The following is a 253,163-nucleotide window of genomic DNA, read 5'->3' as shown; positions in this document are numbered from 1 at the left end:
AATGTTTTTTCCTCCCTCTACAAAAACATGAAGGGTTCAGAACAACACCTGCATGCAGAATAAGTAAACCTACCTAGTCCTTATCTGGAATTCTTGTACAACAATAACATAGCAGTGACAAGCTGTTTTGCGAACATAACAGCACTTTGTCATGTTGCCCATTTATTCTATATGAGTGACTCAGAGGTCAGAAACACTCCTCCATAACTGGTGAGTCAATAGAAATAAATCTTTCTAAGATGCTCTAAATCAATACTATCAGGATTGGCAAACACTGGTAAAATTATTATAAAATACTTGCCATCTTAAACTAGCCAAGTTTTGTTGTTCTGGCTAAAAGCTTCATAAGGATTGAAACTTTTATTCAGGCTTTTAAAACATGTATATCACATTCTAAGCCCTTCATATTATTCAAACAAATATCAATATAAATTAACTAATGGTTTGATCCATAAGCATCAAACCCTCCTGCCTGACCTGTCCCATCAGCTCAACGGAAACTTAAATCCAGCAACTCACCTCTATTCTAAAACCCCCCACACAAAGATCTTCTTCTTTTATATGTTCTAGGAATAATTGCTAATGAAAGACATGAATGCTTTACACACCTAATTCAACAGTTAGGAAAAAGGATATTTGCTCCGCAACACTTACATTAATGTGTGTGTGTTTATGGTCTTGTATAATTTATGTACTGTGAAGTGTTTTGAGAGCTTTTTAGACAGGACTATAAACATGAAGCCCGATTCTTTCATCAATTTACATGGGTGCCAATCCCATTAAAGGTAGCGGAATTTGTGCTTGTGTCTCTGAGGGCAAAATTTGATTGAAATGCTAGACCAGATTGTTTTACAGTTTTTTAGTCCAATACTATTGAAAATCTGAAGAGCAGTTAGGCTAGTCACTTTTGTTCCTGAAATATTTTATATCATCTTAATTAAATTATCAGTAAAATGGACTGCAAACTCCTCAGATCAGGGACTGTATCTTCCTCCTCTATCCCTGCTGGGATCTTTGGGTACTACTGCAATCCAAGTAAGTAATCATTGTCATATCTGATCTTTATTTAAATTCACTTTGTCACCAAAATACCTTTTTGGAGAATAAAAAATTCAGAGCCTAATATTTCCATCCTACAGAAAAGCCCTCTGGAGGGGAAAAGTGACCTGAAAGCTCTGTGAAACTAAGTAAAGTCACCAAGTTTGAGGAACGTTTCTCTTGGTAGGAGAAATCTGGACCTGTCGGTAGGGGACAGGTGTTGCAGTCTTCAAATACTGCAGACCCACTGAGCTGAAGGGAACAAAGGATCTGAACAGATGGATTCCAGAGTATCAGTAGGGAGCAAAAAGAACAGGAGTACTTGTGGCACCTTAGAGACTAACAAATTTATTAGAGCATAAGCTTTCGTGAGCTACAGCCCACTTCATCGGATGCATAGAATGGAACATATAGTAAGAAGATATATATATATACATACAGATAAGTTGGAAGTTACCATACAAACTATGAGAGGCTAATTAGTTAAAATGAGCTATTATCAGCAGGAGAAAAAAACTTTTGTAGTGATAACCAAGATGGCCCATTTAGACAGTTGACAAGAAGGTGTGAGGATACTTAGCTTTAGGGAAATAGATTCAATATGTGTAATGACCCAGCCACTCCCAGTCTCTATACAAACCCAAGTTAATGGTATCTAGTTTGCATGTCTCCCTGACCTGCTCCTCTTGGCAGCATGACTTCCTCAGAAACTGTGCTGCCATTCGCTTCACCTGTGCCCTAACCTCTGCTTTCCCCTAAGGATATAGCTACCAAGCTTTGCGCAGCTCCATGAGTGACATTTCATTCCAGTTATCTAATTAGCTAATTTACATATTGGCATATAACCATAAACTTCCATTATAATTGTGTGTGATTCAGTTTCAGTGAAAGTTACCAGTTTAACAGCTCTAGTAAATGAAGTTTGCTGTTTATGTACAGGGTAGTGCTATGGCAAGCTTGCCATATGCTGTCCTGCCTGCCAGCATGGTTCTATCCGATCCACAAGGGGTAACAAAGATAGTTCAGTGTCTCCACAGTCTGTACAATTCTTAGCTTTTCTGCTGAGTCTGCCACTTAGTGCAAACTGTGGTGGTAAATTTGTCATGTGGGAGCTAGAACTGAGGCCAACCAAACTAATCTCATATAGAGGACACAAAACATGTATTAGATCGGATAGGAACAACTTCAATCTTTACAGTGTTTTGCTGGATTCAGATTGGTGACCTACAGATAAGAGGCACCATAGTCCACTAGATACACCCTGACCAGTGGTGCAAGTCTGGCGGTACAGTACAGTACGCCATACCAGTATGATATTTATAGCTGGTACTCTGTACTGGAAAGACACAGAAGGAGCAGACCAGCATGGCTGTACCACCCTAAGCCCTGCCCCCAGCCCTTCCACGCAGTTGCATCTCCTGTCTGGGGTCTGTACAGCAGCTCCGCTGGAGGACAGGGCTGGGAAACGGGCTGGAGTGGTACGGCCATGCTGGAGGAGCTGCTGGCCCCACGTTCTGCTCCTCCTGTGTCTTTCTGGTAGAGAGTACTGGCTATAAATATCATACTGGTATGACAGTTTTTCATAACTGTCAAACTTTAACCATTTGGGATGAAATTTTCCATGCCCAGAATTTGCCTCAGTCTGGATTTTTTTTTAAAGTTTCAGCCAAAATGATAGGAGTTTTCTAAGACCAAGGTTGGGGAAAATACATTATTTTTTTCATGTTAAAAAAATTCTAACAACTGTTTCTTTGAGAAGTTCTAATTCCCTCATTGTATTAGGGATGTGCCTTTGGCTATTCCTGTGGCAATCCGCCCAAATTTGGGCAAGTTACAAGCCTTTGAAAAATCTAAGATGCACCCATTAAGAGTTTATTTTTTATACTCTTTAATAAACAAGTAATGTCATTGCCAATTATTGGACCTTAGCTAAGGTCAGATGAAGCAGTTTCTGATATAGTCAATTATTTGCTGTCCCTGGTGCCCAGTTAGCCATGTTTTATTTCTATTAATTCACACCAAATCTTAAGTAAGATAACACTGGTATTTCAAAGAGTCACTACAAGTTTAACACCACAACTCTTCTTTCTCCTGATCTCATTGTTCTTGGAATATTCCCATTCCATTTAAAACCATAGTTCACCTAAATCTAATGTGGGCTTCTACACCCTCATAGCTTGTATATGTGACAGAACTGATGTGCCATCCCCAAATAGTAACTGAGCATGCTCGAGCCCAGGGCTCAGCAGGACTTTCCTTGCAATTATAGCACCCTGGTACTCTGGGCCATGGTGAAGCTAGGCCCTGGAACTGAGAGCGGGAAGACCTGTCTTCACTGTGCTCTCATTGACTTCCCTACTGGCACCCAGGCAGTGTGGAGAAGGAGAGTGTCTGTCCTGAATACAGAGGTGATAACAGCTCGAGTGGGGGTGCAGAGAAAAGGTGTTGACTGGGACAAGGAACCACTGAGGGACTGGGACTGGAGGCTGGGACAAGGGAGAGAAACTGGGGCTGGAAAATGCGGGGAAGACAGGGATCAGTTCTGCAAAGAGACTGGGATCATGGGAGGTTGGACAAAGAGTGTGGAGGTGCAGAGAAGACCGGGACTTGCTGGGCCAGGAGATTAGGATTGGGAAGTAGTGGAGAGGAGGATGGGTAGCTCTGACAAGGACCTGGGGTGTGAAGGAAGAACTGGAACTGGGTAGGCAAAAAAATGGGGCAAAGAGCATGGGAAAGGTGAGATTGGGACAAAGGGCAGTGCAGATAGGGGAGAGAAAACTGAAATTGGGTGAGGAGCCTGAGAAAAGAGACTGGGAGCCAGTGGGGGGAATGGTGGTGGTGCAGGAGCAATGACTGGTGGCCAGATGGGTGTTGGAGAGAAACAGATTGGCTGAGGAGCTGGGAAGGAGGAACTGGGATTGGCTGGGTCAGGAGGCTGGGATTTGGCTGAAGAGACTGGAGAGGAAAACTAGGACTTGCTGGGAAAGGTGGCTGGGACTGGGATGAGTAACCTGAGAAGTGGAGTCTGGGGCTGGCTAAGTGAGGACAATGGGCCTGGGATGAGGTGATGGGGTGGGAGAAGAGACAGAACAGGAACAAGGTGGAGGGAATGTAGCAGAAGGGGTCACACTTGGGAATGGGAGATAAATGTGTGGCAATTAGAATACACTTCTCTCCAGAGCGTGGAATGGAACCCAAGATTCCTGAATCTCACCATTACTTTGGTGTCTGCAAATACATGTGAAAACCACTGATGTGACCTAGTAGGGATAGTCCACACATACATGTGAGTGTGAGGCCTTTCCCCCCACAAAATAGTCTATAGTCTAAGGGAAATTACTGACTGAGTTGTAGGTTTACCTCTTCTACAGACTGATGTTACTGCTATCAGTTACTCCATCAGCTCAAGTGGCAGAGGTCTATGTCAGGGGTGGGCAAGCTTTTTAGCCTGAAGGTCACTTCGGGGTATGGAATTTGTATGGCGGGCCATGAATGCTCACGAAATTGGGGGTAGGAATGCGGGAGGGGATGAGGGCTACAGCTGGGGGTGCAGGCTCTGGGGTGGGGCCAGAAATGAGGAGTTCAGGGTTCAGGAGGGGGGTCTGGATTCAGGTGCTGGGGGGAGTGAGGGCTCTGGGGTGGGGTTGGGGATGAGGGGTTTGGGCTGTAGGATAGGGCTCCAGGTTGGAACCGAGGGGTTCAGAGGGTGGGTGGGGGATCAGGTCTGGGGCTGGGTGTTGGGGTATGGGGGAGGGGTGTGAGGGCTCCAGCTGGGGGTGCGGGCTCTGGGGTGGGGTCGGGGATGAGTGTTTTGGAGTGCAGGAGGGTGTTCCGGGTTGGGACCCATGGGTTCGGAGGGGAAGAGGGGGATCAGGGATGGGGCAGAGGATTGGGGTGCAGGCTCCGAGCGCTGCTTACTGCAAGCAACTCTCGGAAGCATGTCCCACCTCCAGCTCCGAGGCGTGGCCAGGCAGCTCTGTGCGCTGCTCCGTCCATAGGTGCCACCCCTGCAGCTCCCACTGGCCAGGAACCACGGCCAATGGGAGCTGTGGGGGCGGTGCCTGTGGATGGGGTGACACCTGTAGACGGGGCCGCGTGCAGAGCTGCTTGGCCACACCTCCACGTACTACTTAGGAGCCGGGGGGCGGGGGGGTCATGCCAGCTGTTTCCTGGGAGCCGTGCGGAGTGGGGCAAGCCCCCGACCCCACTCCCTGGCGGGAGCTGAGGGATGGATTAAATGGTCTGACGGGCTGGATGTGGCCTGTGGGCCATAGTTTGCCCACCACGGGTCTATGTGGTATATCTAAAGGTTCCAATTCTTCTTAAAGCACTCAAAAGTCAGGAAATACAAGAGCTAAGGTTGCCTAATTCAGCCCCCTTGTCAATATGCATTATGATACTGTCTTTAATTACATGATGGCTTCTCAAGGTCCCATCCAGTCCTACATCCATCATTCTATGATCGCATACTGTTTTTTCCAATACAGTTATCAACATGATTTATTAGCACCTTCATATACAGAACAGAGAGCTCTACTACTTGAGCTAAAGAACTCGCTTGTAGCAGAAGTAGGCTGTTAGCCTCTATGTGGACCAAAGCTTAGGTATACAGCACCTGGGACCCTATGTCAATGGGTTACAGTACAAATCTGTTAATGAAATCTGTTCCTGGGGCATATTTATTCTGAAAGGCATGGTGGCTAAGGAGATGAGGCTTCTGGTTGTCATATTAGAGATCTGAGTTCTCTTTCCTAGTAGGAATATAAGGCCTAGCAGAAATATTACCATCACTCTGTGGAAGAGGTGAACCTACAACTCAATATCCTGGCTCAAAATCCAGTGTGATTTTCCCTAGGCTATAGAATATTATGTGTGGAAAGGCCTCACACTCACACGTACACTTTTCTTGAGATGCAAGCAAGCATAACAGGGTTGCCAATGTGTGACTATCAAAAATAATTTAGTCCACACTCTGACTTTGAAAGACCTCTATAGTTTAATTAAAAAGCAATCATATCTCTTTTGTGTTACTAGTGCACCAAAAAGCACTGAAAACTGGCAATTTTTTTTACACACTCCTTTAATGGAAAAAGATGGATAATTTAATTTTTCAGAGTAGATATCTAATGGGATAATATTTACACCACTCCATTCCTGAAAGTTCAGGGTGCTCTATTGGTAAGTATATATTCCTAATGCTTTTTAAAGGATCATTATTTTAGCGGTTCCAGTCAATTACTTAGAAAATGAAGATCCAGCAAGTACTAATCACATGGAGGATTTGTGTGTAATAATAGATATTTTTGCAAAGTGACTGCTTCCCTAGCACAGTATTGGTTTCATCCTGTATTTTGTTTTTAAAAGTGTCACTTAAGGTATGAGAAGTAATTATTGCACAGCCACTGTGTATTATTATTCTAGGATTACTATTGCCTTCTCCCTAGATTAGCAATGTAGTATCAGGCCAAAACATTAGGCCTGACACTTTGGTAACAAGAATTTTTGGCTACTCTATTTAAAGAATCAGGTATCTGTTTTTAATACACCACACAACAACCCATTTATGTTGTAGTACAGTGCGTAAGAAAACCCCCTCCCCCCATGTGCCTGTTTATTAGCCTAATAAATTAAAGGTTCTTGTGACCCTGGGGCTGCTTCCCTTAGTTCCCAACATATAGGTCACACTCACCATAATCCTGGAACACAGTTGAAAAGATAAAATTGTTTTATTATTTTTGCAGATAAAAAACTGATATCTTGCCTCAAAAACATTATTTTGACCCAAAACTGAAACAAGACTGACCCCTGGTGGTCATGTTTTAGATGTTTGAATGATTTTTGCATTCTCTTGGAAAGACAGAAGTGTTCCTCTTCTGGGAAGATATCTGGGGCATGTTTTAGATTCTTTTTCTATATACACTGCATCATTGCTGAAGGGAATAAAAGAACATTATTTGGGAAGATTAAGCTTGCAAAGCACAACATGTTTTGGGTTTCAGTACAATACTTTTGGGAATATGTTAAAAAATACTATTCATTTCCTAATTGAAGTTGCCCAATTTGAATGCAATTGTATGATGAAGAGGAGAATATTTGAAACTCAGGCCAGAGTAATTAAACAAAATACTATCACTTCTCCTATATGATGGCCTAGAATTTCTCCTTTCTAAAAGTGCAACCCTATAAATAGCGGTAAGTTGATAGGTTTCAGAGTAACAGCCGTGTTAGTCTGTATTCGCAAAAAGAAAAGGAGTACTTGTGGCACCTTAGAGACTAACCAATTTATTTGAGCATAAGCTTTCGTGAGCTACAGCTCACTTCATCGGATGCATACTGTGGAAAGTGTAGAAGATCTTTTATACACACAAAGCATGAAAAAATGGGTGTTTACCACTACAGAAGGTTGTTTTCTAAACCTTCTGTAGTGGTAAACACCCATTTTTTCATGCTTTGTGTGTATAAAAGATCTTCTATACTTTCCACAGTATGCATCCGATGAAGTGAGCTGTAGCTCACGAAAGCTTATGCTCAAATAAATTGGTTAGTCTCTAAGGTGCCACAAGTACTCCTTTTCTTTTTGGTAAGTAGATATTAAAACATCCCCCAAAACTCTGCATGAATGTCCAGTAAATTTAAGTTCCTAGTGTTCTCAGTCTCCATGATTACATACCCTTTTCTACAATTTTTGTGACTCTGCTCTTTGAGTACCTTCTCATATTCTCCACTGTTTTGCATGTTGTATAGTCACTTATACCTGTGCAAAGTGGGTGTAAAACACTATTATTCTGGTTTGGTAGTATTTTACACCTACTTTGCACTCACTCTGTACTAGCGTAAATGACAATGCAAGATGTGAAGCAGCTGAGAATCAGGCCCATTGTGACAAATTCTGTTCACATTAAGATTCTGTTTAAAAGTATGTGCCTGGGAATATGTTACTGAAACATGATTTGATTGTGTCCGTGCTGGCTGGCTGATTTGTGCTAGAAATAATTTTAGCTGGAGATGTGTTTAAAAACTGAGGCTCCGTCTACACTGGCAAGTTTTTGTGCAGTAAAGCAGCTTCCTGCGCTGTAACTCCCAAGGTGTACACACTGCCAAGACACTTAGAGTGCAGAAACTGCGCAGCTGTAGCGCTCCAAAAAAAACTCCACCCCGATGAGAGGCGTAGAGCTTTCTGCGCTGGGGCTATAGTGGTGCGGTGCCAGTGTAGACACCGTGGCGATTACAGCACGGCGATTGGCCTCCAGGAGGTGTCCCACAATGCCTGTTCTAACCTCTCTGGTCATCGGTTTGAACTCTACTGCCCTGCCCTCAGGTGACCAACTGTCATCCCCACCCCGTAAATTCCTTGGTAATTTTGAAAGTCCCTTTCCTGTTTGCTCGGTGATGCGTGCAGTGGTCTCAGAGCATCTTTCCAGGTGGCCATGCCTGCTCCATGCACCAGGCAATCCCCCGCTTGGAGCAATGCCGAGTTGCTGGCCCTCATCAGCATTTGGGGAAAGGAGGCTGACTAGTCCCAGCTGCGCTCCAGCCGTAGGAATTACGATACCTATGGACAGATTTCACAATGCATGATAGAAAGGGGCCATGACCGGTACACATTGCAACTGTAGGGTCAAAGTGAGGAAGCTGCGGAACGCCTGCCACAAGGTGTGGGAGGCAAACCGCTGCTCCAGTGTTGCACCCACGAGCTGCTGGTTCTACAAAGAGCTGGATGCGATACTCGGTGGCAACCCCACCTCCACTGTGCAGGCCCCTGTGGATACTTCATTGGCTCACATGCCAGTCGAGAGTGGACTGAGCCTGGAGGAGGAAATCTTGGACAAAGAGCAGGAGGGGGACCCAGAGGCAGAAGATGGCTCGGAGGCCAGAGATGCATGCAGTCAGGAGCTCTCTTCTACCCTGGAGGAGCCTAGCCAGCCACAGCAGTAGGATCTTGAGAAGCACAAACAGGAGAGGAGGCGCCTGGTAAGTGGATCTGATTTTGGGAATTGCTGAAGCAATTTGTTGGGGGCAGGAGGGTTGCAGAAAGCAGGCTCGTCTCCCACCACATGCCTATTCTGAGCGGCGGAACAGGCTGTTGATAGACTCCCTCATTTCAAGGAAAACACCCTCAGAGATCTCCAGGAAACTCTTGTGGAGATACTGGGCAATCCACTGCTGCAGGTTCCTCGGCAGAGCTGCTTTGTTTCTTGCCCCATTAATGGTAACTTTCCCACAATACTGTGCCATCACAGGGGGGGCAGGGGGGCGCGAAAGGGGGATGACCATTGCTGCACACAGGCATAGGGGCCAGGGAGGAAGCTGCAGGCTTGGAGAAAACCCTCCCTTGATTCCCTGCTCACGCTCAGCAGCAAGATATCTTCCATAATGATCACATCCTGTGGAAAGTGTGGGGACAGGAATGATTATCAAGCCCCTCCTACAGTTCTGGCTCTCCCCAAGAGCCACATGCCCAGAGTACAGCAGGGTCTGGGAAGAGTGATTCATGCTGCCCCTGTAGCTACTCACCGTTTTGGGGGTCTTGTGGCTCATGTGTGCTTGTCTTGGGTCAGCCAGTTAGTGACAGGTGTGTGAGTACAGTCTGTGTTGCAAACAATACTGCTTCTGTAAAATGTTGCATTTAAACTTCACAGAGATGACCTTGGGAGGCCAGTCTCCCTTACTGGCAGCAGAATGGCTGCGCAGAATTAGAAGGCGGCCACGGAGAACTAAGGAGGACTTTCTCTGTGATGTTCTGATGCACTCTGCCACTGAGAAACAGGAACTGAAGACAAGGAAGAGAAGAGACAGCAAGAAGAGGGACCGAAAGGAGAACACGGCACGCCAGAATGAAGCCACAGAGCGGCTCTTAAACATTATGGAGTGCAAAGTGGACACGCTCCAGGCAATACTAGCTCTTCAAACCAAGCAGCTCCGCGCCCGCCCTCCCCTGCAGCCGCTGTCACAAAACTATATCCCGTGCGCCCCCTCCCCCCCCACCCCACTGCCAACACACTGTTATCAACCTCCTGGCTCCCTTCTCTACCCCCAGCATTCCACTCCTCCCTCCTCACAGTCCAGCAAAATGTGGACTCCCATGACCCACTGCACTCAACACCCATCCCTCTGCAGTTTGGCCCTGCTGAAGTACAGCACCCACTGCATTATACTCCAAAGGAGAAGGTTGGGTATGATCCCTAGACATACACAAATCTGTAGCTGTCCCGGGACCGCTCCTCCTCTGGAGACCTTCCCTTCCCCCATCCCTTCCCTGCTGATGTATTTTTGTTCTTTGACTCTCTTCTCCAGTTGTTGTCTTTTAATTAAAAAATTGTGTTGGTCTAATAAGTGAAAGCAAAAAGAACCCTGCAAAGCAACATGCAATTATGTTAAACTCCCTTATTGCATCATGTGCACCAGTCACCTCCTAGCATTACAAGCACTGCAATCCCGAGCATAGCAGCAAATATTAGTGACTTTCAGCTTCAAATTGTTGCCTCAAGGCATCCCTGATCCTTTTGGCCCCGTGCTTTGCCCCTCTAATAGCCCTGGTCTCTGACTGTTCAAACTCAGCGTCCAGGTGCTGAGCCTCTGCAGTCCAGCCCTGAGTGAAGCTTTCACCCTTCCCTTCACAAATATTATGGAGCATACAGCACGCGGCTATAAGCATAGGAATATTGTCATTGGCCATGTCCAGCTTCCCATACAGGCTGCACCAGTGGGCTTTTAAATGGTCAAATGCACACTCAACAGTCATTCTGCACTTGCTCAGCCTGTTGTTTAACCGCTCCTTGCTGCTGTCAAGTTGCCCCATGTATGCCTTCATAAGCTACAGCATTAAGGTGTAGGTGAGGTCTCCCAGGATCACAATGGGCATTTCGACTTCCCCTACGGTGATCTTCTGCTCCAGGAAGAAAGTCTTGCAGCTTCTTGAACAGGCCAGTGTTCCAAAAGATGCGTGCATCATGCATCTTTCTGGACCAGCCTGTGTTAATGTCTGTGAAATGCCCACGGTGATCCACAAACACCTGGAGAACCATTGAGAAATACCCCTTGCGATTAATGTACTCGGTGGCTAGGTCGGGTCTGGTGCCAGAATTGGAATGTGTGTGCCATCTATCATCCCTCCGCACTTGGGGAAGCCCATTTGTGCAAAGCCATCCACAATGTCACGCACGTTGCCCAGAGGCATGGGCTTTCGGAGCAGGATGTGATTAATGGCCCTGCACACTTCCATCAACATGACTCCAACAGTCGACTTTCCCACTCCGAACTGGTTAGTGACCGATCGGTAGCAGTCTGGAGTATCCAGCTTCAACAATGCAATCACCACGTGCTTCTCCAGTGACAGCGCAGGTCTCATTCTCGTGTCCTTGCATCATCACACAGGCCCATGAATGTGGCTTTCCTCATGCGAAAGTTCTGCAGCCATAGCTCTTCATCCCAGACGTGCATCATGATGGGATCCCACCACTGAGTGCTTGTTTCCCAAGACCAAAAGCAGCATTCCACTGTGGTCAGCACCTCCCTGAATACCACAAGCAATCTCGTGGTCGTAGCTACTTCGTGTGGCGAGATCAATGTTGCACTCCTCTTGCCTTTGTAATTTAAGGAATAACTCCACTGCCACTCGTGACGTGTTGGTAAGAGCGAACAGCATACTGATCAGCAGTTCGGGATCCATTCCTGCAGTCTGAAAGAGGCAGGACACGCAGTACACAAACCATTGAAAGATGGCGTCAAATGCAGATGGAAACACAGAGGTTGCTGGGATGCGAAGCAATGCATTGGGACTGGACCCAGGATTACCCTCGACCCCCTCCACCTTCCCACAAGTCTTAGTAGCAAAAGAGAAAGAGGTGCTCTGTGGGATAGCTGCCCAGAGTGCACCACTCCAAATAGCACTGCAAATGCCACAAGTGTGAACATGCTGTTGAGCAGGCAGCTGTTAGTGTGAACACACAACAGAGGTTTTCCTTGTGCACTCTCTGAGTGGCACTGTAACTTTGCCAGTGTAGACGTGCCCTGAGTTAAATGTTCCTCTCTTCTCCCTGACGCATAACAGAACAAAATAGCTCCTGCCTGCTGCCAACAAAGGAAACTTCCCTGCCGAGATCTTGCAGGAAAGATAGTCTGATGTAGGTTTTCCTTAGTCTCTCTTATTCAAGTTGTTCCACTTTAATTAAATGATGAACTAATCAAATATTAATTGGGCCAGAAAAAGAATGACGCTGTAGTCCAGTAGCTAGAACATTCACTTGCAAGGTGGCTGAGCCATGGTCAAATACCTTTACCTCATCAGGCGAGGGGGAACTGTATAGCCTGCTACATCCTCAGCGGGTACCCTAACCAGTAGGGCACAGGTTATAAGGGAGCATGTCTTCCTTTCTCTCCTCCCCCAGCTATTTTGTATGAGGTTAGGCAGTCTCTGAGCACACCTACTGGATCAGGCCCACTAATTAATATCTATCTTCCCATGGTTCAGAAAGGCAAGCTAATTAATATCTATCTTCTCATGGTTCAATCATTCTGGGGCTTATGTGGGAGATAGGTATCTGGGTGCCTATCATGAGGCTGGAACGTGCATGCCCAGAAGCAGAACCTTAGGTGTGTAGGGAACTCTTATTACAAAAACTTAGGTGCTGAGTAAGTTTAGGTGTCTACAGGGTTAGGTGACAGACAAGCAGAGGTCTTGTGGAATACACTGGTGCCTAAATCTGGGGTGTAGGCACCTAAGTACCTTTGTGGATCCAGGCCTTCTTTTACACATTCACATTGTTCCATTTTAAATTCTTTCCCCACATGTCTCCCAGTACAGAGGCAGCAGGTAAGTTGTAAAATCAAATGAAATAAAAAGGAAACAGTAAAGGAAGAACAAATAGGATAAGTGAGATGACAAATGTGTCCTTTGTAGGACCTACTTTCCACCAAGGATAAAAAGACAGGGAAAGAAACAAAATATTTATAAAGGGTTCTCTAGGATGGGGAGCCTGCCCTTTCTTACCATCTCTAGAGATTGACCTAATTAAAATTCAGTCTTTTAATGTGTTACCTCCAAAAACACAGTATTTTATTAATTTCAAATTAAACTTTTGGAGAAAATGTTTATTACATATGTAGAGACCCTCCCCTCAGAATATTAAGGCACTCAGTAAAACACAAATATTAGTCTGGAAACTCAAAGTAAAGGTTACACAAAGAAAACATCCAAAGCTTTGGAAGGAATGGAACTATTCATCCAGATAACCTTCAGTTAGCACCTACCATCCTTCAGCTCTGCAGATGCCTTACAGACTGTACCAAACATGAGGATGTTTTGGTAAGGATTCTAAAAAGTTTGTAGCCTGCAGCTGTCAACACTTTAAATTCACTTTATTTGCATAGTTTGCCCATGGAGTTGAGAAGCTCTTGGAGATGTGGCTTTAATACTGTAGGTTATTATTTATTAGCCTTATGTTTAATCTATTTTGTAGCTCCAGTTACAGTAACGGTTTTTGCTGAGTTTCATTGTATGACAACCAAGAAAAGATCTGTATTAAATTTGGGGTATTATCTAGGCACTTGTGGACAGCAGCATATGTTGCTTCAGGATAGTGATTGGCATAACTTTCTATCTATCTCTACCAGTCTCTTAAACTACCTAACAAAAAAGGGAAGTTGAATGTGCAGAATTTTGCACTTTCTGTATCTTATTGGTTCTGCCAAAACTCTTGGCTTTCATCATCTAAAAGTGAAAATACTCCTGCATTTTGAAGTTTAGACATGACTTCCTCACCCACTCTCATGAAGCAGCACTTGTGTTTGATGGTCTTATTCAATCTATAAAAGCCTAAACTTCTTTAGTCATTGGAATAAAAACATACTGTTTCTAGGCAGTTGGTGTGTGCATCCATCCAATAAGACCTAATTTTGCCACCTGGCCAAGTTCACCTTTTACTAAAGTTATTTTTGCAATAATTACTCAGCAATAGTCAATATGTGCTGATCTCCAACAGAGACAAGGAAATCACCCCAACCCTTCCTACTGTGTGGTTGAATTTTATTCTTTTATAAATTTCAGGTAACTGGAACATCTGCATTATTTTTTCAATATACCTTATAGGGGGATTTTCACCTCCCTACTCTAAAGAGTCCACTGAGCTCCCTCTAGCCATTATTCTTCCCATTGGCTGTGCCTGTGCTCCCTCTGTGGGTCTGTCTACACTGCAGCTGGGAGTAAGTCTCCCAGGATATGCCTGCACTGCAATAAAACACACATTTGCTGGGCTGGCTCAGCTGACTGGCTCATGGGGCTCAGGGCGGATGCAGAAGTGAGCTGTAGCTCACGAAAGCTTATGCTCAAATAAATTCGTTAGTCTCTAAGGTGCCACAAGTACTCCTTTTCTTTTTGCGAATACACACTAACGGCTGCTACTCTGAAACCTGTAAACATACCCTCAGTCTCCTCAACACCAGATATGTAGTACAGTATTGCCATGGTAACAAATCATGAATGAAGCATCCCCCCCAAAAATAAAATGTTGAAAAATGGGGGGGGGGGGGTTGTACTTATCTGCTTGTTTTTGAGCCTTCACAGGTTTATTTTTAATCTTTTCATATGGGCTAGACACTTTTTTTAATGGAAGCTGAGATTCTCACATCATCATAGCAATGCAGGGCTGAAAGGGACCTCGAGAAATCATCAAATCCAGCCCCCTGCCTTGTGGCAAGACCAAACAAACCTACAGCATCCCTGACAGGTGTTTGTCCAACTTGTTTTTAAAAGCTTCCAATAACGGGAACTCCACGACCTCCCTTGGAAGCCTATTCCAGAACTTAACTACCCGTATAGTTAGGAAACAAATGGAGAACAATTGATCCCTGTCCTGTTTATAACAGCCCTTAACATATAAGGCTGTTAGCAGGTCGCGCCTTGGTCTTCTTTTCTCAAGACTACTGTGCCCAAATTTTTCAACCTTTCCTCATACTGTACATCAAGTTTTCTAAACCTTTTAGTATCATTTTTGTTGCTCTCTTCTGGACTCTTTCCAATTTGTCCACATCCTTCCTAAATTGTGGCACCCAGAATTGGACACAGTACTCCCCCTAGGGCCTCACAGTGCCAAGCAGAGTGGGATAATTACCTCCTGTGTCTTTACATACAACCTTCCAGTTAACCCCCCTGCCCCAAAATCACATTACCCTTTTTTGCAGCTGCATCACACTGATGACTCGTATTCAGTTCATAGTCCACTACAACCCCTTGATTCGTAGTCCACTACAACTGCTGATACTAGATCAGCAGTAATATCGCCTAGATGACACTTATTCCCCATTTTGTAGTCATGCATTTGATTTTTCCTTCCTCATAATGTGATTCCAGGAGCTGGGGCTTGATCATGAGGCTTGTTATAAAATCACAATCTGGCAATGTTAGAAGCAGACACTAACCCGCATTGTTTAGGGTAGGGGTGGGGAACCTTTCTTCTATCGGGGCCATTGACCCACAGAAAAAATTAATTGTGGGCTACACACGCGGAGGCTCGGGGCTTCCCCCTGTAGCAGGGCGAGCCAGTGCTTGTGGCTCCAGCCCCACAGGGTATGTGTGTGGGTGAAGACATAGACTCATAGACATTAAGGTCAGAAGGGACCATTATGATCATCTAGTCTGACCTTCTGCACAATGCAGGCCACCGAATCTCACCCACCCACTCCTGCAATAAATCTCTCACCTATGTCTGAGCTATTGAAGTCCTCAGATCATGGTTTAAAGACTTCAAGGTGCAGAGAATCCTCCAGCAAGTGACCCGTGCCCCATGCTACAGAGGAAGGCGAAAAACCCCCAGGGCCTCTTCCAATCTGCCCTGGAGGAAAATTCCTTCCTGACCCCAAATATGGCGATCAGCTGAACCCTGAGCATGTGGGCAAGATTCACCAGCCAGATACCCAGGAAAGAATTCTCTGTAGTAACTCAGATCCCACCCCATCTAACATCCCATCACAGGCCATTGGACCTATTTACCATGAATAGTTAAAGATCAATTAATTGCCAAAATCATGTTATCTCATCATGCCATCTCCTCCATAAACTTATCGAGTTTAATCTTGAAGCCAGATAGGTCTTTTGCCCCCAATGCTTCCCTTGGAAGGCTGTTCCAGAACTTCACTCTTCTGATGGTTAGAAACCTTTGTCTAATTTCAAGTCTAAACTTCCTGATGGCCAGTTCATATCCATTTGTTCTTGTGTCCACATTGGTACTGAGCTTAAATAATTCCTCTCCCTCCCTGGTATTTATCCCTCTGATATATTTATAGAGAGCAATCATATCTCCCCTCAGCCTTCTTTTGGTTAGGCTAAACAAGCCAAGCTCCTTGAGTCTCCTTTCATAAGACAGGTTTTCCATTCCTCGGATCATCCTAGTAGCCCTTCTCTGTACCTGTTCCAGTCTGAATTCATCTTTCTTAAACATGGGAGACCAGAACTGCACACAATATTCCAGATGAGGTCTCACCAGTGCCTTGTATAACGGTACTAACACCTCCTTATCACTACTGGAAATACCTCACCTGATGCATCCCAAGACCGCATTAGCTTTTTTCACGGCCATAACACATTGGCAGCTCATAGTCATCCTGTGGTCAACCAATATTCCAAGGTCCTCCTCCGTTACTTCCAATTGATGCGTCCCCAACTTATAACTAACATTCTTGTTATTAATCCCTAAATGCATGACCTTACACTTCTCACTATTAAAATTCATCCTATTACTATTACTCCAGTTTACAAGGTCATCCAGATCCTCCTGTATGATATCCCTGTCCTCTAAATTGGCAATACCTCCCAGCTTTCTATCATCCACAAACTTTATTAGCACACTCCCACTTTTTGTGCCGAGGTCAGTAATAAAAAGATTAAATACGATTGGTCCCAAAACCAATCCCTGAGGAACTCCACTGGTAACCTCCCTCCAGCCTGACAGTTCACCTTTCAGTATGATCTGCTGTAGTCTCCCCTTTAACCAATTTTCATATTGACCCCCATCTTTTCCAATTTAACTAATAATTCCCCATTTGGCACCGTATCAAACGCTTTACTGAAATCTAGGTAAATTAGATCCACTGCGTTCCCTTTGTCTAAAAAATCTGTTACTTTCTCAAAGAAGGAGATCAGGTTGGTTTGGCACAATCTACCTTTTGTAAAACCATGTTGTATTTTGTCCCATTTACCATTGACCTCAATGTCCTTAACTACTTTCTCCTTCACAATTTTTTCCAAGACCTTGCATACTACAGATGTTAAACTAACAGGCCTGTAGTTACCCGGATCACATTTTTTGCCTCTCTTAAAAATAGGAACTATGTTAGCAATTGTCCAGTCATATGGTACAACCCCTGAGTTTACAGATTCATTAAAAATTCTTGCTAATGGGCTTGCAATTTCATGTGCCAATTCCTTTAATATTCTTGGATGAAGATTATCTGGGCCCCCTGATTTAGTCCCATTAAGCTGTTCAAGTTTCGCTTCTACCTCGCATATGGTAATATCTACCTCCATATCCTCATTCCCATTTGTCATGCTACCATTATCCCGAAGATCCTCATTAGCCTCATTAAAGACAGAGGCAAAGTATTTGTTTAGATATTGGGCCATGCCTAGACTATCCTTAACCTCCACTCCATCCTCAGTGTTTAGCGGTGCCACTTCTTCTTTCTTTGTTTTCTTCTTATTTATGTGGCTATAGAACCTTTTACTATTGGTTTTAATTCCCTTTGCAAGGTCCAACTCTACTTGACTTTTAGCCTTTCTCACTTTATCCCTACATGTTCTGACCTCAATAAGGTAGCTTTCCTTGCTGATCCCTCCCATCTTCCACTCCCTGTATGCTTTCTGCTTTTTCTTAATCACCTCTCTGAGATGCTTGCTCCTCCAGCTTGGTTTACAACTCCTGTCTGTGAATTTTTCCCCTTTCTTGGGATGCAGGCTTCCGATAACTTCTGCAGCTTTGATTTAAAGTAATCCCAGGCCTCCTCTGCCTTTAGATCCATAAGTTCTTCAGTCCAATCCACTTCCTTAACTAATTTCCTTAATTTTTGAAAGTCAGCCCTTTTGAAATCAAAAACCCTAGTTGTAGATTTATTTTTGTTAATCCTTCCGTTCAGTTTGAACTGAATTAGCTCATGATCACTTGAACCAACATGGAGGCTTGGGGCTTCCCTTAGTGTTGCCAACTTTCTAATTGCACAAAACAGAACACCCCTGCCCCACCCCTTCTCTGAGGCCCCACCCCCCACTCACTCCAGCCCTATCCCTGAATCGCTCGCTCCCCTCACCCTCACTGGGCTGGGGCAGAGGGTTGGAGTGCAGGAGGAGGTGAGGGCTGCATGGTTGGGGCCAGAAATGAGGGGTTCAGGGTGCAGGAGGGGGCTTCGGGTGGGGCAGGGGTGCAGGAGACGGTGAGGGCTCCAGCTGGGGTGTGGTGGAGGATGAGGTGTTTGGGATGCAGGAGGGGACTCTGGGCTGGGGCCAAGGGGATTGGAGTGCGGGAGTCGGCTCAAGGCTGGGGGAGGCGGTTGGTGTGCAGAAGCGGGTTCAGGGTGCTGGCTCCGGCTAGGCAGCACTTACCTCAGGTGGCTACCGGTGGGTGGTGCAGTGGGGTTAAGGCAGGCTCCCTGCCTGCCCTGGCTCCACGCAGCTCCCGGAAGTGACCGGCATGCCCGGCCCTTAGTCGAAGGCGTGGCTCGGCAGCTCTGTGCGGTGTGTGGTTCCCGTGCCTGCAGGCGCTGCCCTTACAGCTCCCATAGGCTCCCAGCCAATGGGAGCTGTGGAGCCGGTGCTAGGGGCTGGGTCAGCACATGGCGCTTCCCTGATCGCTCCTGTGCCTAGGGGCCACAGGGACATGCTGGTGCTTCTGGGAGCTTCACGGAGCCTGCCTTAGCCCTGCTGCGCCGCCGACCGGGCTTTTTAATGGCCTGGCAACCCTAGCTTCCCCCTGCAGTGGGGCGAGCCGACACTCCCGGCTCCAGCCCCGCGGGGGAGCGCCGAGGCTCGGGGCTTCTGTGCCGTGGCACCAAGACGTGCTGTGGTCTGGATGAAATTAAGCAACGGGTTCCCCACCCCTGGTTTAGGGCACTCACTGGTGTCCAGATGTAACAAACATGGTTAATGTGGTACCCCCCCCCCCCCCAATTGACAGCTTTGGCAATCGGCACCAAGTGGTAGGGGTGCTGAAACAGTTTTTATAATGGGAGTGCTGAGAACCATTGAGCCAAATTATACTGGAAACCACTTCAAACCCCCCACCCCCTTCGTTCCAGCAGCCTCTCTGCCGGTGTAGCGTCTGCTCTTCTTTCACCAGAAACCCAGCGCCCCGCCAGCCGTGCCCCACAGGCTGTGTGAAATCCGGCTGCGCCCCCTCCCGGCTGCTGTCCGCACCGCTCCCCGCACAGGCGGCTGTTCCTACGACTGTGTCCCCTCCCCGTCCCGCCAGACTCGCCAGCTCCCGGCTGTTCTACTACTGCACTCCCTCCCCCGGCTGTTCCCACTGCTACACGGCCCGCTCACCCTTATCCTGGCTGTTCCTATGACTGCACTCCCTCCCCCGGCTGTTTCCACTGCTACACGGCCCGCTAGCCCGAACTCTCCCAGCTGTTCCTACGACTACTCAGTCGCCCGGCTGTTTTTGCAAGTGCCTCCTCCCCCTTCCTGCTTTTCGCGCTCCGACCGCAATTCTCGCGAGACTGCTCGTGGCGCTCGGGAGAAATTTGAACTCGGTAACGGCAGCAGCGCGGGAGCTGTGGCCGGGGCGCGAGGCCCGGAGCGGGGCTGACACCGACCGACGCGATAGATCAGCGCTTCCCAGCGCGGGGCCCGGCAGGTGAGAGGCGCCCGCTCCCCCGGGCGGGGGCGGCGTGGGCGGGCGTTATCGCCTGAAGAACGCCCTGGTGGCCCCCGAATCCCGCGTCCTGGTCCGACCACGCGAGTCCCCGGGGTCTCGCAGCTGCCGCCCCCCCCTTCCTTCCGCACGGGCGGGGCGGGGCAGGCTCCTGCATCCAGCACAGCCGCTCCCGCCCCGTGGGCATGCGTGGGGAGGGTCAGTCGAAACGACTTGGCGAACTCGACAGACATTTGCAAAGGCGTTGGGGGAATTCCCCCTTAAACTCCTTGCTGCAAACAGTCCCCCAGCTCTGCCGCTTGGCCCGAGTGGTCCGTGGGCATGAGCAGGGCTGCGCGGGTCTTCTGGGCCCTGCAGCGGCCCCGTAGTGTTCCCTGGGAAATGACGCGCTCGTATCTCCCCAGCAATGGGAGCGGAGAAGAAGCTGCTGCAAATCAAAGATGCGTTCGAGATGGCTCAGAAACCTCATCAGAACCATGCAAAGCTAGTGGCAGCTTTGAAGCGTACCTACAATCAGGTGAATATCCTCCTAGGGATTGTCCACACGAGGAACAGAGGTGGAGGGAACACACTTTAAAATGCTGATTGAACTAAGGGCCATCGCCAACCTCCACACCTTCCATTGTAAGTGCAGCTTGTGCTGCTTCTGTGTGGCCTAGTGGGTATAGCACTGGACTCAGGAGACCTGGGGTCTAGTCCCAGCTCTGCCACTGGCCTGCTGGGTGATCCTGGGCAAGTCACGTCCCTGCCCTGTGCCTCGGTTTCCTCATCTGTAAAATGGGGATAATACTGACTCCCTTTATAAAACATTTTGAGCTATGTGGATGAAAAACAAACTAGGTATTATTATTATTTTTGACCTTGCTTTCTCTAACATGCATAGCAGCATGTACATTAAAAAAAACCTAGAAACAAAGCTCTATCAAAAAACAGTGCACTACACTGCACACACAATTCTCCCCCAGGGAAGAAGATGAGAGACTATGAACTACATATGACTGATGTTACTCATATTGTCTAATGCACTATTGGAAAGTAGTCAGGCACTGCAGAGATGAAGTGGTATAAGAACCTCTATAGACTGGTGTAGACACACCAAGTTGTAGTTGTAATGTTTTAGCTTCTTGAGCTGAACTTACAGGGGAGCCTAGAGTTCAAACTATGGCATAAATTGTGACAGCTCAATTACTAAGCAGGACATTGTGCTGAAAGCACATTGTGCAGTGGATCTGTGCTTACAGTTTTAGACCTATAAAGACCTAAATTGGAGCTGCCTATCTGAGACACAATCTGTTTTCTGTGATTCTGTCATGGAAAGATTGTTAACATTCTGTGTTTGATATATTTCAGCTGAAGGATAGGATGGTTTTTCATGAGGAGTTTGTTCATTACCTTAAGTATCCTATGATGATCTACAAGCGGGAACCAGCAGTGGAACAAGTGATAAATTTTGCAGCTAAGTTTGTTACTTCGTTTGATCAGCTGGAGAAAGAAGATGGTAATGAGGAAGAAGAAGAAAACTCACTTCTGAGTTATTTGTTTAATTTTCTGCTTGAGGTACCATGACAACATTTCACAAATTATTAATGTGATGGTGAAATTTCCATCTAAGGGAAAATCTTGGCATTGTAATGTATATACCAAGTGAACACTACATAAATCTATGGCTTGGTCTAAACTTTACCAGCATAGCTAGGCTAGGGGAGTAATTTTTTTTATTTTTTATTTTTGCCTGAAGTAGCTATGCCCGTAAAAGCCCTAGTGCAAATGTGCTCATATCCGTATAAAAGTTCTTATACAGTATCATTTATGCCAATTCCCCAAATAGGAATAAACTGTACTGATATAGTATCAGAGGGGTAGCCATGTTAGTCTGGATTTGTAAAAGTGGCAAAGAGTTCTGTGGCACCTTATAGACTAATAGATGTGTTGGAGCATAAGCTTTTGTGGGTGAATACCCACTTTGTCTGATGCATGTAGTGGAAAGCAGTTTCTCCTCCCTTGGTGTTCACACCTCAACTGCTAGAAGAGGGTATCATCTTCCCTGATTGAACTAACCTCGTTTTCCCTAGCCTGATTCTTGCTTGCATATTTATACCTGCCTCTGGAAATTTCTATTACATGCATCTGACGAAGTGGATATTCACCCACGAAAGCTTATGCTCAATACATCTGTTATAGACTGACAGGTCTATAGTTCAGTCAGGGAGGATGAGGCCCTCTTCTAGCAGTTGAGGTGTGAACACCAAAGGAGGAGAAACTGCTTTCCATTACATGCATCCGATGAAGTGGGTATTCACCCATGAAAGCTTATGCTCCAACAAATCTGTTAGCCTATAAGGTGCCACAAGACTCTTTGCCGCTTGTACTGATATAAGCACTGCCATACAGATATATTATGTCTGCACTAGGAGAGTTTTGCTCGTTTAAGTATACCAGTGTAGTTAAATCAGCAAAACTTTCTAATGTAGATCTTGCCTAAATAGGGCATTCATTATTGTACTATTTTATTATTTTTTTAATGAAATTTAAGTGTTCCAATAACAAGAAATCACAAATAGAAGTATGTTTGCTTTTGAAATTGGTAGCTTCAGAAAACTACAAAGCTTGTTTTTTGGGAGGGGGCTGTCTATGTGACTACAATGGCCAATCAAAATTGGTAATACTAAAACAAAATGATTTCTCCCCCCCCCCCCCCCCTTTTCAAAGAACAATCAGGCTCTTCATATTCAGTTTTGGTTTATTGGGGGCTGTGAGGAAGCATATTATAGTTAGTGTTGTATAATACTTATTAGGAAATACTTGTTCTTTTACAGTTTAAGGCCCAAATCCTGCAAAGACTTTGCTTAATTTTACTACCGTGATTTCTGTGGGACTGCTCACAATAGTAAAGTTAAGCATATGTATAAGTCTTTGTAGATATACAGTCTAAGTTGTGATTTATTGGCTCTAGAGTAAAAATGTGTATTTGTTGTGTACCCACAGTATTAAGTAGCTATACATCAATATGTATGTGTGATGTAACAAGGAGGGAAAGTTATACATGATGTATAACTTGTTTGTTATATTGTACTTGTGGTCAAAATCATAACCCTTTGGTCACTGTCTTGATGACTTTTGTTTTTAGTCTCACAGCGCGAACAGCCATGCTGTTAGACTTCGAGTGTGCCAGCTTGTTAATAAGCTTTTGGGAAGTATGCCAGAAAATGCCCAGATTGATGATGATCTCTTTGATAAAATTAATGAAGCCATGCTAATTAGACTGAAGGATAAGATTCCAAATGTGAGAATCCAAGCTGTACTGGCATTGGCTAGACTTCAGGATCCCAGTGATGAGAACTGTCCTGTGGTTAATGGTGTGTTTGTATATCCTTTTTTATAATCTTTTCTTTTAGTAAGCACAGTTGACTTAATCTCTTCTAAAATTTTCTTTGTAAGTATTGACTAAACCTGAAACTGTACAAAAATGTAGCTGTCATTTGTTTATTCATTCTAGCAATGCAATTGTGTGTGGATATGGATATATATATATATAAAGAGGATAGAAATTATTTGAATCTGTCACATTTAAAATTTACTTAACATATTAAACTAGTTAATCTAGTAGCATAAAGGGCCATACAGTAAAACACAAATCAAAATAAAGATGTTAGCTGAATAGACTGCCAACCCAATATTGCACCATCAAATAAAAGGCATTTTAAATGCCGACAAAAGGTTGAGAGAAGTGAGATTTAACAGATAAAGTAATGCAAAGTAAAAAATCAGAATAAGCCTGCCAAAACAAGTGGGCTTTCTGTTGTGCCTGAAGTCAGCTGGTGAAGATTGCAGTTCTTGGTTTATAGGGGAATGTTCCACAATCAAAGACCCTGAACTGAAAGTTCTGCTTGAGGCTTGGTCTTGAGGGAAGCTGAGGCCTGGGACCCTTAACTGATACAAAAGGTCATTGCTTGTTATAGTTAGGGCTTAGAGTGTTCCATAAAGTGCCTATAGCATAAGGGTTATACAGAGAGAATTTTTAATTGATTTGAACTATTTCTCATGTTGTGTTTGCAGGCATCTCGAAGATGGGTTTTATCTTAAGAAATGCAATGCTAATGACTGATATTTTCTTTTCAGTTTACAACGCTTTGCTTGAAAATGATTCAAGTTCAGAAGTGAGACGTGCAGTGTTGTCATGTATTGCCCCATCAGCTAAGACTTTGCCAAAAATTGTAGGCCGCACTATGGATGTAAAAGAGGCTGTCAGGAAACTGGCATATGAGGTAAACCGGTCTCTTAATTTCAGTTCCAAGGCTTTAAGAGACTTGGTATATGTTTTTATAAAGCTTATAAGGTATTTCCAATAAGAAAAGTAGCTAAAATGGGTAGTGTGTTCAGTTACCAGAAAAGTCACTGCATAAGAGAGTGATACCTTAAAGGAATCTTTCAAGTAGCATCTCCTGAACCTTTAGAAGTAGTAGTAATTTTTTTTCATTCATGATATAACCTTCATGGAGCTCCATTGTAAAAGTGGTGTATGGTAGAGTACGTGGGCTTGCCAGCTCTTCAGGAACAGAAAGCATAAATAGTCCATGCCCTTACTACCTATTAGTCTCTCTCTACCCATCCACATTTGTGGCTGTGAATCAAACTTTAGATCTGTATATATAGCTATTGTTTCCTAAAACCTGGCTATTGGTGTTGGAGTGGTACTTGTTTGGAGTGTGCTTTTTGTACTATTGTAATACGAATGACTAGTAATAGTATTGTGGTGGCACTCACATGTGCTAGGTGCTGTTTAAAACACAAAAGAGAAAACGCTTCCTGCCTCAAAGAGCTTACAGTCTGAAGGAAAAGAAACCACCACATGCAAGCAAAATATCTGGGATGATTAACAAATGTTAATTATATCTTAAATAGTTTGTCTGATAGAGTCCCTCAACAATCTAACTTGTTTTGGGGCTGAATCCTCATATTGGTGGACTTGGAAGAAAAAAAATTGGGTTTAAGTAATGTAGCAGTCTTGTTTCTATCATTACAGACACGTTTGGCTTCTCTGTTTAGTGCTTTAAAGGGAAAGTCACTCTTATTCAGAGTGTTACTTGTGAATCTTTTCCCTTAAGCCAGGAAGGAAAGAAGACTTAAACTCCAATTCTGCACTGAGAGCTAAGCAGAGCTGTGCTGAGGAAAAATGAAGTGGGGGGGGGGGGAGGAAGAGGTGAAGGGGCGGTCTGGTTGCTCAGTTATGTTAAGGATCATAGATATCAGTGCCTTATTAGTGTGTCTAGGATTATGGCAAGAGGGCTGATTTATAGTTGCTGCGGAAACAATAAATGAATTTTTTAGCTTTGTGTGTTTAAATTCTTAAATATTCTATTAGGGTTTTTCGCATTCAGAACCATAAAGAGAGCTTGAGGTGTTGAATTTCAAGTTGCTAGGTGTAATTTATAGACATGCTTTTGATAGTCAAATATCAATGTCTACTTAATTTTTTTTTTAAGGTTTTGTCAGAAAAAGTTCACATGAGAGCTTTGTCCATAGCTCAGAGAGTAAAACTACTGCAGCAAGGACTTAATGACAGATCTGGTGAGAGAACTATTTGAATTTCTGAGTGTGTTTTGGCTTATAGGGTATCCATTCCATTAAATGTTTATTTTTCAGGTATTTAAAAAAATACGCTAAAAGAAAATGCGGAAGATATAGTATAAAAGTAATATGAAGGCAGAACACTACAGGCTGTAGGTGCATAATAGAGTTCAGTTAGGTCATAGAGGATTTCAGGGAGTCATACAATGTCACAATTTTTTTTTTTATATGTGTAAAATGTGAACAGTTTAATGCAAAGTTTTGTATTGTGATTTTTACTAAGTTTTCTTAGGGTTGCCAGGTGTCCGGTTTTCGACTGGAATGCCTGGTTGAAAAAGGACTCTGGTGGCTCCGGTCAGCACTGCTGACAGGACTGTTAAAAGTCCAGTTGCACGCAGGCAGGCTTCCTACCCAGCTCCATGCAGTTCCTGGAAGCGGCGACATGTCCCTCTGGCTCCTAGGCGCTGGGGCAGCCAGGGAAGCACCACTTGCTGCCCTCTCCTGGAGCGCCGGCTCTGTAGCTCCCATGGGCCAGGGAACACCTGGCTGCCCCTGTGCCTAAGAGCCAGAGGGACATGTCGCCGCTTCCAGGAGCCACCTGAGGTGAGCGCCGCCCAGAGCCCACACCCCCTCTTATGCCCCAACACCCTGCCCAGCCCTCTCCCGCACCCAAACTCCCTCTTGCCCCAGCCTGGAGCCCCCTCATGCACTCTGAACCCCTTGGCCCCAGCCTAGAGCCAATTCCTTCATCCTCAGCCTCACCCCCTCCCAACCCCCAGGCCCAGCCCAGAGCCCCCTCCCATACCCCAACCCCCTCATCCCGGCCTTACCGCAGAGACCGCATCCCCAGCCCAGAGACCATGCCCCCTCCCACACTCTGAACCCCTTGGCCCCGGCACAGAGCCCCCTCCTGCACCCTAAACCCCTCATCCCTGGGCCCACCCCAGAGTCCGCACCCCCAGCCAGAGCTCGCACCCCAAACTCCTCCCCCAGTCCTGTGAAAATGAGTGAATGAGCGAGGGCAGGGGGAGAGCGAGTGACGGAGGAAGGGGGATGGAGTGAGCAGGTGGTGGGGCCTCTGAAAAGGGGCGGGACAGGGCAAGGGTGGTTTTCTTTTTCTTTTCTTTTCTTTTCTTTTTTTTTTTTTTTTTTTTTTTTTTTTTGCAAATAGAAAGTTGGAAACCCTAGTTTATCTAGATATACTGAGCAGAGTAAACTCAGTCCATAACTTTACCAAACATTACACTCTAGATATGGTCATTAGATCTGATGCTAAATTCAGAAGAGCAGTTCTGCAATCCTTGTTTATCTAGCTGTAGCTAGGACTTCTCAGACCTTCCTATTAATTTGGGAAATGCTAGCTATGTACCACAAGTAGGTCTGTGTGGACACAGATTTAAAAAATGTTACTTTATGGTAATTGTGTTTCTTCAAGCTGTTTTATCCATGTCTCATGAGTGTCTGTCTGTCCCCACTCCTTTGGAGTTCATTTCTTTTGATATTTGGAATGTATGAGGGAACCGAGAGGTTGGGGCTGCTCTGCTGTATGTGGTCTCATAGGGGGAGAAGAAGCACAGAAACATGCAAAACACAAGCATGGCCAGCAGAACGCTGTTAGTTAAGAGATTGTAATCTCACACGCATGCTGTTTGTGCACACCACAAGTGGGATCCACACAGACAAAACATCTAGAAGGACTACAATTCTCATAATAAGAACATAAGAATTGCCATACTGGGTCAGACCCAGGATCCGTCTAGCGCAGTATCCTGTCTTCTGACAATGGCTGGCCCAGATGCTTCAGAGGGAATGAACAGAACAGGGCAGTCAAAGATTTAGGGACACCCAGACCATGGGGTAACATGACCATCTTGACTAATAGCCATTGGTGGCTCTGTCCACCATTCCTTACAGTAATGTAAGTAGCTGCTCTTTTTCTACAGTAGTACTACATCAGTTTTTGTTTCCTTATGGTCTTCATGTATGCATTAGTTTCTAAGAACCCCAGAGTACCAAAAGTATATGGGGAATGTACTTAATCCTGTGAATATAGATTCAATTCTTCTATGAACAGATGCTGTTAAGGAGGTGGTGCAGAAGAAACTTCTTCAAGCCTGGTTACGGTTGACTGAGGGGGATGTCTTAGAATTGCTTCATCGGTTGGATGTAGAAAACTGCCCCAAAGTGGCTGTCTCAGTGCTTAATGCCATGTTTTCGTTATCTCCACTTAATGACTTAGTTCAAAATTGCAAAAACCTTGATAACAGGTATGTAAATCAGCTTTGTGTATCTAAAAGATAAACATATTTCAACTTTCAGCATGGGATATCAGTTTATTGGGGTCTCTTTAATGGGAAAGGAGAAACTGTTCTATGTGCTGGGAAATGAAGTCCGTGAACATCATAGTGATTATTACGCATTTGACCATCTTTAATGTCTGTCTTCTCTTTTTTTTCCTTGTGAACTTGGCCCTTTTAAATAACAAAGTTTTTAAAACATTTGAGCCAAATCAGCTGGGAGAATTTTTTAAATAGAAAAATTTCAGTGATAATTAGAAAGTGTTTAAGAACATGCTGCTAGGTGCCTGAAAAGCCACAATCCCACTACTGAGAGAGAAGGCTACACTGGTTAACAAAACAGCCTGGCTTACAGGGGAAGTTCAAGCAGAAACACAAAATAATATACAGCAAAAGGAAAAAAGGGGAAGTTGATAGCAATGAATGTATAGTAGAAACTAGAAATTGTAGAAAATTGATAAGGGAAGCAAAAAGTTACAAGGATAACTCTATAGCCAGCAGAGTTCAGGACCATAAGGAGTTTTTTTTTTTTTTTTAAATATTGGAAACAAAAGGAACCTTAACAGTGGTAATTGTCCTTATTCAGTGGAAGTGGCAGAATTGTCAATAGTGCAGAAGAGCTGGAAGGGTTTAATAAATTGTTTTGAATTTGGGGAGAAAAACAGATGATGTCATGTTCAATGAGGATGAAATACTTTAATATCCTCCTAAGCTACTATTGGAATGAAACAGCAGCAACTAAAGTTAGATGTTGCTAAATCAGCAGCTCTGGATAACTTGCATCCAAGAATTTTAAAAGAGCTGGCTGAGAAGTTCTCTGGATTGCTAATACAGGGGGTCCCCTGTATATATCGGGATTGCATTATTGAAAAGGGCAGCGGATACCGAAACGATGTATACCGGGGAATAATGGAATAAAGGGGGGATGCATTTGCAATGTCACCACGCTCGCCTATGACTCTGCTCTTTTCGTCTAAACTGTACCTTTTTACAATGACAGGTTATACAGTACACATTTTACGCATAAAACATTGAATAAAATAATATAGAACCCTACTAACACCGTTCAAACACATAGAACATTTTAATAAAGTAATACATTATAAAGGTGTCAGTTATGCTAAACATAGGTAGAAGTGGCTGGCTTTTCCGTGGCTGGCTTTTTGGTTGCAGAAGTCTTTAAAAAGGATTTTATCGACATCTGCTCTCCTGCATGAATCTTTGAATGATAAAAAGAAAAGGAGTACTTGTGGCACCTTAGAGACTAACCAATTTATTTGAGCATAAGTTTTCGTGAGCTATAGCTCACTTCATCGGATGCATTCAGTGGAAAATACAGTGAGGAGATTTATGTACACAGAACATGAAAAAATCGGTGTTATCATACACACTGTAAGGAGACTGATCACTTAAGATGAGCTATTACCGGCAGGAGAGTGGGGGGGAGAAAACCTTTTGTAGTGATGATCAAGGTGGGCCATTTCCAGCAGTTAACAGGAATGTCTGAGGAGTGGGAGTGGGGGGGGGGGGGGGGGAATAAACATGGGGAAATAGTTTTACTTTGTGTAATGACACATCCACTCCCTAAGTTAATTATATCCAGTTTGCAAATTAATTCCAATTTAGCAGTCTCTCGTTGGAGTCTGTTTTTGAAGTCTTTTTGTTCTAATATTGCGACCTTTAGGTCTGAAATCGAGTGACCAGAGAGATTGAAGTGTTCTCCAACTGGTTTATGAATGTTATAATTCTTGACATCTGATTTGTGTCCATTTATTCTTTTAGAATCATAGAATCATAGAATATCAGGGTTGGAAGGGACCCCAGAAGGTCATCTAGTCCAACCCCCTGCTCGAAGCAGGACCAATTCCCAGTTAAATCATCCCAGCCAGGGCTTTGTCAAGCCTGACCTTAAAAACCTCTAAGGAAGGAGATTCTACCACCTCCCGAGGTAACGCATTCCAGTGTTTCACCACCCTCTTAGTGAAAAAGTTTTTCCTAATATCCAATCTAAACCTCCCCCATTGCAACTTGAGACCATTACTCCTCGTTCTGTCATCTGCTACCATTGAGAACAGTCTAGAGCCATCCTCTTTGGAACCCCCTTTCAGGTAGTTGAAAGCAGCTATCAAATCCCCCCTCATTCTTCTCTTCCGCAGACTAAACAATCCCAGCTCCCTCAGCCTCTCTTCATAAGTCATGTGCTCTAGACCCCTAATCATTTTTGTTGCCCTTCGCTGGACTCTCTCCAATTTATCCACATCCTTCTTGTAGTGTGGGGCCCAAAACTGGACACAGTACTCCAGATGAGGCCTCACCAGTGTCGAATAGAGGGGAACGATCACATCCCTCGATCTGCTCGCTATGCCCCTACTTATACATCCCAAAATGCCATTGGCCTTCTTGGCAACAAGGGCACACTGTTGACTCATATCCAGCTTCTTGTCCACTGTCACCCCTAGGTCCTTTTCCGCAGAACTGCTGCCTAGCCATTCGGTCCCTAGTCTGTAGCAGTGCATTGGATTCTTCCATCCTAAGTGCAGGACCCTGCACTTATCCTTATTGAACCTCATCAGATTTCTTTTGGCCCAATCCTCCAATTTGTCTAGGTCCTTCTGTATCCTATCCCTCCCCTCCAGCGTATCTACCACTCCTCCCAGTTTAGTATCATCCGCAAATTTGCTGAGAGAGCAATCCACACCATCCTCCAGATCATTTATGAAGATATTGAACAAAACGGGCCCCAGGACCGACCCCTGGGGCACTCCACTTGACACCGGCTGCCAACTAGACATGGAGCCATTGATCACTACCCGTTGAGCCCGACAATCTAGCCAGCTTTCTACCCACCTTATAGTGCATTCATCTAGCCCATACTTCCTTAACTTGCTGACAAGAATACTGTGGGAGACCGTGTCAAAAGCTTTGCTAAAGTCAAGAAACAATACATCCACTGCTTTCCCTTCATCCACAGAACCAGTAATCTCATCATAAAAGGCGATTAGATTAGTCAGGCATGACCTTCCCTTGGTGAATCCATGCTGACTGTTCCTGATCACTTTCCTCTCATGTAAGTGCTTCAGGATTGATTCTTTGAGGACCTGCTCCATGATTTTTCCAGGGACTGAGGTGAGGCTGACTGGCCTGTAGTTCCCAGGATCCTCCTTCTTCCCTTTTTTAAAGATTGGCACTACATTAGCCTTTTTCCAGTCATCCGGGACTTCCCCCGTTCGCCACGAGTTTTCAAAGATAATGGCCAAGGGCTCTGCAATCACAGCCGCCAATTCCTTCAGCACTCTCGGATGTAACTCGTCCGGCCCCATGGACTTGTGCACGTCCAGCTTTTCTAAATAGTCCCTAACCACCTCTCTCTCCACAGAGGGCTGGCCATCTTTTCCCCATTCTGTGATGCCCAGCGCAGCAGTCTGGGAGCTGACCTTGTTAGTGAAAACAGAGGCAAAAAAAGCATTGAGTACATTAGCTTTTTCCACATCCTCTGTCACTAGGTTGCCTCCCTCATTCAGTAAGGGGCCCACACTTTCCTTGGCTTTCTTCTTGTTGCCAACATACCTGAAGAAACCCTTCTTGTTACTCTTGACATCTCTTGCTAGCTGCAGCTCCAGGTGCGATTTGGCCCTCCTGATATCTTTCCTACATGCCCGAGCAATATTTTTATACTCTTCCCTGGTCATATGTCCAACCTTCCACTTCTTGTAAGCTTCTTTTTTATGTTTAAGATCCGCTAGGATTTCACCATTAAGCCAAGCTTACGTAGAGACTGTCCAGTTTGACCAATGTACATGGCAGAGGGGCATTGCTGGCACATGATGGCATATATCACATTGGTAGATGTGCAGGTGAACGAGCCTCTGATAGTGTGGCTGATGTGATTAGGCCCTATGATGGTGTCCCCTGAATAGATATGTGGACACAGTTAGCAACAGGCTTTGTTGCAAGGATAGGTTCCTGGGTTAGTGGTTCTGTTGTGTGGTATGTGGTTGCTGGTGAGTATTTGCTTCAAGTTGGGGGGCTGTCTGTAGGCAAGGACTGGCCTGTCTCCCAAGATTTGTGAGAGTGATGGGTTGTCCTTCAGGATAGGTTGTAGATCCTTGATGATGCGTTGGAGAGGTTTTAGTTGGGAGCTGAAGGTGATGGCTAGTGGCGTTCTGTTATTATCTTTGTTGGGCCTGTCCTGTAGAAGGTGACTTCTGGGTACTCTTCTGGCTCTATCAATTTGTTTCTTCACTTCAGCAGGTGGGTATTGTAGTTGTAAGAATGCTTGATGGAGATCTTATAGGTGTTTGTCTCTGTCTGAGGGGTTGGAGCAAATGCGGTTGTATCGTAGAGCTTGGCTGTAGACGATGGATCGTGTGGTGTGGTCTGGATGAAAGCTGGAGGCATGTAGGTAGGAATAGCAGTCAGTAGGTTTCCGGTATAGAGTGGTGTTTATGTAGCCATCGTTTATTAGCACCGTAGTGTCCAGGAAGTGGATCTCTTGTGTGGACTGGTCCAGGCTGAGGTTGATGGTGGGATGGAAATTGTTGGAATCATGGTGGAATTCCTCAAGGGCTTCTTTTCCATGGGTCCAGATGATGAAGATGTCATCAGTGTTGCGCAAGTAGAGTAGGGGCATTAGGGGACGAGAGCTGAGGAAGCGTTGTTCTAAGTCAGCCATAAAAATGTTGGCATACTGTGGGGCCATGCGGGTACCCGTAGCAGTGCCGCTGATTTGAAGGTATACATTGTCCCCAAATGTGAAATAGTTATGGGTGAGGACAAAGTCACAAAGTTCAGCCACCAGGTTTGCCATGACATTATTGGGGATACTGTTCCTGAGAGCTTGTAGTCCATCTTTGTGTGGAATGTTGGTGTAGAGGGCTTCTCCATCCATAGTGGCCAGGATGGTGTTTTCAGGAAGATCACCAATGGATTGTCGTTTCCTCAGGAAGTCAGTGGTGTCTCGAAGGTAGCTGGGAGTGCTGGTAGCGTCGGGCCAGAGGAGGGAGTCTACATAGCCAGACAATCCTGCTGTCAGGGTGCCAATGCCTGAGATGATGGGGTGTCCAGGATTTCCAGGTTTATGGATCTTGAGTAGCAGACAGAGTGCCCCAGGTCGGGGTTCCAGGAGTGTGTCTGTGCAGACTTGTTCTTGTGCTTTTTCAGGGATTTTCTTGAGCAGATGCTGTAGTTTCTTTTGGTAACCCTCAGTGGAATCAGAGGGTAATGGCTTGTAGAAAGTGGTGTTGGAGAGCTGTCTAGCAGCCTCTTGTTCATATTCCGACCTATTCATGATGACGACAGCACCTCCTTTGTCAGCCTTTTTGATTATGATGTCAGAGTTGTTTCTGAGGTTGTGGATGGCATTGTGTTCCTCACGGCTGAGGTTATGGGGCAAGTGATGCTGCTTTTCCACTATTTCAGCCCGTGCACGTCAGCGGAAGCACTCTATGTAGAAGTCCAGTGTGTTGTTTCGACCTTCAGGAGGAGTCCACCTAGAATCCTTCTTTTTGTATTGTTGGTAGGAAGGTCTCTGTGGATTAGTATGATGATCAGAGGTGTGTTGGAAATATTCCTTGAGACGGAGATGTCGAAAATAGGATTCTAGGTCACCACAGAACTGTATCATGTTCGTGGGAGTGGAGGGACAGAAGGAGAGGCCCCTAGATAGGACAGATTCTTCTGCTGGGCTAAGAGTATCCTTTTGGTACGATGTCCATCTGTTTGCATTTGGAAAGGAAGATGATGTCTGTCTGTATCTGTACGAGTTTTTTCATGAAGTTGATAGATTTCCACTCCATACGGCTAAATGCAGTGCCTTGCATAATGACGACAGGTTTCAGAGTAGCAGCCATGTTAGTCTGTATTCACAAAAAGAAAAGGAGTACCTTAGAGACTAAGGCACCTTAGAGACTAACCAATTTATTTGAGCATAAGCTTTCGTGAGCTACAGCTCACTTCATCGGATGCATTCAGTGGAAAATACAGTGGGGAGATTTATATACACACAGAACATGAAAAAATGGGTGTTATCATACACACTGTAAGGAGAGTGATCACTTAAGATGAGCTATTACCGGCAGGAGAGCAGGGGGGGAGAAAATCTTTTGTAGTGATAATCAAGGTGGGCCATTTCCAGCAGTTAACAAGAACATCTGAGGTACAGTGGTATGTCCAGGAAAACCCAGATGTATGGTAATCCTAGATAAGATAATACCTTTTATTGGACCAACTTCTGTTGGTGAGAGAGACGAGCTTTCAAGCTTATACAGAGCTCTTCTTCAAGACTGGGAAACATAATGAGACGGTCACAGCTAAATGCAACGTGGAACCTCAAAATGTAATTGTAAACAGAATCATCACTGAGCTGGTGTCTATAATGGGCTACTGCGGGGGTTAGTTCTTGTCCCGATGCTATTTAATATTTCTATCAATAACCTGGAAGAAAACAAGATAATCACTGCTTATATTTGCAGATGATATAAAAAGGGGGAGTGGTAAATAATGAAGAGGACAAGTCACTGATACTGTGTGAGCTGGATTGATTGGTTTGGTGGCTGCAAGCAGATCATCTAGGAATAAAGACTGTAGGCCATACTTACAAGATGTGGGGGGACTCTGTCCTGGACAGCAGTGAAACTGAAAAAGACTTAGCAGTTATGTTGTTTAATCAGCTAAATGTGAAGTCCCGGTGCGATGCTGTGGCTAAAAGGGCCATTGTGGTCCTTGACCCTATAAACGGGACTGTAGAGTTTGAGTAGGGAAGTTATATGTGTAGGACCCATGTATCTTGAAAGATGCATTATTGTGAATGAGGGATGTTGATCATCATAGCAGTGGAGCAGCTTTTGCATCTGTTCTAACAGGGTCTGGTGCTGCTTTGAGTTGGTATGTCCTGGTCTGTGGGGAGCTTGCTTCTGATGATGAGGTTGAGGGGTTGTTTGAAGGCTAGAAGGTGGGGTTCAGGAAAGAAGTCTGCATCCTGAAAGAGAGATTTCTGCTGCAACAGTGATCAACACCCTTCACCACACACCTTTCAAGATCCATGGGTCCTACACATGCATATACAACATGTGGTGTACCTCATCCAGTGCACTAAATGTCCCAATAACTATGTGGGTGAAACCAAACAATCACTACGCTCTTGAATGAACTCAGACAGGGTGTTTTTGTCTTTTATCATTTTCCTGTCACCTGTGGGTGAGCATTTTTCACAAAGTGATTACTCTGTATCTGACCTCTCAGTCCTCATTCTCAAAGGAAACCTACACAACACTTTAAAAAGACAAGCATGGAATCTTAAATCCATAATTTAGTTAGAAATGAAAAATTCTGGACTGAAGGGTGACACTGGATTTATGGCTTATTACAACAATCTATAACCCACTAACACCCCTGCCCTTTGTGCACACCTATGACTGGCGGAGTGTTAATGGGTTGACTTCACCTTGAATGGTCCCTTGAAATGTATGTTAACTACTTAAGCTAAACAATCTCTCATCTTGTATTTAGATGTGACACTGAGTACCTTTCCCAGACCTGAAGAAGAGCTCTGTGTAAGCACAAAAGCTTGTCTCGTTCACCAACAGAAGTTGGTCCAATAAAAGATGATATCTCACCCATCTTCTCTGTCTTTTAGGTTTCTAATATTTTTAACTGATCTCAGCAGGTGTGTGTGTGTGTGTGTGTGTGTGTGTATTTATTTCTCTTTATTTTTAGGAAATTGATTCCAGTGGAAGATCTAACTGCTGAGAGTGCTTTATATTGGAGATCCCTTTGTGAGTATCTAAAATCAAAAGGGGAGGAAGGTGAAGCTTTGATGGAGCAGATTTTGTCAGAACCTGCCACATATGCAGATTATCTGTTGAGGTAATTTTATTTAAAAATGCTTAATTACCACTAATGTAGGAAAAACTGCTGAGAATATTTCTTAGGGGTGGTCTACATGACAGATTTAGGTCAGATTATGTCAGCCTAACTCTGTAAATGTCTATACTAAAACGTATAGTACAGATTACGTCAATTTCATTCTGTAAGTGTCTATACTAAAACGTAGCTGCCTCTGATGTAAGTCACGCACGACATGGACTTAATTCCATCTCCGCAACAGGTTTAGTGCTTAGGTCGATGTACTTAGGGCGACCCATTGTCTACTCCTGGGGGGAATTCTGTGCCACTGCGTGTGTGCATAATTAAGGAGCGCACATAATTTAAATTTTTTGCGCAGAAAAAAGCTGCTGCTGGAATGTTGCTGCAGTTCCACCTTTTTCCCACCAGAGGGTACTGTGCTGCTTGAAGACAGCAGCAGCTCCCAGCCAGCTAGGGAAGAGAGAGAGCCTTTCTTCTTCACTCAGCACCTGCCAGGCCAGGTCAGGAGATGTAGCTATGGGGAGACACAGCGTGAGGCTGCTGGGGGGTTAGACGGGCTCATGAGGGTTAGTGGAGAAGGACAGATTGGGGCAGGGGCTGAATGGGAGTGGAGCTGCAGGACCACATGGGCAGAGGGGGAGGGAGATGCAGAGCTACAGGGGGAAGGGGATGGCTGAGTGGGGGCACAGAGACACATGGGGAGGGGGTGCAAGGACACATGGGGGTGCAGGGGTAGATGTACCTGACTGAATTTGACAGGCTAGGGGTCAGGCAGGATCTGCATGGGGGAAGCTCCCTAACCATCTCTCCCTAGCCCCGAAAAACCCTGTTCCATACTTTACTCACCTATACCCAACAACCCTTCAATTTCACACCCAGGCTCCTTCACAGCAATTACTTCCCTCTCCCTCAACAACTCTGTTACCCCTGAATCCCCCTGCACTGCTTCTGTGGGGTGCAGGAAATACGGTTCTGTATTGTAGTGTAAATGAATTATTACTCGAAGTTGTGTATTAATATGCCCAGTAAAGAATCTATTTGTTAAACATGTTCTGAATCTTTTTTGTTGTCTGTATTGTTACAGACATACTTGCTGAGAGGTATTTTGAAATAAATGACCAAAAATAATTGAAACTGGTGTGATGATATTGTATTATGTTGGCAAATAAAATATGCAGTATTTTACAGAATTTGGAAATGTTGTGCGCAGAATTTTTATTTTTTTGTTGCAGAATTTTTTGGCTCAGAATTCCCCTAGGAGTAAATGTTAGTGTAGACACTGTGTTACTTACATTGCCTGTTGGCTGTCAGTCCTCTGCAGGGCTCACAGCTGGAGCCCTCTCGCCCTGGGACTAACAGCCTGGACTGTCAACCCTACGTGGTGGGAGAGGGCTGTAGCTGGAACTCCATGGGGCTGAGAGGCTCCAGCTGTGAGTTCTGCTGCCAGGGGCTGACAGCCTAAGCTGTCAGCCCCAGGATGGGGGTGGGGCTCCAGCTGTTAGTGCCCCCACAATGCCCCACACAGCTAAGTTGGTGAAAGTGCTCCTGGTGAGGGCATGCACCGCCAACAGAAGGAGCATAAGGTGGACATGAAACACCGATTTAGTTACCGAGGTGGCTGTACGTTGACTTAACTTAAGTCAACTTAATTTTGTAGTGTAGACGTGCCCTTAGCTTTGACTGTTTAAGATTATTGAGGTGCATCCCTTCCCTATGATACCCAATGCATACCGTAAAGAAACTGGCAAATTGGTATGCATATTAGAGGATGGGGATGAAACTATTAATTTACTGTTCTTTTGGAAACATTTTTTCACAAATTGAAGGTCATCAGTTTTATATCTGACCCTGTTTCCTAACTTTTTCATCCTGTAATATATAAACCATTTTGTTACACAGAAGTAGGAAGGAACACTTTTTTGTATTTTGACTTTGCAACAGAGATCCTGCATTTAATGACAACTGTCTTTTGTGTTCAGTTACCTTCAGAACATGCCAGTTCTGAGTGAAGAACAAAGGGAAGATTTTTCCTGTATTGAAAACTTGTTGACAAAAGAATTTATAGGTCAGCAGTTGATTCTTATTATAGGCTGCATGGATACCACTGAAGAGGGAGGAAGGTAAGCTTTGTAAAATTGTATGCATGTACAGGTTTGTTTTACTGACTTCTTGGCTTTTACTATGGAAAACCGCTTGCTTACATCTAGAATGTACTCCTAAAGAAGAAAATGTCAGCCAGTCAAAATATTACAGTTCTGTGCTGATTAGAAAAATGTCCTCACCTTGCTTAACAGGATTGCTTCTGAGTATATTCAGAGTCCTAGCTGCTTACTTCAGTGGAACAATACATTTAAAATACTTCTGTTATTAATGCAGACCTAGTACCACTGTGGGGGAGTGAATTCATTTCTTTTCCGTTCTGACTTGCTCATAATCAAGAGAATTGTTGATTAAGTTCCAAGTAAACAGCCTCTTCATGAACTGTGATGTTAGAAATAAAAAGGCATTGATTCCATTTTAGATTTCAAGCAGATTTTACTATTTTAATTGATTAATTAAAACCATTTTTACCTGCAACTTGAGCAAACTTGACATGGAAGTAATTGAGAGAGAATAAGCTTGAAAACCCACAATGCCACATTTTTCCTTTTTCCAGATATAACTGCACATTAATTAATATTGCAGGTGTGACAGTCTTGTTTTGGTTTACTGCATTGTGCAGGCATTGAAGGAATAAAGTTGTTTTGTACTATCAGACTACTGAAGACATTTTGCTCCTGGGAAGATATGAGTTTTTAATTAAAGAACTGAAATAGAAGTGCTTTTCACTAATTATAAACTCTGAGTGCTACTACTCCTCTCACTTTTATTTAGATAATAGGTCACACTTCATAGAAAATTTGGTGTCGACTAGTGAAAGCAGAAGAAAATAATGCATGTAAATACTGTTCAGCTAAGAACAACCTAGTACTTTACTAGCAAATGTCTTTCAAAATAAATAAAGTAGATTAAATCTTAGCTGTTGAGTGTTTTCCCAGTATTTTAAGAAAGGAGGGTGTAATTTGAAAAACAGTAACACTTCACTTTTGTTAAAAAAATACAGGAAGCGTCTACTGGCTGTCTTGCAGGAGATTCTTATTCTACCTACTACTTCAACATCCCTTATATCTTCACTTGTCGAGAGATTGCTCAGCATTATTAAAGATGATGACAGGAGAATTCATACTGTAAGTAGTTTCAGTTGTTTCTAGGCCACGTGACACACAGCCTTGACAGATTATTGTAGTGGAAATGGCAGCAATCACTATAGTTACATTTGCAAAAACATGCCATTCTGGTCCTCTCTTCCAGTCTTGTCTCATTTTCACCATTCACCTTAAGAGATGTGAACTCTGAAGTTAAATAAGCCATGTGCACACCCACAACCTGGAATGTGTGCTTTCTGAACGTTGATGGATTGTTCTTGAAAATACGACTAAATTTAAAAAGTGGCGCCCTTTCACAAACTGCAATATTTAGTGTCTCCTAACTTGGCAGATCTCAACCAATTTTGACCAGAACATTCACAAGCCCTTACTCCTCTTTTTGAAGGCATCAGTCCTTTCTATCACATTTCTAGACTCAGCTAGCTACCAGGAAATTCTAGACCTCTTGCATGGTAGGGCAATATATTGGCAAAAAGGGTCACTAATCTTTTTGGGATTTATTGTAGTAGTTTTATCTACTAAAGAAATCTGTCTCCTGACTAAAAGCTCAGGATTTATGCAGAGGGATGATACTTTTTTAATGTTGCAAGTCCAGGTATGTATGGTATATAGGATCTGAGAGTCAGACCAATGACAACAAGCGGTATTAATAGCAATAACTTTTGCATCCAATATTAGGTTGCAGAAATTATCTCAGAGGTTCGTGAGCCCATTGTTACAGTTGACACTCCTATAGATGCAGCTGAAATAAGAAAGCAACAACTTAAGGTAAATGAATTTTAGGTAACTTACGGGAAATGGATACAGTGGCTATTTAAATTTATGTACTTTTACAGACGGCACACTTAGTATATATGTGCTACTGACTAACTGATTTAGATAGGTTAGCATTTATTTTACAGCTAATAAAAATCAGGTACAGTGTTGTGACTTTCATTTTCTTTGTATTTAGCTGGCTGAAATAAAAGTGAAACTTTTGGAAACAAAAGAAGCTTTGGAGGAATGTGTTACTCTGCAGGATTTTAATCGTGCATTGGTGTTAAAAGAGAAAATAACAGAGCTGGAATGCATTAAGAGTGATCTGATAAAAGAAGCAGAACAGCCTGAAATTAAAGAAATGCGTGTGGAGAAGGTTCTACTTCCTTTCTTTCCTTCCCCCCCCCAGCTCCCGCCCCCCCCAAAATGCTGGTCATGTTTTGATATCAGTGATATTTTAGTTCACTTTGGTTTTCAACAGGTGAACAGGCATGTCTTATTTAATATCTTTTTTAAGCTGTTAACAGGCATTTCATTGTTCATCCAGTTGTCCGTGTTTTGTGTTTAAATTTCAAATGTAAATTATAATATACTCTATCAAAAATGCTTTACAATATAACTACTGTTTTGTGCAGTTTATGTACTTTGAGGCTATAATTAAAACTTTATTTTATAAAAGGGTTTTTATCCTACCTAAGTGCTCCTAGCCTTAAGTGAAAATCAATGACAAACGAACCACAAATTCAGTTAACTGTAGTTCTGTTTCATTTTCAGTCCTGTAGGTGGATATAGCATTCTTTGATAGTCAGAATATAGTGTAAAGAGAACATTTTACTTGCATAGAAAATATATAATTATCTGTTTTTGTTTTTCTTTCTCCCTTTCTTGATAAAGAAAATCTTTTTCTCTTCTTAAAGAATGATCCTGAAACACTACTGAAGTGTTTACTGATGTGTTATGAACTCCTCAAGCAGATGTCCCTTTCTAAAGAAATAGGCCCAACAATGAATGGGATCATTGAATCCTTGGTATGTGGCAATAAATAGTACAACTTTACAAGTATAAAAGATAGAAAATAGAAAAAATAAAATGAAAATAGAAAGATTCTTAAGTATCATGGAAAATGGTGTAGTTCTTGTAATGCATCTTCACACTACATTTCTTGTAGTTGTCAGTTTCTTTGGGTGTCTCATCTTCTCTGTCAACATCTCAATCTTTGCATTTTGTTTTGTGTGTGTGTGTGTGTGTGATGTATTTTAGTGTTCCTTTATAAGCTAATTTAAACAGCATTCTTGGTATTAATGCAGTGAGCTGAGAAGTGCTGTTTTGGTTTGCTAAACATGTTGTTGGTTCTTATACATAAGTTCCTGATATGCTGGTAGATGGGAGTTTACTTCGTTCTTAGTCAACTAAATTGCCAGCCAGGAGCAACTAAACTCCAGTAAAGTTTAGCACTGTTCATGGACTTTTACTATTGTGTTTGTGTTCCCTTTCCTAATGTCTGTTTTTTGTGGGAGTGTTGCATCAGTAGTGCCTCTGTTTGCTAGCTTTTACTCTTCATATTTACTTTTATCTTTGTAAATAGATTCAAAGCAGAAAGAAACCATAGCAGTTCATGCTACTGCTTCTAAGCTGCTCCTTATGTTGAAAGAGGCTGAAATGTGTGTTTCTGCCACCTAGGTCAAGATAATGAGTGCTGAGATACCTTGTAGGAAATCCCAGTAGAAGTTGAAGCCCAACTTTTTTACTGAGAAACCAATTCAGTCTTGCTCCCATTTCAGGGATGCCTGTATACACTCGACCTATCTAGTAGCTGACCTTAAAATGGCTGAAGCTGAGCACTCAAATGATGCAGGTCCTTTTATTTGTGTTGATGAGATACTTTGTTCCTTTTTCCCCTCTGGTTGTTAATACTGCTAAAGATTTATGTGGAGTGAAATGGTTCTGTGTTGAGGAATATAAAAAAGGCAATTTCAGACTTACCAAATCTTTCTCACGAGGTATGCTGCTCAACTCTAGTAGTTTTGATTTGTTCTATCTCTCCATTTGTCCAGAGTAATCTTTTACACAATGGTCTTTCTCTAGAATTACAACCATTAAATATGGACAGTATAAGTCAGTATAGTGATAGGTTTTTATTTAAGTTAGTAGTTTTTTGTGCAGTGTCTCCTGTGTGTCCTTAGGTGGTTGCTTCCATTCTTTTGCACTGATCTTCTGGGCCAGAGGAGTTTGTTTGTTTGAACTTGTATGTTTGTTTTAGTGTGTGAAATTCAAGCCATTTTCCTAGGCTGGTCATCCCCTTGTAATGATAATTAGATGAGGTGGGCATTAAAAGTAAATCACCAGACATGTTAGTGTGGGTTGTTTGAGTTCCTTGTGATAGGGCTGGTGTGTGCTTGCAAGTGGATTTTGATGTCTGTGAGAGAAGGTGATGTATGTAGTTGTGGGGTTCACTCTGTATTTTCTGTGATTTGGAGCTGGATAACTTTTTTTAACAGAGTTTTTGTATGTTTGGCTTTTACTTAACCATAAATTATGTGTTTAATTATATTTTGTCTAAAACCTCTCTGCTCTAAACCAAAATATTTTATGGGCCCTTCATGGAGCAATTCTTCTGAATTTATAACTTCGGAATCTTTTTTTTTTTTTTTTTTTTTGAAACTCATCAGAATATTTGAACTGATATGATGAGTCAATTATTGGAAACCAGTGTTTCACCTTCTAGTGTAGGCTCCATTTATTTTGGTTTACTCAAGTCTGAATATTTTGTCTTCAATTAGCAATGGAATAGAGTCATACTTTTTGGTTGACTCACTCACTAGGTACAAAAGCACACGTGAATATGTTGCACTCTAGGTCTCTTAACATTAACTTTCTAATAACTGCTTTTCAAACATGTCGTAGCAAGTCTTTTGTTGTTCCAGTATGTACATTTTAATCACAAAGTATCAAATTATTATTTTTAGATACTTCCTGGAATAACTAATGTCCATCCAGCTGTAAGAAATATGGCAGTTTTATGTTTGGGTTGCTGTGCTCTGCAGAACAAAGACTTTGCCAGTCAACACCTTGCATTGCTGCTACAGGTAAAAATTTTCTTAGTGATAAGAATTGGGTTGTTTGGCTGTGACTTTGTGAATAAAATTGGCCTTGTACTTGTGGCACATAATTCTAAATAAAATAGTACCGATATAGGATCTCAGCTGTGTTGGTTGAGGATTTAAAAAATAGTGAACAATATATATGTGGCTTACATCCCAACTCTGCCACATACACTTGACTTATGCTGATTGATCTAACTTCTCTCCGCCTCAGTTTTCCTCACCTGTAAAATGGGATATTTCAGTATTGCTTACAAGATGCTGAGAAGCTTAATTCGTAATATTTGTGACTTTCTTCTTTTTGTCCTCTCTTGGGCATTATGTGAAAAAGAAAGGGTCCTGGCAGCTCTAGGTGGTCTTCTCGGTACTTTTTTTCCCAAACGCAAGTTGCATATGTCCATTGTGTGGAAAATGCTTCATGGTTGGGGCTCTTCTTTTTTCCCCCCGAGTTCAGGGCATAACAAAAGGAGCTTAAATCAAACCTAAGGGCTCTAGAGCAGAGGTGGGCAATTTGCGGCCCGTCAGGACCGTCCTGACTGGCCCTTGAGCTCCCAGCCGGGGAGGTTAGCCCCCAGCCCCTCCCTTGCTGTCTCCCCTCCCCCGCAGCCTCAGCTCGCTGTGCTGCCGGTGCTCTAGACTGCGTGGCAGTGTGGCTGGCTCTGGCCGGGCAGTGCGGCTGCCAGTACTAGTGCCCTTAGCAGCATGGTAAGGGGGTGGGGAGTGGGGGGGTTGGATAAGGGGCAGGGGATCCCGGGGGGCAGTCAGGGGATAGGGAGTGGGGGGGCTGGATAGGCGTGGGAGTGTCGGGGCAGCAGTGTGGATAGGGGTCAGAGCAGTCAGGGGACTGGGAGCAGGGGGGTTGGATAGGGGTAGCCGGGGGACAAGGAGTGGGGTGGAGGTGGTGGATGGGTCAGTGGTTTTTAAGGTGGGCAGTCAGGGGTGGGAAGTGGGATGGGGGCGGGGGCCAGGCTCTTTGGGGAAGCACAGCCTTCCCTACCCAGCCCTCCATGCAGTTTCGGAACCACGATGTGGCCCCCAGGCCAAAAAGTTTGCCCACCCCCACTCTAGAGTCACATGGACAATAGCAGATGAGTTTCTTGAACTGCTGTTTTTTTTTATTTATAACATTCTTACATATTTATTTGTACTGTAGTAGCATCCAAAGGCCCTCATCAAAATAAGTGACCCATTGTATTAGGTGTTGACAAACATATAGGACAGTATAGTCACTGTCTGAGAGAATTTAGGGTAAAATTTTCAAAAGCCTAAATCCTATTTTTCAAAAGTGATGTAGGTACTTAGGATCTAAATCCCATTGACTTTCAGTGAGACTTAGACTTCTAAGTCACTATAGAAAATGGAGCTTAAGATGAAGTCACTTTTGAAAATGTTACCCTTAGCTATGTGTGTCTTCTTTCAGATTAGACTAACTTATGCAACTATTTGAATTTATTACCCTCCTCCTCCCTGCTGTCCTTCCATTCCATTACTTGTTGCGTCTTCTTTCAAATTAGACTGTAAACTGCTTGGGTCAGGCATTATTGTCTTACATGAATAGTACTCAGCAGAGTGGGGTCCTGATCATGATTTGGGCCTTTGGGAGTTAGCAAAGTCCAAATAAGTTTGATTTTATTATTACGTGCTTCCAAAATAGACACAATAGGACAATAAGAATACATGGGATAAGGCCTCCAATTTGGATCAGGATGACATCCACGATTGAAACAGCTATAAATAGGGCTGCACTGTTTTGGCCGGAACAAAGTAGGCTGATTGCATAGCTGGAGCTGAATGAATAATTTTGTATAGTTCAACCTCAGATTTTATTCCAAACTTGGGTTCATATTTGAGCTCTGTTTGCTTTTTCATATTGTTCTAAAGTTTGGGGAGATTCCGCTTAGCTTAGATGGATTGTTGTGTGATCTTTGGGTAACCTCAGTCACTGATTTAGGAGTTAAATATTGTCAGCTCTTTGTTTTCAACAACACTTCTAATTGAGTGATGTACCACAGAACTATACATCTTTTTTTCCCCCCTTTTACAAAATCTAGGTTTTACAAATTGATGATATAAAGGTAAAGCGAAGTGCTTTAAAGGCAGTCTTTGACCAGCTGATGTTATTTGGGATAGAAACATTCAGAGCAAAAAAAGTCAATGATTCTCACAGTGAAGAAACAGAGATTAGAAGTGGAGATATTGAAGAGGAGGAGACTAAAATAAAAGAGTTGGAAGAAGAGACTGCCACTGTTCACAACCTCCTACAACTTCTTTCCAGTTTCTTAGACAGCGAGGTAAGTTATCTATAAAATGCCGTCAGTCTGCTCTTCTACATCTTTTTTGTTACAAAGTTAAAAATTTGTATATAATTGTACAGAAGTAACACTTCTGTATGTTTGTATCTTGGATCAGATGCCCAGCGTATTGAGATATTTCAGGAACTGCTTGTAGATTTAAATGTGAATGAAAATTGCATGTGCACTGTTGCGTACTGCACAGAAGTCTATAAATAGGGCTGCTGTAACTCCATAGTACTCCTGGTGAAAATATGTGAGACATTCCTTTATGACCCAGATAACTTTATTTTCCCATTAAAGGTCATTTGGCTAGATCCTCAGGTGGTGTAAATTGGCATAGCTCCATTTAAATCAATAATAACTAGAACAGCTTGTGATAACAAGGATATCTGTGTGAATACAGCAGTATCTATACCAGAACAGACTTATTTAAACACTACTCCAATCCATTTTTATAAACTGTTTTCTGTACTTTGCAAGAGGAGGAAATTACTTCATCACTGTTGGAGGAGTTAAAGCTTCCATTGTGAGTTCACTGGGTCTGGTTTTTGAGTCGTAGTATTTTGTTCCTGTACTCTGCTACCCTCCCACATAACTCATGGCACTAACTAGGCATCTCCCCCAGGTTTTCAGTGGTTTTGTTTGTTACAATTATATGACCCCAATGCTTTCTGAAAACATCAAATTGTGACCTTTGTAAGGGGGGAAAAAAAAGGTGTACGTGCCTTCTGATGGATTGTATTCCTCATTATTATTTTCTGTTTTATATCAAATGTTCATTAAGCTACTTTCGGATCTTGGTCACCTTGTGTGATTTGGCTTTTTCACGATGGTAGCCTTCTTGTAAATAGTCTTAGGATAAATATATTGGGACTTGTCTTGCAAACTGGCTTCTACTTTGGACCTACTTGCCTCCTTCCTTCCTTTGGGAAACCGCTCACAAACTTTTTGAAACTCTGTAAGTAGCTGGATAAGGACAGATATGAAGCCTCATCAATGAGTTTGAACTAAATAAGGAGAAATGGATGCAAACTACTAGTGTATGAGTATTTGGCAACTTCCAAAGAAGTATGATTAACTGCATCTTCGGCATTACTAAAACTGTCAGTCCTACATGCCTTTCATAGCTGTAAAAGAGCAATGAAATGGCAGGATTGTTGTAGCAAAGTTGTGTGTTCTGAAATCCGTTTTTTCACTAGTGAGTGAAAAGCCTTTTTCATTTTTAACTGGGTTGGAAATGGATTGGAATCTAAGAAGTGGGTGTGTTTTTTTTTTTTTTTTTTTCCCCTGTATGTTAGCTGTAGGTTTCATGTTAGAGATTTGAGGCTTCTGAATTCTATTAGTATGGATTTGGATATCATTTTGCATTTACAGTAACTTACAAGTGTCTGGGGTATGCTATTTTAAGAGTTTCACTGACACTAAGGATGCAAGTTTGAGCCTGCATTGAGGTTGTCAGTGGTGTAGGTATATATCCACAATGATGTCAGTGTAAGATTGGGGCTTTATTTTTCAATTAACTAATGTGTATCGGTCAAAGGATTGTAATTCTGTCTCTGATTCAGTCTTTCTTTACTTAAGTTTTCAGAACTCAGGACAGAAGCTGCAGAAGGTCTGGCCAAGTTGATGTTCTCTGGGAGATTAATTAGTGCCAAACTTCTTTCTCGTCTCATTTTGTTGTGGTATAATCCAGTGACAGAAGAGGATACTCAACTTAGACACTGTCTGGGAGTCTTCTTCCCTTTATTTGCTTATGCAAATAGGTATGAGCTTTTAAAAATCTGATGTTGAAATCATACATTGTTTTTTCTTTCTTTTCTAGGTTGTAGTTTTAACTGATTTTGTTCTTGTGATTCCCATATGTTTTGTATGTGGGATGTACTACGTAACTATGATACAGTAGCCTAAGAAAGTAAGGATAGCAGTGTCCAACCTGAGTACTTTAAATTAGATAACTAAATAAGTGGCCTAATTTTTCAGTAGATCTGAGCACCTGCAGTTCTCATTTACTTCACTGGGAGTAGCTGCATCTCAGTGACTCTGAAATCGGGGCACATTTAAGTGCCTAACTATGTGTTTAAAGGCTTAATTTACAGCCTTTAACCTAAGAAGGTAAGGTGATCATTTTCATGCTTCCCTCTTGAGAGAGTTAAAATAGTAATAGTGTGTATCTATTTGCACAAGAAGATTCTTTCCATATTTATTCCTTTGCGCTGCATTAGTATATGGCTATCAACACTGATTGATCGCTCCACTGTTTTGGTTACATCTGCAACATACCTAGAAATAAAATCCCCACCTCCGTTTTTTTTTAATGGAGCGTTCTTCAATGCTTAGCCAGACAGTCATCCATAGCAATCGTTTGCAATTGTGCAGGAAATGGGCCAAATGGCGAAGGCTTGATGGCCTGAGTGTGCAGCATCAGAACAGACTTGATGAACCCATGTAATAGGGGGTCTGCCTCTGGGCCACCTCTACCCCTCAATTGGTGGAATTTTATCCCAGATGTTACAAGCCACCCGGAGAACGGTGTTCGCTGAAACGTCTTGTGGCATCCTTGTGACTTGTCCGAAAAGCATAAGGCTCCACCTGTGAACAATGGCCCCAGTAGTCTGTAGACCCAAACAACCATAAACATCTGCATTACAGATGAAGTCATTCCACTTTACACCCAGTATACAACATTGACATTTTGTGTGGAAAGCCTTTAGCTTTGTCCAGTCTGCACGGCGTAGTGTCCATGTTTCGCAGCCGTACAACAGTATGGGAAGGATACAGCTTGAATAAATCCTGAACTTAGTTGTCATACTAAGATGATGTTGATTCCATATCCATTGTAAACAGCCTATGGCAGATGCTGCGGTGCCAATCCAATGGAAATCCTCCGTGTGAGAATTGGAGGAGCTTGTAAGTATAGAACCCAGATAACAAAAGATGGAAACTGTTTCGTTGTTCAAAGAGATTGGAATCGCCGGTGGACCTGGTCCTGAATTTTGCAGTTTTGTCTTTGACCATGAAACATGGAGACTAATTTTATCTGACTCCTCCTCCACATGCTGCAGTGCCTCACGAAACCTGTTGGGGCTCTGTATTAAAATAACATCATCAACATAGTCGAGGTCTGATTTCAATGCCGATGGACCTGACGGAATGCTGCATTATGAAATCCATTGCCCAACAAAGGAGTGCAGGGGCCAGAATGCAACCCTGCCTAACACCAGATACTGATTTAAAAGGCGCTGACATGCGGTTCCCCAGACGAACATGGGGAGTGGTTCCATTACGCAGCTCTCTAATCCAAGTCCAGCAGTGTGGTAGGGACACCTACAACCTTTTAAGGCCTTCCATAACACGACACTGTCTACTGAATCAAATGCAGCCTTAAGATCAACATATGCTATGTGCAGGGGCTTCCTGAACTCACGATGTATCTCCGAAAACAAGCAAAGGGCCAAAATGGTGTCTAATGTGAACCTGTTCCTCGTAAAATCTGACTGTTGGGGACGATGCTTCCGATGTAGCAAAGGCTCAAGCAAGCAAAACATGCGAAAAACACCTAGAACGGAGAGCATGGTGATTGGCCTGTAGCTCTTACATTCATTGCGCGGTCCCTTGCCCTCACAGAGTGAGATCACAATATTGTCCTTCCAGGTGGTTGGCAAGGTTCCAGTTCTCCACACTAGACAAAAGATGTCCAGAAGTGATTCTGCTACAGGATCAATAGCACATTTTAGCAGCTCTGAGCGGATGCCATCAGCACTGACTGCGTGTCCGTTTTTCAGTTTAGAGATGGTACATTTCACTTCATCCAGTGTTGGTGCATCAGTACAAATGTCTGGATCTGGAACCGCAGTGACTGCCAGATCATCCAGCTCTGAACAAGCGGCAGCTAGAGGATGGTTCAGGACACTGCGATAATGTTCCACCCAGCGTGAGAGAATGTCGTCATGCGATTTACATGGATGACGTTGGCTGTCGTTCAGGATGCCGTTTGTAATGACTACCTCTTGACTGCTGAGGTTGCGAATGGCGTGAAATGCTTCAAGTCGCCCCAGCTAAGCCAAATTCAACATCATCCGCCATTTGGTTATAATATGGCTTGCGATCATGGAGTGTCAGGATGTTAAATTTTCACTTCAGCTGATTACAAGTGTGCTTATCACCATGCTGGCGGGCTGCGGCCTTCAGTTTAATAATCTGGAAGGCCTTTTCTGATAGCCATGGTCGGCGTGCTGGATACCTGTGAGCAGCAATTGTCTGCTCAGCAGATTGGTTGACGGTAGAAGTGAACAGGGACCAGGCAACCTCCACGTTGTCTGGCAGATGAGCTAGAGCCAAGAATCTGTTGCTGATGTCAATACAAAACCTGTTGGCTAAACCTGGCACATGGAGTGTGTTGATGTCAAACTTCATCATTGCCGAGGATTTACCCTGCTCGTTGGCGCATCAGCACCATACGGGCAACCACTAGAAGGTGATACATGTTCGCTGTGCATTCTGCACCACTATATACTCTACAGGAGGCGAAGAGATGCCTATCGCGTGTAATGATGTGGTCCAACTCCTTCTGAGTGACTCCATCATGAGAGATCCATGACATTTGGTATATGCGTTGCCACTTGAACCATGACCCAAGAGTGGAAAGAATCTGGGAGGCACAGAATGTAAGCAAGCAGCGAGAGTTATCATTGGGTGTGCCTGAACCATAATGACCAATGACCTGTTCAAATCCAGTTCGTAGGGAGCCTGTAACTGCATTTAGGTCACCCAGGATCACGAGATTATCATGTGGCAGGACTGTGCATACTAGATGTTCCAATTGATTGTAGAAATGATCTTTAAGTCCACAGATTCCTCCGTCTGCGCATAGATTACTATGACAGTGAGATAACTGTGCCGATGTTTAAGACATGCAGTTAGGGTTGGAGTGAAATAAATCTTTTCTATTCTTTTGAAATTCCCTTTTATCTCCTTTTGTCCTTCTTTTCTTTCCCCTCTCTTAAATCTAATTTTTACTGCTGCCTGTGAAACTGCTTTGGGAGCTCTGATCCAACTCTTTATTGAATTTCTTAAGGAAGAGATAATATAAACAGAATTATTTTTACTTGTTTATGCTGCTGAGCACTGCAGCCAGGCATTGAAGTGTCACTGAAGGAACACGAGTAGTGGAACTTCAAAAGGAAACAGACAAACTGACCTTAGTGCTCAGCAGCTGTGTAGAGGAAACAGTTGGGCTCCTGTTTTAAATAATTAAATTAGCAGATTCAGGATTTTCAATGCAGTGTATTTGTTTTTGTGGGGCAGAAGGAGGTTGGTGCGGGAGAGGGAAAGGTGAGGTTTAAATAAACCCCCCAAAAAATGTTGCAGACTTAAACTCTCCTTCCTTTCTCTGCCACGGGAAAAATAGGACTGGCTACTCTTTGAGTGGAAGTTTGTGTCTAGCTAGTATAAAAGCTAAACTGGGAATATGAAATAGTTACAAATCACTTTTTATTGTAAAAAAAAGAATTTAAAGTTTCTACAAATTGCTACTAAAAGGACAGCTGAATGAATTGGGGATGAGGAGGGGGAAATTGTGGAGGGAAAACCCCTTAATTTCCTATCGCTACTTTGTCAAGAGCAGGAATAAGTCACTTTATTGAGAGGATAATTTTTCACTTAACTTCTGTTGAGTCCAGTATCAAAGTGAAACTAGGGTATATGTCTTCAGTGTCCCCCAATCTGGAAAAATGGGCTGACCTCTGTGATTAGTTCTTCTGCATGTGAACAGGTTATCTGGTTTTATTGAGACATGTTCTCTGGTTGCAGTTACATTGGCAAGAGGAGTCTGAAATCTTTATCTTTGAACATTAGTCTTACTGTATATCCCACCAAGTCAAGGTCATTCTTTGTTCAAGAGTCACCACTATTAAAAATGCAATTGCGTATGTGCTATTGTGGCACTGAATGTACCTTCTCTAATAGGAAGGAAATGCTAATGTACTTCCTTGGTGGTTATCCCTTTGGATGATCCCTCTGGAGAGTTGCAAACTGGATTCTTCAGGGACCAACAGACACAGAAAGGGTAGTTGGATAAATAACCTGGTTTTAAACTGTTTTAGGGACTTCTTCCTGATCCAGCAAACAGACAGGACCCCTAGTCCATGGTGGACCCCAATCCTTAGGATGGGGTTGGAAGGTTTGGGCCTACTGAGGCCCCACAAAATACTGTGCTAGTTCTGAGATGAGGCTGTGATGAACTTCTGATCACATTTTCGCATTGTTTACTAACATTTGACTCTTTTAAAACAGGACTAATCAGGAATGTTTTGAGGAAGCCTTTCTTCCAACTCTGCGCACACTGTTTAATGCTCCTGCATCTTCGCCTTTGGCTGAAGTAGATATTGCTAATGTTTCTGAACTGTTAGTGGACCTGACAAGACCAAGTGGACTGAATCCTCAGGCCAAAAAGTCCCAGGATTACCAAGTATGTAGATCATGGCTGACGGGGTGCTACTTTGATGTTTGTGGCTAGAGATTGCATCCCAACAACCCAGCCACTGCTATCACTCTGTGAAGATTTCTCCGTTTGAGGCTCCTGCATAAGAGGGAAGGAAAGAGATTATCCCAAGTGACCTGTCTCTAGCTTGCTGTTTCCTCATGTGGCTAAAGCAACACCACCGTACTTAATTTACCAGCAGCTGTTGTTTGCTCCTTCCTGTGTGTGCGTGCATGTACATAAATTGGCGCACATGCATAAAATGCTGCTTTTTGAGAACTGTAATTTTTTACCATTTAACATAGCTGATCGGGCACTTACGTCAGGCACATTACATGGTCTTCTCATGTAAATAACTTTCAACCAGCTTTCAGAATATTCTTATGATTTTTACAGGATTTAACAGTGCATGATAGCTTAGCCGTGAAAATCTGCAATGAGATCTTGATAGACCCAACTGCACCAGATGTTCGTATTTATGCAAAAGCCTTGAGTTCATTAGAACTCAGTAAATATTTCACAAAAGATCTTCTGGTCCTACTTGAGGAGATCCTTGAGGTAGGTAGTATACAAATAAATTGTGTTACATTGCTCTTGGTACCTTTTTTAATAGCTAAAAATTCAGTATTCTAGTAGTATTCCATAGTTTATTTTTTAGTTATTTAACAAAGAATCTGTGTTAACTTAATACTAATAAGGATGGAATTATTTTTGTTTTAATCAGGATATTTATATTTTAAACTGTGGGCTGAGATCACTATGAACTATGTTGTTAAAATACATTGAACCATTTCAACCAGTGCAATAAGTTGAAGCAACATGCCATGTTTTTCATGTGTCATCACAGTAAGATCCATGATAGATGTGCTGCACCTTATTTTATCACATGTAAATAAAATTGAAGATAGTCCTTTACATCTTGGACCATAGAATAGAATCATAGACTATAAGGAAGAGACCTCTGAGTCATCTAGTCCAACCCCCTGCTCAAAACAGGGCCAGCCCCAACTAAATTATCCCAGCCAGGGCTTTGTCAAGCTGGGCCTTAAAAACCTCTAAAGATGGAGATTCCATCACCTCCCTAGGTAACCCATTCCAGTGCTTCACCACCCTCCTAGTGAAATATGTTTTCCTAATATCCAACCTAAACCTCCCACACTGCAACTTGAGACCATTGCTCCTTGTTCTATCATCTGCCACCACTGAGAACAGCCTAGCTCCATCCTCTTTGGATCCCTCCCCCCTTCAGGTAGTTGAAGGCTGCTATCAAATCCCCCCCCTCACTCTTCTCTTTTGCAGATTAAATAAGCCCAGTTCCCTCAGCCTCTCCTCATAAATCATGTGCCGCAGCCCTCTAATCATTTTTGTTGCCCTCTGCTGGGCTCTCTCCAATTTGTCCACATCCTTTCTGTAGTGGCCCAAAACTGGACGCAATACTCCAGATGTGGCCTCACCAGTGCCGAATAGAGGGGAATAATCACTTCCCTGGATCTGCTAGCGATGCTCCTACTAATGCAACCCAATATGCGGTTAGCCTTCTTGGCAATAAGGGCACATTGTTGACTCATATCCAGCTTTTTGTTCACTGTAATCCCTAGGTCCTTTTCTGCAGAACTGCCGCTTAGCCAGTCGGTCTCCAGCCTGTAGCAGTGCATGGGATTCTTTCATCCGAAGTGCAGGAGTCTGCACTTATCCTTGTTGAACCTCATCAGATTTCTTTTAGCCCAATCATCCAGTTTGTCTAGGTCACTCTGGCCCCTATCCCTACCCTCGAGTACATCTACCTCTCCCCCCAGCTTAGTGTCATCCGCGAACTTGCTGAGGGTGCAATCCAGCCCATCATCCAGATCATTAGTGAAGATGTTGAACAAAACTGGCCCCAGGACAGACCCCTGGGGCACTCTGCTTGATACTGGCTGCCAAGTAGACATCGAGCCATTAATCCTGTTGAGCCTGATGATCTAGCCAGCTTTCTATCAACCTTATAGTCCGTTCATCTAATCCATACTTTTTTAACTTGCTGGCAAGAATACTGTGGGAGACCGTATCAAAAGCTTTGCTAAAGTCAAGATATATCACACCCACCACTTTCCCCATATCCACAGAGCCAGTTATCTCATCATAGAATGCAATAAGGTTGGTTAGGCATGATTTGCCCTTGGTGAATCCATGTTGACTGCTCCTGATCACCTTCCTCTCCTCCAGGGACTGAAGTAAGGCTGACATGTCTGTAGTTCCCCGGATTCTCCTTCTTCCCTTTTTTAAAGGCACCATTTTTGCCTTTTTCCAATTGTCTGAGACCTTGAGTTTTCAAAGATAATGGCCAATGGCTCTGCAATCACACCAGCCAACTCCCTCAGCATCCTCGGATGCATTAGATCCGGCCCCAAGGACTTGTGCATGTCCAGCTTTTCTAAATAGTCCTTAACCTGTTGTTTCACCACTGAGGGCTGCTCAGCTCCTCCCCATACTGCGCTGCCCAGTGCAGCAGTCTGGCAGCTGACCTTGTCTGTGAAGACCAAGGCAAAAAAAACATTGAGTATTTCAGCTTTTTCCACATCATCTGTCACTAGGTTGCCTCCCCCATTCAGTAAGGGTCCCACACTTTCCTGACCTCCTCCTTGTTGCTAACATACCTGTAGAAACCCTTCTTGTTACCCTTCACATCCCTTGCTAGCTGCAACTCCACTTGTGCTTTGGCCTTCCTGATTACATCCCTGCATGCTCGAGCAATATTTTTATACTCCTCCCTAGTCATCTGTCCAAGTTTCCAGTTCTTGTAAGCTTCCTTTTTGTGTTTAAGCTCACCAAAGGTTTCTCTGTTAAGCCAAGCTGGTTGCCTGCCATATTTGCTATTCTTTCTGCGCATAGGGATGGTTTGTTCCTGCACACTCAATAAGGCTTCTTTAAAATACAGCCAGCTCTCCTGGACTCCTTTCCCCCTCATGTTATTCTCCCAGGGGATCCTGCCCATCAGTGCCCTGAGGGAGTAAAAGTCTGCTTTTCTGAAGTCCAGGCTCCATATTCTGCTGCTCTCCTTTCTTCCTTTTTGTCAGGATCCTGAACTCAACCTTCTCATGGTCACTGCTGCTCGGGTTGCCACCCATTTCTACTTCTCCTACCAATTCTTCCCTGTTTGTGAGCAGCAGGTCAAGAGGAGCATGGCCCCTAGTTGGTTCCAGCTACTGCTGTTAACCAAATCTCAGTATTTGCAGCTGAATGTAGAGTTGGACCTTATCTTTATTCAGTCCTTCCACAGCTAAATGCTTACATGCATGCTTAGCATTAGGTCTCTTAGGCAGTGGGGAAAGAGTACAGTTTGAGCTGAGATGGAGAGGTATTGGAAGGCTGCTACAAATGGCTTAAAGAATAGCAGAGAAAACTTGCATCAACCATGATCAGATTGGATGGAGGGATAGAAGATTACAGTGCTATACATGCAGAAGGGTTGAGAGGGACACAAGGTTGATAAGTCCATACCTGGATTTAACAAAGGTGGTAATTTTGAACTCAGTCCTGAAGTGAATGTGGAGCCTATGGACTCCTTTAAGGATGTGGCCTGAGGGGGGTGGGGGTGTGTGTGTGTGAGTGTAGGGCAATAACTTCTGCATGCACTGGAGTCTACAGAGCTTCGGCTGTTTATCTGATTCTTCTCTATTGATTTAAAGCTAGTTGTAGTAGCTAGCTTGGTAGTTTTAATTCTAACATACAGTTTAAGCATAGTTTGACAAGCGTAGTAAGAAATGACATTCTTCCATGTTTAGCATGGCATAAAAATGAAATATCTAACCTAATGTGCTGAATCCTCTTACTGCGCCAACAAAGTGCATTTCAGGCACTTATACCTAGTAATGAGAATTAATTTGCCTTCTTTGAGTGGTGTTTGGACTATTGTGGTATTACACTATTACCTGTGTGTTATGGGGTGGGATGGCCCTTTTAAGGGATGTGGGCTTAGCCCAGGGGTGAGCAAACTTTTTGGCCTGTGGGTCACATCTGGCTATGGAACTTGTATTGGGGGCCATGAATGCTCACAAAACTGGGGTGCCTGAGGGGGTGAGGGCTCTGAGGTGGGGCCAGAAATGAATTCAGGGTGTGGGAAGGGGTTCTAGGCTGGGGTAGGGGGTTGGGGATGTGTGTGTGTGAGGGCTCCAGCTGGGGGTGCAGGCTCTGGGGTGGGGTTGAGGGTGCTCCAGGCTGGGACTGAGGGGTTTGGAGTGCAGGAGGGGGATCAGGGCAGGGGTGCGGGGGGGGGGGGGGGGCAGGGTCTGGGCGGCGCTTACCTCAAGCAGCTCCCAGAAGCAGAGGCATGTCCCCCGTCTGTCTCCTACGTGGTGGCACGGCCAAGCGGTTCTGCGTGCTGCCCTGTCTGCAGGCACCATCCCTGCAGCTCCCAGTGGCTGTGATTCCCAGCCAATGGGAGCTGCTGCGGAGGCTCTTGGGTTGGGGGCGACGTGTGGAGCCCCCTGGCTGCCCCTACGTGTGGGAGCTGGAGGGGGGACATGCCACTGCTTCCGGAAGCTGCACGGAGCGGGGCAAGCTCTCAATCCCACTTCCTGGCTGGAGCACCGGAGCGGGCCAAGCCCCGGATCCCGCTCCCTGGTGGGAGCTGAAGTGCTAGATTAAAGTGTCTGAAGGGCCGGATGCGGCCCCTGGGCCGTAGTTTGCCCACCCCTGGCTTAGCCCCACCTGTTACTAACTAGCTGCCTTCCAGGTAGGGGGTTTGAGGTCAGGGCTTAGGTGATAGCCAGTAGTCACCTGGTCCTTAGATAAAAGGCCAGCAAGCAGGAAGTCTCTTCCAGAAGACCATGATCAGGGAACGGTGTGGGAGGGGCTCTCTGCACCAGCTAGGTGGAAGATCTGGCTGGAGATATCTGCTGTGGCAGAAGCCTTTTGAGGAAGAGGCTTTAGGAAGGGCTAGGCATCAGGACCTGGTTTACCTGTTTTGTTTTGAGTTGGACTGTTTGGATTTTGAAAAATAAACCCATCCTGGAAGAAAGGGACTGCCATTCTATTGCTGTTGGCAGCTTTATTTGACACACTGGTTGGTGAGTTGGCCCCCTTCTTATACCACAGTACAGCAAATTGATGGAACCTTCTGGAAGCCCTGCCCATTGTGGTCCCTGCACTTCTTCCTACCCCTGAAGCTCTAAATGTTCCAAAGGTGAGGGTATAAAAGGGGCTAGGGTGCCCAACTGCCTCATTTCCTTCCAACACAGGTTATATGCAGACCTGGAACCTTTACTCGGTCTTAATAGCAGAAAACATTTATACTCTTAGTACCTTGTACGTTGTAGTTTTTACCAAATAAATTGGGGATTTTAGGTTGGAGCTCTCGTATGGTCACGGAGCTGTGCCCGGATTCAAAATGGTCCAGGCCTTTATATGGTCTCCTCTGAAATGTTCAGGTGCTTTCAAAGGTTCCAGTAGCTTGCTGCACTGCCGATACACCTTCCAGTAGTGTGAATGGGCAGGGACTCATCTCGAAGAATTCAGATTGATCAGTAGCCTTCCTTTTATTTCGGCCACTAATTCTAAAATGAACAAAGGTTTAATGCTGGTGACCTAAATAGTCTTTTTATTCTTCATCTAAATTGCTACGTAATGACCTTGGTTTTTAAACTGATCCACCCTGTTGTTTCCTAAATAATTCGCCCTGTCTGTTAGTATCCATAACTTAGAGTGTTTTATCGCCATACAAAATATGGTACTAGTCGCATTTACTATAGTGAGGGGTACCTGATTCTCAGATATAGAAATACCAGCATTTTGTGGATAATCCTATATTAGAAGATATGTAGAAACTGAGCTGTTGCAGAATTAAGCAATATTAATATGAAACATTTCTACCCACAGAAGGTCAAAGATAAGTTGTGTCAAAGAGCGATTGAGAAATTCAAGATGAATTTGAATTTAAGCAAAGGAAATTATTTCGACAAAGACCGCTCAGAAGTAGAACAGGAATCTGGCACCACAACATCTGAGCATGTTAATCCAAATGAGGAAGGTAATGTACTGAAAGTATGGCTAACAGGAGAGTAAATGAGTCCCTGAATGCAGGTGGGGGGGGGGAGTGTATATATATTTTTTACATAGAAACATAAAGGTTTTCTCTTTACTATGCAAAGTTTTAAAGTAACAAAAATATAAGTTGTAAATTGTACATTCTTACCCTTTTGAAAAAGTATTGCAATGTTGGACTATTCTATCTTTTGATTTTTTTCCCTAGCTTTTTCCTAGTTTCTCTGTTTTTCCCTTTCATTTTCCATATTCCTCTTGTGTAAGTATTGCCACACGTTTCTCCATCATCGATTCTCTCCACAGTCTCTTCACAAATAAATGTTACACTAACCAGATGGGCTTTCTTCAGCAGATTTGAATAGTCACTTATCTCTTGAATACTAGTGTCTACTAATTAGCCTGGAAACCTACTGAGTTTAAAAGTTTTCACTAGTTTTCAAGTTCTTCTTTCCTTTTCTTGCTTGTTGGGCTTGAGTACTTTTCATATCTGCAGTTTTTCTCAAAAGAGATTTCTTATGTTTTTCAGACTAATTTTTATTGTAGTGATGTGATAGCCGTGATGTCTCTTCTCAGTGTTAGCTTATGCATCTGGAGCTAGACTTTGCACTTGTAGTTGTGCAGCAAGAAGCTACCCATCCTCTGTACCATTTAGGCAGCAGGGGACCACTTGCTGTTCCTGTGCTGTCAGTAACTCAGATCTGTTAGCACCCCTTCGGACAAGGAGTTTAGAAATCCTTCCAGGAACTGGTCTTGATCAGTTTCCTATCTAAATAGCTAAGCAACTGTCTTAAGCTGACTTGAAGACCACTCAGTTGGCTCTTCCTTTCTGCTTCTTTATTAGTGGCTTACTTCAGGGCCTGAACTCCATCATTTCAGAGTACTAAGCTCCAGGAGCTATAGCTCAGTGGGGCTGATAGACTAAAATAAATTTAATTCAGAGATGAGTGACAAAATATGTATAACAATTTCAGCTGTTTTCATCTTTGCATATTCATTGTAGGGGGAGCTGGTAGTGACTCGTTTGTTTAGGTTGTGTGCCCTCCCTCCTCCAGCTGTGGGATAACAGCCTTTGCCTGCTGTTGGCTCATAGTTGGTTTTCTTTCCAGTGTGAAGTTCCCTCAAAGAGGAATGGAGATTCTGCATTTCAGTACATATTTTCTTGCAGCGAGAGCTCTTGCATCCTGTAAAGCAGTGGTTCTGAAATTGTGGGGTGTGCTCCCCTAGGGGTGCAGAGGAATATTTAGGGGGGTGCAGGACTGTGGCCAGCCCCCATAGGAGGGCAGGAAGGGAGTGCCATGCCCCCCAACCCAGCTCCGCTTTGAGCCCGAGCTCTGCTGCTGAGGAAGCCTTGGCTGTGCAGTAATTGGGGGGGGGGACACAGATTCCATTACTGGTAAGGAGGGACGCGACTGGAAAAGTTTGAGCATCACTGCTGTAAAGAAAAGCACACTTTGCAATGGTTGCTAGTGTGTGTTCCTATTTTCTCTGAATTAAAAATGACTGAATTTTTAAAAAATGACTGCAGAGGTGTGTTTAGTTTATTTTCAGCATTGGTATGTAAAGATCACATCTGTTACGATTGGCCTGATACACTGTTCTGTTACACAGAAAAGAATAAAGAAGCTGATCAAAGTCCTGTTAATGAACATAAAGATAATGCACCTACAAAGCAGAAATCTACAAGAAGCAAAGCTAACAGAGGTATGAGCTGACTTATAGCTTAACATTAACAGCTACAAATATTTTTTTTTTAAATTTAAAGTAAGCCCTATAGGAATTGCAGCAAAAATGTTTTTGTTGTAGCATAATTTTCTTTAAAGCCTTTGATTTTTAAAAAATAAATAAAACATCTCTGACAGAGTTTATGAAACAGTTCTTGTCACTATAACACCCTTATGTGGTTACTTTACACAGACTAAAGCAGTGTCAAGTTATCTGTAAAAAGTTGGAACTGTGGTTTATGAAACAAAACATCTGCTTCTACTTGATATTCTGTGTGTGCAAATAACGTCCATGTCAAATACACATTGCACTGTTCGTTACTGCGAGGTGAATTGTAAATTCTGTCTTTGGACACCTGACTTAAAATCTTTGAATGATTAGTAGGTGTTTAAAAAGTTGGGATAGAGGAGAAGAAAATGTTAACTGGTTTTAGATCCCTCATTCAACAGGTGAGAAGTAAGGGGATGTATTAACACATTTTATGGCACATTAGAGCAGTATAAGGAGAGGAGAAGGTATGTGATTTGAAGCAAGACACAAAAGCTGAGCTCTGACTTTGGAAACAATAGAGCTAACCAAAAGAAAAGTGCCACAATCTCCGCATTCTCTGGCCCTAAGTCACATCACATTACTGCCTGCAAAGATACTAACGGGCCCCGCTTGTCCAGTCTAAATATTCGGCACGGAGATGCGATAGCAAGGACTGTTCAGTCATTTTGCCTTTGAGTTGCCAATGAGAAACTGGCTTCCTAATTCCTTTTTATTATAGTCTAACTAATAGAGCCCAATAAGTATTGTATGTAAACAAATAAGGCATTTTAAGAGGGTGATGTGTGTGTTTCTTCATGGTTTATCTGTGTTCTATGTCTGTGGTTCTCAACCAGGGGTACACGTACCCTGGGGGTACACAGAGGTCTTCCAGGGTGTACATCAACTCATCTCGATATTTGCCTAGTTTTACAACAGGCTACATAAAATGCATTAGTGAAATCAGTACAAACTAAAATTTCATACAGTGATTTGTTTATACTGCTCTTACTATACACTGAAATGTAAGTACAGTATTTATATTCCAGTTGATTTGATTTATATAGTAAAAATGAGAAAGTAAGCAACTTTTCAGCAATAGTGTGCTGTAACACTGTTGTATTTTTATGTCTGATTTTTGTAAGCAAGTAGTTTTTAGGTGAGGTGTAACTTGAGTCTGATTTGTCTTGCAGACCCCTCTGAAAGGGGTACGGTAGTCTGGAAAGGTTGACAGTCACTGGTGTAAGGAACTACCCATGTGTGGTGAGGGAAATTTGTTTAGGAAGAATAGTATTGAAGAAATGAAAAGTCTCTAGGAGTTCTAAGATGTGAAGATTGTTTGAACAAAAGGCACATTGTCATTGTTCTGGTGATGGGTAACTTTCATTTGTGTTTTAGGGCAGAGAAAAGTCAACACAGAGGCTAGGTCTGTGAACATGAGGAGAAATCGTAAAACGGTAGTGTCTGACAGTGAAAGGTAAACAGTCTTGTGTAATGAATGCATGACGTCCCTCCTGCCACTCTAACTTCCTTGCAAGCAAACTTAATTCAAACCCTTTCATCCATATGATCCTTCTTTTTAAAATTAGATGTTCCAAGCACAGAAGATAAACTACATGTTAACTATATATACTATAGAATTAATCCCAGACTTCTCACAAGGGTAATAAAAAACAAGTAATTAAAAGCTGTCCATAAATGTTCAGTCTCCTTCAGAAGTACTAGTTAAAAAGTAATTTTTTTCCTTTCAAGGAAATAAAACAATTTCTTTAATAGCTAAGACTTACAGCTAAGAAATTCAGCCTGCATTAATTCTTTTCCAGTATATCTTCCAGTTTTTTGTTCTTGTGTAACAGCTATTTAGGGAAGGGTTTGTAAAGTTACCTCTGCTACACTAATTGCTACTATCTTGTTGCTATTATTCAGTTTTTTAATTTGCAAATTGATAAACTTTAGAAATCAACATTTGGAAAAAAAAATTGAACGCCATTCACTTCACCCCATTACGCAGTGCTGTTATCTTAACACTAACTGTGGACCCACATCTGCTTATGGTCAAGCACATGACCCATTAACTTCAATATGATCAGGCCCTTTAATTTGTCTAGACAATTTGTTTTATGTTGATAGCCCCTAAAAGCTTATCTTGCTGCTTTCCACACACTTTAACTACTAACCTTTGGTTATCCCTTTGTGGTGGTCACTACTCTAATTGATATATACACAGCTATTTAAAAATAAACTTACAACCTATATCCAGTGCAGTGTCTACAATAAAGAATGCAGTTTATTATTCAGTGGTTTCAAGGCAGTGCATTTACATTTAAATTTGCTTACAACTTTTTTGTGGCCATTTTGAAATCTTTTATGTTTAGTGGTGATGAAGTTCCAGAACCAGTTACATTGCCAAGTTCAAGACCTTCAAGACGAGCAAAAACAGCAGCACTTGAGAAAACTCGGATGAATCTCTCAAAGCTTCTGAATGCAGAAGCAGATGATTGAAGATGAGAGCAAGCAAGAGAAGTGTCCTTCATGAAAGCCAGCTCTTCACAAGACTTACAAAAATAAGCTTTGTTTTACTGTCAATCCAGTTTTTTTAAATCTTTCTATAGTTGTAAAAACATGAAGTTCCCAGGAACTTTACAATATTTTAAATTAGGGTTAATTTTGACAATCACTCCTTAGTTAGATGCATATTTTCTCTTTGTAATAAAAGTATAAAGTCTGTCTTAAACCTGATTTGTGGCTTTTAGTCTTCTTGATAAAGCACCTTAACACAACAGCACTTTCCATCTGAAGATTTAAATCTTATTAGCAGCATTGAGAATTACTTTTTAATTTTCAAGCTAGCTGTTTTTGGTGTGTGTTTACAGTTACTGGTGCGTGGGTTCTAGAAGGCAGTACATCTTAATGGACTTATTCTCACTATTGGCTTGTCTGTATTGCAGTGTGAGGTGGGGGGGACCTGGTTGCTTTATGCTTCCAGTTTAACCACTGAATCATTGAAGGACACTTCTTCCAGGCTGTTGACTCTCTTGGCTCTATATTATCAAGGATGGAGAACTGAGTGAAAGAATATTTGCTCTGTCCATAAAATAAGTGCATCGAGAAAAGGGAAATGTGCAGTATAGGTTTTTTTAAGTACCTAATATAACAGCACACTACATCAATACACTTTTTATTAGACATGTCAAATAACCTTAGCTGAGGCTATGTTTTAGGCTTGATAAAATTGTCTACTAGGTAATGAAAATGGAAACATTTACATCTGCTTAAGAGGTGTATACTCCATGACTGTTGGAAGTGTGAAATTAATTCTAAAATGCAATAAAGCAATTAACTGGACATGTGTTTACATCCATTTTAATTGGTGACAGGCAAATTCATAGAAACAAAACAAAATGGACCACTTATCAGAAACATCAATAAAAAAAAGTGCAGATACAAGTTTGTTGAATGACTCTCTTTCAAGAGATTTCTCCTGCAAGGCTGGCCTTTCTTTTAGACTACAGTTTTTAAATATTGACACATTTTCTCAGGATAAGTGAAAATAAACCCCACCCGCAACCCCCTAGAAAAGGAAAATACTGTGCAATCTGATTGTTCTGTAAATTTTGAACATTTCTGAATGAGATTTTATACGTCTTTGCCACATCTTTTTACTGCTTTGCTTCGAGGTAGTCAGTCTCCACCTGGTACAGAATTGTTTCTGAATCATTGCCATAAATCTTTACAGTTAGTGACCCATGTCACAAAATATATTAACTTTTGTGCACAAAAATAGAACTGGGATAATATATAATTAAACTTAAAAGAACATAAGCCCCCTTCCCCCTCCCCCCCCCCATGAAATACTATTAAAAGGGAAACATCTGATATGAGATTTGTACTGCAAAATTCCATAATGGTCAAATGCAAACCTTCATGTAAAAAACATGAGTACATCAAAATGAATAATGCTACTGATTTTAATATAAAGCCAAATCACAAGAGACCATTTCAAGATCAATTTAATAAATGCTTATGATTCAGCAGGAGAAAAACAATGTACAAAATAATAGTGCAAGAATAGCTGCAATCTATTTGTTCTCATCACTTTTGAGATTTTGGTTAAAAACTTTACAGCTGGCAAGAGATACTGTTGCAAAATTCAGATTCCACTCAGTGGGCTGATTAAGGCACTTCTTTACGGACTTCAAAGGTTGAGTTGCTGCGTTCGTGTCAAATACATTCTGCTTCTCAGAGGCTTTCACTTGTATCAGGCTGGGGGAGGGGGAAAAGGAGATAAAGAACTTTAGTTTTTTATTTTTCATCCAAACCAGGCACATCACCACAGGTGAGAGGTGGAGAGGGCACTTTTCTTTTTTTTGGCTACCTCAAGCCCACCTAGAGGTACCAACTGGGAGTGGAGCACTACTGGGGCTCTGCACAACATCTAGGAACACTCAGGGGTTTCCTCACTGTAAGATTAATTCAAATTATAACTGAAGCACTGTCCCCAGCTCAAGTCCTGTCCACACAGATCCTTAATGCAAGTGTGGTGGTGCTTTAAATTGGAGTTGGCTGGTGCGCTGGGGCTATTAGGCTACAGCTCAAATTAGCACAACTCATCAGCTGCTCCTACAGTTGGTTGGTGCACTTTCTGTGCTCTGCAGTATTGCCAGGTTAGCCTCCCTCGAGTGAGCATGAGCAGTGTTAACCGCAATCAATCTGTAGCCTCAGTCCCTGTCCCAAAGTTTACTGTGTAAAAGTAGTCTGCTTATTGCTGTGTTTAATCTAGGTTGTATTTACAATAGAGACACTAAGGATGGATATACTATTTCCCTGGATGGCTGGGTGGTTTTGTTTTTTATCCATACCAAAAAAAGCACTGAAATCAGGCTGCAGCCTTCAATTTATTCAACGCAAAAACCTCATCAGTGCAAGGTAGTGTGCATTCAAAGGTCAACAGGAAACAGTCTCTAGAAAGTAGGACAAAATTCCAAGCTAATTTCAAAGCTCTCTAAACACATTTTCTTTATCAAAGGAACAAGTATTGGAACCAGGTGCCCCAGCAACTGTAGAGTGAGATTTTCAAATGTACTCAGTCCTGGTGTTTACACTGCACAATTTGTCAACATTGTTTTTTAAAGGATTCAAAAGAGAACTACAAAAATGATTCAATTTCTGGAAAGCCTGACAGTGAGAATCCAGGAAAACTCAAATCCATTTACCTGCATAAAGATAGTTAAGAGTGATACTCAGCCTGAGGCTTGTGAGCTGCAAGTGTCTCTTGCAGCTCTTTGCAGCATATGTTATTAAAACACTGATTTTAATTATTAACCAATCAGCCTGCTTTTACTATGTTAACTAACTAGTTGATAAAATAACTTTGCTGTGAGAAAATATATATTAAAATAAATAAATTAGACAAAGAATTCACACTACTGTAGCTCTTTAATGTTGATTGCTCACTGGTGTACTCTAGTAGAAAAAGGCACAGTGCTCCAGTGGCTAGATGCTGAAGCTAAACCAATTGACTGGAAATAAGCTGCAGGTTTAACCCACGTTACCAAAACTTACCTAGGCAGGTGGAGATTTTGCCATCAACTGAACTCTTAGCTATCCTCTCTGTATAAAAAAACATGCTCTACTTCAATCATGGGCTTGATGCAGGAATCAGTTGGTTGTGGACCATAAGGCACTGGGTTGCGGCAGCTCTGGTTAGCACCGCTGACCGGGCCGTTAAAAGTCCCGTCAGCGGTGCTGCCCAAGGCAGGCTAGTTCCTACCTGTTCCGGAAGCGTCCAGCAGCAGGTCCAGCTCCTGCGGGTGGGAGCCACGGGGCTCCATGCGCTGCTCCTGCCCTGAGCAGCGGCTCCGAACACCCATTGGCCTGGAACCTGCAGGCAAGATCCATGCAGAGCTGCTTGCACACCTCTGCCTAGGAGCCGGACCTGCTGCTGGACGCGTCCGGGGCACAGCAAGAAGCCTGCCGCTGCACCACTGACTGGGAGCTGCCAGAGGTAAGGCAGTGCCCTAATCCCCAGCCCTGAGCCCCCCCTCAAACACAGAGCCCCTTCCTGCACCCCAAACCCCTCAGCCCCAAGACACCCTGAACTCCTCATTCCCAGCCCCACCTTGCAGCCCTCACCCCAACCCTCTTCCGTAGCCCTGAGCTGCTCTCCTCAGCCCCAGCTCCACTGGGCTGCGGGCATCAACAATTTTCTTCAACTGGGTCACCAGGTCAAGGGGACATGAAGTATTATATAAAATTAGACAAAGCAACATTAGCATCAGACAGGAGATCTTTTCACTGGCCTTAACCTATGGCTTTTGGAGGTTAACGTGCATGTGTCTGCTTCTTTGAATTAGAGTGCTGGGCAGGTGCCCCAGAAAAAAGTTGCAGGTTTTTGCTGTAGGAAATGGGTTTTAAATAGAAGTATGTTCTCTTTACACAAGTGATATAAGAAAGGGTGGCATTAAGTAGACATACACATTCCATTCTCTAGCTAGAAACAGTAGTGAGAACATTCTGTACATGAGGATCTGGTGCATGTCTCTAAAGATAAGGACTGTGGCCTGTGCTTGAGTCAGATTTTTCAAAAAGCTATAAAATTTAAAAACCAATTTCTTCAACCAGCATTTAGCTTGCCAAGCCTTTTCCAGTTTCAATGAATTGTAATCTTCAGAACATTCCCAGCTGTGACTTACAAGTAGTCTACCCCATTACAGCTAGAAAGCAAAAAGAGGAAGGCCCAAACCATGACTGGGATGTGCGGTCAAAATCAGAAGTTTTTACGACTGAATTCTGGTCTTAAATCACTAGCTCAGGCACCTCCCTTGTTGAAAGCAAAGCCCACATCCCACATACAGGACCATGTACTGTACCTGCCAAATTTTAAAGAAAAGCCATTCTGAGTCAGCTGAGCGTCTCACAAAAATGAAAAAAAAAACCCTGAAAAGTATTTTTGCATTCTGGCACTTGGAAAGTGATCCAATTTGATTATAGCCTAGTAGTGTCCAGATGAGCTAGTTTTATTTATCTAATGGGGAGGCATTGTTTGTATTTTTATATTGCTAGGTCACCTAGGAAGCTTTTGGATGAAACTGATAAACAAAATCTGCTTTTAATGAATAAATATTAGTGAAATGATATGAAAGCTTAATATGGGAACTAGCCAAGCATATGCTAACTAGCATTTTTCACACAGGTGGCAGGAAGACAATATTTCCTTTTTGCAAGAAGTTTTAAGGTAACAAATTTTCATTCTGAAGCAGATCTTAAAGATTTTTTGAAAAAAAAAATCATATAAATAGTGAGCAAGCACAAGCCCAGAATAGCCTGGTTATTAGGACACCCAACAGCAATGTGGGTGACCCACGTTCAAGCTCGTGTTTTGCCTGATTCAAAGCAGGGACTTGAACCTGGGTGCGTCTGTCTAGCTATTTCATCCTGCACCAGAGAAACACTCCTGGGGAAACCAATGTTTCCATGAACACTGCAGGTCTGACTAAAAGAGTGGTGCCTAGTCACTTTTTAAAGCTTTGTATCTTGTTCGGGTTTCTGGCTTAGGAGAGACAAGAATTCGTTTTCTAAAAAACAAGGAGCTAAGAATCAGCTGAAGCTTGCTATGTAGTACAACTCTAGGAAAGTGATTTTCTTTATCTAGGTCCATTCATGGCAGCTATCACTGCTTTCTAACAGGTATTTTAAAGCAGAAATAGCAAGAGTGTGTGTGTGTGTGTATATATAATATAAATAAAAAAAATGTGTATGTATGTGTAGTGGGCTGTCAATCAATTGCAAATAACTCACAAGATTAACTCAAAAAATTAACTGAGATTAAAAAAAATTAATTGTGATTAATCACACTGTTAAACAATAGAATACCACTTGAAATTTATTAAATATTTTTGGATTGTCTTCTACATTTTCAAATATATTGATTTCTATTACAAAACAGAATACGAAGATTACAGTGCTCACTTTATATTTTTTTATTACAAATATTTGCACTGTAAAATAAAGGAAAATATTTTTCAATTCACCTCATACAAGTAATGTAGTGCAATCTCTTTATCCTGAAAGTGTAACTTACAAATGTAGAATTTTTTTTGTTACATTGGTTTGTTTTTGAGTGCAGTTATGTAACACTTTAGCCTACGAGTCCACTCAGTCCTACTTCTTGTTCAGCCACTTGCTAAGATAAACATGTTTGTTTACATTTATGGGAGATATTGCTGCCCGCTTATTTACAATGTCACCTGAAAGTGAAAACAGGCATTCAAATGGCACTTTTGTAGCCAGCATTGCAAGATATTTACATGCCAGATATGCTAAACATTCATATGCCCCTTCATGCTTCTGGCACCATGCCAGAGGACGTGCTTCCATGCTGAGGGTTCTGGTTAAAAAATAATGCATTAAATTTGTGACTGAACCCCTTGCAGGAGAACTGTATGTCTCCTGTTCTGTTTTACCCACATTATGCCATATATTTCATGTTATAGCAGTCTCAGATCATGACCTAGCACATGTTCATTTTAAGAACACTTTCATAGCAGATTTGACAAAATGCAAAGAAGGTACCAATGTGAGATTTCTAAGGATAGCTACAGCACTCGACCCAAGGTTTAAGAATCTGAAGTTTCTTCCAAAATCTTAGAGGGATGAGGTGTGGAGCATGCTTTCAGATGTCTTAAAAGAGCAACACTCCAATATGGAAACTACAGAACCCGAACCACCAACAAAGAAAATCAACCTTCTGCTGGTGGCATCTTACTCAGATGATGAAATGAAAATGCGTTGATCTGCACTGCTTTTGATCATTATCGAGCAGAACTTGTCATCAGCATTGACATCTTCTGGAATGGTGGTTGACACACGAAGGGACATATGAATCTTTAGCGGATGTGGCACGTAAATATCTTGTGACACTGGCTACAACATTGCCATGTGAACGCCTGTTTCTCACTTTCAGGTGACATTGTAAACAAGAAGCGGGCAGCATTATCTCCTGCAAATGTAAACAAACTTGTTGTTGTAAACAAACTTGTCTGAGTAATTGACTGAACAAGAAGTAGGACTGAGTGGACTTGCAGGCTCTAAAATTTTACATTGTTTTATTTTTGAATGCAGGTTTTTTTGTACATAATTCTACATTTGCAAGTTCAACTTTCATGATAAAGAGATTGCACTACAGTACTTGTATTGGGTGAACTGAAATATACTATTTTGTTTTTTTACAGTGCAAATACTTGTAATAAAAAATAAATACAAAGTGAGCACTGTACACTTTGTATTCTGTGTTGTAATTGAAATCAATATATTTGAAAATGTAGAAAACATCCCAAAATATTTAAATAAATGGTATTCTATTATTGTTTAACAGTGCGATTAATCGCGATTATTTTTTTTAATCGCTTGACAGCCCTAATTGTGTGTGCATCACACACACAATATAAATGCTGTTTCTTTTTTCAAAGGGCATGACTAAACAAATCTTTACTCGTTTTTTTACTTTATAAACAGATACTGTAAGTCCCTAATCCATTTCTTTCTACTGTATGATTGTTGTGCTGGCCAGAACAAGTCCATCATCTACCTTTAGCTCTGCCGCTCACATGGACTGACTTATCTCATAACTACCTGTGCATCACCAGAGAAATTCTGCACCTATTAAACAGTACACATTTTTAAAAACAAAGCTCCCTGATTATTTTGGTACATTTATTTGAAATATATTTTGAATTATGAAATTTACAATGAACACAAAAATAGAATTGTTTCCTAAATACCACTGTGATTACGCAGTACATTTTACAGCTTTTAAAAATGTTTTGTTCTTCAAGCAAAGCTTAGTATATACAGTGTTGCACTCAAGTATGAAATGTGTTCCAAGTAATAGAAATGGCGGCATAAATGTTTCACATCTACAACTGTTCTGTTTGGTCTTTCCACACAGACACCTTTTGCTGGGAAGAGCAGAGCTGCAGATTACACCATGACCCTACTTCTTTTCTCCACTTCCAATGGAGTCAATTACTGGTCTGTTTATGAGAGCGGGGACTCCAGCCTCTGTGGCCTCATCTCCAGCTTTCCCTGACCCCAGGAAACCCCTCCATAGGTGCTCCACAAATACAAAGCTTGGCAGTTGTGTGTGGTTGAGCCAAGGTGACCCCACCAACTCAATGGGAAATCAGGAATCATTTGCTTGCTGAACCCAGTCAGCTTTAATTTACTTGCTCTTCTGCTCTATACTCTGAGCATTCTAATGTTCTCCAAGGAGTGATAAGCAGCAGTCTCCTCAGGAAAATCCCCTAGCAGCAGCTTCTGGAACCATACTGTTGCATGCCTTGGTGGGGAAGGGGGAGAGGAACCAGTGCTCAATTACAGGACATCTATATAGAGATGGCTCTGTTATCAACTGAATCCCTGAGATCTGCCAAGTTCTATGTTCCAAGCAGCCTGTCAGATCCAGGGCTGGTCAAGCTCTGCCCCGCAAAAGGGACGAGTTGAAGGAAGCTCTGCAAGTGAAAACTCTTAATTCCCTATTCACAATGCAAGAAAACCCCACATAAGGAAAGATATGGCTCACTTCAGCAATCTCAGGCACACAGCATGAAACTGCAATTTCAGGAGACTTCCTTACACACAATAGAACATTTTGCCTTACAGCAAAACCAGTAGCAATTTGCTGAATTTAAACTATAGCCTGTAGAAAGACTACGTTTCTAGTTCTGATGCAGAATGTTTAGTATTCCTGCAATAAGGTCTGTTTCAGGTGCATTAACAGTAGTACATATTATGAGGGACTAGGTGATAGATGCATCCATCTTGAAAATACATGGGTTTTGAAGTTAGACTTGGGTGCTTCCATCAAGTGGTATTTGAATTGGGGTCATGGAGTACTCAGCAGTTCTGCTTGCAAATTCTCCCAGCAAAGACAGTCCAACAGGATTAAGAGGCCCTATGAAAAAGAAGCGAGCAATTAAAAACTGGACTTTACAAATACTTAAATTTTTTAGATTTCAGTGTTTAATGGACAAAATTTGGCAAGAAAAACCCACACTAAAATGACTTAAAAATTAAAAAGCTGCTTATCCTCTTTAAAACTGTGCTGTCCCAAACCAGACCCTGCCCTCCAGCTGTAGTGGCACTAATACTGTTGATCTCTTTATTATAAGAGACATAATTTGCTGAGAAGTACAATTATTTCCAAGTCAACGATTTAAAAGATTTCAAATATTCTTGGAGTGTAAAGTAACCATATCATGCTCACTCTTGCCCCTGCTTGTAACGTCTGTAATTAAAAGTCTGTTATGGCAATCAGACTATTCCTACGGCCTTTCATGACCTAAAGCAAAAGAAACAAGCATTTATAGAATTCAAAGGGTTAAATCATGGCTTGACCATAAGCCCCAAGAGAGCACTGTGTGGTTGCACCACCCAAGGAATTAGACTGGGAGGCAGAGGCACCAGAAAATAATGCTCCCAAAGGTTCTTATTTTTTAGTGGTTGTGAATTGTATTCCTCAGGAGAAGCAGATGAAGTGGCACCTACAGTATGGAGACTAGAGGATTTATTATTTAAAAAAAAAAAAAAGTCTTCTGGCTAGCTATATCCACAGAACTGCTGGGTGAATTGCAGTGTAGCAGTTTAACCCCTTACACTAGGTCAGTCCTAGGCATGTATTGTGAAAGGACCATCAGTTAAATTATAGGGCAGTTGTACTGTGCAACTGACCCTAAAAATGGCATTGTGGAGTTCCCTGGTTTTGTCTGCCAATGACTTCCAAATCTGGTCAGTTTACAAATAAAAATGTCTTTTTCTCACTGCAAACTCATTGTAAGGCTTTGTCTATACTAACACTGTTTTCGACAAAACTTTTTCAGTCAGGGGTTCGAAAAGACACCCCCTAACCAACATAAGTTTCACTGACAAAAGTGCTGATGGGGACAGCACTGTCAGCGGGAGAGCATCTCCTGCCGACATAGCTACCACCGCTTGTTGGGGTGGTTTAATTATGCCAGTGGAGACCTCTTTCCCACCAGCATAGAGCAGCTACACAGGAGACCTTACAGCAGCACAGCTGTGCCACTGTAAGGTCTGTAGTGTAGACATAGCCTTAGTCAACCTGTGTTTTTTCTGTCTGACACATCATTCAACAATAAGGAATCTGCGATTGGAAATCTGTGAACAATGCCACTGATTATGGGAGAGCTGGGAAAGAATTTGGCTCCCTCTCCCAGTGTCAATAGGAAAAAAAAAACAGGAAAAATGTAATGAGTCAGCATAAGCAGAATAAAAATTGTGTTCTACTTCAGCCAGAAGTTATGGGCTTGATGGAGAAATTACTGGATGAAATAATATGGCCCACGTTATGCAAGAAGTCAGACTAGATGAACATAATGGTCCTTTCTGGACCTAAAAAAATATTACTCTGAATATACACAGAGTACGAGATGGGCTGAATAAAAAGGTGCAATTTTTTCCAGCCATTTTCCAGAGAAAAGCTGCTTTTTAAACTATGATGTTATAGAGGGTGTTTTTGTGGTGCTGGCTCGGTTCACTGAATTGTGACCACAATTCATTTCAGTTATCACCACCTTTACTTCAACTATATTTGAATCCATTAAAACTCTCTTGTCAAATCAAAAGTCCCCAGTACAGTAATTCCATGTAGACATCAATTCATTCCCTTCCCAAACCCCTTCCCTCAGGATTGCTAGTGATACAATTTAATGTTTCATGGAGGCAATACAAATTTAGCATCCTTTACTGTAACCTCTTTCCCAATAATACAGGGACATGCAGCATTGATTTGAAGATTTTACGGAGGATTTCAAAAATACTGGATGGGGTCTTGTGGAACCCTAGATCATATAACAAAATATTACCTTGGACAAAAATCTCTCTTTTTACTATAAAATATAGACGACGAAATATAAATCTTTTAAATCTACAGCTGCACCGGATTCAACATCTCTTCAAATATGGACAGATTACATAATGCCTGTATGTTGGCGTTAGGGCAGCCTGGGCAGAAATGTGACACGTTGTTTAGTTGTACCTAAAATTGAAAATCTTTTTGTTGGAGCTTCTAAACACAACACAAAAAATTATAAAAAACAACATGCGTTTCAATTATACTTGTCAAATGATTTCTTACTATAATACGGAGCAACTATTTTGGTAAAAGGAGAGGTCAGGAGTTAGACTGTAGGAGATCCACAAGAATTAGAAGTAAAGGGCCCTGGAAACAGATGGCATGCATAAGGAGATGAGAGAGCAGTTGGAGAAGCAATGCAAGGTCTAGGGAGGCTTTTTAAAAACAGGGGATACAAAATCAGGCTTGAAAATAGCTAAACGAGAGAAACAGACAAATTAGGAGGTGAGAATGGATGGAGCTGAGGAGATAGAATGAAGGGTTAGAGATTGACACTAAGAGAGCCATCTTACAAGACTGAAATTAAGGCTGTTGTGTGGGAGGAAATGGTGGAAAGAGTGGGCAGGGGAGAAAAAGTAGATTGGAAATCTTTTTTGTCTTGAAAAAATTGGTGAGATCTTGGATAGATGGGTATGCTGGGAATATGGGTTAAGGACATAAAGAGAGAAGAGGGGAGTTGTGGGGCATGGAAGGCGTAGGGATGTGTCAGGAAGAGAGATTTACTTACCAGTAACTGTTTTCTGAAAGTATACGTTGTAACAGATCAACACTCTGTGTCCATGCTTTGAGTCTGTGACTGGCAGAATTCCTAGAGATATAAAATTCTAGGGTAGAAGGTGGCATGTTGCACCATAATGCTGGCTAACCATCAATTTCATCTTCAAGCAAAAGGTGTCAGCATAAAAGAATGCAAGCACGAATTTGCAACTTTACTGGGAAAGTGCATGAGTGAAGGTGGTCTATTAAAACGTATCATTTCAGAGACCACCACCACAATTTGCAGGAATTTTTTTCTCCATATAGGTACCAACTGCAATAGGTTCCCAGCTCTTAGAAACTTAAAAGCTTCAAGGATGTTCTATAAAAGACCAAGCAATTAGCCAGAGCTTTTTGCCAAGAGGAAACCGTTATACGTAGCCTTTAAGCAGTCATTGCTGTTTAAATTTAAACTTCTAAGCAAAGAAACTAGAGCAGAACAACTATTTAAGAGACGTCCAGTAATGAGTAAAATTTGTAGGGGCACAAGACTGGGCACTCAGCCAGACTGTGCCCCCAAACCAGACTTTCTGAGAGTGAGTCTAGACAGTAATGATTTGTAAAAGAATGCAGAAATCCTATTTCAAGCAGACTGACCTAGAGAGTCACCTCAGAACTGTGAAGTTGGAGTTTATCAAGAATTACCATGAACAAAGCTCAGACCGCATCTTTACATTGTTCTCGTGGAAATTTATTAATTCAAGCAGTGTCAAAAGGACCAAAGCTGAATGGACACTCCAAGAGTTTTAGTATGCTTTAGTTTTATATAAATTTTAGGCCCCTTTAACCATTGCTGAAATTGGTATGAATAAGAAAGGAAATCTTATTGGGATAATTACCCAATCTGTAGTCCCCCTTAATGGTACAAAAATTATAATTGTGGTCTCAAGTTTCCATTCCAGTGGTTGAACTCACTGACATCAGAATTAAGAGATTCTGGAAACTGAAGCCTACAAGTCACCTAGCCGTTGAAGGGAAATCATTAGTTTAGTAATGAACACAATGAATCCCTTATTTGGGGATTTCAACGGAATGTGTTTTATGAAACAGATGACCAGAGTTGGACAGAGACTCACTAATTTCTGTGTATTAGTGGAAACCTAAAGAGCATGTAAATTACTAAGAAATGTCCTCTGTAGTTCAGATGGGAATATAGGAGAGTTTCCCTTGGAAATATGAATCCTGTAAGAGAATCAAGACCTTACACCTATTCTACTTAATTGCACTAAGAAATTGGTTTAACTACAGTAAAAAGGACAAAACATGATTAGGAGATTCAGACACTGGAATCTTGGTCAGGACGCTTGTTTTCACAAGAGGCCAATGCTGTGCATTGTTGTTTGTGGAACGAGATGATCCATCCAAAAGGGCCTGACTGTCCTGCCGGGTTCTCCAACTGTGATGGATGCAACCTTGTATATTGCAGCTTGAATTAGATTAATCTAAATTCATAATTTACTCTCTAATGTCAAGAAACAAGTATGTCCTGGATGGAGATTAACTCAGAGATATGATGCAACAGTCCACGTGTGGCTTGTGAATTTACTGAGACTTCTGAATAGTTCGGTGGAGTAATTAAGGTTGAAAACCAACCATTCCATTGGCTGAAACTTCTATGTCCCTAAGTGCACTTTTTACACAAATAGCAGTGAAAGATAGAGATGCAGAGTCAGAAGCAGACCTCAGAGACAGGGGAAGACTACCCTGGGTCAGGAATTCTCTAGAGAAAAGGGATAGCAGATCACCGACACATTCCTAGATACTGCCAGGATTTTACCACACACGTATCTGAAGGTAAGTCTCCTAAATCTTTATTAGTATCCCAAATAAGTGATTTGATTTTCAAAAGTGAGGTCAATGGTCACTGAGCACTTATGAAATTTAAAAGCCTAAATACAGACTCTGCTGGTAAGAAGTCAACTAAATTCTCTGGGTATATGTGAAAATAGCACTCTGGCTAACAGTCTCTAAGTGAGAGAATCCATGAAAGGAACAATCACATATGACAACATATGTATGGTATGAATACATATTTACACACATTATAATGTGAAATATACAGATCAAATCACATAGGGAGTGCTAAATAACTTTATGCATAAAGCTGCAAAGTGACAGTGGTTGTCAACTCCACCCCCATATTTTCTGCACAGAATTGAATGGAAAAATGTGTAAGATTTGATTACGCTATTCAGTAATGGGCCCATGAGTACGAAGGGCTCTTTACATGCAAAGTTGCACCAGTTTAACTACAAGTGTGATTCAAAAATGATTTAGGGCTTGTCTGCACAGGGAGTTACTGTGTGGCAAGCCCGGGTGCCCATCTCAGCGCACCAGCTTTGAAGCAGTAGATGTGCTAAGCTGCACTCTAGGACTTCCACTATGCTGTAGCAGTGTCCATATGGGACATTATTGCACAGCAAGCTGGTTCACTGTAGGCTTGCACCCTGGCTTGATGCACAGTAACTTGCCATGTAGACAAACACTTAGTTAAACTAATACAGAAGGTTGTGCAGACATTGTCAAATCAATATAAACTTGCCTTTATATAGATTAAGTTTAAATTGATTAGAACAGGTTTAAGCAAACTGAAACAAACCCCTCAAATGGAAATAAGAGCATCTATGCAGGGTTTTGAACTAGTTTAATTTAGTTTTAAAACCCCTTTAAATTAAACTGGTGGAATTTTCATGTGCAGAAAAGGCCTAAGTCTCTTGCCACTGAAGAGATTTCTGGAGTCACCTCAAGGCATCTCTGCCTCTCATATCAGACAAACTATGGCAAGGCATTGAGTTTCAAGATAGTGTGGGTTTTGTGGTAAGGCACAGACGTAGCTGAATTCAGCTGGGTAAGTCAGATAAGTTTCAACTGCTGAACCTGAAAGAAAAACAGGGAAAAATATTTGAGACACACAAAACCTAAAAGAAACAAGACAGGGAAGTAACCTTAAGGCTTAATGAGGCAGTAGTTGCCTCACACCATAGTCATATTCTCTTAAACTTGATAGACTGGGCCAGACAGATATCGTTAGGATACATGAACATAAATCCCAAGAAATACTTCAAAGCAATCTAAGTAGTTTTAGCTAAATTTGTGACCAATGCAATTGTAGTCAGAAGGAGTTCTTCTTCCATCAGCAGTGAAAACAAATTAAGAGAGGAAACTGGAGTTGCTACACCTTCTGAGCAGGTACAGAATGCATCACCTGTTGACAGTCTTGGGAAGGTGAGCAGACGGAGAGTAGCTCCTCTAGAATTCTAAAATTTTCTAAAGTACCTGACCTAGAAGCATAGAAACAAAATACTACACACGATGCCTTTGCATAGTTAGTATTTATGATGTTTAGTGCTTTACAAACAAATTGTAAGGTACATAGTGACCTGCAATGAGCTGGAAGTGGCTAAAAAACTAGCAATGGCTATTTATAAAGGGCTTTCTCAGTGTTTTGAGGAAAGATTGGAAATATATTGCTTGTGGGAAGAAGGAAACAGTTCTCATGCCTAAGGAGTGGAATGAAGAAGCAGAGTTTAACAAGGAACAGTGCAAAGTTGAAGAATGAATTTGGAGTGCAGGAAATGTACTTTGTCGCTGGATTTTCTCCATAGACACTCAGTGGCAAAAGACTGAAAGTGTAGAAAGATGATATAAAGGTTCAGAAGAGTCTGGGGTTTGATGAGATAAACAGAGTAGTGGGAGAGAAAAATGAAGGAATTAAGTTGGGGGGGGGGAGAAGGTGCAGTTGGAGGTAGAGACCATCATACAGAATGGAGATCAGAAAGGGAATAAGGGGACTGAAAGCTGCAGAGGTCAGAGTCTGCTAGTCCTGAAAGAAGTATTATATCCGACAGGTTGTAATGCAGGGAGTGAGCAGCAGTAGAAGAGATGAGATCAGTAATCAAGTATTCAGAGTGAAGTCAGGAAGTGACCAGTGCTTGGTGAAGACCAGTATGAAGAAAATGTCCAAGCCAGTCAGCCAAGAGCTGATGATCTAATGAAGAAAAACAGCAAAAGAAACAACAGATGGAGGAATTATGGAAACTGAAGTAATCCAGGATAACAACTGGTGGACTGAGATGAGAGGAATATGAACAGGAGGTGCTGAAGAACACATACAATGTAACAAGGTACTGTACTTTGGCCAATTAAGAGAAAGAATTTTATTTAAATTCTAATTGTTAGCTGAGCAATGAAGCTTGTGTGTAACACATTACAATGTCTATTTTTCTTGCAGAGTAAGGATTTGCCTGGATATTATTAAAAGTTGTCCACTGACCATCACAGAAATGATATCTGCTTCCTTTTATCACACATCAGTATTGCACTGCTAAAAACTATTTGCATATATCATGGCAACAGAATAGGCCATAAGGGGATCCTTGTGATCAGCTAGTCTGACCTCCTGTATAACACAAACTATAGAACTTCCCCAAAATAATTCCTAGAGCAGATATTTTAAAAATACATTCAGTCTTGATTTAAAATGGTCAATGATGGAGAATCTACCACAACCCTTTGTACATTGTTCCAATGGTTAACAACCCTTGCTGTCAAAAAATTATGCCTTTTTTCCAGTCTGAATTTGTGTAGCCTCAATTTATAGCCACTGGATCATGATGGACGATGTTAATTGTCTTGTTGATTTGTGTCCTTAATCTGAGCTCCATCTGCAGTGTTTCAAGAGAACGGATGTGCCTTTTTAAAATAGTCCATTGGAAATTCCCTAAGTAGGTAGAGACTTCCTTCTTGGATTTATTTTAGTCTGTTCAAATGTTTAACTTTGGTTCTAGAGGTAATCTTACCCCACTGCAACCTGTTCTTGTTTAAAACTCCTAAAAACATTTTCATAGCCAGATAATAAACCTTACAGGCCACTGATGACAAATATGAAGTTTCATTGCCAGATTTCATGTATTAGCACACCATTATTTCAATACAGGCAGTTGTTCCAGATCACAATGGGCCCAATACTGTAAGATGCTACAGTGTGTTGAAGGCCTTCAGTTCCCACTGAAGGCAAACATGTAGGCCCTGATCCTACAATGCATAGCACACATGCATACTGCTGCTCCTGGGTGAAGCCCCACTGAAGTCTAAGGGGCTTCATGTGAATGCAGCAGTTCATATGTGAGTGCTACTCATGGCAGGAGAAGGGCCTTGATTAGGATTTGAGGGCACTCAGCTTATTGCATGAAATCACTGCCCAGTTATACAGTTTATGTGGAGGAATGAAAAAAACAATCACATAAAAATCAAATACAATGTAAGAAAACAACCAAATCTTTACCTCTGATAAAAACACTTGGATAGGTTCATACGCATTAGCTGCAATGTTCCAAACATTGCTGAGCAATGTATGTTAAAAAGTTTCCATTAGAATGTTTAAAAAAATAAAATATTTGTATTGGTCTTAAATTTTGTTTAAGCTTAGTCTAGATCAGAGGCTCTCAACCTTTTTCGAACAACATTCAACCTCAGTGGGTTTTTCTTCCCTGCATTTTTTCAGGAGACACCAGGCAAATTGCTTAAATCAAAATGCAAGTCAAATGGCACTAAAATCCCCCACCCCTTATCTTTCCATTTGAGTGGTACTGTGACTCCATGCACCATGTCGCAAGTCTGTTCACTCAAATTTGGCCAGGCCATCCCTCCGTCATGCCAGCAGGGAAGGGGCTTCATTGTTACAACTCCCAGTTCTGGAAAGGGGCCCAGGGAGGGACAGGCTGGTCCTCCCCTCACTGTGCCCTTGTCGAGTTCAGGTTCTCAAAAGCGAGAGTTCATAATCTCTCCCCCCACCCCCAATTAAAAAGTTGGGGCAATGGCCCTTTGGTGCCCCATCTTTGGTGGCCATGCCCCTCTAGAAATTTTGATACGCCCCTCCCCACCAGGGCGGCATGTCACCTGGTTGAAAACACATGGTCAAGATGATACCTTTAAGGCACAGTTGTTGGAGTTGGACAGTCTTGAGGGGCAATATTGCAGGCATTGGTGCTAGGACTTCACCCAATATTTTTGTGATAGGGTGTCACTTAACAGCCTTAACTGATTTTTGAAATTTTCCCATCTCCCCGCACCCATTCTTTTGTGTGGGAAAATAAAGACAAGGTTTGTAAAAATTTTAAAGAATAGACAATGCAACAGATTACTTGGTGGTAGGCAGCTAAGGAAATACTGTCTTCTGTGGTCTGTCTCATTTAATTTGCACCTAATATATGTACATTCATTATGTAGCCACGTTAGTCATGTTTGCATGTGACGCACAGCTTAACTTCTCTCCAAATATTGGCTTAAAAGTGTTTAGGAGTCATAATGTTCTACCACAAGATTTAAAACACAGATTTCTTGGATTTATAGACAATACTTAACCTAGTAGGCTGATTGTGCCTCCCAGGTAAGATCTTGAACCTCTCTATCTCTTAGTTACCCTGTCCAAAAAATTTGGAGCCCCACTGTTTGTTCATCTCACAATCTCAAAACACTTTACAAACTTTACCTTCTTTATAATGCTGACCTAACTACAGAGAGTTGAGCCAACATGTATAAAAGACGGGCTGTTGTCTAAATAAATGAAGTATGGGTCAACAAACATATATCAAGGTTCTATTCCCATTCCTGCTGCAGCTTCCTATTAACTTTTAGGAAGTCACTTTAACACTTTGCTCCTTAGCTACACCATGTAGAAAATGAACCCAATATCTAGGGCATGAATTAGTCTTGATAGTGAAAGAAGATAATGAGTAAATTTTATCAGCTCTTTCCTTTCAATTTTGATATGTAGCCCTGGTCAATTTCTCTGTCACCAGGAAGTTCTTCTTGATCAGCTTAACTAACAGAATCATGTCAAGTTTTCTAATAAAGCTATTTATTTATACAGTAGAACCTCAGAATTATGAACACCAGAGTTACGAACTGACCAGTCAACCACACAGCTCATTTGGAACTGCAAGTACACAATCAAGCAGCAGTAGCAGAGACCCCCTCCCCCCCCCCCAAAAGCAAACATAGTACTGTACTGTTAAATATAAAATACTAAAGAAATAAAGGGAAAGCAGAATTTTTTTTCTGCATAGTAAAGTTTCAAAGCTGTATTAAGTCAACGCTCAGTTATAAACTTTCAAAACAACCATGTTTTGTTCAAAGTTACGACCAACCTCCATTCCCAAGGTGTTCATAACTCCAAGGTTCTACTGTATATTTATTTTTACTAGTCCTGCCCTTGAAAAATGCCTCTTAGATCTGCCAGGTTAGATCTTTTTACCTTCCTGAATTTCTGTTAGATGATTATTTATCAATCATTTTTCAAATTAGTCATTTATCTGGATCAAGATTTTAAACCATGGCTGGGTAAAACAATACAATACTTACCTGCATTTCTTATAAAATAATATATATATATATATATATATATATAAAATAATTTCTTATAAAATAATATTTTACACAGATCTACACTCATAGTTTAATGATTCTCCAATTAATGGATTTGGGAGCATTCTCCAAAGCCCAATTCAGCAAATAACTTAAACCCATGAATAGTCCTGTTGACGTCAATTGAATTACTCACATATTTATAGTTTAAACATATGCTTAAGTGCTTTGGTGAATTGGGGCTCAGGTGATTTTAAATACATTTCTTCTCTAGTGCATCATCTAAAAAGCATTATTAGTTCATTAAAGGAGCCTGAAAAACCTAACAGTAATTATCCCCAAATTGTAGCTGAAGGAGAGAAGATGAGTGTGAATCTGTCTGTATTACCATATTTGGAAATCAAATGTTAGTATACCAGTTAAAGAAAAGGTATTGAGACAATCCTAAAAGAAACACTGAAATAAAAATAAGATTTAAAATGATCAATGAATGTTTTGAGTGTAAATTATATACAAAGAATGAAAAAACAAGATACCAAGATATAAAGAGATCCTAGCAGACAAAATAAGTGGAAGTATTTAGAGTTAAGCCTCTTTGTTTAAAAGAACTACTGTAGTACAGATAAGCCAAATTTAACATGGTGCCTGGCCAGTGACACTCAGCCCATGGCTCTCTCCAGTGAGAGAATAAGCAACAGCCTAACTATGATTCAATAACTGTCCAAGAAAAAAAACTGCAATTTCACGCACAGGCATGCATATGCACACATATGCACACACACACACAGGATTTATTACATGTATATTTGTACTGCTAGCAAAATAAGTTAAAATTTTGTCCTTGACATTTTAACTTTAAGAAACATGCATTTAATTGAAAGTAGCTATTAATTTTAATAACTGTTATACACAATTTTATTTTCACTTGTTACATTCTTTTATATCTCTGTGATTCTGTTCAATGATAAAATGACTCCTTGACTGATAACAGTTGGGTGCCAATGACTTAGGTAATTATAGTTCATGAAATGAACTGCATGTGTTTGCTCTGAAAATCTACAGGTGGAAATATCCTGAGTCCAACTACTTTCATTAGTATTCCTCTGATTTCAGCAGATTATTTTGCACTTAATGTGACCTCATATACTAGAAGCATATGCCTCACTTGTTCCACACCTAGATCATAGAATAAGCCTCTCCATGTGTTAAAAAGCTGAATGCACTCTCTAAGATTTTATTTATTTGTCCTTAGCTCTTTGGAGCAGGGATTAATGTCTTCCAATGTGCTTGTAAAATGCCTAGTACAATGGAGTCCAGATGTTAACTGGACGATAGTACCAAAACAGAAATAGACAGACTTCAATATAACTTTTAAAATCCAAGAATCTTTCTGGAATGAGAAGGGAAGTTTGAGAAAAATCTTGGATGCTGTTATCCTGATATGTTAGTGCAGACATTGTTTTAAATTGCAAGGGATTGTACAAAGCAAGAGATGGAAACCAATTAGACTCTTGGAACAATACGGTCCAATTTTCAAATGTGGGCTCCTTAAGCAGGATGTCCAAATCCTGTAGTTGGACGTCCAAGTCAGTATTTAGGACTGTAAATTCCCATTTTGTCGAAGTGCTGAGCTGAGTGTACCCTATTAAGATATCGACATTTGAAAACAGGGCTCTCAAATCTGAAAATAAATAAATAAATCAAACTACTGGTAATTTTACACATTGCTAGTAAAACCTTTTCAAATACCTATGATGGGAGTTGTTCTAAAATCTCTAAGCCCCTGTCGACTCTGTTGGTTGCCAAAATGTAAGGCAGAAATGAAAAAGTTCACAATAGGATGAAGAAAGGTGCCCTATGTTGCAAATAATTATAATTGATCTCATTTTTAAGAGTTCTTTCAGTACCTCTTGCTGAAAATCTTTAGACCATTCATCAGATGGTGAATTCCTCACATGGTACCGTCTCAATATCATGTTACGTTTTATCATAACATGATCGTTTTTTATCATAACATGATCGTTTATTCTATTTTAGCTTAGCCATCTCCAGAGCCTCTATGTGGATACTTTAGCTAGCTCCAAGCCTCTAGGTGAGGTCTATAATATATTGACAGGGGAAATCATGTTAGCGCCTTTCTAGCAAGAACCATAAATCCTCTACTAAAAATGTATTTATATGATATCCTTGGCTCGTGTAGACAAGTCTAATGCAACACTGCCTTTTTAAAAAAAAAAAAAAAAAGTTTAAGAACAGAGATTCATAGTACATTGGAACCAAGCCCTCAACATATCCAAATGTGTCATTGCAGCAGCCACTTCACAAGCTAATCGAAGTGCCAGAAGCATAATATAAAGTTCAAAGTATCTCTTATTTGCCATTTTTTGAACAAAATGTGATATGAGAGTATGACCAGTCCTCTTCTGCAGTCAGACTGAGACTTGATCACAGGGGCACCTTCTTTTTCAAAAGTGTCTTGACCTGTAAGAATGCAATAGCATCCACCTGTGTATGGTTATACAACTCTCAGATTGCAACAAAAATTGAAACCACAATTTTTCAATATCAACATCTTGCCCTTCCTCTCAGCTCTTCTAGATAGAGGACATCAGAAAGTTCCTTCAGGAATACTCAAGGTATTCCGCAGTCGGATATGAGGAAATACTTGAAAATGTTGACAAAAATATCTATTTATCTATATAAAAGTATTTAATATACAGAAAACCTTAGCAAGCGATGTAGGTCTTGATACCCTATAACACCCACATGCAATCCAAAGAATATACACATACATAATGATGCTTCCATATACATGAAGATTTCAGATGCAGGAAATGTGCCAGAAAACAGTTATGCATGCAAATTAGAACCCAATCTTGCAGCTGCATTCATTGGGGTTGGGGGAGAGGGGCGGGGGAGGAAAGAGAGAGGGCGAGACAGGTTCTGCACCAGTTCAAAAATCCACAAGCATGGATGCAATTGTAGAATCAGGTCTTAAACACCAGGTTGAGGCTGACTAAAATTTGCCTCTTTGAGATCAGTGCTTCTTTTGATGCTATAAGTGAGCTTTTTTTGACATCTTTCTATGGATGCCAACAGCTATGGGACAGACACTATGAATAACAGAAAAGAAAAAAAAAGAATGTAACAAAAGTCTAAAATGAAATAATGTAACAATATTAAAATAGTGATCAGATTTTCTAAAGATGTCAAACTAAAAAGGAGGAAAGTTATCAGTAAAAATTAGTCTTAAGCAGAACTAACATGAGAGTATGTTGCAAATTTTTTTGTAGATTGTTGTAATTAGAAAAAAGTAAACTCAGAAATAAATATAATTTGAATACAAACTTTCTGTATTACAGCAAGAGAGGGTTTAGTTATTTTTTTCTTTTGTGTGCACTCCAAAATTAATGCACTTTAAGCACACACTGAAAAAAAGATAGTATAAATTTAGGTAGAAAATTTACCTTTGCAGAACTAGGATTACATGAAGTGAGCATGACATAAGAACCATTTTACACAGTTCATAATTTTCCTTCTTTATCTTATTTATAATGCAAGAAAGCACAGTTGCTTTCTGTGCTGCATTTTCTAAACAATGTACAGTTTCATTCAATGTGTCGGTTTACAGCTAAAATTAGATTTTGCCTTTACCCAGGGACAGTTTTCTTAGATACAAAAGACAAGGGGAGAAATATTAGATTTTGCTTCATTGTTTTGAATAATTTAAATTAGTCTCTTTTCTGGGCTACCTGGACAGATAATCTAATATAACTGTAGGTTAGTAAATGTTTCATTTTATTGTAATTATGGGCCTGTTGTGGAACCCTTACTATTCTGCTGAGCACTTATTCACCTGAGTAGTATTATTAAAATCAACAGGACTACTTATGTTAGTAAGGGTTCACAGACATGAATAAGAATTTCACAATCGGACCCTATATTTTTAACTATATTATGGCCATGACAACGTCAAACCTGCGCAATTATGCCCTATAAATACCTTACTGTTCTTTCTTATGTACAAATTGCATTTCACAATAGCAATAAAACATTCTAGGGCAAATGCATTTCAGTGTGATTATTGTATGTCTCACTTAATTAGGATCACTCCACATCTGGTTTTGTATATTAAGGGATCACTATAAAATCTATCAACATCAACAGAAATCTTTTCATTGATTTCAAGTGGCATCGAATCGGGACCTACCACAGAAATTCTAGTAAATAATTGCCCAGAAATACACAATACTATCGATCATATCTTACTGTTTAATTATGAGTCCTATTATAGATTTGTATTTCAATCAAAGTATTTTAAAAATTTTAACTGGACTTTCAGCACTATGCTTTTGGTATTATAAACTGTTCAATAATATTACTTTTTGAAGACTAGATATTTTTGACCCACACAGTACACATTTTAATGTTTCCAGCTATTCTACTTCTCTTTCGGTTATACTTTAAAATGAGTATTTTAAAATTAGTGGAGGGGGAGGGGGGAAACTTACCTAGTTGGTATTTTGAGTAATAATTCACCATTTGTCCAGTACTGCATGATTGTCTCTTATGCCTTTTTCTTATATTCATATCAGTGGTCTCCCATTGTGGTCTTTTTCTTATGTTTATTTTGTTAAGAACTTCAGAACTAGCAGCAGGGCTCTCATTATTTACACATTTGTTTGATTTTTTGCTGTCTAATTGGTCATCCAGCATTGCAGTCATTTTGGAAGGATTAGTTCCCTTACATGTCTCCACATCCTTTTCTTTTCCCTTTAATACATCTTGCCTACCAGAATAGGACCTTAAAGTACAATGCCTTTTTTCTTCAGTGTAGGTCTGATTGCTTCTATTTTCAACAGCTTCCGGAGAGTAAATGTTTAACTTAAATGATTTATGCTGTTCGATATGGTTGAGTTTTCTCAGAAATATTCTACAATCTTTAAAGGTTTTGGCTCTCCATGTACTTTGACTCATTTTAAGTTGGTTCTGTGCTTTTCCAACATTTTTTTTATTATAACTTGTTCCATTTATCTCTGAATGTGATTTAAAAATATTTGTTAAACCAGGATGTGTGCTGAAGTCCGACAATTCTATTGTCTGTGGAAGAAATGTATCTTTGACTTCAGTTCCAGTTGACAAGATTCTATTGTGAGATTCTAAGATTTCAGTGGGCTGGGTTTTTACTGTACTTTTTCCTTGGTTCATGGACACTACATCACTGATTTTCCCACTTGTATTTTTAAAAAACTGGCTTTGGCAGAAAAATCTTAAGTTTCGCCTTTTAGATTTCCAGTCACCTGTTCCATGGTTATACATTTTTTTCACTTGTCTCCACCTGTCATGTTGTAACTTCTTAAATTCAGTTCTTCTTAATCTGGCTAGTGTGAAATTACTTTTCATATTTAAGACTGGAGCCTGGACCATTTTATGCAAAATTTGTAATTTCCCAGCTGGCTCTGAAGGAGAGGATAGTGCAAACTTTTTAAAGTGCTTTCTGAAAGGAGTAATATTAAGATCAGATTGTTTACTTCCCATCTTCATCTCTCTAGTACTAATTACTTCCAAAGGATTGCGAGCATTTGCCTTTCTCACTAGAGAGAGGGACTGTGTTTCTGTTGTTTGCATAAACCAAGTACTAAGTTCATTTATATTACACTTCTTCTGAAAAAGCATTTTTATAGGTGATGCTTCAAGTTCTACAAGGCAGGTGTCCAAAGGTCTTGACACTTTAATGCTACAATCTTGTTCAACATGATGGCTTTTTTCATATAAACGCTTTTCAAATTCATTTCCACCCACCTGCAACCAGGTATTAGTTATCTGTTCAAATCTATTGTTTAGTTCTTCCAACAAAGAGTCACGTGAAGTGGAAGTAGCCCACCACCTGAGAGAAGGATTTGATGAAAAAATGGGATCCAGTGATATTTCATTAACAGACCTGAATTCATTTACCTCTGAACCCTTTTCTTCACTCCCTGGATTTTTAGTTTCTGAGGTATCGTTGGATACTATCCTCAGATTTGATTGCATATGTTTTTCCTTTTGATCCTTAGCTTTTTTCAAACGGAGCTTATATGATTTACGTAGCAAGGCACTTCTACAAGTAAATGTGCTAGAAGATGCTAATGAATGTAAGAAATGCAGTGATGGTCTTCTGTCTCTAACAGAATGCCTCAAAGGAATTTCATGTTTTCTTGATTCTGTAGTAATCACAGATGAAACCGTGGTAGTGTCATTCTGAACGTTCTTTATTTCATTCATCTTATTGCACGGTTGATTATTCTTCTCTTGTGATATTTTTTTTTCTAACACATGCTGTTGCTGTAATGGAGGCAGGCAGCCACTAATACTTACTTTTCTTTCCTGAGGTGAAACTCTATTAACAGTCACTGATATGCCAGAGATTTTTACTTTTGCTGGTCTACCAGGCTTTCTAGTGATAGTTAAAGGCTTCTGATTTGGTTGTATGATATTGCTGTAAAGGTGTGGTAACAGCGGATTATTCTTGATAGGTCTAATATATTCATAACCAGACCCAGAGACTTCATTTTCAGTAGCAGAATTCTGTAAGACTTTTACTATTTCTGCAAAACCACTTTCAGTTTCTGTATTTTGCCTCAGTTCACTAGAGTCATTTGTAAAATTGGAATCATGTTGTGTAGGCATAGCATTAATTATATTGCTATTACCTTCAGAAACATGCCTTTTAGTTCTTCTTGACCTTCCAAAAACAACTGTCACAGTAATATTCTTGTTACTGATAACTTCTTTCATCACTGTTACATCAGATTTGGTGGTTTTCCCAATACTGGTGGGTTCACTTCTAAGGTCACTATTTTCAGCCATGTTTATTTTAGGCTTTGGAGGTCGTCCAATTGGTCGCTTAACCTGTTTTACAACCTGAGGCCCTATTTTTTTAGGCCTACCAGGTTTTCTTTTTAAAACAGGTTCATTGCCACTATTTGATTTTTCCACAGTTTCTTCACTTTGCTTAAAATAATTTAAGTCAGTTTCACCTGCTGCACAAGTATCTGCAATTGTCTCAGCATTAACAAAATTTGATTCCTCTTTACTGTCACTTTCATTACCATTATATCCAGAGTCTCCAATGCAGATTTCATGAACAAGATCACTTGTTTTAGATTTTTTTCCAGATATTGTGTCTGGATGCTTCTGAAATAAACAAAGATTGGTGTTTGCTGTAGAAGATGCACTGGCAGCAGTTAAAGTATATTTCACTCCTTCACTACTATTAACCTCTGAGACAAACATAAGTTTTATTGGGCTAGAGTAACCTAGGAGAGATGCACTCTCCCCAACTTCAGATCCTGTTTGTACATCCCCATTACTGAAAGTCAATCTGCCTGAATCAGATGATGAAGATTTCAAAAGGTTGTTACCAAGTCCTTGATCTAGAACTTCTTTGTATTTTCTTGTTGGCACACACTCTGTTTTGCATGTATTGCTGCATGACAAGTGAGACTGGGGGAGGAAACTCTGTCCTGCACATCCTTTTTCACCCATGTTAAAATGTAGGCCTCTCCTAGCAGTTTCGTTCATATCACACTCAAATGTACTGGATATTTTATAACTATCCAACAATGGACTTTTAGTCTTTTTGGCTATGTTTATTGTATCTTCCAAGCGCTCCACAACAACTTGTAGATTTGTGTTCCTTACAATCTTATTTACATCAATAGATCTTTCAGCTTGAAGATCTTTAACGATATTATCTCTCTCCAAATTTTCAGGAGATTTTTTTGTTTTGGAGGATTTTCTACATAAAAAGTCATTTGTTACATATACAGAGTACCATCCAGGAGGCACAATGTTACGTTTAGTTCTGCCCAAGATTCCATTATATTCCCCCTTCAAAGGGCTCTGATCACGCTCTTTTTCAATTGCATAATCTCCTTGTGTTTTTGCAAAGTTAGTCTGGTCTACTATAGTAACGTTGTTTTCTGAAAATGCTACAAAACCAGAGTTAGTTTCAAAATTATTCAGAGGTAGTGCCATTGATTCTGCTTGACACACTGGCAAAGACATGGATTTAGTTTGACATCTCATACCTAGATTGTCAGGATTTTGTAAAGCTTTGTCTTCGAACATGTTGTAACTGTCTCCTTTGTTTGCTGACATTTTACCACATTTTTTTGTAGACTTCTTTACATTTCTCTCTAAAGTTGACTTTTTCCTTATAAAAGTTTCATCAAGACTTGCAAGTTCCCTCTTGATTTGCAAAGACTGTCGCCTAATCAGTGGTGAATCAGAAGAATTATACATTGCGAATAAAGTTTCCTGACGTTTGCGAAATCTGGTTTGGATAATTTTATTTTCCACTTGTTTATCATGTTGGCTCAGTAACTCCATAAAAGAGTAATCACTTGCTTTAGCATCGTGCAATAGAGATGTTATGAAGTCCCCCAATTTTACATTATCATTTTCTGGTGCCCTGTCACTGTCAGACAATTTTACAAGATTGGTTGTTATATCTGTAGTTTCTATTGATTTTAATTTTTCATTAATACGATCCATTAAATCTTGAAAAATGGCAGAATGTTCACCGTTTTCAAACTTTTCAGAATTTATACCACATTTGCTGCTTTCTTGATCTGTTGACAGCCGCGTTTCATTTGAGTAACCAAACCCTTTTCCTTTGCATAGTTTACCTTCATCTTCATACTCTCTATTGCTTCCTTCTGCTGGCAAGAGAGATGGAGGTTGATTAATGGTTATTTCAAATTTGTTGTCTAAAGCTGGAAAATCTATAGGTGATCCTTCCAATGTTTCAGTTTCATTACTTTGTACAGGTGACAATGGAGGGGGTGATGGGCTGCGAGATCTACTAGAACTTTTAATGCTGTTTGACAAATCATAGTCTTCGGCTGAAGAAAAGGATGTACAAGTTGCTGCCGTCACAGAGTACTTGTTGTTATAGTTTTGTAGTTGTCCTGTATAGCACCTATGAGGATTACAACTGTGAGCAATCCTTTTATTTACTACTGTCTTAATACATCCAGTAGCTACAGTCTGACATGGCAAACAGTGCAAATCTTTAATACAAACACACAGAGATGGTAAACAAGTGTTTGGATTTTGATTTTGTAAACAGCACCTTTTTGTCACCATATGTCCATCAGAACTACAAAATGGAACATGGATATCATCTTCAATGAGGGAGTTCTGAATTTCTGAATGGATAATATGAGGTTGCAGGCAACTGCAAAGTGAAGGAACATTTTTGTCTTGGATTAAAAATTTCAAAATAGCCAAAATCTGCTGCCAGTGGTAAGAGCACACAGATTCCAAAACCTTGTTTAGTGCCGATTTTCCTTTTTCCAATTTAGTTGCTTCCTCTGATTTTTCACCAACTGTTGAACTGAAAACAAAAACAAATCAAAACAAAAAATAAATTACAGTAAAATATGATGTATGTTACAGTTTTAACTGTTAAACAGAAGACTGAAATCCTGAAAAGGCATGGAAAAATTATTTCCATTTCCTTTACATAGTTCATTTATCGTATTTGCAAATTTCTAATAGAACTATTTCACTACAGCTGATATGTATGTTATATATAGTACAATATTTCTAGCATGTTAAGTAGGAAAATATTCAGTGAAAAAAACATTTTACTCGACAAAGGAAAAATTGTTTGAAATCCAGCATTTCTCAAATACAATAATTATAATACTATTTACTTCATGGCACCTTTCATCCAGTATTTCAAATTTCCTTGCAAACATTAATGAATTAACCCTCACAACAAACATGTGAGGTAAGTATTATCCTTATTTTACAGGTGTAAATGGAGAGGGGTAAAATGATTTGTCCAATGTCCAGTGTCACAGTGGATGCTTGTGGCAGAGACAGGGAGAGAACCCCTCTCCTCTGACTCCAGATTATGTGTTTTAACCACAAGACCATCCCTTCCTTACTGTATGTGTTATGCAGCACAGCCCATAAGATGTTCAATATGAACTTGAAAAATTTGTTTAAAAGGACATTCAACCTTAGTAGGCCATAGAAATAACTTTAGAAGCCATCACTGATGTTAATGTTCTTTTAAGATATAGATTCCCTTTTTTACCCCAGTAGCATAAATCTGCCAGACTTCCATTGCATCTCTCTCAAAACACACACACACACACTTACTTTGTACCTAGAAGACAACAAAAAGGAACCCCTGAAGTAAGTAACTTGCAAACCAAATGAGACTGAATCCCTTTAAATATCAGGTTAACTTAAGTGTCTATTTCTAAATAAGACTTCAAAATAGCTGTTCTCAGATACTCAACCAAAACAAAATCAGTTATGAAATACTATCTTCTTAACTACTTGATTTCTCAACACAAATTTATTAAAACTAAAATTACTACTTACCTAATCAATCATTTAAAATGAAAAGCTGAAAATGTTCCATTGTAGAAATAATAGACCTTTCTTCAACTAAACACAAAAACCACTGTTGAATAGTAACTAAAATAAAATAGTTATCCTCTATAATTCAGAACTTTTACTGGCACCAATAGCAAGAGCAGCAAATAATATTAAAAGTATTCTGTTTTAGAAAAGTATATATTTTTTAAACATATCACCAAACTCTGAACATGACACTAACTATTCACCCTATTCCTCTTGCCAATCATTTTCAACATTTAAATCTCCATTTTGGCAAAATTTCATTTTGATTGGTTTTACATTTTACATTTTAATATACCATGTATATAAATTATTAATTCATTACTCAACAAATGTAAACAAACTAGTATCCTGTCTGAATGATAAAAAGCCACAAATTACTTCATCGTTCTTACTAAGACTTGTACATGCATAGTTTTGTATGTATAAATTATTGCCCTAGGTAAGCTTTAAGTTGTATGCTATAAAAGCAATCAACTATGCTTAATAATTCCTGGTGATTTTCTTCCTCTCCTGAAACATTTTATATAAAGTTTGAAGGTGTTCAAAGTGAACCATCAGGTTGATGCTACTATCTCTTAAAATCCTAACTGAATCCTGATGTTATTAGCTGAACTTGTAATTAAAATTCAATTAAATGACATGAAAAGACAAAATTATTTGCATCTGTCATCTAAAATGAAACTCTACTGTATTGTGGAGCCTGTAATGATATTACCACCATGAGTGAGTTTAGGACCCAATCAGCTAACCTTATTTTATGTGGAACTCCAATTATAGCAATAATAAAATGTAGAACAACTTATCAGATTTATTGAAATACCAAAACCAAACCAATCAACCAAAAAAACAACAAAAACAAAAATCAAACAAAAATACAAAAGCCAAGACTGAAAGCGAAATAGAAAAATGAGATTAAAAATTGACTTCTGTAATCACACTGGATAGATAAATAAATAAAAGGTATTTTCTATTTTATTTAAATTTAGGAACACATTTTGTAATTTAAAAATAGAAATAAAAATTCTTGAACATAGTAATAGGCCTTTAACATGTTATTTAATAGTTTGTTCAGTAATATTATATGCTGTAGTTTAAAGAAACACCTATCAAATTACAACTTTGATAAGCACTTAATTCACCGTGATTGGTGTGGTAAAAAATACCTACATAAACTGAACCCTCCAGACAGGAATCTGTCTTTATATGCTCTCCACGCATATAAATGCGTTATCAATTATGGACTATTAGTGTTCTTTATAAGATTACTTTTTTAAACATTTGACGAATCAAGAATACTAGAACATCCATCTAAAGAAAATATATGCTCATTAGTGTAAGAAACTTCAGTGTTCCTAAAGGTCTCTCAAAGTTATGGGCCAGGTCTTCCAGCTCAAAGCTGCCTTGAGCTTGCCACTGAAGGTTTTCCCACTGTGTACAGTAATTCTCAGGTGTGCACAGTCACTACTATTGCTTGTACACCACCCCTTTCCTGGCCATCAGTAGAGTGGGTATGACATCCCTATACTCCAGTGATCCTTAGTTGCCAGAACAGCCCTATAAAATCATATGCAGCTCATGCTGCTCTAACTTATGCCATGGACTACGTGATCCCAGGTTCAGGGGAATGCAAAATGTTAAAAGTTACCTTTGCACCACCCTGCACTAAAGTATGTTGAGCACAGCTTGGCTGCTGCTCAGGTCATAGGCCTAAAAATCTGTTTAAAACAAAGCATTTACTTTAAAGAGATATGAACATTTCTACAGAGGGATTTTGTGTATCTGTAAACGAATTCATTCAACTTTCATGTTTTTAATAGCTTTCCAACCACTTTCGTTAAATATTAAAGAGTTGTGCTTCAGCAAATGCTTTCCCCTCTTTTTCTCTTTCATCCTGTTGTGTCGTCATTATCCAGAATCTATAGTATCACAGTAATTCCCATGGCAAAAAGTGGCAGTGTCAAACACAGAGGTCCAGGTTACTAGCCCTGTAGAGCCATACATGAATCTTTCCCCTTCCTGTGCGCAGCGGCAGCTACAATTCCTGTCTTCACAGAACTCTTCATCTTTTTATGAATTCCATGGTAGAGGTTCTGTGGGTACAGGGTTCATGCAGAGGGAGGGGATAGAAATGGGTTGGGTTAGGGGCAAGAGGATCAACACATCTTGTCCGCCAAAGTGAAGCAATTCACAGATTCGGTGGAAATTATAATAGAACCTGGGACTGTATTACCCTTTCTACTGAGATCCCCTGCTCAGTGCCAGGGGCAGCAATTGGGAAACTGGCGATTATCTGTGGGGGTCAAAGTTGGCACAAAGGCATAGGGTCATCACATCGTGACCCACCAAATTTGAGGACAGGTGTGATGCCTATTTTATATAGAATTAACACATAAAATATCAAGATCTGTTTTCTCTTCCAACCCAAGGAAACTATCAAAGAGGAACTGGGGAGAGGGATAGCTCAGTGGTTTGAGCATTGGCCTGCTAAACCCCAGGGTTGTGAATTCAATCCTTGAGGGGTCCATTTAGGGATCTGGGGCAAAAATTGGGGATTGGTCCTGCTTTGAGCAGGGGGTTGGAATAGATGACCTCCTGGGGTCCCTTCCAACCCTGATATTCTATGATTCTAACCAAGATTTTCTCCCTCGGAGTTCCAGCCTCAGCTTTTTCCTCCAGAGATGCTTTATAACATGATTACAGCTTCTATGAAGAAATGAGCAGAAAGGAAACTGGACTTGGGAGGAACAAAAATGTTTTCAAGTAGTCAACGGGAGAACAAAAAAAATTACTGGCCATATAAATTATTTGTATAAATGTTCTCCCTTTTTCTATGCCCCAATGCATATATTTAATAAATAAATATATTGGCTGAAGAAAGTTTAACAAATTAAATGAATAAAGCTTTCTGAACAGATTATTAGTAAAATAAGCATTCAATTTATACAGATCGGTTTGCAGTTGAAAACTGATAAAACAATTTTGTGCGACTCCTATACTTTAGGACATTTTAATTTTCTAAAGTGTGCCTAATTTATTAGCAGACCATCATATTCTGAGAATCAGTCTTCCTTGTGACAATTATTTTTGCTTTATAAATATGTTCATTGTAGCAATAACTGTCAAAAGCAAGTTCTATCATGAACTTATTAGACTAATAGTAAATTTGTGCCTAAGGAGTAAGTCAAATGAGCCAGTATATGGACTTTTTTTGTTTTGTTTTACTGAATGAGCAAAATCAATCACACATCAGTGTTGCTGTAAATTTATGTGCAAAAGCATTGAAGTGCTTTACTACAAATTACAACGTAGAAACACGTTAACTAAACAATTAAATTCATACAATCAGATTTAGGTATATAACAACACAAAGAGGAAACAGAATTACAGTACATTTACAACACAAGACAAATACATGGAATTCATTAGAAAATATTGTAATAAATAATTCATGAATTATAGTGCAATTGATTTATGCATAAATATAACTAATTGCCTAAAAATCAGTTATTAACAAAATCTGTCAAAAAATCAAGGCAGCCACAGAGTTTTACTAAATTACTGCGACAATGGAAATACTGCAATTAAAAAACAAATACAAGTATTTGTACTGTAAACAACTAAAAAAAAAAAAAATCAGTCTCACTAAAGTTAATATACAATTTAATATAAAATTGTCATTAGCTACCAGAAATGGTTTAAACAACTTTACTGAGCAGTAGTTCTAAAAACAGAGGCACTGTTTTTTAATATAAAATACTTGAGAAACATTCAAATAAGTAGAAAGCATGTAGGGCTTGCTTTCGCCTTCATTTAAAAGTCTGCTGAAACATGAATTTTCAGAAATTGTCAATTACGAAGTAGTGACTGGTAACTGAATTTATAAAACAGTTCAAAGGTACAACTTAAATGACATTTAAATGGAATACACTGGAGTTAGGGAAGGGGAACCTACACATTTCCCTGCCTTTCCTTAGTTGTGTAATCAAAAGTTAATCTAATAATTAGAAACAAATAATTCTGTTTCTTTTTAAACACTTACAGGTCGAGCATCATCTATAAACTATCAAAAAATATTTTAATATACTATTTCTGACCAAAAAAATAAATAAATACAAGTACTAAAATGCTGAAAATTAATTATAATATTACATATAAAACTACTGATCACTGTTAAGTGAATAGTAAAATGATCCCTGATTTTATGAATCCTGTCAATTTTTGGTCAGGTCATCTTTTAAATGATATAAAAAGTGTACTGTAACTTGCCTTCAATATAAACTTCTGACTCAATTTATAATATTGTCTGAGGAATAAAAATTTTTTAGTGTGGTACAAATATTAGGCAATGTATTGAAGCCCCCAAAACTTCTGCAAGTAAAATTCTGTATAAAGAGAGATTTTGAAACCTTTAGGTACTATTAATTTTGTTTTCCACTGGGGAGTATACATCAACAAATTCATCTTTCTGGCCCTCACAAAATATGGCTTAATTCTTTAAAAATCAACGATGACCCTGACATCTGCTTATATGTATCCTACTTGTTATTAGATACAATTATTTTTACAGAAGGATTTCTTTTCTAATATGCAAGTAAACCTTAATAGTTGAAGAGGGTACACTATAGATCTAAGAGACCAAAAGATTGATATGTTGGTGGTTGTGCAGTTTCACTTAACTTCTTATGGATTAATTTATTTTAAAAAATAAGAAATTACCTGTAATTAGGTTAATAGCCAAGAGCTAGATTTTACCATAAATTTTTGAGGGAAACTCCCCACTGAGTTCAAGTTTCTTTTGAAAGTCAATTACATGATGTGGCCCTACACGTGTAATATATTCTTACATTCACATAGGATACTCAGCCTATACAAAGGCAAATTTAAGCAAAAAACATGTCTGACAATGTATGTGTGTGAGAAAATTTACAAAAAGTAGAAAAAAGGGTAAGTGTTTCTGGATATGTTTGATTTGGTTTAGAAAAAGCAATCTAAACCTAAATTTTAATTGGAAAAAGGGCACAGATGTTTAATTTTGAATGTATAAAGCAAGTACTCATTCTTATGTAGACACATGCTTTATGACATTACACCACCAAAATTACATATTATTTAAAATCCAATGTAAATACTTGGAAATTAATTTAAAAACTGCAATCTGAAGACAGCTAGTCTCTCTTAGATTCTATTAAGTCACATATTTTAAATGAACTGCCTAGCTTCTACCAAATTTATAATGAATTTATACTACTGAAAGTTCAAAACAGCTTCACTGTTTAATATTTGTGAATCTGTCAAGACCCTGAACTGTAAATTTGGTTATTAGCAAAACAATAGTGTATCGGCCCACCAAAATGAAAACTTGATATTCATTTTGATAAACTGAAAAGGTTTGAAATGTCACAGCAGCAAATACATTACAGTTACAGTGAGTTTTTTGTTTTTCAATATAAGGAGTGTGACAATCCTTAAATGAATTTAAAGTAGTCATAACATTAACTAACCAGCACATTTAATATCCATTCTCAAGCTCATTCTGTGCACATTATGAACATGCTCTAAGTTGCATTCCAACTTTCTTCTTAAACTTTAGAAGTTATCTTATTCTCCAAACTAAAAAGGAAAATTAGGTTAATAATTAAGTTTATTTTATACTTAGTATTCCATCTTCTTTCATATTTAATAATTCTATAGCTACAGTAATTTGTCAGTTTTCATAAATGTATATTTTGTAAACACCAATTTCTTGCTAAATGAACAACAAAATTCTTCTTAAAATGATAAAAATGCAGTTTTATGTCTGCTATCACACATTTTTATTAATGAAATGTTTTGGTTTTTTCTAGTTGTATTGGAGATCTAGTTATGATGTTTTTATTTTCTTCCACAGAATGTACTACCTCCTACTAATACTTCACATATCCATTTCCTTGGTAAGGAACTAACTTTGTAAAAGAAAAATAATCCCTTGATTTGTGTATTCTGAACTACTTACAACCTATTGCAAGTATTTTGTGAAGTATAAAAGTTTACAAACCATGGGTCATGTATTTCCATAATAAGATGGTTTATTCAATGGCTAATGTGGTTCTTTACCAACTAAAAATAATGCTTCACATGACAAATACTTGTTTTCCCCAAACATTTTATGCTATTGACTACTAAAGAAAACCTGAATCTTTTTCACCTATTTATACAAGGATTTTATTAAATACACACTATCAGAATTAAGGGAGAACTCTATAATTCCGTCCACAGTGAAAACCCTGAATAAAACTACTTTTCAAAAGGCATGTATGTGGTTTTTGAACTGTATAATTTCATGTCTTCTGTCAGTGTGAGCATATGTATTTCTTGTGTGTGTGTGTATACAGACAGACAGACACACACACACACACACACACCAAACAATTTGCTAACAATTAATCTACACAGGCTTGCTGCTGTTTTTGCAGCTGCCAGTCCCTGAATCTGTCATATTAAATAACCCAGTGTCTGGTAATCGAAGTTTCTTCTTCGGTGGAGTCTTCAGTGTTCCAGATCTTTCTTTAACTTTGTATTCTAAAGTGCTGTGAGGTACCCCATAAATTCCTTGTGCTTTGGAAACACTCATTTTCCCACTCATTACCATAGCAATAGCTTCTTCCATTATTTCATGATCGTATTGCCTATAACGGCCACGTTTTTTCCTTGGTTGTTTATTGTCTTTGCGATCCAAACCATCTTCTGTATTTTCAGATGTTCCATCAACTGTTCCATTCTTAACATTAAGACATATAGAAGAGAGGTCCCCATGCAGAAAGTAGGAGTCAACACTTGAGTGAGTTACAGGTCCAGAACATTCAATTTTGTTCTGTTTAGGGAGTATATTTTTCAGTTTTTGAAGAGCTGATCCGTCTAAGACTGAGGAGGTTTTGGAAACATGGTACATGACATCCAGAAGACCAGCATTATCAGATTGTGGTTTGGACACAGAACTTATTCTTAGCTGAGGAATTTTTAACTGTACAGTAGGATTTGAAGTTTCATATTGTAGATTTTCACTTTTTTCTTTGAACTGAGTGACCATTCTCTGTAGAGTTAACTGGTGGAGGTAACTGGAAGCTGTTGGGAATTTTAATTCTGAGGTTTCAAGTAGACTGAGTTTACTTTTTTCTGTGCGCTCTGCTTGAGCTCTTGCCCACAAGGCTACTTTTTGCAGCACTGCACAAGTTTCTTTTCTGTCTTTAAATGAATAACTATCATTGAAATCTCGAGTTTTGTTTTTAAAAAGTGCAGGCTTTCCTGCTGGTAAGGCTTCTAAGTGGAGAAGTAAAGTTTTTTGAGGTATGCCATAAAGTATGCCTGCTTTATTTATGTCCAGTGCTCCAGACTGAATGTCTTTCAAAGCTTTTGAGAGCAAACCATCTGCAAACTCAGCACTTCTTTCCACATAGTCCTCTCTGTGTCTGTGTAGTCTCCTGGATGGATGGAATGAAACGATGGTAAACTGATGTATGAGAGACTCTCACACAGCTATGGAAGGGAAGGGTCCACTCCTTTATTATACTCCTTGCTTAGGTAACATCACTGCTTCTGATACTTTTAAGTCTTTGAGATGTAGTAGTTACTTATTATCATAGTAAAATGCTACAATGTGTCAAAATCATACGGTGGCTTCTACAGCAGCCCTTCCAAGAACTTTAAATCCTAGTTCAGTATTTGATAATATTCTCATGTGTTTGCTATTTTCCCTTTGATACATGCTTGCAGAGCAACACTTATAATTTTAGTTATGCAATTAACATTCCATTAAGTACCCAAATCCTAAATGAGATTTTGTTAGTAGAAACGTGACGTTACCGCTAAACAAGTAATAAAAGAGTCAACCCCCTTATAGAAAATTTGCAGTGATAGGTACATTACCAAACACAAAACCCCCAGATTTCCACAGGACTAATTTTTCTACATTCATAAGATAAAGTGCTGTATTAACAAGTAAGTCCCATTTTGTCAATTTACAACTCAGTTTTTAAAATTCTAATCACTATTTATATTTTCTAATTATAAAATCATAAATAATTTTAAACCTTGTTCATATTAATAGATTAACATAACACAATTTTACACAATTCAACAAATAAAGCTAAATGTATTATTTGGAACAAATTATTTTGTAAGATGTACAGGTGACAAAAAGGGTCCTGCTATGGCTAGTGGATGGGAAGATGCCAAAATTATAACAAAATCCAACAGAACAATGTATTTCACTATTTTTGTTTCAGTTAATGTAATGGTAGCTTTCAGCACATGAAACAACATTTTTAGTTTTTAATGCTGAATGGACATATTTAGCAGTTTGCCACCACACACTATAGGCAAAACCATGATGTAAGTATAACAATTAGGAACTCTCTCTCTCTCTCTCTCTCTCTCTCATTGAGAAATATTGAGGATAATAGCTGTTTATCTTGTTCATGTTAGCTGAAGGATATTTTTAAAATATAACCTGGATGTTATATTTCTGTGCAAAATGGAAGTTTCCTAAATAAAACCTTGAATAATAATTTATGTTTTCTTCTACTGTCCTACTCTTTTGTATTATGTAATTAAGTTTTCAGTTCATTTTTAGTAACATGAACTAAAGTTTGGTGATTGTTCTGATAACTTTTCTTTAACAGAAAGAAAAGAAAAAGACAATGAAACAAATGATATATACATAGACACACACTTATGAGTGAAACTCTTGAGGAAAGCAAAATATAAACTGAATTTGTGTGTCAGTATATACTGTACAAATATGTTATAAAAAATAATCTGCCTTGATAGAAGAGATTTTTTTCAGTGTTTCCTTTTACAAATATTAAAAAAATATTAAATGCTGCTTACCCAGACACTGAATTTTCAGATGATGATGGATCATATGTTGACTCTTCCAGCTGTGCGCTTTTCTTTGTAGAGAGATCTAGCACTCCATCCCCTGTAATAAAATAATCATAATAATTTAAGAATTTAAGAATTTTTTGGAATTCTGTTACTAAATTTTTATACACATAGCACAACTTTTTAATATACAACCTATGTTGTAATATTTTCTGACATCTTGGTTCCATTAACAGTGTGAAATGTTGAGGAGTTAACTTTTTGCAAAATTCATTTGTAAAAGTTGAACAAAATTTTTTTAAAAAAAGATGAGTCAAAATAAAAAGTGGGCCTATTGTCATACATAGGAACCAGAGGGCTTAAAAATAGATATTTATTAGGCCATAAAATGGAATTCTCATCCCTTGTTTCTTCCACAGATATACTCCAAGATTACACTTGCCATTTCAAACAGACCAATAAGCCATAAGTAGTAATGGTTTGATATGTGGATCATAAATCTGAACATATGTAGTTCAAGATCAAGTTCATATTAATAAATAGCAGATCCGTGATACACTAGTAATACAAAGATCCAAAATGACGATGATATCTGTGTGTTTGGGGGACAAGGTCCAGGAAAGAACAAAAGAAAAGGAGTACTTGTGGCACCTTAGAGAGTAACAAATTTATTTGAGCATAAGCTTTCGTGAGCTACAGCTCACTTCATCGGATGCTGCTACTCTGAAATGAAAGAACAGTTATTTATCCTACAGAAACTGTGTTTTTTCAAGATGTTGTAATCAGTGAGGATCCCAGTGTAGGTGCGCATGAGCCCTATGCATGCAAAACCCAATTCTTTTAGCGAGCAGTGTTTATCAGAACTGCACGTGTTCCCACATGAAGGCGCACAGGATGGGGTGACCGCCAACCCTCCCTCAGTTCCCTTGCATTTCAAAGCCTGTGTTTGCCAAGAACTCCTGAAGTGGGGATGGAGGGTGGGTTGTAGCAGCCACATTGACTACAACATCTTGAAGAACCAGCTACAGTAGGGTAAGTAATAGTTTGTTATTCTTTGAGTAAGTGTCAGTATGGACCCCACTGTAGGTGACTAGTAAGCAATATTCTCCTGAGATAGTGGGATTGAGGAGTCTCCACAGATGAAACAGAGACTGTAGCATCACTCTTCTGAACTCGGTATCTGCCCTGGCTGCCATGTCAAATGCATACCGTTTAACAAAGGTCAGTGGGTTACTTGCAAATCTGTAAGACTGGTGCATTTCTGAAGCAGGCCAATGATGATGTCTCCTGTACTTCAGTGGAGTTGTGTCCTAATGTTTGGGGGGAAGGAGGGCATCTAGTAACAGATGGAAATGCACTGTATTTCATTTGGAAAGTTTCTGTGGAGAGATCACCAGGCCTTTCTATACACCCGAATCAGCCACAAAGAGACAGTGAGAGCCAGACAGGTTTAGTCCTGTCTAGGTAGTAAAGTAGAAGCTCTGGAGACATCCAAGGTGTGATGTTTCTTTTCTCCTGCAGAAGAGAGGTTTTGGAAAGAAGACCAGTAAGGTAAGTGACTGATTCAGTTGGTATTTTGAGATTACCTTGGGAATTAATTTAGGGTGTTGTCTCATTACTATATTGTCCCTGTAAAATACAGATGGTCCAGCTATAAGGATTTGGATCTCATAGACTTTGTGCCAATGTAACAGCAACAAAGTAGAATGTTTTGAAAGATAGAGGCTTGAAGGGAGTCACCAGGAGAATCACACTGAGGTCCCAGGAAGCAGTCTGGTCTCTAAATGGAGGGTAGGCATGAAAAAGGTCCTTGATGAATCTTGACACTGCAGAGTGTAAGAAAAGTGAATGCAACTGAACTGGTGTATGATATGCTGATATTGCTAAGTGGACTCAGAGAGCTTAATGCAAGTCCTGATTGTTTCAAGAGCAGCATGTAGTCTAGGATCTTTGGAATCTGGGCTTCAACCAACTCAGGTTGTTTTGGGCTGCCCATATGGAAACCTCTTCCATTTGCAGAGCAGATACTTCTAGTGGAAACTTTCCTGATGTGGGTAAGAACTGCCTGGAGCATTCTCTATCAGTAGTGCTCATCCGGCCAGCATCCAGGCAGTCAGGTGTATTGACTGCAGGTCTGGATGTTCTGAGATATTGTGTTCACACAAAGAGGAAAAATGAATGGGAGATTGACTGGACATATGGAGTAGGTCTGGCAGCCAAAACGGTCTTGGCCAGTATGAGGAGATCCTGATAGTGGTGGCCTTGTCCCATCTGATCTTTGATATTATTATGGTAATCAGGGGGGTTAGTGATAAGGTGCAAAGGAGAGCTTGACACCAGCAGAGTAGAAAGACATCTGGCAGAGATCCCAGGCTCACACTACCTCTATAGTAGAAGGTGTTGCATTTGACATTATCTGCGGCGGCAAACTGGTCTTTGGTCAGAACCCCCCCCGGCTGGAATATCATGTCTAGGATGAATTTCCAGTGACTACTGCTGGTTGGTTATCACGTCTCTGCTTAAGAAGTCTTCAAGGTAATTGCTGACCCCTGGAAAGTGCAGGGCCAGTGGGAGCTCGGAGGGTTTACTCTGTGTTGGTGACACCATCCCCAGAACTCGATGGCTTCCAGGTAAAGTGGGATCTACCAAGGGCCTCCTTGTTTGTTGACACTGCGCATCACAGATGTACTGTCCATCAGGATTTGCTCTACAGAATTCTGTCGAACTGACAAGCATGCTATACAGGCCAATCTGATGGCTCTCAGCCCTAGGACGTTCACATGCAATTTCTTGCAACTGAGGTGATTCAGGTGGGCCTCCAACCTCTCACTTTTGCATCCATATTAAGTATAGTTTGCACAGGAAAGAGTTGAGAAACATACCCTTATCTCACATTCAGGGGGGTCATCAGGTGAGTTCTCACAGGATTTGAAGTGTTACAGTGGCCAATCTGTCCATATTGTTTTTGTCTGGGGAATACACTGTTCTTTGATGGTGTTGTAGTGACCTCAAGCAAAGTATGGCAAGCACATCATGTATGTACACAACATATGACCTAGTAATCCCATGCAAGCACGAACCATCGTAGATGGTCTTGACCTTATTTCATGTATGATTGATCAAAGGGAACAGAATCCGTCCTCTGGCAGATATGATCGTGCTGACAGAGTCAGATAGGGTCTCCTACGAAGCCTATCATCTGGGACAGAGTGAGAGAGGACTTTTTGTAGTTCACCATTAGCCCTAACTGAGACAACAAGGTGAGGATTCAAGCTACGGTTATCTTGGTCACGTCATGAGGCTTGTCCTTGATCAGCCAGTTGTCCAGGTACAGGTAGATGTTTCCTTAGATGTGCCACTACCACTGTCAGGCACTCGGTGAATACTCTTGGAGCAGTGGAGAGTATGAAGGGTTTTGGTAACAAATGAATCCTAATGTTAATCTGAGGTACTTCCTTTGGGCAATATGCAAATTCATGTCCTGCAAGTTAAAAGCCATGAACCAGTCTTGATCTTGGTGCGATAGAATGATGGAAGCAAGTGTTACAATCCTCAAAAAGAAAAGGAGTACTTGTGGCACCTTAGAGACTAACCAATTTATTTGAGCATAAGCTTTCGTGAGCCCACGAAAGCTTATGCTCAAATAAATTGGTTAGTCTCTAAGGTGCCACAAGTACTCCTTTTCCTTTTGCGAATACAGACTAACACGGCTGTTACTCTGAAACCTGTTACAATCCTGAATCTGAGGCATCAAACATATGTGTTGAGCCTCCTCAGGTCTAGAACAAGACGAAGGCCCCTTTTTTCTCTCGAATGAGGAAATACCAGGAGTAGAAGCCTCTTTCCCAGTACTCCTAAGGCACCTCTCCTATGGCATCTAGACAGGGCAACGAGGCCATTTCTGTTTGTAAAAGGCTCTCAAGAGAAAGGTCCCTGAAGATAGATAAGGAAGGGGGGTTGTGGTGTAAAGGGAAAGAAACTGGATGGTATGTCCACAGGTGACAATATCCAGCACACACTTAGTAGTGGTAATGTCTGATCTTGTCTGATGGAAAGAGGCAAGGAGGCTTCCAAAAGAAGCGCTCTGTTGACTGTTTGCAGTGCAGCTCTCAACTGAGTGGTCAAATTTACTGGTGCGTGCACGGAGCACTGCATGGCTGGAGTGGAGGAAGGTGAGGTTACGTATCTTATAGTAACTGGAGATTCTTTGAGATGTGTGGTCCCTATCTGTATCCACTGTGGGATATGCATGCTCTCTATGCGCCCAGAGTTGGAGAATTCTGAACGCAGTGCCCGCTGGCCCGTGCATATGCCCTTGGTCTCCTGGTGCATCCTACTGAGGACATAAATGGAGAGGTAGGCCGACTGCATCTCCAGTTTCTTCTCTACTGCAAATCCAAGTAACGTCCTAAGCATAGGGAAAGAAGGGTGGGTAGTGGTATACAGACCACACATCTCAAAGAACCTCCAGTTACTATAAGGTTAGAAACAACCCTCTTCTTCTTCAAGTGCTGGTCCTGGTGTGCTCCATTATGGGTAACTAACAAGCAGTACTCAAGAAGGCAGGTGGCAGACCATTTGAAGCTGTCCCAAAGGATGTCAGGGGCGGAGTCCTGTACTATAGCATAATGTCTCATGAACATATGGTTGGAAGTCCACATCGCTGCTTTACAAATGTCAACCAGAGGCACTTCCTGAAGCGATGCTACAGACATCACTTGTACTCTTGGTAGAATTCTCACTCTCTATCGGGGAGGAATGTGAGACGGATTGATTCTTACTCTATCAATTAAGAGCCACTTACTTACAGATCCTCTAAGAGGAGATATCTTGATCTCAGACTCTTTCTGCTACACCAATAAAGAGTCTGGGAGATTTTCTAAATCACTTGTGTCCTTTGTAGACAAAAGGCAAGAGCATATTGTACATCAAGGGAATGACACCACCTCTCGTCACGATGTACGTGGTTTTAGAAAAAATGCAGTTAAGTAGATTGGTTGGTTTATGTGAAACTCCAAAATCAACTTGGGAATGAATTTAGGATGTAGCCATAAATAAACATTTTGCTTATGGTATACAGTGTATGGCGGATCTGCCACTAGGGCTCCCACCTCACCTACCTTCTGGTGGAGGTGGTGGTCCCAAGGAATGCAACTTTCATAGATAGGTGAGACATGGAACATGAAGCTAATGGCTCGAATGGAGGCTTAGTAAGAGCTGACAGATTCAAGTTTCAATGACGGGGAGGGTTCCTTACTGGTGGAAAGGTTCTAATTAGGCTCTTAAGAATCTGATAGTCAACAGCTGAGTGAAAACCAAATAATCATCTGCTGGAGGATGGCATACTGTCATGGCCAGGTCATGGGCAGCCAGACCTAGTAGTCAAAGCCAGAGTCCACAATCACAAGACAAGCGTCAGGAGTCAACTGGGTCAGGATACGGGGAAGTCAGAAGCAGGAGACAAATTGGAGATCAGAACCACAAGTTGGATGCCAGGAGTCATGCCAGGTCAGGATGTCAGGAATTCAAGCTAGGGGAACAGGAGCAGGAAGCACAAGTCACACACAGTCCAGAACAGCATGGAGCCCAGTTGTTCAGACAGCTTCCTGTTTTTGCTGCTGCCATAAGTAGGGCCAGTCAGTTGCTCTGAGACTCAACCAATAGCACTGCATGGGAGGAGGTTTAACCTCGGGCAGGGTTTCGTGGGTCCTACATAATCAGCATCAGCAGGCTGCCAGGTGGAGGACTGGAGCTTGGCTGTTCCTATAAACCCTGGTAACCAGTTTCAAGACCCGTGGGTTCTGATATCAACCCCAACCCTAGGGCTGCTCTCCAGGAGATGTGGGCCTAAGGTTTCTCAGGGTGGCTCCTAGGGAAGACCCAAATCAGGGTGAAAGCATGAACATTTTCCGCAGGCTCCCAAGTGGGAGCCTCTGGGCCATAACCTTCCCAATCCATCAGGTACCATGATTTTCCCCATTTGATCTGAGGAGTCGAGGACTTCATGAACAATATATTCTTCCTGACCCTGTACTTGTACTGGTAGGGTGGTGATAGTGAGCTCTGAGAAAATGTATTCTCTTAGAAGTGAGACGTGGAACACAAGGTGAACTTCAAGGGATCAAGGAAGCTTGAAGGTGACCAGGTTGATTGGCCAAATGCGTTATGGGCTAAGGAACCAATAGTTTAGTTTCTGGGAGGGTCTGTCCATGGGGAAGTGTTCTCTTGAAAGCCATATCTTTTCTGCTACATAGTCGGCAGGGCCTGTTGTCTATATGCTTTTGTAGTTCTCCTTTGCCTTTTCAAGATGCCACATCACCTCCTCTTGGATGTGATGTACTAGGTCTGAGGCAGATGGGTTGGAGGAGGATGTGGGTAGCTGTCAGTGAAATCACAGATGGTACCCAGAGTTGATAAAGAAGGAGCTGTGGCTTGTGGTTGCAAGGTCTGCATTACTGTCTGAGAACTCTGCATATGATAATAGTGAAAACCAGTCATCCTAGTGATGGCTCATGTAGCATTTTAATTATTGTTCAAGGATCTGGTTGATTCTTTCCATTTGACTGGGGATATTATGCACAGGACTGGTGCACATGGATTCCTAAAAAAATTAGGGCCTCGTGCCAGAAGTGGGCAGTAAATTGTGGTCTCCAGTGAGAGGTGATTATGATCTGGAAGGCCATGAAGACGGATTACACTGTTTATCCAGAGCCAGGCGATTTCTTCCACCAAGGGTAAGCCTGTGCAGGGAATAAAGTGCGCCATCTTAGAAAAGCAATCTACCACTCTCAGGATGGTCGTGAAACCACTGGATTCTGATAGTTCCATGTCAAAGTGAAAGGAAATGGCTTCCCAGGCTCAAGATGGGGTATCCAGAGGTTGGAAGGGATTGCAGCGTTTCTGGCTAGGGATCTTGGTGTGGGCACACGCCTGGAAGGAAACTTAAAGGTCTTTATTGTGAGGCACATTTGGGGCCACCAGAAGAAATGGGATGTTGATCATTGAGTTTTATATCACTCTAAGTGTCCTACCAAGGTGGAGTCATGGCATAGTTGAAGAAACGCCACCCTTGCAAGTCCTGGGGGAAAACACAGATACTGTCCCTCACAAATATGATCCTCTCCTGGGTATTGTGAGGTTCTCGGTTGACAATGGCTAACTCATCAAGTGGAATTCCAGAGACAGAAGCAAAATGGATGAGTATGAGTAGGTCCTAGCAGTGAGCTGCATTAAGAAAGTTATGAGACTTGAGAATGTGGGCTGGTTCCAAATTGGGCCTCATAGGTCAAAGCCGTATCTCTGAGACAAGGCATCAGCCTTGCCATTTCTGGTTCCAGGGCAGTAGGTCAAGGTAAAATTGAGCAGGGACAAGAACTGTGGGATATGCATGCTCACTGGCCCACTGGACCTGTGGTTGGTGCAGGGCCTTGGCCCTGCGCAGGTACTACAGGTTCTTGTGGTCCGTAAACACTTGGACTGGATGACGGGCCCCTTCCAAGTAATGTTGCCACTCTTTGAAGGCAGCCTTAACTGCCTGGAGCATCTTGTCCAAGATCTCGGTTTCTATCAGCAAATGTAAGCTTCCTTGAGTAGTAGGTGATGGGATGCAGTGTTTGCTTGAGTTTATGCCTTTGGGAGAGCAGTTACCTGATCGCTGTTCTACAGATGTCAGCTTTCACAATGAAAGCTTGTGCCATGCTGGAGTGGGCCAATACTGGAGTAGTGATGAAGGCAAGTTTCAATTGCTCAAATGTGTGCTGGACTTCTGGTGACCAACAGAACTTGACATTTTTTCAGAGTAAGGCAGTGAAGTTTATTTTGAAAAATTTGAAATGAACCTCTAGTAGAAGTTCACAAAGCCTAAAAGACCTTGTTGGTCATGAACATTATAGGAGCCTGCCTAGTTGTGGACAGCCTGGACCTTGCAAAAATCCAACCAGATGAAACCCACAAACTCGGTTGAGGTCTGATCAAATGCGCATGTCTCTTGTTTAGCGTAGAGAACAGGTGTTGTAGTCTCTCCAGGACAGTGGGGACATGAGTTGAATGTTTGTCTAGATCATCTGAGAAGATTAATATATCATCTAAGTACACTACCACAAACTGTTCCAGTAGGTCTTATAGCACATTGTTAATGAAGTGCTGGATTGTTGCTGGGGCATTAGTCAGTCTGAATGGCATAATTAAATATTCAAAGTGGCCGTAGCAGATCCAAAAGGCAGTCCCTATCTCTGATACGGATGAGACTGCAAGCTCCCCAGAGATCCAGTTTTGTGACTATGCAGGTAGCTCCCACGCAGTCCAACAAATCTGCTATCAGGAGTAGCAGGTAATGGTTCCAAACTATCTGATTTATGGATAGGTAATCGACACAGAGGTGGAGGCTGTCATTTTTTATGAAAAAGGATTTGCAGATGAACCCCCAGGCCAGATTCTCTTAGAGATTCTCACAATGCTGCCAGTTTAGGCTATGACACCGTGTATATCCACCCAAACAGCAGCTTTGCCCCGGCTGAAATTCTGTCGGGCAGTTGCAGTCTGCCTTGTATATGGGTCGGTTTTCTGCATTCTTCTTCTCAAAAGACATCAGTGTATTCATGGTACTTGGGGGGAGGAGAGGAGGGGGAAGTTCCATAGTTCCTCCAGTGGGTGTTCAATGTGGACAACTACACCTATTTGAGCCTTCTGGGGTGTGGGTGCAATGTCTGCTAGTCCATGGCCATGCTGTCAGCAGAATTCCAATGGGAAGATAACTTTTTGTTCTTATCAGTGAATGAGGAGGTCATGAAAGGTCATGCCAAGGATCAGGGGAAAAAATGCAGGGAATAAATCACACCAAATTGTATTATTTCTCTGGCATCCAGAGGGACAGTCTCCTCCAAAACTCTATCTGAAGATAGTGGAGAGCTGTCAACCATTTCAATTGGTTGGGTATGACCTTGCGTAGCAGGGGAATCTATAGGGCTGAGCTGCAGCCATGAAATTGTCCACTGCTCCTGAATTAATGAGGGTCTGTTGGAGGGGAATCTGTCAGGGATCCCATAGGATGCGAAGCTGAATACACACCTGCAAATGAGAAGCCCATGGATGGGGCTTAGTGTGCATATCAGTGAGGACTAGGGTATCAGGATATTCTCTTCTTTCAAGGTGCAGGCCAGTTCCCTCCACCAGGCCTGGGTCAGCTTGTTTTTCCGAGCTCTTCGGTGTTCATACTGGGTAGAATGAGATGGCATGGTCAGGTTCACCACAGAAGCAGCACAGGTTACACTGATGATGCCGTTCCTTTTCTTTATGTGAGAGTCGCCAATAAATCAGATTGGCATGCATGCATGAGCAACACAGAAGCTGGGGTCATGGTTCATGGTAAGGGAGTTGGAGGCAACCTCCTTTCTTATCCCTTTGTTCTCGCAGCTGATTACCTTTGCAGATAGTGAGGTCCACACAAAAAAACCTCTTGGTGTCTCTACATGGGGCCAGTGCGTTTTTTATTTATTCCCATAAGCCCCATTGGAACTGATACAGCTGCTGTGTTCCACTCTGTATCCATTCTGATGCAACAGAAGTGCGCTGCACAGGAGGCCACTGGGTCTTGCCCCTGCTGGAGTCCCCTCAGGGTAACCTCAGCTGTCTGCACTGGGTGTAGGTCATCGAAGATGGCGGGCACTGATTGGAAAAAAGCATCCCAGTCCGACAGCACAGGGCTATGGCCTTCCAGGAAGAGGGAGGGCCAGTCTAAAACATCTCGTCAGCAGGCAGATTACCAGGGCCACCTTGGCCTGATCAGAGCCATAGATTTGGGGATGCATCAGAAACAGAAGGTGGCACTGGTTCATGAAGCGCTGGAACTGCTGGCAGTTCCCATTAAGCCACTGGAGCAAGGGTAGTGGAGCCCCCTGTTTAGGGCAAAGCACTGCACGCTGGGTTCACAGCACAGTATTCTCAGTGCTGACCTGCCTCACATGCAGCCACTGGTTGTCCAAGATCAGCTGTGCAACTTGGGCCTGTAGCGCTTGATTATCCGTAAGGCTACGTTTTAGTCACGGGTATTTTTAGTAAAAGTCATGGACAGGTCAAGGGCAGTAAATAAAAATTCACGGCCCGTGATCTGTCCATGAATTTTACTATATACCCCTAACTAAAACTTGGGCTGGGGGCCATGGGTGCTCAGGGGGGCGGGCTAGGGGCACTGCAGGGTGGTGGCCCGGGACCTCCGCTGCTGCTGGAGGGGGGGGGGGGAACGGGAAGGCAGGTGGCAGCACATGGCCTGGGACCCTCACTGGTGCTGGGAGGGAGAAAGGGAGGAAGGGACCGGGTGGCAGCACACAAGCCAGGACCCCCGCTGGTGTTGGGAGGGAGAGAGAAGGGCCGGGTGGCAGCGTGCAACCCGGGACCCCTGCTGGTCCAGGGGAGGGAGGGTTGGCGGGACTGACAGGCTCCCTACCCGGCATGTCCCTGTAGCTCTTAGGGGGACATGTGGCCAGGGGGCTCTGTGCGCTGCTCATGCCAAAAGCGCTGGCTACGCAGCTCCTATTGGCCAAGAACCACAGCCAATGGGAGCTGCAGGAGAGCACATGCGAGTACAGGCAGCACACGGAGTCCCACCCGGCTGCCCCTCCCCCAAGGAGCTGCAGGGACATGCCAGTGGAAGTGGGGAGCCTCCCTCTCCCAAGTAAGTGCCATCATGCCAGTCCTGAGCCACCTCCCACACACCCAAACTGCTGCTGCCGGCTCAGGCAGCCCCTAAGCCAGCACCAGCCGCTGCAGAAGTCATAGAGGTCATGGAATCTATGACCTCAGTGACAAAAATGCAGCCTTAATTATCCGCCTGGAGGTGGAAGGCCCATTCAGGCAAGTCCAATGCTTCTAGGGGCTGCAGTGGTGCATCTGGGTCCATACTTCTCACACCAGGCTCAGTCCCCCAGGGTAACTGTGATCTGAACAAACTGTTATGGTTGGGTCATGGGCAGCCAGAGTCCATAGTCACAAGACAGGAGTCCGCTGGGCCAGGATACTAGGAGGTCAGAAGCAGGAGACAAACTGGAGTCCAGAACCACAAGTCAGGAACCAAAGTCAGGCCAGGTCAGGATACCAGGTGGACAGAGGCAGGAGACAAACTGGAGATCAGAAACACAAATCAGATGCCAGAAGTCATGCTAGGTTAGGATGCCAGGAAAATCAAGCCAGGGGAACAGGAGCAGAAAGCACAAAGCACACAGTCCAGAACAGGGTAAAGCCCAGTTGTTCGGATAACTTCCAGTTCCTGCTGCTGGCTTAAGTAGGGCCTGCAGGTCAATCAGCTTCTCTGGGACTCCACCAATAAGACGGCAGGGGCAGAGTTCAAACTGGGGCTAGGCTTCGTAAGTCCCAAGTAAGCGAGCATCAGCAGGCTGCTAGGTGGAGGGTTGGAATGTAGCTGTTCCTATAAATCCTGTGGATCTAGATTTGAGACACGTGGGTCATGACACACACACTGATTGCTGCCAGTGGACTTGTACAGAACTAAGGGAAAGGTCAGCCTTTTTGAGAGAAACTAGTCCAAAATGGAAGGAATAACCACTGACTGAGACCCCCAGATGGAGAAATGTTTCCACTTGGCTGAATAGGACTCCTAGTGCAGTTTCTTTCTATTGTTATTAAGCATGGTTTGTACAGCTTCTGAGCAGGAAAGTATTAGTGTTGATGCCCATCCAAAAACCAAGCTGTGAAATGAAGCTCTCGGGGTTGGAATGCTTGATCCTGCCTCTCTCCTGGGTCAAGAGATTTGAAAACTATTTCTGACCTCTGATCAGAATGACAGCTGTAGAAGGTTTGGTAACCAAAACTGTCTGGTCCAATGGGGGGAAATGAGGATAACGTGTGCCCTTTCTTGACAAATTTTCTTCAAGACTCCAGGAAGGAGTGGTAAAAGAGGAAAGACATAGTTCAGATGATTTGGTTAGAGAAGATGGACCCTGGACTTCAGGAAAGCGGACTTCGACTCCCTCAGGGAACAGATGGCCAGGATCCCCTGGGGGACTAACATGAAGGGGAAGGGAGTCCAGGAGAGCTGGCTGTATTTCAAGGAATCCCTGTTGAGGTTACAGGGACAAACCATCCCGATGAGTCGAAAGAATAGTAAACATGGCAAGCGACCAGCTTGGCTTAATGGTGAAATCCTAGCGGATCTTAAACATAAAAAAGAAGCTTACAAGAAGTGGAAGGTTGGACATATGACCAGGGAAGAGTATAAAAATATTGCTCGGGCATGTAGGAAAGATATCAGGAGGGCCAAATCGCACCTGGAGCTGCAGCTAGCAAGAGATGTCAAGAGTAACAAGAAAGGTTTCTTCAGGTATGTTGGCAACAAGAAGAAAGCCAAGGAAAGTGTGGGCCCCTTACTGAATGAGGGAGGCAACCTAGTGACAGAGGATGTGGAAAAAGCTAATGTACTCAATGCTTTTTTTGCCTCTGTTTTCACTAACAAGGTCAGCTCCCAGACTGCTGCGCTGGGCATCACAGAATGGGGAAGAGATGGCCAGCCCTCTGTGGAGATAGAGGTGGTTAGGGACTATTTAGAAAAGCTGGACGTGCACAAGTCCATGGGGCCGGACGAGTTACATCCGAGAGTGCTGAAGGAATTGGCGGCTGTGATTGCAGAGCCCTTGGCCATTATCTTTGAAAACTCGTGGCGAACGGGGGAAGTCCCGGATGACTGGAAAAAAGCTAATGTAGTGCCAATCTTTAAAAAAGGGAAGAAGGAGGATCCTGGGAACTACAGGCCAGTCAGCCTCACCTCAGTCCCTGGAAAAATCATGGAGCAGGTCCTCAAAGAATCAATCCTGAAGCACTTAGAGGAGAGGAAAGTGATCAGGAACAGTCAGCATGGATTCACCAAGGGAAGGTCATGCCTGACTAATCTAATCGCCTTTTATGATGAGATTACTGGTTCTGTGGTTGAAGGGAAAGCAGTGGATGTATTGTTTCTTGACTTTAGCAAAGCTTTTGACACGGTCTCCCACAGTATTCTTGTCAGCAAGTTAAGGAAGTATGGGCTAGATGAATGCACTATAAGGTGGGTAGAAAGCTGGCTAGATTGTCGGGCTCAACGGGTAGTGATCAATGGCTCCATGTCTAGTTGGCAGCCGGTGTCAAGTGGAGTGCCCCAGGGGTCGGTCCTGGGGCCGGTTTTGTTCAATATCTTCATAAATGATCTGGAGGATAGTGTGGATTGCACTCTCAGCAAATTTGCAGATGATACTAAACTGGGAGGAGTGGTAGATACGCTGGAGGGGAGGGATAGGATACAGAAGGACCTAGACAGATTGGAGGATTGGGCCAAAAGAAATCTGATGAGGTTCAATAAGGATAAGTGCAGGGTCCTGCACTTAGGATGGAAGAATCCAATGCACCGCTACAGACTAGGGACCGAATGGCTAGGCAGCAGTTCTGCGGAAAAGGACCTAGGGGTGACAGTGGACGAGAAGCTGGATATGAGTCAACAGTGTGCCCTTGTTGCCAAGAAGGCCAATGGCATTTTGGGATGTATAAGTAGGGGCATAGCGAGCAGATCGAGGGATGTGATCGTTCCCCTCTATTCGACACTGGTGAGGCCTCATCTGGAGTACTGTGTCCAGTTTTGGGCCCCCCACTACAAGAAGGATGTGGATAAATTGGAGAGAGTCCAGCGAAGGGCAACAAAAATCATTAGGGGTCTAGAGCACATGACTTATGAAGAGAGGCTGAGGGAGCTGGGATTGTTTAGTCTGCAGAAGAGAAGAATGAGGGGGGATTTGATAGCTGCTTTCAACTACCTGAAAGGGGGTTCCAAAGAGGATGGCTCTAGACTGTTCTCAATGGTAGCAGATGACAGAACGAGGAGTAATGGTCTCAAGTTGCAATGGGGGAGGTTTAGATTGGATATTAGGAAAAACTTTTTCACTAGGAGGGTGGTGAAACACTGGAATGCGTTACCTAGGGAGGTGGTAGAATCTCCTTCCTTAGAGGTTTTTAAGGTCAGGCTTGACAAAGCCCTGGCTGGGATGATTTAACTGGGAATTGGTCCTGCTTTGAGCAGGGGGTTGGACTAGATGACCTTCTGGGGTCCCTTCCAACCCTGATATTCTATGATGGAGGACATCACCTTGAGTATGTAGCCTTTGAGCACCTCTGGAGCAATGTGTGTTGACTTTCTTGTTCATTTGAGAGGTGAACAGATCCCAGGTGGGAATCCCCCACTGAGCAAGAATGTTTACTACTGACTCGCGCAATTCCCACTCGTGATCAGATGGCCAAATGCCTACTGAGGGCATCCATCGGCACGTTCTGTGGCCCTGGAAGGTAAGCTGCCAAAAATGTGATTTGATTCTTGATACATTAACTCCATAGGCTGAGTGCTTCCACGCAGAGGGGAACTGATCTTAGACCTATGTGTTTGTTGATATAAAAGATGGTTGTCATATTGTCTGACATTATCAGAACATGGTTGGACCACGGGAATTGTAGAAAAACTTTGCAAGTTTCTCAAACTACCTTGAATTCCAGAAGGCTGATGTGCAGACGGCCTCTCAAGTGCCCTGAGTCATATGGTTGTCAGTGTGCGCTCCCCCCAGCCTAAGTGAGACACATCTGTAATGATCATCTTATCTGGTGAGGATGGTAGGAAGCAGATGCTCACGCACACCTGATGACGATCTTTCCACCATGTTTGAGATGCTGTTACTCTGGAAGGATCTTTTACCATGGTGTTCATGTTATGTTTGGTTGGTGAATACACAGCGTGGAGCCACACCTGAAGCCAAGGTAGGCAAAATCTGGCAAATCCAGTAATGTAAGTACATGAAGCCATGTGCCCCAGAAGGGCAAGACAAGTTTTGATTGAAGCTCGAGAGTTGCATAAAACTTAATCAATCAGGTCTCTCATAGTGCAAAACCTGTCCTTTGGCAGATAAACTCTTGCTCTGACTGAATCTAGGGTAGCCCCTATGAAGTCTACAGTCTGCCTCAAAGTGAGAATAGACCTTTGCAAATTGACTGACTCCTAGAGAAGAAAGAAGTTGAAGCATTAATGAGGTCGACTTGTGGGCTTCCTCACAAGTGCTGACAACAAGAAGCTAATTGTCAAGGGAAGAAAATGAAACTGATCCATCTGAATTGAGCTGCTACTGCCAGGAAGATATTTGGTAAGGACTCTGGGGGCAGTGGGAAGGTCAAATGGGAGTGCTCTATTGGAAGTGGTCAGAGTTGACTATGAATCTGAGAAAATGTCTGTGTGTAGGGTGAATATCCACATGAAAGTAAGCATACTTCATACTGACTGCTGTAAACCATGTGTCTTTTTCCAGGAATGGGATTACAGATGGCAGAGTGATCATGCAAAACTTCAGGTTGTGGATCAATCTGTTGACTTTGCAAAGATTGAGGATGGGTCTCCAGCCTCACTTCTTTTTGAGGATTAGGAAGTATGTAGAGTAAAAACCTTGCCTTTGGTGTTGGATAGGTACATGTTCTATTGCTCCTCATTGGAGGAGGGACTCCACTTCCTGTCTGAGAATCTGCTCATGAGAATGGAGATTTTGAAGGAGATACAGAAGAAAATTTGATCTTATTGTTATATTAGAGGACATCTAAAACCCACTTGTCCATTGCAGCGGCACTTCAGTTATGGAAACAGAGTGCTAAAGGACTCCCGAATGGTATGCAAGGATTGGGTAGTGGTAGTATTGTTAATGGTCTACATCTCTCAAACTCCTGTCAAAAGTATCTTTTCACCAGGGGATGGGATTGAGATGATACAGTAGGGAAATGATACAGAGTACTCTGCCTCTTACGAGGAGGGTCATAAGATAGCTAGAGATAAAACTGTTGAAATCCTGGTCTAGGTCTGTAAGATTGCCTGTAATATTTCCTTTTCAGGGCAGGTGTATATATTCCTAGGGAGCAGAGGATGACTCTAGAGTTCTTTACAGTGTGCAAAGACTCAAATGTCATTTCATTGATAAGGTGGGCTTCATTAAAGAACAGGTCCTCCATCCCGAGGTGCATAACCAACCTCACAGCACATTATGATGGCTATTGCCATCAACCAGGATGATGTGTCTGCTGCATCAACTGCTGATTCAAGTGCAGTTCTGGCCACTAGCTTTCCTTCATCAGTAAGAGCCTGGAAATGAGCTCTGTCTTGTACTAGCTTGTCTACAAAATCTATAAATTTTCAGTAGTGTAGTGTAGAGATAGGCCTACTTAGCCAACAGCACTTGTTAGTTCGCTGCACAAACCTTAAGGCTAATAGATGTGAACACTTTTCTTCCCAATAAGTCTAAACATTTAGCCTCCTTGTAGATTTAACGTGTTGCTGCCTAGATCTCTCCATGGCCACCTGGACCAACAAAAAGTTCAGTGTCATGTGGGTAAAAGGAATTGTACTCTCTTGGATGGGATAAAATATGGTTACAGACTAAGCTTTGTTGTCTGGAAGGGCTATACGGGATCCCATATTTTCCAACATGTTGCATCTGGAGAAGTTGTAGAGGTCCCCAAGGCAAGGGGAGTACCAGCTGGCCTAAGGTGAGTGTCAGAGGGGAAGCTGATACCAGGAAGCTCTGGATCTCCTGTGTGAACTAACAGATTTCAGAGGAGGAGATGGTGGCTGTTGTGGTGGCTCAGATTCTCCCAAACAAAAGAAAGGGTCTGGATCCACCAGCAGTGCACACAGTTCCAATGGAGTAAAAGCACAACTGGAGGGGGAAGATACATTTCTATATAAGGTAACAAGGTGTACCTCATTTTATGCCTTAGCCATTTTGATTTTGTCCCTATACGAGTGTGTAGGGACAAAATCACAAGCAATTGGTCCATGCTTCCACATCTTCCTTTTTGATTTTCAGGTAATTAATTAAAGAGCTACTAATAGAGCCAGATTGGCCTCTTACTATTTCTTCTGATCTTTCCTTTGCTTTGGGAGAGTTTGAATTTGTGCCTTTAATATTGTTCTCAGTATGTTTTTCCTTTCATCATACAGTGGCTAGGACGCGTCACAGAGTTTAGGCTGGGTCTAGCAATCCCTCATCTGCAGCTGATGAGATGTTGAATACTTAGAGATTTTTTTGAATTTGTTTTTGATAGGACTGAAGTCTTGATTTCCAGTGTGTCTGCATTAAGTACCAGAAGCTCTGGAAACACCTTGAAATCATCCTACATTAGTATCGGTGCTGAGGTGACCAACTTTGTTGGGCAATGAGGAGCAAAGGTCTTTTGGTGGGTGACATCAGGCACTGATAGATTTGCATCTCTGTATCCCGCTCCTCCTACGACTCCGACATCTGCTGTTTTGCCAGTAAGGCTAATAGAGAGGGGGATCTTTTCTCTTGAGATGTAGGTAAGCAGCTCCTTGAGGCTTTGGAAGACAGACCCCAAGTAATCCCAGAAGGGCCCAGGAGGCATCCCATATGAATAGAGTTGACAGACAAGTTGTTAACTGGACCAATGCCACTGTTGCAGTGGCTGAGCTGCAAAGAAGTCTTCTGGTTTTCCAGCACTAATGCTCAGGGATCATATGGGGCATTGCTTCCTACTCAATGCTGAGGAGGTGTACCCTGACCACAATGGTGAGTATATCTTCTCCTAAGGCACTGCCAGTAGTATGGCACCGTTGGTGCTTGGGTTTTTATTGGTACTGGTGGATATCTTGGTGCCAATGACAGTTCCAGCGTCCACAATTTTTCCCCCGGTTGTGGAAACTGGTAGTGGGGTGATGGAGTCTGCTGCACCAGAGTCTACTCCTTTTCACTTGTCTTCAGTGCCATACACATTTTGGAGGATTTATCCCGTGATGGTTAACTGTCTCTCTCTCTCTCTCTATGTGAGAGGACACTGAGATCTTCCTAGAGCTCCTGCCCCAATGTTCTGGGCAGCGTCTTTCAATGGCCTGCTTTCACATCTCTGGCACCACCTTCAAGGTGGACAGCCTCAATGGTTCTAGTGCCATGGTCAGTGCCAACTTCTCTGCTGAAGTCTTGAGTGCCAACTGCCTGCTTGATGGAGCACTGAGGATCCAGGTTTGACTGGTATTGTAGTTTTCAAGTCCATATTTATTGGGTCCAATCCCACTCATAGATTGTTCTAAGAGATGGTGCCTGAGTCTTGCATTCCATAATTTTCAGGTTCTGGTGCAGAATGAAAGGCAAACTGAGCACCTGCTTCAGACATGGGATTTGCCCAGATAAAAAAGACATCTGTGCCCATCTTAAAGCAGAATTAGTCCATCCCAGGATGAGCAAGACTTAAAGCCTGTGGCTTTTGATTCCAGCATCTTGGGGTCCTTGTACAAGGGTGCCTTGCTGTGGGTGGTGAGTGGTCAACGAATTTTGAACCCGTTGAGGACTAGTCAGTCCAAGATGCTATAAGAACATTGTTCTAAAGTTTTCCAGAAATTTAGGTGAAGATTGTTGACAACTCTAGTGTGAGTTGAAAGGATACTGATAGGTTCCATCTCTCTGCCAATGGCAGTAAAAGGGAACTGAGGGAGGTTCATAGCTGCCACACCCTTTATGCTTTAATGTGGGAGCAAAAGGCAGCATAAGCCACATGCACCACCCCAAATACACACTGCTAGCTAAAAGAATCTGGTCCTTGTACACATGCACACCTACAGTGGGATCCACACCAACACATATGGACAACAGATTTATTTATTTATTGGTCCTTCTCCAAATCTTCTCCATGAAAAGTTTAACTGTATTGGTTGGATGGGTAGGGAGAAATTTGAATGTGATTGCATGACTATTCTAGTAAAGTGAATATCAAATATATACTCTATGTATCACAACTTGACTTCCAAAGTTCCCTGGGCTATATACTGTGCATCACTATACAAAATATACATGTCTAAAAATAAAACAATGTAATAAGTAAACTACTTATAAATAAAACCACTCCTAATCATTAAAATTAAATACCTTGGAGGGGACACAACACTAAAGGAAAAGGTAAAACACTGACAAGGGTTGGGGTGAGTAAGAATGTATTCAGGGCCTACACCAACTAAGGGCTTTAAAAACAACGGTAAGGTAAATCTGTCAATTTGAAGGCAGCTAATGTAAAGAGCACAGGGCAGAAATAATGGGTAAAATCAGGGCTCCATTGAAGTCAATGGCTAAACTCCCATCCTCAGAGTTATAGATTAGGAAAATCCTGAATTTTGGAATATGGAGGTTAAAAGTTGATAATCTCCATAACATTTCTTCCTCTTTTTAAACTTTTTGCTCAGTCTTTTTCTCCATCTTATAATGAACTATTTTAATGTATTTAATTCAATTTCTATCATAACTATTACCTTTCCTCACCTCCTTTCATTTAACCTTTGCTACCATTTTTTGTCAGGGCTATTTCTACTCAGCTAAATCAACGTTAAGTTTGTATGGTTAAACATTAAAAATATCTAGATATACCAAAATTATGGTTGTACAAGCAAACTTAACTCTGTCCTTTTTCCTTTATGATAGTCAATCACATACTATTTGTAGCCTTTTATATTTAAACTGAATTTAGTGATTTTGTGTACAAACTACAATAGGTTCAACTCCTATTGCTAGTTTCAAGCGTGACAAAATGATGCTTTTCTCAAATTTGGAGACTCCAGGAACAAAAGGTAGTGACCACAGACACAATCACAAATATAAGTCCTATCTGTACTACAAGTTTTATTAAAGCAATAAGTAAAGTTACAATTACCATTGCATATATAAATCCTACAAAAACCCATGCAATGACGAATACTGAAGTCATACTCACAACCTCAAAAATATTCTAAGCTCTCATGTACCTCTCATCAAATGATCATAAGAAAGGCCCAAAGGTCCATCTAGGCCAGTATCCTGTATTCAGACAGTAGCCAATGACAGGTGTCCCAGAGGGAATGAACAGAACAGGTAATCATCAAGTGATCCATCCCCTGTCGCCCATTCACAGCTTCTGGCAAACAGAGGCTAGGACACCATCTCTGCCCATCCTGGCTAATAGCCATTGATGGACCTAACCTCCATGAATATATCTAGTTCTTTTTTGAACCCTGTTATAGACTTGGCCTTCAGAACATCCTCTGGCAAAGAGTTCCACAGGTTGACTGTACGTTGGGTGAAAAAATACTCCCTTTTTTTGTTTTAAACCTGCTGCCTATTAATTTCATTTGGTGACCCTAGTTCTTGTGTTATGAAAAGGAGTAAATAAACTTCCTTTTTTTACTTTCTCCACACCGGTAATGATTTTATAGCCCTCTATCATATCCCATCTTAGTTGTCTCTTTTCCAAGCTGAAAAGTCCAAGTCTTATTAATCTCTCCTCATGTGGCAGCCATTCCATACCCCTATTCATTTTTGTTGTCCTTTTCTGAACCTTTTCCAATTCCAATATATCTTTTTTGAGATGGGGCGACCATATCTGCATGCAGTATTCAAGATGTGGGTGTACCATGGATTTATATAGAGCAACATGATATTTTCTGTCTTATCTATTCCCTTCTTAATGATTCTCAACATTGTTTGCTTTTTTGACTGCCACCGCACATTGAGTGGATGTTTTCAGAGAACCATCCACAATGACTCAAAGAGCTCTTTCTTGAGTGGTAATAGCTAATTTGGACCCCATTATTTTATATGTATAGTTGGGATTGTGTTTTCCAATGTGCATTACTTTGCATTTATCAACATTGAATTTCATCTGCCATTTTGTTGCCCAGTCACCCAGTTTTGTGAGATCGTTTTGTAGTTCTTTGCAGTCTCCTTGGGACTTAACTATCTTGAGTAGATTTCCATCATTTACAAATTTTGCCACCTCACTGTTTACCCCTTTTTCCAGATCATTTATGAATAGTTTGAACAGAACTGGTCCCAGTACAGAACCCTGACGGACACCACTATTCACCTCTCTCCATTCTGAAAACTGACCATTTATTCCTACCTTTGTTTCTTATCTTTAACCAGTTACCAATCTTTGAGAGGACCTTCCCTCTTATCCCATGACAGCTTACTTTGCTTAAGAGCCTTTGATGAAAGACCTTGTCAAAGGCTTTCTGAAAATCTAAGTACACTATATCCACTGGATCCCCCTTGTCCACATGCTTGTTGACCCCCTCAAAGAATTCTAACATCTCTTGTGAGCTCTCCTAAGCAGGGACTGTTTTTTACATGTCTGTATGGTGACTAGCACAATGTAGCCATGATCCTTAATTGGGGCTCCTAGGCAACATCACAAAACAAAATAATAAAAATGACTAGTAAGAGAGCATTGGACCAAGTCACTGAAAAAGTATCTACCTAGTAAGCCAAAGGATTCTGGCATCTGGAGCAAACCTTAAGATGCTAAGTATGCACTGGCGATGTGCAGAGGTTCATTACCAAGTACAGCAGAAGAGACAGAAATAGAAAGTGGACCCAGGGAATCACTGTGAGACAGGTTTTAAGAGGGCAAGTAGCCCATTCTCTGGAGGAAGAAAGCTCTGTTGAAGAGCTTGGAATACCTAGCCAGATAACATTGTCTTTTAATAGACAATGCAGCAAGACCAGTTCTGTTCCATGTGAAAAAGAACTCCCATGTGGATGACATTCTGAATGGAATAAGGGAGATTCTGACAGAGTTCAGAAGACCTAAGGTTTGGAAAAAGACAAGAGTAAGGGAAACACTTAATTGCATCTTCAAAGAGAATTACCCTGAATTAGACAGTCATCAAGATGCAATCACTGGACTCTCCATGCTTCTGGAGATGGGCTTTGAATAACATGTGGCCAATGACAGGCCAAGGTAGGGGTGTGAAGCAAAGAGCCTAGGACTGGAAACACAGGCTTCTGAAGTACAACGGCTGCACACAGTTGGTAGTTGAGTGGTTGTCAAAGCACAGATTTATATCCTATAAATTTGTGGATAAGAAAGAGTTCCCACGGATGATGGGGATATATGATTAAATGGGTCAACTCAGACTTGAGCCTCAGAGGTGGCAACAGAACAATTTAAGACAAAGGCTAAGATCAGCTGCTTCTGTCCTCCCTCTTGCAAGTTTATTGATTGCTATATAAACAAATAGGTCACCAAGAATAGCTATGAGGACTGAAGCCATTGTCCTATGGCAAGATGATTGTGTAAAAGACATTCTGTCTCTTTAATGGGATACTGAAGAGAGATGAAAAACAATTTTGAACAAGAAAGAGGTGCAGAAATTTATACAGTAACCACTGGTAACAGACTTTACTAAGTGACTGGAGGTGAAAAAGAAGTAGCCCTAATATAGAATGGTCTGGTAAGTCAGAAACAGTCAAAAGGATTTCTTGTATACTGTGGTCCCTGCTTCTGGAAGATGGCCCTCTGGCTTTGTAGAAGTAACATTAATTGTTTTGGTGAAGGAAGGAAGGAAGGAAGGAAGGAAGGAAGGAGTACATGAAAGTAGGACCAGAACAGATAATGAAGACCTGAAAGTTGAAATTAGAAGCTTTGTTTTTCTCTCGTTCCTAAAGCACGGCCATCTGAATTTTAAGCTAGTTCATTGTCTGACCAAGAAGCATCCAAAGATGCCATCTACAGAGTAAGGAAGAACTGCTATTTGGCAGAAAGAGAATTAATGGTAATTTAGGTACAAGTGATCACAACTTGATTACATTTCTAATGTGCAAACAGAACAAAGCCTAAACCAGTGATATATATATTTATTTGATGCTTTAAAAGGGTCAATTTCACAAAGTTGAAAACAATTATGAGCTGAATTAGATGCAAAGAAGAATTTAATCAGAAAAATGTGAATAACTGGGAATTGTTTAAGAATGCTTTACTAGTTGCCCAAAAAAGCCACAATCAGAAGGCCATATTGATTAAACCAACAACTTGGTTTGGATGGGAAGTGAAGGCAATTCTAAAAATTTTTTAAAAAATATTACAAATGGATGAAAGGGGAAGTTAACAGTAAGAAATACAAATCAGAAGCTAGGACTTGTATAAAAATGGTAAGGGAAGAAAAGGGACACAAGGCAAAATCTATGGCCAGCTGGATTAAAGGAGTTTTTAAAGTCAATTAAGAACAAAAAGAATCCTAACAATGGTATTAAGAACATAAGAACAGCCATACTGGGTCAGACCAAAGGTCCATCTAGCACAGTATACTTTCTTCTGACAGTGGCCAATGCCAGGTGCTTTAGAGGGAATGAACAGAACAGGTAATCAAGTGATCCATCCCATGTCACCCATTCCCAGCTTTTGGGGAACAGAGGCTAGGGACACCATCCCTGCCCATCCTGGCTAATAGCAATTGAGAGACCTATCCTCCATGAATTTATGTATTTCTTTTTTTAACCCTTTTATAGTCTTGGCCTTCACAACATCTTTTTGCAAAGAGTTCCACGGGTTGACTGTGCGTTGTGTGAAAAAATACATCCTGTTGTTTTAAACTTGCTGCCTATTAATTTCATTTGGTGACCCCTCTTATCCCATGCCAGCTTGCTTTGCTTAAGAGCCTGTGGCGAGGGACCTTATCAAAGGCTTTCTGAACATTTAAGTACACTATATGTACTGGATCCCCCTGGTCCACATGCTTGTTGACCCCCTCAAAGAATTCTAGTAGATTGGCGAGGCATGATTTCCCTTTACAAAAACAATGTTGACTCTTCCCCAACAAATTTTGTTCATCTATGTGTCTGAAATTTTGTTCTTTACTATATTTTCAACCAGTTTGCCTGGTACTGAAGTTAGGCTTAGCGGCCTGTAACTGCCAGGATCACTTCTGGCGCCCTTTTTAAAAATTGACATCACATTAGCTATCCTCCAGTCATCTGGTAGAGAAGCTGATTTAAACGATAGGGTACAGACTACAGTTAATACTTCTGCAATTTCACATTTGAGTTCCATCAGGACTCTTGGGTGAACACATTCTGGTCCTGGTGACCTATTACTGTTTAGTTTATCAATTTGTTCCAAAACCTCCTCTACTGACACCTCAATCTGGGACAGTTCCTCAGATTTGTCACCTAAAAAGAATGGCTCAGGTTTGGGAATCTCCCTCACATCCTCAACCTTGAAGACCAATACAAATAATTCATTTAGTTTCTCCACAATGGCCTTATTGTCCTTGAATGCTCCTGTAGCATCTTGATCGTCCAGTGTGGCATTGGTTGTTTAGCAGGCTTCCTACTTCTGACGTACTTAAAAAAAATTTTGCTATTACTTTTTGAGTCTTTTGCTAGCTGTTCTTCAAATTCAAATTCTTTTTTGGCCTTCACTTGCCAGAGTTTATGCTCCATTCTATTTTCCTCAATAGAATTTAACTTCCACTTTTTAAAGGATGCCTTTTTGCCTCTAACCGCTTCTTTTACATTGTTGTTTAGCTACGTTGGCACTTTTTTGGTCCTTTATGTTTTTTAATCTGGGGTATACATTTAAGTTGAGTCTCTATTACGGTGTCTTTAAAAAGTTTCCATGCAGCTTGCATGGATTTCACTTTTGGCACTGTACCTTTTGATTTCCGTTTAAACTAACTTCCTCATTTTTGTGTAGCTCCCCTTTCTGAAATTAAATGCTACTGTGGTGGACAAGCTATATTCACCTCTTGGACCAGATCCTGTGCTCCACTTAGGGCTAAGTCAAGAATTGCCTCTCCTCTTCTGGGTTCCAGGATTAGCTGCTCCAAGAAGTAGTCATTTAAGGTGTCAAGAAACTATATCTGTGCATCCCATCTTGAGGAGACATGTACCCAGTCAATATGGGGATAGTTGAAATCCCTCATTATTAATTATTATTATTTTAATTGTATCGCCTCTTTAATTTCCCTGAGCATTTCTCAGTCACTATCAGCATCCTTGGTCAGGTGGTCAGTAGTATATCCCTACTGCTATATTCTTACTATTCAAGCATAGAATTACTATCCATAGAAATTGTATGGTACAGTTTGGTTCATTTTAAGATTTTTATTTCATTTGACTCTAAACTTTCTTTCACATATAGCACCACTCCCCCACCAGCACTAACTGTTCTGTTGTTCTGTACACAAAATATATTTTGTGTATATTTCAATATATTGGTCCACTACTAGATGGAAATGGTAGAATTATCAATAATAATGCAGAAAAAGCAGAAGTGTTTAGTAAATATTTCTCTTCTGTACTTGGGGAAAAAAAGATGATTTAGTCGTATCCTATGATAACACTCTTTCCATTCCACTAGTATCTCAGGAGAATGTTCGACAGCAGCTACTAAAGTTAAACATCTTTAAGTCTGGATAATTTGCAACAAAGTTTCAAAAAGGCTGGCTAAGGAGCTTGCTGAACCAATAATGTTGATTTTCAATAAGCCTTGCAAAACCAGAGAAGTTCAGACAACTGGAAGCAAGCTGATGTTGTGCCACATATTTAAAAAGGGTAAAAAGGATGACTTGGGTAATTATAGCCTGCCAATCTGACATTCATAATGGGCAAGATGATGGAGCAACTGATACAGGACTTGATTAATAAAGAATTAAGGAGGTAATATAATTAATGCCAATCAAAATGGGTTTATGGAAAACAGATCCTGTCAAACTAACCTGTTATTTTCTTCATGAGATTATGAGTTTGGTTGATAAAGGTAATGGTGTCAATGTAACATACTTATACTTCTGTAAGGTGGTTAACTTGGTACAGCATGACATTTTGATTAAAAACTAGAAGGATATAAAATTAACCCAATACACTATAAATGGATTCAAAGCTGTTTAACTGATAGGCCTCAAAATGTAACTGTAAATGGGGAATCATCGAGTGAGTGTGTTTCCAGCAGGGTCCCTCAGGGATTGGTTCTTAGCCCTACACTATTTAACATTTTTAATAATGACCTGGAAAAAATATAAAATCATCACTGATAAAGTTTGTAGATGACACAAAAATTTGGGGGGAGTGGTGAATAACAAAGAGTATAGGTCACCAGTACAAAGCAATATAGACCACTTGGTAAAGTCGGTGGAAGCAAACAGTACATGTGTTAATGTGGCTAAATGTAAACATATACATTAGAGAAAAGAATGTAAGCCATACTTACAGGATGGGGGACTCTATCCTGGGAAGAAGCAACTCAAAAAAATTTGGGCATGATGGCAGATCAGCTGCACATGAGCTCCCAGTGCAATGCTGTAGCCAAAGAGTGCTAATGCAATCCTGGGGTGCATAAACAGGGGAATCTCAAGTAAGAGTAGAGATGTTATTTCACCTAAGTATTTGGCACTAGTGCAACTGCTATTGGAGTACTGTGTCCAGTTCTGGTGTCCACTATTCAAGATGGAAGTTGGTAAACTGAAGATGACTCAGAGAAGAGCCATGAGAATGATTAGAAAACTTGCCTTATAGTGATAGAGAAAAGGAGCTCAATCTATTTAGCTTAACAAAAAGAAACGGTTAAAGAATGATCTGAATACAGTCTATAAGTATCTATATGAGAAATAAATATGTCATAATGGGCTCTTCCATTTCAAAAAGAAAGGTATAAAATGATCCCATGGCTGGAATTTGAAGCTAGACAAAGGTAGAAACGAGGCGCAAATTTTTAAATGAGGGTAATTAAACCACTGGAAAAACTTACCAAATGTTGTGGTGGATTCTCCATCAGTGTCAATTTTAAATCAAGAGTGGACGTTTTCCTAAAAGTTATGCTCTATGAATTATTTTGGGGGAGTTGCATGGCCTGTATTATACAGGAGGTCAGACTAGATGATCACAGTGGTTCCTTCCAGCCTTGGAATCTATGAATTTAAGAACTCTGCAGGCTACAGTTAGCACAGCCAGGGATTTAACCAAAAGGCGGTTTTCATTCAAATACTTTGAAAATATATCAAAGTAGATGGTCTTCATAGGCAGGAGATATAAAGCACAGGATGCCAAAGGTTCAAAGGGCAGCTCCATTAACACAGATGAGCTCCCCATCCAACAGTGGATGAGTCCATCACCAGCATCTTGGCAGATAGACTTATATCTCTATCCTTAACTGAATTCCTTTACAGACTGTATTCTTGGTCTAACTATATACTTTGTTTGTTCAGTACACACAGTAAACAGAGATAACAATGAGCAATATAAAAAGTAAAAAAACGGAGACTGCAGCTCTATTCCTTATACTGTGGACATGCAGAGAAAGGAGCAGATTATGGAGGAAAGTTAGACTATTTACAATTCCCAGTCCACAGGCTTTTTCTTCTCATTGATTTTGTCATCAGTGAACGTTTTTTGCCATTGAACTAGGAGATGCTTGATGCAGTAGGACAATCTCTGCAATCTCAAAGGGATGGATTAATGTCCTGGATGCACCGATATTTCTGGAAAATCTAATAATTTAAGGGAAAAATCAGGATCTTTTATAAGCCAATAAGAGTAATAACTCTCTGTATAGTTTAAATCATGGCTTAATTTAGCTATAGCTAGCACTAATAAATCTCTAATCTTCAAGCAGATCAAGACTATTATGAAACTGACTTCTAGAAATAATGGGTTTGGCAAAATGATATCAGACCAGTGTTTTGGTAATAGTGAACTCAGTGTTGACTTTTGGGAAGAAACTGGATAGAACACAGAGTACTATCTTCTCTTGATGGAATGTAAAGTATTATTATTTTATAACAGTTCTCCAAGTTCAGGCATCATCCTGTCAGAAACAAAAGGCATGAGAAAGGCCACTCTGAAGAACAGGAAGTAGAATACCACCTCTTGGAATGGTTCAAATGTTTTTTTGGTTAAAGAATAGAGTACCAGCTTGAGCATCTATATGAGAAATATCTTAATTTCTGGAGGTTTCAATAACATTCATGTATTTTAAAAATCTCTTGACATGTGAGCAAACTCCAAAGTCTGGAGTTATCTGAATTCAGCATAATACCCAAGGGTGAAGCTACTGAATTAGTGGACACCCAAACACTAGACCATATTGTAAAAGTAAAATCTGCAAAATGCTTAGGATGCTGTAGACTTCATGCATTAGGTTATGATGTTTACCTGAGTGTCTTACATATATTAATGGTGTTAGCCTTTGTCATTGCGAGGTTTAATGCTGCTGGATTTGGAGGAAGCATTAAGTCCAGAGAAAAGGTCATAGCTGAATAAAAATAGCAAACAGCGTCTTCTTACCACATCTGGGAACCAAAGCCTGGGTCACCAGTTTGGTGCCACAGGTAGCACCCTGGCCCTTTCCTGTCAGACCAGTATTTTTCAACAGTCCAGTCCAGTTTAATGGTCAAGAAGCTGAAGGGCATTATGATAAATGAAGTGGGGAGTGAGGGGGGCAGGGGAGTAGCTCCCTTTGATGGACACCCAGCCAGCCAGTTCGCTGTAAAATCGCTCTTGGTAGCTGTTCTCTACTTGCTTTACCTGTAAAGGGTTAAAAAGTCCCTCAGGTAAAGAAAAAAAGAAAGGGGGCTGTGCACTAGCTTCCCACCAATGTTTTCAGCCACCCCAGGACGGACAGAACGTGCGTACCACTCCATTGACACAGGTGATGCTTGCCCAATTGGAGCCCAACCCTACTGGATGGCTCCTCAAGCCAAAACTGCAATAGAAAGGGAGATCAAGGACATGTTACAGATGGGTGTAATCCGCTCCTCTGAGAGTGCATGGGCATCTCCAGTGGTTTTGGTTCCCAAACCAGATGGGGAAATTCACTTTTGTGTGGACTACTGTAAACTAAATACTGGAACTCGCCCAGAAAACTATCCAATGCCACGCACAGATGAGCTATTGGAGAAACTGGGACATGCCCAGTTCATCTCCACCTTAAACTTAACTAAGGGGTACTGGCAAGTGCACTAGATGACCCAGCCAAGGAAAGGTCAGCCTTCATCACCCATGCAGGGCTGTATGAATTTAATGTGCTCCCTTTCGGGCTGCAAAATGGACCCGCCATCTTCCAAAGATTGGAACATAATCTTCTGGCTGGATTTGGGGAATTTGCCGTCGCCTACCTCAACGATGTGGCTCTATTCTCAGATTCATGGGCAGAACACCTGGAATACCTCCAAGTTGTCTTCCAGCACATAAGAGAGGCAGGATTAACCGTTAAGGCCTTGAACATCAGGTGGGTCAAGGTACTATCAACCCCCTACAGGCTAAGATAAATGCTGTCCAAAATTGGCCTGTCCCTAAGTCAAAGAAGCAGGTCTAATCCTTCTTGGGCTTGGCCGGGTATTACTGACCATTTGTACCAAACTACAGTCAAATTGCCACCCCCAATGACAGACCTGACCAGGAAAAAACAACCAAACGCTGTTCAGCGGACTGAGAAACATCAGAAAGCCTTTAACCAGCTTAAGGCGGCCCTTACGTCTGACCCTGTACTGATGGCCCCGGACTTCAACTAACTGTTTATCGTAACCACAGATGCATCCGAGCGTGATGTGGGAGCAGTTTTAATGCCGGAAGGACCAGATCAACAATTCCATCCTGTCGTGTTTCTGAACAAAAAATTTTCTGAGAGGGAAAGCCACTGGTCAGTCTCAGAAAAAGAATGTTGTGCCATTGTGTATGCTCTAGAGAAGCTACGTCCATATATTTGTTCCACCTGCAGACTAACCATGCTGCACTGAAGTGACTTCACACAGTCAAAGTGACTAACAAAAAACTTCTTCAGTGGAGCTTAGCTCTTCAAGACTTTAATTTTAAATTACAACACATTTCAGGAGCCTCTAACAAAGTGGCTGATGCACTCTCCTGGGAAGGTTTCCCAGAATCAGCGGGGTAAAAATGTACCTGCATTCTAAGTCATTGTAGTCCTTGAAATGGAAAAAGTACTGCTTGGTTATTCATATAATTATTAGTAAAATTAGAGGTGCACGTATTTTATTAACTCTGCTTCCTAAACCTCTGGGAAGAAATTCCAGACGGTGTGGACCTGACCTGAACCAGGCTGGCCAGCACCATCTGTGATTTGGGGTGTGTGAGATAAACGAAGTGGAGGGGGTAGCTCCCTTTGATGTACACACAGCCAGCTAGCTGTAAAAATCCTCTTGGTAGCTGTTCTCTACTTGCTGTACCTATAAAAAGAGTTAAAAAGTCCCCACGGTAAAGAAAAAAAAAAAAAGTGGGCACCTGACCAGAAGAGCCAATGGAAAGGCTATAACTTTTTTAAATTGGGAAAGAAAACTTTCCCTTGGTCTGTTGCTCTCTCTGGACTGAAGAGACGGGCAGCAGGAATGCTGCATAAAGTTTTAACCAGATATGAAAACCATCAGATCATATTTAGAACTTTCAACAACCCAAATATGTAAGTAAATTAGGAAGGTTTAGAAAGACGCGATTGGGTTTATTTCTAAGGCTTGTGAAATCCTCTGTGCTAACCCCAGATGCTTTTGTTTGCTTGTAACCTTTAAGCTAACCCACAAGAAAGCTATTTTGGGTGCTTAATTTTTGAAATTGCTCTTCTAAAATCTAGCAAAAGCCTAAGTTCCAGATGTATTTTCTTCCTTTTTGTTTTTAATAAAATTTACCTTTTTTAAGAACAGGATTGGATTTTGGGTGTCCTAAGAGGTTCGTACATGTTGTTTGATTAGCTGGTAGCAACAGCTAATTTCCTTTGTTTTCTTTCTCAGCTCTTCCCCGTGGGGGGGTGGGCAGGTGGGCTTGAGGGTACCCCACAGGCAGGAATTCCCAAGTGCTCCTTCCTGGGTCCAAGGGTTTTTTTTGCATTTGAGTGGTGGCAGCGTTTATCAAGCCAAGGTCAGAGAAAAGCTGAAACCTTGGGAGTTTGATACAAGCTTTGAGTGGCAAGTATTAATTTTTAAAATCCTTACGTGCCCCCACCTTCTGTACTCAAAGCGACAGAGCGGAGATTCCGCCTTGACAGGCATATTCGTCCAGTATTGTGACTCCCCAGACTCTGCTCCTGCATCTCTTCCTTTGACAAAGCAACTGGGGGAGGGCCTTATGATTCTCCTCTGTGACAAACACGGTAATTCCCAGCTCTCCTATGGCTGCATTTATATGAGAAAATTGCACCTGAAGCAACAGTACAATCTATCCTTATTAACCACCCTGCTTCAGGTGTACACAGTGTGCCCATCCTCATATAACAGTTCCTGCAAGTGTTGCAGGGCCTATAGATTGTTGCATCTATCCCACAATTCCTGGCACAGTTCCCTGGAGCAAGTGCATAACATATTACAGGCAGAACTGGTAGCAATACCAAAAGTAAAAATCGCCTAACACTTTCCATTAGTTGCTTTCATTTAACTTTGCTAAACTTCAACCATTTGGGCTGAATTTTCCATGCTGGATGGCTAAATGTTCTTAGAATATTTCACCAAAAAGTATAAGGTGTTTCTCAGAGCAAGGCTGGAAAGAATTGTGTTGTTTTGCCCATCTTGAAAAATTCTTACAAACATTTCACTAAGACACTAGCATCTCCATGCTTTAGAGCAGGGATGTGAAACTGGAGGGTATGGTGTAAGGTGGTGCTGCCCTGGTATCAGGAATATGCCTTTTGCTGCTCTCATGAAAAAAACTGCCCAAATCATAAATCTAAAAAAAAACAAAAAAACAAAAAAACCCCCCCACAACCCTGCAGTTCACACATACTCACTTGAGACTGTTTGGCAGAAACAGTCAATGAAGATTCTGTCTGTACTGGGCTTGCACCAGGGCTGCAGGTGGTGAGCAGGATTTTCCCTGCAATTGCTCTGCCCAGCCATCAGGGGCCACCAGGGTGTTTGGCACAGGAAATGAGAGGAGGGAGTCTATCTCCTGTGCTATCAATGCTTCTGGTTGCTGGTGCCCAGGAGAAATGAACAATGCATTTTGAATGGAACACAGAGGGTGAGAGCAGAGCATAGGTAGTGAGGGGAGTGGCATCCATGTGGAAAAAATAGTATCATGATGATTCTATAATTAAAGACTGTATATTAATGCATATGCACAAGGGGACCCTAATCTCAGAGTTGCAAATGCCATAGCAGAATCACCAACCTTTCCCTCAGAACTGCTGCTGGACCAAATTCAGGCCTGGAGACCCAAGGGAACTATTCTGACTAGTGCCACCTCTTTGGGCAGTGGTGCTATATTCACCCTCTTCATATCTCCATCCCTCCCATCTCTCAACAAAATACTGAGTTTTTACTGAGAGCTTCGGCCTAAAACAGCACCTCTTATTATACTGTACTAGAAGGAAAGCAGTACCTTGAGTCAGTCAGCGGCAAAAAGGATATCCCAGATCTCTTCCTACACTGTTTCTATAAAGGTAACCTAACAAGTCTATAAAAACAAACTGCGAGACTGAGATACAATTTAATAAGTAAGTTATATCAGCATCCCCCCACCCCCAATAATAAAAATACCAACAGAGAAAGGTTGTAAGTACAGATGCAAGTAAAAATGGAAGAGATATCGTAAATTAGGCAGGAAAAAATGAAAAAAGCCAGACGAAAGGCTGGGATTGATACAACAGTTAATTGTATATCTATATCATGATGGTCTCCAGTCATAAAACTTCAGTTGTCTCTGATATTTCCTTAATGTTCCACAACCAGCTCGAACATAATGAGCCAAATATCCAAAAAGAACTTATTACCAATCCTAACATCTTGTCTATCTCCTGCCTCCTTCAATCTATTCAAAATCCCATCGCCTGTCGTCACTATGCCATCATTCCACCCGATTCCCTTTATTAGCGTCTTTAAAAAACAAACCACACAACACTCCACCCCCACCCCACAAAACACAAATTCAAGCTCCTTGTCCTTACTTTCAATGTTCTGCAATATCTCATCCCTACATATACAGAATCTCCATTTAAAACTTCCTCATACACGTCTACTAAATTTCTATCCTTACTTTTCCCTTCATCTTTTCCTGTTCGGACTTTGTGCCTCCTTTCATACTGCCCTCTGTGCTTGGAACACCATCTACTTATCCACCAGTATCTTCTTTCCCTCCCTTTCATGCTTCTAAATCCCATTTCTTCAATAAAGTCATCATACACTGGTTTCCTCGCTTTCTTAGCGACCAAACAGGTGTAATATATACTTCTCTCCTGTTAATGGTGCAAAAAGTAAATGAGGGAAGCAAGCAGTAGATCACACTTCAGCAGGTTTATGCTGGTGGTTTAAGAGTTTTACTGTTCCAAAGGTTGCTGAATCACCACAAGTCACTGAGTGCATGGATCCAGGAGTGGGGATATTTAGCTTTTAGGGAAACATGGCACACAAACAAAAATGTTTTTTTGACAGAATTTTTTCAAAGTTTTCCCATGAGATTTCTGCAGCTGTTTAGAGAACCATTTGTTAATGCTGAAAAAATACAGAAAAATCAATCATGCAATAACTGATTTTTTTGTACATGGATTTTAATAATCTACAATATAATTTACTTTAATGTATTGAATGCTACTTTGGATAGACAAACATTTTAAAATAGTGATTATTTTAAATTGTTCAGATTTGGACAATAAGACAATTCTACATGAAAACAATTTCAAAACAGCAGGATATTAAAGAAACAGACACAAAAGATTTACCTTGCTGAGTTTTCTGTTCTTGAGTTCTATTCACAGTGAGGTCTAGAGGGCTATCCTGTTCTTCCTGAAAGGAGTTTTCCGTTTGGTTCATTTGGATATTTTTACATATCAGACTTGGTTCAAATGATGAACCATTTCTATTCTCTTGAATTTTGCTACTTTTTGAAATGTATTCAATTGCAAACTGACGGATCATCTTTTTCATTAATTCCTGAGCAACTAGGGGAATGTTAGGATCACAGTTCTGAGGAAGATCTGGGGGGGGAAAAGAACACATGGAACACATGCATTAATATAAATAAACAATTTTCTTTGATTATCTTTCTTTTAATAAATACTTAAGAAATTTAATCATTTTGGCCCAGATTTTGAATCCCTTTCTACCTTACTCCATCTGTAATTCTATGGAAATCAGTGAGATTACCTGGGAAGTAAGGTACTACTTAATGTAAGTAAGGGTGCCAGAATCCAGCCCTTTGATTTTTAAAATATACTGAGCTGAAATCTGTCTTGTAGACTTCTAGGTCTGTGTTTTCAGGTGTGAAAGGTGTTTAAACGAAAACAGTGCAAGTGAATTAAATAAAGCTATAAGTTACAGTGTAGTCCAAAAATGTTACTTTAAGAATGAACTTTTACTATAGCAAACAAAATATTATTTATTTTAAAAATGCAGTTTTACAGACAATCCTTAGTATTGATTGTTTTTCTGAGAACGTCAGAATATTCCAAAGATTAAGTTTGACAAAGAGCTGTTCCACTTACACATTAAGTTAATTTTCATTGTCCACATTGTTAATTCAGGATTGCAGAGACAAGTTGGTAAGAAGTCATTAGAAATGTCCCATACAAATTGTAGTTCTGTAATAAACTAACGTTGGATTTCTCAAACTTTTTCCATGTTCTAATAGAGAAACTATTGTCTTAGGGAACAATTTCCTTTCCCATTTTCAATTATGGGGCCATATCGCCTTTAATTTGTGTTCACATAACATCCCTATGGCAAACACAGCAATTGCTTAATTTTTCCAACACAGAAAAGTAGTATTAGAAGTGTAACATATTTTAGCCATCTTTTAATGCAGTTTACCAGCTGGAAAAAGGAAAAGAGACAGCATCATGTGACTAGCCAGGTCTCGTCAGATCACTCGCAACTTTGCCATAGACCATAGTTTGAGAAACACCAAAATAACGTAAAATCCCACCTTCTGCTGTAATATAAAAGGTCTGCCAAATCAACAAAGCAAAAAAAAAAAAAAATTAGCACTGAATAAGAATAGTTAGAAAGATTATTGAAATAGATCTTTACTCCCTTATAGTTTCTACTCTTGCTGACATAAGATGAGTTTTCAATGCAATACATGGGATTTATTCTCAGATACAAAAATCATCCAATGGAGTTGAATGGCTAAATCTCCATATCCCATTCAACAATGAATCCTTACATGTCTGAATCACATTTTATTTTGACAAAAAAGATGGTTTCTATAGTTAACCTTAGTTTCATTATATGTTTTAATTGTGCTTTAAAAATACTCCAGCAATATTGCTGTACAGCAGCCCAAATGTCATGGCAAAGAGTGTGGGGAACCTTATAAAGCAGGATTACTTATCTTGTAATTCTGCTTCTCTGAAGATACAATTTTGGCAGAATTCTCACTTGCGCTTTTTAGCACAAGACAGGCACCACTCCCCAAGCTCTAAGACTTTTGGTCTCTAAGGGCAGCAGTAGTTGGCTAGGGCGTCATACTCCTCTCTTCCACCCTCCTCCCCTTCCAACAACAGAAGTGGCACACAAGACCCAGGAATCTAACCACTGCCCTTTTTTGAGCTCACAGGTACTGAGCGTGCCAGAGAACTTTCATCGGCTTTGTCAAGACCATAACACTATCCTATGACACCATGAACTTTTTGATGGGGATTTCAATAGCGTCAAGCCTCTCAAAAATTTACAATAAGGGATGCAGAGAAACTGGTTTACCCTTCAACTAGGGTCTTGAGAAGCTGAAACGTCTGCCAAATGAACCTGGATGCAGTTACTGTGGTGTTTAAATTATTCTCAGGCAGACGATTAAGCAGGTTTAATTAGTGGGGACTGAGGAATTTAAAGGGCTCAAACCCACGTGGGCCTACTACATCACTGAACTTTTACCTCTTACAAATTTTAAGTCCTCTAACAAATGGTTTCAAAGAGACCAGTCTGACACAGTACTCCTACTCGGAGACAGTATGCTGATGAAGCTCTACTAAAAACCATCAGTGAGGGCTGTCAAGTTGGGATGGAGTATGGCATCCTGGTTCAGAGTAATCACCCATGGCGACCAGAAATGTTGGTGGGGCTACGCCTACTATTCCCACACCTTCAGGGCTTCTGAATATCAAGGCATGATCCACTATCACCCTACCTGTGCACACAGAATGTGGGGGTCAGAGTGCATTTGAATCAGCACTACCTTTAGAGATAGCAGATCTCTGAAAGTGCCTAATGTGTTTAGGACCACGCTCCTCTCCACAAGAATGATGTGCAACTGCTGTTCCGTGAGAGCCCAACTTCCTAAATATGAAATCCCTGAATGTGGGCTCAGCAGCACAGGTTGGCTGTATCCATTTTTCACTACAATTTGGAAGAGAAGTATTTGCAAGTCAATTCCTAACTGGCAATAGCTTGCTGGACTGCCACTAGGATCATGTCACCCAAGTGTGATGCACAAGTCCTTGTGATGCATACTTCAATTGGATCTTGGGATCAAATGAACTTGCTTCATATGGGGACTGTCCAGGGTACTACTAACACAGTTGCAGCCAGGAGATCGAACACTGACAGCATGGTCTGAGCTGTTCCACTGCTTATGCTCTCTCTAATTGGGGCTGTCTGGGATCCTGCCCTGAGCCAAAAAAGGCATTCAGCTGAGCCATGTCTAGCACGGCTCCTACTTTCTCTTATTGTTTGCTGAGGAACTGAAGCCACTAGGGTGCATCATAAACTACTCAAACTACCCGGTAGTGAGGTGGAATTATTTCAATTGTGTCTTTGACCAGCCATCTGTCCAAGAAGGGGAACATGTGTGCTCCCAATTGAAAGGAGAATCAGGCAACCAGTGGCCATTGGGGATAACAAGCTCGCAAATTGCCTCTTCAATGGGGCTTCTCTCTCTTTCGCCTCCTTCCCTTGTGAGAAGCCCAATGGACCCAACCACAAAATACAGAAAAAACAGGGTTGCCTTCAACTCTTACCTTCTCTATAGGAGTACCCACCCATTCCTCTCAGAGGTTCTATTCAGTACCTATTTGGCAGCTAGCAGAGAAGCAGACATACAGTCATCCATTCCTTTAACTTAGGCTGTTACTATCTTATTATCCACATCAATGACTGTCTGAAAATGATGCAATTCTAGTATTTGCCCTTGTGAAAGGACTCCACCAACACAGACACATTTTTCCAAAGCATGACCTGCACATTGGCTTTGAAGGCCCAATAGATCACAATACAAAAAGGCTACACCTGCCGATTTATAATTTCTTTGTCCATATTAATTCCATCTCTGAACCTGAGGTTTCTGGTGCCTGGTGCCATGTGTTTGACTGGTTTTTGCTTGAACCATAGTTGTGTTGGTCACCAGGTTCTTGTGGGAAGGGAGGAACACATGACTGATGCCATCCCTTGGAAAGATATACTTTTCCACAACTGTCTCCAAGAATGGAGCAGTGGTATAAGTTGCCTGTCACATTTCTGTCACCAGCAGCTGCAAGACAGATAACAAGAAAAATGCAGCCCTACTGGACTTGGGTTTCTGACCCACATATCACAGCCCTTGAAAATTCCTGGACTTGCCCTATCTCAACATTTAGCGTGCTGCTTCTCCATGCTGGCATGTATTTGCTATCAGATGAGTTCTCCAGTTCTTCAGAATCCAGATAACAATGACAGCACCCTGCCCCACCCAAATGTCTGAAGAACTAATGAGGTGATATGATGGTTTGGTCTTAAGTGTCAACACTGCATTGGGATGCATCAACACACTGCGCAAAGAACACCGACACCAGAGGTGCCAAAACAGTACAAAAATAAGTTCAGGTTGTGCCAAGAAATCTGACAGCTCATGGTACAGCATTAGAGGGAACCACTGAAAGCAGTACTCCAACATCTGAAGGAGCCAAGTACTGCCATTCATGATTCCTAGCTCCATCTCAACCTCAAGCCCTGGAAACAAAAGGGAATCATGGATATCTGAATATAAAGCTGCCTGGTGTTGGGGGCTTCATCAATGAAGCACGAGAGATCAGCTGGCTATCTCTAGCCTCCTGCCTATGCTTCTTATTCAGAGGCAATACCTTATCCGATGAGCAGGAGCTCAGTACCACCAATTTTCAGTCGCAAAGACTCCAAGGGTATGAGGGACTCCGCATGAAGTGCGGGGCACTTCAGTGGTGCTGACATAAATTTTTAATGTTAGCAGCTGAAGACAACTAAGACTTATGGTTTGAGAATTTCTCTTTGGATACACTCTCAGTCAGTCTTAAGACACCATCTAGAATCTCCAGGACTTCCCTGAGGAGGCCCTGAAGGCAATCCACATGATGCCTGAATGGTTGGAGAAAGATGTAATACTCCCTACCACATTACAATCTAACACCCTGGCACAGGGCACAGCAAGCACACTTCTCTATTACTGATATTTTTCTGCCTCATGGACACTGACTCCATTAAGTAATCTTCCTAGCTCCTTAAGGGTAAAGGCAGTGGATGATATTTTGAAAAACAGAAAAACCACTCAATGCAAGTAGCTTTGTAATTTAGCGAACTCTGAAATGCAGACCAGAGCCAAAGAGACTTAAGGAAGCTTTGGGGGGGGGGGGGGGGGGACCAAAAACAAAAAACAAGGTGAAAAAGGTGAAGCAGCAGCAAGGCAACAAGTGTCAAAGCGATGAAACAACAGACATCAAGGCAAAAACGCTAATGCAAGGACAAAGTGGTGAAATTAAAGCACCGAAGCATCTAATAGAAATAAATGCCTACCTGTGGAACTGAAGTTCCCAAACAAGAGCAAGAAAAGAGCTACTGAAAAATGTAACAGTCAAAAAGTTAAACACAAAAAGATATCTGAAGTATGATCAACACTAAGCAGGCTACCAGCTGGAGCAGTGACGAGAGAGTGAAGTTCCTTTGCTGATACAGTCAAGAAAGAGCTGACTAGAAAAGAACTACAGATTCCTGGGTAATATGCAACCACCAGTGAAGACGGGAAGGTGAGGTGGCCTGCACCCCAACACACTCTCTGTGCCTTTAGGAACCACAAAACTACAGAACTTGGAGAGTTCACCCTATGTTATGCTAGGGAGCACAAAAAACAGGAATGAAAAATCTGCCCATCTGGCATCTTTAGTGAAATACAATTACTATCAAAGTTGCTGAAATAACATAATGGTGGAGAGTAAGCTATGTAGCAGTAATCTCTCTGTATCCACAAAATTACTGTTTTTTTCCAATTTCAGAATCTTTACTGTTGATCATGTGTAAATCACACACTGACTGTTAGAACCCAGGTTGAACTTGCAAAGCTGGTAATTGCAGAAGTCATCTTTTCACTCAGTCTGAACACTGGAGATTCAAATTTCCCATCAAAACATTCTCTCAAATATTAGGCTTTAAAAAAAAAAATCCCTTCTGAACGTTTTCCAATTTTATATGACCTATGGAAAAAATCCATTAAAATCAACCCAGATCTTCAACTGCCAGTTACCGTAAATTTACAGATTTAAACTTATTTACCATAAAAAGCTAATATATGGAGAATGTGTGTGTGTGGAAGAGGCAGAACATGACTCAAGATTGCACATGACTTAATAAAATATGAAATTGAAAGTACTATTTATATTTATCTTTATACCTAAACAAGGGACTACTTAATATTTGTTTTTCTACAATTCTTTAAAGAACTCTTGGGTCAATGCTAAACAAGCACATACAACTTATGTGTATGGGTGTATATATTTAACTGAAAGACCCACACAGAATCTAAAAATAAACCCTGAGGTGCTAATCACTTTGCTTACCAGTAGATGCTACTTTGGTTTCACATCATCAGGTCCAGATTTTTCTTATAAATAACATAACTTATCTAAGAGCTCTGCAGCTAAAAGGTTAAGTAAGAATCATGCCACAAAGTTCTTGATAATAACTTTGAAAGACTGGGTTCAAGATCAGAGCTGTGTGAAATTCTGTATTTACACTCCTGAAAACATCACCCCTCTTAAATCCTGGTGAAAAATCTTCAAGAAACATGAATTTCTTTAGTCTAGACCAGATTTTAAAAATATCAGCAACTTCCTTGGGGACGATGTGCATCTCATACTCCCTATGTGTTCCTCCTCTGTTCATTTATGTACCAAACTCAACCCTGACTTAGTGAGATACCACATCTGAATCTGTTGGTAATCTGGCCACATCAGTGTTACTGAAATAATATACAGAGAGAGTGTGCACTATACTACTATTCTTTCCGAGACGGATCATATTTCTTTAACTTCTCATATGGTGGAGGAATCATATGGACTAGAAAAACTTGTTTGGGGGGAAAAAATGAGAAACCTAGCATTTCTTTTCAAATATGATATGGCAGGGAACTGATTAGAAGATATAATGGAGAAGACAGGTTGAAGTGTTGTGGGTCTTGAGTGTGCTACCAGTCAATGAGAAAAATTCAAATGAAAACAATATGTGACCTTGGATTTATATAGGATTTTCAATCACATACTGTATACTTTTGTCAAGTAAAAATTTACTTATGCAAAAGTACTGAAATGTAATTTTTAAAAGTATGTTGATGAATACTGAAAAATATTTTTAAAAGATAAATTCAATAAAGGACTTGCTAGGTTGAAGTAATTAAATTACAATACACATGCCCCAGTTGCATTATATGACAAAGTCAAAAAATTATGTACAACTGTGCTTATAAAACTGTATTTTTTACACAAATGAACAAAATATTAAAAAGTTTAATATTCTACTTAGCAGAAGTGTTTCACTGTATGTACATAATAGTAACTAATTTAGTGAATGTGAAAACAGTAAATATAATAAATACACTGGGCTCAAGGCCCGAGAGCAAGGAATGCGGTAGACAGAAATTGGTAAATAAGAATGTTAAACAAAGCCAGTGTATTCCTTTTATCTGTTGGAGAATGTAATGCACGGGGGGAGAGAGAGAGAATAAAGGGGAAGGTGGAAAGCTGACAGGCAGAAGCCCGTTAGCAGAGACCAGCCTGCTTGCTTGCTAAAAGCTGTGTTCTGTCTCATCATTGAACCGCCACAACTGGCGCCCAAACGTGGGGCCCTCAGCACTCACCTCGCCCGGCAAGGGTTTCAGACGCGTCACTCATCCGCTTCGTGGATCCCGGTGAGTATTTTTCGTTGTGGTAAGTATGGGAAGCTCCCTCTCTGCTTTGCAAGTGCAACACCGCAATGAGCTACAGTATTTGCTGCGTAAGGCTCAGCATGACTGCCCCACTCGAGAACTCACTCTCCTGCTACAGGAGGTGAGTGCCCAATGCCCGTGGTACCCTGAAGCCGGAACCCTTAAGCTAGCGGACTGGGAGCGGTTGGGCCAGACATTGCACAAAGAGCCTCGGGCGTCCGTGCAGGCTTTACATGCCTGGCACCTCTGCCGCGACGCGATACAGCGTGTCGCCCCGGACAGGCCCTCCCTCGCGAGGCTGGTGATCTCGCCACGCCCGTCCGCTCCTGCAGCCACCCCCCCTCCTACCGATGCAACACGGTGTGTCACCTCAGAAAGACCCTCTCCCGCGCCAACAGAGGGGTTGCCGATCCCGCCACCCCTGTCCGCTCCTGCAACCATCCCTCCCCCTGCTTCGCCCCCAGTGCCTCTATTACCACCGCCTCCCTGGCCTTCCCCACCGGAGCCGGTGTGTGATCGCCCTCCGCCCGTGGGGCCCCATGCTCCGGGGCCCCCCGGGGGGTCGTCTGCGTCTGCTCAGAGGCTTTCGCTGGTGCAACAAATGGTTCACGCAGCGAAGACTCGCTCAGATCTTACAGCAGAGGAGCTGGCTGATCTGGTCTCAGTTTGTCCGGTGACCTGGCAGGATGATGGCCAGGGCAACCAGGTTGCAGACTGGGTCAGTTTGCCTTACTCGGTGATCAGAGAGGTAAAGAAAGCGATTCGCGAGTTCGGCCTGACTAGCACGTATGTGCGTGGTCTCATTGAAGGGCTAGGTAGTGGGTACTTCCTAATCCCTGAAGACTGGAAGGCGCTGTTGCGCATGATGCTGACACCCAGTCAGTATGTTATTTGGCTTAGTGAGTATCGGCAGATGGCGGAACGCCAAGCCCAGATATATAGAGAGCAAGGTATCATTTATGAGCACTTGGCAGGGGAGGGCCAGTTTGCTACTGTTCAGCTGCAGTCTCAACTCCCTCAGGCCGTCTTCCCCATTATTTCCACCTGCGCCCAGCATGCTTTCCGGAAGGTCCCGGATTCGGGCAAGCCTACCAAAAGCTTTGCCAGTATCCGTCAGGGTGCATCAGAGTCCTTTATGGATTTTACCAACAGATTGCAGGAGGCTATCCTCCGACAGGTGGATAACCCTGTGGCAGCTCAGGAGATCCTGTTAAAAATGGCGGTTGAAAATGCGAACGAGGATTGCCGCCGTGCTCTCCAGGCTGCACAAGCCTCTGGAATTCTAGAGCTGTCGGACATGCTGCGGGCGTGCCAAAACATCGGAACCCAAGCACATAAGGCTGGAGTTCTGGCTGCCGCCCTGCGAAAAACTGGGAAGGAGGGGAAGCGTTGTTACCGCTGTGGTAAGGAGGGTCACTTTCAGCGGGAGTGCCGCTCATCGACGGCGCCCGCCCGCCCCTCAAAGAAGTGCCCCAAGTGTCGGAAGGGCTATCACTGGGCTAATCAGTGTCGTAGCGGGTCGGGAAACCGCACAACGGGTCCCCCCCGAACCCAGGGCCAAACGGGGGTGTTTCCCACTCAGACAACTGTTCCTCTGCCTTACAATCCATAGATTCCATGAGGGCGGCGACTGCTGGAAGTGCAGGGCTTGATTTGATTATGCAGGAGGACGCTGATTTTCAGTTGCCAGGGGAGGTTTGCGCCATACCTACACAGGTGACGGGACCTCTCCCTGCCGGATTTGTGGGTCTGGTTCTCCCTCGCTCACACGCTGGGAAACAGGGTTTTTTTGTCATCCCAGGAGTCATCGATGCTGATTACACTGGTGTTATTAAGGTTCAGGTGTGGACCCATCTTCCGCAATCGCTCCCGCGTGGATGGTCAATTGCACAATTGATTTTAGTCCCCTATCAGGTGCCAGCCGCAGAGGATCGAACCCGGGGTGGGAACGGCTTTGGATCGACGCTGTCTCAGTCACCGTCTCACAATACGTCCTCTCCACTTGTTGCTCTGACAATGTCAGTCCGCCCCTCAAAACCTCAGTTAACACTTCTCTTAAATAATGTTCCTTTTACAGGGTTGGTGGACACTGGAGCTGACGTTACGGTGATTTGTGATCCGGAGTGGCCAGTCGGTTGGCCAACAGTTCCTTCTAAAGAGTTGTGGGGGATCGGGGGTAGCAAACCTGGGCGCCAAAGTTTGTCTTGGGTCACGGTCTCTAAACCAGGAGGCTGTGCCCTTGCTACAATCCGCCCTTTTGTACTCCCTGTCCACCTCAATATTTGGGGCCGCGATTTACTTACAAAGCTGGACACCACCCTCGATATTAATATATAATGGCCCAAAATCCTCCCTCACCCACCTTGCCATCCGCATTACCATTGGTATGGCAATCCTTAGAGCCCGCATGGATTGACCAGTGGCCGCTCCCTCTAGAAAAGCTGAAAGCGCTTCATTCACTTGTACAACAATATTTGCATGCACAGCGCTTGGAGAGCTTTACTAGTCCTTGGAATTAGCTGCTGTTATTTTGGCCTTTCAACTTTTTGCTGATTGTCCCTTTAATTTGATCGTGGACACGCATTATGTTTATCAGGTAATTGATTATTTACCCCTTGCCCTCATTACCCCTCAGGTCGATGCGGACCTCCTTCGCCTGTTTTTGTCCTTACAGTATTTCATCATCACTCGTAATTTCCCTTATTTTGTTGCTCATATTCGCAGTCATACCCCTCTGCCTGGGACACTCATTGAAGGCAATGCGCGCGCCGATCGCGCGTTACGTGGTCAGGTAAATTCCCTTTTTTCTGACCCCATTGAAAGCCATGCCTTTTTTCATCAGTCTGCCTCTGTCTTGGCCCGACAGTTTCACATTCCTGCTGATCATGCACGTTCTATTGTTCGTCCTGCCCCCACTGTGCCGCTGCTGCCCCTACCTTTTTTTATGCCGTTAACTCTAGAGGTACCGCAGCGAATCAGCTGTGGCAAATGGACGTCACTCACGTGCCACAATTCCACCCCTATTCGTTTTTACATGTTTTCATTGATACCTATTTGGGATTCCTTTGGGCAACCCCAGAGCGTGGGGAAGCCACTCCCAAAGTTATTCACCATTTGCTAGCCTGTTTTGCTGTTATGGGTCACCCAAGCCAGATTAAAATGGATAATGCCCCAGCCTATTGCTCCACAGCACTTTTCACCTTTTGTGCCCAATGGGACGTCCATCTCAAACACGGGATCCCTTATAATTCCACAGGCCAAGCCATTGTTGAACGTGCAAATCGCACGCTAAAAACCTTGCTTGACAAACTATTAAAACAAGGGGAGCTGCGTCTCCGAACCTTAGGAGACATTCAGCAACAACTGCATATCCTTTTGTTTCCTTTAAATAATTTAACGCTGAACGCAGATCAGCAGACCCCCGCGGATCGGCATTTTCACAAATGGAAAGACCGCGTGTCTATTACCATCAGCTGCCCGATCCGCAATGGTTGGGCCCAGTACCTCTAATCACTTGGGGTCGGGGATATGCTGCTGTGTTTCTCCCTGCAGGACCGTTGTGGGCTCCGGCCTGGTGTGTGCGACCGGCACTGAAACAGCATGGCGTGGCACCAGGGCTGTCGAACCCCATACCGGAGTTTCAGCTGACCTTGGAGGAGAACGCGGTGCCTCCCAGGTCGACAACGACGGGACGGAAACGGAGGAGACGTAGCATCCCAAGCCAGCCCGTGACATGCGGAGCAGTAAAAGCATTGGTCGCCGCGGCTCAACGAAGACTGGCAGCAAACCAACAGCCAGAGACTCTTGAGACTTTGTTTGTGGCAATTCTCGCCCAAATTACTGCTAATTCTGTACTGATTGTATGCCTTTTGTACCTGCTATTTCCTGGAGGGGTTGATTTGGGAGCGCTTTCTCCGTTACAGGCCCGAATGACATATAACCTATGGGAAAGATTGGCTTTAATAGTAAATGTTACCCACTTTTGTTTATTTGATTTTGTAGCAGCTGAAGAATTGTTAGGTACGTGCCTTATTCCAGTATGTCATCACCCTGAGGAAATTGGGAATGAGATGATGCTTGCCGCTTACTCAAACCTCTCTTCCCAGTACTCTAGCATGGCTAATCGGGGCCAGGCCAATCACACTTTACCTTCTTAAGCTTATTTTTTGCTGCTGCTGTGTACAATGTATTCCTTTTTGTTAAGGCTTTGTTGAGACCCGCCCTGGCAGGCTCCACGAGTTATGACCTTGTCTGTCCGGGAGTTAATTGGCTTGCAAATGCAAATTGATGGCTACCATGAGATGGCCGAGCACAAATAAACAAAAAAGGAGGGGATGTAGGATTCATAAAGGTTTATGCGCTTGGCAACATTCAGGGCACACCCGGAGCGTTGTGTAGGAGTAGTGCACACACAGCTTCTTTCAAGGGCATCAACCTTGGAATCTCGCCAAGATGATATGAACCATGGGAAGCCTCCCAGGACTGGGCTCAAGGCCCGAGAGCAAGGAATGCGGTAGATAGAAATTGGTAAATAAGAATGTTAAACAAAGCCAGTGTATTCCTTTTATCTGTTGGAGAATGTAATGCACGGGGGGAGAGAGAGAGAATAAAGGGGAAGGTGGAAAGCTGACAGGCAGAAGCCCGTTAGCAGAGACCAGCCTGCTTGCTTGCTAAAAGCTGTGTTCTGTCTCATCATTGAACCGCCACAAAATACACTCTTGCAAAAAAAATAAACTGCATCTCTCTATACATAGTGTGGTTATGGATTTTTTTTTTTTTAATCCTCAGTAGGTAGCACCAAATACACTTTGGATGAACACCGTAGTAATACAGTGCAAAGATGTGTTTTATTATTTCTTAGGAAGTCATGACTATAGCTAAGAGCTATTTAAATGTGGTTCCATTTAGACATGAAGCCAGGCCACCTATTTTTCCCAAACCACTGGGCAGCTGAGGATTTCCCCAGTATGTGTGTGTGCACCATTCCTCAGGCAGTGGAACAGTCCTTAAGAATTTGGCCTAACAGAAAGTAGCTCTGTGGTTGCTTTAACCTTTGCCCAGGGAGATGCAGGTCCCTCGCTGGTACTGGGACCAAGGTAGGTATTGCTCCCAGCTTCAGGAGTGTCAGTGAGGCGTAGCTGGAATTTTTCTGCCCATGATTTCTCAACATTCCAGTCCAAAATACAAGGTAAGACAATGATGGAGCTACTGAGTAACTGTAATTATTATTATTCTGTATTATAGTGGTTTTCAAGCTTTTTGTATTGGTGACCCCTTTCACACAGCAAGCCTCTGAGTGTGACCCCCTTTATAAATTAAAAATCGAAGAGGTAATTTAATGGCGGCTCGGGGCTGTCAGCCCCATGGAGCTGACAGCTCATGACCCCCATGTAACCACCTTGTGACCCCTTAAGGGGTCATGACCCCCAGTTTGAGTCTCCTTGCTGTATTATTTGTTACTGTCTGGAGTCCCCAGCATCAGGACTGCCCCCATGTTCTAGGTGCTGTACCTATTAAACAATGCTTCTACTAGCATGCCAAAAATGTTCAAGTCCATCTTCTAAGCTATACTATACAGGATCACTATACTGGGATGGCCCTTTGTAGAGAACATAGATGACTAGTTTAGTTGGTGGTTTGGATATACACACATTTTAGAAAGTCTACAGAGGGTGTGATGAGGTATACAAACCCCACATTGAGCACCACACAGTTAATAAACTATTATGGGCTCAGTCAGCCGCACCCCACTTGTGAGAGATGTCAGACTTGGAAGGAACAGCTTACGAGGGGAGATCAGAGCAGAGTTTGTTTGGAACAGACCAGAGAGGACCACAGGCCTCCAGCACTCAACTCCTGGAGAAAGGCTGGCTGAAGTCAAGAGCTTCTCAGATGAATACTGATCCACTTTTAGTGGAACTATTGTTTTCTGTTAAGCTGTGGCCACAACTGGGCTCATAGGCTACCAGAAGCCCTCTGAAGAAAGGAGCGGTTACTCATCTTGTGCAGTTACTAGAGCTCTTTGAGATGTGCGTCCCCAGAAGGGTTCTCCACTTCATGTGCTCATGCATAGATGTGCTTTTGACTGAAGATTTTCAGTAGCAGTGTGTTTGGCCAATGCATGTTCTCCAGACATCCTCATGCCCCATACCGAGGATATGTAAAGCTGTGCAGGCGAACCACCCTCAGTTCTTTCGCTGCTGCGAAGCCCCGGAAGAAGAAACTCCGAAACAGAGACGAAGGAGGGCAGGTTGTGGTGTGCCCGTAGGGATGCATATCACAAGGAACTCCAGTTACTGCACAAGGTGAGCAACCTCTCCTTCTTCAAGTAGCATCCCTATGAGCAATCCACTTCAGTTGACTCCCGAGCAGTATTCCCAGAAGGATTAAGGAGTTTTGGAGCTGGATCTAAGAGTGATGACAGAGCTGGATTGCCAATAGCAGCTTCTAATCTGGCAGCAAGTATAAAAGCATTGTTTGGGGAAAGTATGAATGAAGACCAAGTAGCAGCTCTGCAAATTCCTGCAACTGGAACTATTCTCTATAGCACCAAAGAAATAGACTGGGATCTTGTAAAATTAGTTAATACTCTGGAAGGAGGTGGAACGTTAGCAGCCTCACAGAAAAATATATCCTGAAATCAACCTTAAAACTCTCCAGGTGGAAACTGTGGATCCTTCGATATGTCCACAAATGAAACAAACACTCTAGGAGACTTCCTAAATGGTTTGGTTCTGTCCAGATAGACGGCTAATGCCTTTCTAACATATATGTACGGAGGACAGCTTCCTCCCTACATTGCTGTGGTTTGTGGGGAGGGGAAAAAAGACAAATGAAAAACTTGGTTACCTAACATGAATGTTAAAAGATATTTAGGTAGGGACTTAGGAGGCTGTAACAATTATTTTTCTCTGAAGAATACTGTAAAGGGTGAATCTGCCATTAATGAACCCATTTCTCCTGCTCTCTGGGCAGAATTAATGGCCACCAAGGAGGATGTCTTCATCGACAAATGAAGCAACAAACATTTAGCCATCGGTTCAAACAGATGTTTCATGAAATAATTAAGAACCAAGTTCAAATTCCATGCAGGAGTAGACTTTCTAACTTGTCGGAAAAAATTAATCAGCCCCTTGATCAATCTTATTTGGGCATAAGCTTTCATGGGTAAAAAACCCACTTCTTCAGATGCATGGAGTGAAAATTACAAATGCAAGCATAAATATACTGACACAAGAGAAGGGAGTTACCTTACAAGTGGAGAACCAGAGCTGACAGGGCCAATTCCATCAGGGTGGATGTGGTCCACTCCCAATAATTGATGAGGAGGTGTCAATACCAAAAGAGGGAAAATTGCTTTTGTAGTGAGCCAGCCACTCCCAGTCCCTATTCAACGCCAAATTAATGGTGTTAAATTTGCAAATGAATTGTAGCTCTGCAGTTTCTCTTTGAAGTCTGTTTTTGAAGCTTTTCTGTTGAAGTATGGCTACTTTTAAATCTGTTATAGAATGTCCAGGGAGATTGAAGACTCCTACAGACCTTGGGAGGCAGGCCAGTCCTTGCGTACAGACAGCCTCCCAACCTGAAGCAAATACTCAGCAGCAACTACATACCTCACCACAGAAACACTAACCCAGGAACCAATCCCTGTAACAAACCCCGTTGCCTACTCTGTTCTCATATCTACTCTAGTGACACCATCAGAGGACCCAACCACATGAGCAACACCATCAGGAGCTCATTCACCTGCACATCTACTAATGTGATATATGCCATGATGTTCCAGCAATGCCCCTCTGCCATGTACATTGGCCAAACCAGACAGTCTACGTAAAATAATTAATGGAAACAAATTAGACATCAGGAATAGGAACATACAAAAGCCAGTAGGAGAACACTTCAATCTCCCTGGATATTCTATAACAGATTTAAAAGTAGCCATACTTCAACAAAAAAAAATCTTCAAAAACAGACTTCAAAGAGAACTGCAGAGCTACAATTCATTTGCAAATGTAACACCATTTAACACACGGTGGAGTGAGCAAACACAGAAAATCTCTACTTGTGAATGAAAGGCTGCGATAGCCACCAAATGAACCTTGACAGAACTCGTGAAAAGACTTTTTTTTAAATTCCATCAGGCAACTGTGAATAGTGAAGAGGGAAGATAGAGCAGACAAAAACTGTTAGTGGACACTCCAGTGGTGAAATCTCTTCCCACTTTTTGAGGTGAGTGTTTCTAGTAGAAATGTTCCTTTGTTCGAACAGAACCGGTTGTACCTCTGTCAAACAGGAAGTTCCTATCACCGAGAACCATTGAGGAGTCAAAGCTCAGAGTTAAAAAATCTGACTGGAGACAGCACACGGGGAATGGATGGAGGAGAGGTGAATCAGGTAAAGGTACCAGACTTCTCTCGGCCAAGTCAGTGCAGTGAAGAGGACTTCGGTTTTGTCTTGCCTGATCTTGTTTGCCACTCTCAGGATCAACAGTGTCAGCAGAAATGCATAAAGAAGGCCCTTTATCCAAGAGGACAGGAAGGCAACCCCTATGGACTGAGGATCCAGCCCTCCCCTCAAACAAAGTTTCCTGAACTTTCTGTTGGCAGTGGTGGGGCAGAGAGATCCCTGGAAAAAATCATGGAGCAGGTCCTCAAGGAATCAATTCTGAAACACTTAGAGAAGACGAAAGTGATCAGGAACAGTCAGCATGGATTCACCAAGGGCAAGTCATGCCTGACTGATCTAATTGCCTTCTATGAAGAGATAACTGGCTCTGTGGATGAGAGGAAAGCAGTGGACACGTTATTACTTGACATTAGCAAAGCTTTTCATACGGTCTCCCACCGTATTCTTGCCCGCAAATTAAAGAAGTATGGGCTGAATGAATGGACCATAAGGTGGTCAGAAAGCTGGCTAGATCGTCGGGCTCAACGGATAGTGATCAATGGCTCTATGTCTAGTTGGCAGCTGGTATCAAGCGGAGTGCCCCAAGGGTCAGTCCTGGGGCCGGTTTTGTTGAATATCTTCATTAACGATCCAGAGGATGGCGTGGACTGCACCCTCAGCAAGTTTGCAGATGACACTAAACTGGGAGGAGTGGTAGATACACTGGAGGGTAGGGACAGGATACAGAGGGACCTCTGATTTGTCTAGGATTGGGCCAAAAGAAATCTGATGAGGTTCAACAAGGACAAGCGCAGAGTCCTGCACTTAGGAAGGAAGAATTCCATGCTCCGCTACAGACTAGGGACTGAATGGCTAGGCAGGAGTTCTGCAGAAAAGGACCTAGGGGTTATGGTGGACGAGAAGCTGGATACGAGTCAACAGTGTGCCCTTGTTGCCAAGAAGGCCAATGGCATTTTGGGATGTATAAGCAGGGGCATTGCCAGCAGATCGAGGGACGTGATTGTTCCCTTCTATTCGACATTGGTGAGGCCTCATCTGGAGTACTGCGTCCAGTTTTGGGCCCCACACTACAAGAAGGATGTGGAAAGATTGGAAAGTGTCCAGTGGAGGGCAACAAAAACAATTAGGGGACTGGAACACATGACTTATGAGGAGAGGCTGAGGGAACTGGGATTGTTTAGTCTTCAGAAGAGAAGAATGAGGGGGGATTTGATAGCTGCTTTCAACTACCTGAAAGGGGGTTCCAAAGAGGATGGATCTAGACTGTTCTCAGTGGTACCAGATGATAGAACAAGGAGTAATGGTCTCAAGTTGCAGTGGGGGAGGTTTAGGTTGGTTATTAGGAAAAAAAATTTCACTAGGAGGGTGGTGAAACACTGGAATGCGTTACCTAGGGAGGTGGTAGAATCTCCTTCCTTCGACGTTTTTAAGGTCAGGCTTGACAAAGCCCTGGCTGGGATGATTTAGTTGGGGATTGGTCCTGCTTTGAGCAGGGGGTTGGACTAGATGACCTCCCGAGGTCCCTTCCAACCCTGATAATCTATTATTCTATTTCTGGAACCCCTCCCAGTCAGAAGAATACATTTGAAAATCTGAAAGTTTAGCTCCCATTCTTAATTTTGGGAGAAGTGCCTGCTCAAATTGTTGATCATGGTGTTTTGTATCCCTGGAAAGTACAAGGTTGAGATGAGTATGTTGACTATACACCAGTTCCATACTTTTAGTGCTTGAGCACAAAAGCAGGGGGCTCTTGCTCCCTCCGCTTAGCCCCAATGATTTATATAGAGCACATCGGCTCTGTTGTCTGTCATGACGATGATGGATTGACCTCTGTTTACGGATACAGGTATTCCTGACAGCCCTTAATTCCACAAAGTTGATGTGCGGAAGACTCTTGGGCAGATGATTTGCCCTGAGTGGTGCATGTCCTTAGATGCCCACTCATAACCTATAAGGCATGCTTCTAAGTTATAATGATGGTGAGGTGGGGGAAGGGCGGTTGCATTGGGTAAAAGGAACTCCTAAACAGGCAAACTCCTTCCACAAACTGAGTGAGTCTGGCACATGATGATGGACAGACAGCAGCTTGTCTAAACAGCAATTGCTCTGGAGATGGACTGTTCTGAGCCACCGCTGCAGACAGCAAAGATGTAAACTGGCGTGTTGCATTACAAAAGTACAAGCTATCACATGTCTTAGTAGTTGGAGACAATTTCTGGCCAACGTCTGGTGGCTTACTTGAACCTGGGAGATTAGGCTTCTTAAAGTTGTAAGCCTGTCCACAGGGAGGTAAGGTCTGGCTGTTACTGCACCTAGAGAAGCCCCTATTAAGTTTACGTGTTGTTCCCAGCTGATGTAGATAAGCTGCTACCACTGCCACGACTTTTGACAATAACCCTGGGACATACAAGAGAGGATGAAGGGAAGCACTTACTACTGGAAGTGATCCCGGTTGCGTGAAACAGACTAACCTTTTGTGAGGGCTGATTTGCGCAGCAAAAGTACATATGTTCTTAAGTTTTTTGTTGATAAGAATGGCCATACTAGGTCAGACCAAAGGTCCACCTAGCCCAATATCCTGTCTTCCGACAGTGCCCAATGCCAGGTGCTTCAGAGGGAATGAACAGAACAGGTAACCATCAAGAGATCCATCCCCTGTCACCAGGGTGGATTTGATTTAAATCAATTTGATTTAAATCATTAGTCAGGAAGACTTGATTTAATCATGGATTTCTACATAAAAGTGCGTTCTTGTTGGCTGTTATAACCTTAATAGATATTCCTCATAACTCAGAGATAGATATAGGTTTCATTTTTAGAAGGTACACACTATACATTTTTAAAGTTTTTTTTTTTTTTTTTAAACTTTTCAGATTAATTTTCTGATACAGCTTTAAAACTAATGATCATTTGGTTATTTCATTTACCAAAGGTAATTGAAGCAGATATTTATGAAGTCATTGGGAGGTGAACTATCTCCAATTCAGGAGGTTAATCATTAATATTTGGAGGATTTTCTTGCCAGGCTGTATTAGGAGGAGAACATCACCAGACAGACATTTTAAATTGTTTTATTTAACTAAAACAACAACATTATGTATTCTGGATTTTTTTCTTCAACAACAAATATATAATATTTTCACAAAACAAGCATATGAATTTTTGAATTTAGTTAAACATTCAAGTTTTCTAAAAGCAGGTTTGTTTTTGTTTAAATTGTTTTTAACTAAAATAGTTAAATGAAATATTAAAAAAAAATTAAATCGACTACGTCAGCCAGGTCAACATGAGAAACTTAAAATATTGGCTTCTGCAACTAACTCAGTTGTCTTCACTGTCCTTTTCCTGTTTGTTCATAATCTGGAAAAGAAAAACAAGCTTTCCTGCTTTTTCAGGTCCCAAACGATTTCTCAATTTGGAATGAATTAGTTCAAAGGAAGAAAATATTCTTTCTACACTGGCAGAAGAAGCTACTGCTGTTAAAAGTGAGATCATCACTTCAACACTCTCTGAATCCAAGTTCTTAAGTGACTGCCACCAGTTCACTGGTGTGACTTTCTTTAAAACATCATCAACAAACATATACTTTCTTGAATGGTTCACCCTTAGCTCTGAAGTTTATTATAGTTGGCATTATGGAGGGATGATTGCTGGATGCCCATGTCCTAGCCAACTCCTCCTCTTCAGCAGTTAAGGTTTGACCCTGGTACCGAATATTGAGAATATTTGCAAGAAAATGAGCTGGAGATAGTGCTTGTCCCATTCGTTTTTTTCAATGCTTGTAATTTAACTCTGTCATTGCATATTTCTGTGTTTAAGATCTCACTCGGTTCCTTCCAAATTTCAACAATGTCAACAATAAAACAGCTATTTCCCTGCATTTTGTTCAAGGCTACAGAAATAGGCTTCAGAGTACTCAGCATGCATTCAACATTTCTCTTAAGCCCAATGTTGAGAACTTTGGTTGTGACAGTGCCATCTATTTTTTCAAATTTTGTTCACAAACTGACATCAGATTAGGCCAGTTCTTGATATAGCGCTCAAAACAGTCCACTACGGAGTTCCATCACATGTCTTGTGGGTGAATTAGCTTGGTTCCTCCCACTTTTTTCAGAGCAGCTGCTGCAAAGCGGTTGTCACAGAAGTATTTTGCAATTTCAACAACATTAGCCTTTATTTCTGGAACACTGAAGTCTTTGGCTAGGAGGTGCATCAAATGAGCACTGAAACCGTATAGTATTAGCTTGGGACTCTCTTCTAAATTTCTTTTCATCTTGGATACATTTGCAGCATTGTCTGTGACCAAGCTGCATACTCGACATTTGAAATTTTTTTTCACCGTTTGTTATAGCTTTTACTGCTACTTCTCGTAAGTATTCTGCTGTGTGCGCATTTCCAGATGTATCAATTGTTTCTGGAGGGAAGTTCTTCCCTCCTTCTGTTGTCACACAAGCACATACAACAGCATCGTTATGGACATTGTTCCACCCATCAAGACTCAGGTTAACAATTTCACCCTCTAGACCTTTTGCACACTGCTCAATTTCTCTTTCATACACTTTATCCAGCAATTTGCCTGTTGCATCTGCTCTGTTGGGTGGACTGTCTCCTGGTCTTAATGACTGAACCATGTTAATGAAGTGTGGATTCTCAATCATACAGAAAAGAGAGTTGGTTGCATAAACAAACCAGGCAATTTTTTCATCAATCACCTCTTTTTGTAATCTGCTGGTTCTTATCACAAAGTTATCTATGGTTGTTTCTGGATGATTTTTTCTTCTTTTTGCTACAGGTGATATACTGTGGCTATGTGACATACATGATGTGACTGAAACACTATCCCTGGCAGATAACTCTGAAACTATAGAAAATAATGGTGATCTTGAAGGTGGATAGTCTTCAGAATCCTGTATGTTGAGGATGGATTCTCCTAAACAAAATAAGTCAATGCAGTTATTTATTATTACTATACTGCTCATTTAGAATTATTCATTACATTCACTCAGTACTACTTTAAAGGTGAAACCATAAAAGGAAGATCTGCCTATTTCAGCTATTTATTTTTTTAATCACAACTGCATCTAAAATGATAGTACCATAGAACAACAACTATATATTTTTGCTCAAACATGAGAATTCAAGAATAGTCCAGAAGGAAGACAAGCAGTCCTAAGAAAGAAGTATGAAATAAAAAAAGTTTACCAACCTGAAGATCCTGCATGTTCAGACAAGTTTCTTTCATCAACTTCAACGCAGCTTCCTCCTGAGAAGGAACACTTCTCATGATGTTGTTTCATCTGGGCAACCAGGCCTTGCATTTCTTTGTTGCGCTGTTTGCATTTTGCACGCATGCCCGTCTTACCCACAGGTAGAGGAACTTCATTAAAATATTCCCAAACTGGGTCACTCTTACGGCCTGCTGCCATTATAGGTTTTCCCTTCTAGTGAGAGAATGGTATGGCAGATCTCAAATAATGAAGGTTACACTCAGAAAGACCTCAAGACTTCTGAAATATGCTGCTTAAGCAGTTTCACTTTTGTTTCTATTGCCTATCCCTCCCTTCTCACATTTATCTCCAGACTTCTTCTCCTTGTCCAGAACAGTCTTCTATCCATTGGACTTTTTGAAACTTTGCACATTTAGAGAGAGGTAAGGGATTGACTCTTCGTACACAAAAATTTGCAGATAGACAACAGGGTTGAGGTCTGTTCTCTCTCTCTTTCTCTCTCGCTCATTCATATATAGGATATTTATTTAAAACATTTTTTATGTTAACAATCATGTTGTCTCTGGAGAGACAAATCCACAGTTTGAGAACTGCAAAACTAAGCATCTCTGATGGTATCTTCTAGACTGAGCACTGAATCCCATTGGGTAGATAGAAAGATTAACCTAAGTAATCTATACAGAAGCCCTTGGAACCCCTAAGATTGGGTCCCCAATCTGTGAACTATTGGAACTCATTTGGAACTCATTTACAAAACTTTTCTTAAACATTACATGAATATTTTGTTTTGTATTATAGAATTAGAATTTATAATCCCTATTCCATGATGAGATATCTTTGAGTTATAATGTATCTTAGTTTATCAAAAAAATCTGATTTAAATAAAAAAATCCGATTTAATTTTTTTTTTTTAAATCATTGGTTTTTTTTTCAATCCAGGCTGCCTGTCACCCATTCCCAGCTTCTGGCAAACAGAGATCAGGGACACCATCCCGGCCCATCTTGACTAATAGTCATTGATCCTCCATTAATTTATCCAGTTCTTTTTTGAACCCTGTTATAGTCTTGGCCTTCATAACATCCTCTGGCAAAGAGTTCCACAGTTTGACTGTGCATTATGTGAAAAAATACTTCCTTTTGTTTTAAACCTGCTGCGTATTAAATTTCATTTGGTGACCCTTAGTTCTTGTCCTGAAGTTCGAGGGCTGCAAACCAATTCCCTGAATCTAATGATAGAATTATAGCTGTGAGGGTCACCATCCTGAATTTCTGTGATTTCCCAAAGGTATTTAGGAGTCTGAGATACAGTATCAGCCTCTGTTCTTTTTGGGAAGAGAAAATACTTGGAATAGAATCCTTTCCCCTTGTGCAGGACTGGAACTAGTTCTGTGGCCCCTCCTGTCTCAGCAAGTGTTCGTAAGATGAGTCTGTGAAAAGCGACAGTGAAGGGGGGTGGCATGGAAGTGACCTGGATTGAGTAAGCCAATGTTATAACCTCCAAAGCCCATTTGTAGGATGTAATCGGCTCCCATGCAGGTTAGAAAAGGGAGAGATGGTCTCCAGACACAGGGAGGTGGAAAGAATGGTGCAGCTGAAGGTTCCTGAGGTAGCGTTGTTCTCGACTGTCAACCAAACCCTCAGAATTGCCTTTTGAACAATGAGGATGGCTGGATGGTTGTGGTAGCAGGTCTCTCTTTTTTTTTTTGATATCTTGGCCTCTTTTTGGCTGGTTCAGTAGATATATGATAGCTGGAAAATTGGGCTGTGTGGAATCTCTGTACCATTTGTGACCTACTAAATATCCTCTTGTTTGCAGATGTATAAACATTAAGAGACCTGAGTGTTTATCTCAATTCCTGTGCAAGTGTTCATCGCTAGATTCAGAAAAAAACTTAAGTCCATCAAAAGGGAGGTCTTCTACAGCATTTTGGACTTCCACAGGAAAACCTGACAGCTTCAACCAAGATATTGGACACATGACAACAGCAGTAGAGCTGAAATGAGCTGCAGTCTCGGCTGCACCTAGAGGGGCCTGCATCTGTTATGATGTCCCATAAGGTGTTCAACAGAGGTGTTGGAATTTACTGTACTTAGTGTGATTATATTTTGCCACCAGAGCTTGATATGAGATCCCAAACTGCAGGGTCACAGAATAATAGCTCTTATGATCTTTCCTGGGTATCTGGCTGGTGAATCTTGCCCATATGCTCAGGGTTCAGCTGATCACCATATTTGGGGTTGAGAAGGAATTTTCCTCCAGGGCAGATTGGAAGAGGCCCTGGGGGTTTTTCGCCTTCCTCTGTAGCCTGGGGCACGGGTCACTTGCTGGAGGATTCTCTGCACCTTGAAGTCTTTAAACCATGATTTGAGGACTTCAATGGCTCAGATATAGGTAAGAGGTTTATTGCAGGAGTGGGTAGGTAAGATTCTATGGCATGCATTGTGCAGGAGGTCAGACTAGATGATCATAATGGTCCCTTCTGACCTTAATATCTATGAATCTATGAGAACAATGAACTAGTGGTCCTTATTATAAGGTGTAGATTTTGTATAGTGTTGGCTGCCATGCTCACTGACAGCTTCTATTAACTAAGAAATTTGGTGGAGGGTGAGAAAATAAATATACAGAATTTCTGTCTAGAACGTAATACTTTTTGTCAGTTCATTTATGCATCAGTGATACCATAGGTGGCATCTGCCAGATTGTCTTGACAGGTTCCAGTAAGGCCTCATTCACTAGGAGAGCCACTTCAACAGAGGTGGTTGTGTGTAAAATGTCAAGACCTTTTGCTGCAACTATTGGACCTCCTCTAAAGGGATCTACAGTATGGCAGCAATATGTTTCATCAGCTCTTGAAATTGCTTTAAGTAGTCAGTGAGAGTATAGCCTCACATCCAGTGAAGATGATAAAATAGTAGTTTGAGGTGTTATCTCCTTATCTGCTCTAGCCTCTTGCCCCTCAAGAGACTGCTCTTGCAGGTGGGGCTGTTCAGGAAGTGACGGAGCAGGGAAGTGTTCTCCTCAATGATCCCCACAGGAGTAGCTAGGAGCCCTTGAGAACTGCTGACAATAGGCAGCTCTCGGGTCCCAGTATGGCCACTGAGGGGGACCACAAGGTAGAGAATGAGGCATCCAGTGCTGGTCAAACTAATGAAAAGGAATAAGAGATTATTTGTGCTTTGGTATTTTTCTGAGCGAATGGGAGATATCCCTTTGTAAATGGGTGACTCCTGTACAGATATTTAAGAATCCAAGGAGTCGTCCTCGACATATTCCAAACGAGGGGCAGCTAAAAAGGGTGAAGATGGTTGTCTGCCCTGTGGTAATAGGTACCAGAGAACTAGGAGGTACCGATGAAAGATAAGGCCTTGGTGACTCAGAAGATCTGACAAACATTCCGTACCCATTAACAAAAGGAGATTCTGACTCATCCAAATCCAGTCTCTGGAGCACCTAAATTTCTGTGAAACTTAGCGCATCTACACTGTGAGTGAATGAGGCTCTGAACTGGCTGAGGTCAGTACCAAGGATGTTGTTTGCTGCATCAGTACTTGTTGAGTGGATTATGTTGGTACCGATGTTGATGACTTCAAAGGCACTGTGTAGTGATCTGAGACACCTGTTTAGGTACCAAGGGGTCTGAAGACAGTATAAGCTTCCTACATAACTGCCATACTGGGTCAGACCAAAGGTTCATCTAGCCCAATATCCTGTCTTCCGACAGTGGCCAACGCCAGGTGCTTCAGAGGGAATGAACAGAACAGGTATCATCAAGTAATCCATCCCCTGTCGCCCATTCCCAGCTTCTGGCAAAAGAGACTCTAAGCACTCTTCTTGGTGCAATGTGCTTAAGAGTCCCTACTGCAATGGTCGGGCTTCAGTGCAGAGAACGATTTCCATGGCTCTTGGATGAACAAGAAGTCTTTAACAAGCTGCCAGTACCAGAGCAGGCTGGAGTCTCAGATTTATCCCATCTGGAACCAGATTTTCTGGAATGGTCAGATTTTGGCAATGACCACATCTTCTTTGACAGAGGCTGTCTGTGAGAAAATTTAAAAGTCCTCTTTCTGGGTGCCTTATCGATACCCTTTCTACTCTTATCCCACAAAACTCGGTGAATGGGGTACTGAGGTTGATGGGGCGCTGTGTTCACTCAGAGGCTGATGTACAGAGCGGTTACCCAGACCTGTATACAAGGCTGGTTGCAGGGATTGCTACATCGTAAGAAGTCTAAATTTAATTACCCTGTTTTTTTGAGATCTGCTTTTAATAGATAAGCAGATTTTACCCTTTAATGGTACATGGTTGTCTACCAGACAGTGGAAGCACCAGGAATGTCCATCACTAACTGGAAATCGATTCCTGGTGGGTGAAGCAGCATTTGAATCCCAGCATAACTCTGCAAATATTATTCCTGAAGATCAGCCTTCAAAGGAAGGCCGGAGGAGGGGAAAAAAGGGTGTTAAGAAGAAGAAAACAAGATAATATCAAACTATAAAACTATGCCACAACAATAAGAAATAAGTAAACTAAACTAAATTATCAGAAAAGGCTGAGTTATGAACTCCGTTTGAAACAGTCATAGTAGGCACTCCATCTCAGGCCAAAAACGGAAGTTGAGAAGTAACTTAAGGTGTTTTGCCCACGCAGCTCTATATAACCACCGTAACGGGGAAGAGGATGGCAGGTCAAATGAGCACTGCTACTGAACATCTCCAATCAAAGGTGCACACAAACTTGAAGTGAAGCACCCGTAAGAACACTACTCGTAGAAGAACAGAACTTTACCACACCCATGGGACAATTCACATGTGCTCCTTTCTTTTTGTGCTCATTGGCAACCCCAGAACGGGTGGACTGTCCACCAGGGCTCAGCTGGAGGGCTGAGCATCTTCTAACTGGTCTAGCACATATCTATACTTGGACTAGTATGCTAGAGTGCCCAGATGTTGCAGACCTGAGGCTGGGTGAATGCAAAGACATGGTTCGGGCAGTAAGGGGTGCTCCGGACAGGAACATTATGACAAAGGATAAGAGAAATCAACAGGGATTTTTACAAACATTTGTTGAGCATTCTCCCCAGACTTTTGGAGTTTCACCTGGGATTTTAACCAAAACTTTTGGATTTCTCATTTTGTTTTCAGCTCTACTTTGGCCCAATTCATCAATTTTAATACTAGATTTTGAAAGACATAAGGAGAGTTGTTCAAAAATGATTAGTATAAGAAAGTGAACAGTTGCTACTGGATCAAACGTAACAGAAACCTCCAAAAATCCTGCAAGTAACACAAGTAAAAAGCAGGGAGGCAGAAGAGCTAAAGGATATGTTGGCAACAATTGTAAAAATTGGCCTTTGAATACATTTCTTTTGGAATTAGAAGACTGTAGTTAACATAATACAAAATCACTTCCACCCTTAAAGTGTCTTAATTATTTGAATAATCACAGGACTATCTAATAGCCAACCTTGTTGTTTTGAGGTTAGTGCACTACCTTTTGCAAGATCAGACTCCACTCACATAGGCCAGCAGGAGCTGAAAGAACTTTAGAGGCAGCACAATTAGATTTTGCTAAGACAGGAATACCTCTGAGTCTGAACTAACCTCTATAGGCAAGAGAAGAGTAGGGATAAGGAACATAGAACTGAAAGGCACCTCCTGGTTCATCAAATCCTTTCCTCTGTTATCACAGGCAGCCCCATCACATAATCCCATTCTTAAACTTATCAAGCTCCACCTGAAACCTAGTTAGGTTGTTTGCCCCCACTATTCCCATTGGAATGCTGTTCCAGAACCTCACACCTCTGATGGTTAGCAACCCTCTAATTTTCAGCCTACATGTATTCGTGACCAATTTATACCCATTTGTCCTTGTGCCAATGGTTATCCTTTAGCTAAAATAGCTCTTCTCTCTCCCTCGTTTTTATTCCCAATGTATTTAGAGAGAGCACTCATATCCCCTCTCTCAGCCTTTAGTTACTCAGGCTAAACATGCTGAGCACTTTTAGTCTTATCTCATAAGATGGACGTCTCTATTCCATGATCATCCTCCTAGTCCTCTCTACACCTATTCCAGTTTGAATTAATCTTTCTTGGGATGACCAAAACTACACAAAGTATCGGAGGGGGTCCAAACACAACAAAATTCACCGTGGAAATCAAGTCGGGGGAGGTCAGGATATGGAGAGTTTTGGCATCTAGGGAATAAGGGTTTGGAAGCACAGAAAGACTTGAATAGCTTGCAGGAAAGATCATTTTGTTGTAAAAGAGAACTGCAATGGATGGTGCCTGTCTTAGCTTATGGCTGCTTGGAAGGACTCAAATCACCCTGACTGTACTGCTCCCTGCTCTGCTTGTGACTCCACTTCTTAACCTCTACTGCAACTGCCTCCGGTTTTCCATCTTCTCTTGCACAGAGGTCTGATTCTGTAAGGTGCAGAGCAAGACCCCTTCAAGTCCTATGGATTTCAATGGGAGCCACTGGGGCTCTGTACTTCTGAAAAAATCAGGCCATTCTTATTTAGAAAACTCAATAGGAATTCCAATGTTATATACTTGTACTTAGTTTGAAAATTTGGGCCTAAGCATTTCGTGTATTTCCAGACAAAAACTGAATTAAGATGGAGTTATGTTTGAGAGTACATCTCAATATTTTAATAAAATGAACATACTTGGATGTTGTAATTGTTCCAAAACTAATCAAAACCTAGAAAATTCAGAGTTAAGGTTAAACTTAAAAATATCCAAAGATATTAACTCTGCCCTGTAGTAATATAATGCAATAACTATGCTAGTCTGAAAATGCATTTTACTATTTGCGGGTCAAGATGAGAGGAAAAGGATTTTTAAAAACACATTAGATTTTTTCATATTTCTTTTTCCTAAACATTCACCTCTTCCCCATAGCAGCTTCTCTAAGACTGGGGAAGGGAATGGGTGACTTTTGGTATGTTATCTAACTGAAAAAGCATCTTTGTTCCATAGCCTCTGGGACCCACCACTGGAATAATGAAAACCCATCTTATAAAAATTAGTTCAAAGAGACCCCAAAAGAGAAAGAGAAGGAAGAAATGGGCAGAATCTGGCTAACTTTCAGATCTGTTGCTTAGTAGAAAACAGATACTACATCATCTCTGGCTTTTCTGAAATGTCCTACTAAATTTCTGTAACTGCCTAAATCAATATTAGACTGAGCTTCTATACACAAAACAGAATTTTTCAACCATGAATGCCTGTAGAAAAACCAAATGCCACAAGCACATATTTAGCAGATGGATTTGTGACATTGTAGGATGCCTCGAGATCTACTGAAGTACCTTCATGATGTCTTTAAAAAATTCTATCTTTGCTCTCAACATAAGAGGCCACATGGAATGAGCCTCATAAATTTGCTGCTCACTACTTGCATTACAGTAACTCCCAGAGGCTCCAACTAAACTGGTCATATGTGAAGTCTGTGGTAGGTTTAGTCCAATTTCTGAACCATAAGACTATCCTTCCTTGTAACAGCAGACCTACCTACCTGCTAAATATTTGGATTCTTTTCCCCCAAAGTCAAAGAGTTTGATCAAGAACACTGTGAAAATACCAAAAAGTATCAAAGAACAGCATAGTGATAGGGAAAAAAAATTCATGCCCTTTTTCCAGGAAGCCAGTAGAGGGAGTTAGATTTCCTGCATGTTGATGGGACAGAGAGAGGATATTTCCGTACCTCTTAAAACTTCCTTTAGAAGTTCTTTGCTCATACAGCAATTTTCTTTCTGTTCACTTTCAAAGTATCAAGCAACTTACCGGAACCTCAACTAAAGCAGTATCCATAAACAGCTGATATCTGACTAAAATATTGCACTTTTCAGGGAAGACTTGGGAGCTTGATGTGCACGTTTCTGGTGCTAAAGAAAATCCAGATCTCCTCAAGGTCCCTCTCACACAAAGTTCCTCTATAGAGACATAAAAAGATGGTGGGTGGGTTTGTCCTACAGTTGGCTAGAATCCCCAAAGTATAGAGGAGCTCTGTGGGGAGAAACTTTTCCAGATACCACCACCAAGAAGAAGAAGAACAAGTGGAAGCTGAAGGCAGACACCACATCCCAAGCTTAACTTAGAAGCAGCAAGAGGAACCTCCCGCCAGGACAGGCCATGGAGCAGAGCCCTGATTAATCTGCAACAGATGATTCTAAGGTGCACTAAGGTGACACCACAGCTGAGCTTTCTATTCACTCAAAAGTGAGATAAGACTGACCTGGACTCAAATGAAGCCAAGAAAAAAAGCAGGATTGAAATCCCCTAGTTTCTCAGATGTCAAAGTCTTTAAAGCAGGCCTATGCTGAATACACAGATCAAAAAGTCCCATCAATGCAGACAAAGGATCCAGACTCCTTGATTTTAAGGAGCTACTCCATATTTTCTCCATCCTGTAGCCAGGTAAAGAAAGAAAAAACAGCCACTCTTCCTTTCTTATTTTCCTTGGGAAAGGGTGAAACACCATTCTCTTCCATCTCTTTCTAGTTGCTTAGAAGAGAGCGAAGTGCCACTCCTACTTCCACTGACACACATGAAGAAACAGGTGAAGGAAGCAGATCTTTTTCTAGCACCTGGATTAGTCGCTGCTCTGTTTGAAACACAATAGGCAGAACAGATACAAAGAATGTAGCTCGGATACATATGTGCGTGTCGTAGAGAGCAGAGCACACTTATGACTGGTGCTCTGTTGTCCAATTAGTCTAGTAGGTCTCAGAAGAGTATTAAGCGGAAGTCAAAACTACCAGGCAGGAACTGAACTCTTGCAAATATTTATCACCAAATTCAAGGGAGAGAGAAAGTTGTGCAGCCCTTCTAGCAGGTGACTAGTTTATTCCCAAGTTAGCATCAAGAGCCAAACTGACTTGTCATCCACGCTACATACCCCACGAAATTACCAGGGTCGAAATCAGTGACAGCAGTCATGGAAGTGAAAATGTGGAGTTACTGAATGCTATCAAATAACAGGTTTCAATCACTAACTTGGTTGGATTTAGAGTAGCAACTATGAGATAAGAAGAACTATATCTCGTTACTAAACCCTTGAGATATCCAATTCCCCCCTTTAAAAAAGCATTTTCTTGTAAAAATAGAAAAAGCAGCTTAAGAACAGAAAAATATTTAAATGCTTCAAGAATCCAGGGACCAAAGGGAGAAGAATGCATCATGGGGAAGGCAGAATTCAGGAACAAAATGAAACTGGAGGATAGCAACAGCAGGAGAGGAGAGGTAAGCACCACTGCGCCCGCTGGTCCAAAAAGAAGGGTGGGGGGGAGGAGAGAGAGAAAGGAAAAGAAGGAATAAAAGACAAATAAAATAAAACTCAGATCTCAAAACTGGAGTAATAAAAGCAATCTGGGATTGAAAAATTATCCCTAAATCATGTGATTATTCAAAACTTTTACTGCATAATTTAATGTGAAAGACATGCTTCTATTACCTTTCTTTCGAAAGAGTGCATTTAGGTAATTTTCTGCTTGGCATTCAATCTTATCAGTGTTGGACTGGCCCTGAGATGATAGTTCCTCTGTTGGTGTTGACTGTGAAGAACCAATAACTGGGATACGCTCCTAGAAAATGTAAGATGGCAACAGATCTCAATAACAATTATAGCTTGTTTTCAGAACCCAGGACATGAATGAATAGCATAAATAAAAAAGATTTCTGCCAACTTAACATTCCTCCCTTACGCCCCAGCCAAAACAAACCGTGTGAATCCATATGGGAAATTTCATTCTCCAAGCTCTATTTTTAGACCCAATATTTCAAAAAAAAAAAAAAAAAAAAAAAAAGTTTCAACAATTTATATCACATTCATACTTACACTGACTGTTTCTTTGTGTAAGTTACAAAAGGAACATTTTTCATCCATTGACCAGTCAGTCAGCTCTTCTGGCTCACAGTCTTAAAAGAAAAACAATTAAAAAATTTTATTTAAAGATGAGCAAATATAGATTGTTTAAAAAGGAACAAAGTGTGATCAATTACAAAGTTAAAATTTCTAGTCTAACATGTATTTATTAGTATGATTTAGTTGGTAGAGATCAGAAGGCTCTGAGTTCAATTCCCACATCAGGATACTTGGGATCAAAGCTGACAATGGAGGATGGGGGTGTTATTCTTTAAATGAAAGATAAAACCCAGTGGTCACTTTGGCTGTCTCTTGTGGTTATCCAAGTCATATTTAAAGATCCTATGACTCTTTTCAAAAGGCAGCATATTAACCTGAGAGCCCTGGTTAAAATTCTTCCTTTCAATAACAAAAGATTTGAATGTTAAAGCAACTTGTAAGCTACTAATTAGGGCACAGTGGCTTTGCCATTTAGCCATGCAGATGTACTACTACTGTGCAGTAACTAATGTTGTACTGATACTGCATATAAATCAACATTCTACTGTAGCACTAGAATAATATATAAAAACTTCCTAAATACAATATACAGAATATCAATACAGTAATTGAACAATCTCATCTCTATTTCAATGAATATATACAATAGATAACCATTCTCTTCCTTCTTTCGTCAAAAACCAAAACAGAACTGCCATATGCCAAAGTCTTGATTTTGCTCTGCTAAATAATTCAAGAAAATTTCAAAAACAAAATGAAAGAACACAACAATGAACAGTTTTATTTTTTTTTCATGTGAACATTATACTTGTGAAAAGCTGCCAGACTGACAAATCCAGAGACTGAATTCCTCTATCAACAGACCAGATACAGCACTGTCAGCACTTGTATAAACTTGAATGGAGCTCAGTAGCAGAAAACAGTAGTACCTAAAAGCTGAAAAAGAAGCTTTATGTAAAACAAACATTCTTGTTGAATGGCCATGTGAGAAAAATAAAATAAAAAAGGGCAAAAGTCAAAGAATCTAAGAATTCTGAACCTAAATGAATATATCAAAATGGAACATTTAATAATAAACATAACATTTTGCTGTGGGAATTGTGTTATATTAATTGATTCCTAGTTGAATTCAGAGCATGATGTTGACACATTCTGCATGAATTAATATCATACAATTCACTGTCTTATGACATAATTAAACATATATTCAATCTCATTGCTCCACTCCAGGTTCAATCTCAGGTGTTAAGGCCTTGTCTACTCTAGGAAACAGAACTGTTATTGACAATGACTGTCAGCAATCAGTTTAGCTGGATCTGTAGTTGAAACTCTGACACTGTAGGAGCAAAGAGGGACATACTGTTTGAGCCATAATTTCCAAAACTGTAATTAAAAACTTATCTGAGTGAGTTGCTGAAACAGTACGGAACACAGTTTGGCCTTGCCTACAATTTGAACTAAAGAGTTTTCAATATTGATTCAATTAAACTGACTGCTGACAATCAGTGCTAGTAACCGTTGGATTTAATAGTGTAGACAAGGCCAGACAAAATTTCTGCAGAAAAGTCTAAATTCACAGATGATACCTTGCAATTCTAACACAACATTATGCATACTGGAGAAGTGCCTGGTATCCATGGCAAATACAAGTCAGATGCCACCCCATATTCCAAGTGCATGGCCTTTAATTCTGCCACCTTCCAGTGAAGTGAAGGGGTTCAGCTAACTCCTTCAGTATCAAACAGTTTCTAATGAAGGTTATTATATTTCACATAACTGTACTAGTTTCTGAAATCTATATACAAATGCATTCTATCTATTTAACAAAAGACAGGCTTTAGAAGAAAAAGGAGAAAAATGTATTCCTGAGCAGAGAATCTCCTCACAGAGTACATCCTACATACAGCAGCCTCTCATTTAAGCCAGGAGATCGTTAGCTAGAGTCACTTTAGGACTATTTAGGGTTTCACACATTAAAACCAACACCTTAAAACTTCACCTGGGAGTCTGTGGTGGCTAGTGCAAATTATGGAACACAGGTTTATGGTGTAATTTCCTATAGGAAATACTATTTAATTAACAAAGAAGATATGTTGATATTTAATTCAATAACCTGACTAATGCAACCAGTATTACTTGTATTTTTTTTAAATTTAGTTCAGTTTGTTTTATTCCGCCCTACAGTACCAATATTCAAGAGAATTTTATACTAGCATTGTGCTATATACGGTATTTTGTATTTATAGTATAAAAGTTATGGGGGGGGGGGACAAATTGGAAGTTTTTACAGCTGAAGCTTTTGGCAGCCAGGAGGGAACAGCAGGTGGTGAGACTTGGGATAAGCATATTAGCTGAATATTTCTGCTGGATGACTTTAGCAGTTCATAACTTTTAGAGTTATTATTTCAGGCTGTCTGCAGACTCTGGAAGACATCTCTTGAGAATCAGCTCGTCTTTTTAAAGCTTACTCTGAAATCATAAAAGAGGTTTGGTTTTGTTTGTTTTACATGAAAGCTTGGATTCTGGAGCTCAGTTTTGTGGCAGGGGTTGAATTTTGTGCGAAATTCCTCTACCTTGGAATCACAGAACATAGGGGGTCCTACTATACATAAGGCTAATTGGAGATTGTTCCTGGACTCGAATAATAGAAATGTCAGACTCAACAGCAACACTGAAAGGTCATCTAATCCATCCTCTTGCACTGAGGCGGACTAATTATTATCTAGACCATCCCAGACATGTGTTTGTCTAACCTCTTCTTAAAAACCTCCAATGAGGGAGATTTCACAATTACCGTAACTGTTGTTCTTCGAGATGTGTTGCTCATGTCCATTCCACATTAGGTGTGCAAGTGCTGCATGCACTGTTGCTGGAGATTTTTCCCTCGGTGGTATCCGTCAGGCTGGCTCTAGCACCCTCTCGTGCTCTGCACTTATGTACTGTTATAAGGGGCACTGCCGGCTCTGCAACCTCCTCAGTTCCTTCTTGCCGGCTAACTCTGACAGCAGGGCAGGTCATGGAATGGACATGAGCAACATCATCTCGAAGAACACAGTTACAGAAAGGTCAGTAACCATTTTTTCTTCTTGGAGTGCTTGCATATCCACTACACGGTAGGTGACTCACAAGCCCAAAGGAGGTGGGCTTGGAGTTCATAGACATGCAGATTGCAACACTGCTCTCCCAAAACTGGCATGATCACAAGCCTGCTGGGCGATGGCATAATGGGAGATGGTGGTATACATTGACAAACAGATTGCAGCCCTGGAGATGTCTTGGGTCAGGACCTGGGCCAGAAACATTGCTGACGAGGCCTGAACGGTCATTGAATGAGCCGTCATGATAGCAGGAGGGGGGATGCCCCCCTGCTTGTAGTATGTCTGCAAACAGGAGGTTATCCAGGATGAAATTCTCTGGGCTGAGACTGGCAGGCCTTTTATTCTTTCTGTGATTGCTATGAAGAGTTGTGTCGATCTATAAAAGAAGCTTGGTTCTCTCGATATAGAAAGTTAGTGCACATCTAACATCCAACGAGTGAAGGCGCCGTCTTCCGAACTCTTGTACTGTTTCAGGAAGAAAACTGGTAGGAAAAGGGCCTGGTTACCAGGGAAGTGCTAGATCACCTTTGGAAGGAAGGCTGGATGGGGCGCAGTTGAAACTTGTCCTTAAAAAACATGATGCATGGTGGTTCTGATGTGAAGGCCCTGATTTCCGAGACCCTTGTGGCCGAGGTAATCGCAACCAGGAAGGCGACCTTCCACAAGAGAAACAGCACAGGGCACGATGCCAGCGGCTCAAAGGCAGAGCCCACAAGTCTCGACAGGTTTAAGTCAAATGGTGGAATCAGCTTGTGAATTTGAGGGTAAAGTCTTTCTAGCCCTTTCAGAAAGTGGATGGACATCTTGTGCGAGAAGATTGACCTGCTGCTCACTGGGGGGTGGAAGGCTGAGATCGCTGCTAGGTGTACCTTGATAGATGTGAGGCCAGGCCTACTTATTTCATATGGAGCAGGTATTCCAGCACAGATTGGAGGGAAGACCAAACTGAGAAACGTTTCCACTTAGCCAGATAAGTGGCCATAGTAGAAGGCTTCCTACTATCTAGCAAGACCTGGAGTACTTGCTCTGAACAGGCTTGCTTCTCTGAGTTCAACCATGCTGCTTCCATGTGGTCAGGTGAAGGGTCCCAAGGTTTGTGTGGAGTAAACGGCTGTGATCTTGTGAGATCAGGTCTGGGCAGAAGGAGATGGGCAGTGGGGGTACTTCTGACAAGTCTAGTAGCATGCCGAACCAGTGTTGGCACGGTCATGCTGTACCTATAAAAATTAATACTCCCCTTGTCCCACTTGACTTTCAGAAGGACGTTGTGCATCAGAGGAACTGGAGGAAACGCATAGAATAGGAGCTGTCTATGGAAGCAGGAAGGTGCCTGAAAGGGAGCCCAGGCTGTGACAGCGCAGCAAGCAAAACTGTTGGCATTTCCTGTTCTGCCCGGCTGCGAACAAGTCTACCGGGGGAGATCCTCACCTCTCGAAGATGAATCTGGTGACCTCTGAGTGAAGGGACCACTCATGGTGAGAGGAGAAAGATGTGCGGAGGTTATCTGCCGGAGAGTCCAGGGCTCCCGAAGATGGGTAGCCTCGAGGTGAACAGTGTGCTTCATACAAAAGTCCCACAGATGGACATCCTTCCGGCACAGGGTAGAGGAGTGCGCTCCTCCCTATTTGTTGATATAGAACACGGCTACCATGTTGTCTTTAAGAACTCATGCTACTTTGCCTGTGATCTGGGGAAGGAACACTTGGCAAACTTAGCAGACGGCTCTGAGCTCTGACGTGTATGTGTAGGGAGAACTCTTCCTGGGACCCCAGACTCTGTATCCTGAGGTGTTCGAGGTGAGCTCCCCTACCTAGATCAGAAACAAGGGATACTGAAGGCTGGGGGATGGGGGTGATAAAGGAATTGCCTGCACTAATCGACCACGGGTCCTTCCACCAGTTGAGAGAGGCAAGTACCAGAGAGGGAACTGTAAGCACCAAGTCTAAGTGGTGCCTCTTCGGTGAGTACACCGAGGCCAAACACATCTACAGGGGTCTGAGGTGCAACTTTGCATGTCATACCAAGTAAGTACATGCAGCCATGTGCCCCAAAAGATGTGACATTGTCTGGAATCGAGCCTCTGGAATATAGGCTCTGGCCTGGGTTGAGTCTAGAATTGCTCAGATAAACTCTATTATCTGTATTGGAACAAGAGTAGACTTTTGATCATTTATCAACAGGCCCAGTGTTCGATAGGTCGTTTGGAGCAGGCTGATTCTGTTCTTTACTTGAGCCTCTGAGCAGCCCTTGATCAGCCAGTTGTTGAGGTACAGGTAGACTTGGACACCTCGCCTTCTGAGGAAGGACACTACCACCGCCATGCATTTCGTAAAAACCGAAGGGGCTGCAGACAGACCAAAAGGGAGGACAGTGAATTGCTAATGGGTCTGGCTTATAATAAACCTGAGGAACCTTCTGTGGCCTTGGAAGATGAAAATGTGGAAACAGGCATCCTTCAGGTCAAGGGCAGCATACCAGTTCCCTGGATCTAGGGAGGGAATGATGGAGACCAGGGAGACCATGCAGAACCTCAGTTTCTTGAGATAACTGTTGAGGCAGTGCAGGTCCAGGCTGGGTCAAAGACCCTCCTTGCCCTTCGGAATTAGGAAATATTGGGTGTACAACCCCTACCTCTCAATTTTTGAGGTAATTCCTTCAGATCTCCCACCTATAGGAGGGCTTGTACCTCTTGGGCTAGCAGTTGCTCATGAGAAGGGTCCCTGAAATGGGATGGGAGGGAGGAGTGGAAGAAAACTGAAGGGTATAACCATCCACCACCGTACTCAGCATCCAGTGGTCAGACGTGACAAAGGTCCAAACTGGAATGAAGTGGGAGAGTCGGTCAAAAAACAAAAAAGGAGGCACGATCTGATGCAGAAACTGATATAGCACCCTTGGGTGCACCTTCAAAAGTTCTATTCGGGGCCTCCCAAGTACCTGAGACATCCCGGTAGTGAGGCTGAGGTGAACAGGGATGGTTGCCAATGTTTAGAACCCCTACTCCTTTTCTTCAGCAGGTCCTGTCTCTGCAGTGGTGCCAAGAAGCGGGCCAGTTGCTGGAGCCTGAAATGCTTCCTCGAAGGAACTGGAGGATAGAAGCCCAGTGATCTGAGAGTAGACGTGGAGTCCTTCAGACCATGGAACTTTGCACGTCCATTTGCTCTGAGAAAAGAGGTATCTTCTAATGGGAGGTCTTGGATAGACTGTTAAACCTTCAGTGGGAGTCCCGAAGACTGAATCCATTAGCATCGCCTCGTGACCTCTGCGGAACCCATCATTCTGGCTGCCATGTCAGCTGTGGCCAGGGCTGCCTGGAGTGAGGCTCTGGCTATGTTGTTTCCTTCCTCTAATAGGGCAGAAAAAACTCTTGCCTGGAGTCCTGAGGCAGCAAGTCTTTAAATTTCTCCAGAGATTCCCAAACGTTGTAATTGTATCTCCAAGCAGGACTTGCTGGTTAGAAATACAAAATTGGAACCCTCCAGTCAAATGAATTTTTCTGCCAAAACAGGTCTAGCTTCTTTAAGTCCTTCTAACTGGGGATAGTGCTTGCCTAGTCTTGCCTGTCCCTCTCATGGGCCATTATCATCACTAGGGAACCTGAAGGAGGGTGAGAACATAAGTATCCGTATCCCATTCTCTGCCCTCTGAAGCAGGAGGGAGAAAAGATAGCGTCTGCCACAGGGATCTGACTGGGCCCATAACAGCCTCATTGATGGGTAGGCCACTTTAGATGAGGCTGCTGCAGTCAAAATGTCAATGAGGCTATTATCCTCTTTAGAAGTTCCTGATGGGCTCTAAACTCATCTTGTGACAGTGAGTCACTCAGCCCCGAGATTGCTTCACCTGGGGGGGAGGAGAAAGAGGGGGGCTTTCTCCTTTTCTTCTGCCCTTATGATGTCCCCTGGACCCACATCTTCTGTGTTAGTACTGGTCTTGGTACCACAGTCTGGGTTGGGTGCCGAATGGGGCAGCGTAGAGGCCCTCCTTTTGGATTTGACCAAGTAGTACCGGTGGAACTAGGTATTAGGGGTAGGGGCCCCAGTGTCCAGGGAAATTCCCACAGACTCCAGAACAGCCACTGGACCTGAATCATCCACTGTGCTCCAAGCTATGCTGGCGGGACATAGGCTGGGTAGCAGTGGTGGCTGTTGGAGCCCTTCACCCAGCCTCTCTCTGACTGCGAAGAAGAGTCCTCCCGAGCTGACCATGGGGGAACAGTACCCTTTGCTTCTGCCGGTCAGTGCCCAGGGACCGGTGCCGGTTTGGGAAAGACCTCATCCATATAAGAACATAATAATGGCTATACTGGGTCAGACCAAAGGTCTATCTAGCACAGTATCCTGTCTTCCAACAGTGCCCAATGCCAGGTGCTTCAGAGGGAATGAACAGAACAGGTAATCATCAAATGATCCATCCCTTGTCACCCATTCACAGCTTCTGGTAAAGAGAGGCTAGGGACACCATCCCTGCCCATCCTGGCTACCAGCCATTGAGGAACCTATCCTCCATGAATTTATCTAGTCCTTTTTTGAACCCTTTTATAGTCTTGGCCTTCACAACATCCTCTGGCAAGGAGTTCCACAATTTGACTGTGCTTTGTGTGAAGAAATACTTCCTTTTGATTGTTTTAAACTTGCTGCCTATTAATTTAATTGTCTGACCCCTAATTCTTGTGTTATGAGGCAGAAATAACACTTCCTTATTTACTTTCTCCACACCTAGTGCTAACACTTCAGGTACAACCATGAAAAAGCCCAACAGTACTGATAGCCCATCAGCAAGAGATAGTGGACTGTAAAGGAGCTTAGTCTTCCTGTGAACGTGTGGGTCAGCCAAGAATGGCTACAGGTGCCCTACAGAAACATATGACCATGTCACCTGATACTAGAACCCATCATGAATTCTGTACTTTTCCACAAGAAGCTGGGGGGGAGGGAGTGTGCCAAACTAGGAAACAAAGGGCTCCCGCCTTATGAAAATCCTATTTAAGGGTGGGGAGTGAGGTAATCGAGGTCATCAGTTCTCCCCTGTTACCCCACCCAAGATGACTGCTGGAAACAACTAAGACTGAACTGGAGGGAAAAACTGGACCCAGGCTGGAAGGGCATCTGGCCTGTGAAGAAGATTATTAGAAACACATTTAGCGTGAAGAATTTACATGTAACCAGTTTCTTTAGTGTATTAAGCTTAGATTGCGTGCTCTATTTTCTTAGTAATCTGCCTTGTTCTGTCTGCTACTTCCTTAACTACTTAAAATACACATTATAGTTAACTCATTTATTTCTGGTTTATGATATAATCCAGTTTATGTGATTTCAAACTGGCGGAGCAAGAAGTTGTGCATACCCTCCTCCACATTGAAGGAAGAAGCGAATTTAATGGGTTTGTACTCTGGGGGGAAGGGGGACATCTGCGTGCTGTGGCAAGCCCCATAAACTGAGCCTTCTCAGAGCAGATCTCGGTCTCTGTGCAGCTGGGTGTGGTCCTGCCTGTGTGCTTGGCTCAGCAAGACAAGTTAAAAGGGGCCCATGCTGGCAGAACAGGTAGACTCAGTGGTATCTCTGCATATCAGATGGCTTCCCAAGGGGTCCAACCCATCACAGGGTGACCATAGCTGCATGCAATATTTAAGACACTGGCGTACCATGGATTTATATAGAGGCAATATGGTATCTCTTTCTTAACAATTCCTTAAATGTTAGCTTTTTTGACTGCTGCTGCACATTGAGCAGATGTTTTCAAAGAACTATCCACAATGACTTCAAGATCTCTTTCTTGAGAGGTAACAGCTAATTTGGACCCCATCGTTTTATATGTACAGTTGGGATTATGTTTTCCAATGTGCATTACTCCGCATTTATCAACACTGAATTTCATCTGCCATTTTGTTGCCCAGTCACCCAGTTTTGTGAGAGCCCTTTGAAACTCTTTACAGTCTGCTTCGGACTTGAGTAGTTTTGTATCATCTAAAAATGTTGCCACCTCATGGTTTACCCATTTTTCCAGATCATTTATGAATATGTTGAATAGTGCTGGTCCCAGTATCAATCCCTGTGGAACACCACTCTTTACCTCTCTCTATTCTGAAAACTGACCATTTCTACCCTTCGTTTCCTATCTTTCAATCAGTTACTGATCCATGAGAGGACCTTCCGTCTGATCTCATTCCCTCATGGATGACAGAAAGACCAGTTTGCCTTGGGCAGATACTGAGGGAACCAGTGCTGGGGAAGAGCTTGGAGCCCCATGTCCCCTTCTGCTCGTTGTGCTCATCAGAGCCAGAGGTTGTCCCATTGGGGTCAGCAGTACCAGGAGTGATTATTAAGTCCCTGAATGCTGCGAAGGCCTCTGGGGTGGAAGGCACCGCAATCACTTCCTGGTGTCGGCGGGAGGTCCGGTACCAAACTCAATAGCCCCTGCAAACGGGGCACAGTTGATGGTGTGTCTGGGGAACTGGGGGGTAGAGGAGTGGCTCAATGCAGGTACACTCTGCTGCCCTCCCCATTTGTCCTATCTCTCAGACTGCTGCTTCTTATGTTTCTTCCTCAGCACTGGAGATTGAGAAAGGTGCTGAGAAATGTGCGGTGCCAGAGGGGTACTTCATACCAAAGCCAAGGTGCTTGGTGCTGAATCCAATCAGCTTAGCTCTGACACCAGTCTAAGTGCAGCTTCCATTAGGATAGCCCTCAGTCTAGCTTCCCGGTCTTTCTTCATACAAGGCTTAAGGTCTCGACAGATTTGATAGTGCTGTCGTACGTGAGCCTCTCCCAGACACTTCAGATAACTGAAGCGGGAGGTCGCTGACCAGAACAGACTTGCCATAGGAGGCACGAAGTTTGAAGCCTAGGAACTGGGGCAGGCCCGGCTCAGGAGTGAAGGGAGCCCCTCTAATGCTAAGAGAGGGGAACTAAATATCTACGCTAATAATATTTACTCTACTACTAAACTAAAAACACAAACTAAGCTAAAGACAAAACCACTGAATAATGCCTTGCCGAAGCAAGAGTTGTTCCAGCAACCGTCACAGGTAGTGTGAAGGAACCGAGAGGGTGTGGAGCCGGCGTTGCCCCTTATAGCATGGCACCAAAGGGTGCTAGAGCTGGCCCAATGGATACCACTAAGGGATGGCAATGGGGCACATGGTGTGGGCACATCTAATGTGAAATGGACATGAGCAAGCACGAGAAGAAGAACTATTTCTCGTGTCTTGCCTACAACACTCCTGCTAATACATCCCAGATTGATGTTTGGGGGGGTTTTTTGGCAACAGGATTACATTTAGTTTGTGATTCTCTATAAAACGAGATCCTTTTCTGCAGTAAGAACACAAGAACAGCCATACTGGGTCAGACCAGAGGTCCATCTAGCCCAGTATCCTGGTTCCGACAGTGGCCAATGCCAGATGCTCCAGAGGGAATGAACAGAACAGGTAATCAGCAAGTGATCCATTCCCTGTCGTCCATTCCCAGCTTCTGGCAAACAGAGGCTAGGGACACCATCCCTGCACATCCTGGCTAGTAGCCATTGATGGACCTATCCTCCATGAACAGGAAATGGGAAATGACTGCCTAGTACTCCCACCTAAGTAGCCATTTCCCATTTTGTATTTGTGCAATGAATTATTCCTTCCTAAGTGTAGTACTTGGCATTTATCCTTACTGAATTTAGTCATATTTCATTCAGATCATTTCTCCAGTTGGTGAAAATCATTTTGAATTCTAATACTGTCCTCCAAAGTGCCTACAACCTCTCCCAGCTTGGTGTTGTCTGCAAACTTTATAAGTGTACTTTCTATGCAATTATCCAAATCATTTATGAAGATATTGGATAGAACCAGAACCAGGACAGATCCTTGGAGGCCCCTGCTCCATATGCTCTTTCACCCCAATTGTGAACCATTGATAACTATTCTATGTATGGTTTTCCAGGCAGTTGTGCACCCTTCTTATAGTATGGTTGTCTAGGCTCTATTTCTCTAGTTTGTTTATAAGAAGTTCATGTGAGACCATATTAAAAGTCTTACTAAAATCGAGATATATCATATCGCTGCTTCCCTCCAATCCACAAGGCTTGTTACCCTGCCAAACAGGATATTAGAATACCACATGTTTTGACATGATTACCACCAAAAAAGGCAAGCTAGGAAATAGTTTGTCAGCTGGATGTGATGACAGGTCTTTATGTGGCTTGTGACTGCCTACAAAATCAAAATTCAAAAAGGGTACACCATGTAGAAACATACCAAGGTGTTAAGAATACAGTTGGGGCCAAACAAAGTCACAATCAGAATAAAAAAAGTTTATCATCACACGCCGGTGACAGATCACCTCTGCTCTTCCCTGACAAGGTGGGTATTCTTTCTTTAAAAAAAAAATCTGAATATTTCTGATTGTGAGGTGAGCGCTTAAAGCCTTTTGAATTTTGATAAAAATGGAGTCCAAGTGCCCTGCCAGGGAGCTTTTTCCCTTTTCCCCCCCTTTATGAATATAGGATGACTGAATGACAGACCCAAGAGAAAGGATTAGAGAGGCAAGGTGGGTGAGTTAATATCTTCTATGGAATCAACTTCCAATAAACCAGATTACCCAACTTTGTTTCTTTAATATCCTGGGACCAACATGGCTACAACTACACTGCATACACCAAGAGAAAGGATGATTTTTGACTCTTTTGCCTTAGTGAGACTACACCAAACAGGCTCTTCTCAGCTGCACTGAAGAGCTTTGTGATTCTCCTAAAATGCTGTATGAAAGCATGAAGAGTACAACCAAAGATGCCCGTGGACACCAATGCCAGAGATAACTATCTTCTATTCTGTATCACCAACATGAAAGGAGGTCTGGATCCTCAAGTTTTGTTACCCAGGTCTACGCATTTAGTCTCTCTGTTTTGGAAGAAAGCCCATTAAAGGCCTTTTCCCCACAGCTAAAAATGGCATTTTCCCAAGAAAGGCAGGAAATTTCCCAGTGCTAACTGCTAGCTCAATGAACTGGTATACACAGTACTCCTGGGGGGAATTCTGCATCACTGCACATGTGCAGAATTCATGTCCCCCCGCCGATTTCTTTGCTTCCCCATCAGATGTCATTTTTCTGTGTGGAAGCAAAGGGAAGGCACAAGGGTGGTCACGTGCCCCTCCCTGACAGTGCAGGTCGGTTTGGGCGTGCGGAGCAGCCAGTAGAAAAATAAAATCACTGCTGGGGGCGCGGGGGAATGGGCAGTCGTGCATTTGAGAGGGACACTCGCTGTTGTGGCACTCTCAGCGTGTAGGGGCAGGGCTTCAGCATATTTCTGAGGAGGTAGTAGTGGGGAAGGCTCTGTCCTCTCAGGCAGAGCAGTATACTCCTGGGGGAATGCTGCACCACTGGACAATGCAGAATTTTGCTGCAATTAATGTGCGTCCAGAATTTCCTCCCCTCAGTAATGGGCTGCAGTGCTGCTAGCTGCCACTAGGTCTGGCAGAGCCCAGCTCGTACATAGAAGACACAGCTAGGGGGATGGAAAGGGAACTAGAGGGTTCCTGGCAGCTGCAGTTCCCAGCATGCCATGAGGGAAGGAGAGGGCGGCACAGCGGAAACTCCAAGCATGCCTGGTACCAAGCATCAGGCTGTTTCTCCCTCTGAATCCCTGGGCTTGGGGTGGGGGGATGCCTGGGCTCTGGGGTGTGGGTATCTGGGTTGGGGGTCCCACAGCTGGGCTCTGGGATGGAGATGGTTTGGGTGTATTGGATGGGGGAGCCCCATGGCTGGGCTCTGAGGGGGGAGTGTCTGGCAGGAGGGAAGGGGGCAGAGAAACAGGAACTGGGTTGCCATAGGGGTTTCTTTAAACTCTCTACTCCTGGGGGAATTTGTTTGTGTGTCTGTATTGTTACAGACATACTTACTGACAGGTATTTTGAAATAAATTACCAAAATGATTGAAACTGGCGTGATTATGTAGTGTTATTTTCACAAATAAAATTTTACAGAATTTTAAAATATTCTGTGCAGAGTTTAATTTTTTGGTGCAGAATGCCCCTAGGAGTAACCTGGCATCTAAATGCATCCCAGTGTCTCAAGTCATTGTCCCAGGAAACTATTATGACTTTGATCAGCCTAGCTTTCTACAGAAAGGCATTCATATCCATGCTATGAGGATCGGAAAAACAGCTGGTGGGTTCCCCAAGCAGAAAGTATTTTCTGTTAACCATCTCAGAGATAGAAAGGGCAGCATGAGGATGATGACACAGCTCTTTCACCCAAGGAAGCTGGAATATTCACTGTCATGCTATCTAAGAGAGGAGTTTATTATAGGTGATACTGGTAGTACCTTAATGCCCAATTTCATCTCAACTCTGAATAATACATTGTCTTCCAGGCTAACAGGGTTTTAACCTGAGTGCAATACTCTGGAATTTTTTTTTCCAGGCATAGATTTCAAGTAGAAATGCATTTTCCCCTCTATGGATTTTCTCAGATTTGACCAACCATTCTGCATTAATATCAGCATGAATTCTCTAATTCTTCCTTGAAATTCCCTATTTACTTGCAAAAAGAAAAGTAGTACTTGTGGCACCTTAGAAACTAACCAATTTATTTGAGCATGAGCTTTCGTGAGCTACAGCTCACTTCATCGGCATCTGGTAAGTTTAAACTTGTAAGTTTAAATCTGCCTAGAAGAACATATCCAAAATGAAGTGTTTCAATTATTTCTTTATTCATTTTATGGTACACTAAAATCAATGTTGATAGCGTAAAAGGTTTCCAACCTTAACAAGATAAACTGTTTGAATTGCTTTTATAGCACAATTACCATTGATCTTTGACATCTTGGGGTGTTGAAATATGAACAGAACGTGATAGTGAAGACTTGCAGGAAAGCCTGGAATAGAAAATTTAAATCTTCATCCTCTCAGCTATGTTTTGATGAACATAATGGCATCAAAACTATCTCACTCCCAGTTCAAAAGACAGTGCCTGCCATTCATTGCAAATGTGATCTTCATGAATCCAAAGACAGTGATTTTCTGTACTTTTTGAGAGAAGCATGAAGATTTTACACCTTGCTACTAAACAGTTCTTAATGTTTATCTGTTTTCATTACATAGAAGTGTTAAAAACCAAGCGGATGAATGGACTTTCAACTTTAGGCGTGCAGAGTCAAATAAATGCATAAACACGCTTGCAGTATCAATCAGCAGTTTCCACATTTACAACAGTTAGAATGAGAAATAAAGCTTGGAAATTTAATACTGAGATTACTAAAAAAAAGAAGATGGACTAGCCAGCTTTCTATAGGGCAACTAGTGGTTTCACTGCTCATGTTTACGATTTTATGTAAACTATGAGTATGGGTGGACAACTGTGTGTGTTGGACTGTGTGTTGATCTGTGCAGGTGGTCAATGAAGAGCTCTGTGTGTTTGGGATTACTGTGTGTGTTTGGATTGTTGTACAGATGGTTGTACTTGGGGATATTGCATTGAGCTGTACAGGTGACAAATCAACATTTGAAGAAGGGGAGGTTACTTACCTGTAACTGGAGGTTCTTCAAGATGTGTGGCCCAATCTGCATTCCATTGAGGGTTATGTGCATGTGCTATGCACCCGGAGTTTGAGCTTTTGAAAGTAGTATCATTTGGCAGTCTGCACATGTGCCCTTGTATGATGAGAATATGGCGATAGTGGACAGCTGGTAAGAACACGCGGCACACTTTGTTTATGTGCATCCTGGCCTCTTGTGTGGTCCAGGTGCCTTGTGTCATGTGATCTCCCATGTGAGCACCCCAGGCTGCAAGTGACATGTGTCATTGTCACTTGGCGAAGATGGGAGAAAGCGAAACCCGGAGCAGACTTGTAGCGGGTCTGGTCACCACCAAAGTGAGGAGATGACTTCCACTGAGACACTGAGTATAGTGTTAATGGACTGGTGTATAACAGAATAGGTCCTTTGTAGCCATTGCTACAGACAATGAAGGTTCAGGCAGCCAAAGGGCACGATGTACGTGCAGGCTGCCATGTGCCCAAGGAGGGAAAAGCAGACCCTGGCCAAAACCAAAAGATTGAAGGTGTCCAGGGCTATTTGGTCTAGTAGGCTCTGAAATTGATCCTGTGGCAGATAAGCTCACGTGGAGGCCACGTCAGTGCAAGCGTCTATGAATTCCAGGGACCAAGTAGGGTGAAAAAGTTGATTTTTTGACACTGATGCTCACTCCTAGAGGAGAGGAGTAGAAAAAGCTGGGATGTCAATGCTTGAGCTCTCTCTTTGGACTGTGCTGCTAGCAGTCAGTTATCCAGGTAAGGGAAGACAAGGATTCCCTAACATCGGAGGTGAGCTGTTACCATGGAGAAAACCTTTGTGAAGACTCATGGAGTGGTTCTAAGTCCGAATGGGAGAACCCTGTATTGGAATTCAAGGTCCCACCTTAAACCTCAGGAATCTTCAGTGGGTCGGGATGTACATCGATATGGAAGTAGACGTCTTGCAAATCTAAGCCACAAACCATATGCCTTTTTCTAGCAAGGGAATGATGGCCACAAGCAGACCATATGGAATTCTGGCTTGCGAATCCAGAGGTTGAGGAGTTGGAGATCCAAAATTGGTCTCCATCACCCTTTTTTCTTGGGTACCAGGAAGTAGTTGGAATAGAACCCTGTGTCCTGAAAGGCTGCAGAGACTGGTTCCACTGCTCCTCTCTGCAGGAGGGAGTCCACCTCTAGGGCAAGAATACTGTCCTGAGAGTGATCTCTGGGAGGTGGTGGTGGGGAGCTGTGAAGGAGGCATCGTCATAAACTTGATTTCAGTCTCTCCAAGGCAAACAATGCCCAAGACCCACTTGACTGTTATAGATCTCCATGCTGGTTGAAAGAGTTTGAGATAACCCACGAATGAGGTGGATGGTAGGAACGCTGGTATACGGAATAGCTGACTGCTCTCTAGTCACACTCAGAAATACCATTTTCATGATAATTGAGTGTGTTATGCATAGGTCTGTGTTGCCAGAACAGGCAGACTGGTTCTGCGTACTGCAGGGCACTCCGAAGAGGCTCATAAACAGCAGAAATGTGGTGATCTATAGCCTTGGTGTGGTGGTAGGCGATAATTTTTTCTTTGGTGCCAGTGTATAAATGCCGAAGAATTGTAAGGTGGCTTTAGAGCAGGGATCAGCAGCCTATGGCACACGTGCCAAAGGCGGCACGTGAGATGATTCTGAGTGCCGAGAGCCCTGAGGCCGGTGGCCATTCACACTGCCGCGGTCCTGGCCGCCGGCCTCAGGGCTCTCCTGCCAGTCTAGGGTTCTACTACTGGCCCCCTGCCACCTGGGGTCCCGTCCTTTCTTGACAAAGCAGACAGGACTGTATCAATCAAAAAGGCAATAGCAGGATATGAGAAGCAAAGCAGTGTTTTTAAATGCTTAAGTGTAAGTAAAAATCAAGCCAAAGAAAGAAGTTACAAGATTGTACAGTATATTGAAAAAAAAAAAAAAATGGAAAGCTGTTTACAGATGGAGAATATATAAAAAGTTTCTCAGCAGTCCAGAGGTTTTGTTCAATGATTTGCCAAATAAAGATACAATCTTATCTAGAATAAAAGAACTACCTGCCTCTGCCAGAACAGTTGAGACACGCGTAAGCAAAATGGCAGAAAACATTAATGAAAAGCAGACTACTGCATTAAAAGACACAGCAGTGTTTAGCATTGCAGTTGATGAGAGCGTGGATATAAACGATGTTCCACATTTCACAGTTGTTTGCAAGTTATTGTGCTTCCGATGAAATGCAAGAGGAACTTTGTGGCCTAAAACCCCTGCATGGCACAACAAAAAGGGGAAGATATAGTGGAAACTTTTGTAAACCATTTTGAAGAACAAGGCGTTTACATCGGAAAAATATTTAGTGTGACAACAGATGGTGCTCCTGCCATGGTCGGAAAACAGAAGGGATTTGTAAAGTTACTTGAAGATCAAATTGGCTGTCTGACAGTCAAATTTCACTGTATCATCCATCAAGACAACCTGTGTGCTAAAATTTCTAATTCAGAGCTTAATAATGTGATGAATACAGTGCTGCGAATTGTGAATTTCCTTGTTGCTCGATCTGCTTTGACTCACAGTTTCAAGCACTTCTAGAAGAGATAGACAGTGCTTACAACGACATTCCACTTCACAGCAACATTCAGTGGCTAAGTTGTGGCAAGGTTTTGGTGCACTTTGTAAACTGTTTTCATGCAATCAAGGTCTTTTTGTCAAAAAAGGACAAAGCTACCCCAAACTCGATGATAAATGGCTGTGTAAGCTCATGTTTCTAACTGACATCACCACTCACCTAAACGAATTCAACCTCCGTCTCCAGGGTGCAGGGCAAACGGTTCTATATCTTTATAAAACCTGAAAGGCATTTGTTGTAAAACTAGCATTTTCTTCTTGGGATATTCGAACTTCGACTTTCCACTACTTCCAACACATACAAGAGCTATCGACACGTTGCACTGTCAGTGTCGATGAGATTGGAATGTACATGCAAGAACTGTAATCAGAATTTTCTGACAGATTTCAAGATTTTCAGCTGTTTGGGCCAATGCTCTCTTTTCTAATTAAACCTGAAAAGTTCAATGAAAGCGACTTGGACTTGTCTGTATTTCAGTGGATGGATGTTGAAGATTTCAAAATGCAGCTCATTCAGTTAAAAAGCTCAGAATTGTGGGCATCAAAGTTTGGAGATCAGCGGAGTGCACTTGAAGCTACCGAGAGAGATCATGGGGCCTCTATTATGACCTGCTGGACATCCCTGCCAGTGAAATTTAATTTCAAGAAAATTGCGTTAGCAATGCTTTCAGCATTTGGATCCACACACCTGTGTGAACAGGTATTTTCACACATGAAGTCTGTCCTCTGTCCCTCTTGGAGCCGGTTAACAACTGATCACTCAGAAGCCTGTGTGCAGCTTAAAGTATCCAAATATGTGCCAGACACTGGAAAACTCAGCAAGGAAAAGCAAAGGCAAGGATCACACTAAACTGATAAGATCTGCATTTTAATTTAATTTTAAATTAAGCTTCTTAAACTTACTTTACATACAACAGTAGTTTAGTTTTAGGAGAGAGAGAACTTCTAAAAACATTAAAATGTATTACTGGCACACAAAACCTTAAATTAGAGTGAATAAATGAAGACTTGGCACCCCACTTCTGAAAGGTTGCCAACCCCTGCTCTAGAGTTTTTAGTGAGTTTAATGGATCATCGGTTTTCTCGTTCAAGAGGTGTATCTTGACAGGAAGGTCTCTGATTGTATTCTGCACCTTTCTAGGGAAACCTGTGGAATGTAACCAGGATTCCCTCCTCATGACTATTCCCACTGCTAATATACATGAGAACATGTTCACTGAATCAACTGCAGCCTGAAGTATGGGCCTGGCGACTAACTTGCCTTCCTGTAAAATTGCCTGGAAGTAATTACAATCCTGTTGGGGTAACCTCTCTGCAAGCTCTTTCATCCAGCCATAGTTTATACAGTCATACTTAGCCATCAGTGCCAGGTAGTTAGAGATCTGGAACTGTAGTCCGGCCGAGAAGACCTTTTGACCCATAAGGCCCAGTCTCTTACCTTCCCTGTCTGACAGTGTGGAGCACAGGTGGTGTTTGATCTACTCCAATGTAGCCTGTATCACCAAGAAGTTAAGTGGCTGGTATGAAAATAGAAATTCTGACCTCTTGGGGGGGGGGGGGGGGAGAACGACATAATATCTTTTCTGGCCCCTTCAGAGTCAGTATGCATATGGCTGGGGTATGCCACATGGTGCGCGCCAGTTGAAGAATGGCCTCATTGATTGGTAGAGCCACCCTTGGTACACATGTGTGCAGAATGTCTAGTAATTGATGCTGACTGTCCTGCACCTCTTCTAGTGGGATCTCAAGAGCAGTGGCTATCCTCCATAGCAGCTCTTGAAACAGTCATTAGTCATCTAGTGGGGAGGAAGATGTCAATGACATGGCAGAGTCTGGAGACAACGACAGGAGTCTCTACAGATCCACCAGTACTGTCAGAGCCGGGCTAATCAGTGCATTGTTTAACCCCATTTCTGAATGTCTATTGGACAAAGATTGTGTGGGTGAAGTGGGGGAGTTCTCTCGGGATGGACTTCACCTGAGTAAGGAGGGAAAGACTTCTACGATGGAGGATGGCACAACTGATCAAGAGCTTTAAACTAGGAATTTGGGGGAGATGGCTGGGAGATGTCCAGGTAATCTCCACGCCAGTTATTCCCTTTGAGAGGGAAGAAAATGAAGAAAAAGGATACAGCCGTGGGTAGGAGAATGTATATAAAGGAGGAAGGGCAGTGTGGATACCAGTCTAATAGGTTATACTGGCTGTAGAATGACAGTGCCTAATAGGGTACAGAATGTGAGCGAGGCCAAACAGCAAAAATTAAGATGTTTGTACACCAATGCGAGGAGCCTAGATAACAAAATGGAGGAACTAGAGCTACTGGTGCAGGAAGTGAAACCAGTTATTATAGGGATAACAGAAACATGGTGGAATAGTAGTCATGACTGGAGTACGGGTATCAAAGGGTATGTGCTGTTTAGGAAAGACAGAAATAAAGGCAAAGGTGGTACAGTAGCATTGTATATCAATACTGAGGTAGACTGTAAAGAAATAAGAAGTGCTGGAATGGATAAGAGTGTCTGGGCAAACAAATCACATTGGGGAATAAAGCTATTAGAGCCTGCCCTGGGATAGTGCTTGGGGTGTGCTATAGACCGCCGGGATATGGATAGAGACCTCTTTAAATGTTTTTAAAGAAGTAAATACTCATGGGAATTGTGTCATCATGGAAGACTTTAACTTCCCAGATACAGACTGGAGGACAAGTGCTAGTAATAATAGGGCTCAGATTTTCCTGGATACAATAGCTGATGGATTCCTTCACCAAGTAGTTGCTGAATCGACAAGAGGGGATGCCATTTTAGATTTGGTTTTGGTGAGCAGTGAGGACCTCATAGAAGAAATGATTGTAGGGGACAACTTTGGTTCGAGTGATCATGACCTAATTCAGTTCAAACTAAATGGAAGGATAAACAAAAACAGATCTGTGACTAGGGTTTTTGATTTCAAAAAGGCTAACTTTAAAAAATTAAAGGATATTAGTTAGGGAAGTGGATTGGACTGAAGAATTTATGGATCTAACGGCAGAGGAGGGCTGGAATTACTTCAAGTCAAAGTTGCAGAAACTATCAGAAGCCTGAATCCCCAGAAAGGGGGAAAAATTCTTAGGCAGGAGTTGCAGACCAAGCTAGATGAGCAAGCATCTCAGAGAGGTGATTAAGAGAAAGCAGAAAGCCTACAAGGAGTGCAAGATGGGAGGGATCAGCAAGGAAAGCTACCTTATTGAGGTCAGAACATGTAGGGATAAAGTGAGAAAGGCCAAAAGCCATGTAGAGTTGGACCTTGCAAAGGGAATTAAAACCAATAATAAAAGGTTCTATAGCCATATAAATAAGAAGGAAACAAAGAAAGAAGAAGAAGTGGGACCGCTTAACACTGAGGATGAAGTGGAGGTTAAGGATAATCTAGGCATGGCCCAATATCTAAACAAACACTTTGCCTCAGTCTTGAATGAGGCTAATGAGGAACTTAGGGATAATGGCAGGATGCCAAATGGGAAGGGAGGATATGGAGGTAAATTTTACCACATCCGAGCTAGAAGCCAAACTCCAACAGCTTAATGGGACTAAATCGGGGGGGGGGGGGGGGGGGGCGGATAATCTTCATCCAAGAATATTAAAGGAACTAGCACATGAAATTGCAAGCCCATTAGCAAGAATTTTTAATGAATCTGTAAACTCAGGGGTTGTACCGTATGACTGGAGAATTGCTAATATAGTTCCTATTTAAGAAAGGTAAAAAAAGCGATCCAGGTAACTACAGGCCTTTTAAAATTTGACATTTGCAGTGTGAAAGGTCTTGGAAAAATTTCTGAAGGAGAAAGTAGTTAAGGACATTGAGGTCAATGGTAATTGGGACAAAATACAACATGGCTTTACAAAAGGTAGATAGTGTCAAACCAACCTGATCTCCTTCTTTGAGAAAGTAACAGGATTTTTTTTAGACAAAGGGAACACAGTGGATCTAATGTACCTAGACTTCAGTAAGGCATTTGATACAGTTTCACATGGAGAACTATTAGCTAAATTGGAAAACATGGGGGTCAATATGAAAATTGAAAGGTGGATAAGGAACTGGTTAAAGGGGAGACTACAGCGGGTCACACTGAAAGGTGAACTGTCAGACTAGAAGGAGGTTACCAGTGGAGTTCCTCAGGGATCAGTTTTGGGACCAAATCTTATTTAAATCTTTTTATTACTGACCTTGGCACAAAAAGCAGGAATGTGTTAATAAAGTTTGCAGATGATACAAAGCTGGGAGGTACTGTCAATACAGAGAAGGACCGGGATATCATACAGGAAGATCTGGATGACCTTGTAAACTGGAGTAATAGTAATAGGATGAAATTTAATAGTGAGAAGTGCAAGGTCATGCATTTAGGGATTAACAACAAGAATTTCTGTTATAAACTGGGGACGCATTGCTTGGAAGTAACAGAGGAGGACAAGGACCTCAGAGTATTGGTTGATCACAGGATGACTATGAGCTGCCAATGTGATATGGCCATGAAAAAAAACTAATGCGGTCTTGGGATGTGGAGGTGTTAGTACCGTTATACAAGGCACTGGTGAGACCTCATCTGGAATAGTGTGTGCAGTTCTGGTCTCCCATGTTTAAGAAAGATGAATTCAAACTGGAACAGGTACAGAGAAGGGCTACTAGGATGATCCGCGGAATGGAAAACCTGTCTTACGAAAGGAGACTCAAAGAGCTTGGTTTGTTTACCCTAACCAAAAGAAGGCTGAGAGGAGATATGATTGCTCTCTATAAATATATCAAAGGGATAAATACCATGGAGGGAGAAGAATTATTTAAGCTCAGTAGCAATGTGGACACAAGAACAAACGGATATAAACTGGCCATCAGGAAGTTTAGACTTGAAATTAGATGAAGGTTTCTAACCACCAGAGGAGTGAAGTTCTGGAACAGCTTTCCAAGGGAAGCAATGGGGGCAAATGACATATCTGGCTTGAAGACAAAGCTTCATACGTTTATGGAGGGGACGGTATGATGGGATAGCCTAATTTTGGCAATTATTTGATCTTTGACTACTAGCAGTAGATATGCCCAATGGCCTGTGAAGGGATGATAGATGGGGTGGGATCTGAGTTATGACAGAGAATTCTTTCCTGGCTATCTGGCTGGTGAGACTTGCCCACGTGCTCAGGAATTTTCCTCCTCTGCAGCATGGGGCATGGGTCACTTGCTGGAGGATTCTCTGTACCTTGAAGTCTTTAAACCACGATTTGAGGACTTCAATACCTCAGACATAAAAGATAGGGCTTTGTTACAGGAGTTGGTGGGTGAGACTCCGTGGCCTGCATTGTGCAGGAGGTCAGACTAGACGATCATAATGGTCCCTTCTGACCTTAGAGTCTATGATTCTCCCAAGATGAACAGGACTTCTCTGAAGGCAAATACTGAAGCCATGAGCTCCAATATGGCCAACCTGGTTGATCCTGCTGTTGTGGAGCCTGTGCCCAAGGAGCTGTGTACCTCTTTTGCCTTACCTACAAAGTGGGGAACTGTAGGTTTGCCGTCAGAACCCTTCAGTAGTCGTGCTTCCGGAACGGGAGTGGCAGGCCCTGGCGAATGTTCGTATCCTCAGAATTGGAGGAATATGAGATCTCCACAAATGGCAGTGCTGATGGAGCCTCAGAACAGGATGTGTCAGAGCGTGGGTAGAAGGTAAGCGCAGCAAAGCATGAGGAGACCTCAGTCCCTCTGAGGCAAATAGCTTGTGGGTGCCAGGAACACTTTCGAGTCTCCCCAGAGTCAACGTTAACTGGTTTTTTGATGGGATCGGAACAAGTAAAGGCATCAGTCTCGGAACAGACATTTCTTGGGATACCAGCAGAGCTGAAGTAGGTGGAGCATGAGAGTCTGAGATCAGTATCAATGGATCTGGTGAGCGGTTCAGCCTTTTTTTGCTCTTGTGAGCCTCGGAACGAGTAGTTCCTCCGGGGCTGGATTTTGTAGACAGTGCAACGTCTTTCTTGGACTTGGAGGAAGACTTACTTATGTGCATGCTTCTGTGACTCATGGGTAGGCCACGGTGCGAAGTCCATAGCACTGGTACCAGCAGAGCCAGATGGAGGTTGCTCAGTAGGGGAACACTCTGAGGTTGCTCAGGCCAATGTACGGGGAAGGGTTCCCTGGCTAGGATCCGATTTCAGTCCCTTGTCAGCTTCCATTAAGTAATTTTTGAGGTGAAGAACTCTGTCTTTCTGCATACGGGCAGGGAAGGAGAGGCAGATATGGCACCTGAACACAACGTGGGGTTCCTCCAAAAAGTACAAACTGCACTGATGCTAGTCACTGATGGAAAACAAACAAAGGCAGGAAGCACAGATTTTGAATCCTGGTGTCTTCGGCATAATCCACTACCCAGGCCCAGGTAACGGGGGAGGGGAAAGACTGGTTGGCAGGAAAACAACCAAAGCAGCATCCCATGTTCTTAGCACTATCAACTACTATGAAACTAGAAATTGCCTATAAAGAACAATAAAATCCTAACTATGAATAAGGATAGAATCAATTTTCAAAATTAGCTGAGAGAAAGGGTGGTGATTAATTGAGTTGCATCTGATGTCACAATGGTCTAGGATGGTTGGCATAGATAGATACATAACTTACTGTTTTATTACATATAGGTGTCAGACAACATGCCTACCTTGCAGAACTTTCTAGGTTACCACAAATCAAGCCCCATGAAGTTTTCCATCCACAAAACATGTGCCCCCCACACAAACACACCAATTAATCAATTACTCCACCCTAATCCACTTCCTATAGCATTGTTACTGTTTCCTAATAAATACAGCAAGAAGCTTGATGTTCTCATCACTTCCCTTTTAAAACAGCTGAAGTTTCCATTTGGTGGATGAAAGTAAAGCATAATACTTCTAGTATCACAAAGCTTTCAAGTGTTATGTTCTTGTAAATACTCCAGAATGACACAAATCCACCACCACCACCACCCCCCAAAACTCAAAAACACATACCCCATTGCCGCCTTCCTCAGCAAAATCCAAAGAGTGTTTGTTTTTTAAATACCTGAAGGAGGAAAAAAAAAAGTGTTTTCCCCACCACAGTTTCTTCTCTATCTGCAAAAGAAGAAAGCAAAAGGGGGGACAGAGAGGGAGAACCTGATACCGCATCAAGCGAACCAACTGATTTGTTTAGCAAAAGTTATGCTGCTGGAGTTTGGGGCCAAGAGCTTCTCTATGGATTGGGTGAAAAGGCAAGAAAAGCTTGTTAATTAAAATAAATAAAGCTGCAGTAGGACCAGGTAAAGAGTAATGAAGCTTTGGGTCTAATGATGTAGTTGGAAACTGACATGTTCAATAGTTGGTGAGTGAAGGAACATGAAGTCTGAGGGATTCATTGATTCAAGAAGCCTCAAACTCCTCCAAGCGTCAGTGCCTTGATGTTACTCAAAAAATGAATTTATTGATTCTAAACATAAAACTGACAATAGAAGAAAAGTGTTGTTGAAGCCATGTTGGTCCCAGGATATCAGAGACAAGGTGGGTGAGGTAATATATTTTATTGGACCAGCTTTTGTTGGTGAGAGAGACGAGCTTTCAAGCTTACACAGAGCTCTTCTTAGGGTCTGGGAAACTTACTCAGGCTATCATAGCAAAATACAAGATGGAAAGAGAGACTGTTTAAGTTGGTCCAATAAAAGATATTACCTCACCCACCTTGTCCCTCGAATAAGACAAAGAACTAAGGCACAAATTCAGCAAGGTAATTAAGCATGACAGGTTTCAGAGTAACAGCCGTGTTAGTCTGTATTCGCAAAAAGAAAAGGAGTACTTGTGGCACCTTAGAGACTAACCAATTTATCTGAACATAAGCTTTCGTGAGCTACAGCTCACTTCATCGGATGCATACTGTAGAAAGTACAGAAGATCTTTTTATACACGCAAAGCATGAAAAAAATGGGTGTTTACCACTACAAAAGGTTTTCTCTCCCCCCACCCCACTCTCCTGCTGGTAATAGCTTATCTAAAGTGATCACTCGCCTTACAATGTGTATGATAATCAAGTTGGGCCTTCTCCCCCCCCCCCCAACAAACCCACTCTCCTGTTACCAACAGGAGAGTGGGTTTGTTGGGGGGGGGGGGGGGGAGATGGGATGACCTGGATTTGTGCTGGAAATGGCCCAACTTGATTATCATACACATTGTAAGGAGAGTGATCACTTTAGATAAGCTATTACCAGCAGGAGAGTGGGGTGGGGGGAGAGAAAACCTTTTGTAGTGGTAAACACCCATTTTTTCATGCTTTGCGTGTATAAAAAAATCTTCTGTACTTTCCACAGTATGCATCCGATGAAGTGAGCTGTAGCTCACGAAAGCTTATGCTCAAATAAATTGGTTAGTCTCTAAGGTGCCACAAGTACTCCTCTTCTAATTAAGCATGAGTTTAAGTACCTTGCTGAATTGAGCCCCATGTGAAGAGGCAAATATGATAAAATGCAATGTCATTCATAGTCAGTTGTAACCAAGAGTTCCATTGTTAAATGACAGTCAGAAAGACTCTGACCACTGAAGCAATGGATGTGAATGGAGTACTTCAAGCAAGAATAAGATGACCTCTAATGTGTTCATCAATGTAGAACTTGGAGATAAAGGGAGCTCTTGCCAAACCTCCTAGATGCCACTGTAATACCAATAAACAAATTTTAAAAAATGTAGTGGGAGAGCATCCCAGTCTGACTCCTTCTCTTTCCCTTACTACAGCTGCTCTGGCAGTTCCCTGGTTTAGTGTGCTGCTGCTGCAGCAGCAGTGGTATGAACCCAGCAGGGGTGTCAAACATATAGCCCAGGGTTCAGAACAGCGATTCAGGCATACTGCCAAAATAATGAGAGAGAGAAAATGGCAATTTAACACTATATATATATATATATATATATCAGCCAAATCTGAATGGAATTTCCTGGGACACAGAAAAGGCACTTCTGCAGTCCAAGGGAATTCTCAATGTCAAATATCCAAGGTCTATTGCAAACAAGGGAGATATGAGACCTTTTCAAAGAAAAGATTTCACAAATTCTTTATAATCGAAAGTGTTAGCCAAGCTAGAGAGAGGGGTCACTACCAGCTTCCCCATTAATATATCCCATATACATAAATGCACCAATTATAGAGCAGTGAAATCTGTCATGTAGATCATCATGTTCCTTTACCTGCATCATCTGCATTCTACCCATTATCCCAATACTACCAACATTCCATGCTTCTGAACTGCTTTCAATCCACTTACAAAAAACAAACCATAAAAAGGTTTTTCTTCTTTCTATGCCACAAATATAAAAATTCCAGTGCCCAGGAATATTCAAACCTTGGATCACTAATAGGTTTAAAATCTAGTGTCTTGTGCCCATTAGTAATTATGTCTAGAAAAGGAGTGCTTTATACCATTAGAAAGCCAGGAATCCTCCCTTCCCTTTCCAAATGGTGAAGTGTATTTGTTTCCACCACAGTACACAGTAATCAGTTAGTACTGTATCATACCTAAAACTGACATTCTGGAAAAGTTATTTTTAGGAACATGTAAAAATTACATATAGACATTTTATAATCTCTGACTGATGGCACTCCTGGCTTTACAGATGGAGGGGAAACAAGAACAGCATCAACAAAAATTGTCACAATTTTTAAAAAATATTCTCGGGGGGGGGGGGGGGGGAGTGAGACAAACAAATGCAAAAGACATAAAATGATGGAACACTGTAGAAGATTTTACTAACAAAATGATTTGCATAACTTAGTCATGGAGTTGCCACCTTCAAGTAATGCAGTTATTCAAATTCATTCCAATAAAGCTTTTATACCATGCTACACACTACATTTATCTCTCACATTGCCATAATGTAACACTTATGACAGTCAGTAAAAAATTGCAAGGCAATGAAAGGTAAGGCAAGGGAAAAGATTTGAGTAGCTAAGGGGTTATAAAAAGAGTAGGCTTTTTCAATAAATTATGAAAATGGACTTGACAATGTCCTCTCTTTTTAAAAATTCAGACACGTTCTTGCAGGCTTCACCTGCACTGTTTTAGTGAGAAACCATTAATATGGCACCATCATTTACTAACATCACACCACAAAGTACATTTTCCTATCAACTTGAATTTTAAAAAATTGTAACTGTTTACAGTTATTCCAGCATAACTCTGCAAACTTGGAAAAAGATGGTTACGTGGATGCTAGAAGAAGACTGTATTATAAAAATTAGGTTAGCCTCTTAAGAGTAGGTGATTATGCAAAATTAATGGCTGTTGAGAACCACCTGATTCCTAATTAATTCTGATAGCAACAATGTCAGAGAATTAAACTGTTTGCCTTCCCTTCTAAAAGTTGCTCACAAAAAGAAAGTTAATAAGGGATACAATATTCCAGAAAAAAAAAAAAAATCTTTCCTGTGCCAGATACTTAGGGATACCTAGTTAATCCAGGCACTTCATTACTAACAAGTTCCAGCTACTAATTCTGTATACGTACAGAAAGTATGAGGATGGGAAGGAGGCTAAGATGAAAAAATGCATTAGAGAAAACACAGTTTCACAGCTTCACATTTCCTTCTCAGACTTCTATAAATCCTTAAAAATAAAATTTCTAACTAAATGAAAAGCTAGTAAATAAAACCCAGTGCACTAAATACTGGGGCCATTTACCTTCAAATAAACTGAGGTCTCTTCGTAGCCTTGGTCCATAAAGCCCTTCTAAAATACTTTCAAAACCTGAAAACAAAAGAGATTTAAAATGGTGAACAAAACCCTTTACCCCAAAATAAATCAACACAAAAGCCACAACTAGGCAAATACTTTTTAAACAAATGTAGCAACTAAAAATTGTTACAATTTATCTTTTAGAAATATTTTTTTCTTTATTTATAGTGCTGTTCAATAGAACTAGAAGATCAACCTAAGACAAGGCAATTGCCATCTGTACCGAATCAGCCTACTAAGCCATGCCCCAACAACCTTATCAGATTTAAAAATAACTACAAGGAATCTTAAAGGTGAGACGATTAACCTCATAGCTTCTCCACAAATGAAGCTGTATCTTCATTTCATTGAGAGGTAGGTTCCTCTATGACAAAAATGTGATCTTCAAAACACAAGGTTCTCAGCTTTGATCTTCAGAATTATATAACTTGAATATGCATTCTAATAATATGAATTTCTACAAATATATCAATTATGAACTTTTCTAGACTAACAAAGCTTGTTTCCTCTTTTTTGAATTATAGTGCACTTTTTTTCAGGTGGCAGGGGGGAGGAGGATCTCCCAAGAATTCTCCCTAGTCTCATACAGAAATGTTTTAAAATTAAGGATGAGACAAATCAAAATATTTTAAAGATTTACCAGTTTACTTAAGGCATCTGGAAATATCAATTCCATAGGACTACAACAGAAGAAAAGATGATGTGTCAGGAGGCAACTGACAAGAGGAAACAGAAGAGGTGGTTCAAGTCTACTGCTGGAAAGGGGGGAGGAGTTTCCAACACTGTGTTGGAGTGGCAGGAGGGAGTCTTAGGCTGTGTACACACTACAGCTTAAGTAGGTATAAGTTATGTTGCTTAGGGGTGTGAATAAGCCATCCCTGAGTGACACAAGTTACACTGATTAAAAGCAATTGTGTGGACAGTGCTGTGTCAGTGGGAGAGGTTCTCCCACCAACATAGCTACCATAGCTCGCAGGGCCTGCAAGAATTAAGTCAACGGGAGAGCTCTCTCCCGTCTGCTTAAGGTATGCTACTGAATTACATCATGCATGCTTATCACTTCATGAAATCATTATTCTTCTGATACTGAGACAGTATTAAAAAAAGACGTCTTATGCTCAGCTGTCTCTTTAAGGTACTCATGCACGCTGTGTACTCATTATAATTACTTTTTGGGCAATTAATTCTACAAATTGCAGGTCAACCCCTTTGAAACATCTCTGAAGATTGTTGAATAAATGATGTTAGTTTTGCCATTTCTAACCATTTGGATTTGCATAGTTATAGCAGCTTTGTGAACGGAGGTCCATGAAATTACTTTCCTTTAATTATTAAATAAGAAAAGCACGGTTAGTGTAAATGTCATCTTCTACAGACCAATCTCTCAGTATGCTTCAGCTCATACCTGGAGAAACCGAAAAAGAACCAACAGAACTGGTCAAAAAATTTTAAAGGATTTTTTCTTAAGAAAAATAGCTTTAACATTTTCAGCTGAAAAATTTCTGCAGATTAACTCCGGGGGGCGGGAGAGAGTCTTTTTGTTTTTCCTTTCTTGCTCAACTTTCCAGTGGCAATATGAGGAAGGGGTAGGGTAGGAAGAAAAAAAAGTTTTAAAAATTCAAAAATGAATTTTTTGCAAAAATGTTAATTTTAAATAACTGAGAAGTAATTCTTTTTCTACACCGGCAAAATTAAAATGACTGGCATTTCTACACTAGCTCTCCCCCATTTACTTTTTTAAAATCAGCTCTATGGCTAATTGTAATACAAATTCTTGTCCACGTGCAACTGAACTAGGACCAATTTCAGATCTCGGTCTGCTCAGATAGTCAACCTGGGTCAACTTCCCTCCTTGGTTTACTTGGATCTGCTTCTTTCTACATTGGATACTATCTCCAGGCCCAGACAAATGTTTACTGTGTTGGTTACCAACGGTTCATATTTTCAAACTTTTCTTTGCAAACATCAAAGCTAGAAAGAAGTGCTTTCAAAATGAAAGCTTAGATTCTGACATCATATGACCCTGTGAGCCGGTGACCTAGGCATATGTCTGTTATAGCTATACCCTAACTCCAGCCCTACCAAGGAGGTGTCAACTTTCCATTAAGGGGAGAGCAAGCCCAAGCCAAGGACTCCAGCAGAGCACACATCATATTGAACATATGAAGTCTAAGCCTGGGGTGTCTCAAATAACCTGCAATACAATGTCATTATGTTCATTTTTGGTACTTTTCCTCCCTCTAGAACTTTAAATATTATATTGTAGTCATCATTACTTGGTTTCAGCTAGTTACTTCTTGAATTAACTCCTGCATGTTACTTAAGAGTACACTGAGTCTTTGCTCTTGTGCACTCTAGAACTAACTGTTTCAAGAAGCAGTCATTTAAAGTGTTGAGAAATTGCTTCTCATAACTTTGTCTCATTGCATCATTTGACCAGTTTACATGCAGGTAACTGAAAAGCTCCATTACTACACTGGGGTAGTAGTTCCACAACAGTGCAGGTTACATGAGACTTCCATTTTAACAAGGGTGAAGAGTCTATAAAAAGAATCTGTGTTTTGCATGAGAAGAATTCCGAATGCTTATTGGAGTTTATGAACTGCTTGAATTTTTATGGCAGTTTGCAGTGATAAAACAAAAACTAACCTTTATATTTTAAGAGTAGAGTGACAATTTTTTTTATTTTTATTTTTTTAAGTATCTGACATTGTCTTAAGATCATTTTTGAAAACATACTAAGAGTAGTCTGATGTACGAAATTAAGTGTGTGATTCTTTGCTATGAGTAGATTGGAAGAATGTTAAAAGAAATAGCTATACAAAATATATGGCAAAAGGTTTTAAAAGTTACTGTATTTAACAATCAACATTTTGTTGTTGCTGGTCAAAGCTGACAGTTACTGATGACAAAGTATAATGGTAAATTATCTTTCAGAGTGGTAGCCGTGTTAGTCTGTATCAGCAGAAAGAACGACGAGTACCTGTGGCACCTTAGAGACTAACGAATTTATTTGGGCATAAGCTTTCATGGGCTAAAGCCCACTTCATCAGATGCATGCAGTGGAAAATACAGGAGGAAGCTATTTATATATACACATACACACGCACACACACAGAACATGAAAAAAAAATGGTGGTTGCCATACTGTCAAGGTTCCTCCCCCACTCTGAACTCTAGGGTACAGATGTGGGGACCTGCATGAAAAACCTCCTAAGCTTATCTTTACCAGCTTAGGTCAAAACTTCCCCAAGGTACAAAATATTCCACCCTTTTGTCCTTGGATTGGCCGCTACCACCACCAAACAAATACTGGTTACTGGGGAAGAGCTGTTTGGACACATCTTTCCCCCCAAAATACTTCCCAAAACCTTGCACCCCACTTCCTGGACAAGGTTTGGTAAAAAGCCTCACCAATTTGCCTAGGTGACTACAGACCCAGACCCTTGGATCTGAGAACAATGAAAAAGCATTCAGTTTTCTTACAAAAAGACTTTTAATAGAAATAGAAGTAAATAGAAAAAAAAATCCCCCCTGTAAAGTCAGGATGGTAGATACCTTACAGGGTAATTAGATTCAAAACATAGAGAATCCCTCTAGGCAAAAACCTTAAGTTACAAAAAAGATACACAGACAGAAATAGTTATTCTATTCAGCACAATTCTTTTCTCAGCCATTTAAAGAAATCATAATCTAACACGTACCTAGCTAGATTACTTACTAAAAGTTCTATGGCTTCATTCCTGGTCTATCCCCGGCAAAGACAAAATATAGACAGACACACATACCCTTTGTTTCTCTCCCTCCTCCCAGCTTTTGAAAGTATCTTGTCTCCTCATTGGTCATTTTGGTCAGGTGCCAGCGAGGTTACCTTTAGCTTCTTAACCCTTTACAGGTGAGAGGAGATTTCCTCTGGCCAGGAGGGATTTTAAAGGGGTTTACCCTTCCTTTTATATTTATGACACATACCAACTCTTAATGAGACCAATCGATTAAGGTGGGCTATTATCAGGAGGAAAAAAAACACCTTTTGTAGTGATCATAAAGATCACTACAAAAGTTTTTTTTCCTCCTGCTGATAATAGCCCATCTTAAATCGATTCCCCCATTTTTTCATGGGGGGGGGAGGGGGTGTGTGTGTGTATATGCTTCCTCTTGTATTTTCTACTGCATGCATCTGATGAAGTGGGCTTTAGCCCATGAAAGCTTATGCTCAAATAAATTTGTTAGACTGTAAGGTGCCACAAGTACTCTTCGTTATTTCTATAAATTATGTTTACACCATGACCCCACATATTGAGGTTTAAAGAGCCAGACTGTATTACAGGTGAATCTTCCGAAATAGTGTACTGTGGTAGGAAACAAATGTCTGTTACGTTAGGTCGTCCTAAACCCTGTCATTAGGCTAAATACAGGAGTAATTGTATGAAAAACTCTATCAGAGGGATAAATACCAGGATAAATAACTCCTCCCCTACCTGGTATTTAACTTATGCACCAGTGTTGACACAAGAACAAATGGATACAAACTGGCCATCAACAAGTTTAGGTTTGAAACTAGACAAACGTTTCTAACCAACAGAAGAGTGACATTCTGGAACAGCCTTCCAAGGGGGGAAAAAAATAATCCTAACTGGCTTCAGACTGAGTTTGATAAGTTTATGGAGGGAATGGTATCATGAGACTTCCTAAATGGCATGTAGTCAATTTGCAACTGCTAGTTGAAAATATCTCCAGTGGCCAGTTATGGGACACTAGATGGGGAGGGCTCTGAGTTACTACAGAGATTTATTTCCCAGGTGTCTGGCTGCTGGGTCTTGCCCACATGCTCAGGGTCTAACTCATCACCATATTTGGGGTTGGGAAGGAATTTCCCGCCCCAAGTCAGATTGGCAGATTCACCTTCCTGTGCAGTATGGGGCAGGGTTTGCTTGCAGGTTTGAACGAGTGTAAATGGTGGATTCTCTGTAACTTGAAGTCTTTACATCATGATTTGAGGACTTCAATAACTCATTCAGAGGTTATGGGTCTATTACAGGAGGGGGTAAGCGAGGTTCTGTGGCCTGCAATGTGTAGGTCAGACTAGATGATCATGATGGGTTTTTCTGACCTTGTAATCTATTAAAAGAAAAATGTATTACACGTAAAGCATGTGTTACACTTTTGACTGCTGGTATTACTCACTGACAGGTGGAGAGGTATGCTTCATACAGAGAGACCTGGAATACAAGTACAGATAATTCTGCTGCAGCTGCTGTTAGCCAAACTCATTCTTTGGAATTATAGGATTGATTAGGGCATATTTCAGGAAACAAGAAATCATGCAAACCACTGACGGGTTATGTTATCATTGCTAAACATAGTGGTCTACCCATAGCGTATTTACTTCACGGACTTTTCATTGGTGATTAAATATGAGATATAGAGACCCTCTCACCATACAGAACAGTCAACACAGCCAGCAAGCCTCAGCAATGCTGTTTCTCCCTCTCCAGCTCTCCTTCTCTCCACTCTGCCCTGGAGAGATACCTCCTGTAGTACACCAATCTTCCTCACAAAGAAGAAAACTACAAACATTTTTGGTTAAGGCTGCATCAGGACAACCCCCTTCCCCAAATCTATCCAGACCCTTGAAAGTGCGGAAACAAGTTAGGGAAAGAGTTTCCAGTATTCCTTGTCATTTTTACTTCATCTACAATGCAAGCCAAGAGGCATTTACTTCATCAAACTCACTCTGTCACAAAATGTTAACAATTTCAGCAGGGCTGAAGCAAAATAACTATCCAGAGAAATTAACTATCAATAAACTGATACAAGTAGTATGAGGTCAACATCAAGATTTTGTGTTAAAGAATTGGATAAAGTTGGAATATTTGTTGTTTCAGTGTACATTGGTTATAGAAGTGAATACCTCTGGACTACGCTATCAGTATCGAAGAGGATATGAAAACAGCCACAAGTACTGGAAAACTTTCCCTTGTTTCTTCCACATTTCCAAGGGGATGGATTTTGGTGCAACCTTAATGTCACTAAACTTAGTTTGTTAGACTTTTCTGCTTTTATCTCTTTCAACTTTGAGCACTTGGTGTCTTTTTCTTGAGCAAAAGGCTAGTAATAAAGCCCTACTAGTATATTTGTATTTTTACAGTTCAGGATTCGTATTCACAAAGATTCAACTGCGTGTTGCTCTCCACTCTTTTTCCATTAGATTTTATGAAATTTTTTAGATATACCACACCACTTCACTGAAAAGGTCTACTCTGAACTCACCCTCTGTCCCCATAAGACCCTCCCCTCTGGTGTTTTACTTCTGGGGCACAGAGCTTCACAACATCTTTCTAGAGGACCCAGAAGTCCTGGACAATTTGTTTTTGCTCAGCAAATTGTTCAAGAGGACACCAAGGATGAAGAGGACAATGGCTATATGGATTAAAGAGGGCACTTGGCATACAGCTAACTGAGCCTGTACCATGTGAGCATAAGAGAGTCGTATTTCATAAAAGAGTGTTTATGTTGTCCTCAATCGTTGCCTTAGGAAGAAGCATTCTGAAGAATGTGGAGGTTGTGTTATAGACACATCAGGCCAGCAAGATTATGACTGCTGGATTTAGATTTTGGAGGATATAAACTGCAAGTCCTGGGCCCAGTGGTGCCGACTTATATATGTAAATCTTATTAAACAAGGTTACCGTCATAGGTTATGCAATGAAATGTGTCTGCTTAACCCAAGAAAGTTTAGCACAAGAGGCTGCCTTAGTAAATGCCGTGCAAAGCTCTCGAGACCCTACCAGGGTTTTAAACAAAATCATCAAACTGAAGGACACCCATGTAATATATTGTATTGATCACATGATCCGCACAAAAAGTTACAGAACCTGGTTTAGGAAAAAGATTTGCAAGACATCTAAAGTTAGAGAATGGTGAAGGGACCAATGTGACATTAAATATAATAAAACATGGTGTCTGTAAATAAAAGTAACTGATGAAAACGTCTTTATATTTGTGTGGGTTCTGGTGCAAGGCCAGTGTGCCCTTAAATAAAATGGGGGCTTTGAAGGGTCCCCCCCAAAAAAAGCTTTCAAGGGGATAGCTTTCAAAAACTCTAGCTATTGTCTTTAAAAAAAAAAAAAAAAAAAAAAGATTTTACATCAAAAAGATGGAATGTCTGTTGTAAAATCTGGTTGAACTAAAACCCCGTGGTTAAAATAAAGCAAAAAATGACTAGGTTGTATAGCTTTCTCTCTCAAACCATGTTCTTGAGAACAATACAGCTGACAAAACACCCACCAATATGCCTTGGAATTCCTGGCTTAATCAATCTGTTCTTTGAAATTGCCTGGCAATTGTGCCAACAGATACCAGGTCCTTAAGGTTACAGCAGAGTAAGATGTTATGATTTGCAAAAGGATCCATAAACAGTTTTAATGAATATCCAGGTTTGGGCAATCAAGGTGGGACCAGCTAACAAGGGCTATGTCTGATTTAATAAACCTTCGGTATTTGTAAAAATGCCATGGATCAAACTCTCTGGCAACTAAAACAAAGTAATGACAAGTTCAAAAAAACAGAGTTCATTTTCAATAGCAATCCCTAGGCCTACCTCATATCGGAAATGGTGAAGGGAGCCACAAAGTTCCACCATATTTATAAAATAAGAGTATGCTGTAAGAACAAACTCCTCCCTATCACATAACTAAAACCTTCAGGTATTTGTGCTCTCTTTACTATTTAATGCTGTAAGAATACGGGTGCTAGGTCCACTTTCATGTAAAAGCAAAACCATAAAACTTAAAGCACAAAAGAAATATTTAAAACAAATTCATTGGCAGCTGCAAGGTAAATAGATAGGAATGGGGGATTCGGTAACAGTCAGAATTGCTGTGTATGTTTATTTACTGTTTAAAAAGGATTTACAGTGCTGTTTTTAATTGAAATAGAAAAATATATTTTAACTCAGTGGTTCTCAAACTTTTGTACTGGTGATCCCTTTCACACAGCAAGCCTCTGACTGTGGCCCCCCTTATAAATTAAAAACACTTTTTAAATATTTAACACTATTATAAATGCTAGAGGCAAAGTGGGGTTTGGGGTGGCAGCTGACAGCTTGCAACTCGCCCATGTAATAACCTCACAACCCCAGGTCTGAGAACCCCTGAACTAAAAACTAAAAAAAAGACAGTTATTATCCAGAGGCCACCAAAAGTGGATGTTCCGGGAGAAATACATAAATTACACATGAATCTATCAGTTAAGGGTGATAGTGATCAAAACGACGTGTTAACATACTTTGAAGTTTTGATTGAACCAAAGCAGTATGATGGTATAAAATATGAGTTTTTTGGAGAGACCATCAGTCCTTTTACAACAGAAAGCACCTTTGGACAGGGTTAACGTTGCTGGACTGCAAGATATGGTTGTCAAGCTGTCTTGAGTGGCTCACAAACTTGGGTGCCAACCTCAGGGCAGACTGTTACAAATCAGGGCACAAACCCCAAACTGGCTTTAGGTGCTATAACTAGATTTCAACAAGTATTAAATGTGAACTCCCCAAGCACTAGAACAGCCTTAACATGGAGTCACAGACAATCTCCTTGGGCACATTAGTCTAATCTTGCAACCCAGTCTTAGTAATAGATGGTTCCTTATACCAAAAATCACAACAATATTCAGATTATTCCCAGTCCCAAAGGGCCAGTCACTTATCAGAGGTCAATTGTACCTTATGTCACTCAGAGACAATGCTTGTAGCCAATCCTGTAATAAAAACAACTAAAGATTTATAAATTAGGAAAAATAAATTAGTAATGTTAAAGTGGGTGAACATACACACACACACACACGAGTTACAGTCTTAAGTTCCAAAAGGTAAAAGAAGCTGCTGAGATACGTAAGCTTTCTATGTTCGTTAGAGCTAACCCAAGCTAAGCAGCTTGGGGATCTCTTGCTTATGCTTACAAATATTGTCCTCTCCAAATTCCACGGAGCACGGAGATACAATTCCTCCTGGTCAGAGATTTTTTTTTCCCTTTCCCCCAGAGTTCAAACTTATGGAATACATATCAGTGCCTGTCTCCTCTTCATAGGTGTGTGTGGCAGGAGTGCAATCAAAGTCTTTGCCCTTTGAAACCAAATGAGCCATTGTGAAACATCAATGGGCCTTCTTCTGTGTAGGACCAGCACTTTGCATAAACTCAGAAACAAGAAAGAAGCATTTAATTAATGTAATTACACACGTTTATATAATTAACACTTAATATAACTATACTTTGGGCTACAGATATTATAAGTGAGAGCAATATATGCAACACCCTACAAGCGTTTCAACTAGGGCTGTCAAGCTATTAAAAATATTAATAGAGATTAATCGTGCTGTTAAACAATAGAATACCATTTATATAAATATTTTTGGATTTTTTTCGCATTTTTAAATACATGGATTTCAATTTTAACACAGAATACAAAGTGTACAGTGCTCAATTATAAATATTTGCACTGTAAAAATAAAATATTTTTCAATTCACTTAAGTACTGTAGTGCAATCTCTATCATGAAAGTTTAATTTACAAATGTATTATATACAAAAAATGCATTCAAAAATAAAACAATGTAAAACTTTAGAGCCTACAAATCCACTCAATCCTACTTCTTGTTCAGCCAATCACTAAGACAAACAAGTTGGTTTACATTTGCAGAAGATAATGCTGCCCTCTTCTAGTTCACAATGTCACCTGAAAGTGAGAACAAGCATTCTTGTGGCACTGTTGTAGCCAGCATCGCAAGATATTTATGTGCCAGATGCACTGACGATTCATATGTCCCTTCATGCTTCAACCACCATTCCAGCGGACGTGTGTCCATGCTGATGACTGGTTCAGCTCGATAATGATCCAAAGCAGTGCAGATTGACACATGTTCATTTTCATTATCTGAATCAGATGCCACCAGCAAAAGGTTGATTTTCTTTTTTGGTTCTGTAGTTTCCGCATCAAAGTGTTTCTTTAAGACTTCTAAAAGCATGCTCCAGACCCCGTCCTTCTCGGATTTTGGAAGGCACTTCAGATTCTTAAACCTTGGGGCAACTGCTGTAGCTATCTTTAGAAACCTCACATTGGTATCTTTTGTGTTTTGTCAAATCTGCTGTGAAAGCGTTCTTAAAATAAACAAACGTGCTGGGTCATCATCCAAGACTGCCATAACACAAAATATATGGCAGAGTGCAAGTAAAAAAAAACACACAGTAGAAGAAAATACAATTCTCCCCCAAGGAGTTCAGTCACAAATTTAATAAACACTTTTTTTTTTTAAATGAGTGTCATCAGCATGGAAGCATGTCCTCTGGAATGGTGGCCAAAGCATGAAGGGGCATACAAATGTTTTGCAAGGTATTTACGTGCCAGTTAAGATATGCAGGCTACAACAGTGCCATGTGAATGTCTGTTCTCATAGAATCATAGAATATCAGGGTTGGAAGGGACCCCAGAAGGTCATCTAGTCCAACCCCCTGCTCGAAGCAGGACCAATTCCCAGTTAAATCATCCCAGCCAGGGCTTTGTCAAGCCTGACCTTAAAAACCTCTAAGGAAAGAGATTCTACCACCTCCCTAGGTAACACATTCCAGTGTTTCACCACCCTCTTAGTGAAAAAGTTTTTCCTAATATCCAATCTAAACCTCCCCCATTGCAACTTGAGACCATTACTCCTCGTTCTGTCATCTGCTACCATTGAGAACAGTCTAGAGCCATCCTCTTTGGAACCCCCTTTCAGGTAGTTGAAAGCAGCTATCAAATCCCCCCTCATTCTTCTCTTCTGCAGACTAAACAATCCCAGCTCCCTCAGCCTCTCTTCATAAGTCATGTGCTCTAGACCCCTAATCATTTTTGTTGCCCTTCGCTGGACTCTCTCCAATTTATCCACATCCTTCTTGTAGTGTGGGGCCCAAAACTGGACACAGTACTCCAGATGAGGCCTCACCAGTGTCGAATAGAGGGGAACGATCACGTCCCTCGATCTGCTCGCTATGCCCCTACTTATACATCCCAAAATGCCATTGGCCTTCTTGGCAACAAGGGCACACTGTTGACTCATATCCAGCTTCTCGTCCACTGTCACCCCAGGTCCTTTTCTGCAGAACTGCTGCCTAGCCATTCGGTCCCTAGTCTGTAGCGGTGCATTGGATTCTTCCATCCTAATTGCAGGACCCTGCACTTATCCTTATTGAACCTCATCAGATTTCTTTTGGCCCAATCCTCCAATTTGTCTAGGTCCTTCTGTATCCTATCCCTCCCCTCCAGCGTATCTACCACTCCTCCCAGTTTAGTATCATCCGCAAATTTGCTGAGAGTGCAATCCACACCATCCTCCAGATCATTTATGAAGATATTGAACAAAACCGGCCCCAGGACCGACCCCTGGGGCACTCCACTTGACACCGGCTGCCAACTAGACATGGAGCCATTGATCACTACCCGTTGAGCCCGACAATCTAGCCAGCTTTCTACCCACCTTATAGTGCATTCATCCAGCCCATACTTCCTTAACTTGCTGACAAGAATACTGTGGGAGACCGTGTCAAAAGCTTTGCTAAAGTCAAGAAACAGTACATCCACTGCTTTCCCTTCATCCACAGAACCAGTAATCTCATCATAAAAGGCGATTAGATTAGTCAGGCATGACCTTCCCTTGGTGAATCCATGCTGACTGTTCCTGATCACTTTCCTCTCATGTAAATGCTTCAGGATTGATTCTTTGAGGACCTGCTCCATGATTTTTCCAGGGACTGAGGTGAGGCTGACTGGCCTGTAGTTCCCAGGATCCTCCTTCTTCCCTTTTTTAAAGATTGGCACTACATTAGCCTTTTTCCAGTCATCCGGGACTTCCCCCGTTCGCCACGAGTTTTCAAAGATAATGGCCAAGGGCTCTGCAATCACAGCCGCCAATTCCTTCAGCACTCTCGGATGTAACTCGTCCGGCCCCATGGACTTTCAGGTGACATTGTAAATAAGAAGAGAGCAGCATTATCTCCCATAAATGTAAACAAACTTGTTTCTCTTAGTGATTGGCTGAACAAGGGGAAGACTGAGTGGACCTGTAGGCTCTAAAGTTGTACATTGTTTTGTTTTTGAGTGCAGTTATGTAACAAAACAAAAAAAAAAAATCTACATTTGTAAGTTGCGCTTTCATGTTAAAGAGACTGCACTATGATACTCATATGAGGTGAATTGAAAGATATATCATTTTTACAGTGCAAATATTTGTAATAAAAATATAAAGTGAGCACTGTACACTTTTTATTCTATGTTGTAACTAAAATCAATATATTTGAAAATGTAGAAAAAACATCCTAAATATTTAATAAATATTAATTGGTATTCTATTAACAGTGCAATTAAAACTGCAATTAATCAAGATTTTTTAAATTGAAATTAATTTGAGTTAATCGCATGAGTTAACTGTGATTAATCAACAGTCCTACATTCAACTCTAAACACTAAACACATTCTTATCAACTTAACATTTATTTTAACAATGTTAACACACAGGTGAGCCAGGCTGGTTCCAGCTATACATTTGTCAGTGTTCATTAAGGCCTAGGGACATGAGCTGGCACCTGGTCTGTAAGCTTACAATGGTGTGGTTACTTTATAACTCTGTATATCTACCTACTCCCCCGCCCTCCCCCCCGCCCTTTGTCTATACCTTTCTTACTAATCATGATACATCTTTATTGCAGAGGGAACTATTTAGTATGGAACCAAAAACTTTAAGCCGTAATGTGGAAGGGCCAGATACAATTCCATTTTAACTATGCCTGTGTTTAACATGGTTTTAAAAAAAACTGGTACTTAAAACAGCTTTTATAGGGATTTCTGCATCTGGGGAATACTACTAACTAAAATTTTGCTTGCTCTTTAACCAAAAGGCCCAAGTTCTTGTGTAGGAAAACAGAGTAAAGTTGTGCTGGCACATGGTTCTTCTGAGTTGGAAGATAAATTTCTGAAACGTTGCTTTTAAAAACATGTTTTCTAAAAAGGGGTATTTTTAAAGTTAGTTTTAATACTAAATACTAGTTTTAATACTAAAACCACAAATTGTTATTTGTGGTTTAGGTGCATATGCAATGTGTCATTTTTTCTATGGCAAAACATGTGTTTGCCCCCAGAAAAGGGTATACATAGGTGTGTCGTTTTTAAAACGACGTATTTGGTTACAAATGGTTGATTTTTGGGTGTTAACATACTGGGTTTTTTTACTCCAGCCAAGATTTTTATTTATAGAGTGTGTGTGTGTGTGTGTGTGTGTGTGTGTGTGTGTGTGTGTGTGTGTGTGTGTGTGTGTGTGTGTGTGTGTGTGTGTGTGTTTTGAAATGGGTTAAAAAGTCAGTATATGTATTGTAGCTATACATGTAATCTTTTTTTCTACAGGATAAAAGGTGTTTGTATGTATGTCCCAGGAAATTAGTACTTCCCAGAAAAGGAGATTAATGTTGTGTAAAATAAGGAAGATTTTCCTCCCTGTGAGGGGAGGGAAGAACATGTAGAATGGTGTTTGCATGTTTTTTTATAATGGGAGAATGGAGAAATGTACTAATGTTAAAAAATGTTTGTCTATGGCTGGAAAAACACTGTTAGTAGAAAAGAAAATTTCAAAAACTGAGCGAGTGAGGGAGAAAAAAAGAGCACACACGTCTAAAAAGGCATTTGTAAAGCACTGTTTTAATACAGTTTTAAATAGTAGAAAAACAGCCTGATATTTTATTTTACAAGACAGTTTTACAGGTTTTGTAATAAAAGAGGCCCTTAGACTGAGATAAACAAACTGAAAAGAAAAAAAAAAAAAAAAAAAAAGAAAAAAAGATACCTGTAAAGGAAAATTCTCCAGCGTCAACAGCTGACAAAGTTAAACCTTAGTAAATATATTCTGATTATTTGTTTGGTTGTTTAACTGGTTTTCTTTTCATGCAAATACGTAGACATGTGGTGGATTTCTGGTGAGAAAGATTAGAGTTAATTTGTGTGTGACTACTGTATACCAATTTGTTAAAGCTCTCTGTGAATACTATGATTCTTTGAAGAGAGAGGTGATAGGTGGTTGTGTCTTGAGGGGTTGCAACACCAGATTTTCAGAGGGTAAACGCCTTAAAAATGTGCACTTTAAGGGTTAACCTGTAGCTCAAAACAAAGGTGACTAGGTGTGAATATAAAGTTGTGCAGACAAAGTGGTGTAAAAGGGACTGCACAGAGTTTGAGGGGGGGTGATGTTGGGATAAGAAGAGGCTTGCACAACAGTTGCTGGAGAAACAAAAGAGGGCTCAGTATTTAGGGGATAAACAGACAGCACCCAAAGAGTTATAGGCCATAGATTCTAAGGCCAGAAGCGATCACTATGATCATCTAGTATGACCTTTTCTGGGAATTATTTTGGGAAAGTAACATAGTAGAGACCATAGATCATCTCTTTTTAGAAAAATATCCAATCTTGATTTAAAAATGTCAGTGATGGAGAATCCACCATGATTCACGGTAAATTGTTCCAATGATTAATTACTCTCACTGTTAAAAATGTACACCTTATTTCCAGTCTGAATTTGTCTAGCTTCAACTTCCAGCCATTGGATCATGTTATACCTTTCTCTGCTAGAATGAAGAACCCATTGTTAAATATATTTGTTTCCCACATAGATACTTTAGACTAATCAAATCACCCCATAAGCTTCTCTTTGCTAAACTAAATAGATCGAAGGAGCTCAGTCTATGATTAGAAGTTGTACTTTATAGTTCTTTAATCATTCTCGTGACTCTTCTCTGAACCCTCTCCAGTTTATCAACGTCCTTCTTGAATTGCAGGCACCTGAACTGGACACAGTATTTCAGCAATGGCTACACCAGCACCAAATATAGATATAAAATCTCAATACTCCTACATTAGAATCTCCGGTTTATGTATCCCAGGACTGCATTAGCTCTTCTGGCCAAAGCATTGCAGTGGGAATTCATGTTCAGATGATTATGCACAATTACATCCAAATCTTTTTCAGTCGTTGCTTCCCAGGATAGAGTCCCCCATTCCATAAGTATGGGGTACATTCCTCGTTCCTAGATGTATACATTTAGCCATATTAAAACTGATATTGTTTGCTTGCGCACAGTTTAATCAAGCAAACTAGATAGCTTTGTATCAGTGACCTGCCCCCTTTGTTATTTACAACTTCCCCCATTTTTAGTCATCTGCAAACTTTCAGTGATGATTTTATGTTTTCATCCAGGTCATTGTTAGAGATGTTAAACAGCACAAAGCCAAGCACGAAACCCAGCGGGACCTCACTGGAACAGATTACTTGGAAACAATTTCTCACTTACAGTTATATTGAGACCTATCAGTAAGCCATCTTTTAATTCATTTAATGTGTGCCATGTTAGTTTTATATCATTAGTTTCCTTTTTTCAATCAAAATGTCCTGCAGCACCAAGTCAAAAGCCTTACAGAAGTCTCGGTATATTACATCCAACACTATTACCTTTATAAATCGAACTTGGAGAGAGAGATCAAGTTAGTTTGACAAGATCTATTTTCCATAAAACCATGTTGATTTACATTAATTACATTACCCTGCTTTAGTTCACTATTAACCAGGTCCCATATCAGCTTCTCCATTATCTTGCCTGGGTGATAGCCTATAATTACCTAGGTCATCCTGTTAAAAATTCACACAAACATTAGCTTTCTTTCAGTTTTCTGGAACTTCCCCAGTGCTCCAAGACTTACTGAAAATCATCATTAACAGTCCAGCAGCTCCTAAGCCACCTTTTCTAAAATTCTTGCATGCAAGTTATCTGGACCTATTGACTTAGAAGCTACTAAAGTTAGCCATGTGTGTTTGACATCCTCCAGCGATATAAATGGAATGGAAAAAAAGAGAGAGTGTTATCACCATACACTGAGACTGTATCATCTGCTTTTTCACTCAAATATAGAATAAATATTGATAGAAAACTCAGCCTTTTCTGCATTATTACTGATGATCCTACCATTTCCACCTCACAATGGACCATTGTCAGGATTCTTTTTGTTCCTAATATATTTTAAAAAATCCTTACTATGCCTAACTCTACTGGCCATAGATCTTTCCTTGTGTTCCCGGGCTTCCCTTATCAATTTTCTGTACTTCCCAACTTCTGATTTATATTCATTACTATCAGCTTTCCCTTTCTTCCATTCATATGTATATATTAATTTTACAGTTGCCTTCACTTCCCCGTTAAAGCAGGTTGGTTTTTTATTCAGCATAATCTTCTTCCTCAATTAGTGGACCTATTGCTTTTGGGGCATCTAGTAACTGAGAATCATTTAAGAACTTATTCACGTTTTTCTGATTAAATTCTTCCTCCCAGCTGATTTGGCTCACAATTGTTTTCAGCTTTGTGAAATTGGCCCTATTAAAAACACCAAGTAAATATGCTACTGGGCTGGACTCTATTTTGTCTGCACATTTATAAACGTAAAAAAGTCATGATCACTTGTACTAAGCCACCATATTAGTTTTTAGTTCTGTGATAAGTTTCTCTTTATCTTTTAGGACAAGGTCTAAGATAGAATTCTTCTGTATTGGTTGCAACACTTTTTGCGTTACCCAATGCCAACATCATGAGAGATCCTGATGAACTCTTGTACCCCAACTTACAAGGTTTCATCCCGCAAGTTTATAAAATGATGAAACAACCTATCTTGGAAGTATGCAAAAGAATGCCACACAGTTTCCGGCAATATATACATCGTTTATAGCCTGTTTCATCATCGCTTATGCCTGCTTAGAACTATAACCCCAACAAGGGAGGTTGCAAGAGTGTTGTCCGTGTCACGATACAGACTCAGTGATATTTGTAAGACAGGAGGAAGAATGGAACCCCCCCCGGAAGATTTAGGAGACCTCACAAGTGACATCCCACCAAAGCAGCACATCATGAAGTTGGTGTCAGAACCCCCAGAACATGCAAATACAAACTGTCAGGCGGAAAGCCCTGTATGAAAGTCAAAGGATCACCTTCAATGTAATAAACTGTGAAAAGAAACTGACAGCTTGAAAGATCTAGTTCTGGACTATAGTATAAACCTAGGGAAGAACACCCCTAAAGAGAGAGAGGCACAGCAGCCCTCTAAAGTAACACCTGATGTCACCATGGATCAACTAGGAAGCCTATATAAATCTGGCCCTACACTAGTCTGCTGCAGCTTTAGACTTTTTTTTGGGGGGGGGGGGGAGGGGGCGCGGCGCGGGGGAGAGGAAGAGAGAGGAAGAGAAGAGATGGTAGGGACTGAAAAATAAGTAAAAAAAGTGTTTGCATTTCAAAGATTTGTATTCAACATTATACTTTTTAAAAGTCTGATATTCTTCTGGACTCTTCTGAAACTTGTGTTTTTATTCTGATCTGATCCAGAGTAGAGGTTATAGCCTAGTAAACAATACATGTATAACCACGCTAAGCTTACAAATAGACAAAATACATACTCATCACTGCTCATTTATCAGTTTCTGGTGCATCCCATTTCGTATCACTCTTCTACTCCAATATCTTCATTGACTGAGAGCCTTCTGGGGCAGGGATGATGTCCACATCCAATACCTATTTTTTACTACAATGAAGAAAAGGATTTTTAGAAAAAGTTATGGCCTCTCTATCCCAACAGGGGAAGAGGACCTTGAGGCTCATGGATAATTCTTTGGGCCCTGAGTTTCTATTCCTTGTGCACTCACTGTGTCAACAGGAGTTTTGTAAGGATGGCATCGAATTTAACAGAGAAAAAACTAGTTTGTCCCAGTTTAAGGCATTTTCTGTTTTACAAACGATTAGTGCACAGCACATTATGTTTAGTTTTAGTTACATATAAAACTTGTGGTTACATAAGAGATTTGGATGTTAATTTAGGATTGTACAACTAAAATAAAACTTCAGTGGGCACACTACTAAAATATGTAATTAAAATACTAAACATCAGAATGTCTGTATACATTTTGGTTCAATATTTTCTCAAAAAGTTATACGTCAACTCTTTTCAGTTTTCATTTTAATAGAAACAAAAAAGTCAAAAACCATTTTGATTATATGAAAGTAATAATAGAAAGTTGCAGGCTTGAAGCATCAAGCAGTCAAAAACATGCAGAGTTGCAGACAATTGGTCCAGATCCATTTGGCCATCCAGCATTCTGTAGCAGAAGACCAACTTTTGATGTAGCGGATAGACTGAGCCTATTCCTCAATTTTGAATGGATGTATCTATGCTTGCTTAACTTGCTGGATACAGCAACTGCACCAGCAGTTCTACTGAGTATGATTGAAGAATGAAGATATTCTGATTTTTCCACAATGTCACAGAGGAAACTTTTTCCTTGATAGCAGATGAAAATACTGATTTAAAATATTAATTTAATGCAAGAGGGCTTTGCCTTGCAATTTTTTTTTGTTCAGCTGACAATTTCTTTCCTGCATATTTTGGATGAAGGAGGTTGGCCAACATGTGTACAGGAGTAATTGCCCCATTAAATCTCTTTTTGTACTTTAGCTGTGCGTGGAGCAGGACCTTCATTTTTCATTAGATACAACCATACTTCACATGCAACAGCAATTGTTGATGTGTCCCTTTGGAGCGTCAAGTGGCACAGCAACTGGTTTCAACTGACCAAGTTTTTTGCTTCTCAGAAAAATCCCTTGATTATTAATTATACAAAACACAGTCTTCATGTTCCGTCTCAAGATCACTCACAATCCTAAAATAATGCAGCCGATTTTTGACATGGTTTCCAGGCATATTATTTGACTGTTCCAGTGTGTGTCACCAGGGATTTGGGGTTTTACAGATCATTGGCATTCTTTTAACGAGGCTCCAGTCTGATGGGGATTACAAACACACTTTTGTAAATCTACATGTTTTATCAAACCACTTGGGATAAGGTCTTGTCCGAGTAGATTTAGCCAATGTGATACACATCCATGTGTAACCAAAGTGTTGTCATCTTGATCCAGATCACTTTTCATACTTTGCACCTTTTCCCTTATCTTGTACTAACTTTTCCATGTAATCTCTTGCATGCTTCCACCCTCAAGCCACCAGTAACTGTATCAGTTCATCTGCTACTGGCTTTTGACTGGGTGATTTGTAGCTTGGTTTTAGATAGCTGATCATTGCCTGAAGAGTTGGAAGCGCGATAACCTAAAAGACACTATTACAGCCATTTAAAAAAAAAAATGCAATCTGCAATTTGTCTGAAAATTGTGTTTCAGTTCTGGAGCTGTTTTTGTTACAAACATATCCATTTGTGTCTGAAAAACCATACTTCCTCCTCATCGTCTCTCGCCAACCTGGATCTGCTTTCATTTGATATATTTGGCAAAGGCAATGCAGTTTTAACAGTACCTTCATCCTCAGAGTCCGATTCTAACACTTGTGTAAATTTAGCCAACAGCAGTGGTTCTGGTGTCTTTTTACAAACTGCAGCAGCAAAAACAATGTTTCTTCATATGGTCTGCCTTCCCACTCACTTTTTCTTTGCAGTTTTTGCCTCAAAGACTCTTTTCCATCTTCATGAACTTTCTCAAAATAACCATAAATTGGGTCAAGTGGCCTTCCACCTTTGCTCATGTTGAAATATTTTGACTTGGGTTACTATACTTGGAGTTCAGTTACGGTAACTACACTCCAACCAGCCAGATCAAGAGAGGAGTACTGACCTAGACAGTTCAGCAATTGGCCTCAAAAAACAAAACTTTTGATTTTGGAAATTCCCCTTATTTTTCCAAGCAAACATGCAATTTTCACTGCTAAACAAAGAAGGGGAATTCCCAGATTCAGAAGTTTCTATTTGAAATAGCCAAGGCCATAGCATACAGCTTTAGATGGAGGTTTTTCTGCATTTTATTTCAAATCATTTAAAATTAAACCAAGTATATTACTACAAAATGATCTGCTAAACATTTTTCAGTAATATTCATTTGTATAGTCTAATAATTTTATTTTTCCAGTTTAAATTATTTAATCAGTGCCCTGTCCTAAAACAGATTTTCCCAGGTAATTGACAACCCTGATAAGAATTCATTACTTGGCATAAATTTATCTGCCCAAGTTTCTGAAACTTGCTTTTCCCATTTAATAGATAAGCTCTATATTCCCTCCTCCCCCTTTTTTGGACTGTTTTATGACTCTCTATATTTATAATACTCTTCTAGGAGAAATGATACTGAAATTTAGGACATTCCATTTGATAAATGCATTTGTTTTTCCCAGTTATGTTTGAAAACAGAACTGTAGATCCAAAAGGACATTTAAAGCAGAGGTCCCCAAAGTGTGGAGCACGCCCCCCTTGGGGGGTGGGGGGGGGCACAGAGGAACATTCAGGGGGGCGCAGCATGGCCTGGGCCAGGCCACACAGGGAGCGAGCGCCACCCAGCCCTGCTTCACTCCCAGTTCTGCTCCAGCCCCCAACCATGGCCACACACCTGGCCCTCAACCATGCCTCTGTTCCCAGCCCCAGATCCACCCCCCCAGCCTCAGCCCCTTTACCTTGTCCATGACCTCCCCACCCCACCCAGGAACTGTGGCCACACTCCCAGCCCCGGGGGTGGCGGGGAGTGTAGACAGGGTAAGGGGGGTGCACAATCCTGAAAAGTTTGGGGACCACTGATTTAAAAAGAGTGAAACTGCAGTATATAAAAATGCAGTAACTCCTCACTTAACGTCCTCCCGCTTAAAGTTGTTTCAAAGTTACGTCGCTGCTCAATTAGGGAACATGCTCATTTAAAGTTGTGCAATGCTCCCTTACAACGTCCTTGGGCTGCCTGCTCTGTCCACTGCATGTAAGATTTTGTGGAAGAGCAGCGACTTTACAAGGGAGCATTGCTCAAGTTCCTCTTCTCCGCCACCTCTCCCTCCCTCCCAGCACTTCCTCGCTCCTGCCCCTCCCTCCCAGAAAGTCCTAAGCGGTGGGGGAAGCGCCGCATCTCCACTCTTCCCCCTCCCTCCCAGAAAGTCCTAAGCCCACCAAACAGCTGTTTGGCAGAGCTTAGGACTTTCTGGGGGCGTGGAAGGAGCGGGGATGCGGCGTGCTCTGGAGAGGAGGAGGAGTGCGGGTGGGAAGAGGTAGGCCTGGAGTAGAGTGGGGACGGGAAGAGGCGGGCCTGGAGCATCCCCTGGCAAAGTGGGCACCATAAAGTTGTGCTGTCTACTTCCAAACAGAGAATTAAAAAAAACTTTTATCTTCCATTAAAGTGTACTGCAAGTTTCCCCTCTTTACATTTATTTTTGGTTTGGTTAACAGACTGGACTAATACTCAAAAATTCAACTTCTGCCTCTGCAACAGTTTCCTGTGTGACCCTGGGCAACTCATTTAATCTCTGTTCCGCAGATGTAAAAATCTATTTTAAATACTCATGACCCTCATTATGATAGGAGCATGTCACAATCTTTAATGTATTAATTCTCATATCCCCTCTTTGAAATGGGGATAATACTTTTGTATTTGTAAAACGCAGGGAGACCAAATGACTTGCTCAAGGTCACACAAGGTAGCCACGGTAGAGCAAGGAACTAAACGCAGGTCAGTACCCTACATACTGGGCCATCCTTCCTTACCACCCCACCCCCCCACCTTTATCTTTTTAAATAGACAATCTGTGCTCTGAAGTTCTCACCGATACTCTCTCTCTCTCTCACACACACACACACAGCTCAGCACAATCAGGTCCTGATCTGAGTTGTGGCCTCTAGGCACTATTTTATAAAATCATTTTGGCATGAATTATAATTTTATAGCACATGGGTGTACTTTGCCCTTATTTTCATACTGGGGAAGACAACTTGTGAGAAATTTGTACATGAGTCTCAAAATAAATGAGAGGTTTCAGAGTAACAGCCGTGTTAGTCTGTATTCGCAAAAAGAAAAGGAGTACTTGTGGCACCTTAGGAGACTAACCAATTTGAGCATGAGCTTTCGTGAGTTTGTGTGTGTATGGGGGTGGGGGAAGTGAGAAAACCTGGATTTGTGCTGGAAATGGCCCAACTTGATGATCACTTTAGATAAGCTATTACCAGCAGGAGAGTGGGGTGGGAGGAGGTATTGTTTCATGGTCTCTGTGTATATAATGTCTTCTGCAGTTTCCACAGTATGCATCCGATGAAGTGAGCTGTAGCTCATGAAAGCTCATGCTCAAATAAATTGGTTAGTCTCTAAGGTGCCACAAATACTCCTTTTCTTTTTGTAAAAATAAATGAGGTGCATTTAGTAAAAAAAAAAAACCACCATGCATATCACATCTGTCCAATCATTTAATCTCTCCTTGTTAAAAAGTGCTCACTCACCTTGTGCAGTAACTGGAATTTTGAGATTTATGCCCTTGTGGGTGCTCCACTTCAGGTACGCATGCAGCCTGAGACTTTGATTGGAGATTTTTGGTAGCAATGCCCATTCGGCCCATGCACACTCTCTACATAGTCTCATGTCCCATATCAAATCTATATAGGGCTGTGCAGGCAAATTACCCTCAGTTCCTTCTCTACCACAAAGTCCCAACAAAGGAAACTCTGAAGCAGACAGGAAGGAGGATGGGTAAGGGAGCATACATAGAGACACACATCTCAAAGAACTCCAGTAATTGTGCAAGTTAAGTAGCCTCTACTTCTTAGAGTAGCCTCCTTGTGAGTGCTCCACTTCAGGTGACTCCCTAGCAGTAACCCCCTTAAGGTGGCAGGAGGCTCAGAACACAGTCCAGCATCCAATCTAGCAATTAGCAACTGGCATGTGCTTGTGTAGAACAGAGACAGACAGACCGACCGTCATCTAGCAGAATGTGCAATCACTTGTAGGCGAAGCTGAATATCAAACCATAACAGGTAATAATACATCTAGAGATCCATTTTAAAAGTCTCTGAATAGAGATAGTAGATCCCCTAGACCTAGCCACAACAGAAAACAAACAGTCTAGAAGACTTCCTGAATGGTCTGGTTCTAGTCAAGCCAAAGGCCACTGCCCTCTTAACATAGTGCATGGAAGGTAGCTTCCTGTGTAGACTGATGCAGCTCACGAAAGAAAACTGAAAAGGTGCATAGTCTGACTAATATGAAATTCAGAAAAAAAACCTCAGTAAGAGTTTTGGATGGGTCATAATGATCACTTATTTTGTTCTCCAAGGAGAAGGTAAGGAACCACCATTAGAGCCCTCTCTCTCCAACCCTTTGCATAGAAGTGATGGCCATCAAAAAGGCCATCTTCATAGACAAATGTAACTGAGCCACTAGCTGTGTGCTCTAAAGGGTTGTTTTATGAGAGAGTTAAGAACAAGGGTGAGATCTCAACATGTAGCAGAATCTCTAAATTTGCAGAAAAAGATCTGTAAGACCATTCAGAAATCTCCCTCTGGTCAGATATGTGACAACTGAGAAACCTACTGGTGAGTGTCTAAGTGCACCTTGATGGAATGGGGACAGAGACCGAGAAATAGAGACACACATCCACCCAACAGCTAATCCAAGACTGTGAAAAGAGATGACTGGACAGGTGAAAGATGACAGAAGTTACAAAGATGATAGAGTCTCCATTTGCGGAGGTAAGCACGTCTTGTGGATTCCTTCCTGCTAACAAACAGCATAAATTGCACTCCCAGTGACAGGATTCCTCTAGTCCAAAACCATTGAGGAGACATAATTGAAGTTGCAGATGTTCAAAATGTGGTGAATTGTTCAACCTGCATTCTGAGACAGTCAAGAATTGATCAGGAGCCACCACAGAGCAAGAGGTCAGTCTGATGAGGTAAGGAAGCCAAACTTGTCTTAAGTTGCTGCAATCAAAATGACACTGGCTTGGTCCAGCTTGACCTTGCTGAGAACATTTAAAAGCAATGGAGTTGGTGGATACACGTGAAAGACCCTTGTAACGAGGAAAGCGTCTCCTAAAGATTGGGAATCAAATCCTCCTCTGGAACAGAATTTTCTGCACTTTGTGGTTGCTGCAGTGGCGAGAAGGTCAACCTCTGGAAACCCTCCCCCCAGCTAGAAGTATTTTTTTTTTTTTTGAGGACTCAAGAGTCCAACTCTCATTTGTAATTTAGGGGGAAATTTCTGCTGATGCCATCTGCAATGATGTACTGCATACCCAAGAAGTAAGAAGCCAAGATGACACTCTGGTTGGCTGTGCATCAAATTCCTGAGGTTTATCACCATGGTGCAGAGCAAGGGGGAAAACAAACAAACATACTCCTCCCAGATGACTGATACAATACATGACAGGTAACATAGCTTGTATGATCTTGATTGACTTGGTTTTGATTAGGGGAAGAAAGCGGAGGCAGACATTTCTGACCAACCCCCTGAACTCCAGCAGGCTGACATATAAGCATCGTTCTTGTCCTTTTGCCTTGACCTGTGAGAGGTCCTAAATGTGCTCCCTGACCCCAGAGGGAAGCGTCTGATGTTATGACCAGAGGAGGATTCTGGATAAAGAGGATTCCTGAACAAGCCTTGGAAGGATCCTTCCACCAGGTGAGTGACTGTGGGACCCGACTGGGTACAAATACCTATTTGTTGAGACTGTGCTAGTTGGATACATAAACTCTCCAGAGCCATCCCTGGAGTCAGAGATGTAAATTGGCATTTTACGTTAAACATGCAAGCTGCCACACTTCTCAGAAGTTGCAGACAAGGTCCTTGCTTGAGCTTAACAACTGAGCTGTATTCTTTGAATAAGATTCTTTAGAGTGAGGAACCTGTCGGGAGGGAGATAAGCATTGCCTGTCACCGACTTGAGAAATACTCCTTTACAAAGTATTCGCTGTGTAGAGGCCAAAGCTGATTTCTCGATATTTATTTGTAGGCCTAAACTGCAGAATAGTGAAATTCTCATTTGAACTGCCAACAGCACCTCCTGATCCATTGAGGAGCCGATCAACATATGGAAAGTCTCAGAGTAACAGCCGTGTTAGTCTGTATTCGCAAAAAGAAGAGTACTTGTGGCACCTTAGAGACTAACCAATTTATTTGAGCATAAGCTACAGCTCACGAAAGCTTATGCTCAAATAAACTGGTTAGTCTAAGGTGCCACAAGTACTCCTTTTCTTATATGGAAAGTCTGTTATTCCTAAAGGATAGTTATAGCTGCCCACCTCTCACATGATTTTTGAGAAAACACTTGAGTGGAAGAAAGGCCAAAGGGTAGGACTGGTACTGGTAGAAGTTGTGATAGAATGCGAGAAAAATCTTCTGTGAGAGGGAGTGGGGGTGGGGCCAGGAACAGCAAGGCTGGGGTGTCAGTGATGCGGCCCTCGGGCCAAAGCACTATTCCTCATGTGGCCCTCATGGTCATTTGAGTTTGAGACCCCTAAACTTTAGCACCACAACAACATAGGGTCAGCTGTTGAGACTTCTTTGCAGGCTTCACTTGATGCAGTCAGCACTGCAGCCACGTTTGTTTCCACTGCAGTAGAGGTAAGATGAGCATCCTGGCTTCAGTTGTCTCATTTCTCATGGGAGGTACAACCAACCATTGAGGACCTACTATTTAATGGTCACAAGCTCTTCCTGAACTCCACAGATGACTCTCTTCATACCCTGAAGGACTGTAGGGCTACACTTACATTTTTGGAGATATAAATGCCTGAAAATAAAATTAAAGTTTATCAGGTGTCAACTGGTACAAAGATCCCATTCTGCTCAATTTTCCACTTTCTGTAGGCCATCTAAACTGCTGAGTTAGAGTCAAAGATTTTCTAAAATGAAGCAGACAACTACCTCATCCTAGCTATTAACATCTTCCAAACACCAGTTTTGGTTGAGAGTCTAAACCACACAATAGTCTGTTTCTTGCTTGCACTATGCCACCCCTCTTCCTCAGTTTGGACACTGCCTTTCTATTCTAACAGGCATGGGAGGCTATAGTATCAGAAAAATATGTATTGGAGTCCCTTACATCTGGTTATAGAATCCAATTTACCTCCATCCTGCCCTGCCACCCCATTCCCCATCCCTCTTCAGTGACCCCTCTCAGTCAATTGCTGAGACTGGAGATCACATTGCCCTTAAGTCTAGGGGCCACAGAACCATTTCCACTTCAACAGAAAGGAAAAAAGGGTTTTATTCAAGGTATTTTCTGATACTGAAGTAAAATGAGGGTTGGAGTTCAATACTAGGTCTCAGACAACTGAACAAAAATGTTAGACACTTGAAATTCTGGATAGTTTCCCTAGAAGCTATAATTCTCTCCCTGGATTCCAGGGATTGGTTTTAAACTCTCAATCTCAAAGATGCCTGCCCCTGCGCCGCGCCGCTTTGCTCCGCTCCAGGAAGCGGCCGGAGCCACGTCCTGGGGCAGGTGGGGGAATCTACTATGTCTTCTAGACTGTTTCTATTATGGCTAAGTCTAGGGGATCTACTATGTGTGCTGCTCTTGCTGCTCCTCCAGGTACCTCCCATTGGCCACGGTTCCCCGTTCCCGGCCAATGGGAGCTGCAGGGGGCGGTGCCTAGAACTGAGAGCAACGCAGGGAGCCCCCCCCCCGCGGGCCACATGTTTGTTACCCCTGTGCTAAACCAAACCAATCTTGATGCTCCTGTGGTAAAGTGTTCAATAAAATCATTAAACTTCTCTAGCTCAGGTAGCCATATTTCGACATCTGTGCCTGGTGATTCAGTATCCTGAACTCTAATGTTGCTGAAGAGTAGCTTTTACAAACAAATAAGGTCCAGATGTTTCTGGTCCTTGTTATATAGGATAGCATATTCAAAAAGCTATCTCCCCTTTCATTAAGCTGTGTTCACGACTAGAGAATTTGGAACTGGTAGGTTTTTAAAAAAAAAAAAAAAAAAGCCAGCATGCTTGCATGTAAGGTTGCTGCTGTTCTAATTTGCCAGGTGGCCTTAGTTGGCTCAAGAAGATCTTCATTAAATCAGGAGTACCACCCAGACTGAAGTAGTATGCAATATGCCCAGGAGCTTTACCATTTAGCTATGGGACTTCACTTAAGTCCTACAGTGCTTCATCGTACCAGAAATACTCAGCCTCAATAGCTCTCCTCCCGGGCCCGGCCTGAGGTCTCTGAAGACTGAATCTTCTTTGAAGAGGAACTCTCCGCTCTGCTGCTCTTGTCCCTCTCCTTAGTCTCAGTAGGAAAATCTCAATACTTTTGGCACAGTTATAGGTCTCACTCTTAGAGTGCTGGAGACCAGGGTCTTGATGCTGCTTTCACCTTGAAAGCACTCAGTGACCATGACCTTGATGTAGACTAGGCACTAAAAGAAGTCAAGTATCCCTGTACAAGAGGGTTCTCTATACTCGAGTCCAAAGCCAGTCTTAAAGCTTGCTACATAATTAATAATCTATCCTTAATTTCTTTGTTTATGGGCAAGGGCTAGGCAGGCATCTGCTAGTACTTGAGAGTGGCCTTAAAGGTGATCTAAGAGCCGTTCTTTCTTATGAATGGAGAGTGGCCTAAGATTCAGACATGTTGCGATAGGGGTTTTCAGGATCCCGGACAGTGCTTCACTAAAGAGTATGTGAAGAACAGCTGCAGTGGTGGCACTTCACCATGAAGCGACCAAGCAAGCTGGGTCTCATCTTGAGGTAGCAGGGCTGTGCCTGCACCCACAGGCCATGTTGAGTGAGCTGTCTCACCACAGGACCACTGTTGCTGTGCTATGGCAAAAGAGACTCAGGTGTGGATCCCAGGTGGGACTTGAGTTTCCACACAGCATTGTAAACCAAGGATTTACAATAGCTGGACCTAGGTCCCTCAGCCATGCTAATGGGTCCATATTGCACTACACAGTCCTCCTTATTCATGTCTGCAGCTGGACCTGCATCCACATTCCAAAGTGATTGGGCATGGACCCGAGTCACAGGGACTTAGGACGTGGGTCCTAGGACCCTACTGGAGAGTAGATCAGGGCCCTAGGACCCAGGTCCTGAGTGCTTGTTGACCTAAGTCAGATTGATGTGTGTTGATAGAAGGAGCGCTTGCACTAAAATCTGAATCAGAGCTCGGGCTTAGTGTGCAGGATAGACATACCCTTACTGGTCCTGGAACTTCTGCAGGACTCCTGTGGAGCTAGCTAGTTGTACATGGGACTGAGAGCCTGTGGAATGACAGTGCCTCAAATGGTGCTGCAGAAGCAGCTGCAAATCAGCATGAGGCTAGAAATACTCTGAGGCCTCTGAAGCCTGCTCCATTCTCTCATGTTTGTTCAAAACTCTGATGTCCCAGAAGTCTGCAATTATCTGGAGTCCCCAGACAGTTTTGGGCCGGAGGAAGGTGCTATGATTTTGGTGGAGGCTTGACTGGGAAGAGAAACCAGAGATTCTTGTATAGTTCTCCTTCCTTCCGTGCATCTAGGCAACCTGAGGCTTCTTTCCCTGCTAGCCTGGAGAAGATTTTATCAGCGTAGTTAGTGCAATAAGAGAGCATTCTTATGCTCAGACTATAGCATGCATATCTACTTCCTTCTTATGCGAAGAGATAACTAACTTGTTTCTTTCCAAAGCATTTCTGCTGGAAACGGTGTGCTTCAAAGAGATACTGCAGTTGGAATGTTTTCTTGGCTTTTCCCTTAACCATGCACATTTGAGAGTCTGGAAAAGAACTAAGCAACATCACTAAGTTTGTCCAAATTACCTAGAAAATTTAGCACTGCCAATTGAAAGAGTTAGGTTTTTTCCCTGACTAGCTTATATGGAAAAATGAGTATTTAAAGTCTTCAGAAGAACTGTAATGACAGAGATCACAAACATCCTATTACTGCTGTAAGGGGTAGAACTGTTCTAGCAGCTGTTCCCATTCATGATTCTAAGGCCAGAAAGGACGACTGATCATCTAGTCTGACGTGTATAATACAGGCCACAGAACTACCCTAAAGTAGTTCCCAGAGCATCTCTCTTTTAGGAAAACACCCAATCTGGATTTTAAAAAAAATGGACAGTGATTGAGAATCCCCCAGAACCCTTGGTAAATTGACCCAATGGTTAATTACCTCAATTGAAAATGTATGCCTCATTTCGCATTTAATTCATCTAGCTTCAGCTTTGCCACTGGATCATGTTACACCTTTCTCTGCTAGACTGAAGAGCTAATTGTTAAATATTTGTTTCCCCATCTTGGTACTGTAATCAAGTCATACCTTAACCTTCTTTGTTAGGCTAAACAGAAAATATGCCTTGTAGTTGGAGCTCTTTGAGTTTCTCTACTCTTTTAATCAGTCACCTCTCACGACTCTTTGAACCCTCTCCAATTTATCAACATCCTTCATTTGTTGACACCACAACTGGACACAGTGTTTAGGCAGTGGTTGCACCTGTGACTAATACACAGATAAAAAAGCCTCTACTCCTATTCAAGATTTCCCCCTTGTTGATGCATTAACTCGCCCAGTCTAGGGGGCAAGGCCTGGCAGCAAACTAATAAAAGGTAAATCTGGCCTTCCTCCTAAATTATTAAAAGGAAAGAACATGGAGTCACCTTGTAAACAGGAGAAGGATTTGCAGAAACATTGCTTTGCCTCTAATATAGCATTGTTTTTTTTTTTAAAAAAAAAAAAAAAAAAAAAACACATTTCATTTAAGCCTCAGTCCTGCAATTATACTGTACCCATATGGAGGCCCATTTATGTCAATGGTGCTTCACACAGTTGCAGGGGTCTGCCCACTTCGATCCCTCTGCAAAATCAGAGCCTTTACAGGTTAGAGGCATCTTGTTTGATTGATGTGCATTTGAGAATTCTTAATTCCCCCAAAGGCACTGACAAGAATATAATTACACTTGAAAGAATCAGATTTATTGATAAAGGTCAATAAACATTAAAAGGACACATGAGATATTTCTACTGATAATAAAAGATTACAGATAGGCAAAGAGAAAAATGGTGCTTGAGAACTTGAATTTGATTTAAGGATTTTTTAATTTTTTTTTAATATATATTTTGACTAGGGCTGTCAAGCAATTAAAAAAGTTAAATACGATTAATCACACTGTTAAACAATAACAGAATACCATTTATTTAAATATTTTGGATGTTTTCTAGATTTTCAATTACACAGAATACAAAGTGTACAGTGCTCACTTTATTTTTTATACCTGCCAGATGATCTAAAGATTCATATGTCCCTTCATGCTTCAACCACCATTCAGGGGACATGCATCCATGCTGATGATGTGTGCTGCTAGATAATGATCCGAAGCAGTGCAGATCGACAGATGTTCGTTTTCCATCTGAGTCAGATGCCACCAGCAGAAGATTGATTTTTTTTTTTTTGGTGGTTCTGTTATTTCCACATCAGAGTATTGCTCTTTTTTTCCTGAAAGCATATTCCACACCTCGTTGCTTTCAGATTTTAGAAGGCACTTCACATTCTTAAACCTTGGGTTGAGTACCGTAGCTATCTCACATTGGTACCTTCTTTGCGTTTTGTCAACTCTACAGTGAAAATGCTCTTAAAATAAACATGTGCTGGGTCATCATCCGAGACTGTTAACACATGAAATATATGGCAGAATGAGAGCAAGACACAGAACACTAGACATACAATTCTCCAAGGAGTTCAGTCACAAATTTAATTAATGTGTTTTTGGTTAAAAAAAAAAAAAAAAAAAAAAAAAAAACAACACAAGTGTCATCAGAAGGAAGTATCTCCTTTGGAATGGTGGTCAAAGCATGAAGGGGCATACGAATACATTTCAGTTGTTATTCCATTGTTTAATTGCAATTCATTTTTTAAATCACAATTTGAATTAATTGTGTGTGTTAACTGCAATTAATCGACAGCCCTACAATCTGCAAAATTCATACAAAATAAACAAGTTCACACTAATCTGCAAATGATTTTGCAAAAAGGAGGAAGTTGCTCTTTAAAACAAAAAACGAACTACTACAGGTTATTTATGTCACAGGATTCTGACTCTTTGGTCTTGGGCCCCTATGTGAGGCTGATTAAAAACTCCCCTAAAAGAAAGGCAACCTTGACATTTCAGTAGCCAATCCCAGGTACAACTGCAATGGACACTGCCTCATGTTCTCCTATGTTCAAAGGTCAGCTCTTTTCAACAGAGGTGAAAAGAAGAGATTACTCGCCCTGTGCAGTAACTCTGGTTCTTTGAGGTGTGTGTTACTATGGGTGCTCCACTCTAGGCACACTTGCACTCCTTGCGCCTTTGATTGGAAATTTCATAGTGTCTGTTCAGCATGTGCTTACACCCCATACAGTGCGGTGCACTGCACCATCATTATGTAGTGTTGCATAGGTGAACAACCCTCAGTTTCTTCTGTACCGTGAAGTTCCACAGCAGAGAACTCCAAAGAAGATGGGAGGGAGGTGGGTAGTGGAGCAGGCATAGGGACATAAATCTCAAAGAGCCACACAGTTACTGCACAGGGTGAGTACCTCTTTGAGCAGTATCCCTATGGGTGCTCTGCTCAGTGGGAACTACTCAGTAGTCGCCTAGGAGGGGGAAAGGGAGGGCTTCCAAATCTAATTTGGAACTGAAAAAAAGCACAAAAGAGCCAAACATAGCATTGGAAGCAGAGTCTTGAGTTACAGCTTAATGTTCAAAAAAAGGCATGTATAGCAGTCCAAGTAGTTGCCCTACGTATTTCAGTGATAGGAATGTTTTTCAGAAAGGACACTGGAGTAGAAATAGATCTTGTTGAATGGCTTTGGACACCCAAAGGAAGCTGAAGACCAAGATTGATAGCAACAATTAATTCAGTCCAATATCTGTCTCAAGTCTTTGTTGACTGCTGGCCCTTTAGATCTGTCCACAATACAGAAACAACGTGGAAGACTTCCTAAAAGATTTAGCCCTGCCAAGGTAAAAGGCCAGAGCACTCCTGACATCAAAGTGTGTGCATCAGCGCCTCTTCCTTACCCAACAAAGGTTTAGGGTAAGAGACTGGGAGATGAATGGGCTGGTTAATATGGAACTGTGAAGATAATTTATCAAAAGTTGGGGTGTGTGACTGTCTTTGAAAAATATTGTGAAAGCCCTTATTTCCCCAACTTGTTGAGCAGATGGGGCAGCTACCAGAAATGCTGTTTTTATCAAGTTTTTAAAAAATGGAGGAACGAGCAGGTAGTCACTGACTCAAAAGTTGTTTTGTAAGGTATTTAAAAAGGAAGCTGAGGTCCCAAGTCGGGATAGAACATTTGACTTGTGAAAAGATTTCCAAGCCTCTTGAGGAACCACACTATCATTGGGTGAGTGAATACAGAAAAGCCCTCTGTCAGGCAGTGGAAGGCTATGGCAGCTGTCAGACGGACTGTAATGGGAGTTCAGTGACAACCCTGATTTTTTCAATTCCAGGATATACTCCAGTACATACGACTGTGAAGAGGACATTGGTGGAATGTGTTTTAGGTCACCAGCAGCTGAATCTTGTCCACTGTTGCACTGTAAGCGCACAGACTGTTTTCTGCTGTGTAATAGTACTCTTTTTACCTCCTCTGAACAGGTTATTTCTAATCCTGCTAACCACTGACTAGCCATGCTTTGATGCAAAGAACTCAGATTTTCTGCCTTCTTGAAAGAGAAGATGAGGGACAGTATTAAGAGTGATTGGTGAGCAAGTCACCAGCTGAATGAGGTAAGGGAATGTCAAGATTATTACAAAAACCCTGGCATTGTCTTTCCTTCTTATTCCTCTAATATCAAAGTTCTGATTGAGATAAAGAATGGTGTACAGCAGACCCCATGACCACTGAAAAAGAAGGGCATTCCCCTAAGGACTGGTGACCCAGCCTGCCTCTCTAGCAGCACTGTGCAGGTTTATTGTTCCTAGCTGTGGCAAATAGGTCCTAGGGAGGGGTAGGGGGATGAACCAATATCAAAATATACAGTGAAATATGATGAAATCTATTTCCCCATTTGTGATCTGAGAGAAGTGTGTGCTGAGTGTAACCGCAGACACATTCTGAGCACTGGGAGGGTAAGCTACTTTGATGTTAATACAATTGTATATAAACCAATTCCAAAGCCTGACTGCTCCAGCGCAGAGGGGAGGGTGATCTTGCCCCTCCTTGACAGCATATACATATAAAAAAAAAAAAAGACAGACTTCATATTTGCCCCAAATCAATGGTAGAAAATTGGAGAGAGGCATATCTGACTGTCTTGAGTAACATCAAGTTGACATATTGTTTAGAGGTGTGCACCTGCCTTGACCCATGTGACTGTCTAGAAGTGCTCTCCAACTTAAGATGGATGCATCTGTTATATCATTGGGAGAAGGCTAGACAAAAAAGGACCTCCACCAATTGAGGGAATTCTTCATCAAGATGGGTATGGAGAGTAACTTGTTCAGGACAGCACCTGCTCAGGGAACAAAAAAAAAAAATAAGCCTGAGCCACCCTTGAAGGCAATGCATCCACAATCTTGCGTGGCCTAAGACGAAAGTACCTACTGCCTATATGTCCCAGCAGTTGTAGACTGTTCTTGACCTGTGTCTGTGGGTTGATCTGGACTGTATTGACTATACTGGATAGAGCGACAAAAATTGTGCAGTGGGAGGTAGGGTCTCGCTGCTATCAAGTCAAGGTAAGCGCCTATGAATTTGTACAGTGGTCAAAGTGGATTTTTTTTTTTAAATTGTTCAGCTGCAGGCCCAATTTAAGGAAGAGGTCTATGGCCTTGTGAGTAGCCACTGTAGGTTTTGCATAAGAACCACCTTTCTGAAGCCAATCCCTTAATTCCTTTTCTGCAGAGGTGAGCTGCTGTTGACAACTTTCTAAAAGGCTCTTGGGGCAAAGGAGAGACCAAAAGGGAGTACCCTGTATTGAAACTGGTCTTGACTGTGAAACATAGAAACCTTCCATGGAAAGGGTGGATCGCTATATGGAAATATGCATGCTGAAGGGCTGTGAATCAATCCCTTTGGGTCCAATGACAAAATTATTTGTGCCTTTTTCCTCTTAGATGCCCTCAGGGAGCGTGGTGCTCAAGCAGTCACAGATTTGTATGGAGACTGGCGAAGGGTGAGGTGGGGTCCTGGCATGGATCAGAGGCTGGGTGAAGAGAGCTCTCCATCATGAGGAGATGTAGTTTGATCTTGCTGTTCTTGTCAATTCCCAAAGTACTATAACAGTCTTATAATGGAGTTGCAGGCAGTCTCCTTAGACCAGTGCTACTCAGACCTCAGTGGTGCAGGAGCCAAAATTAGCAATCAACTTTACTCAGAGCCACAGTAGTGTGAATTCATTGTCTCATTTACTATTTGTTTGTATACATATATAAAATTATCACAGCAAAATGACTACTACTTATTTTATCAATTACAATTGGTTAACATAGTAAAAGTATCCTAACTGGTTAATAATTAAATCAGTGTTTTAATATCATGTGCTACAAAGAGCCACAGAAGACACGTTTAGGAGCCACTTGTGGCTCATGAGCTTTAGTCTGTGTATCACTGCCTTAGACACTCCAGTTTATCTTGCCACCCAGGCAAGATAGACTATGTGATAAGTGGTCATGTACACAAAATAAAAATCACAAAATATTCAGGTTGCTTCCAGTCCCAAAAAACCAGTCACTTATCCCAGATCAACTTAGATCTCACAAAGACAACACTGGTAACCAATCCTGTAATAAACTAACTGAAGGTCTATTAAACTAGGAAAAAGAAGTGTTATTTACAGGTTAAAGCAGGCAAACTGAACTCATTTGTGGGTATGCGTTATAGTTACCACATCTGTCACCTTTTGAAGTCTGTCAGCAATGAACGTCTTTTCAGGGCTAACCCAGGCCAAGTAGCATGGGGATGTCTATGCTTATGTTTAGGAATCCTTGCCCCTCAGAGTGCAGACAATATAAAAGTAGATTCAGTTTCTCCATGTCAGGGATTTTTATCCCCTTCTTTCCAGAGTTCAAAACTGATGGGATGAGTTCATGAATAGGTCTCTCCTTCCTTGAGGGAGATAAGAATGCAATCAAAGTCTCAGTCATCTGATGCTACAAAAACACATCAATTGCCTTCAATGGGCCATTCTTGTATACAAGGCGGGCACTCATCTTAAAATCAATGCTCCTCCCATTTCCTGAATTACACAATTAGAGAGGTTTACAATGCAAACACTTAATATAACTTTATACCATTGGCTATAGAGACAATAAGTGAGATCAATATATGCAGCATCCTACAAGCACTTTATGCAGTCTGAAGTGAACACACACTCTTATCAACTTAACCTCCAGTATCTATTTAGACAACACTAACACACAGATAAACAAGACCAACTTCCAGCGATGCATTTGTAAGTATTCAGTGAGGCCTGAGGCACCTGGTCTACCAGCATTGCAGGTGTATAACTCCTCAAAAAGAGCGCAGAGTGGCTTTGGAGTCTTAATGTGTGGAGAGACTTGTCCATGCTCTCCACAAACAGTTTGGAGCTGTTGAAAGGAAGGTCCTCAATAGTTTTTTGGACCTCTCCGAAATCCTGAAAGCTAGAAGGCTCTCCTCATGACTACTGCCATACAGATAGAAAAAAAATGGCACTGTCAGCCGCATCCAGAGGCCTCCAGAGATGTTCTAACAAGAAGTTGGCCTGCTGCAGTGATAGCCTGAAAAATATTCTCTGTGCTTTAATGGTGGGTGCTCAATAAAGGAATGCAACTTGGCATAGTTGTATTTCACCATTAAACACCTGATAGCTGGTGATTCTAAACTGTAGAATGGCCAATAAGTACGACTTTTGACCAAACAGATAGAGGCATTTATGATCTTTATCATGGGGTGTAGATTTAGCGTAATGCTGCCTTTCATGTTAATTAACTGCCTCGATCAGAGAACTGGAAGAGGATAAGAAAAACATTCCAAGTCCTTAAAGGTGACATAATATTTCTTATTCATGCTCTTGCACATGGTCAGAATCATAGATGGGGTATGCCAGATTACTTTCACTAGATCTAGTAGGGCCTCGTTAACAGGGAAGGTGATCCAGGCAGACGATGCTGTATGGAAGAAGTCAAGCAGCTTATGATGTGACTCTTTAACCTTGTGTGGGATCTGTAAGGAGTCTGCTATCCTCTTAATGAGTTCCTGGAACTGCTGGAAGTCATCAGCCACAGATGATGGAGGTGGCATAACAGTTTCAGACAGGAGAAGGAGATGTTGACTGGCTGGGAGACCCATTCATCAGCCCTCAATTCCTGTTTATTTAAGGTTTTCTCCAGAGGTTCAGGTCTCCTGGAGAAAGATGATGGAAACTATCTGCCTCTATGGTGGGTGGCACTCAAGGCCCACAAAAATTGCTGACAGTAAGCCACCCAGAAGTCCCAGGATGGGTGTGTGTGTGTGTGTGTGTGTGTGTAGGAACCCACAGGTGTGCATACCAGCAAGATGGTGGCTGTAAATGTTTCTGATGGATATTATCAGCTTCTTCAGATGCCCCTGGAAAAGTACCCCTTTGGAGATGGGGGGACAGGAGGGGGGAGATCCTTGAACTGATATTTGAGAAACCAAAGCAAGATCTTAGTCAGAATCCTCCTCTTCCACATCACTTTGAAGCAGTCAAGCACTGAAAGAAACAGAAGGCAAGTCTATTGGTACTGGATGAATGTCTGGAGACTGAGGTCCTTGGTACTGAGAATGGGTCAGTATCAAACAAGGGGTGAATCAGGTGTTGTGGCCACAGAAAAGTGCAAAGGAAACCGTAATTCCTGTAGTACTGAGTGCATTGTTGGTACCATAGGGATGGCCTGGGTAGGAGTAATCATGGTACCGTGGACCTTGCACACTCTGTGGAGAGTAGAGAGAATGTCTGACCAGTCTTTTTCGGTACCCAGTGAGAAGGACTAGATCATTTTACCACTTAGCTCTTCCAATGGTACCGATGGCCTAACAGAGCACAGCATTTTGGAGTCCTTTGGCTTAGTGATTCTTTTGCTTCCAAAACTTGTGGGCTGGAGACCAATGGGTGCCAAAGAAGCTGGTGTCATTGATGACTGCAGCTTCTTTGAGGAAGGTTTCCTAGCTGGAGGGCTTCAGAGACTTCATGAGAGGAATTTTGACTCTTTCCTCTTAAGTGCCCTCAGGGAGTGTGGTGCTTATACAGTTGCAGTGGCAGACTTTTATGGAGACCGGCAAAGGGGAGGTGGAGTGGCGTCATGGCCAGGATCAGAAGCTGGGCAAAGAGTTCTCCATGATAAGTAGATGTAGTCTGATCTCCCTGTTCTTTTCCGACACTAGGATTTTAATGCAAGGCAACAGCTGCACTTTTGGGTTACAAGAGATTCCCTGAAGCAATAGATACATCGGGATTGCTCATCACTCACCAGGATTAGTGCCTGGCATGATAGGCAGCGTTTAAAACCATGGAAATTGGGCACTCCCTCTCAGTAATTTAAAGGGAGAAGGGGAGAAACATTTAAAAAAACACTAACTAGGATGAATGAGACTTCTACGGAAAAAATAACTCTTAGACGTGGGGAACTGAAATATTAACATGCCCTCTACCCTCAGTCTTCCTGTTGTCTCAGAGGAAAAAAAAAAACAGTATCATCACAGGACTGCCCTATTCCTGATTTCAATCTCATGACATTTTCTTTGTTCGTGACTACCATCTCCCATTATTTCCAACAGATCTGAAGCGCAGCAAGATGGCCACCATTTCCCTTCAATATCTCCATATGGAAGTGAGGCTTCCCCCCCAATAAGATGGCCACTTACAACCACTGTTTCAATTGAGACAGAAGCCCGACAGTCCTCAAAAGAGTTGGAATGCCACTTTATAGTCAAGGGACTAGACAGGATACTGAAACAATTGGGGACTGAACAGAAGAGAAGATCAAAAAGGTGCAGGAGGAGACTGAAGGGTGGAGCAAGGGAAGAAGGAAGCTAATTAAGGTGGAATAAGGAAAGGGCAAGAGGGAGAATGAGAGAAGAAAAGAAAAGAAGGAAGGTAAGCACAGTAAAAGCAGGGGACAAGTGGAGGAACACAGAGGGAGGATGCATATGTGATAGCTCCCTATCCTGTCTAGTTAAGGAGAGAAAGAGAATCAGAGATCCCCACATCCTAGGTATAGGAGAGGTAAGCAGAGTTCCCTCTGAGTAGCAAACAGGGAAAGACCTGCATTTTTTAGAATATTTCAGATTGAATTTTGAACCAGAGATCACTTCGTACACATTTGGAGGTAGCCCTCTGCACCAAAGAGGAAAAACCGATCTGAAGGTAATTGAAAATGTGATAAACAACTTTTTTGGGAGAGAAGGTCTGACAGTTTTTGAATGCTTGAAATTCACATTACTGAAGCAAGGTCCACACAGCTCAGATGATTTTGGGGGGCGGCGGAGGAGGGGGTAGTTAGGTTGAATTTAGCACAAGTGTACGAGGAGAAACGGAAGAAAATAAAGACAGCATATGATTGGGAGGAGGATGCAAGATGCTCATTACTACTAAGCTTGCACTCAGCAAAAATGACATCGGAGGGAATGCTGGTGAAAAGATTTAAATCCAAAACACAAGATAATAGAAGTGTAGATAATTGCATAAGTTCTGAGACTCCATTTTGTTTTGTATTTATTAAAAACCAATAAAAAGAGGTAGCTACATACCAAATGCATACAAAACTTCATTGTCTGCTTTCGTGCCAGGCTACAGAAGTCACTTTGGTAAGGAGTCTCTGTATGCACTTTATCTTATGCCTAAGATACCAGATACATTCAGATGCACATTTCCTATGCAACAGGGCAAACCTTGCTTATCCTGATATTTCACTGCAGTGATTCTCAGCCTTTTCCATTCTAGGACCACCTCATGATCCCCTCCAATTTAACTAGGACACTAGTTGGGAACTTCCACTCCCATTTAGCAATGAGGTGGACAGGTTGACTGTATTCCCATCCTCCCTACCCCACCCTGTTATTCTTCCCCCACCTCTGATCTTATCTTCCCTCCACCTCAGCCCCTCCCAGCACCTCTCCACACACATGCCCACTTCACTGCAGTTTCGTCAGACTGGTTCCATATTTTTGTCCATGCTACCTGGATAATAATGGAGGGGCACAGAGGACAAGAGAGACAAAATCCTTGCTTTCACCTTCAATGCCCAGCAGCCCACAGCAACTGGAAAGAGCAATTGCAGAGAAAGTCCTCCTCAGTCCCTGCTGCCCCAAGATGGTGCATGCATAGCTCAGTTGTCATGTAGGAGCCCTTTGGGGATGAAGCATGATCAGTGCATATGGAATAAGAATTTAGATGTAAAACTTCTACTGAGTTTCTGTGAACTCTAATTTCAGAGGTTTACAATCTGGCCAAATTTAAGTGAATTTTCATGAGACTGGCACAGGGGCAACTCACCAGCCAAATGTCAAGTTCCTGCTCCAAAATACAGAGGCACTAGAACTTGACAGAAGTGGTAAGATTTAAAAAACACACACACATCCAATGGCAAAACAAAATTCCTTAATCTCACTCTCATTTTAGCTGAAACTTCCAAAAAAACTGAGCTTGAGGCAGACACCCAGCATGAACATTTCAGCCTCAATGGCTATTTAGCAAAGTTATAAGCAACTAAAAGCAGAACCTTATAATGGAATGTGTCAACCTTAACTTCAGTAAAACCTAAAGTATGGTCCCAAAAGTCATTCACATTGTTATTTTAAGAAATATTTAACTGCATGTTAAAAATTCATACAAAGTTACCCACATTTGCTCTTCTGGGGAGTAATCCCAAGAGGTAATGAGGGCCTGTAATTCCAAGTACAATGTTTGACAACTGTGGATGAACACATCAGAACTGTGCCCCTAACAATTTCATAATTGGATTTAATGTATTGATAAGTAAAAAAGTGACCATTAACACTATACCATGGAGACTCCAAAAAGGGAGGTCTTCCAGGCTAAAAGGAGCCATACTTTCCCTGATCAAGTTAGTACTGCTAGCATTAGACCTATTTAAAAAAAAAAAAAAAAAAAAAACAGTGCATGAAACCTCAGTTTTTTAGCTCCATGCTCAAAGCTGTAAAATTATCAAACCCTCTCAACTCAGTGGAATGCAATTAGGAAATGAATGAATGTCCACACTGCCCTCTACTGACCTATCGCTAGCTCAGCAGATTCTTTACATACTTTGTTCACTAGCATTCAGCTCATTGCTACTATGGTGGTTAGAATTGTTCACTTCTACAGTTTTGATCAGTCATCTGAGGGAACATGGGCAGAAGAAGGAGAAGACAAGTTCTTTTAAAAATTTACATTTTAGATAATTATCCTTAGCACCTTTATATTCTATGATACTTCCAACAGTATGCTGCAAATGTACTAAAATTATAATATTCTTCATTATGAACTTTGTTCATTAGCTGAAAATATAAGTAATCAAATTAATCTTGTTTAATTCCACTGTCTTCCAGTGTGCTTATGGACCCTAATGGCCTTGCATTAAAAATCTGACAGGAAATGGTTAATAGAGGACAATTGTTAGACTTCACAAACACAATGGTTCCTCCATTGCAGCAATTCTCAAACTCTGGGTCAGGACCCCAGAGTGGGTCATGACCAATTTTAATGGGGTCGCCAGGGCTGGTTTTAGACTGGCTGGGGCCCAGGGCCAAAGCTGAAGCCTGAGCCCCACCACTCTGGGCTCAGGCTTCAGCTTCGGCCCTGAGTGACGGGGCTCAGGGTACAGGCCCCTTTGTCCAGGGGGTTGGGATGGGGGGGGAAGGGAGATCAGGTTTTGGCCCTGCCTGAAGCAGTGGGTCTCAGGCTTCAGCTCCCCCTCTTGGGGTCATGTAGTAATTTTTGTCGTCAGAAGGGGGTCACGGTGCAATGAAGTTTGAGAACCCCTGCTCTAATGGGCATCTTACTTTTGAGGATTTTAAGTGACATGGAAGCTAAAAGATCATAAGCCGATGAGGATAAAGACTGCACATCTGATAAGTATTTTACAATAAAGAGGTTTCATTTTCCAAAGCTCTCCTCCTCCCCCAAGAAGTACCTGCTTCCTCCTGATGTAAAGCCTGACCTAATTTTTAGATCTCCACAGTTTATGTTATGGGGAAGGTTACTGCCATGCTGCAGTCAAGGTTCAGCCAAGCTTTCTGTTTAAAATCTACATACATACTTGGATTGCCTTAAGTTTTAGTGCACCATTGGGGCCCAAGGGATGGCTAATGATGCATGCAGATTTGGGGTCATCTGATCAAAGGTTCTCTCAGATACTGAACCCCTCCCCTCCTTTAAGGAGTTGATTTTAATACTCAAATTGTTCGAAAAATCCATCTTGAAAATTGACAGATCAACAGTAGCTGGAAAAGACTTTGTGGTGCAAGTTTAGGAGATGCAGCTGAAACATAACTTGCTTTTAAATTGTTCAGATTCTTGGTTTTTTGGGGCAGAGCTAGTGGAAAAAACTAAGACGCTGACGCTCATTAAATGCATACTATTGGACTGCCCCTGAGCTCAGCTATTCAATGGCACCAGGAACTAGTTCAGAAATTTTTCCAAAAATCGGTCACCTCTGCTATAGCCTCTTGGAGAACTTCAGTACCGCACAGAAAAATGCCTGTAAAGCAGGGTGGATACAAATCAATGATTTAAAAACCATATTTTTTTATTCTTGATGAAAAGGTTTTTCCTCAAAGCAATCTAAAGATAATTTTGATATGTTATAGCTAGAGATATCTCATCATGGAATAGGGATTATAAATTCTAATTCTATAATACAAAACAAAATATTCATGTAATGTTTAAGAAAAGTTTTGTAAATGAGTTCCAAATGAGTTCCAATAGTTCACAGATTGGGGACCCAATCTTAGGGGTTCCAAGGGCTTCTGTATAGATTACTTAGGTTAATCTTTCTATCTACCCAATGGGATTCAGTGCTCAGTCTAGAAGATACCATCAGAGATGCTTAGTTTTGCAGTTCTCAAACTGTGGATTTGTCTCTCCAGAGACAACATGATTGTTAACATAAAAAATGTTTTAAATAAATATCCTATATATGAATGAGCGAGAGAGAAAGAGAGAGAGAACAGACCTCAACCCTGTTGTCTATCTGCAAATTTTTGTGTACGAAGAGTCAATCCCTTACCTCTCTCTAAATGTGCAAAGTTTCAAAAAGTCCAATGGATAGAAGACTGTTCTGGACAAGGAGAAGAAGTCTGGAGATAAATGTGAGAAGGGAGGGATAGGCAATAGAAACAAAAGTGAAACTGCTTAAGCAGCATATTTCAGAAGTCTTGAGGTCTTTCTGAGTGTAACCTTCATTATTTGAGATCTGCCATACCATTCTCTCACTAGAAGGGAAAACCTATAATGGCAGCAGGCCGTAAGAGTGACCCAGTTTGGGAATATTTTAATGAAGTTCCTCTACCTGTGGGTAAGACGGGCATGCGTGCAAAATGCAAACAGCGCAACAAAGAAATGCAAGGCCTGGTTGCCCAGATGAAACAACATCATGAGAAGTGTTCCTTCTCAGGAGGAAGCTGCGTTGAAGTTGATGAAAGAAACTTGTCTGAACATGCAGGATCTTCAGGTTGGTAAACTTTTTTTATTTCATACTTCTTTCTTAGGACTGCTTGTCTTCCTTCTGGACTATTCTTGAATTCTCATGTTTGAGCAAAAATATATAGTTGTTGTTCTATGGTACTATCATTTTAGATGCAGTTGTGATTAAAAAAATAAATAGCTGAAATAGGCAGATCTTCCTTTTATGGTTTCACCTTTAAAGTAGTACTGAGTGAATGTAATGAATAATTCTAAATGAGCAGTATAGTAATAATAAATAACTGCATTGACTTATTTTGTTTAGGAGAATCCATCCTCAACATACAGGATTCTGAAGACTATCCACCTTCAAGATCACCATTATTTTCTATAGTTTCAGAGTTATCTGCCAGGGATAGTGTTTCAGTCACATCATGTATGTCACATAGCCACAGTATATCACCTGTAGCAAAAAGAAGAAAAAATCATCCAGAAACAACCATAGATAACTTTGTGATAAGAACCAGCAGATTACAAAAAGAGGTGATTGATGAAAAAATTGCCTGGTTTGTTTATGCAACCAACTCTCTTTTCTGTATGATTGAGAATCCACACTTCATTAACATGGTTCAGTCATTAAGACCAGGAGACAGTCCACCCAACAGAGCAGATGCAACAGGCAAATTGCTGGATAAAGTGTATGAAAGAGAAATTGAGCAGTGTGCAAAAGGTCTAGAGGGTGAAATTGTTAACCTGAGTCTTGATGGGTGGAACAATGTCCATAACGATGCTGTTGTATGTGCTTGTGTGACAACAGAAGGAGGGAAGAACTTCCCTCCAGAAACAATTGATACATCTGGAAATGCGCACACAGCAGAATACTTACGAGAAGTAGCAGTAAAAGCTATAACAAACGGTGAAAAAAAATTTCAAATGTCGAGTATGCAGCTTGGTCACAGACAATGCTGCAAATGTATCCAAGATGAAAAGAAATTTAGAAGAGAGTCCCAAGCTAATACTATACGGTTTCAGTGCTCATTTGATGCACCTCCTAGCCAAAGACTTCAGTGTTCCAGAAATAAAGGCTAATGTTGTTGAAATTGCAAAATACTTCTGTGACAACCGCTTTGCAGCAGCTGCTCTGAAAAAAGTGGGAGGAACCAAGCTAATTCACCCACAAGACATGTGATGGAACTCCGTAGTGGACTGTTTTGAGCGCTATATCAAGAACTGGCCTAATCTGATGTCAGTTTGTGAACAAAATTTGAAAAAATAGATGGCACTGTCACAACCAAAGTTCTCAACATTGGGCTTAAGAGAAATGTTGAATGCATGCTGAGTACTCTGAAGCCTATTTCTGTAGCCTTGAACAAAATGCAGGGAAATAGCTGTTTTATTGTTGACATTGTTGAAATTTGGAAGGAACCGAGTGAGATCTTAAACACAGAAATATGCAATGACAGAGTTAAATTACAAGCATTGAAAAAAACGAATGGGACAAGCACTATCTCCAGCTCATTTTCTTGCAAATATTCTCAATATTCGGTACCAGGGTCAAACCTTAACTGCTGAAGAGGAGGAGTTGGCTAGGACATGGGCATCCAGCAATCATCCCTCCATAATGCCAACTATAATAAACTTCAGAGCTAAGGGTGAACCATTCAAGAAAGTATATGTTTGTTGATGATGTTTTAAAGAAAGTCACACCAGTGAACTGGTGGCAGTCACTTAAGAACTTGGATTCAGAGAGTGTTGAAGTGATGATCTCACTTTTAACAGCAGTAGCTTCTTCTGCCAGTGTAGAAAGAATATTTTCTTCCTTTGAACTAATTCATTCCAAATTGAGAAATCGTTTGGGACCTGAAAAAGCAGGAAAGCTTGTTTTTCTTTTCCAGATTATGAACAAACAGGAAAAGGACAGTGAAGACAACTGAGTTAGTTGCAGAAGCCAATATTTTAAGTTTCTCATGTTGACCTGGCTGACGTAGTCGATTTAATTTTTTTTTAATATTTCATTTAACTATTTTAGTTAAAAACAATTTAAACAAAAACAAACCTGCTTTTAGAAAACTTGAATGTTTAACTAAATTCAAAAATTCATATGCTTGTTTTGTGAAAATATTATATATTTGTTGTTGAAGAAAAAAATCCAGAATACATAATGTTGTTGTTTTAGTTAAATAAAACAATTTAAAATGTCTGTCTGGTGATGTTCTCCTCCTAATACAGCCTGGCAAGAAAATCCTCCAAATATTAATGATTAACCTCCTGAATTGGAGATAGTTCACCTCCCAATGACTTCATAAATATCTGCTTCAATTACCTTTGGTAAATGAAATAACCAAATGATCATTAGTTTTAAAGCTGTATCAGAAAATTAATCTGAAAAGTTTAAAAAAAAAAAAAAAAACTTTAAAAATGTATAGTGTGTACCTTCTAAAAATGAAACCTATATCTATCTCTGAGTTATGAGGAATATCTATTAAGGTTATAACAGCCAACAAGAACGCACTTTTATGTAGAAATCCATGATTAAATCAAGTCTTCTTGACTAATGATTTAATTCATGGTTTAAATCAAATGCACCCTGTCATAAAGGTCAAATTTAGGTGTGGATTAGTAAAGGCAGGATAACTAAGCCTGATTTACACTTGACCACTTCACACAAATACCCAAGACTTGCCAGATGTTAACACCTGTTCATCCGTCTGGGACATCACCTTTTGTTACCCAACTGTACCAATAAACTGCTAGAATTCCCCAGAGCAATAGTGCAGCGGAGAGGGCATGGCAGTGCATGAACGCCAGTGCAGATGAGGCGTTTTGTCGTCTCAGACTCTGCAAAAGGATATTAGAATATGATGAAGTGACTACATTCTTGTTTCTTCTTGACAAACCTAGTGGAATGTCAGCCTCTGAAGGTGACAGTGACAGTTTTTCTAGAGGTCTTGAAACTCTAATCATTCTTACAACTCTTTCATGTATTCCTAGATTTCAGAGGCAAGAGGACCATCGTGATCATCTATTCAGACTTCCCATGTTACACAGCCCAGAAAAATAGGGATTTCTGATTCCTCTAGCTACAGCCATAGGAGCCGACTCCGTGGGTACTCTGTGGCTGGAGCACCTACAGTGAAAGTTAGTGGGTGCTGTGCACCCACCGGCAGCCAACTCCTTGCCCCCCTCGCCTCACCTCCACGCCGCCTTCTCCACTGAGTGCACCACGTCCCCGCTCCTCCCTCCCAGCACTTGCTACTGCCTAACAGCTATAGCAAGCTCTGGGAGGGAGAGCGGGGAGGAGCGGGAATGTAACATGCTCAGGGGAGGAAGCGGCGATTTGGGGAAGGAGTCTAATGGGGCAGGGAGGGGGAGAAGTTGGGATGGGGACTTTGGGGAAGGGGTTGGAATGTAGGCGGGAGAGGTGTCGTGTACCCACCGGCACCATTAGAAGTAGGTGCCTATGGCTGCAGCTCTCCTCAGAAACCAGTGCAAGCTCTGGCCACTTGCTGCAATCGATACCTGAATCGATACAGTTCCACTTAACCGAGAGGGTCAGTTAGAGTGTATGAAGAGGAATGAGAGTTTAGAATTGTATTGAACATAACTCAGTACAATATAGAAAATGGCAGATGTTAGGAACAGGACAGGTTCAACTCCAGAGAGGCAAAGTTAAGATTTTGTGGGGGTGTGATGGGAGATGTTACCTTAACTCCAAACTTGCTGGTTTTCAGAGGATTCAGTTTAGTGACCCTTCAACTTATAGAAAAGCATACGATAGCACCAGGCAACCTTAACGCCACATTAAAATTTATTTGCTAGTGAATTAAGCTACACCACAAAAATATGAATAGTTATAGTGGCCTAACAAGGTAACAGCAAGGAAGTTCAAAATAGGTTAGCTCAGATTTTTATGTATACCACTAGTTTCCCCGGAATATACTAGTATGAATTGTTCAAATGTTACAAAACCACAGGCTTCTAGGCACAAAGGGTACTTAGAAGATGATGATCTCTAACCTTATCTACACTGTGTAATTTAACTACTATAATTTGCACCAGTGAGAGTTTACTGGCAGTGTACATCCACACAAGTCATTCTGTTTTGAGTGCAAAGGGTCCACACACAGCACTCCCAGCACGTACAGCATGGTCTGTTACTTGTTCCTTGGAGCAGGTGCATATTGTCTGTTTATATAATGTCGATTTACACTTGTTCACACCATTGCTCTGTTTGAGTGCCTGTTTCAAACAGTTCTGTCCTGCATAAGGATCATAACCATCTTTCTTTGTGAACAGCAGGAGATATGTCTCCTATACTCCCACAATGGCAGTTTCCATGCAGGAAGGCCACTAAGCTCCCAGTGCACCCGCAGCCAATTAGACACTGGATATGAGTGGAGACTCAGTGTACTTTGACGAGCACAGCCATGTGTGGGGTAGTAGCATTCAAGACAGCAAGGAACTTGATTTTATCTCTTCCATTTATTCAATAATAAAAGAAAACTAGAAATTTAAAATTACATTGTTTTCTAATTGAAGTAAGCGTTTCTTTCTAGAAAGAGACAATAGTGCAAAGGTAGGACTTCCTTCCAACCACATCAGTGTGGGCACCAGGTAACGTACCACTTCGAGAGAGAGAGAAATAAGTAGACCATGGAGAGGAAGGAGAATTATTTGAGGATATGAGGGGGTATAGCAATACCCCTGCCTATGCATATTTCAATTAATGATCCTTTCTGTTCTTCCTCTTTCAAATCTCAGGAGTGGTAGATCATGCCGAGGCCCGCTGTAGCAATCCCCAACAAAGTATGAGTAACGCTTCTCTAACCAGCCATTTATTTTTCTTATTTTCCACAAGTACTCCTTTTCTTTTTGCGAATACAGACTAACACGGCTGTTACAAGAAAAATAGGTTTCAGAGTGTCTCCCCAAATTCATTTGAGAAACAAGAAAGTTAATATATTTTAAAATGCAGGCGTTTTATTTCTTCATTTTATTATCTCTGTATCTTCCTTTGCTGCTCTGAAGGCTGGAGTGGCAAGGGAAGAAAATTATTCAGAGCAGCCACATACAGTACTACATTGAGTGCTTTCCTGCATACAAGCTGTTGGCTAGTGGCTTGACAGATAGCACTGAGCTACCAAAGCTGTCACTAATGGGTGAGCAAGAGCATTAGGGAATTACACGGGGAGGACTAATTACACTTCTGCAGCTACAAGGTTTGCATTTCCTGTCCATACTGGCACTGCACAAGAGCTGAGTGACTGGGGTCAGGATGCAATGGTAGTCTACACACACTCTGAGTAAATCACAATAGTGGTTTAAACAACTCTGCACTGTTGGAAGGAACTGTGTATGAAAAATTTTTACAGGAGTGCTAAGGAACTATAAAGGTGGTGATATCACAAAAATGCTGTACTTCACAAAAGTCTTTTGACTGAGATAAAGAACTACCATGACAAACGCACTGAAGACACACTGTCAAGGACAACAACATGGAAGCAAGAGACAAAGCTCTTCCAACAGCCAGCCCACAGTCATGGAATAATCTTTCACAAAAGCATCATGGATACTCATTAAGACAAAATTCAAAACCCATCTTTTCACCAAAACTTTCCAATAATAGAAAAAAAAAAAGAATGAACCGAGATCCTTGGAATCTGATTTAAACATCCTACACAAAAATGCTTTCAAACCAATTATCACAACATTGTGCACAACACAATTATCAGAAAATAAAATTGACAAGAAAAAATGAAAGTGAATATTCTGTATTCATCTAAATTGAGGTAAGTGGGAAAAGTTAATAAATTGGGATCTTAAAGTTTAAATTTTAGAAATGTAAGGTAAGGTAAGGTAATATAATTTTTAGAGAAACATACAGATGCTGTTTAAACAGATAGTCTCCCTTTCAAATTTTAGAAGTCTAGTTACATTTCCCCCATTTATGCTTAATTTACTCAACATTTCAGTTTCAAGATCAAGAACATACTAACCAGGATTGCCAAACTGAGGTCCACAAACCAGTGATGGTCCACAGAAGTCTGGCTAGTCAAATGGTGCTGACTACTCCCTTTATTCCAACAGAGGGAAGTAGAACTCATGGGAGAGGAAGATGATGTGAATAAAAAGACACTATGATTCCTCTTCCACCAAAAGATGAAGAGGATAAAAAGATTGTTCCTTCTGAGGACAGCTAAACACACAAGAATATTTTCCTAATATTACTTTTCCAAATAAGTAATTTCTATCATTGTCTCAGGGATATTGTGTGATTGCAACAGGGAGGAGAGGCGGTCTGTCTCATCGCAAATGAGGGAAGAGGTAGGCCACACTTTGAAAATGTTGCAGACCCCCTGAAATAGGAAGTTTCATTCTGATTCTAACACTAAACAGATTAGGTGGATTCACTAAGCTACAGAGAAGGTTCAAATATAAAAATACTTTGCTACTGTAATAGGGAAATATGAAGATACTTCTGTATCTATTAGGTTTTATATAACCTATATTAAATTACATACAAGAACTATATACTAAAAAAGTGGAGACTCTGAAGTCAAGCACCCACAAGTAAGGAAGTCTCAAACTTAAAACTGCTCATGTAACATTCTTTTAACATTTTTTTTGTATGTAATTTCCTAGGTTCCCTCAAAGCAAACTGAAGAAACAAATTCCATCATGTGGAACCATACTGACCTCCACATGGGTCATCAGCAAGGTTGGGGCCTTTAGATCTACAGTGCAGACCTCTACCACTAGCAACTCCATTAGCTCAACTAAAACTAAAATGTTCTTATCCTCCAAGTGGACATGTCTCTGGAGAGGGATTACATATGCACTTCAGTGAGTTTAGCACCTACCTGCTAGACAGCTAAGAAATGTAGAGATTCTAGAAATCTGGACTAAAATTCAAGGTTCTGAAGGAGAGTGCACTCTAGTGGTTATAAATCTTTCTGCCACTGTATTCCCATCCTGTCTACCCCAACCCCATTATCTTTCCCCCACCTCTGATCCCATCTTCCCCTCCATCTCAGCCCCTCCCAGCACCTCTCCACTGCATTTTAGTCAGACTGGTTCCATCTTTTAGGCCATACTACCTGGACAATAATGGAGGGGCACAGAGGACAAGAGACAAAATCCTTGCTTTCACCTTCAATGCCCAGCAGCCCACAGCAACTGGAAAGAGCAGTTGCAGAGAAAGTACTGCTCAGTCCCTGCTGCCCCAAAATGGTGCATGCATAGCTCAGTTGTCATGTAGGAGCCCTTTGGGGATGAAGCATGATCAATGCATATGGAATAAGAATTTAGATGTAAAACTTCTAGTGAGCTTGTGTGAACTCTAATTTCAGAGTCTTACAATCTGGCCAAATTTAAGTGAATTTTCATGAGACTGGCACAGGGGCAACTCACCGGCCAAATGTCAAATCCCAGCTCGAAAACACAGAGGCACTAGAACTTAACAGAAGTGGTAAGATTTAAAACAAAACAAAAAAAAAAAAAAACCCCCACACACACACCCCCACCGGCAAAATAAAATTCCTTAATCTCTCTCATTTTAGCTGAAACTTCCAAAAAAAACTGAGCTTGAGGCAGACACCCAGCATGAACATTTCAACCTCAATGGCTATTTAGCAAAGTTATAAGCAACTAAAAGCAGAATCTTATAATGGAATGTGTCAACCTTAACTTCAGTAAAACCTAAAGTATGGTCCCAAAAGTCATTCACACTGTTATTTTAAGAAATACTTAACTGCATGTTAGAAATCCACCCTTAAAAATTCATACTAAATTACCCACATCTGCTCGTCTGGGGAGTAATCCCAAGAGGTAATGAGGACCTGTAATTCCAAGAACAATGTCTGATACCGTGGGTGCCTAATCTCCATCAGAACTGTGCCCCTAACAATTTCATAAAAATTGGATTTAATGTATTAATAAGTAAAAGTGACAGTTAACACTATTCCATGGAGACTCCAAAAAGGGATGCCTCCCAGGCTAAAAGGAGCCATACTTCCCTTGACTAAGTTAGTAGTGATAGCATTAGACCTATTTTTTTTTTTTTTAAAAAAGGGAAACAGTGCATGAAACCTCAGTTTTCTAGCTCCATGCTCATAAAGCTAGAAAATTATCAAACCCTCTCAACTCAGTGGAATACAATTAGGAAAGGAATGAATGTTATAAAGTTTTTATTCAAAAAGACAAAACTTTTTCTGCAAACATTCCGATACCTGTATATGTCTATGTAGAATCTCTTTCACAATTGAAAAGACATTTCTTCTGAGTCTACATCCTTCAAGAACTGTTACCAAACCAGTTTAGATTTTCAATCACTCCAGTTTTTTTAAGGTGAGAAATGTTATTCAAGACTCTAAATGTTCTGGTATTTTCATTTAGAGTTCCATCACTTCTTCAGTTTCTCAAACTCTTAAAAATCTGAACCAAAAAACTCAAACATACAAAATTATGTCCAACTGTTCACTAATGAAAGAAACAAAGTTTGATTCTGTCCCTTAACTTCGCACTGAACAATGCCTTATTTGGCAAGTAGTCATTTGTTGAAATTAAAGGTAATACTCAATATAACCTAGGATGGCAGAACTGAGTCGTTGGTCTGTTAGATAAAGTCCCTTTAGACTGACTCAGTTTACCCTTCTTATAAAATCAGTATATGATTATTCATCTTAGAAAGATAATGTAATACTGAAATAACCCATGCAAAGCACTTTGAGATCCTCAAATGAAAAGTGCTACAAAGAGATGCTAATGACCAAGTTTGGCATCAATAAATTGTGAGATATCAGAAACAAAGTGGTTCGATCTCAGAGTTAGAAATGAACTGCTAGATTTGTTTAAGAATCCAGATTTCCCTCCTTCGTCACATGATCTAACCGATAAGTTGACATATATGAATGAGTTAACCTAGCTGTTTTGTTCTACCTTTCATATTTTGTAACTATTTTCTTCAGTTGCTCAGACTCTTCTCCCGTTCTTAACAGCATTTGAGCCTTTCAATCTCTGAAGAAATCTTCATTGCCTGAAGAAAACTCCAGCTACCAAATTAATGGTTTCACCTAATAGTCAACATAATTTATTGAACCAAAGTCCATGAAGTTTCAAAAAGTAGCAAAAGCCTGAAGTACATTTCCATTCTCCTGCCCATCCACTTTCCTGCCATTTTGTTAACGCTCTCTCTTTCTCTCAGCTAAGAACTGCTCAACAAGCCCATATAAGAGTATGTAACCGAGATAGGGATTGTGACTAAACATTAACCTATAGCAATGTACTTCCTCCTTCGCAGTTATAAAGGGATACTGCAGTTATAAAGGGATACGTACGATTACTATTAGTTCAATATCAACAGTGTGTTCCATACTGTAGAGAACAAAGAATCTCTATCCTAAATCCACAATATGAGACAAAGGTAGAAGCAAACACAGAGCACTAAGTGAGAACACGGTGGAGTCTATTTAAATGCAAAACAAAAACATAACTACTGAACTCCTAGTGAACCACAGCACACTGACAGCATTAAAACAAAGGGCCTGGCAAAAGTGCTTTTTAAATACAATAGGATTGGGATTTGCTGCACCAGCATAAGGACAACAAACGAGACATGAACGCAGTGCTTAAAATAATTACAATAAAAGAGGAGGGAAAAATTACAAAAGGAGTGGTAAAAGTAAGATGTTGGCAAAGTAAAGGAGTCTTAGTTATTCTGTATCTGTGTAATCAAATTGAACTGAAAATTAAGTATTTCTAGCAACAGTATTTTTTTTTAATTGTTTTAAGTGAACCAACAACCTCTAAAAATCACACAGACAACTTTGCGTGAAGTTGGGTGAACATTAGAGCAAACTTGACAAAAAGATTAAAAAAAACAAATAGTGTTCAAACTGAGTTTTAATTTCACACGTTTCTATATTCATTTTGCTAGGACAGAAGCTTGCTGTCATGTGAGGTTTTCCTATCACCAACCTTCACCTTCAAATGGATCCTGTCATGAAGATATAATTTTGCATTTAGGCCATCACAGTAATTTCATGGAATAAAAATGTTAACTGAGTGAAACAAGCTATTTGATATAACTAAAAGATAAGAGAAAGTATTAAGTCTGAGCAGATGGATGACACGTACCTAAGTTTTCCCCCAGAAGCGTATTTAAGAACTACAACTCACACTATAATCCTAATGACACTGGGTTTTATTTTCCTACCACAAAAAATAAATATATATATATATATACACACACACACACACACATATATATATATACACACACATATACCAAGAAACACTTTTAAAGAAATACTTTTAAACACTTAAGGTGTTTTCTATAACCAAAGCTATAACTTTTTTTTTGGGGGGGGGGGGGGGAGAGAAGAGACAAACAGCCCCGCCCCCCCACACACTTCAAAAGGAAGTCTTTCATTTGAAAGAATATTTTTCATCTGCTAACACCAAGAGATCAGGATGATCTGCAATTTACTTTTAAAGTAATGTAAATCAGAGGGTTACAGGGTTATGGAGACAATTCTTTGCAATGCAGAAGACAGCCTTCATGTAAAGTATATATCAGATATTTAATTCATACTTCAATCTTGGTCTCAGACCCCAAAAATGCTCAGTGAATTCAAGCCTATCATCTCAGCTATCGAGGTGTGTTTTGATGGCTCAGCCATTGGGAAGATCAATGCAAACAGAGTAAAGAATCTGCTATGCCATTTAAAAAGACTGTTTGTTTTACCTGTCTCCCTGACAAGCAAGATCTCAATGTGGGTAATACAAATGAACACCTCCCCCCCCCCATCTCCAAATATTCACCAACAAGCAAGGCGACTACCCCCCCCCAAAAAAAATCTATTCAGAGATCGATCAATATGATAGCGCATATAATAAACAAGGAAGGGGACAGAGAAGGATGGACAGAGTCATTCTCTATTATCTCATACATTCACCAAGCGGCTGAACAAATCCCCTTCCCGCACCTAGGAGCTGTCTCCAGTCACAGGTGTCCATCCAGCAGCAGCCCAGCGTGGCTAGGTATCGACAGACTTCCCCGCAGGCCGAGATAGGGTGTTAAAGCGGGGGCGGCTCTCTGGTGCTCTCCCCCCGTGTGGGGATGTCAGCGCGAAGAAGTTTGAAAGGCACCCAGACTTGCCTCCCCCTGGGCCCTCGGGGAGTCACATGACACAGGGGAACTGCACGAGAGTCTGAGGACAGCCTCGCCGGGGGGGGGGGAAGGGGGAGGGAGTGAGGGGAGAACTGCCGTCGCCATGACAACTTCCAAAGGGGGGGGGGAGGGAAAACTTCAAATCCCAACCGTCAGTGCAGGAGCTGCTCCTTCTTAAAGGCGCAAAACACACCCGGATCCCATTCTCCCCCCCCCGCCCCCCACGGTGGGGAGGAGGCAGCCGGCGCTCCTCGCACAAGCGAGAAGACGCCTAGACAAAAGGACCCGAACCGAGAAAGGACCAGCCTGTCTTTCCCATCCCGCCGAGCTCGGTCGCAACGGGACTCGCTACGGCTCTCCCCCCGCCCCTCCGGGCGGAGAAACCCGGGGATCCAGACCTTCCCCATCTCCTGGGCAGAGACCCTGCGACGCCGCTTCCGCCCGCCGGGAAAGACTCCTGAGCCGCTCCTCCACCGGCGCTACCCTCCCCGCGGCAGAGACCCGGGCTCCGGTCCCCGCCTCCCCCCGACCGCGCTCTCCCGCGGCAGAGGAGTCTCCCCTCTCTTACCCACACAGTGCATGAGGCGGTGCCGCCAGGAGTCGAGTTCTCGGCGGACTCCCCTGCGCTCCGCCGTGCAGCGGGGGCTCCGGCACTGAGGGGAGGAGGCGGCAGCGGCAGGAGGAGCGGGAGCCGCGGCGGCCATTCTGTCTGTTTCCTTTTCCATCTGCCTCTGACCTCACGCCCGCTCATTTACATACGAGCGCGCGCGCCACCAGGAGAGCGCGTGCCTGCGCCTCTCCCTCAGAGGCATTCGGGAGGGGGAACGCGCACCGCCTGGCGGGTTTGAGAGGGTGATTGACACGTGTCGCCTCCTCTGTCCAGAGGAAGTGGGGAGGTGGGTGGAAGCCTCCTCACACAAAGTAGCAGCCAAGGCTCCTCCCACCCTTCTCGGTGGGGCCAGGGCGGGGCAGAAGAAGCGGCTGGACCAGTTGTGGATGTGTCCAAACTTTGTCCAAATTGTTGGGCTGCTTTGGCAACTGGATGTAAACTGGGCCCCCGGGCTGCCCATGGACTACGAATCCCAGAAGGCACCACGCCACCTGCCCGAGCCCAACGCAGAGAGCCAGCAGCATTGCCCCTCGGGAGCGGTAGTCCGTATCTCAGCCCTTCCCCCTCTCCACCTGTAGGCGGCCGGGTCGCGTGGGGTCGCTACCCAGCCCTGAAGCCACCATGTGAGGTTGGCTGCTACGAAGGTAACAGTGAGGGTTAATAATGGGATCTGATACCATGAGGATGGGCATCTGACAAGTGTCTCACACAGCTGCACCCAGCCCCAGCCTCCAGCACCAAGAGAGTGTGAGCTGGCTGGCATCCTTCCCTGCCCTATCCCCACAGTAGGGACAGATTAAAGTAAACCCAAGCTCTGGACACAGGGCCTTCCCACAGCTCTGCCCTGACTTGTTTGAGAGGATGGTATAAGGGAGAGGGCTCCCAGAGAGAGTGTGTCATGGAGTAATCTCCCCCCACAACCCAGAAAAATCAGGGGGCTTCGTTTCCACCTCCATCCTGGGAGAAGCAGGAGAAGCAATTGGAGGACTCTACTACTTACTGTAGCCACCATCAGTGGCTACTCTACTACTTACTGTAGCCAAACCCGAGCAGCGGGCGGCAAAGCGGCCCTCACCTCCTGAAGTACGCGCAGGGCAGTACGAGGTCTGGAGAGCCCCATGCGCTGAGCGAGCGTCAGGGGATCCAGCCAGTCTCCCCGGTCGAAGTCCAGGAGGTCTCCGACTTTGGTGACTTCTGCCAGGACCAACCTCTGGCGCACCGAGGGGGACTCCGCCGCCTGCACACGCAGGTAGGGGTTGTGTAGCAGGGGCTCCGCGAGGAGGTCTTCCCCCACGGAGGCCGCCACGGACCTGGTCGCTGCAAAGAGTTTCCAGGTCCGGAGGAGGTCCTGGTAGAAGACCGGCAGCCCGGAGAGGTCTCGCGGAAGACCCCTTGGATGGAGATAAAGGAGCTGCCGGTCATATCGGAGCCCTCGGAGGCGGCGCAGGAAGGCGTGCGCCAATATGCTCCATGCCGGACTACCTGCACCATAAAGGAGCCTCTGCAGGGCCTGGAGGCGGAAGACATGGACCTGAGTGCGGAGACACTTCAGGCCCTGCCCTCCCTCCTCCAGGGGCAGATGGAGAACCCCTGCAGAGACCCAGTGCAGTCCTGACCAGAAGAACTCCAGAATCAATTTCCGGAGGTTGGCCAGGAAATCCGGGGCCGGGACCAGGGTGTTGAGCCGGTACCAGAGCATGGACAGGACTAGCTGATTGAGCACCAGTGCCCGCCCTCGAAAGGACAGACACCGAAGCAGTCCCGTCCATCTCCGGAGCCGCTCTGTCACCCTGCCCTCTAAACCTTGCCAGTTCTCCGGTGGAGACGGATGCGTGGCAGAAAGGTAAACGCCGAGATAGAGCAGCGGACCCACGCTCCACCGGATGGCTTGAAGCGCGGGTGGGAAGGAGCTCGCCTGCCGCCAGTCCCCTACCACCAAGCCAGAGCTCTTGACCCAGTTGACCCGGGCGGAGGAGGCTGCCGAGTACACAGCCTGGCAAGCCTCCACCCGCGCCAAGTCGCCCGGGTCCTGGACCACGAGGAGTACATCGTCGGCGTATGCCGACAGGACCAGCCGCAGCTCCGGCTCCCGTAGCGCCAACCCCGTCAGCCTCCTGCGGAGGAGGCAGAGGAAGGGCTCGATCGCCAGAGCGTACAGCTGGCCCGAGAGGGGGCACCCCTGCCGTACTCCTCGCCCGAAGCTGACCGGTTCTGTCAGGGTCCAGTTGAGCCGGACCAGACACTCTGCGGAGGCGTACAGCACCTGGAGAAAACCCACAAACTGGGGACCCAAGCCAAATGCTCGCAGAGTGCCCAGGAGATATCCGTGATCCACCCTGTCGAACGCCTTCTCCTGATCCAGGGACAGGAGGGCGAACGACAGACCGTCCCTACACCCGAGTTCCAAAAGGTCCCGGACCAGATATAGGTTGTCGAAGATGGTGCGGCCCGGGACGGTGTAGGTCTGGTCTGGGTGGATCACGTCCGCCAGCACGGACCCTAGCCGCAGCGAGATGGCTTTCGCTATGACCTTATAGTCCGTGCTGAGGAGCGAGACGGGACGCCAATTTCGTAAATCGCGAAGGTCCCCCTTCTTCGGCAATAAGGCGAGCACGGCTCGCCTGCACGAAAGAGGGAGGACCCCGCTCTGCAGTGACTCGGCCCAGACGGTAACTAAGTCTGGGCCGAGGACGTCCCAGAACGCGCGGTAGAACTCCACGGTCAGCCCGTCCATGCCCGGAGTTTTATTGGTGGGCATGCGGCGGGGGGCTTCCGAGAACTCAGCCAGAGTGAGAGGCAGCTCTAGCCGGTCTCGGTCGCCCGCGCTGACCGTCGGGAGTTCGTCCCAGAGCACTCTGCAAGCGTTAGGATCGGTGGGATCCGGGGAGAAAAGGCCTGCGTAGAAGGCCCTGGCCCTCCCGCACATCTCCACCGGATCCGTGAGGGGGGTGCCGTCCTCTGCGAGGAGGCAAGTGACGTGCTTCTTGGCCCCCCTCTTTTTCTCCAGGGCGTAGAAGAAGCGGGAGCCGCGATCCATCTCCCGAAGGAGGCGGATGCGGGATCGAACAAAAGCACCCCGGGCCCGAAGGTCCTTGAGGGCCCGGAGCTCCTCCCGCTTCTCCCGGCACGCTCCGCAGAGGGATGGATCCTCGGGGCTGGCGGCCAGACGCCTCTCCAGCTCTAAGACCTCCCGTTCCAACTGCCCTATCGCCGCATCCCTCCGTCGGCTGGCGCCCCGGGTGTAGTCACGGCAGAAGAGCCGGGCGCGCACCTTCCCTAGGTCCCACCACCGCCGCGCCGAGGGAAAGGCACGTCGCTGCCCTCGCCAGGCCAACCAGAACTCCCGTAAGGATTAGATATGTGAGTGCTAGGTATGTATAGTGGCCAACTTGTGCTTAGTCTTATGATTTAGTGGTCAATAAAGAGGTTGAAAAAACTCTGTAACACTCTTAATCATTACATACAACAAGAAATAAGGGGTGTAATCTGTAGCAAGGGAGATTTAGGTTAGTATATTAGGAAAAATTTTCTAACTATAAAGGATAGTTAAGCTCTGGAATAGGATTCCAAGGAAAGTTGCGGAATCCCCATCATTGGAGGTTTTTTAAAACCAGGTTGGACAAACACCTGTTCTATTATTTTCTTTGTTGGGCCTGTCCTGTAGTAGGTAACTTCTGGGTACTCTTCTGGCTCTGTCAATCTGTTTCTTCACTTCAGCAAGTGGGTATTGTAGTTGTAAGAACGCTTGATAGAGATCTTGTAGGTGTTTGTCTCTGTCTGAGGGGTTGGAGCAAATGCGGTTGTATCGTAGAGCTTGGCTGTAGACAATGGATCGTGTGATGTGGTCTGGATGAAAGCTGGAGGCATGTAGGTAAGAATAGCGGTCAGTAGGTTTCCAGTATAGGGTGGTGTTTATGTGACCATCACTTATTAGCACCGTAGTGTCCAGGAAGTGGATCTCCTGTGTGAACTGGACTAGGCTGAGGTTGATGGTGGGATGGAAATTGTTAAAATCATGGTGGAATTCCTCAAGGGCTTCTTTTCCATGGGTCCAGATGATGAAGATGTCATCAGTGTTGCGCAAGTAGAGTAGGGGCATTAGGGGACGAGAGCTGAGGAAGCACTGTTCTAAGTCAGCCACAGAAATGTTGGCATACTGTGGGGCCATGAGGGTATCCATAGGAGTGCCGCTGATTTGAAGGTATACATGTCCCCAAATGTGAAATAGTTATGAGTGAGAATAAAGTCACAAACTTCAGCCACCAGGTTTGCCGTGACATTATTGGGGATACTGTTCCTGATGGCTTGTAGTCCATCTTTGGACAGACCCAACAAAGAAAATAACAGAACGCCACTAGCCATCACCTTCAGCCCCCAACTAAAACCTCTCCAACGCATCAAGGATCTACAGCCTATCCTGAAGGACGACCCATCACTCTCACAGATCTTGGAAGACAGGCCAGTCCTTGCTTACAGACAGCCCCCCAACCTGAAGCAAATACTCACGAGCAACCACACACCACACAACAAAAACACTAACCCAGGAACCTATCCCTGCAACAAAGCCTGTTGCTAACTGTGTCCACATATTTATTCAGAGGACACCATCATAGGGCCTAATCACATCAGCCACACTATCAGAGGCTCGTTCACCTGAACATCTACCAATGTGATATATGCCATAATGTGCCAGCAATGCCCCCTGCCATGTACATTGGCCAAACCAGACAATCTCTACATAAAAGAATAAATGGACACAAATCAGACGTCAAGAATTATAACATTCAAAAACCAGTCGGAGAACACGTCAGTCTCTTTGGTCACTCGATTACAGACCTAAAAGTGGCAATTCTTCAACAAAAAAACTTCAGAAACAGACTTCAAAGAGAGACTGCTGAATTGGAATTAATTTGCAAACTGTACACCATTAAATTAGTCTTGAATAAAGACTGGGAGTGGATGTGTCATTACACAAAGTAAAACTATTTCCCCAGGTTTATTTCCCCCCCACCCCCTACTGTTCCTCACATGATCTTGTCAACTGCTGGAAATGGCCTACCTTGATTATCACTACAAAAGGTTTTTTTCTCTCCTGCTGGTAGTAGCTCACCTTACCTGATCACTCTCGTTACAGTGTGTATGATAACACCCATTGTTTCATGTTCTCTGTGAATATAAAATCTCCCCATTGTATTTTCCACTGCATGCATCCGATGAAGTGAGCTGTAGCTCACGAAAGCTTGTGCTCAAATAAATTTGTTTGTCTCTAAGGTGCCACAAGTCCTCCTTTTCTTTTTGCGGATACAGACTAACACGGCTGCTACTCTGAAATCTGTCATTATAAAGAGGGTTTGCAGTTAAAAAAATTTCAAAAAATTGTCCTCTCCTGAACTTCTATATGCATAGTTAAGGGAATGTGCAATCTAATTTAGATCTGAGGTCACTTAACTTTTCAAAATAATGCTTCTGTGACAAGTATTTTTTACCAGTCCTCATAGGAAATAACTACAGAATGGGAACTGTCCATTTTGTGTGACTAGGGTCCATGGGCAGTGGGTGAACCACGGGTTAGGGCAGGCTAGCCCCCAGCCCAGCTCACCCCTTCCTCCTGAGATCCCTCCCCTCCCCCCCTCCACCTCCTCCAAGCCCAGAGCCGCCCCCTCCCCGCCCCACAGCCGCCAATCCCCCCACCAGCTGCAGGTTGCCCAAGTGCCTCCAACCCCAGAGCGCTGGGCAGGTAGCATGTGTCCCCCCGTCCCCAGCCCCGGAGCACCGGGCAGGCAACATGCAGCCTCCCCATTTTCGCCAGCCCTGGAGCGCTGGGCGGTGTGGCCCCAGGGCAGAGGGCTCCCCTAGCGCTGGGTGGCCCCAGCCACCCAAGTCCCAGCTGCCCTATCCCCAGCAGGCTTCCCTTCCTGGAAGAGGAGCTGCCTGCCTGGGCTGGGGCCAATTTACAAGACAATATTTTTTCTAACTCTGTCCCATAAACTCAGCTAGGGTACTAAGAGATGAGCTCTGCCTTCCCCAGCCTATTATAGCCGTCCATGCTAGGGTCACTGTAACCATGTGAATAGAGACCACATTTAACAGAATGTTTCAGTCCATAAGAGTTTTCATAGTTTATTTTTAGATGTTAGATTATTGCTGTCATGTGGAGGTTTAAAATATACAAAAAACTAATTCACTTTTCCTCTTAGTTTTTTACTTCAAGAAGTTTAATAGTTTGTGATATGAGCAAAAGAAAAAACTTGTTTTTCCTTTTAAGTTACTTTAATGTTTGTGGCTTGCAAACATTTTAGAAATATTCTCCTTGAGAAGAATTTAGTACAAGATGCCAGGCCCCTGTACTTCAGACGATAGTGAAAGATACCTAAGCTAAACAAAATCACAACCATGTGCCTAATTATAACACCAACAGATTGAGTAATGGCTGAGATTACTTTTGGTGATGTAAACTGGAGTATCATGTTTCAGCATGCCATTATTTGACAATTCAGCGGGAATGTAAAAACCTCTGAAATATATACCAATATAAACGCTCAGGATGCAATATTCCAGATGCAATACTCCACCTCTATATCTACATATTTTAATATGCTGTCTCTATAGATGCTATTTGTCAGGAATGGATGGTTTTATTTAATTTATTACTCATTTTAAAGTGTTTTTCTGTTTTCCCAACAACTGTGTAATGTCACTCACTCACTATAAGGTTCCCCTAAGTGACCGAGTAATTTAAGTGTGTCATCACCAGAGCAACTCTGCAGCTGAAAATGTACTGCTGTTAACCCCACAGAGGATAGATTACTAATTGCTGTTTAATAGAGATGGACAAAGTGAGATTCTGATCCACTACTGTAGGTCTGAGATTTAACTATCCCCATACTAAACCAGCCTTGGGTGAAACTCAGGAATTTCACCACTCAAATTAAGGAAGAAAATGCTCCACTGCTGCTAAGGTGCCCCCACATCAGGAATGCCCCTAACAAGAGTTCTAACACCAAGGGTTGTAAAG

At 41.9% G+C, this 253,163-nt stretch overlaps 3 protein-coding genes across 10 annotated transcripts; 2 read left to right on the top strand and 1 right to left on the bottom strand.

Annotated features, from left to right (window-relative positions):
• The first annotated feature begins 19,744 nt into the window (after positions 1-19,744).
• On the top strand, positions 19,745-61,909 carry NCAPG (non-SMC condensin I complex subunit G). Its single transcript, XM_074951626.1, has 22 exons — positions 19,745-19,877; positions 20,300-20,412; positions 21,246-21,452; positions 23,023-23,251; positions 24,015-24,160; positions 25,379-25,463; positions 27,538-27,730; positions 35,474-35,623; positions 37,603-37,743; positions 38,727-38,850; positions 39,508-39,597; positions 39,782-39,961; positions 40,503-40,613; positions 42,552-42,671; positions 44,738-44,977; positions 46,562-46,743; positions 51,272-51,446; positions 51,855-52,016; positions 57,315-57,465; positions 59,088-59,180; positions 60,627-60,705; positions 61,604-61,909. Exons 2-22 carry the CDS (start codon positions 20,302-20,304, stop codon positions 61,728-61,730), a joined length of 3,096 nt encoding a protein of 1,031 aa, XP_074807727.1. The 5' UTR covers positions 19,745-19,877; positions 20,300-20,301; the 3' UTR covers positions 61,731-61,909.
• Positions 61,910-63,071: 1,162 nt separating this feature from the next.
• On the bottom strand, positions 63,072-246,403 carry LCORL (ligand dependent nuclear receptor corepressor like). 8 transcript variants are annotated; one of them, XM_074951619.1, is made up of 8 exons: positions 246,107-246,403; positions 191,877-191,942; positions 163,923-164,002; positions 163,539-163,668; positions 133,030-133,284; positions 99,574-99,664; positions 84,792-89,662; positions 63,353-63,491 (listed from the first exon to the last, which is right to left on the bottom strand). In XM_074951619.1, exons 1-8 carry the CDS (start codon positions 246,261-246,263, stop codon positions 63,487-63,489), a joined length of 5,655 nt encoding a protein of 1,884 aa, XP_074807720.1. In that variant the 5' UTR covers positions 246,264-246,403; the 3' UTR covers positions 63,353-63,486. The 8 variants fall into 8 exon arrangements, with proteins under 8 accessions (XP_074807723.1, XP_074807720.1, XP_074807719.1 ...); XM_074951618.1 differs by lacking the exon at positions 63,353-63,491 and adding an exon at positions 68,778-70,179; XM_074951622.1 differs by lacking the exon at positions 84,792-89,662 and having other exon boundaries at positions 63,072-63,491; positions 246,107-246,324.
• On the top strand, positions 234,191-236,882 carry LOC141985961 (uncharacterized). The gene is made up of 2 exons (XM_074950135.1): positions 234,191-234,417; positions 234,694-236,882. The coding sequence occupies exons 1-2, from the start codon at positions 234,198-234,200 to the stop codon at positions 235,455-235,457; spliced, it is 984 nt and encodes a 327-aa protein (XP_074806236.1). The 5' UTR covers positions 234,191-234,197; the 3' UTR covers positions 235,458-236,882.
• Positions 246,404-253,163: the final 6,760 nt, after the last annotated feature.

The sequence above is a fragment of the Natator depressus genome, chromosome 4 (genome assembly GCF_965152275.1).
Source record: "Natator depressus isolate rNatDep1 chromosome 4, rNatDep2.hap1, whole genome shotgun sequence".
NCBI lineage: Eukaryota > Metazoa > Chordata > Testudines > Cheloniidae > Natator > Natator depressus.
Note: the sequence above shows the minus strand (reverse complement) of the source record. Positions and strands in the feature narration are given on the sequence as shown.

What these genes read in the sequence shown, in the direction of transcription:
- NCAPG (XM_074951626.1), top strand. Translation starts at nt 20,302, where the DNA reads ATGGGAGCGGAGAAGAAGCTGCTGCAAATCAAAGATGCGTTCGAGATG. An exon ending in ATGACAGGAGAATTCATACT is followed by an intron (nt 38,851 to 39,507) that starts GTAAGTAGTTTC and finishes ATCCAATATTAG; the next exon opens with GTTGCAGAAATTATCTCAGA. An exon ending in CCAGTTTCTTAGACAGCGAG is followed by an intron (nt 44,978 to 46,561) that starts GTAAGTTATCTA and finishes TCTTTACTTAAG; the next exon opens with TTTTCAGAACTCAGGACAGA.
- LOC141985961 (XM_074950135.1), top strand. Translation starts at nt 234,198, where the DNA reads ATGGCAGCAGGCCGTAAGAGTGACCCAGTTTGGGAATATTTTAATGAA. An exon ending in TGAACATGCAGGATCTTCAG is followed by an intron (nt 234,418 to 234,693) that starts GTTGGTAAACTT and finishes TATTTTGTTTAG; the next exon opens with GAGAATCCATCCTCAACATA.
- LCORL (XM_074951618.1), bottom strand. Translation starts at nt 246,263, where the DNA reads ATGGAAAAGGAAACAGACAGAATGGCCGCCGCGGCTCCCGCTCCTCCT. An exon ending in TACACAAAGAAACAGTCAGT is followed by an intron (nt 163,669 to 163,922) that starts GTAAGTATGAAT and finishes TACATTTTCTAG; the next exon opens with GAGCGTATCCCAGTTATTGG. An exon ending in TGCACTCTTTCGAAAGAAAG is followed by an intron (nt 133,285 to 163,538) that starts GTAATAGAAGCA and finishes TTCCCCCCCCAG; the next exon opens with ATCTTCCTCAGAACTGTGAT.